General features: G+C 58.2%; 8 protein-coding genes and 1 long non-coding RNA gene across 21 annotated transcripts in view; 6 read left to right on the top strand and 3 right to left on the bottom strand.

The window, feature by feature from the left end:
• Positions 1–3,061: 3,061 nt before the first annotated feature.
• On the top strand, positions 3,062–19,818 carry SREBF1 (sterol regulatory element binding transcription factor 1). Of its 3 annotated transcripts, XM_055576313.1 has the most exons (21): positions 3,062–3,364; positions 3,792–3,795; positions 10,122–10,166; positions 11,424–11,852; positions 12,213–12,400; positions 12,485–12,622; positions 12,723–12,941; positions 13,570–13,684; positions 13,792–14,012; positions 14,238–14,439; positions 14,552–14,730; positions 14,973–15,234; positions 15,313–15,479; positions 15,621–15,789; positions 16,288–16,396; positions 16,669–16,778; positions 16,877–17,009; positions 17,159–17,324; positions 17,767–17,967; positions 18,067–18,175; positions 18,488–19,818. In XM_055576313.1, the coding sequence occupies exons 1-21, from the start codon at positions 3,215–3,217 to the stop codon at positions 18,715–18,717; spliced, it is 3,546 nt and encodes a 1,181-aa protein (XP_055432288.1). In that variant the 5' UTR covers positions 3,062–3,214; the 3' UTR covers positions 18,718–19,818. The 3 variants fall into 3 exon arrangements, with proteins under 3 accessions (XP_055432288.1, XP_055432286.1, XP_055432287.1); XM_055576312.1 differs by lacking the exon at positions 3,792–3,795 and having other exon boundaries at positions 3,173–3,305; positions 10,072–10,166; XM_055576311.1 differs by lacking the exons at positions 3,792–3,795; positions 10,122–10,166 and having other exon boundaries at positions 3,063–3,305.
• Positions 19,819–20,269: 451 nt separating this feature from the next.
• On the top strand, positions 20,270–23,795 carry LOC129649183 (translation initiation factor IF-2-like). Its single transcript, XM_055576314.1, has 4 exons — positions 20,270–21,499; positions 22,193–22,312; positions 22,810–22,940; positions 23,102–23,795. Exon 1 carries the CDS (start codon positions 20,270–20,272, stop codon positions 21,197–21,199), a length of 930 nt encoding a protein of 309 aa, XP_055432289.1. The 3' UTR covers positions 21,200–21,499; positions 22,193–22,312; positions 22,810–22,940; positions 23,102–23,795.
• Positions 20,911–127,868, bottom strand: RAI1 (retinoic acid induced 1). Of its 8 annotated transcripts, XM_055576309.1 has the most exons (8): positions 127,732–127,868; positions 126,565–126,893; positions 123,795–123,906; positions 87,771–87,904; positions 26,627–32,147; positions 22,823–22,916; positions 21,348–21,397; positions 20,911–21,048 (listed from the first exon to the last, which is right to left on the bottom strand). In XM_055576309.1, exons 5-8 carry the CDS (start codon positions 32,129–32,131, stop codon positions 21,034–21,036), a joined length of 5,664 nt encoding a protein of 1,887 aa, XP_055432284.1. In that variant the 5' UTR covers positions 32,132–32,147; positions 87,771–87,904; positions 123,795–123,906; positions 126,565–126,893; positions 127,732–127,868; the 3' UTR covers positions 20,911–21,033. The 8 variants fall into 8 exon arrangements, 3 of the variants coding, with proteins under 3 accessions (XP_055432284.1, XP_055432282.1, XP_055432283.1); XR_008713010.1 differs by lacking the exons at positions 20,911–21,048; positions 21,348–21,397; positions 22,823–22,916; positions 26,627–32,147 and adding exons at positions 34,308–34,589; positions 37,800–37,856; XR_008713008.1 differs by lacking the exons at positions 20,911–21,048; positions 21,348–21,397; positions 22,823–22,916; ... (3 more) ...; positions 126,565–126,893; positions 127,732–127,868 and adding exons at positions 34,308–34,589; positions 37,800–37,856; positions 38,712–38,764; ... (1 more) ...; positions 39,072–39,235; positions 42,837–42,954.
• On the top strand, positions 41,604–43,409 carry LOC129650831 (uncharacterized). Its single transcript, XM_055579632.1, has 2 exons — positions 41,604–41,729; positions 42,774–43,409. The coding sequence occupies exons 1-2, from the start codon at positions 41,604–41,606 to the stop codon at positions 43,407–43,409; spliced, it is 762 nt and encodes a 253-aa protein (XP_055435607.1).
• Positions 127,092–129,903, top strand: LOC129649184 (uncharacterized). 2 transcript variants are annotated; one of them, XR_008713011.1, is made up of 2 exons: positions 127,092–127,407; positions 127,781–129,903. It is a non-coding gene; the product is annotated as an uncharacterized LOC129649184 (long non-coding RNA). The 2 variants fall into 2 exon arrangements; XR_008713012.1 differs by having other exon boundaries at positions 127,595–129,903.
• Positions 129,904–151,115: 21,212 nt separating this feature from the next.
• PEMT (phosphatidylethanolamine N-methyltransferase) lies at positions 151,116–186,376 on the top strand. Of its 2 annotated transcripts, none has more exons than XM_055576306.1 (7): positions 151,116–151,244; positions 161,039–161,146; positions 178,949–179,064; positions 181,618–181,763; positions 183,130–183,241; positions 185,760–185,834; positions 186,125–186,376. In XM_055576306.1, exons 2-7 carry the CDS (start codon positions 161,054–161,056, stop codon positions 186,180–186,182), a joined length of 600 nt encoding a protein of 199 aa, XP_055432281.1. In that variant the 5' UTR covers positions 151,116–151,244; positions 161,039–161,053; the 3' UTR covers positions 186,183–186,376. The 2 variants fall into 2 exon arrangements, with proteins under 2 accessions (XP_055432281.1, XP_055432280.1); XM_055576305.1 differs by lacking the exon at positions 151,116–151,244 and adding an exon at positions 151,451–151,662.
• A 3,297-nt stretch (positions 186,377–189,673) lies between these two features.
• Positions 189,674–191,394, top strand: RASD1 (ras related dexamethasone induced 1). The gene is made up of 2 exons (XM_055576302.1): positions 189,674–190,087; positions 190,310–191,394. The coding sequence occupies exons 1-2, from the start codon at positions 189,805–189,807 to the stop codon at positions 190,852–190,854; spliced, it is 828 nt and encodes a 275-aa protein (XP_055432277.1). The 5' UTR covers positions 189,674–189,804; the 3' UTR covers positions 190,855–191,394.
• A 1,033-nt stretch (positions 191,395–192,427) lies between these two features.
• Positions 192,428–198,066, bottom strand: MED9 (mediator complex subunit 9). Of its 2 annotated transcripts, XM_055576303.1 has the most exons (3): positions 197,760–198,066; positions 194,141–194,251; positions 192,428–194,046 (listed from the first exon to the last, which is right to left on the bottom strand). In XM_055576303.1, exons 1-3 carry the CDS (start codon positions 197,978–197,980, stop codon positions 193,830–193,832), a joined length of 549 nt encoding a protein of 182 aa, XP_055432278.1. In that variant the 5' UTR covers positions 197,981–198,066; the 3' UTR covers positions 192,428–193,829. The 2 variants fall into 2 exon arrangements, with proteins under 2 accessions (XP_055432278.1, XP_055432279.1); XM_055576304.1 differs by lacking the exon at positions 194,141–194,251 and having other exon boundaries at positions 197,760–198,060.
• Positions 198,067–233,881: 35,815 nt separating this feature from the next.
• The window catches only part of LOC129651293 (coiled-coil domain-containing protein 77-like), a 3,023-nt gene continuing 2,029 nt past the window's right edge, over positions 233,882–234,875 (bottom strand). The window contains exon 1 of the mRNA XM_055580031.1: positions 233,882–234,875. This exon is cut by the window's right edge and continues 2,029 nt beyond it. The gene's annotated coding sequence lies outside the window, so the exon portion shown is untranslated.

Below are 234,875 nucleotides of genomic sequence, written 5' to 3'. Positions count from 1 at the left end.
CACCAGGGAGTCCATGGGACCAGCCATTCCCTCCCCACCCCTGCCCCGAGCTGCAGGCAGGGTGTCCTGTGATGTAAGAAGTGGGGTCAAACATGGTTAACCCAATGCCTCCAGGGCGCTGCCTCGGTGGATTTCAGGGACAGAGGGGACCAGAGAAGCTCACAGGCTACTGTAGCCTGCTGTTGCTCAACTCCCATTTTTCAAGAAAAGCCAGGGATGCAGCCTTCAGTGAAATGTACACTTAACAATGAACTCAGAATCAGAACCCGCATGTACTTGGATGTGGTGTCAGTTGACTCACTCTTCCTGTAAGCCCCAGCCCTCACTGAGTTCCTGAGGCTCTTCCCTGGCTGGTGTACCCCCAGAGCAGCTCAGAGAGGGCTTCCAATGACTTGTCCAGTACACAGCAGAAGCCAAACTGGCATGAGAACACAGGGTCATCCAAGACCAGAACCAGCCATGTCAATGGCCATCTGGTTCCATTATGACCAGATGGGGAGCTGGGAGGAACCCAGTGCTCCCTGCAGGCTCTCTGCTGCCTCGGCCACAAGCTGGACAGGTCCTAGCTCAGCTACTGCAAAATGAAGCACGAAAGGGCAGGCCAGGGGCAGGGGGGCTCCAGGAGTGGGGAGGGGTCTGCGTAGCCTGTGAGGCAATGCCCAGTGCCAGTAGCCCTGGCAGCTCCCGAGCTTGCCCCGCCACCCGCCCCTGAGTTCCGGCATCAAGGACATGGCTCGGCCCTGCCTGCGCTGGACACCTGCCCCAAACGGCTCTGAACCCACAGAAGATGCCCCTGTGCCTCTCAGACGCCCACAGCGGCAAGGAGCAGAGACTAGACCTGCCTCTCAGGTGGACCCGGCCGGACGCCGGCTCTGGGCGGGGCGGCGCGAGCGGGGTGCCGGGTCGGTCGGGAGGCGCACGTGACACAGCCGCCGGGAGCCGGGCGTTGACGCCACGTCACCCCACCCAGGGCCCCGCGCCCATTGGCTGCCCCTCGGGCCGGGGCGGGGCTCGTCCGGCCCGCGCCCCCGCGGCTCCCGGCGCGCGTCCCCTCCGCCTTGCTCTGCTCACCTGTGAAATGGGATGCTGTCCTCCGGGAAGAAAAGGGTTAACGCGGAGGCGCGCAGCTGCGGCGCCCTGTGCGGGTGCGGCGCGGCAGCAGAGTCCCCGGGAAGGCCAGGGGAGGGGCGCTCAGAGGACCATGTTCCCCGAAGAGCCGCAGCCCCACCCGGCTTTCCCCACCCTCCCCTGGACCCCTGCCCTGCCCAGCTGGTCTCAGGCTGCCCAGTGAAGCAGTGATCTCTTTGGTGGCAGATTCCTCCCCGCTCCCACGACTGGGCCCTACAGGGAGCTTCAGCCAGCCTTCACTTGAGCTGGCTGCGGGTCTCCATTGGGCGCTGCTTCATCACCCTCTCTCCTGAACTGCTGCAGTTACACGCGCATATTGACTGAGCTTGCTCTTTATATATGCGGTATAGGCGGCTACAAGACAAGGAGGCACGTCTGTCTTGACCTTGACTCCAACAGACTCTGCAGGGTTACAGCAGGAAGGAGTGTTCTCATTTTACAGACACCAGAAAGGTGAAGTAAGATGTTCCAAGTACACAGCAAGCAGGTGAAAACCCAGACCTGTTTCCTGACTCTAAGAAACTGGTCTTCAGGCTTCACACAGCACCCCCTCCCCTCCCTGGGAAGGGCTGTTGGAAATTTCAGGGAACTCCCCAGATTCCCAAGGCCTTCTGGGTGCTTGGCTCCTACTTGGTGGGGTGGGGCCTGGGCATCAGGATGCAGGGGGCTGTTCCCCCACAGAAGTTCATCTGGAGGGCCAGGCCCCAAGGGTCCCTGCGCAGGACCACTTGGGAAACAGATGTGGTTTGGAGGTCCCCCGGGGCCTGGCCATCCCTGTTCTGGGTAATTTTCCACCGCAGCCACTTCCGGGAGGGGAACCAAGAGCCCTGCGTGTCCAGTCTGAGCCCCAGGGACTTGGGCCTCCAAAACCTTTCTTGGCCTGGGCAACACCCCCCTTCCAAAGTGCGCCACAAATGTCACTCTGTCAGAGGGTGTGGTCAGACAGGCTATATCTGGAATCTGAGCAAAGCAGTACTCAGGATGGCTGGATTCACTGAGGAGTAGGGGGTGGAGGTGGGGGTCCAGACCTCTGATAAGGCTCCTTGGCTGCCCCCTATCAAGGGTGCCTCTGCTCACTGCTTCCACACTTGCAGCACCTGCATATTAGTATCTCAGTCCACCTCATTAGGACCCTCCCTTGGCACCTAGCTCTGCCCCCAACCCACAGGACCCAGGGTCCTGGTCCAGCTCTCTCCCCAGTCTAGCTGTCTCCTCTGACCTGCCGGGGCCTGTCCTGATCCAGGGCAAGGGGTCCCAGGCCCAAAGCACAGACTGCCCCTACCTCATCCCAGCTGCTCTGGGGACGGGGGGGCTGTGTGAGCTTGTGCTGGTGAGCTCCTAAACTCCGGGTGCAGAGGCCAGCCCACCTTCAGCAGCCGGACTGGGCCCACTAACCCCCAGCCCTTCTGTCAGTCCCACAGCTGGATCTGGGAGGAAACCAGAGTAAGTCAGAGTGGGAAATTCTAGCCTCTTCCAGACTCTTCAGAAGATCTAAAGAAGGAGGGGCAGGCTCATCTCACAGGCCCAGTCGGCCACCGTTACTAACGTCCCAGTCAGCCTATGCGGAGACACCATCAAGCCCCGTTACAGCTGAGGAAACTGAGGAACAGTGTGGTGAGGTAACTGGCCAGAGGGCACACAGCAGGTCTTGGACTGGTCTGTCTTCTAAAGGCCCAAATCTCAGAATGAAGTTTGTCGGGTCACTTCTTGCCCCAAGTTCAGCGACATCTGGGACGGACCCAACCCGGGGCTTCCACTCGGCCCCCTTGCTCAGGGCGGGAGAAGCCGGGGCCTGCGGGAGGGAGCCCCGCAGCAGTCCGCGAGGGGATGGAACGGCCAGGGGGCGGGTGCGCAGGCCAGATCGGAGCCGCCTGACGCTCCCCAGGTTGGGCGGGACGGTCCACCCGGGGGCGGGGTTCCTGCAAGGCTCCGCCCCGCCCCGCCTGCCCCGCAGAACCGCCGCCGGGAACCCAGTTTCCGAGGAACTTTTCGCGGGCGCTGGGCACCACCGAGTTCCGGGCGGGACGCGAACGCGCGGAGCGGCTGCGGCGGGCCCGGCGGACCTCCGAGAGGAGGTGACTGCGCCATGGACGAGCCACCCTTCAACGAAGCGGCCTTGGAGCTGGCGCTGGCCGAGCCGTGCGAGCTGGACGCGGCGCTGCTGACCGACATAGAAGGTGCGTCAGGGCCACTGGGCTCCGCGCACGGGCGGTGCCGGGCCGGGGGCACGGAGGGCGTCGGGGCGCGGCCCGCGCCTCTGTGAGGAGCGCTCCGCGTCTCTGCGCCGAGCGCTGCGGGCCTCGCGGTCCTGTCCCCGCGGAGCTGCCCGTGCCCGCTGGGTCCTGTAGGAGGCTCGGCGCTGAGCACGTGCGCCTCTGGGCGCCCCGGCCCGCACCCCGCGGCCACCGAGTCCTCAGTCGCGAGGCGGCGTTGGCGAGAGCCGGGGACCCGGCGTCGCCGAGGCCCCGCCCCGCCCCGGCCTTGACGTCAGCAGGAGGTTACTCTCGGTCGTTCCCTCCGTCCGGAGAGTTCAGCTCGGCGCCCGCGCTCCTGCGCATGCGCTCCGCGGTCCCGCGGACCCTGACAGACCAGGGCCCGGTTCTCCTAGCTGGCTCCGGGTATCGGTTCGGCACACGTTTATCGAGCGTCTACTGAATACCAAGCCCAGTTCTAGGCACCGGAGGTTCACAGACCTGGGCTCCCCCTTTCCTTGGAAGCACAAACCCACCCTAAGGAAACCCATAAACGGATACTTACATCTGTGGTGCAGCTGGGGCAGGGTGACTGCTTCGGGTAGGGCGGTGGGGTGGGACCTGAGCTCAGCCCTGAGAAGGATGTCTTCCCCGCAGAGGGCACGGCGAGGAGTTGAAGGGGCACAGGTGAGACTGGGCAGGTGGGTGGAAGAGGACTTGGCAGGGAAAGGCGGGAGCAGCAGCGCGGGCCCTCTTACACACCTGGAAACACTGCTCTGGTTGTTCTACAAAGAGGGTGTTGGGGGCGAAGCTGCAGCGGGGCCAGTCAGGAGGCTGTTGCCCACGCCGCACAGAGCACATTCCAGCCTCCGCAGGTTGCCTCCGAGATTCCTATGCAGCTTCAGCCACGTTGGCTACCTTGCACTTGGTTGATGGGGAAAACAGGCCCTGAGCACAGGACCCAAACCTCCCACAGCCTGGATGGACTCATCCATGGAGGCTATGGCCACCCTAGGGTTAGCAAAATGGACACATCTGAGCCAACCACTCTTTGGATGGCTCGCTGGGAACCTAGCTGGTAGGGCCCAAGAGTTGCCAGGTCCCCTGGAGGGGAGTTGAGAGGAGGGCCAGGCAGCGTTGACTCGGGGGTGAGAGCTGAACTGGATCCCAGAGGCAGTGGGATGTTAAGTGACTTGTCCCAGGTCACACAGCAGAGCATGGTAGAGCCAGAATTCAAACCCAGGGTGGGAGCTCCAGAGCCCACGCTCTTAAATGCTGGTCTCCTATTGTGAGTGTGTGTGTGTGTGACACTGTAGAGCAGGGGACTCAGGAGGCTGCTCTATATGGAGGTATGCTGGGGGCCTGGGAGTGGGTCGAAACGGTCATAGGTCACACGGCCACCTCCCCATCCTAGCCCAGAGCCTTTGACTCATGAGACGGAGGACTGGCATCAGGGAGTCTACCCATGGCCCTGAGCCCCACCCAGCCTGGGCATGTGCCTTGGCCAGACTCCGTCATGTGACCAGCGCCCTCACCAGGAGCCCCAAGTCCTGTGCTGCAGGTCGGGCCCTGGCTGCACTGCGCCACAACTCTGGGTGGATCCACCTGCTCCCAGCCTCCTCCTCCTGTTCTTGTTTTGGGGTCCCCTGTGGCCATGAGAGAGGGTGTGTGGGAGCCGCCTTGCATGAGTGCTGGGATTGTGTTGATGCCGTGGAGGGCCTTACCCCCCACTGGTTCATTCACTGCACTATGCTGCTCAGTGATGAAGAGGCGATTGGAGGACGCTGCTGGTCGGGTGGGCCTGATCAAGGGGTGGCCTGGGCCTCCGGTGCATAGCTGGAAGTCATCTCTGCCTGGGCTTCCCAGTTCACTCGTCTTCAAAGTCCAGGTGTCTGCCTTCGGCCCAGTCCCTAAATCAACCACAGGGACCTGGCTTCCTGGGCTCCAGGCCAGCGTGCTCAAAGAGGTACATGGGGGCCAACCTGCCCCCTCAGGCCTCTCCCCACAGTCTCTCATGCCCAGGTCTCTCCCTGGTGCTGCCAAGCATGGGCCCTCCTTAGAAAACAAGCTCAAGATGGCTTACAGCCCTGCTCTGGCCACAGCACATGCCTGCTCAGCTCCCTAACCACCATGGCTGCCCAGAACCCCAAGATACAGTCCCTTGTCTCAGTGCGGTGTTTGAGACCTGTCAGGTGGGCTGGGCCCACCCTCCCATGGTGAGTCCTGTCCCTCCAGGCCCTCCCCATGCCCTGGACACACTCTGCCCCCACATGGCGCTCCTGCCTCATCCTCATGTCCAGAGGTCCTGAGGGCAGAGCCTGGGAGAGGCCTCTCCCCCTGGACATGGCCCCTCTCCATCCCTCTCCTGCCTTGGGTGCCTGGCCCACCTGCCCCAGGCGGCAGGAAGCAGAGGCCCTCCCGGTGTGGCCATGTGCTCTCTCCAGGTTGCAGCGGCTGCTCTGGAAAGCTGGGGTGAGGCCATAAGTGGGCTGCCCATGAGCCCCTGTGAGTTCCAGCCCTCGCACCTGTGAGGGGGTGGGGAGATCCGGGCAATCCAGGGAGGCGGGTGGGCTGGCAGTTGGGAGCTGCCTTCTGCCCGGTGGTCACCTCACTGGATGCACACATTCTAGGTGACCTGCCCAGCCTCAGGTGGGGTCACCACCGGGCAGAGGCCTGGGGTCTGGACTTCGCCCAGCTGATAGGGCAGGCCAGGTGGCAATGACTCTTGGCCAGAGCAAGTGCCTCTGTCCTGTGTCTTGCCAGCCACAGGCCCCGTGGATGTGCCCTTTGACCCTGGGGCCTAAAGGGCGTGCATACCTGCACTTGTGATAGGGGAGGGGAGAGCCTCAGAAATGCCACGGTTATCTCCTCACTGGTATACAGACTGGGGGCAGACATGCCCACTACCCCCACCTGCCGAGCTGAGGTGTGGGGAGCAGCAGGAGGGCCAGGCCCAGTGGGGATTGCCTCCCAGGCCAAGAACATGTTGCAGTAAATCCATCTCTAGCTGGCAGAGGAGGGCCCAAGCCCAGCATGTGTTTCTGGTTTCTGGCCATAGTTGATTGTTTGCTGCACAACCACCTCGGGGCAGCCTCAGAGATGCAAATTAAAGCACCTTCAAGGTTCCAGTCACACAGTTGTGAGGACTAAGGAAAGCACCCCAAAGTAGGTAAAAATGATAAAACCCAGTGCTGGTGATGCTCTGATTAAACGTGACACATTGCAAGGGAGAGTGTAAGGAGGTTTATTGTTCCAGAGAGCAGCCTGGCAGCTCGGAAGCAGTGTGCTGCCTTTGAACCAACACACACACTTCAGAGGGGGCAGTGCCAGGGCTGAGCCTTGGAGCTTCACACTGCCTCCCCTCTGCGTAGCACTCTGCACGCACATCCTGACCTGGGATGAGTGGTGGCAACAAGTTGGGACAGAGCCAGGCTGGCCTCAGGGCTCACTCCTGCCCCTGGCAGGCGGGGCTAGGGGCTGTGGGCTTGGGGGGTTGGCAGGCCTGGGTGTAGGTCTGAGATTCTTCACTTGGCAGTCAGAAGACCTGGGGCACATAGCCTCCCTCTGAGCCTTAGTGGCCTCATCTGGCTAGAGGGCTCATATTCAGGTTCCCCTGGGGCTCTGGCCCCGGGGCCATCTCATTCCAGGAAGAGCGGGCACCCGCCACATCCCCAGGCAGCCCCACACACACAAAGGCACCCTGTGCCCCTGCCGCACACATGATTGGCTGAGGACATGCGAACCTGCCAACTGTGCTTCTCGGGAGGTTCCAGGAGATGCTGGTGGGAGCAGCAGGGCTAGCTGGCAGGGTGCAAGCCCGCTTCCCACTGCTGCCCTGTGCCCTCCCTCACGCAGCCAGAGGTGGAGCGGTGCTGTTGCTTTGTGCTGTCTGCTGCAGACTTTGTGACCTGCTTACAAATACCTTTTCTGCCCATTCCCTGAGAATTGGTGTTCTTAGCTCAGGCGACAGACAAACGTGGGTTGGAACTCCAGCTTTGGGCTGTCTCCTTGACCCTCTTCCTTCTTGACCCCCTCTTCTGCAGTCACACCAGCCTCTTCTTTGTCTTGATAGCACACCAAACTTGCTCCCACCTCAGGGCCTTTGCACTTGCTGTTCCTCCTGCCTGTGACATCCTTCCTCCTGGCCCACTCCCTTCTTTCATTCAGGCCTCTACTCAGATGCCCCCTCCACAAAGAGGCCTGCCCTGACTCCCTCTGTTTCTTCACGATGCTCATCACCTGCACCCCCTTCCTCCACGGATTAGTAGACAGTTGGCCTCCCTCCAACAGAAGCTCCACTGGGAGGTCTTCACGCTCTGTTCCTGCACTCGAACAGAAGCTCCACTGGGAGGTCTTCACGCTCTGTTCCTGCACCCCCAGCACCTGGCACTGGCCAGGCATTTAGGAGAGGGCAGTAGATATTGTCAGAGAAACATCTGAGCTTCATGGGCCAAGCCATATGAAGGAGGTGGTGAGCTCCCTGTCCTAGGAGGCATGCAAGAAGAGTTTGGGGTGCAAGGCCTTGTGTCAGCTCCTGTGGGTCATAGGCTCCTGTGATAGTCAGAGGTGGGCTCCTGTGGGTGGGTGTGATGGGGGTCCCCCAAGGATTTCTGTCATGGCCTCAGGATAAATAGGCCCTAGAATAAAAGGCCCACATCTGCCTTCAGAGGGAGGTTTGTAGGTAGAGCCAGGGAGGGGGCAGAGGGTTTCAGGTTTCCTGTTAGGCCCTGATAGAATCAGGGCAGGAGAGGAAAAGATGAAGCCAGGCTTGGGGAGGGGCAGGTGGGCCCCCTGAGGCTGAGCCCACACCTCCCCTCTCCCCATAGAGTGGGTGCAGGAGCCACGCAGGCCTTGAGTCTTAGGTCATGCGAGTGCTTACTTCACCGGCGAAGGGCCCCACTGTGGGAGCCCTGTCCAGCCTTTCAGGCCCACTGGACTGGAGGGAGCTTCCTTAAACTGTGCACCCTGGAGTGGGGGCTCTCTTGCCTCCTAGAATCCCCTGCTCCAAGGCCAGAGGTGAAGGCTCAGAGAAGGAGAGTGACTTGCCTGGGACTGCACAGCAAGTGAAGGGTGGAGGGAAGTTCTGGCACCCAGATCTGGCTTTAGGAGAGAGTGAGAGGGGGCCCAGTCAGACCGTGAGTTCAGAGGGTGGTGGCCCCTCAACATGCCACCAGATGAACTGCGTCTTCGTTATATCATGTCCCCGAGGCCAGCCCTCCTCTTGGCAGCTGTTCCTGACCCTATCGGCTGTGGGCCTCTCCCTTCTACGTCCTTGGTCTAGATGGGACAGAGCCAAGACATGTGAAATGGGAAACAAAGGGGGCGAGAGAGCATGAGACAGGGAGAGGGACGGTCAGGAGCAGGTAGGCTTGACTCTGGGTGGCCCTGGCCCTGCAGAGGCTCAGGTGTGAGTCAGCCCTGGAATTCAGGCCTCAGTGTCTCCCAGTCTCAAGGTACTCAGGTGAGGTAGGAGCCTTGCCAACACCAATGTCTTGATTTGGGGGGGTGAGGGAGGGTGTGAGCACCCACCAGCTGAGGAGGAAGGGAGGTGGAGAATTCAGTTGTCCTTGGCATCTGCTGCAAGGCCATGGAAGGACCCGGACAAAGAAGGGTGGATATGTGATGGAGAGGAGCCTCCTGGAAAGTGAGAGCCATCGGGGCCAGGGGGTCTCTGCCCCTAACACCCTCTGAGGCTGCAGGACACCAAGAAAGGGTTGCAGGTGGGCTTGGCCGCAGTTGGAGGCTGGCATGAGCCTGGAGTCCACTTGGCCACAAAAGCTGGAGCTGGCAACCTGGGCTGCTGGCCAGGCTCTGTTCATCTGTGTAGAACTCAAACCTTACACAGAAGGGGAGAGGATCTGGGCACCCCTCCAGAGACCCCCAGAGCCTGTCACCCCAGGACTTCCTCACCTTCTGTCCCAGGGACTGGGCTGCCTGTTGGCTTCCCCTGACCCTGCAGTGAATAAATGAGTCAGGTTCACCCCGAGACTGCTGGGGGTGGGGATGTCACTGACCCCGTCCCAGATCCAGGCCCCTCTTCAAAGGGATGTCTGTATGGGGCTTCAGCTCGGGCTCAGCTGTTACTGGCTATCAGTTTGGGGTATGGGTTCCCTTCCTCAGTGTCCCTGGAAAGTGACTGTTGCCAGGGGTTCGTGCGGTGGGGTGTGGCCCATGCTGGGGCGGCCCAGGAAGGGGAGGTCCCCACACCCACTGCCAGGTGGCCCTTAGTCTCACTTAAGCACTGCACCCAGTAACACCTTTACTTGTCCCAGATCTGGCTTTAGGAGTCGGAGCCCAGAGTCGTGCTCGTCCCATTTTCCAAGAGCGAACTGAGGCTGAGCGTGGTCGAGACCAGCTCAGGGTGTCAGAGAGCCAGAGACTTACCTGCGGAGCTGGGGCACCTCTAGCCCCTCGTTCCACCTCTCTTCTCTGACTTGACCGCCAGTAACCCCTGCAGACGTCGGCGCCTAGTGGGTTAAGGGCCAGCGTCCGCTAGTAACCCCGGCCCCCATGCGGCGCCGCGGGGCGCAACCCGAGCCGCGTGCCGTGGGGGTGGGGCGGGGCCGGGGCGGGGCGCCAGGAGGCGGTGGCGCGGCCGCTGATTGGCCGCGCGCGCTCACCCCATGCCCGGCCCGCCGCTACGCGGGGCGGGGCTGGCCAGCGGGGCGGGGCGGGGGCGGGGCCGGTATCGGGGGCGGGGCCGGCGGGTAGCTCTGTCGCTCAGCGGCTTTAAAGTGCGCCGGCTCCGCAGGTGAAGTCTGTGCTCGGAGACCGGCAGGCCAGCCGCCTGGACGCCCCGAGGGGCGACGGGCCCGGGCCGCGGAACCATGGACTGCACGTTCGAAGGTATTTTTTGGAGGCCTCCACCCCTTTATTATAGAGCTTTCATTTCCTCAGCGGGGTTCCATCCTCGGTGCCCTGAGGGGAGGTGTACACACTCCCTGCTCTAAGAAGAGTAGGCTCCCCACGCCCACGTCCGGAGTAAGGGGGTGGCTTTCCCACATCTGCTCCAAAGCGGGGAGGACCACTTTTCCTGGAGCTCCCTTTTGGGGGCACCTTGGGCTTGACAGACAGTGGGAGCCCTAGGTCAGCCAGTTTCGTCTCTCGGCCTCAGTTTCCTCAACTATCAAAGGGGCTCGTGAGGCCTGGGGTAGGGGGTCCTGCGGGAGAAAGCACTGTGCACTATGACCTGTGCAGACCTGGAGGGCCTGCCAAGTGTTTGTGTTTGAGGACAGGAGGGCTGAGCCTGGCACCCACCCCCACCCCATCCTCCCTTGTGCTCTCCTGGCAGCCTGGGTCGTCCCCTGCAGTCACTTTCCTGCCTGGCACCTGTCAGTAGGAGGGACTCAGGTGACCTTGAGGCCCCACTCCGTGCAACTGTCCTGTCACAAAGTGTTTTGTCAGTCCTGTACAGATGGGGAGACTAAGGGCTGGTGAGAGGACACTTTTGCCAGAAGCCCAGGCTGGGGGTCTGGGGGACACCTGGGGCTCCCAGGGTTTGCTCATGGGTCCTGCAGAGCACTTTGACCCAGTGGATGACTCCTTCAGTGGGTTAGAGGGCCCTGGACTGACCCAGCCAGGCTGCTGGTTGCCAGCTGGGGGAGAGGGCTTGTGGCCAGTTTGGGCTGCCACGGGCCATGTGTCCAGTCTGTATGAGGAGGAGAGTCAGGACAGACGGCATTGGCTTTCATTGAGGGGAGACTGAAGCTTGAATGGCCGGTCCAGAGCTGCTTGGCTGCAAACAGAGCCTGGGCTTGTGCCCAGAACATTCAGAGACACACTGGTTGGCACACATATGGCCAGCGGTTGACTCTGCCCCAAGTCTCGGTTTATTGCACAGAGAAATGGGTTGGCAAAGGCAGCTCTGAATTGAGCGGTTGTGGACCTCTGCTTCGGGGGCCGCTGGCATTGTCCAGTGTCGCAAGGCTGTTTGATGCACTGGGCAAAGCTCCAGATGTCCCGGGTATCTGTGAGCGTGGGCTCCTGCGGGTGGCTTTTTGTTTCTGTGGCGTTGCTCCCACGTGTACACTGTGTCGGGGGTGGGGCGTGAAGACACACAGCACCTGCTGCACTGCTGCTCACAGCTTTTCCTCCTCCCCGCAGACATGCTTCAGCTCATCAACAACCAAGACAGCGACTTCCCGAGCCTATTCGACCCGCCCTACGCCGGGGGCGGAGCAGGGACCACAGACCCTGCCAGTCCCGACGCCAGCTCCCTGGGCAGCCTGTCCCCACCTCCTTCCACGATGAGCTCCTCACTTGAAGGCTTCCTGGGGGTGAACAAGGCGACACCCCCACCCTTGTCCCCTCCCCAGCCTGCGCCCACCCCCCTGAAGATATACCCATCTGTGCCTGCCTTCTCCCCGGGGCCTGGGATCAAGGAGGAGCCAGCGCCCCTGACTGTCCTCCAGCCCACCACCCCCCAGCCCCTTCCTGGAGCTCTCCTGCCGCAGAGTGTTGCGGCCACCACCCCACCGCAGTTCAGCTCTGCTCCCATTGTGGGCTACCCCAGCCCTCCAGGAGGTTTCACAGGTAAGGAGGGCGTGTGGAGGTGGGAGTCAGGTGCTTTTGGTGGAGGAGTTTGCAGGCTTTAGCAGTCGGGCCCCTGCTCTGTGGCTGGAGGCGCCTGCTCACCAGTAGTTCTCGGGCTCCTGTGGACGAAGCACTTCTCTCGCTGCCCGGGGTCCACACCAGCTGCCCTTCTGCAGAGTGATTCTTGGCTAGGAGGCTGGCATACTTGCATCAGAGCCCTGGGCAGAGCCATCCAGATAGGAACCCACGGCCACAGGGGTAGTGACTCATCCCGGGTCACATGGTGATGAGGACCTGGGGGACGGGTTGGAAGTGGGTTGCGATAGCCTGTGTCCTCAGCCCCAGCCTTCATCTCTGCAGGGACCCCTCCGGGGAGCAGCTCGCAGTCACTGGCTGGCCTGCCACTGGCTTCCCTGCCAGGGGTCCCGCCCGTCTCCTTGCACAGCCAGGTTCAGAGTGCGGCCCCCCAGCAGCTGTTGACAGCCACAGCCACCCCCACGGTGGCCCCTGGAGCAACCTCTGTGACCTCCCAGATACAGCAGGTCCCGGTGAGGCGGTCTGGCTGGCATCAGGGAGGTGGTAGCCCTGGGCCCAGACCCATAGCCCACGGCTGAGGCCCCTCCTGTCCTTAGGTCCTGCTGCAGCCCCACTTCATCAAGGCCGATTCGTTGCTCCTGACGACCGTGAAAACAGATGTGGGAGCCCCCTTGAAAGCGGCAGGCATCCGCTCCCTGGGCCCTGGCACTGCTGTTCAGGCAGCGCCCTTGCAGGTAGGGGGCTTGGGCAGGGTGGGGGTGGGTGGCTTGGGTGGGGTGGGGGGCGGCGAGGTTTGCTCACATGTCCACCTGCTAACTCTGCCTGGCCCTGCAGACCCTGGTGAGTGGCGGGGCCATCCTGGCCACAGTGCCACTGGTAGTAGACACTGACAAGCTGCCCATCAACCGACTTGCCAGTGGCAAGGCTCCAGGCTCGGCGCAGAGCCGCGGCGAGAAGCGTACAGCCCACAATGCCATCGAGAAACGCTACCGCTCTTCCATCAATGACAAGATCGTTGAGCTCAAGGACCTGGTGGTGGGCACCGAGGCCAAGGTGTGGGCTGAGGCCCTAACAGGGTGGCTCTGGGCAAGCAGGCACCTGGGAGGAGGAGGAGGAGGAGGAGGATGGGGCTGGGCAGACAGTCCTGGGGCCCCAGCCTCCTCGGGCCTGGCAGCTCTGTTCAGGTGAGCTTCAGGGAAGCCCCGGGTGGCACAGGCTCTTCCAGGTGCTGGGGATTTAGCAGAGGACAGACAGAGATCCTGCTGTTGAGTAGCTGATGTTCTAGCAGGGTGCGGGGGTGCCAACAGACCTGGGTTGGGGTACGCCAGGTGGCATAAGTGCTGTGCTGGAGAGAAGAGGGATGGGGGAAGTTGCAAACCTAAGTTGGGTGGTCCGGGAAGGCCTCACAAAGGTGATGTGATGTGTGAACAGAGGCCTGGAGGAGGTGAGAGAGTGAGGCATAAGGTGGAGTGATGTTGACAGCAGCCAGCCAGGTGCTGTTGTCTGTATCTTACTTACCTGGGCGGCAGGTTCTAGGGGAGGAATGTTCCCAGGGAGTAGGAATAGCAGATGCAGATCTCCTGAGGCGATTGTGTTGCAAAGCAGCCCTGCCCTCTCGCTTCAGTGCCAAGCTCTCTGGCCTGACCACTTGTGCCATCTCCCTCCCACCCCACCCCTGCAGTTGAATAAATCTGCCGTCTTGCGCAAGGCCATCGACTACATCCGCTTCCTTCAGCACAGCAACCAGAAGCTCAAGCAGGAGAACCTGAGTCTGCGCACTGCTGTCCACAAAAGCAGTGAGTGCTGGCCCTCCCTGGCTCGCAGCTCCCCCAGGTCCTGAGCTCCAATTTGGGGTGAGGTGGGGTGTGGAGCTCACTCCAGCCTGCTCCTCTCTGGCCCACAGAATCACTGAAGGACCTGGTGTCGGCTTGTGGCAGTGGAGGTAGCACAGATGTGCCCATGCAGGGCATGAAGCCAGAGGTGGTGGACACCCTGAGTCCACCCCCCTCAGACGCCGGCTCGCCCTCCCAGAGCAGCCCCTTGTCCCTTGGCAGCAGGGGCAGTAGCAGCGGTGGAAGTGGCAGTGACTCGGAGCCTGACAGCCCGGTCTTTGAGGAAGGCCAGGTGGGGCCTGCAGTGTTGTTTCCTTCTTGTCATCCAGCAACTTCCTCCGAGCCCCAGGACTGGATCAGGTCCCTCACACATCCCACCTCCCCTTTTATAGACAGAAGAAAGACAGGGCTGAGGGGTTCCCACAGTAAGGCAGGGGGCAGAGTTGACCCCTCCTTCCTGGAGCTGTGCTCTCTGGGTCATGCTGCCCTGTTCTCACTGCCCTGCCCACCCCCACAGGTGAATCCAGAGCTGCTGCCCGCTCCCCACAGCCAGGGCATGCTGGACCGCTCTCGCTTGGCCCTGTGTGCGCTCGTCTTCCTCTGTCTCTCCTGCAACCCCTTGGCCTCCCTGCTGGGTAGCCGGGGTCCTGCTGGTCCCTCCGACACCACCAGCATCAACCACGGTCCCAGGCGCAGCATGCTGGGTGCTGAGGGCAGAGGTAGGGTGGTAGGAGGGGGGCTCTCGCAGAGGTGGATCCCGTCCTGTGGGCTTGGGGCTCTGGATTTCCTGGGTGCCCAGCCTCTGTGTCCCCAGCTTCTGTCTGCCCCCAGATGGTCCTGGCTGGGCCCCGTGGCTGCTGCCCCCACTGGTCTGGCTGATGAATGGGCTGCTGGTGCTCTTCTCCTTGGCACTTCTCTTTGTCTACGGAGAACCAGTCACTCGGCCCCACTCATGCCCCGCCGTGCACTTCTGGAGGCATCGCAAGCAGGCCGACCTGGACCTGGCCAGGGTAAGTGGCCAGACCCTGGGGGATGGGAACAGGCAAGGCTGGGACCCCGAGCAGTGTCTGGGAAGGTGCTGGGCATACCGTGGACCTCCCCTGTTCTCCCCACTCCTGACTACCCCTTCGACTCCTGTGGACCCCTGGGGGCCCAGCCTGTGCTGCTGGGGATGGTGTGGTCCTCACGGGAGGCCCAAGGTGGAGGAGTAGCACAGCCCCACGTTTCTTACCTGAAAACCCCTCACCCCCAGGGGGACTTTGCCCAGGCTGCCCAGCAGCTGTGGCTGGCCCTGCGGGCCTTGGGCCGGCCTCTGCCCACCTCCCACCTGGACCTGGCCTGCAGCCTGCTCTGGAGCCTCATCCGCCACCTGCTGCAGCGTCTCTGGGTGGGCCGCTGGCTGGCCGGCTGGGCAGGGGGCCTACGGAGGGACAGGGCCCTACAGGCAGATGCTCGCACCAGCGCCCGTGACGCAGCCCTCGTCTACCACAAGCTGCACCAGCTGCACACCATGGGTATGCAAGCGAGGGCTGGCCCCCCGGGGTCCTGCTGCCTCCACACCACCCTTGGCCTCACGCCCTCTTATCTTCCAGGAAAGTACTCAGGTGGGCACCTCGCTGCTGCCAACCTGGCGCTGAGTGCCCTGAACCTGGCTGAGTGTGCGGGAGATGCTGTGTCTGTGGCCACGCTGGCTGAGATCTACGTGGCCGCTGCGCTCAGGGTCAAGGCCAGTCTGCCCCGGGCCTTGCATTTTCTGACAGTGAGTAGGTGGTGACCAGTGAGGGCTCTGTGGATAGGTGAGGGCTGCACAGAAAGGCACGTGGTTCTGGGGGCGGCTGTGGGCCCGCTGTGGTCTCAGCCAGGTTTCAGTTTGATGGCCCGTTCCTTCCTTCCTCAACAGCGCTTCTTCCTGAGCAGTGCCCGCCAGGCCTGCCTGGCACAGAGCGGTTCAGTGCCCCTTGCCATGCAGTGGCTCTGCCACCCTGTGGGCCACCGTTTCTTCGTGGATGGCAACTGGGCCCTGTGCAGCGCCCCGAGGGACAGCTTGTACAGCGTGGCTGGGAACCCAGGTGCCTTCTCTCCCTGGGCCCTTCCCCGTGCCCACCCCTTTCCCCACAGCTGGCCGCCTCCTCCATCCCCCGTTCCCATTCCTCATGCCTATCCCTGGTCAGTCTCTTGTCCCTGCCTCTCTGCTGTCCTGGCCCACCCTGGCGGCTGCCCTGCCATCTGGTGTGGCTATGGGGATGTGCTGATGGGGAGGCCAACCTGGGTCTGTCTCAGCTGGGGCTCTTCAGAGGCAAACAGAAAGACAGGGGGCGGGGGGCCAGGGGTCTGATTCAAGAGGTGCTCCAGACAACATCACAATGCAGTGAGGAGGTCGGGCAAGGGCGTGCATCCCAGGTGGGTTATCCTGTCCACAGGCGGGCGGAGTGTTTATCTACCAGCTTTCAATTGTCTCAGAGCCAGGCCCTCCCGTGCCCAGAAAAGATCCCTAGTGCAGGGAGGTGCCTGTGCACAGGAGGGGTGGGGCCATTCTCGCCCCTCCACTTGCTCACTCTTCTCCACAGTGGATCCCCTGGCCCAGGTGACTCAACTGTTCCGTGAACATCTCTTGGAGCGAGCACTGAATTGTGTGGCCCAGCCCAGCCCCAGTCCTGGATCAGCTGAGGGGGACAAGTGAGTGTCTCTGTGCGCCTCAGCAGGCCAGAGCCCCCGTCCAGTGGAGCCTGTGGGTGGCCAGAGCTGGGCCACTATGGCCTTAGGTGCATTTCGGTTCCTCTCTGGGCCTCAGTTTCCCTGCATTTCGGTTCCTCTCTGGGCCTCAGTTTCCCACCGGCCCGGCACGAGGGGATGGAGGCTCTTGGAGGAGCCAGGAGGCCAGGCTGCGCTGTTCGCAGAGGTGAGGACCCCTGCCAGCCATCCTGACCGCCCGTCCTCTCCTGCCACAGGGAGTTCTCAGATGCCCTGGGGTACCTGCAGCTGCTGAACAGCTGTTCGGACGTGGCCGGAGCTCCTACCTGCAGCTTCTCCATCAGCTCCAGCATGGCTGCCACCCCCGGTGAGCCCCTGACCTGTGATGCCCTCAGCCCCAGCGCCAAGCAGCTCAGCCTTGGGTGCAATATGGCTGAGTTTCTGCCTCCTGTGCCCCCTTTGCAGGCACAGACCCGGTGGCCAAGTGGTGGGCCTCTCTGACAGCTGTGGTGACCCACTGGCTTCGGCGGGATGAGGAGGCAGCCGAGAGGCTGTACCCATTGGTGGAGCACCTGCCCCGTGCCCTGCAGGAGTCCGAGTGAGCACAGGCTGCATGCTCGTGCCCTACCCCCAACCCTGCCCCCAGCTTTGTTCTATGTCCTTGGGGTCTCACCATGCTCTTCCCATGAAGCCAGAACCAGTGCAGAGGGAGGTCCAACCATGACACTTCTGCCTTGGCCCCAACAGGAAACCCCTGCCCAGGGCGGCTCTGCACTCCTTCAAGGCTGCCCGGACCATCCTAGGCCGTGGGAAGGCTGAGTCTGGCCCAGCCAGCCTGGCAATGTGTGAGAAGGCCAGTGGGTACCTGCAGGACAGCCTGGCCACCACACCAGCTGACAGCTCCATTGACAAGGTAAGGGCTGGGGCCAGGGGCCTGGCCCGTCTCAGGGGCCTTGGCCTTTCCACTCCCTGGATGGTCCCCCTTGGGCTGCAGAAGACTGCAGGGTCAGCCCAACAGCACAGGACGGGGGACCCAGCCGGCCTTGCCTTCTGGCTAAGGCTTGGGTCCCGGGGAGAGTGGCTGCTCCCTCTGGCCTCAGTGTTGCCCTCCTAGGAGGAGGGTGGGGTGAACATGTGGCAGGGCCCTCCTTGGAGGCTGCCGCGCAGGCCGGCGGGGGCGTGGGGCCTGGAGAGCGGGCGGCCCCGCGGTGCATTGCTGTTGCATTGCATGTGTGAGGCGGGTGCAGTGCCTCGGCAGTGCAGCCCGGAGCCGGCCCCTGGCACCGCGGGCCCCCTAGCCTTCTCTCCCACAGCCAGAGGCCCTGACCCCTGCCCTGCCCTACCACCACCCCCAGGCCATGCAGCTGCTCCTGTGTGACCTGCTCCTTGTGGCGCGCACCAGCCTCTGGCAGCGGCAGAAGCTGCCGGCACCCACCCAGGCCTCTCAGGGCCCTGGAGGTGGGGCCCAGGCCTCTGCCCTCGAGCTTCGTGGTTTCCAGAGGGACCTGAGTGGCCTGAGGCGTCTGGCACAGAACGTCCGGCCTGCCATGCGGAGGGTGAGTGCCCACAGAGTCCTGACTTGTGATGGGGACAGACATGAGGTGTCTGAAGGGAGTGGGGCCTGACCTGAACCTCTCCTGGTTCCTCCTGCCCAGGTATTCCTACATGAAGCCACTGCCCGACTGATGGCAGGGGCCAGCCCGGCGCGGACACACCAGCTTCTGGATCGCAGCCTGAGGAGGAGGGTCGGCCCCTGCAAAGGAGGTGAGAAGGCCGGCTGGCCCAGGTGGGAAGGGTCTCAGGCCAGGTGAAGGCTGCAGAGGGAGACCGTAAGACACACAGGAGCCTTGGGACTTCGATGGGAGCCCTAACCTGAGACTCGGGGGAAACTGTCCTTTGTGGAGCACTCGCTCTGTGCTCCAGGGGAAGCAGCGGAAGGGACCAGCTAGCTGCATGGCAGCCCAAGACCAAAGGCGTGGGGGCGCAGGCAGGACCAGGCGGCAGGGGCGGGGCCGGGGCCTGAGCCCCGCCCCTGGCGCGGCCCCGCCCCTGACGTGCTCCCGTGCGCGTGCGCAGGCGGAGCGGCGGAGCTGGAGTCGCGGCCCACGAGGCGGGAGCAGGCCGAGGCTTTGCTGCTGGCCTCCTGCTACCTGCCGCCCGGCTTTCTGTCGGCGCCCGGGCAGCGCGTGGGCATGCTGGCCGAGGCGGCGCGCACGCTCGAGAAGCTCGGTGACCGCCGGCTGCTGCACGACTGTCAGCAGATGCTCATGCGCCTGGGCGGCGGGACCACTGTGACCTCCAGCTAGACTCCTGCCGGCGGGCCTGCCCTAGAGCCCGGTCTCCGTATCAGCGGCCGAGAGCGACGCCGGAGTTCCGGGGCTCACGCCCAGTCCACGGACTGTGCGGCCCCTGGGGGGCTGGAGACCCTCGGAGACGTCTGCTCTTGACCTGCGGGCCTACCCAGCCCGCTCCCGCACTCGGCGCGCGGTGGCCAGGATAGTGCTGGCCTCTGGTGGCCGGCTGGGGAATTACCGGGGCCTGCCGCCGCCGGATGTCACGTGCTCCCAGTGACACCGCTCCTGGGTGTCATGGACCCCCAGTCCGCAGCTTTCCCCCTCCCTCCAGAGAGAAGAGAGGGGTGCATTTCACCGAGCCGAGGGACCCTACCCCCTATGCCTCCCTCTCATCTAGGGAGACCTGTGCATAGTGTAGATCGGAGTGCACCAGCTTCCTGGCCTCCAAGGCTCAAGCATTACTTTGCCTTTTGCAGACTTTATTTTCATAGGTTGAGAAGTTTTGTACAGAGAATAAAAAATGAAATTATTTATAATCTGGGTTTTGCTCCTTTGGGGAGAGGCTAACCAGAGGGGATTCTTTGGGCCTTCTGTCCCTCTAGCACCCAGGCAAAGGCTTCTCGTTGCCACCTGCCCTTCTGTGTTTGGGAGGCCTGGCTTTATTCCCTCCAGCTGACCTGGGCCCTGGCGCGCGCTCTCATCTCCTAACCCTTAGGGCCCTTGTGGTCTCAGCTTTTCCTTTTTGGTTCCTCTCCCAGCTTCTGCCCCCTTCAGGTCCAGGAATGATATGTTCTTGGGAATCTGTGGTGACAGGAGGAACTACAACCTGGGTCTTCCTGTGTGTCTGGGTGTGTCACCTGCCTAACCCTTGTCCCCTCATCTGAGGCCACACAGCTGTGGCAGGGCAGCAGGGGCTTCTCTCCTTGACAGCTCATTCCTGTTCCAGAGCCCGCCCCTAAAGCCTGGACCCTCTCCCAGGAAAATCTGGTCAGAATCCACGGGCTGCAGAATTCCAAAACAATCGTTGTATCTTTATTGACTTTTTTTTTCTGAATGCAATGACTGTTTTTTTTTTTTTTTACTCTTAAGGAAAATAAACATCTTTTAGAAACAGCTCGATACACACAATCTTCAGTGTGAAGCAATATACTAATAAGAACACTAGTCGTCTTAACATTTACAGTCTTCATATATATTATATATATGTATATGTATACATATATATACACTATATAACGAGGCTGGATATAATACACACGTTCACCATTTTACAGTCATATGTACAGGAAGTTGCTAGGGCGGCCCCAGGCTGGGGCTGCGTCAGGCCTATCGAAGCGTGGACAGAGCTGAGGACACGGACAGACAGGCGGACGAACTGGTGGGCACTGGCCCGGGGCGGTGGTGGCTGCATGGGGAAGGGGGCAGCGCTGGAGCCACCTTCCCAGCAAGGGCCCCGTGCTAGGGGGCGCACGACGCACAGTGGCGACACACGGAGAAGCGAGCATGTTCCCAACATATATACATTCTATGTGACATATATATAGAGGGGCACACAGGTGTGTACATGGATCTAGCGCTGTCTCCGCTCCCGTGCGAGTGGCGCTGCGGCCCCTGGAGACGGTGGTCATGCGGAGGGTTGGTCACGCGTCTGCCGGGGATCGAGACTCCTTCTGCGCTCCCAGGCTGGGCTCCAGGGATGGGGTGGGCTGGAAGGGGGACGAGCAGAAGCCAGCGGGGGCAAGTCTGCCCACACCCAGGAAGGTCGCATCCCTCGAGAACAGGCCCCAGATGCTCGGCCCTCCAGACCTTCACGCAGGTTTTGGCCGAGGCTGGGCAGTTAAGACGCCCAGCCTCCAGCCCCTCCTGCATGGGTCAGGACTCGCCAATCCCCTATCCCTACCCACCCCCAGGGTGTCCGGCGGCGGGCCACGACCGACCCACGTGGAATGTGTACCACGTTATCCTGGAACTTTCAGGGGAGAAGTGTGTCCCCAGGCTACAGGCCTCCCGGCCCCTCCAGAGTCTGGGGGTCCCAAGGGGTCTGGCCGCTCCGCGGGCTAACCCCTCTCCAAGCCTGGCCGGGGGATGGAGGCGTGAAGGCCCTGTGCCGTCCGGTGCCAGGAGCAGACGGATCCGGAGCGTGTTTTCTACCCAACCGGGGACCACTAGCTTCCGCCCAAGGCGGCCAGATCCAAGATTCGGTTCCGGATCAGGAATCCGCTCAGGACCCGCGCCGGAAGCAGGGCAAAGGCCCGGGGGCTATGCCTGCGGCTCCTCTCCTCGGCGGCGGGCGGGCTGGCTCCGGCGGCTCCTCCGGCCGGGAGTGGATTACAACGGCAGCCTCTGCAGGAAAGAGACACGGGGCGCGCTGCCTACGGAGGTGCACGTGCCGAGGGGTCAACCCCTCCGGACCCGCCCCGGACTCGCAGTGAGAGCGAAGGCCCGCCGGCAGCTGGGCCTGGAGGCTGGCCTCCGCGCCCCGCCCCCGGGCTAGGCCCGCCCCCGGCGCACGCGGGAGTTGAAGTGGCCCGGGGCCCTCGCGTGCGCACGCGCCACCGCTAAGTCTGCCTGGAGCCGATGGGCCCGCGGCGGAGTGTGCTCTCCAGCCTTGGCCCCTCCAAGGGGGGCTCGCGGTCACTCACCTTATGTTTGGGGCATTTCAAAGAAAAGTTCTCTTCAATGAATATACAACCTATGAGCAAACAAGTTCGTGCGGTTAGAACCGGCATCGTGTGTGGCCGGGAGCGGGGCGCCCACCGCCCGGACGCCCCCGGTTGCGGGTTTTTTTCAAAGAGTAAGTCAAACTCTGCCTGCCCTCCAGCCCCGCTGGCTTGCCTGTCCTTTACTCTCCCCTCCCCCTGGAACCCCATCTAGTCATAGGGAGGCCTCCCCTAATTCTCCAGCTTGTCCCCCCTGCAAACAGCCTAGCCAGTCCAACAGCAATCCTTCTGCCCCGCCCTGGCCGGCACTAGGGCTGGCTCTGCTGGAGGCAGACGGGCGGGAGCAGAGCTGGGAAGGCTCCAAACCTCGTCTGGGTCCAGCAGCCTCAGCTGAGCTGCTAGCTGACCACAGCCACCTGGGTGGGCTCCGCCTGGCAACCCCTATGCGCCTTCCTGAGACTTAGTAATGCAGCTAATATAGCAGCGGCGCAGCCTGCCCTGCCTCAGGCCTGCTCCCTGCCTGGGGACACTGGCCACCTCCCTCTTCGCCATCCTCCCAGTGCTGCAGCCCCTGCTTCCAGTGCCAAAGCCTCTGGGGCTCCCAGGGCGCTGGAAGCAGGGAGAGTCCTGGCAGGGGAGGCCTCTGCTCTGTCGTGTGACAGGGCTGTCATATCCTCACCCCCTTCCAGGGCAGCAGGGGGCAGGGGACAGAGGTCCTGGGGCCTCCCGGAACTGAAGCAGTGCTGCCCGCTCTGGGTCGTGTGCATGACCTCACTGCCTGCCCCAGAGAGCTGCAAAAAGAAACGACTCTCCCCTCTGCTTCACAGGTGAGGCCCCGACTGCAGAGGCGTGGAGGGACGCACCCAGGCCACGCATGAAGGATGCCACCAGGATCAGGGGCTCCAGGCTCTCTGGCAGGCAGTCTGTGCTCTGCGTGCCTGGCAGTGGTAGGTACTCGATAAACGCCCACAGAACAGACAAGCGAGTGATCGGAAAGAGCAGGACAGGTGCGGGGGCCTGGCGTGGCCCTGCTTCCCCCTTCCACAGCTTCTGTTTTGAATCTCCTCTCCTTCCATCCCACTCAGTTTTTGTCACTGAACTGTATCTCTCCCTTTTTCCCAAACCCAGTGAACTCCTATTCAGACTTCAAAGGCCCAGCCTGGTGGCCCTGCTCTTTGAGGCTTGAGATCCTCCCCAGCTCTAGGCACCCCTTGGCGACAGCAGCTCACATATAGCTTTCAGCCTTGTAGTCTATGCTTCTCCAGCAGGTGGCTGAGGACTGACGTGTCTCGCCAGCATTGCCCAGCAGAGGGCCTGGCCGAGAAACACCAGAAGATAAAAAACTGCTGGGGAAGAAGAGGGAAGCTCGGGGGGCAAGGGGTGGGGGTCGAGTGGGGCTGGTTCAAGGAGCTGTGCCCACATCCCCTGACTTCCTGTCCGCTAGGGCTAACTCTTACCCGCATCGCTGGCACACGGGTAATGGTAGGTGTGGAGGCATCCTTTGTGGCAGCACCCTATGGTGGCCCCCGCTTCTTGGCAGCTGGAACAAGTCTGGCCAGGAGAAAAGGAAGACAGGTGAGTCTGCAGCTGAGGGCCCGGGAGGCCCCCACCCTTTTCCAAACAGGCCCTCGACAGGCAGCCGTGGGAGAGCTCAGGATGGTCATCAGCACCTTGGGTGGGGAGCTCTCTGGGTGGGATACCTAGTGTATAACCACAGGTGTCTCTGTGTCCGGCAGGTGTGGGCGAGTGACAGCTTGGCCACCGTGTACCGCATGACATCAGCTGAGCAACACAGCTCTTCCCACCTGGTGTGTACAGTGGGGACGGCTCCTGCCTTACGGGATGGTCTCAAAGCCTGAAGGAGTGACTCTGGGGGCCCAGCGGGTGACAGGAACTCATGAGGCCAGTCACCACCTGGCCATGCCCTTGCCCGCCAACTCCCCGCCACAGCCTCCAGGTGGGCTGCTTTCATGGGCCTACTCTACAGTGAAGCTGGGGCCCCCTCCCGCTCCAGGACAGGCGGTGAGCATTGTTTCTCGCCTTTCTGGGGGCAGAAGCAGTGCTGAACCAAGTCAGAGGCCCCACCCTGAGGGGCCACTCACCACCCCCGCCAGGACTTGGGAGGGGGTGACACAGCTGGTGCCCAGATGCGGGGTGCATGTGACCCCCAGGCCAGCCAGCAGGGCAGCCGGGCCACTCTGGGTCTCAGAAGTCGGTCTGCTGAGCTTGAGGGCTGCCTGCAGGGGGACCAACTGGGAGAGGATGGCAATACTAAGAAGGCCCTTGGAAGAACAAAGCAAAACCCAAGGCCTGGGGAGGGACAGACCCCGATCCCGCAGACCCCACGCGCCCAGTGCAGCAGAGGCCTGAGATGGGGGAGGACAGCAGAGAAAGGAGCAGGCCCACGCCAGGAGGCTGAGTCACAGAAACCAGTAACTGAGGTTTGACGCACCAGGTCCGCGTGGAGGCCGCCTCCTTGTAACAACCTGATGGCACTGGCATCATGGTTCATGTTACCCAGGTGAGTGATGAGAGCTCAGAGAAGCCCAGTGAGTTGCCTGAGGGCACACAGCTCAGGAGGAGCTGGATAGGACTTTGAGCCCAGCAATGGAGCTGGGGCACAGGCTGGCCATCATGGTGCTGTGCTGCTGGGGCGGGGGCAGGTGGGCTCCTTCCCAGGACTGGAGGGAACCCACTCCCAGGAGAAGGGAGAGGCCAGGGATGGTCTCCAGCCTTCCTGGGCCTAATTCATGCCTGAGCATGCTCCCTCTGGTGCCCAGCTGGGGTGGGGAGCGGCAGGGTGGGAAGCTGGGGGAACACCAGTGTTCGTATGCTCCCACATGGCGGTGTCTTTCTGATCAGGGCCAAGTCTCCAGGCCCTCCATTTCTTGGCTCACGAAGGGGTGATAAGGCAGGAACAGGCCCCCAGACCTGGCCCAAGTGTCCTACCCACTGCGGCCCGTGGATGTTCTGATGGCTGAAGAGTGACAGTGGACTCCTCTGGCTGATGGCTTCTCATACCCTGTCTGCACAGAGGCCCCTCAAACCCTGGAGACGGGCCTCTAGAGGTGGAAGCAGAGCAAGGCCTCAGGCCCTCCTAAACCCAGCACTCACATTCTGATCTGTCCCCCTGGGGGCGGCCAAGGGCCCCAGCAGTTCAAGGGAGAGGCAGACTCCCAGGTGGTGGGCACAGTGTGGCTCAGGGTTGACAGGTGGTATGGGGGCTGCAGCAGGGGACACAGAAGGGCGTGCCCCTGGAGGCCTGCACAGGAGTTCTTGTCCAGCAGAGTGCTGATGGGTGCAAAGGTGGGAGCAAGGGCCCCTACTGTGTGGGTGCGGGGGTTATCTGGCCATCCACGTGGTCACACCCTGCTGATGGGGTTGGTGCCCTGAGACTCACAGTGGATAGTGGCTTGCGGGGGTCATGGAACTGGCTTCCTGTTGAGCTGGGACTGGGACTGGGGTCCACATGACTCCAAGACCACCTTAGGCCACCAAGCTCTGAGGCAGAAAGGGTTTCAGGGGGGCAGGTGGCCCTCGGAGCCCTGGGCTGTGAGGGGAGGGGGATGAACCATGACCTGGGGAGCGCCGGACACTGCCTGTCTTCCCAGGGTGTCCTCCGGGTCGGGTGCTGCTCCCATGAGCCCCTCGGAGGCTTCCCTGGCTGCTAGTCCCAGCCAGCTCAGCCCAGGCCCACCTCTCTAGCAGGGAGGCTCTTCTGATCCTTGAGTAACCGGAGCAGACACTGTTGCTAGTGACCAGTGAACATCTCTCCCACCCAGTTCCAACCTTCCAGGGCCGCTCCCAGGGTGGGAGGCCTCGGGACCGGTTATGGAGGATGGCACAGCAGGCAGAGATGGGACCACCAGGCCAAGTGCTCCAGTACTTAATAGCCATGTGACACCAGGAACGTACAAGGCCACTCAGACCCCCTGCGTCTGCCTCAGTCCAGCGGGAGGCCAGTGACGTCAGTGAGGTCAGACCAAAGCGCCTGGAATAGGCAACGGAGGAAGGACAAGGGTTGGCCCCCACCCGGGCTCAGACAAGGTGTAGAAGCAGCACAGCTGGGTCGGGGCTTCGAGGATGTGCACCTCGGGGAGGCCACCCGGCGCTTCCTGGAGGGGATCTCAGTGTGGGCGTTATCGTTCAATGGAGGGGAACACCTGAACCTATTTCAAGGCAGCTGGGAATGCGACAGTGATGAGAGACACGAAAACAGGATGGGAGGAAAGGAGAACTGAGCAGGGAAGCGCAGGGGCCTGGGCTGTCAGGCCAGGGGGGCCTTCCTCCATACGGGTGGAGGCTGGCGGAGGGTTGCCCCAGCATGGAGAGGTCCTGGACCACATCCTGGTAGCAGAGGATCAGGAAACAGGGAGATGTGGACAGCAAAGTTGTCTCCCTGGTGACAGCCAGCACAGGGCTGCTTGTCGGGGCCGGGGGAGTGGGGACCAAGAGGAAGCAGGTGGGCAGGCAGGGAGGGTGCAGGGCAGTGAGCTGGAGGGTGGCATGGTGGGTGCCTGCCCAGGAGACACTGGACGGCAGTGTGGCGAGGGGACAGGAGCGTGGTCCACAGCAGGGAGCTCGTGGAGCAAGAGAGCTGTAGTAACCAGAGTGACAGTCACTGCTGGGACACATGCTAGTGTCCTCGGACAGCTGCCACGGTCACGGCCCCAGCAGTTAAGTCATGGGCTCGTGGGTAGGCCAAGCACAGCTGTGACAGCTTGATGGGGCTGTTATGCCCACTTTAGAGATGAAGAAACGGAGGCACAGAGAGGTTAGGCTATGTGCCTAGAGGCACAGCGACTGCAGTTCCTCTGGGATGTTTCAGGCAGGGCCTTGCAGGAAAGACCCCTGAACCACCCTACCGACAAGGGCTGACTGACCATCCAGCCACCTGTTGTTGGAGGGGCTCTTTCTCTGAGGCCCTGATCCACCTCAGATCATAAGAGGCAGGCAGTTCTGAGGTCCCTTGTCATCTGGAGACTCAGCGTCTCAGTTGATTACTGGAGACGGGTGTCAGGAGGGTGCAGGGGCTGCAGCTGGAAGGGGTGAGTTGAGTGTGTGGTGGGTACAGGCTGAGCGGGCAGCAGGGAGGTCTAAGACAGGGTGGGCAACTGTGTCCTGCCTTGGCCCGGGGGTGCCTCCGCTCTCTGGCTAAGCCCCAGACTCATTTGTGACTTGGTCTGTTTGGCCCACACCAGGGCACTGAAAAGGCCTGCCTGCGGAACCCAAGGACCCACCCGGCGGGACTGGCCTCTTACCATGTCCAGGGCCACCTTCATGGCCTCCTGCAGCCCAAAGAGCTTCCCGGCCACCAGGTAGACCCCGCCTGTCCACACAGCGCAGGCCTCATGCACCCAGTGCTCCTGGGTGTCCCCACCAGGCTCAGCCGGCGGCTCCTTGCTGCACTCATGCTTGCGGCTCTTGTCGGCTGGGGCTGCCTCCTCACTGCCATCCCCCCGGCCGTCACAGCAGTAGCAACTCTGCAGCCGCCGGGACAGGCCCCGGGCACTGGTGCGCAGAGAGCCCTGCTTGGCCGGATCGGCTGGGCCATCAGGCCTGGGGGGCTTCCCGGTGGTGGTAGTGGCAGCAGAAGATGCAGCAGCTGGGCACTCGATGCCTTTGAGTGTCCTCTCAAGAGGCAGCGAGGCCTCCTCACAGGCACCCTCCAGCCGCACCTTCTCCTTGAGTTTTGGCTTCTTTTTGGGGAGGCAGTGTTCAGGGTAGTAGGGCCCACAGAGGTCCCCGAGGTCCTTGAAGTTGGCCGGGTTTTGGCAGAGGCAGCAAACAAGGCAAGAGGTACTCAGGGCCTTGGAAACCACGGGCCCCAGGTGCATGGTGGAGGAGAGGGGCAGGGAGGGCCGAGGCGGTGGGACGGAGCCTCCAGGGAGCGTGGCTAGGGAGGCCCCGGCCGTGTCCAAGGAGCAGGACGAGGAGGAGGAGGAGGAAGGCTTCCTCTGGGGCTGGGGCTCCTCTCCCGGGGAGTTGACAACAGTGCACACGGTGGTGAACGCACCCCGCTTCTCTACCCGCACAAAGGGCGAGAAGGCGGGGGTGCGGCTGTCTGCCCGCAGCCGCTTGCAGGAGGAAATGTACTTGAGGCGGATTTCAGGCTCGGCGGGATCCAGGGGCAGCACCTGCTGCTGCCGCCGCCGCTTAGCACGCCCCTTACAGGGTGAGGAGGTGGTGCTCTTGGCCCGGCCCCGTGTGAGGCGCTTCCGCTTGGAATAGCTGCTGTAGTTGGCATGGCCCGGCTGCTTCTGTGCCCTTGTCTGGGGCTGGCAGGGCCGGCCCTCTGGGGGCTGGGCGGCCAGGCCCAGCTCCTCCGTCTTTGGCTTCTTGCCTCCTACGCCAGAGCTGTCCTCACTGCCCCCCTGCGTGCCATTGGCCCTGTCTCGGGGAGTCAGCAGCAGAGCTGGGCCGAGGTGGGGCCTTTTCTCCAGGGAGCCTTTGGGGAGTCCAAGGGCCCCAGTTCTACCTTTCCGGCTTCTCTTCTTAGGCGCCAGGGCAGTGCCCCCGGGCAGCAGGGCCTCTGGGGACGTGAAGGCCTCTGTTTTGAAACCATCGGTCAAGGACAGTTTCTTACTGTTCACGAGTTTGCCTTTTAAGGATCTATTGGTCGGATTTCTGCACAACGGCTCGGCCCCCAGAGCTGCCGGGAACTTCTGCCCGGGGCTCACATTTAAGAGACCTTCCTCTGCCCCCAGAAGGCTTCCCCCAGCGCTCTTGAGCCCACGTTCTTTCTCGGGGAGGGATGGGCTCACAGGATTCCCAGGAGGGGCCCCTGGTGCTCTGCATGCGAACTTCTTCAGGCTGGGCGAGGTGATCTTCTGCACAATGGCCTCTAGCTTCAAGCCCCGGCCTTTTCGGGGTGGCAGCACCTTGGTCTTCATGGCTCCCTGGAAGGACGCCCGTGAGGCCAGCTTCAGGCCAGTGTCCGGGGTTTCCAGGGGCGGTGGCTTCGCCGTGGGCTCACCATTGCCCTTGGTGGGTTTCGCCTTCTTGGGAGACGTCATCCTCTTGAAGAGGGTGGGGGAGCCCTCGGCCCCCTCCTCCTTCACGTCTCCCCCGAGGCCGCCACTGCGTAAGACCAGGTTGCGTTTCTTAGTGGGGACGGGAGCCATGAAGGCTGACTTCCTTTTGAGGGCGTGGAGGGGTCGATCTGAGAGCTTGCCGCTGGCACCAGGCTTGGGGACCCTCACCCGCTGGCCCGCCCTCCCCTCCTTCTGGGGGCTGCCAGCAACTTTGAACGTGGTAGGCAGGTGGTTATTGGCGAGGAGCTTCTTGGCGGCACGGCAGTTTGGCAGTCGGCTCTCCGAGGGCCGCCTGCGCTTGGAGTGGAAGGCTTCCTGGGCCCTGCTGCGGGACCGGAGGATCATGGACCGCTGGTCTTTGCCCGGTGCGTCCAGCGAGTCCGTCTCCTTGGTCTTGGAGCCCATGGGGCTGCTGTCGGAGGCCACGGGCAAGGCGGCCGGGTTGCTGGGGCTGGAAGCGGCCTTTGGGGAGGGCTTCCCCACCCGCTTGCCTGACTTGAAGGCGGCTCGCTGCTTGCCCCCCAGCTTGTCTGGGGGGGCAGGGGTGGTGGGTAGGCCTGGAGGTCCGGGTGTGCGGGGCTCGCTCAAGGCCGTGAAGGAGCGGGTACACATCCTGGGAAGTCCTTCTGAGATCCCCCGGCCTGGGGCCCCCGCCCCCTCCATCTGTCCCTGGGGGGGCCCTGTGCACGATTCGGGGAGCAGCAGGTCTTTGGGCAGCGCCGGTGCCCTGCACGGGGAGTCCTCGGCCTCAGGCAGCCCCCGGTGCACCCGCCGGCTCCTCAAGCTTTTGCCGCGAGGCACAGGCTCTTTCTTGGCAATGGGGGCCTCGGGCACAGCAGGCTTGTTTGGCTTCTGTGCCAGGGAGGCCTCCGGGGTCACGGCGGCGGAATCCCCTGGGGCCAGCACCCCCTCGGGCCCCTCTTCCTCTGGCTTCATATGGGACAGGGAGGACTCGAACCAGCTCTGGACCTTGGACTCAGCACCCACAGTGGGGCCCAGCAAGATGACTGAGTCCCCAGAGAGGGGGCACGGGGATCCCCAGCCGGCCTTGGGGTCCAGCACCTCCTCCACCTCCTCCTTGCCGCACAGCAGTGGGGCCTTGGGCGACAGCGCATCCTGCAGGCCCGGCCTCTGCTCGGGGCTGCCCAGGAGCTCGCACAGGGATGAGTATTCCTCGGCCTCCAGGTCCTCCTTCCGGCCCGGTGCCGGTAGCAGTGGGAGGTCCCCAAAGTCGGCAGCCGAGCAGCAATGCCGGCTGTCATCCAGCCAGCGGTCGGCCTTGCTCACCTCGGGGCACTGCAGCAGCCCGCCGGCCTCCTCCTTCACCCCACCCACCGTCTCCTGCTGGGAGTCCCGGGGCACCGCAGCCTTCTCCCCAGGGGGCGCCTCCTCCTGGAAGCCCAGGCAGGCCGAAGCCTCCCGGGTGCCATCCTGGCTGGCACTGTCAGTGGCCTTTCCGCCCTGCTCCAGACCCTTGGTGAGCTCGCCGGGGTGCAGCCCCCACCGAGGACAGGCATCCCCCAGGTTCTCCTCGGGCCAGGCAAAGGGGTGGGCACCATCCGCCGAGCCAGCAGAGGTCGTGTCTGGGAAGCAGTCAAAAGCCACGGTGGGGTCTGAGGCCGCGGCCCCCAGGGTGGGCTTGGTGCCGAAGGAGAGGGGACCAGCTGTCTTCTTGGGGTCAGGGGTGGTGAAGCCCACAGAGGGGTCTTCAAATAGCCCCGGACTGAAGTCCTTGGCGCTGCTGCCCTTGTCCAGCTGCAGGGCCTCGGGCAGGGCCTCCGGCTCCCCTGGCCGTGGCCATGCACCCTTGGCCACAGGGTCCAGGCAGGCGCTGTGGTTCTCCAGAGAGAAGGGCGGCTTGCCGGTGTCTTTGGCCAGGCCCGGTGCCTCAGCCCAGGCCTTGTCGGCCTTCTCACTGATGGCCTCCTGCAGCCCCAGGATCTCGGAGGCCAAGTCTTCCTGTGCCAAGGCGCTGAGCAGCAGCCGTGGGCAGTCTCGCTCGCCAGCCACAAGCTTGGAGAAGCTGTCGAGGGGCAGGCTGCTGTGCAGGCTCTGGAAGGAGTCGTCGGACTTGGTGGACATGTCGTCCGGCGAGGTCACGGAGCAGGTGGACACGGACTCGGGCTTGGCCTTGGAGCCGCCGTGGACCCTGGCGGGGCTGCCACGGGCCTGGCTGCAGTAGAGGAAGCTGCGCTCCAGCGGGTCCTCAGAGCCGCTCAGGTAGTCGGCCTCGGGCGGCTCAGCGTGTGTGGACTGCGGCGTGCTGCTCAGCGGCTCCGATAGCGGTGTGCCCGCTGGCTCGGCCGAGTAGCCGCTGCCCTCCGGGCTGCAGTGCTGGCTTTTGTGTTGCTCCGGCGTCCGGCCCACCAGGCTCTTGAGGCCCTTCTTCTGAGGCCCGGCCGCCTTGGACAGCAGCAGCTGCTGCACGGTGTTGGAGATGTTCTCCACCTGGGAGGTCAGGGCCGTGAGGCTATGCAGGCTGAGGTCCGACAGCAGGCTCTCGGGAAGCTTGTCCTTCTGCAGGGCCTTGCAGTTGGCAGCCTGGGTGTCCACAGAGCCGGCAGCATCCGTCGGGGAGGGATTGAGCAGGGGCATGAAGTGGCTGTGGTCGGTGAGGCCAGCGGGGAAGGCCCCAGGGCCAAGTGGCTGCTGGTTGTAGGGAAAGTTCTCCAGGTTGGGCATCAGTGGCGACGGGGTGGAGCTGTAGGAGGGTGAGCGGCCCACGGAGCGGGCCGGCGAGTGGCCGGAGCTGGGGCTGAAGGTCTGGTAGTACTGCTCTGGGGTCCTGACAGTCGCGTCCGGCTGACAGTAGCCTGGGCCTTGCTGCCCATAGTGTTGGTACTTTGCGAGGTTTTGGTAGTGCAGGCTTTCCTGGGCATGGTGACGGCTCTGGAGGGCCTGCTGCTGCTGCTGCTGCTGCTTCTGTGGGTCATAGCTGAGGCGGCTGGACTGGTAGGCATGAAGGTTTGGGACCCGCTGGCCTGGGGCCAGGCTGGCGTTGGCGGTCAGCGGCCTGTCGTGGGGCTGGGCGGAGGGGGCTGTGCAGCTTTTGTAGGAGTGGGCCCCCTGCCCACCGGCCTGGCCACTGGAGGAGTAGGTAGAGGAGGTGGGGAAGGACTGGGACTGCTGGGGGAAGTGGCTGCCCTGGGAGAAGGGCAGAGGGGAGGCAAGGTCACTCTGGGGTTTCTGCCTCTGGAGCTTGGGGTATGCCAGGGATGGTGGGGGCTGCGGCAGCTGCTGCTGGACGTGGAGGGCATGAGTCCGGAAGGGCAGCTGGGCACCCTGCTCTGGGTACTGCCGGCTGGGGGGCACCACCGTCTTTTTCATCAGGTTCTCGTCATATTTGCCCACCCCACCTGGCAGGGGCTGCGGCTGAGGGGGTGGTGGCTGGGGGCCCCCCCAGGCCTGCAAGCCCTCCTCGCCCGAGTAGCGGCCCGTGTAGGGGCTGCCGTCCTGGACGGTGTAGCCCGCGAAGGCCGGCCTCCCCGGCGGGGCCTGCGGCGAGGACAGGCCTTTGCCGGCGCGCGCTGTGGCGGGCGTGCCCGTGCCGCCCTCGTAACCGGGGAAGGGCTGCGGGCCGTAGTAGTCCTTGGTCAGCAGACGCTGTCGGTCGCAGCTCAGCCCGGCCTGGCTTGGCTGCCTGTAGTTCTCCAGGCGCGACGTCTCCTGTGAGGTCTGCTGGTAGGTCTGCTGTTTGCCATGGAAACCACACCTTTCTCGAAAAGACTGCATGACTTGGGCTGGTTATCTGTGAAAAGAGAAAGGGCAAGAGGGAGGGCGGGGAGAGGAGGGCAGAGCGGGCGGGGTTCAGACGGGCCATTTCCTTCCCTTGGAAAGCCAGCCCCCTCCTGCCCCGCCCCCTCCTGCAGCCGCCCCACCAGCTGTGCACATATTGACAACTTGTGTGTCAGGGCCGTGTGCTCTGTAATTCCTGCTCTGACGGGGACAGGGAGGTGCAGCCCGGCTGCCCAGCGCCAGCCACTGGGGAGCTGCCCCCTCCTGCCACCAGTTCCCCTCCCCCTCCCCGCCGGCTCAGAATCAGCCATTCCCGCTCCCCCGTCCCCTGGGGCTGCTGGATCCGGTAATCTAGCCCCAGCGCAGCAGTGTTCAGGCGTGACCCAGCTCGTGAGTGTGTGTATGTGTGTGCGTGGCACGGGGGATGGCCTGCCCTGCCCCAGAAACCATTCACTGAGGCCTGGAGTCTATGCACGTGAGCATGCGTGCACGCACACACACACCCCTTCTCCATCACTGCACACACACAAACAGCTTCTTCATCACTGCACACACACACACACTCCCCTTGTCTATTACACAAACCCCTTCATCACTGCATACACACACTCCCCTTGTCTATCATCACACACACACACCTTCTCCACCACTGCACACACACACACCATCACTGCATACACACACTCCCCTTGTCTATTACACACACACATACACCCCTTCATCACTGCACATACACACTCCCCTTGTCTATCATCACACACACACACTCACGCTCTCTCTCTCCCTCTCCCCCTCTCTGTCACTGCTATGCCCTCTGGAAGCTGTCTGTTCCTTCTGGCAGGCGCTGATGAGGGGCCACTGAGCCACTGTGGGCATAAGCTGTCCCTGCCTGAGCACGGGCAGTGGCCCTGCCTCCTGTGTTGGTGTCACAGGCACGTGAACAGGCCGCGCGGCCCTGACGAGGCAGCGATGGGGCAGAGCTGTAGTCCCTCTGCCTGAGGCGCGTGGGCCTCCAGGTCAGCCCCGCCCGCCTGCACCGGGTCAGGGCCAGGCCGAGAGCCCATCTGTTTATGATTTTCGGGGCTGGGCATGCAAGGAGTCCAGCCTGCACCAAAGCAAGATCCTGGGTCAGGAAATGACCCCAGGGTGGGGGTGGGGCTGGGGGGGAGGCCCTTCAGGACAGAACCATGGGGTCACATAACAGGCCGGCTGTAGCGTCCAGGCTAGTGGCCACCCCCTGCCCAAGACCCTTCGAGGAGGGAAGAAGGAGCAAGGACACCCCTGGTTCATGGGCAGACACAGCGAGGGCTAGTGGCAGCCTGATCCCAGCCGCTGGGTTTACCCACACCTTGCTCACCTGCAGGGCCCAGGCCCCCAGAAGGGCACAGGGGACTTTTCGGGGCCCATTCCAAACCCAAGAGGAAGGGGTGGCCTGGCGTGTGCTCCAAGCCTCCAGGGCTGTGTGAGGCACAGAAAATAAGGGGGCACAGAGAAGGGATGCCGACACGCAGATGTGAAAAGGAAGAAGCATTCCCCCGGGGGTCTCGGTCACCCCTTCTTCATCCAGCTCCCACCTCCTCATGCAGTTGTGGGGGTCGGGGCAGCAGTCGGGAGGGGCCCAAGTTGAGCAGGTCCAGCCTAGGGCGGCTGGACGGCCCCAAGGAGCCCCATTAGACCAGCCCAGGCCCCTCCCTGCCTTGGCAGTTGGCTGGTTCAGCCCCAGGGCCCCAAGCCCACCGCAGGGCCCCACAGCCCACTCCAGGGCCAGCCCCATGGCCGTCATGGCCTGGCTCATCACAGGCGCCCTGATGTGGAGGCCCCCCTCTGACCCACTTCAGTCCATCCCGCGGCTTGGATCAAACACGACAGGAGTGCCTGCTGTGACCCAGAGCTGGAGGCAGTGCTGGTTCTAACGGGTGGCTCCTGCAGGTGGGCAGCCCCGGGGCCCCCACACCGGGCTCCCAGGTGGGCGCCCCCTGCTGCCCTCAGGCAGCACTTGTGGGCGGCCCCCACTGCCCAGGCTCTCAGAGGCAGTTGGAGGTGCCTCTGCTCAGGGTGTCCCCCACGGGCACGCAGGGTCGGCTGGGCCCCTGGGCCCTGCCCCGCCCTCCCCAGCCACGTTACAAGCCCGGAACTTGCACACCCAGGCTGGCTTGGGAGGCTTCGCCTCGTCTCTCTGCACAAATTACATCCCGGCTTTTATTAGTCCCAGATCGTGCTCATTTCCCGCTGAGTGTCTTGTGGATATCATTAACATTTCTACAGCTTTTTTTAATACACTTTTTTCACATTCCCCCAAAATGCATTACCAGAAACATTATTTAAAAAGAGAGCGTGCTCTGACCAGCGCCCCCTCCCTGTTTAATCAGTCCAGCTGCCGCATCTTTTAATGTCGCCAAGCCGTGTTACAGCGGGTTTTCCGATACACAGGAGCAGCTGGACGTGGTGAGAGCATCTATCTCGAAGAAAAGACAGTTCAATTAAAATATGAGAAGCCCTGCGCCTGATGAAGAAGGCAGCAGAACGCTCACCCCAGCGCCGCCCCCCAGCCTGGCGGGGGCGGGCCCCCCCAACCTGTGCAGGAACAAAGGCCCCGTCCCACCAGCACCACCGGGACAAAGTGGGGCTCGGCCTCTTTAAAAGCCGCCTTGGGCCGCCACAGGCTCTGTTGTTATTAATTATTGTGATTATGATTACTTTTCAAGAGGACCATCAAAGGACAGAAGGGAAAGAGGCAGGCAGAGAGCTGGGGTGGGCAGCATCGGGAGGTAGATGGTAACCTCCGAATCTGGGAGGGAAGGAGGGGGCAGGAGGGCACCAGCTGGGGGTCAGGGGTGTGCCCGCCAACACTCCTTCACTCCTGGTCCAGCCCGGCCTCCCCATCCCTGCTTCCCCTCCCCCTTCTCCCAGATACTAGGTCAAGGCACATTTCTGAAATTCTAGCCAAATGGGAAGCAAAGGAAGAGGGAAAAGGAGGGAGGGAGAAAGTCAGTCTTGAGCTCTAGATCACCTCCCATGGTGACTCCTGCAAGCTGGCCTGCCCACCCCGTGCCCCAGGGCTTCTCTACCTCAGTGACGGGTATCCCTGCCCTGCAAGGGGATGCGATGAGCCCCCGAGCCCACCCCAGGCACAAGACCAGCAGCCCCCAAAGGTGTTCGGTAGCAGGTGAGCCAGGGCTCAGCCCTTCTTTCTGGCAAAGAGCAGAAGTCTCTGGTCCCCCTGCAGGCACCGTGGGGCCCATGGGGGCAGGGGCAGCCTTGGCCATGGGGCCTGCTCCTGCCTCCTGCCCTGTTACAGAGAATGGGAGGCTCAGAAAACCCAGGACCTGCCTGTGAGCCACCCACAGGAAGTTCTTCCAGATGGACGCTGCAGCAGCGTGGACTGAGAGTTCCCACTTCAGAGGAAGGCCCCCAGAGCACGACAAGGAAAGGGGGTTCCAATGTCCCCTCTGCAACCTCTGAGGCCCCAGAAGCTGGCTGGGGCCCGCCCCACCGTAGGGAGTCCACTCTTGGCTGCCTGTTGTGCGCTGAGCAGCCTCAGAGAGAACTCACTGGGTCCACGGCCTCTTCAGCCCCCAGGGTCAGGCTTCAGGTCAGGGAGATGGGCCTGACAGCACAGGCAGCAGCTTACTGCAGCGCTGCTGGGGCTGGGGAGGGAGGGGGGGGCGAGAAGGGAGCTTCTGTACCCTAGCTGGCTCTGGGGGTACAGGCGCATCCCACCTGCTAACCCAGGGTGGTTTTGTGCCTGGTTTTCTGACTTGTAGCTGCAGGGGAAAAGCTTTAAAACCCAACCTCCCTCAAGACCGGGGAACCAGGAGGCTGGGGTTGGGGGTGTCCCAAGAGGATCAGAGCTGGTGGGACCACCTGGGCCTCCCTCTGAGTTGTAGTGATGAAGACTGTGAACAGGACACCTTGATTAAAACCATCAGTCGCTAGTCAAATTTATGGCTATTCTGTGGGGTCTATTTTGAGTCCCAAGGGCTTGGCTTGAATGGAGGGGGAATGAGTTTCCAAGGAGGCCCCAAGACAAGACAGCCCAGTGCCCTCAGGCCTCTGGGACAGGGAGGGCCTAGGGATCAGTTGCTGGGGGAGGTCTGCCTGGGGCAGAGGGGCCCATCCAGGGGCAAAAGGAATTACAGAGAACAAGGCAGCCCCCCGCCCCGTGTGTGGGCAACACCCCCATAAACGCTGTGTGGCCCTCGCTCACCGGCACCCAAGGGAGAGCCCCTCAGGTCTGACATGCCACTCTATAGGCCCGGGAGAGAGGCAGGCAGACAGCCAGGCCCCTTTGCTGAGGCTGGGGTCCCAAGAGAAGGGGCTCTTTGAAGGATGTTGGAATGGGGGGGTGGGGCTTCTGGGCTCTGTAGATGTTTGGAATGCGCTTCCTAAAGCCCACCAAGCTGCCTCCTCCAAGGACTCCCTGGCGGAACAGCCAAGACCTACTAAGCTACCAGACCAGAGCCCCCCCTTGGGGTTCACCCACCAGGAGATGTGGTGCCCCACCTGAGCACTCCACTATCCTGGGTGCTTCGGGGCACTGCCTGTGGGCCTGCTGCTCTGTTAGTTCCCTAAGGCACCCCTCCCAGGAAGGGAGCCATGACCCCCCTTTCAGGAGTAACCTAACCTGCTGAATTCCCATAGCACAGCCCACAGGCAGCAAAGCTAAGCTCTCAGCTCCGTTCCCTGACTTCTAAAGCCATGCCTGCTGGCCCCGCCCCCGGTGCAGCTTCTGGGATGTGAGGGCCAGTAGGTCCAGAGACCTGGGTCAGCTGGGCTGGAGGGGCCCATGGTCCAGGGGTGAGAGGCAGATGGCCAGCCAGCCCCCTCCCTGCCGTGAGGTGTGGTGCAGCAGGAAGGAGTCAGCGCCGCTGTGCTGCTGGCCTCCTGGAGCCCTCCGGGGGGAGGAGGCAGTTGGCGAGGGGGGCTCCATGCCCATCGGTCTCCTGTAGATAGCAGCTGCTTTTGCATCATTTTATCCACCATTCAACAAAAAGCAACCCCCTTTCCCCAACTCTGTCAAAATGAGGAAAAGAAAACGGGGGGTACTGCTGGGATGCGGACAGCGAAGAGGGCCAGGGTCAGTCACCCACGCACTCAAGTACAAGGGGCTGGTCCAGAGGCTGGTGTCGGGGGCTCCCCAGCTGCCCCGTGCCCTGGTCTTGCAGGTGGCTGCATGCTACAGACGCCAGAGAGCCCATCTGTCTGCTGGCTTTCAGGGGAGCCAAAGAAGGCAAGGAGAGAGCCTCCCCTCTCACCCTGTGTGCCCCCACCCACTGTGACCTCCTGAGGAAGAGCAAATACCAAAGGACTGAACTGGCAGTCAGTCCAGCATCTCCCCAGGCCTCAGGGCCTTTGCACGGCCTTTCCTCTGCCGGGAAGACCATGCTCAGGGATCTCCATGGCTCCTCTGGCTCCTGGGCTGCAAGCCTTTGCTCATGTGACCTTCTCAGGTGGCTGACCCTCACCACTGTGTTTGAAACCCACGCTCCATCTCCCCTACACCACCCCTACTTCTCTAAGGTAACTAGCCACAGGGCTGGCTGGCTTCACTTTTTCCTGTCCTCTTTAGAAAGGAGTTCCACGAAAGCAGGGATTTTGCCTGTTTTGTTCGCACCCATATCCCAAGTAAGGGCTTCGTGGATGACATTAGTGTTGAAGAACCCACCTGCTAATGAAGGAGACACAAGAGATGTGGGTTCCATCCCTGGGTCGGGAAGATCCCCTGCAAAAGGAAATGATAACCCACTCCAGTATCCTTGCCTGGAGAATCCCATGGGCAGAGGAGCCTGGTGGACTACAGCCCACAGGGCTACAAAGAGTCGGACACGACTGAACAATAATTGTTGAATGTACATTGTTTAAAATGTCACATGGGACTTTCCTGCTGGTCCAGTAGTTAAGACTCCACCATTCTACTGCAGGGAGCACAGGGTTGATACCTGGTAGGGGAACTAAGATCTCAGATGCTGCCAGTTAATAAAATCCAATGTCTAATTGTTTAAAAATACATACATACATAAAGTGTCACAGTATGAAAATATCCAGAGCAAGACTGAGTACAGGTACAGAGCATTCTTGGGTGGGGATGAGGGGCTTGTGGCTGCACCTCCTCACTCATTTGACAAAGATCTCCCTGGGGGGTGGCAGAAAGCGCACCTGTGAAGGGCGCAGGTGAGAAGGGAGGGAAGCTGCTCCAGCTGCCTGTGGGATGCAGGACCCAAGGTGCCAGAGCCTCTGAGTGTTTCACAGAAAGACGAATCTCTCATTTTAAAAAATGTTATCTGGGCAGAAGAGTTAAACAGACATTTCTCTGAAGACCTACAGATGGCTGACAGGCGCATGGAAAGAGGCTCATCATTGCTAATTATTAGAAAAATGCAAATCAAAATGACAATGAGGTATAATACCACCTCACACGCGTCAGAATAGCCATCATTTAAGAAGTCTACAAATAACAAATGCTGTAGAGGGTGTGGAGAAAAGGGAACCCTCCTACACTGTTGGTGGGAATGTAAATTGGTGTAGCCACTGTGGAGAAGAGTATGGAGGCTGCTCAAGAAACTAAAAACAGAATTACCATAAGATCCAGCAATCCCACTCCTGGGCATATATCTGGAAAAGATGGAAACTCTAATTTAAAAAGATACATGCACCCCATCTATGATCATAGCAGCATATTCACAACAGTCAAAACATGGAAGCAACCTAGACGTCCATCGGCAGAGGAATGGATCAAGATGGTGTGGCGCATATACACGGTGGAATACTGCTCAGTCATAAAAAGAATGAAATCATGCCATCTGCAGCAACATGGATGGACCTTGAGATCATCATTCTAAGTGAAGAAAGTCAGAAAGATAAATACAACATATTACTTATATGTGGAATCTAAAATATGACAAAAACGAACATAGCTACAGAACAGAAACAGACTCACAGAGAACAGGCTTGTAGTTGCCAAAAGGTAAGGGTGGAATGGATGGGCAGTTTGGGATCAGCTGATGCAAACCATCACATATAGGATGGATAAACAAAGGTCCTCCTGTAGAACACAGGGAACTGCATTCAATGTCTTGTGATAAACCAGGACAAAAAAGAAATCTGAAAAATATATGCATAACTGAATCACTTTGCTGTAAAACAGAAATCAACACATTATAAATCAACTAGACTTCTATAAAATTTAATAAAATGTTATCAACCAAGTAAAAAAGTTTAACACCCCAGAGATCCAAGAGAACCGGGCTTCAGGCTGTATTTGCTCACAAGCTCCCTGGTGTCAGACAAAGGTAGCACTTGGCCTGAGCAATGCCAGGCACCTAGCGGGTGCCTGATGTGAAGAGGTTGGAACAGGAGCGCCCAGAACACTCCCTGGACTCTGGGAGAAGCCCTCAGACCAGCACTATTCACTTAAGCTGTGGAGTGGAGCACTGGGGGCCGGGTGGAGAGCAGCACTGAGCCGCGGGGGGCCCCATGGAACCAGAGCTCCGGGGGCTGCAAAGGCTGTTGGTAGGAGGCCCAAGGCCACAGAGGTGCTTATAACCCTCCTCGGAGCCCCACCCCAGCACTGATTAGGGAGGCCCTGCTGTCTCCCCCGGCCCCACAACATTGCTGGGTCCCTGCCGGGCTCCCTGGTGGCATCATCACAGTGGTAATTACATAATTAATGGTCTAATGAGCCACTTCACCTGTGTCTGCCTTGCTGGAAAGTAGCGTGAGGAGGGCAAGGGCTTCATCTGTTGCGTCCTAGGCTCTAAGCCTAGAAACTGCTCCAAGTACGGGCCTTTTTCAAAAAATATTTATTTGACTGTGCTGGGCCTTCATTGCAACAGGCGGCATCTTTAGTTTCGGCATGCAGGATCCAGCTCCCTGACCAGGGATTGAACCAGCACCCTCTGCATTGACAGTGCAGAGTCTTAGCCACTGGACCACCAGGAAGTCCCAGTAGATGCCTATTAAATGCTGCCTGGACAGAGGGGCAAGAGTACGTTACCTAACCCTCATCACAGCCCTAACAGAGGATGACAGGCCTTGGAGGCCAGGACGTGTGCAGCAGCCAACCAGGAAGGGACGACAGAGCTTCTGCTCTGCCCTCCACAGCCCCTGGGTCACAGCCCTCAGTGCCTGCACCCACTCGCTCACCAAGCCCGTCTCTTACGCTGCGCAGGGGCAGAGCTGGGTGCTGAGGATCCAGAGGAAAAAGCAGTGACTTCTGCCCTCCTGAGGCAATCAGACAGGCAGATGACTGTGGGGGTGTGACACCCACAAGGGGCTCTGGGGGTGGGGAAAGTAGGTGGTCAGGGCCGACTGGAAGGACGGGGCCCACTGATGGGAGGCAGGACTGACCAGGTGGGTAGTCCCAGTTACCACCCCTCCCAGATGGGGAGTCAGATGCCCACCGTCCACCTGATACCACCTCCCCTGCTCCCCAGCAGTCCTGCACAGTCATCCGCCATTTGTAGCTGCTGCCTGCTCACTGCTCCCAGGGAAGGGCCACTCTCCCCACTCTGTGGGGCCCACTGGTCTACAAAGCTGGAGAGGGGTCTCCCGGCTTGCTTCTGACCAGGGTGCCAGCGTCCCCCTCCACCACACCGCCAGCTGCTGTGAGCAGTAAGCCACCAGAAGCCTTCCAGGTCAAGCCACCTCCTCATTTTGCAGAGGGTTAGTGGAAGCCCAGACAGGGGCTGTGACTTGTCCAAGAGGTCCCGCAGGGCTGAGAGACCTCTACAGATCTGTGCTCCAGAATGCCCAGCCACCAGAAAACCAACTTGGAGCTGGAGGCCAGAAGTGGGGGTCCAGACCCTTCTTTTGGACATCCAGCATCCCAGGAGTCCGAGAACGCCCCCTCCTTTCCCCGCCCGGGGAAGGAACCTCCCCTCCCTTCCTTGCCTGACACCCCCTCTCCGCTGCATCCTGACAGCCCCTCCCGGCGCGGTTCCACCTGGGGAAGCCGGGAAGTGGCGCCCCTCCCTCCCCCAGCCCCAGGGGAGGAAGCCGCCTGTCAGGCCGCCGCGGCGTGTCAAATCCTCTTGCTGCCTAATTGTGAGACGGCGGCGTTTAAAGAAACGCTTTTCTGGCCGCCTGCCACACCGCAAACTGCTTGGTATAATTTTATTATTAAGGAGAGAGAAAAAGAGGGAGGGGGTGGAGAGAGAGAGAGAGAGAGAGAGAAAGGGAGCGAGAGAAGGAAATTGCTTAGTCCGAGTCAGCTGGTGGAGTATTCTCAACGTGAACGCGGCCCGGCTTTCCAGTTGGCAAGCTGACTTCGTTAATTGCGCATTCAGTCTCTACTTAGGGTAATTGAAACGAAGCGGGGCCCGGGTCTGACAATTAGGGTCTGCGACTAGGCCGTTAACCCTTCCGCCCCCGCCCCCGGCTCCCACGCACCCCTGGGGGCGGCGGGCGAGCGCCCCAGCGTCTGCAGGGTTAACGCGGCGCGGGCGCCGGCCGAGCGGGGGATGGGGCGAGGATGGGGGGCGTGCGGGGGCGCTTGCGGCCTCGCCGGCCCCCCCGCAACAGATGTTTCAGGCGTGTAAGACAAAGGCAGAGCTCCTGCCGCTGCCGGAGAAAATCCGCAGGACTCCCTCAGGGGCAGGTAAAATTTCACCTTCTATGTGTGTTCCCCCGCCCGCCCCCGCCCGATTTCCCGGCCTCTGCGCCAATCCGGAAAGCGCCACCAAAGACGCCGCGCCGCCGTCTCCGCCGCCCAACCCGCTGACCCCAGCAAGGTCGCGGCGACCTCGGGCTCCGCCAGCCGCGCGCCGGCCCCTCCTGGGGCGCCCCCGGCCGCAATCCCGCGATCGCAGGCGCCGGGAGCGAGGAAGGGGCGCTTTTCTCGCCACGAGGCGGAGGCGGCGGAGACACCGCGCGCCTCCCTCCGGCCTGCGCTGGGACCCCGGGGGCTGTGCCCCCCCGGCCCCCATCATTCATCTCCCTGATTCCCGCTGTAGCCGCCCTCGGAAGTCAGCCGAGTGAAGCAGCTGTTCCTTGCACACTCCACTTGACCAAAGATGATGATAAATGAGGCCCGGGCTGCGTCGGGAACGCGGCGGCGGCGGCGGCCGCGAGGGGCGCGCAGGGCGGGGCGTACAGCCGGTACCCCCTCCCAGCGCCCCGGGAAGGGCGAGGACGCTAAGGACAGAGGCCGACGGCCGCAATCAAAGGCCCGCACTCCCCTCTAGGCGCTCCGCGCCGCCTCGATGCGGGCGGAGAGGAGCCAGGCAGAGGAGCGCCCCCAACACCGGGGCCTACGCGAAGACCCCCTCCTCGCGGCGGCACGGCCTTCCCTCCGCATCCCGGGCCCGAGTGCCTTGGTCCCCACCGTGCCCTCGCCCGCGCCTCAAACCTATTAACGCTCGTAAATAATGAATAATGGAGCGAAGCTTCCCTCCGCCGCCAGCTGCGCCCGGTCCCGGGGAGGGGGCGCCCCGGCCGGGCGCGGGGGCCCGGGCGCACGGCCCCGCACACGTGCAGCCGCGGCGCGCAGGCGGGCACCCCGCCCGCCGAGGAGGGGGAATCCCGCTCTGCCCTCCCCAACGCCACCTCCCCTGGAGTCCTCTGGCACCGAACGAGGCGAGAGCGCGCGCGAGCTTCCCAGCCGGAGAGGGTTATTTTTAACCTGCCCCCCTTTCCTTCCCAGCCTCTCGGGTTTGCGCGCCCGTCCGCCTCCCCCGCCAAGCAGCCGAGGACGCAGGCTCCTCACCTCGCTCAGCGCCTCCGGACTCCGAGCGCCTCCCCCGGCCCGCGGCCCCCGCCCCTGCACGGGCATCGCGCGGCTAAATCTCAGCCTGGAAAGGACCGATTAGGAGCCGCGTGCCTTTCTGCGAAATATTGGAACCGGCTGGGCTGGGGGCGGGGAGCCCGGCGCGCTCGTCCCCTCGCCTCCCTCCGCGCTCGCTCAGCTCTCCCTCTGCAGACGCGGGGCGGCCAAGTCAGGGCGCCGAGACCCCCTCTGGATTTCGTCCTTCTCTCCTCAACGCCCACCCTTCTTCAATCATCCACGAAGCTGGAGCTTCTAATACGCGGACCCTCCGGCAGCGGCGGCGCCAAGTGGGGCGCTGCCTCCCCCATCTCCAGCCTCCTCCCTAAGCCGCTCCAAACACACACACCATTTACACAGCAGCGGCCTTGCACACCGGCGACTTCAAGGCGGACCGCCAGGCCGGGCCTGGGGTGCGGGGGGCGGGCGCTCCTCCCCCAGCCTGCCCCCTCCTCCCGGCCCCTTCCCCAGCAGGCCCAGCAGCCCAGACCCCCGCCCCCTTCCTCAGAGGCCTGAGGCACAGGAAGTCCACGTCCACTCCCATTACCCTGCTCGCCAAAAGGCCACCCACCCAAACCCCAGCCTGTCCTTCGCCCCAGAGAGGGGGGCAGCTAAGGATAGGGCTGGACCCAGAAAGCCCTGGGGGCTTCGGCTGGATCAGTCACTTGACATTTTCCAGACTGCTCAGGCATCGACCCCCTGACCACCTCCTTCCTGCAGGGGTGGGGGGTAGACTGGAGGTCTGGCCTGCTGGGAAGAGGGAAAAGGGCCTTCCCGCCCGGAGTGCTGGCCCAGTAGCAGCAAAGAACAGGGCATATTTGGGAACTGGGGCCAGATTTCTCTCCCAGGACTAGCTGAATGGGGTGGGGGGTGGGGGGGCGGGGGGAGCAAGCAGGCGCGGCTCCCACCCCAGGGTAGCAGCCTCTGTCCAAAATTACTGCAGAGGTAAGAAGCCTGGCCGGTTGGAGCTGGGGTGGAATACAGATGTGAGAACAGCTGGCCTGCTGACACCCTTGGGCCATCTGGGAGGCCCAGCCTGGCCTGGACAGGAGGAGGTTTGAGGACAGAGCAGGGATCCCCTGGGCACACACACAGCCTGGCAGGGCAAAGGGGGGTTGTCACCCGGCTTCTCTCCTCAACCAGCCTGGATACAGAGCCTGGGGCCTCCCCCAGGTCTTGAAAATTCTCAGTAACCCTCAGACCATGGAAGCAGGTATAACAGCAGGACAGCGTGTCTGTCCCCTCCTAGGGCCTTGGCAGATCATACCGCTAACCCTCAAGCTGCCATCTGGAAGGTGATGTAACCTCTCATTTCACAGATGGGGAAACTGAGCCCTGGAGTCGGGGAAGGGGGTGGGGAGAGGGCTCCTAGCTCCTCCCACCCCAGCTTGTAGGAGGAGTCCTCCCATTCTAGGGTCAAGGATGACAGGGAGGCCCTGGTTCGCTCCTTTGGAAATTTCAGAAAACTGTTTTTCTTGGGAGAAAAAAAGGGCAGGGGCCTGATGTGGTGAAGAGCTGGAGAGAAATCACACCGTCCACCAACTACCCGCCCAATCTCCTCCCCCCAAGCCCCTCCCAACCCCTTCAGACTCAGCCACCCTGGTGATGGGGGTCTTACTGAGGGTCCCAGGAGGAACCTCATGTGCGGCCCAGATGTGAATGTCACAAGCTCTTCACACGTGTGTGGCTGGTTAGGACAAACCACAACTTCACATAGGGCCTGGCAGCTTTGCGTTGCCCAAACAGGCAGCTCCTATTTTGATATGAGAGGGAGTCTCCATCTCAAGGCTGGATTCTGGATTGGGGGGACTCTGCCAGATGAACAGCTGGGGCCACCCTGTGCTCCGGGCTCCCCTGCTGCCCCTCTGCTGGGAAGGGAGCTTCCATTTCCGGGCAAGGCTTGGATGGATGCCCTGCTGCCCCCTCTGCCCCCCATTCCTGGCTCTCCCCAAAACCAGGTGGATCCTGGGTCGCCCCCCTAAACACATCGCCTGGTGACCAGAAGCACTGGCTTTTGGGGAAAGCAAACCACCAGCTCAAATCCGGAGGCAGCCTGGGACCGCTCTCCTCAGGACGGAAAATATTTGCCTTTGGTTTTCGGCTGCTGCTTTGTCCTGGCTGACTTTCCTCTCCTCCATGCAGCCGTGAGACGTGGAGGTGCTGGGGGGCGCAACCGAGGGGAGGGCAGCTGTCTGAGTCCAGCGTCCAGCTGTTCTGAACAGCACTCTGTTTCTCTCCCAGGACGGACAGGATACTTTCTGCCCATTCTCTGTGCTTGTAGCTGAAAGCATGTTTCTTTCTCCCCAGGCCCGGCCCTCTCGGGCCTCCCCTCCAACTAAACCAGATCTCCTGGCCCGCCCCAGATTCCGGTCACTAGGTGTCTGGGAAGTGCCTCTCTCAGTTGTTCACAGTGAACTCAGCCCAACCCCAGGGAGCCCGTTCTGGAAAGCTGTGGGAGAATCTTTGCTGGCCAGCTCTGCGCTGACCACAGGGAGAGGGCAGTCTTCTATCGAGACGGGGGCTCCAGAGATGTCAGAGTCACATCCACCAGTTGTGGGGGCTCGCTGGTGGCTCTGGAGTACTGAGAGTTGTCACCTGGCCCAACTTGGTCCCCATCCTGTAAAGACCTGGGCTCTGATGCTACACAGCTCTGCACACCATGCTGGGTGACCTTGGGCCGCTCACTTCACCTCTCTGAGCCTCACGCTCCCCAGCTGAAGCCTGCTCATACCCCAACACGCCGACGCGGGTCCATGAGACTGGCGGAGATGCCGTGCTTGGTGCCTGGTGGAGGAAGCACAAGTGGCAGCAGTTTCCAGCGCTGCCCACGGGGCAAGAGCCAGACCCTGCACTGCCTCTGCCTCCCAGGGAGCTAAGGGTGGGACAGAGCAGGTCGTCAGGAAGGGGCTGGGGCCGGGGGCTGGGACCCAGGGTTAAGGTCTGTGCTCAGACGTGTCCCGACCCCCATGGCAGATGAGCTGTCCTCCCAGCTGGACTGCCGCTGTTGTGCGGGAGCTGGGTGGAGGGCAGAGTCTGGGTTTCTGTGACTTTTAATGAGCTCCCAGGTGAGGCTGCCTGCTGGCCTGGGGGCTGCAGAGGGCAGCAAGCTCTCAGCCCCTGGAGGAGGCTGGGCTCAGCGAGGGGCCCTGAGTCCTGTCCTGTCCAAGGAGGGCTGCCCAGGACCTGGCGTTAGCCTGTGGCTCCGTGTTCCCGAGCCGTCTGTCTCAGAGCTGGGGTCCTGCAGCTCTGCCCCCCCGCCCCCCAGACTCTGCACCCAGCCCTGCTTCCTGGCAGCACTGAAGGGCAGCTCATGCTGCTGAACCCATGGTCACTTCAAGTCTAGGCCTCCTGGGCCTCAGTGTCCCTGTCAGGACAGTGAAAAACTGGGCTAAACTCATCCCCCTTTCCATTGATGGTTCCAAACCCTCTCCCATTCCCTGACCCCTTCTGAGGGGCAACAGATCCAGACCCCAGCACTGACCCCAAGAGCTGCAGACCTGGGGTGGGTACAGGGCTCACCCAGACCATCCTCACCACCTCACGAGCCTGGTGCTGCCCTAGTAAGCGCTTTCACAACAAACTTCATCTTCATGCCAGTCCCGCGGGTGGGTCCCATGACCACCCTTGTTTCACAGATGACAGTGCTGAGCCCAGAGACCTGACGCCCGAGGCCACACCCCAGACGAGGGGCCGGGGGCAGACCTGGGTTCTCTCAGGCTGGCTTGGCCCCTCGGCGTGCCAGACCACGGAGGATTCCTCTGGGGAAACCACTCATTTTGGCCCCTCCAGTGCTGGTGTGGATGTGATGCCTGTCTTCCTGGCCGGCAGTGGGCCCTGGTCGAGTTACGGAGGTGGGGGTAAGCCGGTGCAGTCGCTGAGAGAGCTCTTTGGTAAATAGGAACCAGCTGTGCCTCTGACCTGGCCCAGCCAGGCCCAGAGTGGTCTGCACCACATGAACTGCATGCAGTGTGCAGAAGCCAAAGCCCGGAGATCCTATATGTGTCCCCGTGAGGGGCTGAGGAACACACATGTGCGGAGGTCTGTACCATGGATATGGGCTTCGTGTGTGGATGGGGTGCAGCCTTTAGGTTGGTGAGCAAACCACAGTGTAGACTGTGCAGAGAGGCCCCACCTGTATAAAAGAGGAGGGGTACTTGATTTTTCATTTTTTACCATGAGCCTGTGATACCCACTTAGGATTTTAAGCTTACACTGTGGATAAATACCTACCCTCCAGGCTGGCTCTGAAGATGGCTGGAGAGTGCGCCCCGTGCCGGGCTCCCATCTGGCCCGGCGGTTTTCCAGTTGCCAGGCTACAGCAGGCTGTGGCCATCAGCAGGAGGGACAAGCCCAGCTGCCAAGAGGAGGCAGCCTCACTGAGTCCTGCAACAGGCAGCACGGCAATCATGCATCATCTTACAGATGAGAAAACTGAGGCCTGAACCCCCACAGAGGCCAGGACCTCGCTTCTGGGTACACCACTTTGGGGGCAGCTGCCACGGCCAGGGCCCTTGATGAACAGGGCCTGGGGCTCACAGGGAAGGCTCCCGGTCTGTGGGACACCGAACTTCTCACTCCATTTCTACCAGCACTCTGCTCCCCTCCAACTGCCAAAACAAAGGCAACACTCGTGATAAGGGCAGAGGCGTCTCTGGCTCCCAGGGGCTGTGAGGGTGCGGCTGACCGTCTGGGAATGCTGGGCTGAGTCCCAGTTGGGCCGCCCGCGCGCCCTGGGGCTGGGCCTCAGTACCTCAGTCGTGAGCAGGCGCGGGGGTCAGTCCCTGGAGGGCAGCGTGTCTAGGGACAGTGTCTGGCAGAGCAGGGCCCAATAAGCAAGTTGTTATTTCTAAGAAGAAAACATTTGTATAATTTTTTATAATAGAGGGCAAATTCAGGAAAATCCTTGACCAGTCCTAGTGCTGGCTGAGGAGGGGGCTCAGGAAGCTGGGAGCTGTCTAGGGTGACAGGAACCGGGCTCTGGCCTCAGGAGCAGCTGGTGCCTGCCTGGGTGGGCAGCCATGCTGTCTCGGCAGGCAGTGGCCAGAGTGAGGCCTGGCTGTCTGAGTTCTCAAGCTGGCACTTTGGGTAAAAGAGACTTGGCTGGCTGGCTGGAGGCCTCTGCAGGCCCGGGCCCGTGGAAAGAGGACTCAGAAAGGCCCTTCTGTCCTCCTGGCTCTGGGCTGCTCATTTCCAGACCAGAGCCTCCTGTGTCTTTGGAAAGGGCATCGAGTACCCAAGGGCTGCTACTGACTCGCCATGTGACCTCGGGTGAGCCCCCGCCCCCACCTCTCTGGGCCTCCATGTCCTCACCCAGGAGACTGGGCCCACCTCACGGGGTTGAGCAAGAACCAATGAGAACATGGACAGAAAAGTGCTTTGTCATCGTCACCCTCGTAGCTGCTTCTCACACGATGTTTACGTGTGCAGAGCCCTGCTCTAAGAAGCAGTCTACATATTTTAACTCCTCTTACCAATGATGCGACAGAGGCTCAGAGAGATTAGGGCACTTATCCAGAGCTGCACAGCTTGTGAGGACCAGAAGCACCATGATAGTAAAGTGCTGTGAGGCCTGATTTTATTATAGTTCAAGGATGTGGGTTGGGTCAAGGATGGCCAGGCTGCACACTTCCTGAGGCAGCTTTGGCCAGTCCAGGAGGGCGGGCGGGGCAGAAGGGCCCTAATCACACCTGAGCAGGAACTCAGGCTCAGAGGAGGCTTCCCGGAGGCCTCCCTGGGTCCGCATGGCAGGAGGCCTTGGGGGCCGTGGTGAGGGTCTGGAAGTGTCAGGCAGGAGCACCGACTCAGCAGCAGGTTCCAAACACTGATGGGGAGAAGCAGGGCAGCTTCGGGGTTCCTCAGAGCCCACGCTTCCAACCCACCAGGCGACACCGCCTTCAGCACATCCACCAGCTCGCCCCCAGTGGCTGCAGGGTCAACACCCTGGTGTGACAGATTGCACATCTGAGGCCCAGCAAGGGCAGGTGTTCACACAGCGTGGGGGCTCGGAACTGTTCCCCCACCCCCCATCTCTGGCCTCCTTCCTCATGCCTACAGGCCTGCACCAGCCTCGTCCCCCTCCCTGTCCCACTGCAGGGACTGTCTGACACTGAGCGGGTGGTGGTCTCCCTCCGGTCAAGACCTCCTTGGCACTGCTATCTCGGTATGGATGGACGAAGCTTCCAGCACAGTGAGGACAGGCCCCTGGAAACGCGGAAGGGCCTGAGATTCCCATGGGAAAGGGCTGGCTCCAGCAGAGGCCTCTGCAAGCCGGCTTTGATGGTGGATAAGCCCCAGCTGGCTCCACAGGCAAACTTGATCCTAGTGAACTGGACAGGCCCGCAGGTCCACGCGACACCCCCACAGCCCCAGAGCTCCCAGCAGTTCCCTCCACCTGCAGAGCCAGCGTGAGGAAGGTTTTGTCCTCCAAACACCCTGTATTTAAAGATCACCGTGTGTTCCCTCTCACAGGTGCAAAAGGAAAGCTAATTAGGCCTTTGATGGACATGAGCAAGCCAGGGGTCATGGGCCTTGTGTTTGCCGAATGACTGAGTGAGTGAATGAATGGATGGATGGGTAGGTGGGTGGACAGACAGGCAGTGGGTGGAATTCCAACCCCAAGCAATGCCATTGCTCATTAGCCTGAGTGAAATAAGACTTCCTCAAGGCTTTAAAGAACATGGCAGGCAGGGACTTCCTTGGTGGTCCAGTGGTTAGGAATTCACCTGCCAGTGCAGGGGACACGGGTTCTATCCCTCATCCAGGAAGATCCCACATGCCACAACTAAGACCGGTTGCAGTCAAAGAAGAAAAAGAAGAATATGGTGGGCAATTTCCAGGGTCCCAGGGACCCCCTGCAACCACCCCTGTCATGACACCTGGGCCCAGAAATGGAGGGGCACGGGGAGGGGTGCTGGACCCCAGCTGCACCTCGCTGTGTGGGTCATCCCGGGGCCTCCAGAGCTCATCGAGAAGACCCCTTACCTGGGTCCTATCCCTGTGCTTGGGGCTCCCAGCATCACCTTGACCCATAAGTGTGCCCAGGGTCCCTGGGGACCTCTTGCTGGGGACCTGGAGGGCAGGTGAGGAGGAGGGCTGCATGCCTGCTGAGCCCGCCCAGCAGCTCTGCAGAGCTGGGGAGAGCAGGATGCTTGTCATCCACGGGGACATGGGGACGGTTTAAGGTGAAATTTAAGCCCATTAGTGCCTGGCTAATGACATCAGCAGCGATAGTGAGAATGAAGATGGCAGGGTGTGCGAGCACCATAAATTGTGGGGCCGGCGCCCGCCTCTGTCCTTGGGCCAGAGTCCCGCCCCCCACCCCCAGCCCCCGCGCCCCTGCCTGCCCCCCCAACCCCCGCCCCGGCCCAGCCCCCAGGGTCAGAGTGTGGCCGGGGCCTTAGCCAGAGCGTGAGAAAAGCTGGGCTAGGGAGCTGAGCGTGCAGGCAGCATCTCCCTAATCTCCCTCCTTTGATAACTTCTGTCTTTCCGTGCATACGCAAGAACCCAGCTCAGCCTCCGGCATCTCTTCCCAGGCTGAGCCGTCGCCCTGCAGCTAATGCCTGACAGCTCTGTTTATGTCTCCCCATAATTCTCCAGTTTTATGTTTTTTTTTCGGGGCCATTAAGCTCCCAGCCACAAGCTCCTTCCCCTGCCCCCGCCTGCCTTTGTCCTTGAGGCCTGGCCGCCCCACCGCCCTGTGGGAGAAGGGCTGCCCTCCCCCAGCAGGTGGACGGGGGGCCGAGTGCTCACTCTGGACATCCCCGTCCCAGTCCCCTGGCTTCTCATCACAGGGCTCGTCCCGCTCGTCCCCAGGGACACAGGACACCAGGGTGCCAGGGAGCCTGGTGAGGCCCACTCTCCCTCAGACTCTGGCTTCTTTTCCTGGGTGGTCTCTGCTCTTCCTCCAGCCTCAGCCACTCCTGAGGGCAAAACCCCCTGCCTTGACCCCCTTCTGCAGCTCCAGATCCCCAGATTCAGCGCACCCATGTCACCCCGAGGCCCCCCTCCGTACACACCTCATCCTCTGCCCCCGTCTCCCCATGGTCCATTTCTGAGGAGTCCCCTCAGGGTCCTCAGGGCCCCTCTCCTGTCCCCACGACCACAGCCCAGGTCTGGCCACGGGTCAGACTGGGTTCCCAGTTCCCAGCCTCCCCACCACGTGGCCTCTCACAAGCTCGGCCCCAGGAACTCCCTTGCTCTACAGCCTTCACTGGCTCCCCATTACTTAGTCCCCGTCCTCAGTGTGCTGCTCCCACTGCCCTGCCTCCTGCACTGAGACCAGTGGAGGCTGCCCCTCGCCAGGCCCCCACTTCTACAGGCCAAACCCAGGGCGGAAGGACTTCCTCAGCAGGAAGCAGCCCTTCCCTTGCCCTCTGGGTGCCCACAATGCCCTCACGTGGCCCCTGTGGGTCATGGAGTCCCTGGTTGCCCCGCTTGGACGCCTGGCTCCCTGAGTGCCCGGGGCAGGCAGCTGCCACTCAAGAGCCGGCTTCCCCCACTGCTGTGGGGGCAGTACCCCAGGGCCCACGCAAGGCCAGGTCTCCTCAAAGAGGCCAACTCGGGATGCCAGAAAGCAGAGCCTTCCAGACCCCCTTCTCTTGCCCTCCAGGAGTGACGGAGAGGAAGGGGTGGCCCCCCAGCCCCCTGCCTGATGCCCTGTCTGCCTCCTGAGGTAGAGCCACTCCTCCTCAGCCCTCTAACTTCCACTTTCCTTTCAGCTGAATTGCCTTTGCAACCAGAGGCCTCCTGCCCAACCTGCCCCTTCCCTGCACCTGTGGGCCGCTGAGGCGCCGCCCCTCCCCGTGTAGGTGCTATGGGACGTTTGAGCCTGCATCCCGAGGCAGGGGAGTCGCATCCCTGGGACGTGGGTGCCGGTGTTGCAGCCTATCCTCCTCTTCACAGGTGCTCGGCTTGGTTTCAATCGATTCTGACCTTGTTGTTCTGTATCCCCCGGGGTGTCTGGCCACAGCTTGGCAGGTCCCCCCACCCCACCCACCTCCCACCTCCCACCAAGACTTCCTGCCCTTGGCAGGTTCCACGGCCATGCGGGCAGCCCCCTGCCCGCCTCTCCCTCACACACAGCCCTGGAGCACGGCGCGGGGTGCTGGCCCAGGCCATCCTATGCTCCGCTCCCTACAATCCTGTTGTTAAGAGCAGGGCAAGCTTCATAATTTGAGGGACCCAGCGCAAGATGAAAAATCCGGTTCCAGCTCAAAAAGCAACAGAGCCACGCAAGTGCAGGGTGTTCTGAACGCAAGCCCACAAAGCCAGAGCCACAAAGCCAGCCCAAGGAGGTGAGCTGGCCAGCCGCCTCTCCCACAGCAGGAAGACCAGGGTCTGACCCGCTGGTCATGCCTGTAAGGATGGCTCCTATCGACTGCACACTTGCTTTGTGTTGAGAGCAATGAACATGTTAAGTCAACAGGCCACCAGACTCCACGGCTCACGGGGGTTCAGGGAGGTGTGATCTGCCCAGGACCCCTCTCCAAAGGCACGATGAACTCTGCTCTGAGGAGGAGGCTCCCAACTGAACCCGTGCTGATGAACCACTAAGACCCCCCATGTCAGCTCTAAGTGGAGCCCAAGAAACCACCGTAACCTCTCCCTACATGCAGAGATGTGGAAGCAAAGGCTCCAAGAGGGTGTCCAACTCCTGCAAGGTCACACAGCACGCACGACCCCAGATCCAGCCTCAGCAGCCCTGTTTCCAAAGACCCAGGCAGACACTCGTGGACTAGTGCATAAGGAACCGGGAGGGACGCAAAAGCTAGGGCGGGACACACACAGATGCCGCACCAGAGGGCCAGGCAGTGACGTCTGTTCTTCTCTCTACACTCACTCTTGGTTATTTTCTGTATTTTCTCCAGCGAGCTGAGTTTTTTGAAATGATCAACAGCTCACAGTTTTTGGAATGAACGAGGAACAGAGATTTGTGGAACAGAGTCCTGTTAATGGAGATACTGTGAATACAGAGTGGGGTTTACTTGCTTCCTAAGGCCCAAAGCTTTCGGGCCCCTGGTGTCTGGGTCTCCTTCCCTTCGTCACTGAGGGTTTAGAGGGCTCATGAAAGCTTGGGGGGCCTTGGCTGCCCCTGGGACGACCCCGCCTGGTTCTCTGGGGACGCCTGAGTGCTCAGGAAGCTGTAGGCCCTGAGGAGGGTGCTCATGGCAGGTCTTGGCATCCCCTTGGCTGGTCAGGAAGCAGGGCTGGTATCCACTGGACTACTGTCCTGCTGGATACCTACTCCAGATCTTGCTGGTCCCAACCTTTCCCTGAGGGAACCCCACATTCCTGAGGCCCCCCCCGAACATGCACTACCCTGCCCTCCTGCTCACAGCCCAGTGGATCCTAGCCGCCCCAATACCCACAAGACCAGGCTCCCCTCCAGCTCCTAGCCACCCTTTCTGGCCTCATCATCTGGTGCTGGACGCTGCCTCCAGGCCTCTGAAGCCCCCTCCTCAGCCCGGAGCAGGGGCCGCGCCCAGTTCCCTGCCATGCGGTGGCTGCACAGCAGGATCAGGACCACACCAAAGCAGGTCACCCCCGCCACCCCACCTGGCCCAGAGTGGTGCCCAGAGATCCACCTGGGCCCTGCCTGCCCCTGGGAGCTGGGGCTGGACCAGGGTCCCTCCCACCCATGTGGATGCCAGGCCTCCTGCAGACAGCTCTGGGCTGCCTCCTGCCCTGGGAGCCCCTGGGTCTCAGGCTGAGAAGAGCTGACAGCTCCTTAATAAAAGCTGCCACAGACGCGCCTGAGTGACATCGCGGCGGCCGGCGAGAGGCAGCCCACATCAAAGCCCCATTTTTCTTCTTCCTGTGCAGCACTGAGACAGTTTCATAGAGAGCCCCACGTGCATCTGCGACAAAGACACTTCTTCTCACAACTGGCCATGGCCCCAGCCTCCCCAGATGCCCCGCCAGAGCCTGGCATGCTTCCCTGAGAGTGCGAGTTTCAGGGAGCACCCTGTGCTGAGGCCACCCGGACATGGGCCCAGGGGCGGCCAGTCAAAGGAACAGGCACACTGTGTCTGTTAAAACAAAAACTGACACCAACCGACCCTGAAGGGCTCAGGCCCAGAGGTCCGAGGATCTCAGCGAAGCCTTGCTCTGGCCTCAGACAGCTGGACGGGGGGCTGGTTGGGGACTGGCAGAACACAGTGGCCCCACCAAGCGAGTCACCTACCCACACTGCGGACCCAGCCTGGGAGCCAGACCCCGCTCCCTACCACCACCCCTGGCTCACTACTTGGCCCCCGCTGCAGTGTCTGTTCTTACAGCTGGGGTGGCTCCAGGTGAGGGTCCCAGACAGGCCGGGGTCTAACCATCTGTGCTCTCAGCTTCAAGCTGGGCAAAGAATCACCCTCTCTTGGCCCCTTTACGAAATACCATCTGGAGAGGTGACCCTGTGAACCATGACCCCAGACCTTTGTCCCATGCACCCAGGGTCGGGGAGTGCATGGGACCCCGACCTCCTGGCCAGCCGCAGCCTCCCCAAGTGTCAGGCGGGCTCGGGTGCTCCCCACATGTGCATTGGTGCAGGAGAGTTCTGGGCACTAAGACACATGACCTCCCTGCCACCCCTGGGCGCGCACTGTCCCTGGAAGGCCTGTGCATCACCGTGGGTGGTGGTGGGGCTGAACGTGCAGCCCATGTCCAGGCCTTGTTTCTTGGGACTCTGGGGGCACCGATCACATGTGACCTCACTGACCACGTGTGACCTTCACCTTCCAAACCCACGGGAGATGAGACTGCACTGGGGACACTGCTCCATTCTGAGGCCAAGTGGCCCGACGGTCCAACCCACCCTCCGGCCCTTCCTCTCCTGTTCTGGGTCACTCCCTTGGTCTCCTCTTCTCCTGAGTCCAGGGGGCACCTTTAAACCCCGAGATCACAGCAATCCTACCTCCAGAAACACAGCAACACGAGTGCCATACACCGCCCCCAGACCCTGCGTTCCCAATGCTCCCGGACGTTCCTGGCAGGCTTAGTCGTAGGCTGTAAGCTGCCCGGACTTTCCTGGGGTGCCACACAGCATGCCTGAACACTACGCAGGAGGAAATAACCACGCTGGCTGCATGCAGCCCAGGCGTGTCAGACAACTGGACCCGCGAGACCACACGGACAAAGTTCACAAGCTAACACTCGGATCCCAGGTAGGCCAGGCCTGGGGGGACACGAGGATAGCGATGCCCCCTCCTGATGTGCATGCTGGTCAGACACTGGTGTGTCCAGTCTGTAGCAATTCATTAGCCGGCCACTCAGGATACGTGCCCTTCTCTGCATGGGATCAATAAATAGTTAAAAAATAAAACCAATGAGACCTCAGCCTCTACTCAAGGCCTCCAGAGGTGCCTGAAGTATGGGACCCTCCTCAGCCTGGGGGTCAAGGTCAGCTCATCTCCAAATACTCCCTGCTCTCCTTGGTCAACGGTAGCCTGCATGTCCCACCCCCCCAACCAAGGAGGCAGGGTGGCCACAGGCCCGCCTTAGTCAGTGCATTGGACTGAAAATGACATGTCACTATAAGAAGCTTCGTGAGCCCAAGTGTCTCCTTCCCTCTGGGCTGTGCAGCCCTCACGAGGCTTCTGTGGTTGGTGGGCCCCTTAGTGACCACCAAGAGCCATCCCTCTGCCATCCAGTTGCAACACATAGCTCCAGGGAGTGGAGCCCTGTCTCCAGGGGCTGACCTTCGGGGATGCTCACTATGCGGGAGCCCTCTGGCCCTCACTTATACACCAGGCTTCCCAGGCCCTCTGTGGTCTGGTCCCTGACGAGCTCTGAGAAACGGAACTGCGCTGGCCGTGAACCCCATGGGGCCTCTCCTTCAGGCACACTGTGATCGCAGCAGTTCAGACGCAGCCAGGTCCTTCCTGTCCTAGGCCTTCGTGCCTCCACCCGGCACCCATGTCCCTGGCCTGCCCTGCCTGAGAGGACTGCCACCTGCGGCCCCAGCCCACATGACCCTCTCCTGCTCCTCTCAGGGGCTCTGTCGTGGGGAGGCATGTGGTCAGGCACCCATCATCTCCCCCAGGAGCAGCAGGGGGTAAAGGCACACAGGGTTGGTCTTGACCACAAAGCCAGGGGTGGCCCGGGAGGCTGTGGATGCCCCAGCTGAGCTCTGGGACCCCTCCCAGACCTGCAGAGCCAGAAGGCTTGCTCTTAAACCCACCCTCCCTCCTCTGGTGTCTAAGGGTGGCCATGACCTCAAGGGCCTCTTATTGGGAAAGTCAGTGTGCAGGAAGGATCTGGGGGCACTCAGGGGAGATGGCACCACCAAGTAGCCTATTCTGGGTAATGCAGGTTACAGTTCTAGGGAAAGAACATCTTTTCCAGAGAGGACTCTGTTTGAGGCCATGAGAGAAATGACTTCAGCTCAGCTGCAAACACCCAGTAGCGGCTGGGGACCCACCCGGAGCAGCAGGGTTTCAGAACGGCCACCACTGGGGTCCACCCTGGGCCTCAGCTGAGTCTCCAGTCGTGGTGACAGGAGCACCAAGGCAGGGCAGCGTGGGCAGGACTCTGAGCGTGTCAAGGAGCAAAACCACTGCCAAAAGAACAGGCCCCGTGGGCCTCCTGTCCAGGGGGCTCTCAGTTCCATTAAGTCGTCCCACTTGCCCCTCCAAGTCCGCCACCCAGAGCAGGGTCAGTGGGCACAAAGGTGATGGCAGCAGCCACAGCAGGGGGGCTCTCTTTGCCTCTGAGCACCGCACAGAACTCAGGAGCTCAGAGAGGGTGGGTGACGTGCTCAGGGTCACACAGGGAAGCAACAGCTGGGGGCTTGCTCTCCTGCCTGGTGGGCGGGTCCCCTCACTGCCAGCAGGCAGATCCCCCGCCCCGAGTTCAGACTGAGCTGGGCCTGCACTGCCCACCTGGGGGCACTGCTCTCCTGTGTGATCTCATCTCCCACCCTGCCCTCCCCACACAGGCTGGCAGTGGGTGGGGGTGGTGAGGGGGCGGCAGGCATCTCTGGGCCTTTGCACACACTATTCCCTCTATCTGGATCACCAGTCCCCTGAATCTTCTCATTGCCCAAAGCCACCTCCTCCTGGAGACCCTCTGTGATTGCCCAATAGCTATAGGAGCCCCTGTCCCCATGGCCCTCACCACTCTCTGCAATCACCTCCCTCCTGTACTTGTTGACTCCCTTCTGTCTGTCGGCCCTATGGATGGTGAGTCCCCAGTGGATGTTGAGTCCTGAGGATGGTGAGTCTCGTGGATGGTGAGTCCCCGTGGATGGTGAGTTCCCCATGGATGGTGAGTCCTGTGGATGTGAGCCCCCCATGGATGATGAGTCTCATGGATGATGAGTCCCCTATGGATGGTGAGTCCTGTGGATGTGAGCCCCCCATGGATGGTGAGTCCCCTGTGGATGGTGAGTCCCACGGATTTGAGCCCCGTGGATGGTGAGTCCTGTGGATGTGAGCCCCCCATGGATGATGAGTCTCGTGTATGGTGAGCCCCCGTGGATGCTGAGTCCCCTGTGGATGTGAGCCCCCCCAGTGGATGATGAGTCTCATGGATGGTGAGTCCCCTGTGGATGGCAAGTCCCCTGTGAATGGTGAGTCCCGTGGATGTGAGCCCCCATGGATGATGAGTCTCGTGGATGTGAGCCCCCCATGGATGGTGAGCCCCCATGGATGGCGAGTCCCGTGGATTTGAGCCCTCCATGGATGATGAGTCTCATGGATGGTGAGCCCCGTGGATGGTGAGTCCCCTGTGGATGGTGAGTCCTGTGGATGTGAGCCCCCATGGATGGTGAGTCCTGTGGGTGGCGAGTCCCCTATGGATGGTGAGTCCCGTGGATGTGAGCCCCCCATGGATGATGAATCTCATGGATGGTGAGTCCCCCGTGAATGTTAAGTCCCCATGGATGGTGAGCCATGAGCATAGGGTCCCACCTGTCATTGCTGAAAGGCCAGGTTGCAGCTGCTTCCAGCTTCCAGGCCACCCTCACAGCCCACAGGCTCCCAGCTGCCGACAGCACTCCCTCCCTCCCCTTGCACCTGCTTGCCCTCCTCCCAAGCCCACTCCCTCACTCCCAGCCCTGCCCCATGCTCAGACCCCTCCTGGCTCACCTCTCCAGCCTGATTTCAGAGGTGCCCCCTGCCCACCTTCCCAACTCTCAAGCCTCACAAGCAGCACTAAACCACAGGGCACTACCTGCACCCACCAGCTCTCTCATCCCCGACCCCCACTTTGCACTCACTGGACTCAATTATCTTAACAAATGCTCAGGGTCACCTCCTCTCCACTCTGTGTGACTTCCCTCCCTGGACCCGTTATCCACTGTGCCAGCAGTCTACCCACCAGGACTGACAACCGTTTGCCTCCCAGAGTGCCCCAGCACCCGGCACATAGTAGGTGCTCAGAGAAAGAGAGTGATGTGAACTGGTGAGTGGACCAGGGCCTTGTGATTCCGGAGGCCGGAGCTGGAGGATGAACACGAGCCTCTAAGGAGACCAGTGAGGACTGTTATGGGTTCCCTGGGCACCAGGGTGACAGCAGCCACTTTCGTCCGCTCACTGTACGCCAGTCATTCACACGCGGATCACCTCTTCCAGCCTCGAGTCAACACCAGTGCTGTTATTATCCTCAAAGTAGAGGTGAGGATGCTGAGCAGAGAGAACAAAGAACGAGCCCAAGGTCACACAGCCAGGCAGCAGAGGAGCTGGGACTTGAACTCAGGTCTGTTTGACTTCCATACACATGCTCTTCAGTCATGAGGAGCTGTGAGCCCTGAAGCTGGCCATTCCAGGAGGCTCTGGAAGGCCGCAGAGAGGGGCTGTCTGCCAGGCGTCCCTCCCAAACTGCCCCATGCTGCTCTCTATGGCCCCACCTTGTTGCCAGATGGCTTCTCCCTCCATCCATCCCCAAATCCTTTGACTGGGAGGTAGGGGCCCCTCAGGAGCCTTTCCCAGCCTGGCTCAGGCGGCCTGGGCCATGCAGGGTGGGCCCAGTGGGCTGTGTCACCAGGGACAGCTGAGGTGACCCAGGCTCAGCCAGGCTGGGGGACATTCCCAGGCAGTTTCCACCTCTGCTCCGAGAAGGTCCATGGGTGGCTGCCAGCTGAGGGCTGGGGGACCACTCTAGGGTAGGACTCTGGGTGTGGGCCCTGCGTTTGGGGGCTACTCTGCAAAGCAGCGAACCTGGGGCCAAGGCACCAACTGAGCTGCCATCAACTGTCAGCATCTGGGAGCCCCTGGACCAAGGGACATGGGACTGAGTCAAACTTCTGGCTATAGTTTGGGTGCCTTTGGCTCAGATGCTGAGCCTGCCCTGAATCACTGGGCTCTTGCGGTCTATCTCTCCACCATCATAGCACTGAACCCATACCACACATTCCAGGCACTTGTCTGTCTCTCCCAAGCCTGGCAGCCCCGTGCGGCCAGAACCCTGATTGGGTCCCCAGCCCTGTCCACACAGGAGAGGCCCTTATGCAAGTCTGCCCTTCTGTAATATCCCACGGCTCACCTCCTCCAAGAAGCCCTCTCTGAACACCCTGCTTCCTCTACCTTGGCCACTGCACACCCTTAGAGCACAGATCTCACCCCACAGCTCCAGTTACTGCCAGATCCAGTTTATGGCATCCCTGTGGGCTCCACCCAACCTCTGCTCACTCACTTTTGGGGACAGAGGGCTCACCCCCCACAGCTAGAACAGTGAGCACCTATTGGGCAGCAGCCTCTGTTCTGGCCACTTGATGCTGCAGCAGGACAGCCCTGGCCTCTGGCCCCCAGAGAAGCGCTGGACATCCTAGTCCAGTTGGGCCCCTCTGGGGAGCTGCACCCTTGACAAACCCCCAGACACATGGGGAGACAGGAGCTGTTCCTAGCATGCTCAGCAGGAACAGCTGGTCACCCAGGGGTGCAGGAGGGAAGGATGCTGCTTGCTTTTAAAAAACATGTGACCGTGTCTGGTTCCAGAGTAACCGGAAACCATGATGCAGCCAGGGCATCCATGGGTGGTGAGATCCTGGTGGGGGGGCCTCATCTTCTCAGGGCTGCTGCTTATTTGCTGAGTTTCCCACAATGAACATATATTATTAGTCACCGGCGGGGGACAGTCTGCCCACTGACGCCCCCACTCGGCCAGGCCCAGGTCTGTCCTGGTTTGTGTCCCGCTTTCCAGTGGCAGACAACCAGGGACACCACTCCTTGCACGTGGGCCCTGTGACCCACTCGCTTCTCCAGACCCCCTCCCGGGCCCTTGGCAGCCCCAGGAGCAGAAGCCTCTTAACCTGTCCATGCTATTCCCTGTGGGGTCTGTGCTGGTCAGGCCCCCACTGTATGGCAAAATCCCCAGGGCAGGGACCACGGGCGTGACGTGGGGCTGGGCACACAGCAAGTGCATAGTGACAGCTCGCAGAGAGTGGCTGCCTCCCCTGCCTCCCACCCCTGCAGGCGGTCTCTCTTCTCCAGCACTTACAGGCGATGCCATCCCCCAGCCTGGAGCCCTGAAACACTGCTACAAGAGACAACATCTGTGGCTCCTCGTAAACCAAATCCAACTCCGTTCCTCCCCAGTTTAAAACCTTCCACGGCCCCTCAGTGTCCCCGAATCAGCTCCCTCAGCTCTGTATCCACAGTCTTGCACCTTCTGACACCTGTTCCCTCCTGCAGGTCCCCTCCTCTACCAAAACGGCTCGACCTAGAGCACACCTGCCACCCGGGCTGCCTCATGCCTCTGGGCCTTTGCACATGCCAGTTCCTCTGCCCAGAGCAGACAGACTGGCTCCTGTTCATCCTTCTGATCAAAATCCTGGGAAGAGGCCTCCTGTCCCCGCCCCTCCTGAGTCCATCTTGTACACACATTGATCATTCCACTCAATGCAATTAGAGGCTGGCACGTCTGTCTCCTTCCAAACTGGACGCGACAGGACCCAGGCCTTTTGTCTTTGTTTTAAATCCCTGGTGCCCAGATACCGCCTGCAGACAAACAGGCACTCGGGAATGTCTAGCTGACAGGTGGGTGGGTTGGTAAACAACATCTGCACAGCCCTTAACAGTTTACGAAGCCTTTTCCCGTCCTGTGTCTCCTGCTCTTCCACTAGGGCAGCAGGGAGCAAAGGCCCCAGACCTCAGCCCTGAACATGGGCACCGCCTCCTAGGGGCCCCGGGTCCCTCCCCTCCACCTGGGCAGTAGCTTCGCTTGGCTGGGAGCCTCCAGCAGGCTCACCAGGAGCAGCTTGGACCCCTCCTCCTGTTTTCAGCAGGAAGGAAACTGTTTCCCCTGGCAGAATGGCACCCCCCCGACTCCTGGGGAGGGCAGGCGGGTGCCCATGCGGCGGCCTGGCCAGTCCAGGCTCGGCCGCTATCCCGCCCAGAGCCGTGGGATGCGGCGGGCTGGAGCCGCAGCCCCACCAGCGAGTCTTGGTAACAGTTGCTATGTAAAACGCTCGGAGGGGGGATTTACTGTCAGCGTTAATAATAGATGAAGGTTTCAGAATTTTTGATGCCTTACGTTCTAAGCCGTTTGATTTATAATGTCTCTGGAAAGGGAGGGATGAGGGTGGGGGCAAGGGAGGAGGCCCAGAGGCGCAAGCTGGGAGCATATCCCTGCCACCTGGCCAGACAGGGAGACCAAGGCCCAGCGGTGGGGACGCCAGGGGCCTGCAGATGCCTGCAGCCCCGACTTCAAGAGGGGAACCGAGGTCTGGGCCCCTCCCGCGCCCCGGGTTGTTTTGATGGATTTCTGCTTCTCCTTTTAGCGCGAGCAGGTGTGTCTCGAGTAGGCTCCGGAAGCTGTGCTGATGGTGCCCGTGGCGGGGGCTGTCGGTTACTGGCTCCACAGAGGCAAATCCAAGCCCCAACTTCCCTTCTCCTGCCAGTGGCGGAAAGTCTTCCGAGGGGAGTGGGCCTTGCGGGCAGGAAGCAGGGCTGCTGGCTGGGCCCACCACCCCACCCGAGGGGCTGGAGGAGGAGCAGGAGAGGCCTCCCCTCGGCCAGGCTGCCCCCAACTGAGGCGATTTGGTGCTGGTCTTCAGGAGGGTGCTTCCTCAACCTCCCCGCCTGGCCTCCTCCAACCCTCCACAGCCTCTCTGGCCAAGCCAGAAGGTCTTCAGACAGGCCCTGTCCTCCCTGGATTCCCAAGACCCCAGTCTTTGGGCCAAAGAAATGGGTCCCTGGGCCGGGCACCCCCACACCCAGACTGTGACCCCTCACTTCGATAGCTGTCCCCAAAAGTCACGTCATCTCCCACTTTCAAATGGGGGGTCCTCCCGCCTCCCTCCTCAGGCTCAAAGTCCTGGCAGACCCTTGCTCCAAGAACATGGGAGAGCCCCGCCCTCTCTGGCCCCCATTTCCTGGTTCGGGGATCAGGTGAAATGTGGAGGACCCCCAGCACGGCCCTGCCACCAACATCCCTTGGGGCTGCGAGCACCCTGCTAAAAGCGATGACACAAAAGTCACCACCAGAAGACCATCTTCACCAGGTGGGCACATCACTCCATGAGCAGGCAAGAAGACCGTGGCCTTGGGAGGACCCCCACCCGGCCCGCCGCCCACCTGGTTCACTACCAACCAGGTCTCCGCCAGGCTGGAGCTGGGCACCCCAGAGCCAGGACACACAGACCCAGCTGCAGGGCTTGAATACCCCCAGAACCCTAGATGGAGGGCTGCTCCCCTGGATCCTGCAGAGCCCCTGCCTGTCCTGCTGGGCACTTGCATCAAGAAGGGCACCTATAGCAACAAGGAGCTCTCTGGGGGGGTCTGCCCAGTGGGAGGAAGTCCTGCCACGGTGAGGTGGGGTGTTCTTCCAGGTCAGCTCCACAGGACCCAGGAGCAGCAGCCCCTTCTTCACTCAGCTCTCCAGTCACCAAATACCCACCAAGGGCCCCTGTGAGCAGGCCCTGCTGGGGACACACTGGGGACACATGGGAGTCTGGCCTCGTCCCCACCTGGGGCCCCAGGAGACACACTAAGTATCATCTACACGGTAGTGTGGGGAGCAGGTCTGCGGGGCTCCAGGGGCCACAATGGCTCAGTCACACCTGAGGGTACAGGGACCAGACACTGAGAAGAAGGTCCAGGGGCCTGGGAGATACCCCCTCTTCTGGCTCAGAGAAACACCCCTGCTGTGGGGGAACCCTGGATGATGGGGACTTAGAGTGCTTCCTGGGGAGGGGGTTTAAAGGGTCATGGATTCCCAGTGTTTCCAGGATGCTCGCTCCCCAGAGGCAGGTGTCCCTTGAGGGGACTCTGTCCAGCCTGTGGGCGGGAAGGGCATCGCTCCTCTAAGGACCTGAGGATCTTCAGTGGAGAAAGATCCCTGCATAGGGACCTCTGCTTCAGCATCTAGCAGCCTCTGTTCACCGGAGCTTCACTGCTGGGCTCTGCCAGCCGCCCTCCAACCAGGCTGAGCCAGAGGGCAGGGCAGCAAAGGTGGCCTGCAGGCTTAGCCTTGGCAAACAAGAAATTCCAGCTCACTCTTGAGTGGGCTCGAGTGCTGACTCCCCTGGTCCACTCCAAGCCTGCAACCCTCCTCTCCGCACCAGCTGCCAACACCCAGGCTTCCCAGCCTCCCCGACCTCATTTCAGGTTAGGGCCTGTGGTGGGCTAGGAGCAAAGCTATGAGGAGCCGAGAGCCCACTTAACTGGCCACTGATCGTTCATAATCATTCACACGGTGTGCCCTGCCCCGTGTCTAGGGCTGCCAGCCCAGAACTGGGTGCTGCCAGGCTGTGGGGACATGCTGCATAAACAGGTCACCAAACCAGAGTGACAGCGCTGTGATGGAAAAGCCCAGGCTGGGTGAGCCCAGAGGCCTCTAGCCAGCCCAGGCCTCCAGGAGGTGGCGTCACTTAGACTGGTCAGCTGCATGATGTGAGGTGCTGTGGGGTGTGGCTTTGTCTACTTCCTCTCCCCGTCCTTGACCTCCTCCCTGTCCTACTGCAAAGCTTCTGTTCATTAAGTCTCCCCAGAGAGGTGGGCCTTCTCCACTTCAAATGATTAGCTCCCTGAGCTTCAGTTTTCCTGACCCATAAAATGGACCCAATGAATCACTCACGTCAACTAAAGAAATATTGACTCATCTTCTCCCCCACTCCCTGAGAGGTCAACTTCATGAACCATCTTCCTACCCCAAGCGAGACCTGTGGGCAGCCCCAACCACTACACAACACAAGCCCAGGACTCTGGGAGCACCAGGAACCAAGCGTCAGCATGTGAGGGCTGCCAGGTCATTTGTCATGCCTTTAAAGATGGAATTTATGAAAGCCAGCTAATCAGTGATAATGGGCGTAATTTCTGTCACTTGGTTGTTGCTCCTAACCTTAGTTATCACAAGAAGCAGGAGGGCGAGGATAGGAGTTGGGGGCAGGCCATATGTTACGTATGCACAAGATAAGAGAAGACACTCTAGGTGCCAGGCTGCACAGCTTGTCCAGTGGAATGGAGGCTGGATTTCTGCTGGGCACTCTTGTGCAGTATACAACCTATACAACTGTACACTTTGGCCCTAGGTTCAGGGGAGTGCCAGCATGGAGACCTTTTCCCAAACAGGTCTCCCCAGCCTTTCAGACCACTCAGCCCAGGTGTGAGAACTGCCTGAAATCAAATGCAAATTGTGTGTATCTGTGCATGCACAAGCACGTTTTTCTAAGGAGAATAAGAGTATTTTCCAATTCCTATAGTGTGCAGAGGCCCTGTAGTTAAGACCTGGACTGGACCCAGGGTCTGGGATGAAGTGTGAGACAGGGGTCTCAGTAGAGTCTGGAGACACAAATATTTGACATTCTGTTTCTCAAACACTAAAACCACACAGGCTTGAAAAGGGGCAGATTCTGGGTTGCTTCCCTTAAGATCTGTGGTTTAGGGGTGGCCTGAGCCCAGGAATCCGTTGTGGTACAAACTCCAAGGTTTGGATCAAACCAATGCTCCAGAAGCTCTGGTTTAATACTCCGCTACTACTGGCTTTGCAGGGCATGGTACTTTTTCTTTTGGTATTGGTGGGGAACAATGTCTACACCTCATCCAAACCCCAGAAGGTGGATCTGTGTACAGCAATGTGAGCACAGCAATGTGTGAGCACAGAAGTGTGTGCAGAGCAGTGTTTACTGCAGTGTGTAGAGCAGTGGGAGTGCCCGGGGCAGAGGCTACAGAGTTCTGTCACCCCCACTCCGGGTAGAGTGAGTGGACCCTAGGCCTCCCAGGGTCTCTGTCCCCAAGGTGTCCCCTGAGTAACCCTCACCAGCCCATTTCTGTACCACGCTTGCCTCTTGAGGCAGGGAGGCCCTACGGCTCTCCATGTGGCCAGAACAGGGAACCATTGATGGCAGACACACACCAAACCAGGCTTCTCCAGCCCAGGGTCCAGCCACTCACCCCGCAGTCTGGCCTTGGACATAAACCCTTCTGTGTCTTGGAGTCAAGGGGCGTCTGTTTCTCCTCTTGAGTCCCAGTGTCCAGCACTTGGCCTGCCAAGGAGGCCTTGGGGGCAGCCAGATGAATGGATTCATTCAAAAGTATAAATTGAACACCTACTGTGTGCCAGGTCACATGTAGGCCCTGCCTGGATGGCAGCTGGGTATGGGAGGGAGACGCACAATTAAAGGTACAACCACACGGGAGACATCTAAAGCAGAGCAGACACGTGGTCTGCGTGGAAAGCTTGCCCAGGAGGGGTGAGGGGTGGCCAGGAAAAATGACTTAGAATCCTGAAACAGACAGTGCACGTGCAAAGGCCCTGTGGCAGGAAGGGGGCCGGGTCGGCAGAGCGGACCATCAACTGCACAGACCAGGATAAGGAGTCGGCCCTCTCAATGCCAGACCCCTAAGACGAGAAAAAACGACCAGAGTCGGAGCCGGGCCGAGGCTGCCTTTGTTCGGATCGCGGCCCACGCTCACTACCTCCATCAACACGCCCCCCGCCCCCCCAACCTCTGCAGCCTTTCCGGAAGCCACGCCCATCCCAGCCGCGCGCGCGCCAGAGGGGCAGAGCGCCCCGCCCACTTCCGGGCCCGGGATACTCCCGCCCCTCCGCATCATGCCGGCCAATCATGGGTGGCGACCACATGGGGGCGAGGCCTGTGCGAACACAAAAGGCCAGAAACCCACACAGGCCCGGGCGCTGTAACCATGACTACCGGCGCCCTCACGCCGCCCCGCGCGCAGCCGGGGACGCGCCCGCGAGCCCGAGGCCGGTAGGGGTCCCGCCCGCGGCCCGCTCAGCCCTCTGCTGTTGTGACTGAGTTACAGCTTCACGTTTTGCCCAGGGCTGAATTCGCTCATTAATTCAACATTTATTGAGCGCCTACTATGTTCAGAGGCTAAAGATCGCCACTGAACAGGCCAGACTCAAAATCGGGAGAGAGTGCAGAAGGGAGGCAGCCAATGAGCAAAGACATAAGTAAATTACAAGACCAAGTGACTAAGCGCCTCTGGGGAAAACAGATTGGAGTAAGCGGGGACTGTCAGGGACCGCAGTCCTACACGGGTGACACTTGAGAGAAGGCCCGGGGGAGGAATAGGCCCTTGGCGGTGGAGAGAGGGGCAGCCAGCCCGAAGGCCCTGAGCGTCACCAGCCGGCCAGAGAGCAAGAAGGCCCCGCGTGCATAGCTGAGAACCGGAGGACAGGGACCAGCCGAGAGGTGCCAGCACAGGCCCGGACAGGTGCTTCCTCAGCCGGTGCCCACTCCTTCCCCTCCTTCCTTTCCTGCTGTCCTTCTGTTTCTCCTCCCTCCAGGACCAGAAGACTCTCCCTCAGCTCAGGTTGGAAAGACCTGGGTCACTGGTCTGGGCAGCAGACCAAGCTCTGGGGTTCTGCCAGCCTTTGCATAAGCTGTTCCCTCTACCTGGAACGCCCTTCCAGCTCTCACCCGCCTTAGCCCTCAAGGCCTGACCAAATGTCACCTCCTCCAGGAAGCCCAGGAACTATCCCCCATACAGACCCTCTCGGACCCTGACCGACACCCTCCCGCAGCATTCCCGTGGGTCCTCTGTCCTTTCTCTGCATGGGTGGCAGGCAGGGGCTGGCTGCCAAGTGGCAGAAAGGCCAGCAAAAGCACTTGAAGTCATAACAGGCAGCGAAGACAGACCTTGAAGTTGACGGCCAGTAGTTAGTAGCACGTGTGCACCTTCCCCGATGTGGAAGGGTGGGTTCTGCTCTAGCCTCCATGCACAGGAGCCCCCAACGGGCCCAGAGCTGGTGACTCAGGAACAAGCAGAAGCCATCCAAACACACATGGCTAAGATGTCCCCCGCACCACCCCCTCACCCCAGGCGAGGACAAACCCTCACAAGACGAGGAAAAGAGGAAGCCAGTACCTACAGCCCAGGCTGCACACAGCTGCCTCCTTAAATGGCCACGTGTCTGGTGTGTCAAGACTCGGGGTGAGAGCGTCAGCCAGATCCTTTGGACAGGTGGCCTTTAGGATGAAGCAGGGCAGGGCAGCACTTGACAACGTGGGTCCTTGAGCCGGCTCTGGCCCTAACAGGTCACATGAGCCTCAGGCTCCTAGCGTGTAAACAGGGTCAATAGTAACACTGTGAAAACTGCACTGATGAAGTCAACAAACCCTGTGTCGTCTTCCTGGAGCCATAGCTGGACTGCATCTCCTGGCCTCTCCTGCAATGAGGGATGGGCACAGGACTGAGTTCCAGCCAGTGGCGCGTGAGCACTGGAGAGGTGCCCCATCCAGATGGGGGACCAAGCCCAGGCCACAGGGAAAGGCGGGGCCACGTCACCACCTGCTGACCAGAAACTCTTGGACTCCTGGAAATGTTTGGGCTTGTATGTTACTACAACCAGTCTCACGCTAACTAGCTTGGGGATCCACTCACCCATTTCCTCTTCAATAAATATCATGAGGGTATTGGGGACACCATTGTGGAGCTCCCTAGTCAACAAAGGCTGTCCTCAGCAAGTGTTTAGGGCAGGGAGCTGGGGGCAGAAAGACTTCCCTGAGATGGGGTCTCAAGGAGAGGGGAGCGAAAGGGAGAGGCTGCAGGGGTGGGAGCCCTTCTGCCTGAGGAACACGATCCACTTCCAGGAACCCAGGTGGGGAAGGAAATGGCCAAAGTGGTTTGACTCCCATCATCTCCCAGTTCTGAGCCTCAGTTTTCTCATCTCTAAAATGGACATGGTGCTAACATGGTCTTACAGGGAATCTCTGGATCTCAGGGGAGAGAAAGCCACTTGCAATGTCCCCAGATGCCCTTTCATCCCGACATCACCCAGAGCGGGAGGAAGGTCTCTGCCTGCGGCTGCACGGTGCAGGGACATGGGCTCAGGAGGTAGGCAGAGCTGGTCAAGGGGGCAGGGCTGCTGCTATTAAGCCACACGGGCTAAACTTCAAGGAGCGTCTCCAGCCACTAGAGCTATCAGGCAGCAGCGGAAGTGCTGGCTCTCTAGGGAGGCGGGTGAGACCGTCCCTGGAGGCAGCTCGGGGAGCTGGTGCTGAGAGCGGGAACTCTGCTGACGGGCAGATGCTGGCAGCTATTCAGCCTCCTTCTGGACAGGAGATGGGCAGCAGAGTCTAGGGAGAGGTCTGGGAGGTCCCGGGGGGCTGATGTCTCAGGCATGTCCTCGCTGCCCCATGCCAGCCTGGCTGCTGTCTCCTGAGATCAGGGGCAGGAAGGACGCAGCAGGTCTGGGAGGTGTGCTTGCTGCCAGGCAGGCGGGGAGGTCCGCCCAGAGCCTCCCACCCTCACATACCTGCCTGGGCTCCCCAGCTCTCTGCTGCCAGCACCCAGGCTCCCAGGACCCCAGCCTGCCTCTGTGCCACAGCTGCTCCTCAGCCATGCTTCTGCACTCACTGTTTCTTCTGCCAGGCATGCCAGGCTCACCTCCCATCCCTTTCCACCTCTCCTATCATCTTTCTAAGAGCCACTCAGAGTTCTAAACCTGGCTGAGTGAGCTGGCCGAGCAACTTCCCCTCTAAGCCGTGGCTTACTCACTGAGAATACGTGGACGCTATTTCTTACCTCACAGGGTTGTTGGTGTTGGTGCAAATGAAACACGACAACGTATGTGAAAAGCACCTGACAGCAAACAGCACCAAGTACTGGGTTGGCCAGAAAGTTCATTCTGTTTCCCTGGGCAACCCCGAATAAGCTTTTTGGCCATCGCAATTGTCATTTTAAAAGTTCCCCCCCCCCTGCAAAAAAACCAAAAAAAAACAACCAACTTCTTGCAGCAGCACCTCTTCCAGGAAGCCTCCCCCGATCACACCTCCTGTATTGGTTTAAGCCTTTTTGCTGGTCCCTCACTCCTAGGGCATCCCCTGGCCTGACACCCCACGGAATGACAATGATTCGTCTGGCTTCTGCCCCAGCCCCAGTAGGCTGTGTCTTCCCTGGCGGGTGCCAGGCCCCTCAGTCAGTGTCAGACAAAGAAGTTGAAAGAAGCATTGAATGGCACAGGCCCAACAGGAGCCTCCTCTGTCTTGCCCTGGAAGGTGAGAGGACAGGCCTCTCAAGTGCCCCAGGACCCCAGGATTCTCAGCCTCCACGCTCGGACCAGGCTGCCAGGCAGTCCCCTGCCCAGAGCAGTCCTGACCTCGGCCCAGGCCCTCACTCACCCCTCTAAGCTGCACTCACTGATGGCGGCTTCCGTGGAGGGGGGCCAGTCCACTCTACCCCCTCACCCTCCACCAAGCTGCTGGTCAGCGGTGGCCAAGTGCCAAGCGGCCAACCCAAGCTCAGGGCTGGCTGGAGAGGCGGCGATAAAATATCCCAGGCGGCCCCAGGAGCCGAGGGAGGCAACGGGTAGGGGTCTGTGAGCTGCCTCCATTTCTTCTAGAAATCTCAAGGGTGCTGTGCATTTACCCCAAACACAGCCAGGCTGACACAAATCCAGCAGGGCCCTGCTCTGGGCCAGAAGGCTGTCAGCTCGAGGCCCCACTGGCCATCTCGCCCCACCCAAAGCTCAGGAGGCAGTTATGGATGTCTTTGATTAATAAGAAATGGGGGCAATGAATTAATCATTATGTAATAAATGCAGCTTGTTTGGCAGCCATATCTTTCAAAAACACGGCTCCTGTGTGTGAGAAATAGCAGAGGGGGTCCCTCAGTAAACACACATGGCACTCCGGGGGCAGCTGCGTGTTTGCCCCAGGAGCCCCTGTACCTGGTAGAAGGCAGTGACAGCCTCAGGCATCTTGGTGGGGGCAGAGGGGAGGACTCGGTTGCACCTGGCCAAGAGTCCCTGGAGGTGGCGGTGGCGGGTGGGAGTCTGACAGAGAATGGGGCTCCGGGCTCGGCCCCAATCCCCACTCCCTGCCCAGTGCGGGCAGGCGGGGCTCTGGGCCCTGGGTCTGCTGCCCGCCCGCTCTGAACGGAGAGGCAGGAACAGATGTTTCCTTGAACCAGAAAATAACGCTGGCTCCCAGATGGGCCACGTTGTGGAGGCGCATCCCCCCCACCAACTTTGTGCCAAGGTCTGTCTGTCTGGGGAGCAGCAAAGGGTAGCAGGTGGGGGCTGTGGCACCAGCGAGGCACCTGGTGCTCCATCATCACCCACTGGTCTGCCAACCAGGTGATGGGTATTGACAGAGGGCATCCCACCCAGGACGAAGGCCAGGCCAACCCCCTGCCCTTCCCATGCCCTGCTGCTAAGTCCCCCCCAGCTGGGTGCAAAGGGGCTGACCCCTAGGTTCAGTGTCCCAAACCAGCTCCCGGTCAGGTGTTCCTCCTCCCCTCCTGAAGACCAGTAGGCCCTTCCTGATGCCCCCCTGCAGCCCGGCCTCCCAGCAGCCCATTCCTTGAGGCCCTCATCCCCCATCACTCGCAGCGGGACATGAGCACCCCATAAAGGCAGGGCCCAGGCCCATGTCAACCCTAGATCTCAGGGTTCCACACACAGTAGGTGCTCAGTGAAGGGGTTTGTGTGTGCGTGTGCAAATCCACCAAAAAAAAAAAAAAAAGAAGAAGAATCCAAAGGGCCACATTAAACTGAAAGGAATGACTTCTGGGGAAACCTGGGGCGGACCTTACCTTTTATCTGATGCACCTCTATTGCTTTTTCCTTCTTTAGTTAGAGCTACCATTCCTTTGAAAATTAAAAATTCGTGAATGAAAACCATACTGCACCCTGCCCTCAGGCCATCCTAGGTGAATGGGGCAGCTTGGTTCAGAGGCCAGGTGTAGGCAGGTGGGTCCCAACCCCCTGCGACCCTGACGGGCCCGGGTCTCCCCTGGGCAAGCTGGTGGCAGTGAGGGGCAGGGGTGGGTCCTGGCAGCACGTGGGACCACCCGTGCCATCACGACATGAGTGAGCCGCCTCTCAGGTACTGTGTACAGGACTATGCAGGGGGCACAGGTGACTGGTCCCACTGCCATTCCCACTTGCGTCTCCCCTCCACCCCCCAAGCCCACGGGGTGCCCCAGTGCCCCGCCAGGGTGCTGCCAAGCAGATGGGGCCCTGGCTGGCAGCAGCACCTAAGGGCTACCCTGGGGACTGTGGTGCAGGCAGGCCGAGGACAGGGACGCTGTGCTGGCATTCCTGTGCCTCTTGGCCCAGGGGCCCGACCAGATGAGCCCAAGGCTGCTCCCAAGTCGGCCGGCTGAAGAGCAGTGGCCTGGTGCCCAGAGTGGATGCGGGCAGGGGGACCACCTCCACACTAGGGGCAGGGACACTGGGCCCCTGGACGCTGCTCAGGGTCCTCCTCATCCCTCTGGAACCATGGGGTCCTGGGCCAGGAGCCTGGCATACAGAAGGGCACAGGAAATGCCTGGGGCATGGAACTGAGTACAGAGTCCTTCCGAATCACAAAGGCCACATTTATCATGTGTTCTACCTACCCAGGCTCCTTTAAAACTGGGACTTGAGGACCTCTCAGGTGGTCCAGTGGTTAGTACTCGGCTCTTTCACTGTAGTGGCCTGGGTTCAGTCCCTGGTTGGGGAACTAAGATCCCACAAGCTACGCAGCACAGCCAATAAATAAATCCAAAAAAGGTTTTTTAAATAATAAAACTGGGACAGGAATGAAGGTATTTTTAACAGCAGAAACGCCATCCACGTGGCAGGCGGACAGTGGAGGGGCCCTCAGGGTCGCGTGGAGTGAAACCCCAGTGCGGACTGAGAAAGAGAATTTCCAGTGACAGGAGGGTGGACCCCTATCCCCTGGGGAGCTCAGGTCTGGAGCTGTGGGAACGTAAACTTCCAAGTTCACACACTTCTGTTTTGTCTTTTTTAATCCAAACAATGAATGCATGCTGGTTTTTTTTTTTTTTTTTTAAAGGATATGATTTTTGGCAAAGCTTCCAATGAATCGGTGCCAGGGGCTTGGGGGGTGCGGGGCTGGCAAGTCCTTCCAGATAGGTGACCTCAGACTCTGAGGAGTGCGTGTGTACACGTGCAGTGACTCACGGGGCAAAGGTCTGACCCAGCAGCCCAGGCCTCAGTAGTGAGGCTCATTCACAAGTATTTATTCCTGTCTGCCGTGGGAAAGACTGAGGGCAGAAGGAGACGAGGGCGTCAGAGGACGAGATGCATGGATGGCATCACTGATGCAATGGACATGAGCTTGGGCAAACTTTGGGACTTGGTAAGGGACAGAGAGGACTGGAGTGCTGCAGTCCATGGGGTTGCAAAGAGTTGCACATGACTGGTCAACTGAACTGCCATGGGTCTCTGGGCCTCTGGGTAGGGTTAGCGCTGCAGCCTGGCATGCACAGGTCCTACCTGCCCCTACAATGTTCCCCAGCGACCCCTGTGGCCACAAAAGCCCACCATCTACCCTAATCCAACAGGGCCGGCAGGTACCCAAGACAGAACTACCGTCTCTGGGAGAGACACTGGCATGAGCTGGTTACTGTCTTTTCAGCAAACGTAATTCCTTTTTATTAGAAAATTAAAGGCTGGGGCCAGCTTGCCAAAAGCCAAAAGAGCTGAAATGTGCTTTCCTAAGATATGCAGCGTCTGATGAAACGGATTTGCTTGTCTGCCTCCTTTCCCACCATCACCCCCACCGGGGCCAGCCCTCCCTCCAGTCCAGCCCCTTCCATGGGCACCGAGCCTGGCCCTGGGCTTGGCAGAGGTGGCCGGCCCAGCACCCGGATGCGGGGAGCCTCTGGCACAAGTCAGGAGCCTCCCCAGGTCTCAGCTTTCTGACAATCACCTCGGTGTTTCTCTTGCCTTCCTGAGATGCAGAGGCTCCCGTGGCCTTGGCTAGGCTAGAGGGTGTCGGGAAGGAAAGGGAGGAACAATGAAGGACCGGGCTCCCGAGGAACCAGCTTAGCCACCTGGAGACCCAGGAGTGGCGGCTGCCGACAGGAGGAGGCAGCCAGGGCAGAGCGCGCTGAGCAGAGGACCGTCCCTCGCCGCCACACAAAAAGCAACTATTCAGAGCCACCCAGGGAGCTCTCTCTTATTGAAGAGTCCTTGATTCTTCCCTTTCTGCCGCAGAACTCAGGAACAAGGGCCCCGTCTTGTTAATGGGGTGATGGAGGGGCCGGGGGGAGGGTCCTCTTGAGCAGGAAGGTGGCCAAGCCCGCCCCACAAGTCACTGGAGCTGGAACTAAGGGAATTCCAGGACCGCTTTCTCCTCCAAAGCCCCCTTCCTCTTTTCTTTCTTTTCCTCTGCTGGTCAGAGGCTACCTTCCTGGTTTACAGGGAACCTCAGGGGGGTGGGTGGGGTGTAGGAAGCTGGGAGTGATGTGCGTGAAGGGGTGTGTGTGTGTGTGCACGCGCGCACATGGTGGGGGGGCATGTGTGAGCATGTGTGTGTGTGCGCACAGGGGCATGTGTGTGAGCGTGCGTGTGTGCTGAATGCTAAGATGGTGACCACACTCTCAATGTGCTAACGGGTGTGGGGGCAGAGGCGGCATCTGTCTCAGGTGTGTCTGCCCCGGCCCCCTCCCCACGGCCCTAGCCCTCCCCACTCCTCCGCTCCCTGTTCAAGGGCACATCCAATGGGCCCTCCTTCCTCGGGTAACAAAAGGCAGATGGAGCCCCTTCCACCTGCTCAGATGCAGCCTCCATTGTGGCTCATCCCGCTTTGTTCTGGGGAAGCCAAGACGGGGGCCCATTCCCAGCCTGCGGACAGGCCACAGCCTAGGGGTCAGAGACACACACAGAATGTGGCCCACAGGCCTGCGCTGCCTAGACCTCTCTCCTGGGACGTCTGGGCCCAGGAAGTACTGCCACAAGGGCACCGGTCTGCAGTCCAGTCGCATCCTTGCCTGGGGACCATGAGGGGTGGGCCATGGCCTGAGGCAAATTCTTTCGCTCTTCTGCCCAACTTGCTGCCCTCACCTGTAGGAAGCCCCGGCACTGTGTCAGGTCTCTCTGCCCCCAGCCCCCGGCCATCTCCCGGGCTGACAGTGGAGGGGCCACTTTTCCATGGGGGGCAATGACACCAGCTCCTCAGCGGCGACTGCGCAGGGTCCACAGCCTCTGGGAGGTTTCAGAAGAAGAGGGCAGGTCCCTGAGCTGGGAACCCAGAGCTTCTCTAGGTGGAGGAGGAGCTGGGACCCCTGGCTAGGGTCCTCCCAAAAGGAGGCCGTGGAACGGCGAGGGGTGGGCAGGGGCCCTGGCCCAGGTGCCAAAGGTCAGCGTCCCGTAAGTGCATGTGCCCCCCACCAGGTGGAGGCCCCAGAGGGTCTCCCAAGGCTCTGGTGGACATTAAGTCCAAGCCCCTGCGGTAAGCAGTCCCCATGCCCTCTGGAGCACTGACGCCTGGGCCCCTGGCCATCCACCTGGAAGGGGTTCACCTGGCATCTGAATCCCTGGGGAGCTGCAGCATCAGGAGGGCCCCCCGCTCCCTTGGTGGTGAGGTGACCGAGCTCTCTGTGCCTGGGGGAGGGGCTGCCCCATCTGGCCCGAGGTAAGGAGGTCAGCTCAGAAGCTGACTGGCCAGCGGTGCAGGCACCAGGAACCCACCCCAGGCAGCCTCTGGGGCTCCAGGCCCCCCACCCTAGGGAGGACAGGACTCCACTCAGGGTGGGTGGTGGCGTAGGCCCTCAAAATTCCCAAGCAAGAGAAGGCCAGTGGGGGCAGCTGGGGGTCGAAGGGTGGGGCGCTGGAGCAGGACGGTCTGGGGCTGAGACAGGGTAGCAGGTGGAGGGGCCACAGCCCTGGCCTCTGCCTGCACCCTCTTCCTCCTCAGAAAGCACCCCCTCTTCACTTCCCCAGCTCCCAGGGCTGGCACGTCCCTTCCCACGCATCTCTGGCCCCTACCCTTGGAGGGCAGCCCAGCCCAGGTGTCTCCCACCGAAGGCGGCTGTGTGCTTCTAGAGCCAGGGCTCAGGCAACCTTGCTGAGCGTGGTTCTCATCCTAATGTTTCCTCCATCCTCACTCCAAGTGGCCCCACTGTCCCTTGTCATAGCCTGCCTGGGGGGTTGGGGGTGGGGGAGCCCTTGCCCAAGCATTAATGGGTGCCAGGAAAACACCCCCAGCACTGACCCAGCACGTTAACACCAGCAGCGAGGAGGGCAACCGTACCCAAGAATGCCCACAAACCCCACTTCCCAGATGGGTAAGACTGAGACCCCCAGGGCCTGCAAGAACCAGGCCAGGCCTGCCTGCTTCCTGGAACCTCAGAAGGCCCTCTCCCCCTCTCCTCCTGGGAGCCCACCCTTCTCCCCATTTCCTGCTGGCCCTGGGGCCAGCTGTCCCCTCCGGCAGACAGACCCACAGGCCCCATGAGGAGGCAGGGACCACCCAGGTGGAGAGAGCAAGAGAGTGAGTGTGTGTGTGCGCGCACGTGCGTGTCCACCCAGCTGACCGCAGCTGGGAAAACAGGCTCCCTGGCGCCCCTCCCCCAGCCACAGCCCACCCCGTGGCCAGCACCTCACCAAGCCCTGAAGCAGGCACTAGCTGGTCCCCTGCCTTCCTTGTCTCAGCATGAGCCAGACCCCTGGCCCACCCCCGGACCCTGGCAGATGGTTCTCCCAGTAGCCTGGCCCCTCCTGCTACCCTGGATAAGGGCCCCAACACAGGCCACCCCAGACCCACACCTGCCTGGGTCAGACCCCCTGCAGCTCTCCCCCAGACTGTCAGGGGTGAAGGCTCAGCCTCTTAACTGCAGTTTCCCACAACCACCTGAGACTCCCGTCTCCCTAAACTGCAGCTTCTCCACCCATGTCCACGGCTGGCATCCGAGGTGTGGGGTGGCCCCCAAGACCTGGGGGCCAGCTCTGGCTCCCTCTTTCTGGGCAGGGGCTCCTTGCCTTTTCCCACCCTGGGATCCAGAGACGGGATCACTGAGGCTGAAATTTCAATTAAGGAAGAGAAATAATTACTTCAGAGCTCCGGGCCAGCTCAAGTGGTGACAGTCCTCAAGATCCAGGCCCCTGGAGTTGGGGGGGAGGTGGCCAGGACCCCGAGGTCACCCTGGGCCCAGCAGGGACTTGGCCTGCCCCCACTTCAGGCCTCGTACCCCGTGACCCCTCTGCTGAAACAAGGCCAATCTCAGGGCTGCTCAAAAGTAGGGGGTGGGGGGTCCCCAGCGGAGGCCTGGGAAGCGAGCCCAGGTGGCTCCCAGGAAGCTGAGTGAAGTGAGAAGAACCATTCAGCCACAGCCTGTGCCTGCAGTGAGGCTGGACACTGCCAGAGCCCACAGGGCGGGGCTGGGGCCCCACAAGCAGGGCTGGAGGCTTGAGGAAGGGTGGGCCTGGGCAGGAGCCCACCCCACAACACCAGGGCCACAGGCCGGGCCCTCTGGGCTCCGAGGCCACCCCACCCGCTTCTCACGAGGTATCCACGGCTGCCCTAACTGAGCCACTGTCACGTCCAGGAGCTCCGTCTCCAGAAGCACCCTGGCCCCCACTCAGGGTGGCCCACGTCCTCTCCAGAAACCCTCCGTCTGATCCAGAATGTTCCGTCTCCAGAAATGGCAGTGCTCTCCATCAAGGCTCCTCTCAGCTCCAGACACGCTCCGTTTCCAGAAATATCACATCCCTTCTCCAGAGACGTTCCACTTCAGCTCCCAAAATACCTCAGATCCAGAAGTGCCCTATTTTACGTCCAGAAATACTCCAGCATCATCCCCAAAACACCCCGCTTCCAGAAGTACTACAGTCTGTCTCTAGAAACAGTCCCTTTCCAGAAATGTTTCAGCCCTGACAATGTCTGAAATCCAGAAAGGCCTCCTCCTCACCCCAGAAAACGCCTTCTATTCCCCAAGTGCCCGCGTCTCACCTTCCAGCTGCATGCCCCTCCTCCAGAAAACCTTCACGTCGTCTCTAGAAACACCCTCAGCCTGGCCCAGACACGCCATGTCTCATTTCTAAAAACACCCCACCTCTGGACACGCTCCATCTGCGTCTGCAAACGCTCACAGTGCATCCACAGAGGCCTCCCCATCTGGCCCAGATGCTGTGAAAACCCAGGAACCACTTCCTTCAGGCTCTCCTGGTTGGGGTGGGGGGCGAGTTGAGCATTGACCAGGTGGCCTCCTCCTTCCCCTTCCTTGTTTCCATGGTCCCCTGGGACCTCCCGGCCACCCACAGGATCTGCTCTCATCCTGGGAACAAGGATAAAGTAAGAGCCGGGCTGGCAGGTGTAGAGGTCCCTGGGAGAGGGGAGAATGGTTGGTCAGTGTTTGCAGAGACTAGGAGCCTCCCAGGTCTGACCTGGAGGCAGGGGCAGTGAGGGGCCTGGGTGGGAAGGTCTGAACCAGGAAGGGGGGGCATACCCCTCCCCTCGGCACAAATGTGTCCACTGGCCCAGGTGCCCACACTCACAGCCGCCGCCTCCCAGCCCTGGGAGCCACACACGCACACAGCATCACATCATCTCAGCCCCACCCTGCTGGGCACACAGATATACCCTCCCACCCTCACCCACACTCCCTGCCTCTCTGGGCAGGTCTGGGGACCCCGAGAGGCAGGAGGCCACGGCCGGGTCCTCCAACCAGACAGGGTGGCCTCAGTTAACTGCTGTGTGTGGTCACCCAGGGAAGCCCACAGCCCAGGCCTCTGAGCTCAGGATGGACCGCACGGGAGAGGAAGGCACACTCTGGATCTGCTCGCAGACCCTCTGGAGCAGCCCTGGCTGCTTCTGGGCCACTTTAAATGACAGAAAGTTCCTCTTGGGGTGCCTGAAAGTCCTCGCAGTCACCTCTGTCCACATGGCTGGGTGCTGCTCTCTGGAACCCCAGTCTGTGTCCCGCTGAGGCTCCATGTGGAGACACCCATTCCCAGCCAATGGGAGGGTACTGGAGACAGCTGGGTGGAAGACAGGCACGCCAAACACCTCCAGGCCCTGAGCCTGCCCGGGGGAGGGAGGAGGTGGCCCATCCATACCAGGTCTGTCCCTGAGACCTTGGACGGCTGTTCTCAGAGCCTCTAGGTGAGCGGGAGGGGAAGGGGTCCAACCCCGGTCTCCACTGCCGGTGGCATCAGTGAGCTCTGGGCCACTCCCACGGGAGGATAATTACCATTTACTAAGCCTTCCAATTTAGACTCAGCCTCAATTAACTGGAACCTCTCAAGCCCCCTGTTCTGATCCTTTGGGGCCAAGGGCAGACACGACAGATCATCAGCGTGCCCTTCGATTTCCCGCAGCGAGGGCCCGGTTGTCTGCCACCCCCACTGGCCAGCTCCTGCTCAGAACGGGGCTTCCCCATCTGTCCCCCCCGAACTCCATCCCTCTCTCTCCACGGAGGACCCCTCCCCCGGAATTCATCCCACTCAGAGACCAGAGACATGAGAGGGAAAAGCCCAACAGCCAAGCCCAAATATGAATGAATCTGAAAGAACTGTGGTCCCTGGGGCCAGGATGGAGAGTCGGGGACAAGGCCCCGGGTGGGACGACAGGTGGGGGGGTCCCCGGGGCTCCTGGTTCCGGGCTTTCTGGAGAGGCCTCTGCATTGGTATTCTCCGCCCCTCACAGCCCAAATTACACTGACTCTCCCGGGACCCTTTCACTGCACGATGTCACTTCAGCAAAAGGTTATGTGCGAGAACATCAAAATCCTTCCCGCATATTAACTACAAGAGTGTTCTTTTTAAATGCACATGAACAAGCAGCCAACGTTACAGTATCTGAGATGAGTACGGGCGCTGGACTGGGAGTCAAGAATAGGGTGCTGTCGGAGCCCCCCCCACGTCTCTGCAGCCCTCCTCCCTTCATCAGAGAGGCCCTGGGGCGGGGGTTGGGGCAGATTTGAGGCTAGACCAAGGGTCACGGTCACGTGTGGAGCCAGCAGAGCCTGGCAGGGCGGTGTCCAGGTGCTGCCCAGCAGGTACGTGAGGGTAGGGAGCGCTCGCTGATGCTCCCCAGGCCCCCTTCTGCCTCCACTCTTCTCTGGCAGCCTCCACCTGGCACTCCCTTCCTTTTATTGTACTTACTTTCACCTGGAGAATTTCTGGAGACACTTTCACTGGACATTTAACAGAGGAGTTCCAAGATATAATCTACCCAAGATAAGCAAAAGCTGGGGTGCCGGGATGGGAGCCCAGGTGTTAAGTGGTGTGTGTGTGTTAGTCACTCAGTCGTGTCCGACTCTTTCGTGACCCCCTGTGGACTGTAGCCCACCAGGCTCGTAGGTCCATAGGATTCTCCAGACAAGAATACTGGAGTGGGCTGCCATTTCCTTCTCCAGGGATCTTCCCAACCCAGGGATGGAACCCAGGTCTCCTGCATGGCAGACTCTTTACCAACTGAGCCACCAGAGAAGCCCCAGATGTAAATGGGGTGAGGGGCAAACCTGGTGGGGTGGGGGTGGGTGGAGGTTAACTAGATTGGGCGGGGTCTGCAGAAGCCCAAGGGGTGGGCAGCCCTGTCTCAACTCTGTCTGCAAGCTCTATGATTTCCAATTGTAAGAGGAGCGGAAAGTGGGATTTTTATGTGAAGCCTGGTATTATTTTTTAAGCCCTGTGGCAGGCCACGTAGTGCCCACCTGAAGGTGTCACTGGGGACAAGCTCTGGCCTGGTCTGTGGTCTTCAGCCTGAGTCTCTGGCCCCTCCAGGGTGGGCAGTCTGCTCAGGCGAGTGTGTTGGGGTATGAAGTGGGGGACGGGGAGGGTAGGACAGCAGAAAGCTTTTCACTTCTAGGAGATGGCTCGGATGCTCTTCTGTCAGATGGGGTGACAGTCAAGCCCCCCGCCCCGCAGCGTGAGAGGCTGAGGGACCTGCAGGACGAGTGATGGGGGGGAAGGAAGTCCCAGAGGTCACAGCCCCCCTCCCCGCAGGGTCTGCCCTGTTGGCCACCCCTACTGTCCAGGCTACAGGAAACCCCAGGACAATCGGAGCCCCGGACAGGTGGGTAGATCCCCAAGGAGGGGCGATCCTGCCGAGTCGCGTGGCAGGTGATGCCAGGTGATGCCAGGTGGCCGACCCCCTCCAGCCACCACACTGTGAGCCGTGATGCCAGGACCCCTGCCCCTCCCCAGACAGAGGGAGGGGTGGGAAGATCTGCCCAGCCTGGACGTCATCCTGGTCTTCCCTGCTAAGACTCTTACTGGCCCCGAGGACCTTGTCCCACAGGGGCCTCCTCTGGGCCTTGGTTTCTTCCTCTGAAAGACGCAGACAACAGGAAATCTTCCTTCACAGGGAGTTTGAAGACAGGAAACAGCTAAGTGCTGGGGCCCAGCAGAGGGAGGTCACACAGAGAGGATGCTCTGAACAGCAGGACTCCAGGTACCGGTCCTCTGTCCACTCCCCCGGCCTACCACCCTGACTCTTCCTGCCCTCTCTGGGCCCCTCCTCCCTCTTCCTGCTGAGCTTTCTTTTAGGGAATTATCATCTGCTGGGCTTTAATTACTGGTCCCGGAGGCCCACCACCTCCCTCACCAGCCGAGACTCTGTAATCCCTCTGGCTAGGGCATACACAGGCTCAGCTGCAGGCCCCCGCCTCCCTGGGGAACGGCGCCCCAGGTCTGCACAGCAGCTCCCAGCTCCGGGGGCAGGAGGCCACAGGAGGAGGAAGTTCCCTCCGGTCCACATGCCACAAGCAAGGACTGGGGAGGCGGCGTTCTCAGGGAGCACACTCAGGCCCTGGCGGGTCACTCTGGTCCTCGCTCTGCTCCAGTGGGACCCCGCTGGACCCAGACTCCTTTCAGCCTCCACCCCGGACTCCAGCTCTCCTGCTCCCAGAGCCCTCTACTCCAGGCCCTGTCCCACCTCCAGGCCGGCTGAAAAGTGTGCTCCTTCCTCCTGGAGACCATCCTGACTCCTTGGGTGCAGGGCCCGAGGAAGGAAATGAGCCTGACCTGTGACCCCGGCGCCCATCAGATGCCCGCCCAGCCTGGCTGTGGGAGCAGCTGGGACCCCAGCTGTGTGTGCAGGAGAACAGGGTAGGTGGGCACTTGGTCCGGTCCCAGTGTGCCCTCCATTTGCAAACCCTCACTCTATGTGGGAGCAGGGCGCAAGTGCATGAGGCTGGCACCATTCTCAAGCCTGAACAGGGGGCGGTGACAGTGACCCCCGGGTAACAGCGATGAAACCTGGAGGCTGCAAATGGGGCCTGTGCTCTGAATCTGGCCACAGGCGAGTTGCCAGCCTAGGTGACAGCACACCCAAGCCAGACATCACGTGAATATCTGAGTTCCAGTTCCTAAGAAGGTGAGGGAACTGGAACCTTCCTAAGAAGGTGCAGCTGCTGGGCTGCATCCCCAAAGGCCACCTGTGAAAGCTGAGCTGCAGCGCCCGCCCTCAGAAGCTCTGCCCACTGGCCCCGTGGGGGCTGGAGGGTGGAGACCCTGGAGCTGTGCAGACCCGAGCTCATCCTTGGTCACTCTCCCGGGGTGACATGCCTGCGGATAAGCAGGGCCTCGGCGTGAGTGACGGAGGGGACGGGAAGCACCTCTGGCCCGGGGAGAGGCAAGAAGGCTGATACCACGTGGGTCGAGGTGCTTAGGGGACGGAACCCCGCAGGGGCACCTAAGCAGGCAGGGTCTCCTCCAGCTTCGGGACGAAAGGCTTTTCCTGGGAGGAGCCGACATCTGCCTCTCTCTGTCTCCCTGAGTGCTGCCCTTGAGAAAAAACAGAGAACCTTTCTGGTCCCATCCGTGCCTCTAACTCCTCATGACACCGTTTCTGGCCCCAGAACCCTCCCATGGCCAGGCTTCCCTCAGACTGTGGGACCTGATCCAGCAGGAACAGCCCCCCTTTGCAGACTCTCTGCCTTTGGTAATGGAGCTTCGGGTGAGTCCAGCGAATGTCTGAGTCCCCTGGAGGCACTACTGAGAGGACAACCACCTCAACCCAGTCGGCTTCCCAGAAATCCTGAGGGAGCAGCAGTGCGTCTCCCTCCCAGAGGCCACCAGACCCAGGGCCCCTGCCGAGGCAACACACCGGTGCCTTGAACGGACAGACGCGCCTCTCTGTGCATCTGGGTGCAGCCAAGTCCCCTCCAGTCCACTCCCCTCTGTGGGACGGGTCTTGAACAGACTTGACCTGGTTTTTCTTACCTTCCTGACAGTCTGGTCAGGAAAGAGCTATGCTCCCACTGTACAAAGGGGAAAGGGAGGCTCGAGGAAGCATGAGAGGCCTTGGCTCGTGTGCTCAAGGCTCCTGGGCACACAGGCTGGTGCCCACTGCGTGGAGTGGAAGGGGCAGGGTGGCAGGCCACCTTCTGGACACAAACACCAGGTGTCCTGGTTCACCCGAGTGCCTCCCTCTGGTGAACCACACCACCACCTGATTCTGGGGTGTGGGCTGAGAGTCTCCTGCCTTCTTCTTCCTATGACTACTTGTTCCATTACTGCAGGGCTTAATGGGAGCCAGACAACCAGGCCAGGCAGTGGGACCTGATCCAGACCTTTCCAGAAAGGGCTCGGCAGCATGGACCCAGAAGTGTGGGTAGACCCAGCAGTCTCACAGGGCACCTGTAGCTGGTCTGCCCTGGTCATCAGCCAGAGTGGATGGCCGTGGGAAGGAGGGGAGCACAGCCCACTCCAGCTGGCCAGTCATGTGCTTGCCACATGTCTGGACATCACAGCCCTGCACCCCGTGCAGCTCGGACCTCAGAATGAACAACATAAGGAGTGCTGTGAGAATGACAAGGCCTACCCTTGGGCACCTCAGCTTCCCAGGGGCCATGCAGAGGGAACACCCCTCATCATGGAAGTCTGGGGGCAGCTGGTAGCTAGAAGGGAGTCTGGGTCTTGGGAATAGAGGACTTGGTCCCCAACCTCTGGCTCCATGACCTCAAGCATGCCACTTCTCTAAAAAGCCGGAACCACAAATGCTGACTCGCAGGATCTGGGCAAACAGGCCCAGTGCCCGGCACAGAGGAATAGGGATCCACAGGGCTGGTAGTGCCATCCCTACACACACAGAGGCACAAATAGGTGTGCACACACACAGCACAAAGACACAGCATAAAATGCCCAAATGTCCACACTCACAGGAGGACGGCTCTAAACCTCAACCTCTTGGCAGGAGCTCCATGGACCTCAGAGGACACAACCAGGGGTGAGTGTCTTCAAAATTCAAACCAAAAGCTCAAATCAGCTGTGGGCACGTACCCCCAGTGCCTCGCCACCTGCCCCCCAGGGCCGCTCCCCTCCAGGGGCCAGGTCCCAAGCCGGCCCTGCCGCAGTGGGACCCAGGGACCCTGCCACGTCCTGCCTCTCTCGCCGCAGCCCCAGCCTCTTCCTGGCTGGGGGACGTGAGCAGGAATGGCTCAATCAGGATATAATCATTTTTAATTAACGTGCGGATCATTTCACAGGCTGATCTCCTTGGAGACCAGAGGGAAGATGGTCTTTTAAGAATTTCTTTGCCTCCCCCCACCCCCCTCCCAGTCGAAGGCCGCCCCCCAGTTCACCCACCCAGCTGCAACCTTGAAAGCGGCACAGAAGCCTGGTGCCTGCATCCCTCTCGGGGCCATTAGGAGGAGCAGTGTGTGCCCACACACAGATAGACACACACGTGCCCAAGCTCGAGGGTGCACTGTCCCCCGGAAACGCACACGGGATCAGAGACCCATAGACATGTACACACAGGGACACACACAGATTCACACACACACAGGTATGCATGCACGCATATGTGCCCGAGAATATAAAAACAGGGCCCGAGGCACACAGAATACAAGGGCGTACACACCCAGGCTGGCAGGCATACCGACCCCCAAGAATACATAAACAGGATCAGACACACAGACATATGCACACGCAGGCACACGGGAAGGCGTCCAAGTTGAGACACAACAGAAAGGCCCAAATACCCACATTCACGGAAGGGCTCCTTCCAGGGGTGACACAAGGCCCTTGTCCTCGTGATGAGAAGTCAGAGCCATAATCACCTCACCCCACACGCACCCCTGGCCCTGGCCTCTGACATGGGGTGCCCCACCACCTGCCCCACCGGAACCTGTGACCAAAGGAGCTGCCGCCTCCCTGCCACCCACCTGGTCTGGATCCTCCTGAGCCCCCTAAAGAGCTGTTCCACTCCACCTTGACCAGGGCACACAGCTCTGAGCAGCCCTAGCTCCCCCACTGGGAGCCCTGCCCTCAGTCGCTCCCATGGGTGCGCAATGGGCCTGGGGGGCGGGGGCTTCCTCTCTCCTTTTGCTTTAACCAGATTCCTTCCTTCCCCATTTTCTCCCCCACCATTCTAATTCTTTTCTTTCTCTCCAAGCATCTCTGCTCCCAACCTTCCTTTCCTCTCCTCTTTCTCCCCTCCCTTTCCCTTCCTCCCCAGGGACCTGCTGGGGTCAAGCCAAGCCAGAGGGAGCAGCTGAGATGTCGCTGGTCTTTCCCCTCTCCCCCGCTGCAGGGTCTGTGCCAACACCCGCCCCAGCCCCAGAAAAGACCCAGAATTACTAGGACTGAAGGCCAGGGCAGGGGCACGACCAAGGGGGTCCTCTGACATCTGCCGTCCCACTCTCTCTCTGCATCTGCTTTGGCTCCTCAGCTTTTCCTCCTGAAAAATGTGATGGCAGAGAGGAAGGGGGAGCCATGGGGCAGGGGCAGCAGGGAATCCACTGCTGGCCAATCACAGGCTGGCACCTTGGGTGGCCCCAGGCACCGTAGACATTGTGGCCATAGCCAATGTGTGAGACAAAAGGGCTAAGGAGCCTGTCTGGTGCTCCAGACATCAACATCAGAGGTGAGTGGGTGCTCCTCCTCTCCTGGGGTCTCAGTGCTCCCGTCTGTGAAATGGGCAAGGCCAGCCTACAGGACCCCCTCTTCCTGAATTTGGAAACCAAAGGGCGAATCAGCACCCTGTTCTTGGCTGCTATGTGACCTTGGAATTCACTTCCCTCTGGGCTCCCGTTCCTTCTTGTCAAAGGAGGGAGTTCAGACAGGTGATTCACTGCCGAGGCTCTTTCAGTTCTGAAAGAAGGTTCTGGATTGTGGAGAGGAAGTGTAACAGTGTCCCACTTATCAGGGGAAAAAAGAGGAGCCTGTTTCTTCCACTGCAGGCGTGAGCAGCGTCATTTTGAGGAAATCGTCTTAAACATCAAAAAAAAAAAAAAAAGCTCTCCACACGAAGAAATCCACTACCTCGTTCATCAGGGGCAACCAGAACATGGAACAAAAGGGGAATATTAAGTAAATGGTGGCGCATCCACCCGATTGGAAAAGCCTGAAGACAGTAACCGCGGTGTTTATGAAGAGTTGGTTACAAAACAGGAAAAGGCTCCCATGAGCGCCAACGAAGAGAGCAGGATATACGTCTGAACAGAGAGAGTGCCGACAAGTCGCTAAAAAACAACCCAGCCACCAAGCCGAAAAGACTGCGGAAAACGACATCAAAATACTAACACTGTCACAGCCCACCGAGACTATCCATAACCTTTTTTATTTTTCTCTATTTTTCAGATTTTCCCATTAATCATATTTTAAAACATAAATATTGAAAAATCATTTTAAAAAAATGAACACCTCCAATTGAGAAACTTTCCCTTTCCATTCATTTATTCATTCATTCATTACTGGTTCATTCATCCCTGTGTCTGTCCAGCCAAAGCCCAGTGTCCATTGTGGCCAGGTCCGGCTCTCACCTGCAGGAAAGGGAACCAGTGGAGGAGGAAGACGCGCCCCCCCCCCCAGGAATGCACCCGGGGGCATGGACCCTACAGGGGCTCTAGTGAGTAGAAACCAATCCTGCCTTCCTGTGACCTCCCAGGCTGGCCCTCAGCTGTGAGGATCTCAGGGTCTAGCCTTCCGGTCAGAAACCGACCTTCACGGTGCGGCTGCAGGAGTGGGGAGAGTCCCCCCACGAGGCCATAGGCTCCGGCTGCACCAGCTTTCCCAGGCTCTCCCACTGCAGCACCTTCTCTGGGCTCAGAGGGAGGTCCTGAGAAGGCACCCCTCCACCTGGTGGGAATACAGGGTGGGAACATGCTGTGAGCTCAAAGGGTCCCCACTGCAGCCTCCTGGGTTGGGGCTGACAGGGTCCGGGGAGGATTAACTCTCTCCACGCCTGGATGGAGCCACAGAACAGCCTTCCCGTGCCGCCCCCCACCCCCACCCCCACCCCCACCAGGATCCCCTCTTTGAATAGAAGGATTTCCTTCACCTGCCGGGGCTGGCAGTCCCATCCCTGGGCCTGCTCCCTACCCTAGGAAGAAAAGGGGGGGCTGCTCTCTGGAACGTAATGAAGACAGATTTCCACGGGCTCTCTGCCCCCACTCCCACTCCAACTAGCCTTGGCCCTTTCCACCCCGCCCCTCCCCGCAAGGCGCAGAGGGATGGAGCGCTCTCTGTGCAGAGACCCCGCTGACCCTGCGGTCCCCACTCTGCGTTGAGCCCCCCCAGGCCTGCGGTCCCCAGAAATTTTCTAGGGTAGCACTCACATCGCAGTGCCCAGGCGGGAAAGGAGAAGTTCCCACCCCCTTCTCCCCGCCCCCAGCCCCTAGGGGAGGGGCGAGGGTCGGATCTCCGGGTCAAGGAGCAGCGCCTGCTGTGGACCGCAGGAGACAAACACCCCGTCACACACACACACTCACACACACACACACATCACCCTCAGGATCACCTCTGAAGCCCGCATTGTACGGGAGGGGGGGGGAGTGGCTGATGGGGGGAGGGGGACTCGACGTGCCTCCACTCACCAGCCAATCACCAACCCCAAGAGAGGCTGGAACCCGCGACCCCGGCCCCCCGAACCCGAGCCTCGGGTGGCCACCGCGCACCCCACCCCGCCCGACCCACCCGATGTCAACGTCTCTAACCCAAACAAGCCCCACCCCCAAGAAGTCCCCGCTCCGGGTTCCTGGGGTTAGCAGCCCCCGCTCCCCACCCCCCCCAGACCAAGCTCCGACCTCTCCCCACAACCGCACAGGCGCGAGGTTTCATTGTCAGCCTGGCCACTGGGGCGCGCGCGAAGCGGGGGTGCCAGGGCAGGGGACTATCGCAGCCAGTGGGGAGGGGTCTCCGGGGGAAGTGTTCGGAGCCGCTCCTCCTGCCCGGTCCAGATCCGGAAGCCGCCGGGGGAGGAGGAAGGCGGGGGCGGGGAGAGCGCGACCTCGGTGCTCGCGGGCGGCGAGGCGGGGCCCAGGCGGCCGGAGTGAGCGCCCGAGGCGTCGGGGGCGCCGAGTCCCCCGGGAGGCTGCGCTCTAGGGAAGTTTCCCACCGGTGGCCCGGAGCAGGACAGGGCGCGCAGCCGACCCTCCCCGCCTGACCAGCTCCGCGGCGCAGACTGCGAACTTGAGCAAAACTCCTTCCTCCCCGCGTCCCTCCCCTCCGGTCCGCGGCCACCAGCCCCGCCATCTCAGCCCTCAGCCTTCGGCCTGTGCCACGGTCGCCAAGACCTCTCACCAGTGTGTGGTGGAGAGAAGGGGAGGGGGAAATGCCCAGCACAACCAAACTGCGGCCAAAAAAAAAAAGAAATTCCTTCTGAGACCGATTCCCTCAACGGGTGTGGAAAACCCGTGGAAAACCCCAAACAGGCAGGTCTGCAACTCCAGCCAAGACCGCGGCGCGGTAGGAGGGGTGCCGGGGGCGGGCGGAGACCCCGGCCGGCAGCCTCCTCGGGAGCCCTCGCGCCCGGATCGTCCCCCCACCCACCAAGACACAAAGCTTCGCCGCCAACAATACCTGCGGGCTCCTCCTGGGTCTCCCGGGCGCGGGCGCTGCGCGTCTCGCCGCCTCCCTTCCCCGCGCGGCCTCTCCTCCTCTGCTCGCGCGCGCTGTCCCCTCGTCTCTTCCAGAACGCGGCGGCCGGATGAGATCTTTGGGAGAAAAAAATGTGAGCGCTCGCACGATTCCTTTCTCTCCGCCCGCCGTTCGCTCGCTTTTTTCTCCCTCGCGCTCCCGCGCGCGCCGCGCCTCTCGCGCCCCGTGTTTCCTTTTCAGCAGCCCCTGCGAGCGCCCTCAGTAGCCATTATTCACGGGCCACCGGGGGACAGGAGGTAGAGACCGCCCCATGGCCGCATCCACTCGCCAAGCGCGATGCGGGCGCGGGGCGCGCGCGGGGAGGGGCGCGCGATGAGGGGCTTGGCTGCGCGCAGCCCGCGCCCCAGACGCGGGGGAGGGGAGGAGGCTGAGGGGGCAGGAGGGAGGGGGCGGGGGAGGACTAGGAGCTGAAGGGAGCGGGAGGAGGGGGCGCCGGGGAGACGCTCCGGCGGCTCTCACCGCGGGGCTCAGGGTCACTGGTTAGGAAGCTTAGGGACCCGGGGCGGTCGGGGGCTGGGGGGGTGGTAAGTGTCTTCGTGCGCGCGGGCGCGCGCGCGCGTCAGAGAAGGAAGGGGAGGGAGGGGACGCTTTAATATTTTCCCAGTGACTTACGAGCCCGTGGGTGAGCTCCTGGCTGCGCGCTCGGGTCCGTGTGTTTATCAGTGTGGCTGTGTATTTCTGGTCTGCCCCCGTGTGAATGTCACGGGGCGTGGGGGCCTGCTGCGAGCTTGTGAATGTGCTTCTGGGTCTCGGGGGGACTAAGCGATGCGGTGCCTGCGTGGGGTTGTTTGTGTGCGATTGTTTATCAAGGGCTGCGGGACTGCGCCTGTGTGGGCCGTGTCTGCGTGAGGTTGTGCGCGTATGGGATTGTGTCTGCGTGGGCCCGAGTGTGTCTGAGGGGTGTCGTGTCTACGTGAGGGCTTGTTTGCGTGAAGCTGCGGTTGTAGGGGCGGGGGACCAGCGAGGGGTTGGGGTGCGCCCGCACGCGGTCTTGTGTGGGACTAGCGGGGCAGTGTTCTGTGTGCGGGGCCGAGGCCTGGCTGGAGGAGGGGGTCCGCGTGGCGCCAAGGACCGCACCGCCGCAGAGGCACGAACAGGCCGCTCAGGGGTCCCAGCACAGCGCGGCGAGTGGTGGCGGAGGAGAGAAGGCGAAGACCCGGGGACCCGCATCCCGCCCCCCCTCCGACCCCCGCTCCAGAGACGCAGTTTAGAGATCCTGGCACTGGCCGGCCCCGCGGTCCTAGAGGCACCGGGTTTGGAGGACTCGACCGGGCCGGGGAGACACCTACGGGCTGGGGGCAGCGGGGACCGAGGCTTGGAGATCCGCGAGCAGCCCAGAAGCGCGCGGCGAGGACTGCCCGCCGAGGCGGGTGGGGGTCCGGAGACGGTGGAGGACCAGGCCGAGACAAAGAAGCGCGGGGCCGGGGCCTCGAGGCGGGACCGTACCTCCGGTTCCCCCGCGGCCGAGGGGCGGGCCCTCCTGGCCCCAGTCCCGGGCCGCCGCCGTAGCGGCCCCAGAGCCCCAGGGACGCGGAATTACGCGCCCCGGGCGGGGCCGAGGTGTGGGGCGAGCGGGGCGGGGGAGGGGGAGGGTTGCGCGTAGCCGGCGGGCGCGGCGCCCCGGGGCTGTGATTGAGCGCCTGGCTGCCCGCCCCTCGCCGGGCTGCTCACCGCCCACGCAGCCATTCATTCATTCATCCGTTCTCTCTCCATCCACCCACCTTCTACCCAAACACGTGTCCGGCCTGTCGTCCGTCCACCCGATTATCGCGCCAGGGATCACACTGACGCGTCAGCGCTGCCTCTCTCCACTTTCCCTGCCCGCCAGCCTGTCCGTGCCACTCTCCTTGGCCCCCACCTCGCGTCCCCCCAGGCCCCTGTCTGTCTGGCATGGGGGAGGAGCGCACCCCACGACCTCTGTCACTCGGTCTTTGCTCTTCAGTGATGGCCAGACCCCGTCCCTACCTACTAACCGCCCCTTCACTAAGGGCTTTGTACATCAGGGCTTCTCCCCGCCCTGCCGGGCCTTCGCAGAGACCTGGTGACTCCCTGGAGGGCAGGGGCCAATACCATATCACACCACTGCTGGAGCGCCTCCTCAGCCCGGCCCCTCTGGGCTGGGCAGGCAGTGGAGGGGAGCGGTGAAGTGGGGGTGGAGGTGACGGGGGTGCATCGAGAACGGGTTTTATGAAGGACTGCTGTGCCTCCAGGTCCTGGGCAGAGGGCTGTGCGGATCCTAGTGGTCCAGAGGTCATTAGGACCCCGGTGGCCAGAACAGTCACCCCAAACCTGCCATTTGTAGGTTGTCAACTGAGAACGAAGAAAACAAGTTCCTGGTCTCTAACCCAGACCTCATCCATCCAAGTGGCCAAAGCCCCTCCACACTGTTCCTTCTGCCTGGGAATCAGCATCTAGCAGTCAGGCGTGGGAAGCACTGGCCAGGAACAGCTTCCAGACTGCCCAGTCCCGAGGGTGGCTGCCTGGTGCCAAGAGCAGACCACTCCCAGAGACAGACCCTCTGCTGACTCCAGGCTTACCTGGTGAGGATGCAGCAAACCCTGAGCACCCCGAGCACCCCCTCCTCTCCAGGCTCTAGCCCCACCCACCTCTAATATGCAGATGCTTAGTCTCTGTCTTCAATTATCTGGCCTGGGAACCAGGGTTACTCAGTCCTGAGACCACTGCGTGCACCATTAAAACAAAAGTCCCAGTTCTTCCTGGGACCCCTGACTCAACCTCAGCGCTGCCTGACCCTCAGCCTGTCTCTATCACATCCTGACTCAGCCACCTCCTCCAGGCAGTCCCCCAACAGGCCAGCTGGCAGGTGGGGAAAAGGGTGGTGGTGGATGCCCCCTTTCCCTCGGGACAAGCACACTCACTCTCCTGCGCTCTTCACCACTGTCTCATTCTCACCGCAGGGCCTTTGCACTTGCTGATCCCTGTGCCTGGAATGCTCTTCCCCACCTTCTAATGTACCACATGTAATGTATGTATTTTGTAGGCGCTTTTGTTTGTCTGCTCACTGGCGCCTCCTCCGTCCCTGGGATGGTACCTGGCACAGATTCAGTAAGTATCTGGTGACTGAATGACTGAGCCTGATCAAGACGCTTCCTCTTCTCTGAACCCAGGGCCCCTCTGGAGAACAATGGGAGGGGATGAAGAACAGTGGGGCAAGGACAGGTGGTATGACTCATCCAAGGTCACTGGAGGGCCCTTGGTGGATTCTGGATTCCGAGTACGTGTCCAAGGGGTTGGGAGAAAGGAGATGGCGGAGCTGCCGCTTATCCCAAAGGAGAACGGAGCCCTTTCCCAGGCAGAGGATAGACGCCCCCACCTGGCCAAGGCCCTTCCAACAGCGCTGTCACGGTAGGGCTCTGCCCATCTCTGACTGAAGCCAGGCTCAGAGCCATCAGAGGGCTTGTCAAGAACACACAGCAGGACAACTGATCCCCACCTGACTGTAAATTTCAGACCCTGGCTCAGTGCCAGGCCCAGAGCAGGCATTCAGGATGCTCTTAGCAAAGCAATGAATGAAGCAACAGTACCAAGATTCAGACTGAGGTGTGCACGGCCCTGGATCCCTTGCTTGTTTCATCAGCCCCTACCAGCGGGATTTGCAGGATGGTGGGCCGGGCCTACCACATGGCAGGTCTTCTGTTCATTCATGCTGAGGGGAGGCTGCCGGGCTGGTTGGCTCCCTGCTCCAGCCAGGGGTCTGAGTCCATGCCCCACCATGTAAGTCCTGCTCCAGGTTTGGCAGCGAGAGGGAGAGTCCCATGGGCCAGGGTGAACATTTACAGTCTCGGTGGGGGGAAGCTGTTTCCTGGGGGGAGACGTGGTCACAGCCTGAGAGCCTGGGCCAGGATGGTGCCCATTCACTTGCCCAGCACTGTCTGAAAAGCCACCTTCCTGCAGACCCTGTGTCCAGGTGCTATTCAGGGTGAAATAATAAATAGGGGCTGAGGAGTGGGGTGCCCAGGCAGACCATGCAGTTGGGGGGCTGGCAGATGCTGGGCTCACTGACAGGCCACTAGGGAAGGGGTTAGCCAGGGCCCACCCTCCTGGTGGGCACGAGAGGCAGAGAAGAGGGACACAGACTCCAGCCATCAGGCCCGGCAGGTGCTACCAAGAGCCTGACGTCTCATTCAAGCTCAGCCCTGGTGTGGGTGACCCCCAGGCCTACTGGGCTTGGAGGGCTGTGGCTCGCGGAGGGAAGGACGCAGCACCAGACGCCTGGTCTGCAGGTGCGCAGGCCTCAGGTCAGAGGTGCACCAGCAATTTCAAGTTTCCATCTTGTCCTCAGCTCAGCCACCCTTCCCATTTCACAGTCGGGTCTCTGAGGGCCAGATGGCTGACTGGCCCCTTGGCACCCATCCACTTGGGCAGTATTTACAGAGCACCTCCTATGTTCCAGGGACCGTTCTACGTTTGAGGAGTCAGAGCAAGGAGCAAGATGGAGCTCCCCTTCTTCCTTGTCGGGACACAGTGTTGTCCATGACACTTAGGTGAGGTGTGCTGCGAGAAATAAAGGAGAGTTTCCCAGGTCACGCAGTGGTAAAGAACCTGCCTGCCAGTGCAGGAGACAAGAGATTCAGGTTTGATCCCTAGGTCGGGAAGATCCCCTGGAGGAGGGCGTGGCAACCCACTCCAGTATTCCTGCCTGGAGAATCCCATGGACAGAGGAGTCTGGTGGGCTACAGTCCATGGGGTCGCAGAGAGTCAGACACAACTGAGTGACCAAGCATGAGCATGGACTGGAAATATGGGGGTGGGGGAGCTGTTTTCCAGTCGATGCCCAGGAACTGGCACTTGAAACAGGTGAGAACAGACCTGAAAGATGAAGGCAGGAGGCAGGCAGCTACCTGGGGGCAGAGCTGCCCAGATGGAGGGGATAGCACAGGTGGAGGCCCAGAGGCTGAGGCAGGGCGAGAACCCTCATGGAGCCGCCAAGGTTGGAGTGCAGGAGCCAAGGGGCACGTGGGAGGAGACGGAGACACAGAAGTGACAGGAGCCACCCACAGGCACTTGTGCATATCTGTGAGGCCCCCAGGTCTCATGAGGCGACAGATGAAGTATCTCTGGAGCAGGCCTCACAGGGTGGGGGCTCAGAGAGCCAACAGGGCATCCAGTTCTGGGTTTATTTTGGAGGATGGGCTGACAGCATTAGCTGTTGTGGGCAGCCAGGTGGGCACGTGGAGTGGGCTCTCCCATGGGCGGACCATTCTCCTACCCCTGTGACTGTCAGTGACCCTCCTGCCCATCTGTCAGCTTAGCCAGCCTCACTTTTAGTGGGTGTGCTGGAACCCTGCCTGATCTGCCAAGTGGTGTCCATGCTGAGCCTCAGTTTCCCCCTTTCATGCATCTGTGGGCAGGCCCACAGCCCTAGGGGCTGGCTGGGGTGGGGTCTGCTCACCTTGTTTGCTGAATGTCAGGCCAAAAGCCAGTTTTTTCTCCCCTGCCTTTGATCTATAAGGGCTTCCCTCATACCTCAGCTGGTAAAGAATCCGCCTGCAATGCAGGATGACCCTGGTTCGATTCCTGGATCAGGAAGATCCACTGGAAAAGGGATAGGCTACCCACTTCAGTATTCTTGGGCTTCTCTTGTGGCTCAGCTGATAAAAAATCCACCCGCAATGTGGGAGACCTGGGTTCGATCCTGGGTTGGGAAGATCCCCTGGATAAGGGAAAGGCTACCCACTCCGGTATTCTGGCCTGGAGAATTCCAGGACTGTATAGCCCATGGGGTCGCAAAGACAGACATGACTGAGTGTTTTAACTTTCACTTCATTCTGTACAACCTTTGATCTCTGCTGGCTGGGCTTTCACTGCCATCTTTCTGTTTGTCCATCCTTCCTTCCTAGACTAGAGCCCACGAGATGAGGTCGTATAGCTTCCGACTCAGACAGGGCAGACCCACCTGCTTTGGACACTGTTCCCTGGGCATGGGACCCAACCGGGAGGCCTCTGACCTCTCTCTCATACACATACCCCTACTGGTAGACCCCTAGCCTCCCTCTGCTGGGGGGTCCCGGCCAGCACACCTGAAGCACCCCTCCCCCACCATCCTCTCTCAGCGTCCAGAGATGCTGGACCATCTCGCTGAGCTTGGAGACCGCATGGCCCTGCCTTCTGAGGGCAGAGGCTGGTGGTTGCGGACAGGGCTCAGTGGGAGAATGAAAAGGAAAGAGGGAAGACAGACAGACAATTGGGAAGCATGGATGAAGTCCAGAGGGTGGGGAAAGGAGTGAGGGTGAGAGACAGGAGCAGAGTGGAGGGCAGTGGGGATGGGGAGAAGGGAGGCTGGAGGAGAGGGCGGGCAGGAGTCTCCAGGCCCCTCTCCCACTCTGCATTCTCTGGAGACGACACTCTTGGCTCCTGACTATGACCATGGTCACCTGCCCCCAGTGCTTCTGGCCTGGCTGGTGTCCCGACTTGGTCCTGGGAGCAGCTCCTTGCAGCCTCATACCTGCCTGGTGCCCAGCGGGGCTCAGAAAGAGGCAGGGTCAGCTGTGTGGCCAGGGCCTCACCAGTCCTCTGCACCAGTGCAGACTGGCCCCTGACCCCCGTTACAGTGCCAGCACCCCCACCCAACCCCAGCCACAGACTGACCATGGACGGACTTCTGACTGCAGCCACAGTCTCAAGCCACAGACTGACCTCTGACCCCACCCCAGCCTGAACCCTGATGCTGGCAGAGGCAAACCATAGTGACCATCTCGTGGACACATTCCTCCAGGGACTATATGGGACAAAGGGCAAAGGCCCACTTCAAGGCCACTCACCCCCCAGATAAGAAGCACCATCAACTCGAGTGACCCCTCACTAAGGCCTCAGACCTGCCCGGGCCAGTGAGTGCAGGCTGGACACACACACATAAGCAGGCCCGGGGCACAGCCCCAACACAGTCCAGCGGACATGCAAAGACACACACGGGTACCAACACAGACGTGTGTACACAGACTGTCCCTACCCCCCGCTCCTCTCGCTGGGACACACAGCCCTCCTGCCTAGGCCCGGGGGTTCCCCAGACAGCCCCCACTTTCTCACGGGCCCTCCCTGGGCCCCAGTGGCTTCCTCTGCCTGCTGGGGTGGGAGCCCAGTAAGAGGCCAAGCGTCGCAACCTCCCTTAGACTCCCCACTTCTAGGAGAGAAAATGCTCACATCACACAGTAGATCCTGGCCATCAAGACCTCCATACACACACACTCCCCTAATCAGACACACACATGCACTGTATGCAGGCCAGGAGACGCACACAAAGCAGGCACACACGTGCAAGGGGCACAGAGCAAGGATACGCAGAGCCTCCTCTCTGTGCTGGCAACACGCGCACACACTCCCACACCCGCCTGACTCACCCGTCCCCTACCCCACGCGCACAGGTGTCTCTACCTCTGGTGGCTCACGTGACCCCTCCAGCCCCTTCCTAGCTCAGCTCAGGGCTTCTGGGGCCTCTGCTCTCCCTCTCGAGCCCTCCTGTCCGTGTCCACCTAGACCAGGCCGGCGGTGGCATGTCCTTACTAGGAGCTGAGGTCGCACCCCCCCACATACCCTGAACCAGGAACAGCACCGTCCCTGCCGGCCCCCGGGAGCAAGTCCGGCTCTGCCGCGTGCTGGCTGTGTGTCCCTGGGCAGCCCCACACCCTCTCTGAGCCTGGTTTCCACAGCTGAGAAAGGGGTGATGCTCCTGCTCACAGGTGGCAGTGGTGGGATGGGGGGCGGGGACACGGGCTGGCCAGCAGGCTGCTAATACCTCTCTCCCTAAACTGAGCACAAAGCTCATAGTCTGCAACCTAGACAACCGCCCCAACTCCGCAGCAGCTGCAGCAGACACGAGGACCAGCTCCTCCCACAGACTGACGGAGCCCAGAGAGTCGAAGCAGCCACACTGGAGGCTGAGTGCTCAGCCTCCAACATGGTCCCACGCACCCCCAGGACATGTGGCAAGAGACCACTGGCTGCTTCCCCTTGCGTTTCTCAGCCTGTTTTTTTACCTCTCAAAAGGGAGAGCAGCAGGGCCTGGCTGCGCCAGCTAACGGAAATGAGTGTGTGGAAGTCGCCGGGGGATCTGCCTGCTTGATCTCTGGGGATGGTTACCCCTTCTGGTCAATGGAGAGAGCTGAGTTTTCAGTCTCTGAGATGAGGATCAAAGTCCACTTTCACAGCAACAGTCAAATGCTGCATTTGCACACCCTCCTCAGCTACCTGCTGAAGCAGAGGCCCCTCAGCCCCGCTTCACCCCAGAACCTCATGACCCCTGGCATTCCAGTGGGGGCAGGGAGGGACTGGGGGCCCCTGTGCCACAGACCCAGAAACGGGGGCTCAGAGAGGGAGCTGAGGGGGAGGAAAAGCAACAGGAGGACAGCGTCCCCTCCATATAAGGAAGAGTCTGTTCACAGGCAGAGCTGCCCAGGAACGGAACGGGCCGCCTCTGGAGGTGGGGAGCCGCCTGCGGCTGACGGCGTGCAAGCAGAAGGGGGTCTCCGGGTGGGGACACCACGCAGGTCAGGGGAGGGCCTCGGGCATCTCCAGTCCTGTGACTCGACCAAGGCCACGTGAGCAGGCATGGAATTCCAGAAGCCAGAGCAGCCACGTGAAAGCCCGCAGAACTACAGACGGCGCCCAATGGGCTGGAGAAAGGCACCCGACGGCCCTCCATCGATTCCCTAACCCCATCACAGAGCACTTAGTTTTCAGAGGGAAATTCCTAGTTTTAATTTAGAAGTTGTAAGGTATATGCAAGTAGAAAGGAAAAAAATCCAGGGTTCCCCTCGCCCTGGGACGATTATCACTAAGTCAGTTTTGCTTAGAAGTCCTGACGGGTTCTAAAGTTTTAAAACTTGAGGTAGAATCCACATACTGTAAAATTCACCCTGTCAAAGCAGTTTTTGGTGTCTGCACACAGTCCTGCAACCATCACCACCATGTCCAGAACATTTTCATCAGAAGGAAAGCAGCCCCCCCACCGCAGCAGTCTCCTCCTTCTCCCCAGCACCACAGCTGCCGACAGCCACTTATTTGCTCTCTGTTTCTAGGGGCCAGGGCGTCCCCTCCTCCAGCCTCCCAGTGCCCACCCTGCCCCCTCCAGCCCTCCATCAGCCAAGGGATCCACTGCGACTCAAGTCGGATCCCGTCCCACCCCTGCTCAGAACCATCAGTGGCTCCCAGTCCTGTGCAATCCGGCTTCCTCTGCCTCAGCCACATTGGCCTCTGTCAACCAGGTCCCACCTAGAACCTGTGTCTCCTGGTCTCTGCTTTCCCCACCTCTCCCCGTAGCTCTGCTTGCCTCCTCTCCTTGACCAGGACATATCCTGGTCTCTGCTTTCCCCACCTCTCCCCGTAGCTCTGCTTGCCTCCTCTCCTTGACCAGGACATATCGCTTGACATTCCTTCTGTTCCACCTTCTCCACTAAAATGGCAGCTTGCACCTAGCACGGAGTCAGAGGTCAGTGAATATTTGGGCCGTCTCCAGTAAAACAGGCACATGCTAAGCCCACACGCCCACAGGGCACTTGGATGAACTGGCAGTGTCTCTGCTGGTGGGCATGCCCAGTACAGACCATGCAGTGCCCCTCCTAACCCTGACAGGGGTTCTCCTGACACCTCGGATCTGGTCGCCTGGGCCACAGGGCCTCCAGACATGCAGCCCGGTCCCTTCCCAGGCCCCCAGAGCCCCCGCCACGTTGATGGCTGCTGTGCCCTGTGCCTGCTCTTGCAGCCCTGCTAAAGGGTCCACCTGACCTGCCTGCTCAGGTCCACCACACACCCCCTCTGACAGAGCTGGGGGCACCCTGTCCACCTGGCCTCAGCCACACCCAGCACAGTAGGGCCCCTTAGGAGGCAGGCTTCCTGCCCCGAGGGTTCTGCTATGACCTGTGGGCGAGAAGGGTCCAGCTGAGGTCACGCTCAGCACCCACACTTGTCAACCACCTGTGTACCTGCGGGAGGCACAGCGATGGAAAACTCAGGGTTGGTGCCTGGTGGGTGGGGGGTCAGATCTAGAGAAGAGGTGGGAGGACTGGAGCCCAGAGGGGCTGCTGCAGTTGGGCCCACATGTGTGTGTGTGTGCGCGTGCGTGTGTGTGTGTGCCTGTGTGCCAGTGTGTGTGTGTGCGTGTGCTGGTGTGTATGTGTGCCAGTGTACGCGTGTGCCTGTGCATGCATGTGCCAGTGTGGTTGTGTGCACACATGCGCGTGTTCACATGCATGACAGCAGGCTCCATGGTGGCCAGTGCCTGGAGCTCTCCCAGGGCTTTGGTCTCCCCACCTGCACGCAGGGCCCCCTGACTGCCAGCCTCCCTGGCCCCCCAGCTCAGTCAGCCTCCCTATCCTGGAGAGGTTTCCGGTACTGCAGCCCTGCCTCCTCATCCATCAGGATTTTGCTGCATTCCTGTGAGTCATTCTCCAAACAAACCGTGCGAGGGAGAGAAGGGAGAGCAGCAAAGGGGAGGGGAGGGGAGGGGAGGGGAGGGGAGGGGAGGGGAGGCTCGTTGGGAACCCAGCCCCACCTCCTCCTTCCCGCCTGTTGCCCCTCCACACCCCTACCATGCACACATGGGGCCCCCAGAGCTCTAGTGTAAGTCTGGTCAGCTGTGCCATGGATTTGCTGTGTGACCTTCGGCAAGACACTTGCGTTCTCTGGGCGGTTGGAGAAAATGGCCCTGAAGGTCCTATCTAAGAATGCACAGGCTTCCCAGGGGGCAGTCTCAAAGGAGGCGGGGTGTGGGGGAGGTGTGCCCAGCTCCCTGAAGCAGCCTCTCCCCACTTCCTTGTCTGTCTCCCCACCTCCAAAGTGAGGGGGGAGCAAATCCTTGGTAGGCACAGGTGCTGCTGGGCAGGTGCCAAGGTGAGGGGGGAGCAGCCTGTGCCAGTCACAGGGCCTAGGCCTGTTGCGCCCGACTTGGGGCCAGCAGGGCCTCCAGCAAAAGGCCCATCTCCTGCACCGAGAGTGCTGGGCAGGTCTTCCCCATGGGCCAGGCATGAGGAAGTCTCCCGGCAGAGCCCAGCTATGGGGAGGGGGTTATGAGACATGGCCAAAGCCAAGAGGAAGAATCCCCACAGCAGTGGCAGGGAGCAAGCCTCTGGCAGTACATATGTGTGCACACGTGTTTGTGGGCAGAGCAGCACCCGCAGGAGCCAGGGGCTGCTCCTCAGTGACCAGCTTGCTTGAGCTATTTTCACCGTGGCAGCCAGGCCTGACTAGGCTCTAGGTGCCACAGAGCCCAGCAAGTGTGCACGTGATTGTGTGGCCAAGGCCAGCTGCATGTCTGTACACAATGCCCTGCAGGGTGTGGGAGGGGTGTGAGTGCCCGTGAGCTTGACCAGTGGCAGGGGGCAGCTGGCGTCCAGGGGAGTGTGGGCTGCAGGGCTTTCTCCTGAAACACCGAGTCTTGAAACTGCCTCTTCAGGCTCCCACCCTCTAGCTCCAGGATAAGCAGATCCCCTCCCCAGGAGCTGCAGGCACACATATGCCCCAGGCCCAGGGCTGGTACCCAAGGGCCCCTGAGACTTAGAGCAAAGCTGCAGGCTGTGTGCCCGGGCACCCCATGGACACGCCACTCTGGACCCGATATGAGGGTTCAAGGAGCCAGAGCAGGGACCTGCCTTCCCAAAGTCCAGCTGGTCCTCAGTCAGGCCTGGAGGCCACAGCCTGGTCCAGAGTGGGGAAGTCAGGGTCTGCAAGGGCAGGGAGAGCGGGTGCACACCCAGGGCTGCACAGGATGGAGACTGGGGGGAAGCCGGGGTGCTCGGCTGCTGCTCCAGGCTGGGATGGGGGGCAGCCATGTGGCGGAGGGTCAGCTTACAGGTGTGGTGGAACAGGGGTAACCGGAGCCAGAGGCCAAGAGGCCCGCAGGAGGAGGAAGCGGGGGCTGCGGCGGCTGGGGTGGAGAAGGGGCATTTCTGAGGGAGTGGGAGCAGCTGAGCCAGAGGAACTGCGAGGGGCGGGGGTGCTCCCAGCTCTGCTCCACCCAGGCTGGGACGGGACCGTCCTCAGGTGGAGGCCAGAGCACAGGGGAAACCCCAGGTTGCAGCCCCACCCCTGCTGCGAGCCCCTTCTCCCTGGACCTGTCTCCCCTCCCATAAAAAGGGGCAGCCCAGCCCAGCCCATCTCAGAGTGCTACCCCCGTGCCTGGAGCTGGGGGCAGGGGCCCAGGGCTCACCCCCACCCTCCACAGTTGCAAGGTCAGGACACTGTGGGCGCTTCTGCTAGGGCCGAAGGATTTGAGACAGCACAGGCTCGGGTGAGTGGGCTGGCACCCGGCCCGGGGTAGAGGCCCGGTTTCTAGGCTCTGGGCCATCGCCCTGTGTCCCTCACCATATCTGGAATCCCTGGTCCCTAAAAGGGAGTGTGGTAGAGACAGCCACCCATGAAAGACAGGGACGCGGGGACACAGAACCTCTGAGTCTCAAGCGTGACAAACAATGATTTGCTGGGGACGTCACAGCAGGTGTGCAGGACGTGGGAGACCATGACCGCCCCCTCCTCCACAGACCCACCCAGGAGCACTGAGATCTCGGTTCCACCTGATCTGCAGCCTCACTGGGGAGGGAGAGCAGCCGGAGGGGCAGGCAGGAAGACGAAGGAGCCCAGCCCTGCGATCTGGGCTGTGAGTACTCACATTCATCAAGGGGTCTCCTCCCGGAGAGGCCAGCCCCACCCCTGCTGCCTCCCCTGGGTCAGGCACGCTTGGAGAGGATGCAGACCCATAGGCTGAGTGGCCCTGGGGTCAAAGGGAGCAGAGAAGAGGGTATAGGGAAGCTGGAGGGGGGCAAGGTGGTGGGGTGAGGGCTGGGAGGGCAGGGTCCCTGCTGGGGGATGGGGTGGCTGCAGGGCCTGAGGGCTTCAGGAACCTTTTCTTGCTCTCTGGGCTCTGCTGACCCTTCCAGTCCCCAGGGAGCCTGTGAGCCCGGGGCAGCTCTTGGGGTGAAAGCCAAAGTACAGCCAGGGCCTGGAGGTCACTCCCAAGTCCAGACCCCCCGCCCCCACACTCTACCCCGTCACACTGGCCCCTTTGTTTGTGCAACACATGAAACACGTTCCTGCCTCAGGGCCTTTGCTTGGCCGTTCCCCCAGACGTCTCCCCAAGCCCACCGACCTCCCTCGAGTGACCTGCTCAGTGAGACCTTTCCTGACACCTGAATTTAAAGCTGCAAACATCTCCCCAATCCTGAGCCCCTTCCCTGCACTGCTTTTTCCTCACTGCATCTATCACCTTCTGATATCCTCCCCCTAGAACAGACATTCCAGCAGGGCAGGACCCTCGCTCTGTTTCCCAGCGTTCACCCAGAGTGGCACCTGGCCCAGGGCAGGGCTCAGGAAACACACGTGCTCTGCTATGCTGTCACTCAGTCATGTCCGACTCTTTGCCACCCCATGGACTGTGGCCTGCCAGACTCCTCTGTCCATGAGGATTCTCTAGGCAAGAATACTGGAGTAGGTTGCCTTTCCCTCCTCCAGGGGATCTTCCCAACCCAGGGATCGAACCCACATCTCCCACATTGCTGGCAGATTCTTTACCAGCTGAGCCACAAGGGAAGCCCCAGGAAATACATGGGAACAGGTAGAACACCTGCTCTCTGGGAGAGGAAAGCCTGCGCTCCAAACCTTTATAACGCTCCCCCTGCTGGAGGACCAATCGGTTTTCTCCCGAGATGGCCCAGGGAAGACACGTGCTGCCCCTCCCAGCCCAGGCCCATCCCCAAACCAGTGGTCAGATCTGGGCCTGGAAGGGTAGTCGCCCTTCCCTTCAGTCCACTGACGAACCTGCATCCTGGACGTCACCCCGGACGTTGCTCAGGCACTGACCACGCTGGTCCCCCAACCTTCCCTGTCCCTGTGCAGGGTGTCCCCGCCCACCCTCTGCATCCCCAGGACCCAGTGGCCACCCCCCGGCTCTGCCTGCCCTTCTTCTTCAGACCCCGTCTGGCCCCTGGCCCCCAGGTCCTCCATTCAGCCTCCTACCGGGTCTCCCTCTCCAAGAGCTGGTCTCCTGTTTCACCCATGATTCAGTCTCGTCCTTCAGCCAAAGGCCAAAGTTTCCTCCAGCCTGGCCGTGACCTGACTCCAGCCCTGCTGGCCACACCCAACCTGCCCAGTTCTTTTGCCACCTCTCAGCCTTTTCTGGGGCAGAACCGGCTGCCTGACACTGAGAGTCTGGTGCCCACCAGCCTTTCAGGGTCCCCACTCCATCCACCCCTCACTGTCGCCCCACACAACGATCTCCAGCTCCCCAGTGTCCTGTGGGCTCCCTTGAGCCGGTGGACTGGTGCTCAAGGGACACTGCTGAATGAATGAATGACTGAAATGACTAGTGAGAAAGTGAACAGATGAGGCTGTGAGTGGACAGACTCCAGGAACAGGTCAGCGACAATGTTCTTCTCTCTGCCAGATCTCCTCCACACCTCACGGTCTCCCGCACGGACCTGGTGGGGATGAGACCTGAACACGATGCTGACAACGCCCACCATGCAGCAGTCCGGGTGGGCTAGGCTATGCTGCGCTAACAAAGCCCCCAGACCTCAAGGGCCCAAAACAACAAAGGTTTATTTCTTGTTCACACTGCAAGTCCGGCGGGGTGGCAGGGAGGCTCTTGCTCCCCAAGGCGTCACCTCTGGACCAAGAAAGAGGCCTGGCAGGTGGCCCTGGCAGCGACACACCTGGCCACAGAAGGACACATAAGTCAAAACTGGTCACGTAACCCCCAGCCCAACCACAAGACGTCCAGCCGCAAGCTCATTGTACTGTGGACTCAGGAGGATGGGAAACCAGGATTTTGAGCCAAAAGTTGGAATGACACCTCTGATGACACCACTGTCAACACGAACAACAAAGACCACTTGCACAGGACCTCCTGTGCCCTGGATGCTGGGCTGAGGCCTGAAGTGCAAGTTCCCTTAATGCCCACGGTGCTATTCTGAAGTGGGCGCAGTGAACAGCCCCTTTTCCAGCTGAGACGAGATGACCAAAGCCCGGAGAGTGAAGTGAACCTCTGAGATCACATGGCTTGGACCCTGAGGTCCCTGCATGGATCACATGCAGACCCTGAGGTCAGAACTCACTTCGGTGATTCTAGGTGTTCACAAACCCCAGTGAGGCCCCTCCGCCGGGCACAGGCCTCAGCTTCCTCTGCTGAGGCCGGTCAGGGGCAAGGACTGCCCTGCTTCAATGACCGTCCCCAGCACAAAGAGCCTCCTCACCCTGCCGCGTCCCAGCCCCAGATACCCCTGACGCGGGCCCCAAATCTCAGGAGGAACGGAGACTGTGAGAGAGAGGCGGGCGGGCCAAGGTCACCCTGTGGGGCTCCACATGGCCGAGACGAGGCCACAAGGCCCTGTCCACCACAGCCTGACTGTCGCAATGCCTCAGCACCCACAGCCTCAGCCAGGGACCCCCAGAAGTGACGGTGGTGACATACACTCCACCTTCCTGCCAGCAGGTCCACTGAGGGAGTGTCCCCAGTTCCGGGCCGGCGAGCCTGTGGCTCTGACCGCCTGGGCCACACTCTGAGGAGCTGGGCTGAGCGGCTGGCACCTGCTCCCAAAGACAGTCCCATCGGGGAGGCCAGAAAAGGATGGAGAGTGGTGCCACCTTCCAGGACGTCTGAAAACAAGGTTGGGGGGCCTTCGGAGAAGCCACACTGCAGGGGGGTCTGTGCAGAGCAGTGAAGAAGAGAAGAAAAGGGGGCAGCGGGGTCGAGAGCAGATCCACTTGGAGCCAGACCCCACCTCACTCTGACCTGAGCCCCACCCCCACCCCGAGCCTTTGTCTCCTCATCTGTAAAAGGGGTGTGAGTGATACCTGACACCAACTCTGGGCTCTTACGGTTATGACTATACTGGTTTTGCCCCCTCCCCCCACCAACCTGAGCCCCAGATCACAATTCATCCTCTTCCTGGGCCTTAGGGCCCCACGCAGACTCCCACTCTGGCTGCCAGGAGAAGGTGCTCCTCTCACCTGCTCCCTCCCAAAGTCTCTGTGCCCAGGAGCAGAAAGAGCCCCCCCCTTCACAGCCCCGCAAGCAGTGCCCCTCAGCCCAGCCTCCGAGGGCAGCTGTCCTCAAGCCTGGAGTTTCCAAGTACCCTGACCCACTAAACGCCCCCAACCCTCAGTTGCTGGGGTGGGGCGGGAGAGAGGTGGGAGGCAGAACCTTTCACTGCCTGGGAAGCTCACACTCGCCCCCTGTCCCGGGCCTCAGCATCCATGCAGCATCTGCTATGTGCATCCACCTTGAGAGAGAACTGCAGAGGGCACGGCCCCCTCCCCAGGCCCGTGGGAACATGCACAGGCTTGAAGGGGCACAACCCACCCCCACGTGAGTGACTCCAGCCGCTGCATCATACCGCAAGCCTCGGCGCCTCCATCTGCACCGTGAGACGGGGCAGGGTCCCCGTTGTGGGTGGCGCCAAGGGCTTCCCACAGAGCCTGGCACATAGCAGGTGCTTAACCACGTGAGCCTCACTCCCCCAGACGGGCGAGAGCAGAGCCTGGAGACCGCCCCCCAGCTTCCCACCACCTCATTAACTGGAGGGGACTGTCCTTCCAGCTGGGCTACCACCTGACACCCCTGGCCGTCTGCCCGCTCACCTCCATCCTGTCTGCAAGGACGTCTGGGTCAGACAGGACGGGCTGCCGGGACCCCAGGCAACCAGCAGAGGCCTGCCCAGCAGGCCCAATTGCCATTGAGCCCCACCAGGTCCCTGCCGACCCCCCACCCCCACCTGCCCGCACACGGCCACCCACAGTACACACCGAGGGCTGTGCTGCTGGAGGGGAAGCAGGCTGAGGCCAGGCTGTGTCCTGAGATGAGACGGTCAGGATTCGGTTCACTTCAGTTCAGTCGCTCAGTTGTGTTCGACTCTTTGCAACCCCACGGACTGTAGCACACCAGGACTCCCTGTCCCTCACCAACTCCCAGAGTCTGCTCAAACTCATGTCCATCAAGTTGGTGATGCTATTCAACCATCTCATCCTCTGTTGTCCCTTTCTCCTCCCGCCTTCAATCTTTCTCAGCATCAGGGTCTTTTCCAAGATTCTGGACTTTTCCGGATTCGTCCATTTTTCACATCATGTAGCCAAAATGTTGGAACTGCAGCTTCAGCATTAGTCCTTCCAATGAATATTCAGGGCTGATTTTCTTTAGGATGGACTGGTTGGATCTCCTTGCAGTCCAAGGGACTCTCAAGAGTCATCTCCAACATGACAGTTCAAAAGCATCAATTCTTCAGTGCTTAGCTTTCTTTATGGTCCAACTCTCACATCCATACATGACTACTGAAAAACCATAGTTTTAACTAGACAGACCTTTGTCAGCAAAGTAATGTCTCTGCTTTTTAATAAACTGTCTAGGTTGGTCATAGCTTTTCTTCCAAGGAGCAAGCGTCCTTTTAATTTCATGGCTATAGTCACCATCTGCAGTGATTTTGAAGCCCAAGAAAATAAAGTCTGTCACTGTTTCCATTGTTTCCCCATCTATTTGCCATGAAGTGATGGGACCGGATGCCGTGATCTTAGTTTTTTGAATGCTGAGTTTTAAACCAGCTTTTTCACTCTCGGGTCAGAGTTCAGAGGGACGAATCCGGCCTCCAGGAGACAAGGAGCCACTGCAGAGTGTGGGCTGGCCAATGGACCTCTGCCCCCACTTCTATCCATCTGTGAGTTCATGCAGTTGTCCCTCCCCTCCGCCTCCCAGGCCTTTGCTCCAACTCCCTGCTGCCTGGAAGGCAGCACCAGCCACTCTGAGGAGCTCATGCCGTCTCCTCTGACCTTCCCAGGCTGGGCTCAGAGACGCTCCCTGCTTCCTCCGAATTGTTCCTTCTCTCACTCAAGCACAGGGATCCAGCAGGGGTCTTCGGCAGGCAGAGCCCCAAGGAATCTGACAGAGCCCAAGTAGGAGTCCGCTTCCAAGGCGGCACGGAGCAAGAGCCACTCGGGAGACAAGGGGGTGCAGACCAGAGGGAAGGGGGCTGGGGTGCCCGGGGAAGGGCAGAGGGCAGGGTGAAGAAGGGCATCTTGAGGAAATCATTGACTGGTCCTCCTGTGCCCCCTTCCCTTCTCCCCTTCCACAAGAGAAAGGACAGGGTGGGAGGGAGAGACCCAGCAAGAGAAGGGGCCATGGGCTGCCCTGGCCTGGGATCCCCCCAGCAGTTCACAGGGGACTGGGAAGGAGCAGAGCCGGTCCCACAGGGAGCATCTTGAGCCTCAATGCTCCCAAAGGTCCCCATTGCTCCCTATGGACTCAGGGCCCCCAGCCCGGGCAGAGGGCACAGGGCAGCCCCACAGCCCCCCACCCTTGTGCCGCTGTGGGGCATGTGGGGGCAGGGCAGTTAGAACCGGCAGCCCGGGCTGCCCCACCCCCAGCACAGGGACCAGAATGCACTGCCGCGGACACAGAGCCTCGCCTCAGAGGGGCAGGGCTGGACCTCAGGGATGACGGAGACAGCCTTTGTTCAGGCAGCAGACTGGCCTCTGAAAGACAAGGAAGGTGAGGCCAAGAGGGAGGTGGTGGGCCTTGGAGAGGGGACGTGGAGTCTGACCCCGAGGGCCTGGCACATTGTTACTGTGGGTGCGAGAGGGTGAGGCTGGATCACAGGCAGCAGGGCCTTGAACACCAAGCCGGAGACGGCCAGGCGGCAAACCAATTATTCTAACCTCCAGGCCAGCCCTACCTCAGTCCATCCAGCCTCCCCCCACCCGATGCCCTTTCCGGGTAATGAAGGCCGAAGGGTTGGCAGTTGGTAAGTGCAATTAAACCCGTGCTCAAGGCCATGAAGCATCCACGCAGCTCATTAGCAGACGAACGAGAGGATGCTCTGAGGGCCGTGGGCCCCCGGGGCTGTCGGGACCCAAGTCAAGTCAGCCTGGAGGGGGGGACCCCATCCAAAGGAGCCCAAAGGAGCTCCATTCACAGGGGCTCCAGTCCAGGTCCTGAGATTAGGTCTTTGGACTGCAAGGCACAAGGTCCAACAGGTGTCTCTCTCCCAAAGAAACAGCTGGGTAAATGGGCCTGGAGGTGCGTGCGACACACAGGGTCCCGGGCAGTGGAGACAAACCCAGGCTTCAGCCGGCAGGCACCTACTGATTCAACACCAGAGCAGCAGCTGACACTGAAGCCAGTTTTAAGCACTTAAAAATTCTCTCACTTAATTCCTCCTGTGACTCTAGGATACTTCCTAGATACTCTAGTGGGTACTTCCTATTGTGGTCCCCATTTAAAATATATATTTATTTATTTACGTGGCTGTGCCAGGTCTTAGGTGAGGTACACAGGATCTTCAGTTGCAACATGTGGGATCTAGTTCCCTGACCGGGGATTGAACCTGGGCGCCACTGGATACCAGGGAAGTCCCCTGTGACCCCCATTTAACAGAGGAGAAAACCGAGGCCTAGACAGGGACTTGATTCACCAGGTGCTCTGGCTCCTGAGGCTGGGCTCACAAGCAGGAAGCCACATCACCACGGGTGAGATGGCTGGGCCGCAGGGGAGATGTGCAGACTGTGGCCAGGAGGAGGCCTGGGCCTTGGGCTGGGGGCCACACCACCAGGTGTGGCCTTGAGGGAGGCAGATGGCAATGGTTCAGGTGAGCTGTAAACCAGAATTGGGGTGAAATCTCCCAGGATTGCTCCCTGGCAACTCATTTGCTTTTTTCCCCCCTAAACACTGGTGAGCCTTCATACTGGGCCTGGGAGCCAGATGTGGCAGGATGACACGCATCGTGGCACCTGGTCTAATGCACAGCAGGGAGCCTGGCAATTAGAGGTGTCCAGGACACAGTCGCAGGCAGGGGAACAAGTGAACTGATGCCGCCCTCCGCCAGGGAGGGACCTGATGCTCTGGCTTCACCTCTTCCCAGTCTCCTGCAGTACCCGCCTCCCACCCCTCCCAGTGGCCTCTGTGAGAGCAAAGAAAGGAATGGTGGGCCTCCTGGGCCCCCGGGGGCAGTGCCTCTGGCATTCCAAAGTCAAGGCTGCTGCTAAGATATCCTGAGGGCCCTGGTGGGGAGGGCAAAGAGCACTGGGAGAGAAGAGACCTGCCTTCTGAGTTCCAGAGGTGATGGAGCCCACAGGAGGTGGGCGGTGGCCTGGGGCCCACAGCACAAGTGTGGGTCTCCTGACTCCCTCAAGTCCTGGCTGAGCCTCTCAGGTGAGGCGAGCAGCCCCCCTCACACAGGACCCCTGCCCTCCGTTAGTTTGAGGAACTCTGCAAGACTGCTCCGGGTCTGCCTTGGCTCCTGATGAACGCGTGTTCCCATTCCTGTACAGGCCACATAATGACGCAAACAGCTGATATGATTACTGTCTTTTCTGCTTTTGGCAGCTCCAAGAGGGTGGGGCGCAGAAACACCCAGATCTCAGAGGATTCTGGTCGCACGCACAGTAGGCCTGCAAACATGTCTATAGGCCAAATGAAGCTCTGTGATTACAAACAGTCGCAGGGCCAAAGGAAAAAAATGTGTGCTGGGGTGGGCTCCTGCCTCCCCAATCCCCCCAGGACCTCCCACCTCCACACAGCAGTCTCAGGGCCTGGACGGACCTCGAGGCCCCCGTGGCTGGGGGCTGCAAGCAAGAGAGTGGCTCACCCCCTTCCCCAGCTTGACTCCGAGGCCAGCCCACCCCCGCAGCTGCCGGCTGGCCTGCAAAGGTATGGCTCCCAGGGGGGCCCCGGGCATCCTCATTAGGAAAGTAGTGACAGACGCATTAGCTGCCGAGGTGGGGGGAGCTGAGGGCTGTCATGGGCTGAGGAAAACCAAATGCCATGGGCCATGTCTGGGCCGCATCTGGGTGAGGGGCTGCTGCCGGGAAAGGACAGAGGTGAGGCCCCGGCGCCATGCCACCCCCAGAGCTGGGACTCCCTCCTGGGACTCGGGCCCCAAGCCGAGTGCCCCCAACGTCCCTGGATGTCCTTGCTGCCTGCCTCTGGGCAGGACTCAACTTGCCGACCAAGTTGGTATCCGCCAACCAAGTCCTGCCTGCCCTGTGCTACAGGAGGATGGCTGGGAATCCACCCCCAGGACACGAAAGAGGAAGATGAGGTGACGGGGCTGTCGGGGGGTGCCCTGAGCAGAGCACTGCAGCCAGAGCCCCGCCCAGCATCAGGGCTGCCGTGGCTATCACAGGCTGTGTGCTCTTGGACCTTGGCTGTCCCCGTCCACGAGATGTGGGCCTGGACCACCCTGACCCCAGGGTTCCTTCTGGTCTCTGAGTCACAGGACAAGGAAGGCTCAGTTCTGCTGGAAGAGTGCCAGGGGCTGCCAGTGTCTCTTCAGTCCCCAATGCCAGTCCTTCCCGGAGCCTGAGGCCCCGCCACACAAGGGTCACAGAACACAAGTGCATCAGGCATCAATTCCTCCCAGGCCACGGCTGGGGCAGCAGACAGCCCACAACCCAGTCAGTGCCACCGACTCTGCCTTTGACACAAAAGTCCTGCACCACGCCACGTGCGCACCAAAACGGGCTCGCACACAACAGACACACACTCAGCACACCTGGGGCCCCACCACAAATGCAGACACACACACAGAGGAACATCTGCCCCCCAACCCTAATCCCATGTTGCGGACACAACCACAGATATGAGCACACAAACCTGCTCGCAAAACCCCTCAACTCGTTCTCCAACCCCTCCCCCGCCACACACAGGCACCGCACTGTACACACAGGCACACTCTTAGCATCTTATACACACAGACTCATATACACACCTGGACACAGTAAGCATGTGAGAACCATCACCCTCCAGTACGGAACCCCCTCAAAGATGGACAGACACACAGCCCCCCACGCCCAGGAACACAAACAGACACACACTCATCCTGGCGCATGGTTACATTCCATATGGCAGGCAGCACCCAGCCCAGAAGAGCGGCTCCAGATAAATAAGTCATGTTCAGAGCATTAATCTCAGCCCCAACCTGGCTGCCTCCCTACTACAGGTAAAGCGAAATGGGGCTTCAATATTTCATAAACGAATAAACCTGCTAAGAGAACACAATTTACAAGGCCGCCAGCTGCAGGCTCCCAACAGCCCTCACACATCTTTTCACTTTGGGAGCATGTGGTGGTGACTGCGGGTGGTGGCCAGTGGGGCATGATGCCTGGTACCCCACCTGCCCCCCTCTTCCCAGGGTGCTCTTCCCAGGGAAGGGTGCGTTCTGTGATTTTCCATCCACTAAATCCAGCTGCTGCCCAGGGACAGGGCCCTGCGCTCTCTCCCCTCTTCCACCTTCCCCTCAAGTCTTGGATGCCTTTTAAATGCCGGTCCATCCTTGGCAGCTCTGATTTTCCAAGGTCTGTTTCACTCAAGGCTGGGATGTGTCAGAACTGAACTGCTTAGGAATGAAGAAAGAAGGCCTGGCAGCGGAGATGGGTAGGGCCAGGGCAGCTTGGAGTTTAAGAGGCAGCTGAGCTGAGGGAGGCTGCGCCTGGTGCCAGGCCTACAGGCCCGTAAGGGGAGGCCAAGCAGCCCAGGGCAGCAGAAACCTGCTCCTAGGACATAGAGAGGGAGCAGAAGGGGGCCACAGGGCCAATCACAGGCTAAGTCTGCACGTGGCTGGCCAAGGGGGACCCGGATGTGACTGAGGTCTGGGACCTCGGTGTGGCCTTGCTGCTGGAGCCTGGTCTCCTCAGGGGCAACAAGTCTTCAACAGCTCTGCACAGGCTGGGTGGCACTGGCTGGGCTCGGTGGCCCCTGACCAGACTGCGATTGAAGAGCCAGGGCAAGGGTTCCTGGGGTCCAGCCAAGATGGAGAGAGGTCCAACCAAGTCAGGAAGCAGCCACCCAGTCTGACTCCTCTCTGAAGCTCCCGAGATCCAGTTCCAGTGCTCTCTAGACTCACAGACTCAGAGAAAAGCAGGCTTCACACAGGAAGGGAGAGAAGCAGGACATCAGATGGCTCACAGAGGAAGAAGGCGGCACCCTTTAACAAAAGACCCCAGGACAGGGCAGAGAAGAGTGAAATGAGGCTGCATTTGGGGCCTGGGAGTTTGGGTGAACTGCTTTCCTTTACATTTGCCTTACTTTCCAGAAGTCTATAATCACTACTCTTTCTGTAGTGGAGGAGAAAGCTATTAAAACACAAGGGCCTTACAAAACCAAATATACAGCATGACTCCATATTCTATATTTATTACATATATTGTGTTGTTTACTGTATGTCTAGAGAAAAAATGCTGACAATGATTATGTTCTGGGGGTGGAATTATAAGAGGTTTTTGCTTGTCATCTGGCACTTTCAGGTTTTTCTAAAATCAACGTGGTTATAACCTGGTGAAAGTGTTAGTTGCTCATTCCTCTCCGACTCTTTGTGATCCCCATGGACTGTAGCGCCCCAGACTTCTCTGTCCATGGAATTCTCCGTGCAAAAATATTGGAATGGGTTGCCATTTCCTTCTCCAGGGGATCTTCCCAACCCAGGGATTGAATCCGGGTCTCCCACATTGCAGGCAAATTCTTTACAGTCTGAGCCATCAGGGAAGCCCTTTATAACCTGATTTTATTTTAAAAAAAAACAAAATGCTCAGGCCTGATAAGTTATTTTCCACATCAAGTCCCTCCCGCGGCCGCTGAAGTCCATTCTCCCCCTCCCAGTGCGAGTTCTCGAAAGGCCAAGGACAGCTGCCTCTGCCCAGGACACTTTTTCCAAGGCCCAAGACTGCACCCTTCAGCGGCCTGCCCAGGCCATGTGCGGGCGAGCAGAGGTCAGCCGAGTGCCAGGGGGGAGACGGGGGGAAGGCCCGGGAGTGACCGGCGGAACACCGAAGGCGCGAGGCCCGAAAGGGCATCAAGCAAGGGAGGCAGCTGGCGAAGGAAGGGCAGAGCCAGGGCCAGGCCCGTAGGGGAGTACGGGACGCAAGGCAACCGACCCGGTCCGGGACTAGAACCCGGCGTACGCCAGCCCGTCCGGAAGCCCCGCCCCGCGCCCCGGTTCCCGGAAGCCAGGGGCCGTGAGGGGCGGGGCCTGAGCCACGCCCACAGCCCCGGTTCCCGGAAGTCGCGGTCTACCGAGACGAGGGGCGGGGCCTCGAATCCCCACCCCGCGACTGCGCGGGGCACGCCGGGATGGGCGCTGCCATGGCGACGCAGCGGCCACCCCGCCCCTCCCCGCGCCCGGGCCTCCGGAGTCGCGGTCGCGGCCCTGGCTGGGCTCGTCCGGCCCGATGCGCCGAGGCCCCAGCGTGGCCGCTTTGAGGGCGCCGCTGGGAGCGAAGGGAAGCCAGGAAGCGCGGGCGTTTGCCCTCCCGAGGTCGGGGAGGAGAGGAAATGGCCCCCGAGGCGGTAATGCAGCTGCCTCTGTGTCTGGCCTGCCGGCTCCTACCAAGCCCTCCCTGAGGCGGGGCTGCGCGCGCCTGGACAGGCGGGCCAGCCCGGGCTGCCCTGTTAGGGTCCAGGATTTGCCCCCGAGATGGCCCCTCCACCAGCGCAGGGGATGCTGGGCTCCAGGGCCTAGGACCCGAGATGCCAGCCTCTGTCCACCCACATGCCAGGCATCTGTTACTGAGCAGTGCGAACCCCTTTGCTCCGCTGCCCTCCAGGCCCCCTCAGTGTCCTCTCAGGAGACCCAGCCAAGCTGGCAGCCCGCCAGGCAGACCCTGATCCTTTCTTGGCCTGTATCCCTGTAGGGTGGGGGTTCACACGACGGGCCAGGCCAGTCGGGCCGGATGACTATCTCCCCAGTCCTGTGTGAGTGACTCTGCCCCAGTAGGTGGGCAAACAAGCCCAGATCTGTTAAGGAGTGAAGTGGCAGGGCTGGGACACAGCCAGGCTGACTCCAGAAGCCTGTCCACATACAGTGGCACTCCCTGCTCCCTGGCCGCCCAGCCTGGGCTGGTCCAGCCGCCTATCTCTGCCCAGAGCACTGGCCTGGCCTGCAGTCCCCTCCTCCCCCCTCCTCCTTCCCCTCCCACCAGCCGGCTTCCCTTCTGAGCCGCCAATCTGCAACCACACAAAGCCCTGTTTGTTTGCTTTCTCGGCTGCTCCCCCTGGATCCGATGTCTTTCTCTGCTACCTGCCGGCCTGGCTTCCTCTTCAGAAAGCCTTCCCAGACTCCTGAAAGGAAGGAGGGGCCAGTCATCCTCCCTAGAATCCACCTTCTTGGTGCTGGGGGTACCCAGCCAGAGCAGTCTGATGGCTTTGTAGCCCCCTCACTACCTCTCAGAATTTTGGGGTGCCTCCTGGGCAAAGCAGGAGAGATGCCTGCAGCCAGAGGCTGGGACGGGGGAGGGGAGCCAGAGCAGTCCTGCCAATCTCCCTTTTGTGAGCAAGGCTTGTTTTGTCAATCAGGAAGGCTGCCCCTGACTTCCCTCCCAGCAACTCAAGGGGGCTGCCAGAAGATAAGGAGATGAATGGGGCCAGGATGGCAAATTCTAGGAGGCGGAGGGACACCCCAGGTTCAAGGCCATCACCCACCCTTGCTCTTTCTGAGGGTACCCAGGCTCACCAGGCTCTAGGATGAAGGGTTACAGGCTGCACTGGGAGCCTGGCTTGGGAGGTACCCTCTCAGTGCCCACGCTAGGCAAGCACCTGGGCAGATCTGTCTCCATGGCAGGCACTCTCTGCAGTGTCTTGGGACACCCTATCAGCCTGAGCTGAAACAGGGCTTTCACAGACACAGAAAAATAAACACCCGCATTCCACACCACCTTCTCTACCTGCAGAGCGGGGGCTGCCCTCTCTCCCCATTCAAATAATGAAACCCAACACTGATACTGCACAGAGATACCACAATCCCGCCTGGTTCCTTCTACCCAGGGTTCTTTCACTGCACCCTGTCACACTGGGTGGCCTAGGGCAGGTCCTAACCTCTCTGGGCCTCTCTCTTCCCCTTCCTGTCCCCTTTCATGCAGTTTAACCCTTAAAAGCAACTCCAGGACACAGGTGTGGTTGTGCCCACTTGACAGATGAAAGCAGGCTGATTGAGAAAGCTACAGAGACTGAAACTGCTCTAGTCAGAATTCAAGCCCACTTCTGACTTCAAGGCCTAAAAAAAAAAAACCCCACCAGGTCACAGTATTATTTCACAGAAATTATCTGCTGAATGGATGAGTGACCACCAGGAGATGAATGAGGAACAAGCAGGGCCCGGCTTTGGAGCCCAACAGATTGTGGTTTCCAATCTCAGGTCTGCACTTGGTTGCTGTGTGACCTCACGCAGGTCACTTAACCTCTCTGAGCTTCAGTTTCCTTGATCCATAGGAGTTGGTTAATAAGGCTTAGAGAAGACCACCCAGTGCTGAGCACAATAGCAGGCACTCATTAAATGATGGCTTTTCTCCATGATCCCTCTCGGCAGCCAAAGAGCCAGGCATCCACTTATTAGAGGAACCAGGTCTCTCCTACCTCCGCTTTCACCCACCTGGCCCTGCTGCCGGGCATCCCCCCAGTCACCATCTCTGGTCCTCTGCAATGCTCAGGTTGAGCTCCCCGGGCTCCTGTCCTGCCTGGGAGAGCAGGGCCTCTGTTTAAGTAGCCAGCACGGGGGGCCCCGGGGGGTCACTGTCATCCCAAGGGAACAAAGCCAGCACCGTCCACATCCTGCTGGACTCGAGAAAAGAGAGCCACTCAATTAAGTGTGATCTGGCCAAACGTCTGTTTTTCGTGCTATTTCGGGCCACAGTGGGGATTTTCTGTGCTCCTCTCAAAGGTGTCCTAAACCAGATTCCTTCCCATTTCCCTCATCCCTGTGTTTGAAATGAAAATATTGTTCTTCCTCTTCTTTTTTTTCCTAGTTCTCTTTCCCATCTATCAGATGCAAATGAGGGAAGGGGCAGAGCTGGGACCTCTCTGGAGGGCAGCAGTTCCCTCCCACCAACCCACCACGCCTCCGCAGGGCACCCCCCCACCCCAGTGCCCTGGAGCACAGCATGCTGGGAGATGCAGTTGCCTCAAACCAAGCAAAGCAGAGAGGTCCCTGGTCTTGAGGCTGGGTCATTGTCTGCTGTTGCCCCAGACACACACCAGGCATCTGCCCCTTCTACCACACACCTCTCTGCCTTTCTGCTTCTGAGCCTTTTCTGGGACTGCACCCCTCCACCCCCACCTCTGCCTGGATGCCCTCCTCCAAGGCCTCCCCTGCAAGGGGCGCCTTCTTAGCTGCAGCAGGCTTACAGGTGAATGAACCTACATCCACACAGTCACGTCTTTGAGGTCTGCTCACCTACCAGACTAAGGGCTTCACAAAGGCAGGGGCATAGCCATGTCGTCATGTGGTTCCAGAACAAGGCTACCCAAACCACTCAGCATGCTGATGTTTGGGGCCAGGTAACTTGTGGGGGTGTGTCCTGTGCATCCCAGGATGTTGAGCAATGTCCCGGGCCTCAACCTACTAGATGTCAGCACCCCCTCCCCCAGTGGAAACAACAAAAAACATCTACAGACAGGGCCCCAGGCCGCCCGAGGGACGAAATCACTCCCAGTTGAGAACCACTGCTCCGAGGCCTGCATCCCAACCTCTGCCCGCCCCCAAATGAGCAAATACACAACTCTCCCTACCCCACCACCCACCAACAGAACAGGTGATTTTTATTTTACCTCTTATCATGGATGCATGCGTGTCAAGTCACTTCAGTCATGACCGACTCTCTGAGATTCCACGGACTGTAGCCCACCAGCTCCTCTGTCTATGGGATTCTCCAGGCAGGAATACTGGAGTGGGTTGCCATGTCCTTCTCCAACCTCTTAGCGTCATCACATGCAAATTTCATTTCCCATCATATCAGAAGCTTCCAGAAGACAGGCCCACTTGACCTCAGCTGTGTATCAGTGCTGATCCACGGTTACCATTTGCTGCAGGAATAACTCTCAAAGCATCAAAGAGCACCTGAGTAAAAGCCAACTCTGTTCCCACTTCAGCACCCTGCCCTGGGCTCCTGTGTGACTGTGCTTCAGCAACTAAATGTATCAGGGCCTGGGAGTCTCTGCCTCATTGTAACAATTCTTTGTCCCATGCTAGTGAGAGGCTTACAACTTCACATCTCTAAGGAGCTGTGGCCCCCAAGAAGAAATCTTTCAAGTGTTTTGTTTTGTTAATATTTATTTATTTGGCTGAGCTGGGTCTTGGCTGTGGCACATGGGATCTCCTCTCTTCAAGACAGCATACAGGATCTTCATTTGTGGCATGTGGGATCTAGTTCCCTGACCAGGGATCGAACCCAGGCCCCCTACATTGGAAGCTCAGAGCCCCAGCCACTGGACCACCAGGCAAGGCCCTCAGGTGGTTTTTAACTGACATATTCTGAGGACTATTATCACTAATAGGCAACATTTATTAAGCATTTTGCTATGTGCCAACCGTAGCCAAGTGTTTTGCAGGCATCCTCTCATTCAGTCCTCTTAGAAAATAAACTATGAAATTTGTGCTGTCATTTCTGATACCTGATATATGAGGAAAGAGAGGCTCAGAGAGCTGGAGGAACCTGCCTAAGAACATCCAGAGGTGGTCTGGTGGCCTCCGTCAATTGAAGGTGTCAATTGGAAAATTCTCTCAGCTTCAGTTCTCTTTTTAATTTACTTGCCTGTGTTGGTCTGCAGCTTGTGGGGTCTCCCTTGTCACGTGGGATCTTTCATTGTGGCAGGCGGCTTAGTTACTCCAAAGCATGTGGGAGTTCAGGTCCCCAACCAGGGATCCAACCCGAGTTCCCTGCATGGCAAGGCGGCTCTTCACCACTGGGCCACCAGGGAAGTCCCTCAGCTTCAATTCTTGATACTGAAGTTACTTTTTGAAGTCTGAAGCCCACCTGGTGCCAGGCAGGGTTACACCTTCCCAGGCGGACAGGCCTCACCCACTGGGCTCCTGAAGTAGACACCTGTCCCCAGGGCTCCTTGGAAGGTTCGACCCCGGAGGCTATGGCTTGCCTGGGTGGGGGCTTGCGGCCAGGAGTTCGGAGGGCCACCACCTGCTTCCTGGGTGTCAGGCCTCACAGAAAAGCCCTGGCTGCACTGCCCTCCCTCAGCAGGGAGTGGGTGCCGAGATTCTTCAGGGCAAGAATAAAAATGAACCATCTTCTAGCACCTTCTATGTATTTCTATGCATTAAAACAGGCTCTGTCTGAAGAATTTTACCTGCATCAACTCACTAATTCTCCCAACAAACCCATGAGGGGAGTGCTGACATACCCCCAATCCCCCGTCCCATGTCACTGATGAGCAAAGAAACAGTAAGCAGCAGGGCCATGATGTGAACCCGAGACGCTGAACTCCGAAAAGCAGGTGCTTATCCGCACTGCCGTATTACAAGTGTCTTGTGTTGACAGTCGTGTTCCCCACACTCTGGTCTGAGTGAGGTACTCACTATGTGATTTAGGAACAAATGCACGAAGAAATGAATGAGTCTGTGGTTATGCTGCCACCTGAGTCCACCCCACAGCACCAGGGCCAAGCCCCTTTGCAAGCAGAAATTCTGGCCGGAAAACTAATTCTCACCTGCCCCACCAGGTGACCAAGATCCATGCGATCCATCCACCTCTACCTGGCTGGGGAAGAAACAGGCACCAAACTCTCAGTTTCGGCCCACGTCAAGGCAGGACTGGAGCAGTCACAGCGACCTCTTCCCACAAAGTCCTTCAGCGGGAGGAATAATGACTTGAGTCTCCGCACAGTAGGCTCCCGGGGCCGGGGACTGCGCCCATGTGAACGTGGGGCGGAGCCCCCGGCAGGACGGCCGCGCCTGGACTTGACCCTGGGCTTTCCAGACGACAGAACACGCTGCATGCAGAGTTCAGACAGGAGGGGAAATGTGCTGGGGGGTGGGGGTGACTTTCCTGCAGCAGCAGCTGGAACTCAAACCCTGTCCTGACTCCAAACCCAGGGCTGTGCCACTGCTCAGCCGTGATGCCCCGACTGGACCAGACCAGACCGAGGCATGGTCTCCAGGGAGGGGACCAAGTATGACAGAGTCTGTACACCTCATGTGGGACCCCTGTCTGGGGCCCATTCTGGCCCAGAGCGGCCCCAGCCCCCCCACTGACCCCCTCCGCCTCCCCCCAACCCTGCCTTGCCCTGCCCCACTGCATCTGCTCCCCTCCCAGCTCCCTGGACCCCCTTCCTGAGCCCAGTCACCACACAGTAACTGTATGACCGCTGTCCACCAGCCTGGAGCCTCTCAGCTCTGAGCCCTGCAAGCCCAGGGCCAAGAGGGGGGGACTTGGCAGGGAGGGGGTGTCTGCTGGGTGAGTGATGGTCGGCTGGTCCCATGGGAGCCCTGGTGCTCCTGGCCCATCCTCCTGTCCCTCTTGACCAAGTGCCCTTTCCCACGTTGCTCTTTCCTCCCCCTCCACCACCCCCCTACACACACTCTTCACACGGATTCGAGAACCAGCAGAGCAAAAGCTTTCCGCTGGCAGCCTAGCCGTCTGCGCCTCCGGCCACTGGCACCCACCCTGGTGTCACATTCCAGTCTCGGATCCCGGTGACCCACCCAGGCACAGGGCACGCTCTGCCTCAGTCCCCAGGGAAACAGGATGAGCCAGTTCTTCCCACCCGCCTTATCCCCCCTCCCAGGGAGCAGTGGGGCCCCTCATTTGTTTCCTCTATGGTCTGACAAACAGAATCCTTTGACCAGCACCCTGAGAGCCCCCAAGATCCCAATAGGACCCCCAAAACAACACTGTGCCCCCCCAGCTCACCTTCTCGCCCACCCCTTCCTGCTGGGAAGGCTTCTGAGTGCTTTGTGCTCCCCCGCCTTGCCCGTGGAGCTGATGGGGCTGCAGAGAGGAGGCGGCCAAGCCCTGGGCCTCGATGCCCCAGCCTCCTGGGGAGGACAGACACCGACAGAATTACCGCTAATTCCGTGATGAACGCTATGCTTCAGCTGTAGACAAAGGGGGATGACTCAGTTCTGCCGTGGAGGTCAGAGCAGGAGACAGGACGTCTGTTTTGGTCCCGGGAGGCAGGGAGAAAGGTGCAGGGAAGCCCAGGTGGAAGGAACAGCTGGGGCCAATGCAGCACAGAGGCAGCAATGTCAGGGCTGTCTCCGGGGGGGCGGGGGTCTGCTGCAGCAGAAGGGGAGGGGCAGAGCTTGCAAAGGACGGGAGAGGCCCCCACCTGGGAAGGGCTCCTGAGCAGACCTTTATTCAGAGGCAACAGGAATCCCAGGGCGACACTGCCGTGATGGAGAAAGGTCACCCTGTAGTGGGGCCCACACGGAAGGGGGCAGGATGGAGGCAGGGAGGCCCATGAAGAGGCCGGGCAAAAGCTAGCCTCTCCCGTCACAGCCTTTATGAACCAAGTCCTCCCTCTTGGCCACAGGACACAGGCTCCATCTGCTGCAGCCACCAAAGAACCACTGGTATGCTCCCACCGCCAGGATCGCGCCCCTCCCCACCTACCTGAGCTCCAAGTCCCCTTGGCCATGAAGCTTCACCTCCACAAAGCCCTCCACCTCTGGTCAAGTGAAGACACTCTCACCTCTGGACTTCATGCTCAGGCTACCCATCCCCCATCCTGAAACTGACTCATGTGGTCCCCATCTGCCTCTCCTCGAAGGAACAAGTCCCGCCAAAGATGCTGCTTCTCTCATTGTCCCCAGCACACCTGCCAGCTCTTCCATAGGAGGCCCTGCTTCCCCCCAAGACCTGGCAGGAGCTCCCACTTGTCCCTTTGGGTACCATGTGGGTCCCACCCCTGGGCTGTGACCTTGCAGGCAGGTGTATTAAGCACTGCTGCTGCTGCTAAGTCGACTCTGTGCGACCCCATAGACGGCAGCCCACCAGGCTCCCCCGTCCCTGGGATTCTCCAGGCAAGAACACTGGAGTGGGTTGCCATTTCCTTCTCCAATGCATGAAAGTGAAAAGCGAAAGTGAAGTCGCTCAGTCGTGTCCGACTCTTAGCGACCCCATGGACTGCAGCCCACCAGGCTCCTCTGTCCATGGGATTTTCCAGGCAAGAGTAATGGAGTGGGGTGCCATTGCCTTGTCCAGTATTAAGCACAGGACTTCGAAATAGTGGGCCCTGGGAAATACCTGGTGGGCCCGAGAGCCCAGGTGCCTCTCCCATGGGAACACTGCCAACCTGCAGGGCTCCACCTGGTCCTGCCTGCTGAACCACATGTTGGGGGGGGGGGGGAGACACATCCACACACAGCCACATGTGACTATTAAAGCATGAGGTACAAACACAGATGGCCACAGAAAGGCAGCAGTGACAATAACGGTGTCAAGGCCAGCTGGCATTTATTGGGAGAGACACTGTTCTCAGATTCATGGGTTGCGTGGACTCATTAAAGCTTCACCATAATCCAGTGAGGCTGGAACTGTTATTAGCTTTTTTGTACAGATGGGGACACTGAGGTACAGAGATAAATAACCCATTTAATACGTGGTAAAGCCAGGAATCACCCAACACCTTCCCCTGGAGCTCCCCCCGCCATGACCCCCGCATGACCCCAGGAAGGGAAAGGGGAGCTGAGAAGAGCACAAGGCGAGGCGTGGTCCAGAGCGGGGTAAGAGGAAGCTCTGTGTTTGTGTGTGTGAGACGTGTATGCACAAGTGAACAGCAAACCACATTCAAAGTGCTAACTGGGGTTACTGGGGGCACTTCTACCCTGTATACCTCTGGATTATTTGCATTTTTCACAATGAGAACAAATCCATGTGTCACCTGAGTAATTCAAAAAGAGAGACACTGTCAGGGCCTCAATTCATGTTTGTTGAATGACTAGAAAGCAGACTCATTTTCTAGGCCTGTTTTTTCAAACTCTGGGTATGACCCATTAGTGGATCGTGACATCAATTCAGGAGTCACAGAATGCAATTAAAAAAAAAAAAAATCAAATAGACTAGAACAGAATATATCAGACCAGGGCACAAAACAGAGGAAAGAGCTATTTCACTCAACTTTCGTTTCAGTTACACATAGTGGGCATGAATGAAGCTGGGACCTGAAATGTGTTTCTTACTTCAGGTCACAGGTGAGGTCTTGGAACCCGAAGTCCAGACCCAAGAGCCTGAGGAATCAGCCCGGGCCCTGCTGCACAGGCCTCCTGGTCCAAAGTGGGAGAATGGGTGACCTCCCTGTGTTTAGGAAGCTGCCGGGGCGCCTGGCTATTGGAAAGGTCACACTCAGCCCTCTCTGGATCACCCGCAGACACACAATCCTGGAACCAAGGGTTCTGACTGTGAGGGGCTCCCCCAAACCACAATGTCTGTGTCCACTCCCTCCGGGTCACCCAAAAGGCCACTGCTCCTAAAGACTCGCTCCTGGATGCTCCTGTGGGGGGGCGGGGTGGGAAACTAAAAGATCCCTTTCCAGTTTCCAGATGCGAGGCCACGTCCCAGGGAAGCCTCTGGAAACGCAGCCGTGTGGTCAGTCGGGAGGGGCCTCCACTGAATCTGCAGCGAGGGCCGCTCCCACCCAGGGTGGGCCTGACCCCAGGCAGAGTCGGTCTGCATGGAGGATCTGGTGCGGGCAGAGAAGCAGAGCCCCCAGCCCGAGGCTCCCAGGGCGCTGGCGCCTCCACATCAGAGCTCGCCTAACTCACCCCGCCTCCCTTCCCAGGGCAGCAGACAACTAAAAAAAGATAAAATAAAAAGAAGTAATTCCCCTGCTTTGACGTCAGCTCGAGGTCTTAACAGCCCAGCAGCGGCATGAAACTGGATTGCAACCAGATGTAATGCCCTTGAATCCTCCACACGCCACTGCGTTGGAAGACAAATGGCAGGGGGTTGAGCGGGTGGAGGGAACCGTGCGGGTCCCGCGTGGGTCCCAGATCAGAGCCTGCGGAAACCCTGGGAAGCCCAGGCCCGGGTCGCCATTCAGGCGTGCTGCTTCCCCTCCCCCAGCCCCCCAGAAGCGCATTGTTACTCCGGATAGCGTCTTCATTCAGGGCCAGAGCCCCAGCGCCGCCCCTCTCGGGGGCTCCCCGGATCAGGGCACGACTCGGGCCGCGCTCCGGCTCCGGGCGTGGATTTGAGGACGACCCAGAGCCCAGGAGGGGAAATCGCTCGCTGGGAAAAAGGGCGCCCCAGGAAGCTGGGGCCGCCACGGCCTCGGGCCTGCGTGGTGTTTCGCTTCCCCTCCGCCCCTCCTGGGCGGCCCCCAGCAACCAAAGCTCCAAAGTCACCCCCGCGTCCTGCCACCCCCTCGCCCCCGCCACACTTGGCGACGCCTCCTTGCGCCTGGCCCTCGCGTCCTCCTCCGGGTCTCCTGTCTCCCAGGCGCCGGCCCAACGACCTGGCCGGTGGTGCGCCGCCGTCCGTCCGGGGACTCGCGTGGCCGGAGCCCCCACCGTGACGTCACCCCGAAAGGCCCCTGCGCCCCAGGCCTGGCCGAGACGGAGCTCCCCGGCCTCCCGGGCCGCTTCCTGCCCGGTCGCGCGGCCTGCGCACAGGCCCGGGTGCCCCTGCCCGCGTCGGAGCACGGGTCGGGGCTCCGCCGAGGGCCTCACACACCGCCCCTCCCCATCACGGCCCTCGCTGCCCCGGCTCCCACGCCAGGGCCCCGATAGGCCCAGAGGCCCCCAGAGAAGTCGGCTCCCCGCCCCCCACCCGGACGCCCTCACAAAGCTCGCCTCCGGTCCCGGCGCGGCGCGAATGCCCCAGTCCCTACCCCCCGCTCGGGGTACCCCAGGGGACAAGCACGCGCACAGCCCTCGCACGCGCGACCCTCGGTCCTCGCGCCCCCGCCTCGCACCAGCCCCGGCCCTCGTCCCACGGCGCGGGGCGCCCCCACCCCGCCGCAGCTCCTCAGACTGCCATCCGGTGACCTCGCGCCCACCGCACACAAAGCTACTTCCCCGCGGCCCCCGCGCCCCCGCCCCGGCCCTCGGTGCTCACCTCGGCGCGCGCTCACTCGGGGGCCCGGGGTCTGGCGCTGCGACTTCGCGGCCCGGAGGTCCGGGAGGCCATAGGGGTCGGGGCGCGGCGGCCCGGCCGACCCGCGGCCAGGCAGGAAGGAGGGTGGGCCGCGGCGCCCCCTCCTCGCGCCGGCGCTCGGGCGGCGGACTGGGCGGCCTGCTCGGCGCGCTCTCGCCCGGCCGCACCTCGCTCCGCGCCTTGCCTTCCGAGCGCAGCCGCGGGCGGGGGCGGCGCCCGGGGCGCAGGGACCAGGCCCTGGCCGCGCACCTCCGGGCCTGCTGGCGTCGCAGAGCCGCGGGGAAATGCGGTTCCCTCCGCGCAGGAAGAGCGGGCGGCGGGCGGTGCGCGGGGGGAGAGGGCGGCGAGAGCGCGAGGAGAAAAGTTCCCGGCCGCCTGGCCGCGCTCGCTCGCCGCCCGGGCGCCAGGTGGGCCGTGCGCCCCGACAGCGCCCCCTGGCGGCCCGCGCCCGCTGCGGGCCTGGGGCGGGGGTTTGGACGGGGGGACCCCAGGGGCCCTCAAGGACGCGGGGGCCGGGGCCAGAACCTCGGACGGAGGACGTGGACTGGCACCGGCGCTCGAGTGCTCCGAGCTCTAGCCGGGTCCGGGGGCCAGGCCCCCGCCTTCACCCACCACGTCTCTCCCTGTGACCTCCTCTTCCCCGTCTGGGAAACGTTCCGACCTCTAAGCTAGGACGCCGCCGCCCAGAGCTCTCTTCACTCACTGGCACCTCGGTGGGCTCAGAGTGAGCAGAGACAAGTGGTCCCTGCCGTCCTGGGGCTGGCGGCCTGGTGGGCAGAGACAGAGCACATGTGAGAAAGACCATTCCTGGGAGCAGTGAGGGCTACTCGGTGAAGTGAGAGGCAGGGGTTGCTTAGCTGGCTGTGAGCGGAAGGAGCCCGCCATGTGGAGCTTCAGGGGCAAGTGCAAAGGCCCTGAGGCAGGTGGGACAGGGTTGGGGGGAGGTGGCACAGGCGGTGGGCAGCAGAAGTCAGAGCCTTGGGGAGGACCAGGGTCTTCAGGGCTACCTGAGCCTAGTGGGGAATTCAGATGCAATCCTGGTGCCATTGGCAGAGCCAGGGCAGAGGGATGTTGAATGAATGGGTGAGTGAACCTATTGTGACCCTACAGACCTCCTGGCAGTCCCTGCCCCAGGCCTCCACTCACCCAGGTCAGGCAGAAGGTCTCCAGCCCCCATCCAGCCTCTGGGGTCTGTTGGTCCTGTGGGTGAAGGAGGGTCATCAAGGCCTCAGGCTCCCAGGGGACTCAGCCTCCTCACCTGTAGGTGAGAGCACATGGTGGGGGGGGTGCCCTTTTGCTGTGGACTGTCCCCCCGTCTGCATGTCCTGTCATCTGATCCTGGCAGCCCCCTGGGGGGCAGACCCATCCCTTTTGTTTACAGGAAGCTGAGGCACACAGCATTGAGGTCTTCTGTCCAGGGTCTCAAGCTAAGTTACAGGCAAGAACTGCACCCAGAGCCCTTCCCACCAGCTCAGCCACCCACTGCCCAGGGCGAGGGTAGGAGCCAGACAGAATCAGGATCAGACGATGGACACTGCAGTTTTCAGCACAGGTTCTGGGGGAGACAGACCCAATTTCTAAGTCTGGTTGCTCTGCGCCCAGCTGGGAAGGTTTGGAAAAAAACAAACTTGCTGAGTGACAGTTTCCTCATCTGTAAAATGGAGGCAATAGTAGCGCCTACTTCCTGGGGTTCCTAAGGGCTAAAGGAGGTAGTTGTGTGGAGCATCAAGCCTGGAGCCTGGAGGCTGTGAATTCTGTTAGAAGTGCTTTCTGTCACAAGCTGGGGGTGGGGGGGGAGGTGTGGGGACGGGGCTTCCGTACATCCAGGGGCTCCTAGCCCCTGCCCTCCCTGCCCTCACCTGCCCAGGGAGAACCCAGGGAAGGCCTGGCAGTAGGGACCTTGGAGGAAGGTAAGAAGAGGGGTGTCCCGGGGGAGGAGGGGATGGCGCAGTCCGCGCACTAACCGCTGCCATTCTGAGAGCAACCGTCGTGCTCCAGGTGCCTTCTGTGGCTGTTTCCTTGGGCTGCTGTGACAAATGACCGCACATGTAGTGGCTTAAGACAACCCTGGTTTATTCTTTACAGCTCTGGAGGGCAGATGTCCAGAATCAGCATCAGCGGGCTGAAAGCAAGGTGTCAGAAGGGATGCACCTTGGAGGTTCCAGGTGGGACATCCCTTGCCTCTTCTTTTTTGTTTAAATTAATTAATGTATTTTAATTGGAGGCTAATTACTTTACAATATTGTAGTGGTTTTTGCCATACATTGACATGAATCAGCCATGGGTGTACATGTGTTCCCCACCCTGAACCCCCCCCCCACCTCCCTCCCCATCTCGTTGCTCAGGGTCATCCCAGTGCACCAGCCCTGAGTACCCTGTCTCATACATCGAACCTGGACTGGCGATATATTTCACATATGATAATATGCATGTTTCATTGCTATTCTCCCTTGCCTCTTCTGGCTTCTGGAAGCCACCTGCTTGTCCTGCTCCCTCGGTGCCTGCCCTCCAGGAGCCAGAACACACAGGAAGTCATTGCTCCTGTTGCCACGTCTCTGCTTCCTCTCCTGACCTTCTTGTCTCTTCTTACTCGAACTTGTGATTCCAGTGGGCCATCTGGAAAATCCAGGAGACTCTCCCATCCTGGATTTAATGCATCCTTAATTTAATCACATCTACAAGGACCCTCCAGGGCTTCCCTGGTGGCTCAGTGGGTAAAGAATCTGCCTGCAATGCAGGAGACACAGAAAATGCAGGTTCAATCCCTGGGTCAGGAAGATCCCCTGGAGGAGGGCATGGCCAGCCACTCCAGTATTCTTGCCTGGAGAATCCCACGGACAGAGGAGCCTGGCAGCCTATAGTCCCTGGGGTCCCAAAGAGTCAGACACGAGTGAAGTGGCTTAGCATACACGCATAAGGACCCTCCACCCCCACACCCTTTTTGCCACATAGGTTCCAGGTATTGGGACCCAGATATCTTTGTGAGCCAGTGGTCAGCCTCACACTCCATGCATCCTCTCAATGCTTCCTCATGACAACTCATTTTACAGGTCAAAGAATTGCTCAGAGAGATAAGTCCCTCATCCAAGGTCAATAGCAGGTGAGTTTGTTCACCTCTCCCATGGATGTTAATTGAGTGCCCACTGTGGGTCAGACACTAGGTTAGGTTCTGGGTTGCCATGTAAAAGCCACCTGTGAAACATGCGCTCTGGAGCCCAGTTACGAAGTGTCATGAACTGAGGAATTCAGGGAAGGCTTAACTGAGGAATTCAGGGAAGGCTTCCTGGAGGACATGACCGGCCAGCTGAGATCTGGAGAGTGTTCCTTAGGTCTCTTCAGAAGGCTGGGTAGCCTAATTTAGAGGGGGGAGGCTTCTGAGCAGGGGAGGGCTCAGACTGCTGTGGGCACCATTAGGGGTCAGTCAGCAGAGCCAGTCCCTAGGGAGATTTCTGCTGAGAAGCTGCTCATCATCCTTCATGGGATGCAGGTGGGAGGTAAGACAGGTGTGGACCCAACACAGACACACAGTAAAGACAGTGTTAGTACTAAGGTGTTGAACTTGCAGCTCCCAGGTGGGATCCAGGCTGCCAGCTTGTTTTAATTGGAAGGTAGAGCAGTGTCTAAAGATTTGGAATTGAAATAACTTTAATGAGTCTAACCACCACCCACACCCACATTTAAATCACGAACTGCCCCCCAAGGCACTGGATTTGGGAAACCGTCCCCTCTCCCCAGGGGTCTTAAGACTCAGTTCTGCAATTCTGCTTTGGCCTCCAATTTCCCCTAGGTTTTCTCTTTGGTCAGAAGCAGTGACTCGTCTCGGTGGGGAGAGAGGTCCCCACGGGCTGGGAGACAGGGAAGGGGGATCCACCTCCAGAGGCCCAGACCCCGAGGGGCTGGCCTGTCAGTGGCCTACCTCCACTTCCATCTCGGCCAGTCGGGTCATCCGTGGTTCAGGAGACCGAGCATAGGGAGGGGCAGCACCTGGCACGGGGCATGCAGAGCCGAGCGCCTGCAGGTGTGTCCAAGGGCCCCGCCTGAGCTCAGTGCACAGCTAGCCACCTCCCCGGGGAGGACACGCTCCAGGGCTGCGGCGTGCCTACACTGGCATCGTCTCCACCAGTGCGGGGCGTGCCGCGGGCCGCCCTCGGTGAGGACGGAGCCGGCGTCTACGTGCCAGGCCCTGCGCACTGGGGTCTGCGAGGTCGAGGCTCACCTCCATTTTGTAGAGGAGAAAACAGAGGCCTGGAGAGAGCAGGAAACCCTCAGTCACAGAGGAGCAAGGTGGAAGGCAGACAGGACTGGCCCAGCGCTGCCCTGCACCCACAGCACAGCCTCCCTGCGCCCCTCATTTCTCCAAGGGGCGTGGCCTTGGGCGACTTCGCTCTGGAGCTCCTCCCCACCCGGTGAGTCAGGCCCATAAGGCTCCACCACCCCCACGAGGAAGGCGGGAGGGAGTGAGGCACCCCTCTGCCTGGGGGCTTTGATGGCGAGCAGGGCAAGAGAGACCCTCGGGCCTCCCACCTCCAGCAGAGAGGTGAGGAGGGGGTGACAGCCCTGCTCGTCTCTGCAGGCCCAGGAGGCTCTGCCAGTGCCCAGGACTCCCTGGGCCCCATCACCCGCCCAGTCACTCCCCTACTTAATGCACAGGCACGGAGCCACGCCCATTCCAGACTCCTCTCTGGGAATGACCCAATGTGGGCCCCACCCTCACGGTACCCAGAGTCTGGACTCGTGCTGGGGGCCTCATGAGCCCAAGGTAAAAACGACTTTGACTCCCCTGCCACTGGGAATGAGCATTTCTTAGTAACAGAAGGAAACTGTTTAGTTGGGATTTTATTTTGAAAAAAATGAAGTTGAAGCTATGAAAATACCTACATTTTATCTTCCAGCAAACAAAATTTAGGTTAATTTGCTAATTCTTAGATTAATGTTCTAATTCTCAGAATGCGGAAAAGTTCACTGGAGGAGGAATGGTTTTCCCACAGAAATGCCCAGTGGTCTTTCCTTGGTCCTTCGAGCACTAACTACCCAAAGCACCCAGTGCACCCCGTGGCTCTGAGTTCTGTGACATTCAACTCACTCTCTGGAGTACCGTGTTGTCCTTCATGCTGGGTGTTCTCATTCTTCAGATGTTGCTGGTGGAGCCAGAAAGAGCCTCAGCTTGTCAGTGACTGTCTGCAGGATTCCTGAGTTCTCCAGCATCATCTCCCAGCAAGTTCAGAACATTCTACAGCTTCAGCAAGATGTGAAGACTTCCTTTGTCATCAACTTGTATATGTGACTCGGACAGAAAAGATCCTGAGGGCAGAGGCGAGGAGACCTGCTGAGCAGGGCGGATGTTTGAGTGGAACTGAGTTTATAAGTGGCCAGGACAGCAGCAGCAAATGTGGTCGTGTTTTCACAGCTTTTACATCCAATATGGATAATACTCAGCTGCTGGAGCCCGCTGTCAGAATGAGTTGCATCACCCCAGAACTGATCGCATCTAAGGAACGTCAGGGAAGATAAAGTTCCACCTTGGCTCAGCCACTGTGGATCTCTGTGACAGAACCTTGGTCTTCACTCACACACCTTGTCTCTTGGTGGTAATAACACCTTGATTTCCTGGGAGGAGCATTCCTTCCCACTTTATGCCCACGTGGTTCAGCTGGGGCTGATACTGCCTCTGGGATGCACTGATGCTCCTGTGATGCAGGTTTAACCAATCAGAGTGCTCTTTTTCCCTGGCCACAGTGGCTGGCTCAATGATGGCCACATGACCCAAGCCTGCTGGCAGTTTTGCAGGGAACATCAAGCTTTGCTAGAACCTCCAGGGGATGTGAAGCTGGATGGCTGTGGGCCTGAGGATAAAGCCAGCATGTAGGAGAGCAGTGTGGAAACACATACAGAGACACCAGCTGGGCACCTGAAGCTTGTGATACACCTGAAGCCAATATAGTTTACCTGTCTGCATAAACAGCCTAAGTTTCTCTTCTGTCACTTGTCTCTGAGAGCACTGAGGCTGCTTTGCCTGGAGAAAGAAAAATTGGGGTGAGGAAGGCATGGGCCTGATGTCCTCAAAGACCTGAAGGGCTTCCCTGGCTGGCTATACTCATATGCACACTGATTTCCAGTGGGAGGAAGGACTCTTCATGAGGCAGGACCTTCCCACAGTGAGAACTGTTCAAAGAGGGCTGTGCACTGGCTCAGGAGGGAGGGAGCCCCCCTCCTCAGGGCTGTGCAGACAAGGAGCATGTGGTGAAAGGGACTTAGGTTGGCTGCAAGGACCATGGTCCTGTCATCGGATGAGTATGGCCTAGGACCTCAGACCCGCTTTAGTGGACAGCTGGGAAGCATCAGTGACTCCCGTGCTAAACTGTAAAAATGTTTAGGATCATCAAGAAAGTCCAAGAAGTGTTCAGTGATCACCACAGCATCCACCATTGTCAGCTCGAGAAATAAAACCTCACCAATGCAGCTGAGCTCCTGGTCACGGAGCTGCCTCCGGCTGGAAACTCTCACTGAATGTGCACCGTCCTAAGGGTGATGGAGCCCACAGGTCTTTCCTAAATAGAGAGTGAGAATTGTCCTACTTTCAGGCTCTGAAGATTTTTTGTTTATTAACAATGGTGAAAATAAAAGTGCTGGTTGTTATTGTTCAGTCGCTAAATCTTATCCAATTCTTTGCGATCCCATGACTGCCGCACACCAGGCTTCCCTGTCCTTCACCATCTCCCAGTTTGCTCAGATTCACATCCACTGAATCAGTGATGCAATCCAACCATCTCATCCTCTGCTGCCCTGTTCTCCATTTCCCTTCAGTCTTTCCCAGAATCAGGGTTTTCGTGCTTAGCTGCTAATAGAACATGTATTTTTCCTTTCTTCCTTCCTTCTTCCCCCTTCTCTCCCTCCCTCCCTCCCTCCCTCCCTTCTTTTTCTAAAGATGGTTTTATTTATTTATTTAATATTGGCTGCACTGGGTCTTCATTGAGGCATGCAGGCTTCTCTAGTTGTGGTGTGTGGGCGTCTCTCATTGCAGAGCCTGGGCTCTAGAGTGCACAGGCTCAGTAGCTGCAGTGCTCAGGCCTAGTTGCCCTGTGGCATGTGGGATCTTTGTTCCCCAACCAGGGATCAAACCCATTTCTCTGCGCTGGAAGGCAGACTCTTAACCACTGGACCACCAGGGAGTCCTTCTTTATTTCTTTCTTTCTTTCTTCCTTCCTCCCTCTCTCCCTTCCTCCTTTCTTTCTGGTAATAAAAAACTATTACAAAAGCAGTCCTCAAACCCTTTTTTTTATCTAGTTTGCATAAAAGCTATTCCACCCCCCAGGCCCTGGCCCCCTTGCACCCCTGCTCCGTGTCTGGGCTCCGTCTCCCCTCCCCACCCCTCTGCACAGTGTGGACAATCAGTGTCAGGGCTGTGAGGACTGAGACTGAGATGAGTTCCCCCCCACCCATTGGCACGTCCCCGGGTGTGTGCGTGGTGTGGGCTCGGCTACAGCATTAGAGGTAATGACGGTCATCCGGGCAAGTTGCCCCAAGCTCCCCCGAGCCCTCCCTGCTCACCCGCCTCATCCAGGTGGTCGTGAAATCCTGTCAGTTCCACCCTCTGCTCACCCCGGGCTCACAGCCTCTGTAACTTCTGTCCTGTTTCAACACCCTGTCCACCCTCCTTGCAGTGGCCTTGTTCCTTCCGCTGTGTCCATCTCTGGCTTGCAAGGCCCCCCACACCCCAGGGCTGACCCGTTCACATCCTTCCCTGCTCGTCCCTCCTGGATGCCTTACAGGTCCCTCCATGGCCTTGTCTCCCTATTTTCCGAGCATTCCCCCTGCTGTTACCTCTGCCAGAGACGCCCTTCCCTCTTTGTCCTGTCTGGCTGCTCCCTCCGCACCCTTCCAGGCTCAGATCAAGAGTGGACTCCTCCAGGAAGCCTCCAGATCCCCGCCAGCCCCCTCGGTTGTCCTGTGACCTTCCTGGTGATCAGTACCCTTTGCGAGTCTCTCTGGCTCCAGGTGGTGAGTTACTGGAGAGCAGGACTGCTGTCCTCCTTAGGGCTGGGCAGACCATTTTTTGCACAATCCTTTTAAAAACAATACTTCTTGCTTTTTTAAGCTCTTTGCACCTACCAGCTCATGCAAGCCTCCCAGGAGCATAGGGAGGGTGGAGGAATGTGTCGGTTCACGTAAATTCAGGGGCACCAGGAGGGTTTGTGCCTCCCCCGTGGCTGGTGTGACCCGTGGCCACTGACCTGCCACCCTAGGACTGCATAGATTGGCTCCTGCGGTCCTGGAGGTCAGCAGTCCAGCTCAGCACCACCGGGCTGATGTCAGGGTGCCAGCTCCTGCAGCTCCAGGGGACGGCCATGTCTCCCATCAGGTTCTGGGACCGCCTGCCTCCCTCACTCATGCCCCGACTCCCACCTCCCTACCTCCGTCATCGTCCCTCCTCCTGCCTAAGTCAGTCCTCCCCAGCTTCTTTCTGAAAGGACCCTTGTGATGACATTCAAGGCCCACCCAGCTAAGGCAGGGCCCTCCTGCATCTGAGGACCTTTCCTTGGTCACACCTGCAGGGCCCCTTCTGCCCTCTGCCATCACACGCACAGTTTCAGGCCTGGAGTGTGGGTATCTTTGGGGCCATTATCCAGCGGCCACAGGAACGCCCCTGCGCAGCAGAGCTGAGACACCCCCTCACCCCCTAGTCTGGTTCCAGTCTCTGGTCTGTATGTATCACCTTTCATCCTGAAGGTTTGCGGCCTGGCTGACCACACGGGGCTGGGCAGTCCAGGAGGAAGGAGGAAGTAAGCCCCCGGCCTGCAGGTAGGGAGAAAACCCACGTGGCCCTGTGGATGGAGCAGGGGCACCAGTTACATGGACCCGGTGGGGCATCACTCTCCAGGGCAGGCCACACAGAGGCGGCGACCGGGTAGCCTTCACAGAGGGAGGGACACACCTGTCCCTCCCACCTCCTCCCGCTCACACCTGGTGGTCAGCAGGTGCTGGACGATGGTCCTTCCAGAGGATGCACTGTTTAGAACATGTCAGGCAGAGGGCCGGACGGTTCCCCCCGTCTCCCACTTAGATCTCACAACTATGATCTCTCGTGTACCCATTCTATGGGCGTGCAGATTGAGGCCTGTCTGCTGTGGCTGGTGTTTCTTGACCAAGCCTGTGCTCCCTGCCTTACATGTCCAGGCTCCGGGGTGCCCACATTACCCTGTAGGGCACACTGTCCCCCGTCTCATCGTGCAGAGGGGAAACTGAGCTTAGTGATCAGAGAAGTGTCACAGACATGGAGGCCAGTGCCTGGCACGGGGATGGGGCCAAGCTGCCTCAAGAGCTGCACTTTGGCATGGAAGCAGAGGGCCCCAAGGTCCAGGGTGGCTGGACCCAAGGGCCCAAAGGCCACTCCCTCTCAGGCCCACAGAAGGGCAATGCTGCAGCCACCAGGCTGTGTGTGTGCAGCCGCCAGGCAGCAGGGCCAGCTCCGTGGGAAGGGAACAGGGGACTGGGGGCGCCAGGGGAGGAAGTGGAAGAGGGGGCGGGGAGGGGGGAAGGGAGTGGGAAGTGAGGGGATGGGGGTGCTGGGAGGGTCGCCATAGTAACAGAGCTAGCTCTGCTCTCAGGCCGGCCTGCCCCTGGGGAAGGAGATAAAACGTTTTCTATCGATTTCTGTCTGGAAAGTCATCGGTGATAAGCTCTTCGGGTGGAGACCGGAGGCCCAGCTGCTGGGAGCATGCAGGGAGGAGGCACAACCTAGTCGCTTGGGTGGGGAGGTGACCAAGCCAGCAGGGCGAGCTGGGCGGAGGGCCACCTGCTGGGCCCCAGTGTCCCCTCCTGCCCGACGGAGCCCCCACACCTGGGTGGCCTGCCTCCCCTCTCCAGCTGTGGTGGGAGAGGAGGGGCCAGGGCCTCCTTCTGTGATGGACCATGGAGCTGTCCACCTGTGCCGTCTCCGGGACTGTCAGCCTGTGTCTGCAGCTTCTTGCGCTCCACCGAGGTCATCCTGGAGGAGGCGGCTGGCTGCCCCCTGGCATCGGACCAGAGGCCACAGGACCTCGACACCCCGACGCTTGCTGGGGGCTCTGGAGGAGGGGGAAGCCCCCAGTGCAGGGCTGAGCCCATTCACGTGTGTGTGTGTGCACACAAGCTGGGGTGTGGGGCACAGGTGTGTAGCACTCCCGTGCAGAGCAGGTATATACACCTGGCATAGACCTGGAGGGAAACCCAGGTGTGCCAGAAACAGCCTGCTTCCTTCCTGTCCTTAAACCGACTTCAGTCTTGTGCTGAGACTGCCTCTGGCTGCCTGGCAGGAAACTGGATCTCAGCAGGTGTCCCCTCCAGGGAGGAGAAGGTGTCGAGGCCACTCTGAGTGTGGCCACCTTGCCTGGCAGAGCTGCAGGCCAGCACAGATGACCACCTCTTCCTGGCTGGCAGAGACACCAGCAAAATGGCCCGGGGATGGAAATGCCCAGCGGCCTGCCTGGGGAAGTGGGGGAGGGGTGGGTAACGTGCAGACAGAACTAGGAGGAGAACCTGAGTCTGATGTCTGGAGCCCTGGAAGCTGCTGCTCAGAGCGGTGTCAGCAGCCACTAATTAAAGGAAATAAAAAATGTTTTCTGTGGTTCCCAGTCACAACAGCCACAGCTCAGGTTTACGCTACTGCTGTCCAGCACAACACGAGAGCCACACTCATGAATGGAGTGACCTGCCCATCCTACAGATGGGAAAGTTGAGACCAGACAGAGCTCCCAGCCACTGGGACCTTCAGCTCTCCAAGGCTCCATCCGAAGTGTCCCCAGGGCGGCCTGGCAGAGTGGCCCTGGGCACCCCTGGAGGGACGTGGGCTTTGGGACAGTGATCCTGCCCCTGTGGGAGGTGGACACCTGACTCTGGCTGGCTGAGTGGCCCTGAGGCTCCAGCCTTGCCTCAGGCTTGGCACCTCACTTCTCGTTGGCTCAGTTTCCCTTCCAGGTAATGGAGACTGTGACAGCCTCCCAAGGCTGCTGTGAAATTTCCATAGGTTTATATGTGAAGTGCTTGGGACAGAGCCTGGGGCACAGTCCACACCAGTCCACCACATGACATTGCAGAGTTGCTGTCCTTCCTGCACAGAGAAACGCCTTGTGCTGTGTCCACGTGGCCATGGGTACCTGGGCTTCTCTCCCAGAGGCCGGGCTGGGACTCTCTGGGACTCAAACCCCTATCCTGTCCTTGCTTTAGCGTTCACTTGACAAATGTTTGCTGAGTGTGCTCTTGGGAGTGCTAAGTTTGTATGATATAAATCTGGAGCTCTACGGACCACCCAGACCAGGGAAAGCTGATCTGAGAATAAAGTAAGCAGCAGAGAGGGAAACCCAGAAGGCTCCTTGAAGTTGGAGAGCTGGATCCAACTATTCCTGAAGCTGGTTTCTTTCCAGTTATGCTCACCAAATAATTTTTTTCTGTCATCTCACAACTCAAAGACTAATGAGAGGCCATCTCATCCAACCCCTTGCCCCCAGTGCCTGATCCTTTTCCAAAGCAACTCTGACAACTTCTGTTTGAACGCCACTCATAATGGGGATCTCACTAGCTTGCAAAGGGTGGCCAGGCTGCTTGCTGCTGGAGAATCTGTGCTGGCTGAGATGAGGCCCAAGGCAGTGGTCCAGTTTTCAGCCCGGCTGACTAGCTGCTGTGTGACCCTGAGCAAGAGACTTTCCATCTCTGAGCCTCAGCTCATCACCTGTGGCATGGGCTCCCTGGCAGTGCTCATCTGGAGGACAGTGAGGAGTCAGGGAGAGCACACATGTGAAGTTCTGGGTCCATGCTGCGCCTGGCACAGATCCTGGGGAGTGGGCATCTTGCCCCGGAAGTGGATGAACAAGTACAGGTTCCACACGTCTGAGAGGCCATCTTGTCCCCAGGAAGGGCTGGCACCAGAGCTCTGTGGAGAGCCTGGGACCATTGCCACAGCCCTGACATGCACTGCTCAAGTCCTTCCTGGCCGCTGTTCACACCCAAGCTGGCGCCTATCTGTTGTCATGGTGATGGAAGCCCATGCAGTCCTGGGCTGTCAGTCACCCGGGCCTGTGCTTGGGAGGCAGGCATGCGTGGTTTGTGTGCGCATGTGTACGAGTGTGTGAACAGAATGTCTGCGTGAGGCTGTGAGTGTGTACCCATCATGACATGTGGGCAGCAGGCATGCGATGTGTGTTTCTGGGTCCCTGGCCGGAGGCGGTGTGGACAAGTGGCAACCCAGGTGTCTGATCGCGGCCGTTGTGGTCACCCCTCCCCTTCTGAGCCACAGTTTCCTCTGTGAACATAGCACATTGTGAAAGGCAATCTCACCCGCTGTTTCACATATTCATTCAGCATGTGTGTATTGAGGGCTGACTCTGCATCAGGCCCTGGGGACTCAGCGATCCCAGGTCCTCTCCTGGGCATCTTCAGTGCAAGGAGAGGTGGACAGACCAAGTCAGCTAACGAGTGCTCAGTGCGATGGGGGTGATGGGGGCAGGGTTGCCAGCAGTGGCCCGAGGAAGGAGGGACAGGCACGCAGAGGGAACGGCAAGTGCAAAGGCCCTGAGGCAGGGCTGCTGTACTGGAGCATCATGGGCTGTCAGGTCACAGGTGGTGATGGGAGCGGGGAGAGCGACCAGGGCTGTCCACAGGACTGGGCAGGCCAGGGCTTGGATGCCAGGCCGGGAGAAGGGGTTTAGTCAAGGCTAAAGAAGCCTGGACAGGTCTTCACGTTGGAAAGGCCCAGTGAGCCTGGGGGCTGGTGTGGAAGATGAATGGCAAGGGGGGGTGGGCAAGCGGTCAGTGACGAAAGGTGTTGGTGGCAGACTGCTCAGGGTGACTCTGCTCTGACCCCTCTGCACTCTCTGCTCTCCTAGACGAAGTCAGAACCCTCCCAACTCGGTGAGAAGACAAATAACCTGGCTGAGATGAGCAAAGGTCCGAGTAGATGGCTTCCCAAAGAAGAGGTTCAGTGGGAACCATGCCTACCACAGCTGCCAACACGGCCACGAGGGAAAACGGGTAACACCAAGTTCCGGTGAGGATCCAGGGCTTGGATGGTGGGGGCGCTCACACGTGGCTGCAGGAACGTGAAATGTGCAGTCACTCTGGAGAACAGTCTGGCAGCTCCTTATACAGTTAAATATACACTCCCCATACGATCCAGCCTTTCCACTCCTAGGTGTTTACCCGAGAGAAATGAAAACATATGTCCGCACATATGCTCGTGGCAGTTTTACTCATAATTGCCCCAAACTGAAAACAACCCAAATGTTCGTCAACTGGTGAATGGACGCGCCAAACGTGACATATCCATACAATGAAATATTATTCAGCAATAAAAAGGAATGAACTGCGGTGCAGACAGAGCTGTCCGTGAGCCTGGAACGCACTATGCCAGGTGGAAGGAGCCAGATCTCGAGGCTGGAGACGGTGTGATTCTATTCACATGATGTTCTGGGAGCATGGAGATGGCAGGGACAGAGAACGAGACAGGGCCTGGGCGTGGGGGAAGGCCAACTTATAATGCAGGAGACCCAGGTTTCATCCCTGGATTAGGAAGATCCCCCATAGGAGGGCATGGCAACCCACTCCAGTATTCTTGGCTGGAGAATCCCCATGGTCAGAGGAGCCTGGCGGGCTACAGTCCATGGGGCTGCAGAGTCAGACCCAACTGAACAACTAAGCACAGCACACAACATAGACACATGCACTAAAAACCGGTGAATTTAACCGTATGTCATTACACTGTACGGATCTGGTCACAAAGGCTGATGCTGACCACTTCCTACCATTTGCTAGAGCCAGGAGGAGGTCCAGAGACACAAGCTTGGCCGCCGGAGCCTCAATCTGGCTCCGCAAGCAGAGCCATTTCTCAGTAAATGTTTGATCAACTGCTTAGGAAATGATTCCCTCCTCAAACTGAGGGTCCTTGCTCTCAACACCTGAGGATCAGCTGATCAACCGATCAAACAAGTTGGGTGTGCAGAGGAGTTGTGTGTGTGTTGTCTGTGTGTGTGTGAGTGCACGAGTGTGCATGAGGCAGTGTTCCATGTGGACTTGCAGACTGTGGTGTGTGGCCATCACAAGGGATCTGGCTCACTCCCAGCACCAGGCAAGGTGGCATGGACACCCCACTTGCTTTGATGTCAGGGTGGCAGGAGACTGGCTCTGGTCAACGAAACGTGAACAGAAGTGAGGACACCACCTTCAGGAAGCAGCTTCGAGAACAGGATTGCAGTTCCCTTTTCCCTCTGCCCAGAGCCGCCCATCCTCACCAGGACAGAGTCCCATCAGTCTCGGCCCCGCTCGGCCCCGGGGTGACTCTGATGAGGGGTGTCTCCCAGCCCCTCGGGTCAGATGTGCAGCCTGAGCGAGAAGTCATCTCCTTTTCCTCCTTTCTGCCTGTCTCATCCTCTTGACAGTGCCTTTCACAGAGCAGAGGTTTTAAATTTCAGTGAGGCCCAACTCATCGATTCTTTCTCTGATTGACCATGACTTGGTGATGTATTTAAAAAGTCATTGCTCAGGACTTCCCAAGCAGTCCAGTGGTTAAGATTCCATGCTTTCATTGCAAGAGGTGAGGGTTCGATCCCTGGTGGGGAAACGAAGATCCTACATGCCTCCCAGTGCAGCAAAAAAAAAAAAAAAAAAAGTCATTGCTCAGTCTTTGATCTTTTAAGGCTTAAAAGTCACTGAGATCTCGGGGCTGCCTGCTATCACAGCACAGCCTCACCTGTCCTAACTAACACAGCAATTAGAACTGAATTGTCAAATTGTCACCTGGCTTACAGAGTCAGGCTCCAGAATGGACTGTCCAGCTCTGCTATGACCCGGACAGTGGAGAACCTGGGACCCTCTTGCCGCTACAGCAGCCCCCCAACACTCACAAGCCTGGACCCTGGAGATTGGGTGGCAGCAGCGGCAGCAGCAAATGCCCCTACCCTAAGGCAGGAAGGAGCCTCTTCCTCACTCTCCTTCCTGGTCTCGGGGCTCAGCGCATTGTATGGTCAGGGCAATTTCTAATCTGGAACCTAGCTGCATGGGATCAGGAGCAGGGTCTCAGCTTCCACCTCTGTCCAGGGAGGTGGAGAAGGAGGCGGGAAGGGTGCCAAGGGCCCCTTGACTCTGGCCCACTGTGGGGGTGGGGAGGAGGGTACCGCTGCCAACAGAAGAGGCAGAGAATGAGGCTGGGGGTGACTGGTGGGAGAGAAGAAAAGCCTGAGTGGGCAGGGGGCAAAAGCAAGAAGGAGCCAAGAGGAAGGGCCGGCTGAGGGTTGGCTCTGGAGAGGGAGGCTCTGGGGAGAGGTGGGGGGTTGGGAGATGATCCTGGCTGTGGAGGTTCAGCAGTGCCCACTCCCCCAAATTCATGTTCCCCTGGTCCCCCAGATGTGACCTCCTGTGGAAACAGGGTCTTTGCAGCTGTAATCAGGTAAGGATCTCAAGGTGAAATTGCCGTGGATTTAGGCGTGAATCCAATGACTGGGGGCCTCAGAAGGGGAATAGGGGACACAGAGACACTTGGAAGGCCATGGTCACCGTCACTCCGGGTCACAGTCAGTCAGCGACCCCAGGGAACAGGGGCTGCCTGCCTGCATGACAGGGCTGAGGGACACTGAAGACTTCTCCCAGCATTCTGGCTCCCCGGGCCTGGGGATTCCTGAAAGGGAACAGAACCAAGTCCAGACTGAGGGTTAAGGACTACGACATGAGCCCAGCAGTCCCAGAGATGCTGTGTCCACTTGCTGGCTATTTATAGGTTTGCTGACCTGCCTGTGACTGATTCTCCATGCCGGGCCTCTGGGAGTGAAAGCGGGCAGGACCCCGGGCATCACTGGGCTGGCCAGGGAAAGAAGGCACGTGGCTGCCTCTGTATCTCCTCAGTGACAGGCTTGCTGGTCGTCAGCACTGAGGTGGGGAGAGGGCTGCATGGGGCCCACTGGTCAGAGGCACCCCGAGCTTGAAGGGCCTACCCAGGCTGGGACCTTGGGTGGTGTCCGCGAGGGGCAGAACCCCAGGAAGCCTCGTCAGGAAGAAGGTAAAGAGGAACCAACCAGACAGTGTTGGTGACCAGGGCAAGGCGAAGGCACGGGGACTGTTCCCCACGCCCGCCACCGCCACCCGGCGGCCAGTGCCGGTCATACTCCAGCTGTCCACCAGGTGGCGCTGCACCCCCGGCAATGACTCCCTCCCTCAGTTTCCAAAGCGCTGCTGACGCCCGGGTTCTACATGCAGCCCTCATGTCTGCTCTCCCAAGCCGAGCTCACCTTCTAGCGGAGAAGGCTTGGCAACCAGCCAAGGGTGAGCAGCCAGGCGGCTGCAGAGTCGGGAAACGGGCCCGCCCGCCTGGACGCTGAGCTTTGGCGCTGCCTGGGGCTCAGGATCTGATGCTGAACGCCTCGCCTGCATACACCGCTGGCCTCAGCTTGCTCCCAGCGCTTCTGGGGGGCGGCGGCCACCTCCCACAGAAGTCACTGCTCTGGAGCCCTCATCTTGGAGTCTGCCTCCAAGGACACCCAGCCTGAGCCCCATGTGGGCCAGGGCAATTGCAACGTGGCCCGGTGGGGGTCTGCAGCAGCTGCAGGACAAGCACTTGGTATTGATCCGGGGACAGAGGTGGACACGGCCCGAGGGCTCACCTGCCCGGGGCAGTCTCTAGTCACGGCCAAGGAGGCCGATGGTGGTAGTGCAAGGAACCTAGGGTGTGATCCTCTCGGCACCTCATGGCATTGCCCAGTTCTCCTGCCTGTGAGATAACCAGGGCTGCCCCTCTGCCTCCTGCAAACCTGGCCCCCAGATCCTCACCTGGGCCACCCCAGGCGTGAGTGAGCAGATGTGCTTACCTTCTAGTCGATACACATCCCACAGAAAGGACCTGGGAGTGGACGGCACACCTCCCGGTGAGCACTGCCGTGTCCTCCTCCTCCCAGCCATAAAGGTGTGTTTAAACACTTCTTTTGTTTCTGTGAGGTCAGCCCAGAGCTGGAGCTTGTCGTCACGGTGGTTTGGAGGGGTAAGCTGTGGCGTGGGTCATAACAGCACAGCGATGGGTGGGAACGAACTGGTCAGGCTCATAAACCAGCCGCTGGGTTTTGTGCTCACATGTCACCTGGACCACCATCTCAACAATCACACGAGGAGGGAACGCCTATCACCACTGGATCGATGCGGAAACCAAGGCTTAGGGGGATTTGCTCCGGTCACATAGCTCAAGGGCTCAATTCCTGCCAGCTTTGTTCTGAGAAGTTTACCTGTGTTGATATTAATACACAGTTTTCCCAGCGAGCCTAGGAGGTAGTGGTGCTATCATCCCATTTTATAGATGAGGATACCGAGGCACAGGGCTCACGTACAGCCAGGGAACGACAAGCTGGGGGACCACAGAGCTCACATCTTCACCCCGACAGCCTTGGTGTCCAGTCTGTGGATCAGGGAGACAACAGAGCTTCCTGAGCTGGCTGAAGGGCCCAGTGAGGCCCTGGTACCTGGATAAGCCTAGGTCAGCACCTGGCACACAGTAGGTGCCCTGCCCCCTTATGCTGTCGTTACCCTGGCCTCGTCCCCAACCCCCCTCTCTGCTTCCTATATTTGTCTAAATGTTGTCTGCCTGGGAGCATGTCCTCCCGCCTCTGGCTATTTTTAGGTTCGTTTCTTTAGAATTCTGGATTCTACATGTAAGCCCCACAGTTATTTGTCGGGAGATGTGACAGCTGCCCAGATGGAGTAACTGGGAATGCTGTGATTATTCTGCAGAATCCACTGCCCCAGCCTTTGCTGGGCAGTGACTCACAGACCATCCTTCCGTCTCCCGGGGACGCAGTGCAGCTTTGCCGAGTGACTGGGTGATTGCTGGGAGAGGCCTCCTGGGCAGATGTCGAGGATACACTGAAGTCTTCCTGGAAAGATGCACAGGACGGAGCTGCAGGTGGACGGGGGAGGGTAGGCAAAGGAGCCATGGACTCTCCCCTGGCTTACCCCCACAGAGCCTCAGGCCTGGGAGGGGCAAGCGTGAGGGAGAAGCAGACTTCTTAGTAGCAGCCCCAACTATAGGGCTGGAGACTGAGGCAGACACCATTGGTCTCATTCCTAACACCTATTCCTTTTGTGCTCACAAAAAACCTTGATTAGTTTTTGATACAGTGCTCTAAGCCAGTCATGATCATTTTGTCACCAAATTTCCCAGTTTTTCATGCTGGTCGTGTGACCCAGTTCTGGCCCATCAGTCCTAAAGTGACAGTATGCTGGAGACATTTCTGGGAAAGCATTTGCTTACCCGATGAAAAGAGGTACAGCTACTGCAGCCCTTGACCTTTCCTTTACCTTTGGCTTACCTGGAACCCAAGTGTGATGACTAGAATTATGGCAGCCATCTTGTGACTGTGAGGTCAAAGCATAAGGCCGAGAGGTCAGTTGTATTAGGGATAGTGGAGTCAAGATTCCTATGCTAGCAACTGCCTGTTTCTAGTTGTGTTATGGGAATAAAAGAACTTCCTATCCATTTGTTTGCTTCTGTTGGTTGTAATTTTGTGTTTTGCAGTTAAATGTGTTCCTCCTGATACAGACATGAAGGCCAGGTGGGCAGCTCTGAGGCCCATCCGTGCTCAGAGGTCCACAAACAGCTCCTGGGATGACCTGGGCTAAGGCCTCTGCTGGACTTTGGTGAGGTGGAGTGATTCAGACCCACCCAGACTCACCCCTCAGGGTGTCATGGGCCACCAAAAGAGGCAATAAGTTGTGTAACTGATCTGAACTGTTCCCAGTTCTCGGGGGCAGGAAATCTCTTTTCTTTTGGAAATCAGATTTAACTCTACCTTCGTGCTCATGTGCCAGGGTTGGAAGACCTGCCCAAGAGTGTGATGGGGGTGGGGTTCTCAGGGTCAAAGCGGGGCCCTAAAGCTTCAGCTGAAAAAGGCCAGGGACCTGGCCCTGCACACAAGGCCTGTGCAGATCCAGTGAATGTCTGATCTGGGTCTGGGCCTGGTTTACACCAGCATCTCAGGGGCTCCCTGCGTGGATGGGAGTGGAGGGCAGGAAGCCGCACAGGGTTGCCCTGGGCGGGCCTGCACGGGCCAGACAGAAGGCAAGTGGGGTACCATCTCCTCTTTCTCCTCTGCTGGGAGACGATCACGTGCCCCCGCCCCTATGCCCCTGTGCCCTGGATGCACCTGCATCTCCCAGTGAGCGCCCACAGGACCCAGGACTGCCCTCGCCCTACCCACACCTGGACAGACATCTGCCCGCGTTGGAAACTTCCTCGACCCCCTGGCTCTGGGCCCAGACCTCGCGTTGTAGGAGGCTGAGCAGCGTCCAGCCTCGGTGTCCATGCCACACCTCCCAGCTGTGGCAACCATGGATGTCTCCAGACTGTGCCCAGTGTCCCCTGACTGAGAAACCTGGACTTGCAGAGGGTGGAACTTTGGAGAGAGAAGGCAGCTGCCTCCTCCTCCCTGGTGGGGGTGCAATGCGGGGGGTCAGGGCTGGGGTACTCTCCCTGCACCTACAACAGAAGAAGGAACACCAGGATGGCAGTTCATTTCCCAGAAAGTCATAGATAACACAGTAACTGAATGAGATCAGCATTGCGATGGGGTCTCCAAAGGGCTGGAGGTGTCGCAAAGGCAGGGCCAAGGGCTCAGCTCCCGAGGACTTCACTTAGGTCTGAAGGCTGGGGAGTTTGGGGGGAGGGGGGACTTGGTGGGTTTGCAGGGACAGCAGGTGCATTCTGGGAGCTGGAGGTGATTTGGTGTGGGTGGAGCCAGCATGGGTACTGGGGAACCACCCCTCCAGGAAGCCCCCTGCTCCCTGGGTCTGGTCTCCTCCTCTCTGTCCCCGCTGTCTCCTCCAGGTCCACCCTGTGAAGCCTGCTTACCCTCAAAGCCTGGTCCTTTGTCCACTGTGTCCTAGGCCCTTGCATACAGTAGGTGCTCAGAAAACTGAATGAACAAGTGAATAAACCAATGAATGAAGGAGGCCACTCATGGCAAGTCGCCTGTGCCGCCCTGTGAGGCCTGAGTTTCTGTCTGAGCGGTAGGGAGCCACTGCAGGGCTCTGAACAAGGGCCTCCTGCTGTCTGCAGAGGATGCTTTGGAAATGCGGGAGGGAGGCTGGGAGGCCAGCGGCTTCCATTGTGCAGGTGGGAGGTGATGAGACCTGAGCCCCAGAGGAACAGTTTCAGGAGGTGAGGACTGATTCCTTGTGGTGGTGTTCGCGGCGGGTGGGGGGCGGTGGGCGAGGAGCAGAGGTCGCTGGGTGGGGGACCAGGGAGTAGAGAGGGCTGGGGGTGAGGTGCTAGAAGATACCACTCTACCCAAGGTGAGGAGCTCGGCAGGTGGAAGGAGTCTGGAAGAGAAATCTAATGAGAAATGGAAAATCAGGAGTCAGTCATGTGTAGTGACTGGCAGAAAAAAGCATGTATACAATTCTATTTTAAGAGATACTGTAGCTATTTCTGTGTTCACAGGAAGCGGCAGCGGCACTGATGCTTAGAGGAAGGGCAGCTCTTGGCTGGGAAACACTTTCAAGAGCCCCGGATTGGGTGGAAGACCTTGGGTTTTCCTGGAAGCAACCTCCCAGGGGAAGGACTGATGCTGGAGCTGAAACTCCAATACTTTGGCCACCTGATGCAAAGAACTGACTCATTGGAAAAGACTCTGATTCTGGAAAAGTTTGCAGGCAGGAGGACAAGGGGATGACAGAGGATGAGATGGTTGGATAGCATCACCGACTCGATGGACATGAGTTTGAGCAAGCTCCAAGAGTTGGTGATGGACAGGAAAGCCTGGTGTGTTGCAGTCCATGGGGTCACAAAGAGTTGGACACAACTGAGTGACTGAACTGAACTGAACATCCCAGGGGAAGTCGTGCTCTATCCTCCCTGGATATGCGGTAGAGGGGCAGCCTGCACAGCGGGGGCTCGTGTCCGGTGATGGAAGCTGAGATGTCCCGCCTTCCGTTTTAAGACTCCAATGTGTGATTACCCCTTACCTTGGAACTCAATAATAGGAAGGCAAATAACTCAGTTAAAAATGGGCAATGGAGCTGAACAGACGTGTCTGCAGAGGAGATGTACAGACGGCCAGTAGGGCAGAGAGATCAGGGAAACGCAAACCAAAACCACACTGAGGCACTGCCTCACCCCTGTGAGAACGGCAGTCATCACAAAACCAGGGAGCCGGCCCGGAAGATGTGGAGAAACTGGAACCCTTGAGTGCTGCGGCTGGGAACGTGAAGTGGTTCAGCTGCTGCAGGAAATGGTCTGGAAGCCCCTCAAAGAGCTAAATACAGAGTTTCCGCGTGACTCAGCAATTTCCTTGCTGGAGCACATCCAGGAGAAATAAGTGTCCATTAGAAAACACCTCTGCATGAATGGCCACAGCAGCCCTGCTCACAGCCCCCAGAAGGCAGAAGCAGCCCCAGCATCCATCAGCAGGTGATCAGAAACGTGTGTCCAGCCGCACGGTGGGATGTCTGTCGTTCAGCTATGAAAAGGACTGAAGTACAGACACCTGCCACCATGTGCGTGAAGCTCACAAACGTGGCACTCAGTGGAAGAAGCCAGACGTAAAAGGTCTCCTGTCGCCTGGTGCTGTTTGTATGAAATGTCCAGGACAGGCAAACCCCCGGAGACAGCATACAGACCAGAGGTTGCAGGGGTAGAAGCAGGCCGGGGAGTGACTGCCAACGGCTTCCCTGAGGATGCCAGGGATGTTCTGGAAAGAGAGGTGATGACGATCACACAACACATGAAGGTGCTGCTGCTGCTAAGTCACTTCAGTTGTGTCCGACTCTGTGCGACCCCATAGACGGCAGCCCACCAGGCTCCGCCTTCCCTGGGATTCTCCAGGCTAGAACACTGGAGTGGGTTGCCATTTCCTTCTCCAATGCATGAAAGTGAAAAGTGAAAGGGAAGTCGCTCAGTCGTGTCCGACTCTTAGCGACCCCATGGACTGCAGCCTACCAGGCTCCTCCATCCATGGGATTTTCCAGGCAAGAGCACTGCAGTGGGGTGCCATTGCCTTCTCCAATGAAGGTGCGAGAGCCACCTAACTGTACACTTTGTTTTTTTAATATATATTTCTATTCCATTATGGTTTGTCACAGGATATCAAATATATATCCTATGCTATATAGTAGGACCTTGTTGATTATCCATCCTATACATACTGTTAATAGTTTGCATCTGGAAGTAGTGTTATTTTATTCATTAAAAAATTTTTTTTGGCCATGCCACGTGGCTTGTGAGATCCTATTTCCCAACCAGGGATCAAAAGCACATTTGGAAGTTCAGAGTCGCATGCACACTTTAACATGGTTGAAATGATTGCTTTTATATCAGTACAAAACCATTTTTTAAGTATATGGGAACTCTCTGTACCTTCTGCTCAAATCTTCTCCAAACCTAAAAGGACTCTGAAAAATAAAGTCTGTTTAAAAAAGCACAACGGAACATGTAGTGGCCATGAGCAGGGTGCACTCCTGTGGCTCTGTGCCCCACGGTGCCACCTGCAGGCCTCTGGGTGCCGGGACACTGCCCATCCACTCAGGGTCATCAACGCTGGAGGAGCCTCCCCAGTGCCCCAGCTCACCCTGTTTTCTTCCTGAGCTTCCCATGGTCAGCAGAAGTCATCTGCCTGGAGCCAGATAAAGGGCTCCTGCCTTTGACCCTCATGACAAGCTCATGAGGACCTGGGGCCTGGGGAGGCCAGGACACACTCCTGGGATCAGTCAGCAGTTGAGTGCAGAGCTCATGTGCCTGGTCCCTGCAGGGAAGGAGGGTGCTGCTGTCAGGTCAGCTCCCAGCCTCTGGACAGCAGTGCTCTGAACCCTCACATCTCTCCAGAGGGGATGCCTGTGCCCAGAGGTCAAGCTCGAGCAATGGGCAGGGCAGCTGGACACAGGCTCGGAGGACACAGCACTGAGAAGGCACTCTGGCCCCGACACCACCAGACAAAACCCACTTGAGGGCTGGTCTACATAGCAGGACAGTGGGTGGAATGCTGACAGGGCCTCGGTGTTAGCCGTGCTCCGGATCAACCATAAACCTGATTCTGACACGACTGTATCGAGGTTTCCTAGCAGAATGTTTTTGTTCTTAGGAGATATTCAGGGAAGGGTTTAGGGGGAAGAGTCTGCTACATACGCTCAAATGGTTCATATAAAAATAACTTTATGAAGGGACTTCCCTGGTGGTCCAGAGGTTAAGATGCCATGCTTCCACGGCAGGGGGCACAGGTGTGATCCCAGGTCACAGATTCACATGCCAAGCAGCATGGCCAAAAAAAAAAAAAAATGCTGGGGATTGATAAGGGTCAATCCAGGTGAAGGATATGGAGGTGTTTATTTCATAATTTTTGCAAATTTTTTGTGGGTTGGAAAATTTGCAAGGTAAAAACAAACTTTAATCACTTAAAAAATTACAAAGACCCAATTCATTTAATTAAAAAGTTCAAGTATTTGCTGAGATTGAAGCTCATAGGTCTTTTGGAAAGAAGGCCCAGGAGATGCGCTGGTAAATACTGCAAATTAAACACTATTCTGATCAAAAAGAAAAGCCCATGGGAAAATGGCCAGCATCACAAATAATGGGGGGGAAAAACAAGTTAAATAAGGTATAATTATTCAACTATTAAATTAACGTAAGTGTGTTTGGAATACTAAGAGTCCATGCTGACGAGTGAGCCAGGCCCAGGCCTGTGGACGCAGCTGGACTGACTACGTCCTCGTAACTCCTGGGGTCCCTTGCTAAGGAAACGGCCCTAAGCCAGACCCCACACTTCGAGCCAACCCTGCGCACAGGTCCTGCCGAGCCTTGGCTCTGACCAGGGGCTTCTAGCCCCTGCTCTGCCTCCTTCCTATGCATGTGCCCTCGGGGCAGGCGGCAGGGTCTTCAGCCTGAAGACCTGCTGGTGTGCCAGTCATCCTGAGCTCTGGGCCAGGACTGTGGGTTCCCGCACCTAATCAGCCTCTGGAGTCCTGCAGCCCTCAGAAGACCCAGTGCTCTTCCCCAGCCCCTCTCCTCGCTCCTGGAACCTGGAGTTAAACAGGAAAAGCCCCTTTTCCTAGAGTCTCCTTGCTGCCCCCTCCCCCGCCCGAATCACTCCAGGTAAAGTTCTTGTTGGTCTTTGGACACCTGGCCCAGGTAGAAGCACCTGGAACTCATCACTGGGGTTTAAGTAAAATGTTTTGGTTAGTTTCCAGATGTTGGGATGTGAAAGTCACTGAGTTGTATCCGACTCTTTGCGACCCCATGGACTGTATACTTCATGGAATTCTCCAGGCCAGAATACTGGAGTGGGCAGCTGTCCCATTCTCCAGGGGATCTTCCCAACCCAGGGATCAAACCCAGGTCTCCAGCACTGAAGAATGATTCTTTACCCACTGAGCTATCAGGGAAACTGATAGTTGTCTTCCTGTTTTCTGGCTTAATCCCACTGTTTGGGAGAATAAACCATGTGATCACAGTTCTTCCAATTCTGCTGAGATTTGCTTTATGTTCCAGTGCTTGGTCGATTTGGGGAAATACTCTGAGTGACCTTGATAAGATCACATGTTCTTCTGCTGATGGGAGGAGGCTCTGTGGGGACCAAACCCTATGGGGCTTTCCCTGACCTTTATGCTCCGTTACCAAGGTAAATATTTTAACCCCCACAAGATATTATTGTTCAGTTCAGTTCAGTTCAGTCGCTCAATCGTGTCCAACTCTTTGCGACCCCATGAATCGCAGCACGCCAGGCCTCCTTGTCCATCACCAGCTCCCAGAGTTCACCCAGACTCACGTCCATTGAGTCAGTGATGCCATCCAGCCATTTCATCCTCTGTCGTCCCCTTCTCCTCCTGCCCCCAATCCCTCCCAGCATCAGAGTCTTTTCCAATGAGTCAACTCTTCGCATGAGGTGGCCAAAATCCTGGAGTTTCAGCTTTAGCATCATTCCTTCCAAAGAAATCCCAGGGCTGATCTCCTTCAGAATGGACCGGTTGGATCTCCTTGCAGTCCAAGGGACTCTCAAGAGTCTTCTCCAACACCACAGTTCAAAAGCATCAATTCTTCGGTGCTCAGCCTTCTTCACAGTCCAACTCTCACATCCATACATGACCACAGGAAAAACCATAGCCTTGACTAGACGAACCTTTGTTGGCAAGGTAATATCTCTGCTTTTGAATATGCTATCTAGGTTGGTCATAATTTTCCTTCCAAGGAGTAAGCGACTTTTAATTTCATGGCTGCAGTCACCATCTGCAGTAATTTTGGAGCCCAAAAAAATAAAGTCTGACACTGTTTCCCCATCTATTTCCCATGAAGTGATTGTTACAAACATCTAATATCAGATTTACTTTCTCGTGCTCTTCACTCCTTCCTGCATCCCTGGGCTCCCAGCTGGGATCCTGTTCCCTCTTTTGTCTGAAAACACCTTTTCTTTGCCTCCATTTTTGAGGGATAACTTGCCTGGACTGAAATGCACCTTTGGCCATCATCATTCACTTGTGTCTTTGACGAGAGCTGACTGGTGCTGAGCATGTGCAGGTGCAGGACATGCCCTTGCTCTCCAAGAAGAGGGGGACGCATGTGCATGGAGCACAGGGAGCAAGAAGGGCTGCAGAGTGGCTGTGCCTGAGCCACATGGGACCTCGGAGTGAGGATCATGCTCTGCCCTCATTCTTACAGGAACAGTGAGGCTTTTTGGAGAAGACACAGCTTTAACTGGCCCATGATGGGGGCAGCGGCATGTGTGAAAAGGAAGCAAGAAGAGGGCAGAAACAAGATGGGTTTGAGCACTGAGTGTCTGAACCAGTGCTGGCTCCAGCAGGGGGTCCCAGACTGGGCTTCCTGTGTCACCTGCTCTAGGCTGGCAGGTTCCAAGCCCGCCATTCACTCAGCTGTGTGATCATGGCACTTCCCACGTGAGTCCACTTCCCCTCCCTCTCTCTTCCCCTCCCTCCCACTTCCCCTCCCTCCTATTCTGCAGCTCAGAGAAAACTGGGCTCTGGGCACTGGGCTCTGGGCCTGCAGCTCTGCAAGAACTCAGACTTCTTAGCTCTGGTCTTTACAGTTAGATTTCTTCTTCTGAGAGTCAGAGAAGGTTGATCAGTCACTTGCTGGAGGCCACCCAGACAGGATCCTTCACCCTCCCCATTCCACAGATGGGGTCTGTGAGGCCCAGGGAGATTGTTTCCAAGGATGCTCCAGACTTGGGAGTGGCTGAATGATTCATTCACTCATTGTTTACTGAGTGCCTGCTTCATGCGTGGAACTAGGAAAGAGCCAGGTGCCAGGGAGAGTTGTGTAGGAACAGACAAAACCCTGCCCTCTGGAAGGTCATCTTCTCCTGGGGAGGGGGGAGGGGGGACTGACACTATACAGAATAAATAAGTAAACTAAGTCCAACTCTTTGCGACCCCATGGACTGCAGTGCCCTAGGCTTCCTGTCCTCCACTATCTCTTGGAGTTTGCTCAAACTAATGTCCATTGGGCTTCCCTGGTGGCTCAGACAGTAAAGAATCCACATGCAATGTGGGAGATCTGAGTTCGATCCCTGGGTTGGGAAGATCCCCTGGAGGAGGACGTGGCAACCCACTCCAGTATTCCTGCCTGGAGAATCCCCATGGACAGAGGAGCCTGGTGGGCTGCAGTCCATGGTGTCACAAAGAGTTGGACACGACTGAACCGTTAAGCACAACATGCATTAAATTGGTGATGCCATTCAACCATCTCATCCTCTGTCGTCCCCTTCTCCTCTTGCTCTCAATCAGACTGATTCCATGAACAGAATGGAGACTCAAGAGTAGGGAACGGTTTAGGCTTTACCCAAGGCCACACGTTAAGCAAATGTTAGCTTTAGTAATAAAAGGAGCCAGGTGCTCAGATGCAGGGCTGCTGGGGGAAGGGACAGTTGGAAGAAATGGCCATTAGCTTTGATCCTCTACCAGCAAAGGTCAAACTCCTGGCCAGAGAGGTCATCTGGAGACGTTTGCCCTGGAGCCTGTGACGGTAGCTGCTCATGATAAACGGCTCTGGATATGTGGAGAGGTATCTAGGGGTAAAGAGAGATAACCCCGGGGTCGGGTGGGGGGTGGGCTGGGGGAAAAAGGAGCTATTTGTTAAAGCTCCAGAAACAGGGACTTTGGGTCGGAATCTGGAACAAATATTTTGTCCACAGAGAAGCACGCTGTCTCAGAAGTGACTTCTCTGTTTGCCAGGGATGCGGGAGGAGGCATAGCCCCTGAGAGAAGTCAGCCTGGGTGGCTTCCCTGCAAGCTCAGACTGGGGCGTTTCAAAGGGCCAGGCCGGACTTCTGGCCCCAGATACCTTCAGCAGGATGTTCCTGACCTGAACAGTTCCGATCCACTGACCACGCTGGAAGCTGAGTCTGGTTTCTGAGTTTTGGAGTGCTCCTTTCTACGAGGGGTGGAGGAGTGGATTCAGCTGGTTGCATCAGCTGTGCTGTGATCTCTGATATTTTCTTTGTTCCCACATAAACCAAGCACACAAAAACTAATTTTCCTGGCTTAATGAAAGAACAAGGTGGGGGCGGGGGAGGAATGGCCAGTTGGGGAGAAAACTGGGGCTCGGGTGAAATGGACTGTGGTGGGTAGGGAGTGCCCCCCTGGGGGCCCTCCCCCTTGGTGAGCTCCCCAGAATCGGCTCTGGTTCTGGCAGGCCCTGCCTGGACACCCTGCACGAGGTGGTCAGTGGACAAACCAGCCCTTCAGCACCTGCTGTGCACCCAGCCCAGCGGTGGCCAGTGGTTCTCAAGCACTTTCCAGGAGTCAGGTGCTGTGCTGTGGGTTTTGCCAACAGGTACCTCACTTGTGCTTCTGAGGAACTGACAGCTGCCCACAACCACGGAGCTGGTGTGTGCACCAATGCCAGCGTCCTTCCTGTATCATGGTGGGCCTGCCTCTGCCCCATCCCAGGGGTGTTGTGGAGGTTGTACATGATTGGGCACACGGTGGCAGCTCACAAATGCCCCGGGCTGGCAGGTGCGGGGTGGAGGGGAAGCAAGGGAGAGAGGCGTGGGCTGGAATCAGATGGCTTGCCAGGCTCCCAGGTATGTGGCAACTAGCTACAAAGAGGGCTCTCTTGGGACCCAACCAGCCAGTAACCCACCTACTTTCCAAAGCCTGTTCCCTCCCACTGTCTCCCCCACCACTACTCCAGCCTTTCCAGGATTTCTGAAGGACCCCTCCTGTCTCCTAGCACCTGCACAGGTGAGTCCCTTTCTACCCCCCAAATCTGCATGTCTGGCACCTTCTCCAGCGCTATGGCCTCCCTCGGGTCCTTCCCTGAGCATTCCAGGGCAGTGCCCCCTCACCTCCCCGTTTTGCATCCCAGCTTGCAACCATTCATTGCTGCTCGGCTCTCATACCCCAGGGGACAGTGAGGGCAGCCCCGGTGAGTGCTCGAGGGCCACTGGAGGAGGGTCGCCGACTGGAAACGGGAGGTGAGGGGCGTTCCCACCCTTCAACACTCCCCCTCGCGCCACAGTCGGCCCCCGGGAGGGACTAGGGGCTGAGTTGGCCAAAGTCCAGCTCCTCAGGGGCTAAGCAGCACGCTACTTAAACTTACGACCCGCCGCTGGCGGCCTCCAGCCAGACGACGGCCAAGAACAGGAACGCCAGGTCAGTTGGCTGACCGAGTGGGTAGCCAGGGGCTGGGGGTCGGGGATCGGCAAGCAAGGTCCCCGCGGCTGCGTGGCAGCCTCGGGACCGGCCAATGCCGCCGCGCACGGCCCTGGGACTTGTAGTTCTCGGCTCCGCGAGAGGCTAGCGCGAGCCTGGGAGCTCGGCGCTGCGCGGGGACAGGGACTACATTTCCCAGAAGGCCGGGGAAGCAGGGTCACGGCGAAAGGACCCCGGCCGGCGGCGCTTCTCGGGCCCGATGGGGCCGGTTCTGGGTGTCGGGGGCTTCCTCGAGGCCCGAGCGCGATCCCTGCAAGGCAACCCGCGGCCAACGAGTCCGGGCCGGGCGGGGCCCGTGCGCAGCTCGGTGGCTGCTCCGGACTGCTGCGGAGGCCTCGGCAACCTAGACTTCAGGAAGGTACCCGGCGCCGGGCGGGAGGGGTGTCGCGGGCGGGGCCTCTTCCTACGCCGGGGGGCGGGACCGCCGTTACCAGGCAACGGGGGCGGGGCGCCGGGGCCATCTCTAGGGCCCCGCGCCTGGGCGCGTACACCTGTGTACCCCCGGGGATCTCGAGGCTCCGGGAGGGCGGCGCCCTGAGCGGAGGCCGGAGGACTGGCCTCCTCCCCGGTGGACTAGCGGGGAGTTCGGGGCCTGCCGAGCCCCGCGCGGGCCGGGCCGGGATGGACTGGACGGACCCGGTGCTGGAGACCCTCCGGCCCCCGGCCCATTCCCTCGGAGCCGCCTCTGAGACAAGACATACACGTTTCCGGAATCTGCCACTCCTGGTGGAGCCCCAAATAGGTCTCTGCTCGAGGCCACCATTTGTGGTCCATTCGTTGGTACCGCTGGTCTTGATCGAGAGCAGGTGTCCATCGAAGAAAAACGCACAACCTGAGGATTGCGAGTTACGTTCTGTCGAGGGTCTTCCTGCGGACTGGAGCCCGGGAAAGAGCCTCTTAGTAGCTCTGAGAGACTGTTCCAGAGAGGTTAGGGAGGAACCAGGATATATAGAAGTTTTTGCTGGAAAAACAAAACCCCAAAACATGTCGTGGAACATCAAAAGATTACTGGTAATCATGCGCGGACACACACAAAAGAAACAGACATCTCTTTCATGATTTTAGCGCATTTCTGAATCTGGGACGATGCAAGAGTCTGGGGTCCTTGAAATTATTCCTTAGATCTCATCCTGTCTGGGGCCAATCTCCTGTTTTTCTCCATCCTAAACCCCCTCAGGGCGCACCTGGGTTGGCAGCAGTGGCCAATGGCCTGATGGGGGCAACTCTTGTTGCTTACTGGAATGGCAGGTGACATTCTTTGTCGGCTCTCACTGACTTTTCACTCTAGTGAGCCTGGAAACCTAAAATTCTCTCATGGAGATAAAATTGGACCATGTTTTAGAGACTGGCTGGTGGGGAGGAGGACTGCGATCCCGAGATAGCTCATCCCCTACCTAAGAAGGTGACCTCTGATCTGAGCTCTGACAGATAAGCCAGGGGGTCAGGTGCTCTGGTGGAGGGCTGGCAGAGCCAAGGCCATGAGGAGGTGGATTTGTTCCGGAACAAAGAGAAGCCTCACGTCTGTCCCCAGGAAGTGCCGGACAGCCCAAGGGGATGGGAGGAAAGCAGAGGAGGGGAGGAAGACTTATTATTTCAGAGAACTTTCCGTGAAGTGCTGGGTCACTCTGTGTGCCTTGGGCGGTTCAGAGCGAGCTCTCCGGTGTAATGGGCACCCAGATCCAGGTGAATGTCACCAGCTGCCTTGGGAGGACGAATGTTCCTGATGGCGTTAGAGGTCTTGAAACCCATGAGGTCCATGGCGTGCCGTGCTTTCTATCCTAGCAGATCTCAGATGAGAAGGGCAGAGATCTTGGAATGCCAGAGGGGACCCTCGGGATTGCCCAGCCTGGGGTGGCTGCTTCACGGATGAGAACTCCAGGTGGAAGGATGGGCACTGTTGACTAGAGGTGGGGAGACCTTCAGGGCTTTGGGCAGTGGAGCCCCTGCAAGGTTAAGGTCTGAGCAAGGCCTGGCAGCGGGAGAGGGGGAGACTTCCTGGGTGTGTGCAGGCAGGTCTCTTCTGCTATTTCTCCCTTCCCTCTGGGGCTGTGCAGTGGGACTGATCTGGGAGCTTTCGGGAGATGGGTCAGGGTGACCCTCACTGGCTAACATTCCGTTTTCCACCGCTGCCCATGGTACAGTTAAGCTTCCTGTTGCCAACAACATTCCACGTTGTCTATTTGTGCCGCTTGGCAGCCCTCCTCCCTCCTCTGTCAGAATCTCTGGTTTGGAGAGATATTGTCCCCAGGATGGTTTCTTTGCATCCGACACAGCTGAGCTGCAGGCTGGCAGCGAGCTGACCCAGCCCCATCCGATGGCCGGGGCGGGGGTGGTGGTGGGGGTAACACGGTCATGGTGAAAATCCAAACTCCTCTAGTAGCCACAGTTTAACAACTAAGAAAAAATCAGTGAAGTTACTCTTAATAGTATATTTGACCCAATACATAAAAAAATGTCATTCTGTCATGCACCACCACACGATCCCAGCAGCCACACACCTGCTGATGTAGGCGCAGTGCCCTTGACCAGTAGCTCCTGGGCCTGCTCCAGTGGGTTCGGAATCAGGACTTTGTTTTTAGCTTAGAAAGTAGCCCCCCACCACCGCTGCCCCCTGGGCTGAGGACTGTCCCTGCTGCAGCCTCATTGACCAAGGCCCTCTCTACCCTGAACTTGGCTCGGCTCCTCCTTGGCTCAGCAGCCGCGTGAAGCCTGCTGACTGGTGGGAGATGGAGCCAGACAGAAGGGCTCCGATGGTGCCTAATGGTGCCAGCTTCTTGGAGAGCTTGGGCTGCCAGGGCACAGTCGGGGACTCCGCTCATGCCCATTTCCAGATGGTTCCCCAGCCCTTGTCCCTTGTGAGCATGGGTGGTATAGGTGTCCAAAGGGCCCCTTCAGTTACCTGCTTTGTAAGATGAGAGCTCTGTCAGCTGTGAAGTTCAGGTGACCACACTGAGGGTGGGTGGTCTTCAGAAGGCAAGGTTCAGGCTGCGTCCAGGCCATGCTTGGGGGCCGGGCCCCTTGGGCTGCACAGTCCCTGTATGTGACTGCTCTGTGACCATTTGGGAGGCAAATCCCAGGGGTGCAGGGCATGTCGGAGCTGCCTTCCAGGGTGAGATGTTTGCCTACTACACAGAGTTGTTTTTCAAATTCTCTTGGTGTTATCACATTGGTCAGAATAAACATCAGGCCATTTCTTTGGACAATTTATTCTGTTTATTCTGTGAAGTTCTCAGGGACGTAATTTTTGTCTTCAGTGTCTTGGGGTGAGAGTCCAGACCTTTGGCAAGTCATGTCAATGTACAGAGCATTGGTTTCTCCTGCCTCTGTTGAGATGGCCGTATGGCTTTTCCTCTTCTGTCTGTCTGTGTGGACGTTGGTTGCCGCACCAGCCCCCCATTCCTGGCGTGACCCCCAACTTGGTCCTGATCTGTTCTCTTTGTATACATTACAGGCTTTGAGTTTCCATCATTTTGTTCAGGGTTTTGGAGGGCTGTGTTCATGAGGAGTATGGTTTGTAGTTTTCTTGTAGTGTCTTTGTCCGGTTATACCGTTAAAGGAATGCAAGCCTCTTAGTGGGAGCTGGGAAGTGTTCTGGGAGAGACTGTGCGGAATTGTGGTTCTTTGTTCCTTAAATGTTTGGTAGAATTCATCACTTTGCCGATAAACGTCTGTCTAGTCAAAGCTATGTTTTTTCCAGTAGTCATGTACGGATGTGAGAGTTGGACCATAAAGAAAGCTGAGTGCTAAAGTATTGATGCTTTTGAACTGTGGTGTTGGAGAAGACTCTTGAGAGTCCCTTGGACTGCAAGGAGATCAAACCAGTCAATCGTAAAGGAAATCAGTCCTGAATATTTGTTGGAAGGACTGATGCTGAAGCTGAAACTCCAATACTTTGGCCACCTGATGCGAAGAACTGACTCATTAGAAAAGACAGGTTGCACCTGTTTCCCCCGCTTATCCCCCCCCAGGGGAGGTGGTCACAGAGGCCCCCTCTGGTCCTTCTGGAGGGTGGGAGGGAGCCCCCAGCCGGGATTGTCTGCTGCCTGGAGACCTTCTGTGCCTGGTGCCCCGATCGAGGTCATGGCTGCTTTTGTACAGAACTTTGTGGCCCTCCTTTGTGCGTCTGTGCTAGTGCGGGGCTCACAGCACTGGTTTCCTGGTAAATGTCTCCTGAGTTGCTGGGAGGCCCTGAGATGGAGGGTCCTGCTGGAGGCCGACACACTGTCTCCAGCCTGTCCCCTGCCCTCTGTGCTGAGCGGTATGTCGGTCCTACCTGCGGTCGATGTGACTTTGACTCCTGGGCCCCTGCTGTTTGTTTGGATGTCACAATGTGACCCGGGTGCTGTTGACCCGCCACGTCTGCGTACCCCTTGCATGGCAAGCGGTATGGTCCAGCCTCTGAGCCCCTCACAGAGTGCTGCCTGGGTGCGGTAGGCGGAGCATCTCCTCTGCATTCCAGCGCTGGGACCCTGCAGCCCGTGACCTTGGAACCGCAGGAGCTGCATCATTAGAATTACCAAGAGCAGAGGGCCAGGACTTCCACGGCTTTAGTAAGGTGGGGGGACCCTTCCCATAGCTGAGGTGGCCCAGGGTGGGGTGCAGGGTTCTGGGGGCGGCACTGGGGACCCACCTGCTCTGCTCCTGTCTGACGGGGTTTTGGAGGGAGGGCCTCCTTGGGTCACGGAGATGACAGCAGCCCGAAGGGGACCTGCCGGCCTCAGAGCCTGAAGCCAGGAGGGGCCCCTCTGCTGCCACCTGGCTGGTTCGTCATTCTCTGCTCCGCACGCCCCTCTCTGGGCAACGCAAATCCCCCTTCAAGGTGACCAGATGCTTCCCGGGTGACGAGGGCCCTGGGACCTGGGTAGGGGCCACGGTCCTAACGGGGGGTTGGGGGGGACCTGGCTGGATGTCGGCTTCTGGTGGCCTCAGCCAGTGTCTTTCTTCTGCTCACTTGTCTGGCCCCCTAGGGAATGTTCAGGACTTATCTTTGCCCCAGTGCCTGAACCTGGAATCTGGAATCTGGAATCTGGAAGGGTTGGTTGACCTGGCCTCTGCGAGCCCCTGGCTTGCTTGTCTCCGAGCAGGCATGACAACAGGGCTGGTGCTGCTGAGTGACTGCCCGAGGTGAGGCGTGAGCACTTACGCATCAGTAGATGCATGTTGGTCTTGCTGCAGGGGCTTAGCTGGCAGAGTCCCCCCAGAGTGGTGCCTCCTGGGGGTGCTCCATGTCTGCTGAATGTAAATACCTGAAGCCTGGCAGGAGGACCACGTCTCTCCCTGGGCCCTTTGGGGAAAGGGGGCCAGTTCCCAGTTCCCCTACTGACTTTCTTTCCTGAGGTGTAATTCATGTAGTGATGTCTGCCCAGATGGAGACTTCTCATGTACCCCTGACCACCCAGGCTCCATCCCCCCAAAAGTCCCCTCTGCACCCTCCAGGCAGCCACTGGACCGTATGCCGGCTTCCTCCAGCTCACTAGCCAGAGCCTGGGTGACCTCGAGCCCCTGGCTACCACCTGCACCTGCTCCCCACGTGGGCAGGCCTCACGCCTGACCCTTTGCCCTCTCTCCTTCTGGCCCTGCCAGCCCAGGGTCACTTGTGGGTCAGGAGGCACAGCTTGAGGACACAGGGCTTCTGTGGGACTGTGGGGTTTCCTGTCCTTGCACAGGTGTCTGCTGGCTGGTAGTGAAAAGTGACGGGGGCTGAGGCTGTGTGAGCGGCAGGGCCTGGAGGATCTGACCCGCCGGCAACCTCTGTGAGTTTCCCCATAAAATGTGATGGGTGTCAGGGCGGACACATTGAGTCCCAGGGTTGCTGGCACGGCTGCAGGGAAGGGTTTTTGACTCCCCTCTGCTGAGTGGGGCCACCTGCGGGCCCTGGCAGTTGGGGACATTGGTCTCCCTATGGACACGGTCGCCAGGCTGGAGGCTCCGGATTCTTCCGGTTGAGAGGAACTCCTTAAAACGGCATCTGCTGACAGTGACACCCTTGTCTGCAGAAATGCCACAGAAGCTCCCATGGGAGTTGTCGCTGTCATAAACATGTTGAGAAGCACGTTTTCTCTTCTGGCCCTAAGCTGGACATGGTGATTCAGAGGGCAGGCCAGCTGGGGGCCATTAGCGGGAAGTATGGTTCACGGAGTTGATGAAGGTGATCGAATATGGCTCAGGTCAGAGCTCAGACTCCCAGTACGTCCCTGGGCTCTTCATGCACATGGCTGGTCCCCCCCCACCCCGAGCTCCGCCCCCCTGGGGACGGGAGACTGACCCGCCTTGAGTGGGTTCCACCCCTGGGTTTCTAAGGAACTGAGGACTGCACCTGCACCCCCGGTCAAGGCTTGAGAACATCGCTTGATTTCTCAGCTTAAGAGTCGCCAGAAAAACACATACTTAGGAAGCACAGCTTCTGGGCAGCTGGTGAATCTCTGGCCTCAGAGGCAGAGAGGTCTGCAGGCTCAGGGCGGCTCCCTGCAGGGCCCACTCACACTACCTGGGCTGCTTCCTGTCTCGCTCTGAAGTCAGAGGGAGGGGGTTGAAGTCCCTGGAGCACAGGTGGCCGAGATGTCCCCTTACCACCGTGTGTTTTACTGATGAAGAAACAAGGGCCACCATTCACCCAACAAACACTCTGTGCCAGGCAGATGATACAGAGATGGGGAAGAAATGGCCCCTCATCCGGAGGAACCATCACCAAACAGGGACAGATGGCTACACACAGAAGACACGGGAGGGGGCCATGGGCGAGGCTACCGGACATGCTCTCACCGGGTCTTGAGGGATGAATAGGCGTTTGAGGGACAGAGGGTATTTCAGAAGGCATTTGAAAGGGTTCAGAACACACTGTTTGTGGGTGGGGGTGGCAGGAGGAATGGCAGGTAAGACTGGTGGAGGGGAATCCATCAGAGATGTTGGGCTGGGTGGGGAGGCATGGGTGCTGGTGTGGCAGGAAGTGAGGCTTGGGAGCCAGCCCCTTCCTGGGGGCACTGGGACACTTGGCAGAGTTTTGAGCAGGGGGATGATGGGGGCACCACCAGAGTAGACTTGCTGTGAGAGGAGGGAGCTGGCAGTGAGGCAGGGTGAGCAGGAGGAGCACTGGGGCCAGTGAGGCCTCCCAGCTGTGAGTGTCTGCTTTCATGGAGGGGGCTGGTGCTGGACCTCAGCCTGCTCCGTCGGCGGCGGCTGAGCAGGACCCAAGCAGGACTCTGGTCCATTCCGCCCACCTGCCCACAGACAGCATTTCAGTGGGCGGAGCCTCACAGTCAGCCGTGCTTAAGAAACGTCCTCTGATTCAGCCACTCCTCAAAGCTTTGGGGCTGGTGGGGTCTCCCTCAGGCTGCAGCCTGTCCTTCCTAGGGGCTTCCACACCTTGGCAGGTGCCACCTGGCTGCGGGGGGGAGCTAGTCGAAAGGGTGGCAGCATACAGGGTGCCCCGCTGTGGCCCATCGAGGCAGGGCCCTGTGTCCAGCCTTGCTCCCCATGGTTGCTGAGGGGGCTTGGCCATCCTCTGTATCCTGCACCTGTGCTTCCGTGGCCCTGGCCTGGGCCAGTGTGCCCAGCATTCCCACAACCATGCACCTCTGATTCTTGGCTCAGCTTTTCTTCTGTCTTGGGCAGTCAACTGAGTCTGGCTTTTTCCCTGGGCCCTGCCAACTGACAGGCAGAGGAGGCCAAGTGGGAGGGACATGCCAGCATCTGAGCTCCGAGATGTTCCTGAATCTTTCACAGCCATGCTCATCGGCATGGCAGGCTGAACCAAGCTAGGAGTAGTCACCTGTGGAGTGTCTGCAGGGCTGGGTGGCCTGAGACAAACACTTTCCGAAAGAATGAACTGTGTCTCCAAGAGAAATGAAGTGCAAACACCATTGCAGGTGATATTATGGGAAAGACCAGAACCCCCATGGTCCTGACTTTCTTCCCAGCTGAGGCTTATTTTTATTGTGACTTGCATGTGGACTAAAGAGCCTCTTGATAAGAGTGAAAGAGGAGAGGGGAAAAGTTGGCTTAAAACTCAACATTCAAAAAACTAAGATCATGGCATCCGGTCCCATCACTTCATGGCAAATAGATGGTGGAACAATGGAAACAGTGAGAGACTTTATTTTCTTGGGTTCCAAAATCGCTGCAGATGGTGACTGCAGCCATGATATTAAAAGACACTTGTTCCCTGGAAGAAAAGCTATGACCAACCTAGACAGCATATTAAAAAGCACAGACATTACTTTGCCAACAAAGGTCTGTCTAGTCAAGGCTATGGTTTTTCCAGTAGTCATGTACAGACTGAGAGTTCGACTATAAAGAAAGCTGAGCACCAAAGAATTGATGCTTTTGAACTGTGGTGTTGGAGAAGACTCTTGAGAATCCCTTGGACTGCAAGGAGATCCAACCAGTCCATCCTAAAGGAAATTAGTCCTGAATATTCATTGCAAGGACTGATGCTGAAGCTGAAACTCCAATACTTTGGCCACCTGATGTGAAGAACCGACTCATTGAAAAAGACCTTGATGCTGGGAAAGATTGAAGACGGGAAGAGAAGGGGACAACAGAGGATGAGATGGTTGGATGGCATCACTGACGTGATGGACATGAGTTTGAGTAAGCTCCAGGAGTTGGTGATGGACAGGGAAGTCTGGTGTGCTGCAGTCCATGGTGTCACAAAGAGTCAGACATGACTGAGTGACTGAACTGAACTGAACTGCATGTGGAGAGGTACCATGGATCTCTAAAAACAAAAAACAGAGAGTGATGCAGTGACTTAGCAGTCAGAATGTCAGTGGTGTCTCATCGTTTTTAAAGAAAAAGCTCAGTGCTGGAAGCATCTGGCTGTCTCCCCCTTGTCCCCAGAGGCCAGTGGGGGACCAGATCTCAGTTCTGTCCCCAGGGATGTCTGGGCCGTGCCTGGAGCCGTTTTTGGTTGTCATAGCCACAGAGAGCTACCAGCATGGAGTGGGTGGGGGCCACAAAGAGTGAGTGGCCAGAGGGTGGACAGCGAGAAGGTGGGGGAGACCCGGCCCAGGCACAGGAGGGGTGCTCAGCTATATGGTGGTAGTTCCTGAAAATGCACAAGGGCTCTGGGGCGCTGCAGCTTCCTTGTCCATTTGACGTGTATTTGAAAACAAGGCAAGTTGGCACAGACCTGGTCTGTTTAAATTCTCTAATTGCTTTGGGGTGGTGCATCTGGTTTTCCCAAGCTCCTGTGATGCACACATGTTCCATGCGTGCCAATAGGAGCAGCCATGCGTGCATGTGTATGTTCCCAGGGCCAGTGCCTGGGGTTGGGGACCCCCCACCAACACTCAGGAGCGCAGTCCAGCAGGTGGGAAAAGCCACTGCTGCTCTTTTCATCTGGTTCTCAGATGCTGAGCATCCTCACACCGGTGTCAGCCCCTCAGGTTGGCTCTAAACACCTCCGCAGGGTCCTGGTTACCCTAGTGGGGTCACTGCTCCACCAGGTGCTGGATACTCACCTTCAGAGTCACCCATTTCCTCCCTGGCTTCCACTGTGGCCCAACCGCCCTCCAACAGGCATAACACGGCTGGCTGGGTTTTGCTTTTTATCTTCAGATTTATGAGATTACACTGTAGTAACGTTTGCCGGACTTGGACGCACCAGAGCCTACCGACCTGTTCCCGGAGGGTAACTTTGTTTCTGAGCTCTGGGCTTGTCTTCTCTCCGGTGTTGGCCAGGTGGGCCAGGTGGGACAGGCCCGTCTCCCACTGATGCCACTCTGTCCCTTCAGGCAGACCTCTGCATTATGACCCGGCTGCTTGGCTACGTGGACCTCTCGGAACCCCACTTTGTGGCTGCCGTCCTTGCCATTGTCTTCAATCCGCTCTTCTGGAATGTGGTAAGTGCACCCAGGGCGGACAGACAGGTGGACAGACGGACAGACTGGTGGCTCTTCCCTCCCCGTCTGTCTCTGGTCAGCGTGGGAGCATCCTCCTGCTTCCCTGCTAAGGTCGGCACCTGGGGAGGACGCCCCTCCCCTTGGGGTCCTGTCACATCTTGGCTTTAGCAGACAGCCCAGGGCTGCCCTGTGTGCCTGGCGGGGCCGCTGTTCCAGTGGGTGAGTTGGAAGGTCTTGGCTGGGGTTGGCTCCCCTCCTGCTACGTGTGCAACAAAGCCATCTTCTTGTGAATCTCCCACCCCAGCACCAGATGTGCTCTGTAGCCATGGTCACTTTTCCCAAATGTGGCTTCCCTCAGAGTGGTCTGCAGCCCCTGGGCTGACGGGCACTGGGGAGCAGGAAGGAACCCACAGCAAGTGAACCGGGTGGCAGACCCCCGCCAGGTCATCTGTGGGCATGGGGCCTTGCGGGGGCTGGGTGGGAGGTGGACGGAGGGCAGTGGGCTCTGGGCCATCCCTTTGCCAGCCCTTCTGGGAGACGCCTCTCCCTGGCAGGATGAGGGGAAGCTTTTGGGGCCTCTGGTCTGCTGTCTGCAGTAGCATCTTGGGGGTGGGGGAGAGGCCACCCCCAAGGCGCTGGCTGGCAGAGCTGTGGACGCCTTATGCTCACCTCCAGGGCGTCAGCACACGCTGTTCCAAGCTTTCTTCATCTCAGGTGGCCACTCGGTCCCCAGGGCAGAACAGGACATATTTGCATTTGGTTGACGAGTTAGGTCTTCTCTTCATCTGGTGGGAGCAGGGTGGGGGCGGGGCTGCTCATCACAAAGAGGCCATGGACAGACAGAGTGGTCTCCTTGAGGGGAGGGCCACGCCCTGGTCAACATGCCGTCCCTCCCGACAGACACACTGGTCTCCTTGAGGGGAGGGACACGCGCCCTGATCAATGTGCTGTCCCTCTGTCCTGACAGACTGGTCTCCTTGAGGGGAAGGACTTGTGTCCTTTTCCACACGCCCTGCGGTTTCCCTGACATGTGACCACAGGCTAGGTAGTCCAGAACAGCAGGGACACTCTCCCTCAGATCTAGGGGCCGAAAGCCTGAAACCAGTGAGCAGTTACACAGAAGCTGGCGTCCGGAGTTGTCCCAGAGGCAGGCAGCCAGCGGGGTCGGGGCTCCTTGGCTGGACTGAGCTTCAGGAGGAGCCAGGCAGGGGTGGGTGGGGAGGTGGACAGGCCGGCGGTCCCGAGGAAGGACCCTTAGTGCTGGCCTGCATCCTGGTTGTGTCTCAGGCAGCAGCGAGATGTGTGTGAGAGGTGCACACGTGGCTGTACACGCATGTGCACATGTGAGCACGGGGAGCTGGGCTGGGCGTAGACAGACTGTCTGACACCCTTGCTCCCGTCTGGCTCAGAGTCTCACTCCGAGGGCACAGCTGTGCACGAACTTGGCTCCACAGCGAGCTGGATTTTTGCAGAGCTACGGGGTGTCTGGCCTCGGCTCCCAGTGAGGACGGTCAGCCCAGTGTCACCAGGACCCACGCTCGCTCCTCTGGCCTGGATGTGCCATGGCATGTGTGTGTGTGCTTCTTAGGATGTGCAGCCCTGCCTGCCCCATGGCCCAAGCCCTGAAGGGAGAGCTGTGTGGGGCAGTGGGCAGCAGCTGGGCTAACTTTAGAGTCTAGGGGTCTGAGCAGGGCAGCATTAAAGCATACCCTAACCCTAACCCCAACCCTAACTAGTACGTATGGTACCAGGTAGCTCGCCAGGTGCCCAGACCGTGTGGCGGGCGAGGGAGCGAGGAGGGAGTCCCAGCGAGACCCCACCTGATTGGGCTGCTTCTCCCCCAGCTCCTGACGTTCCAGGGGTGCAGCCTGAGTTTCCTCTCAGTCCTGCTGGGGCGTGGGGGTAGACAAAGAGCCTCTGCTGGGGTGCTTCACCGCTGGAGGTGGTGGTGGGCAGTGGGGCAGCATTTGCATCCGAGCTTGTGTTGATTTGGTAGGACAGGTGTGGGGGGCTGGTGGGTTACCTCTGGGGTCCCTGCTGCACGGAGGGGCGGTTTGATGACACATACCCCCTGGGTCTCCTCTCATGCCCCCCACCCCCCCACCTTTGCAGGGTCTGCTCCCTCCGAGAAGGGCCCCCCTCTCCCACCAGCCTTCCCTGAGCCCTGGCCCCAGCAGACGTCTGTGGGCCCTGATCCTTGTGAGTTTGTGTTTCGCCCCTCCCTTACACCGAGGGCTCCTGGGAGCTGAGGGTAGGGCCTGGCCCAGTAAGTTATTGTGGGTGAGCCCTGAGTGGCCTGGGGGCCAGAGGCCAGTTCGTTTCTCCATTGGGGGCGAGTAGTAGGTCCTCCCGCTGACCTACAGTGCCAGCCTGGCTGTGTCGTCAGCTTTGCACCATTCCTTGGTCCTCCTCTGAGGCCATCTGAGATTCAGGAAAAATGTCCAAGGCGTGGGGTTTGTCTCTATTTACTGCCCACTTGCTCTGGCCTGGGCCTCAGCTGTATCATCTGAGGTCTGGAGGGTGTTGGGGCAAGGGGTGGCCTTTGTCCAGCTCTCCTCCAGGGTGGCTGCCAGGCGGCGGGGGAGGGGAATGGGTGTGAAGGGTCTGGAAGCCTGGGCCACACTTGGCCAGGAGGAGCAGCCATAGGAGCCCATTCATGCCACATTTCCTCTGATCCCACCTCCTGGCCCTGCCCTGGCTCCCTGAGCCTCAGAGGGGCTAGGGTGGGAAGCGGTCAAGACCCAGCCCGAAGACCCTGGGACTCGATGCCCAGGGCACCTCAGGGAAGGCCCCTGGGCACACGGTGTTTCTGGACCTGAGATCCCTGTAGTTTCTCCAAAGAGGCATTGGCCTTGGAGTGTGGGCTCCAGGGGACAGAGGTCACGAGAGGGCTCCGGGGGACAGAGGTCACGAGGTCAGGAGGGACCCAGAGTCCTGGGCAGAGAGGGATGGAGAACCAGGCCACCTGATGCATCCGGGGAATCAGGGGAGGGTAGGATTGGGGCTGCAAAGCTTCCTAGACTAAATTCGTCCAAATCCCGTACTTGTTGTCTGAGGCTCCGACCAGTCTTGGAGGACAGTCCCTGTGCCCACGACCAGCTTTGCAGGGAGGGGGGCTGCCTTGGGAGATGATGAGCTGGGGGGTCACTCCGGGGCTGGGCCTGTCCTCACTGCCTCTGGGACCCACCCCCCTCGGGGCAGACCCACCCTTGTGCCTGGAGGGGACAGAGGTGAATCTGCCCGCGCTCAGCTTTCCCTGTCCTCTCTCGGGGTGTCAGGCACAAGCACTGCTCAGCATTGGGGAGCATGGGAGGAGGGGGCGCAGGCAGAGCTCTCCTGCCCAGTCCCTCTGCTCTGGGCTCTGTAGAGTCCAGCCTTTTTCTGCGGGTCCTGGGCGAGGTGGCGGGCGGGGGTCAGCCAACTGCTCTCAGTGTCCCCAGCAGCCTTGGGTGGGGGATCAGGGGGCTGCTCTGCATCGAGGGGGTGAGACGGAGACTGGGGGCGCTGGGGGCAGGGGTACTCACTCATGGCCGTCCTGAGGCTGAGCACTGCTGTCGCCAGCTCCCCAAATGGATTTGATGTGCAGACTCCTGGGGGGTTGGGCGGGTCCACCCCAGATTTTTTCAGAAGTGGCAGCTAAGGACCAGAGAGGTCGCTTGACCTGCCCAGGTCACACAGCTATGAGAGCAGAGCCGAACCTGATAGCTGGGGCTCCTGCTCCTGTGCGTTACCCCCTCCTCCCTGGCCCCCTCCTCCCCTGGCCCCCCTCCTCCCCAGCCCTCCTCCAGGAGGGCCTTCCCGGTGCAGACACAGCCCTGAATGGCAAGCTGGCTGGCCCAGCTGGGGCAGGACCAGGGGCCCTGCTGGCAGGAGAGGCCCTGTCGGGGATCCAGCCTTGCAGCCCCACCCCCTGCAGCCTAGGGTGCGCCTGCTGGGCTGGGGTGCACCCCGCTCTGACAGTGTGTGGGCTTTCTGTGGGGTGGCCTTGAGAGGCAGCCACCTGGGAGGGGTGCCAGGGGCAAGATGGCTCCGGTGACTTTGGGCCCATCCTTGGCTGCTTGGCCCCAGAAGCCAAGTGCAGCTGTGCCTCTGCCCCCCTAAGTCCTCCCTACCTGTCTCGCCAGCCCAGGGAGGGGTATGGGCCTCTGAGCACAGTGGCCTATCCTGCTGCTGCGGTCTCCTCACCTGGACCTGGGTGGGAATTTTGGCTTCTCTGAGCCAAATTTTGGTTTTTCTCATCTGTAAAACAGGCACAGTTGTCAGGGTCTCGAGGTTGGACTAGAAGTTCGCTTGCAGCTGGCTGGCAGCTGCCACCCCTCCTCCTCTCTGGCCACCTGGCACTCCCTGTTGGCCTCTCCTGGTCACTGTTTGTGGCTGGGCTGCCCGGGCAATGGTGCTATCCTGCAGTGACTTGCGGCTCAGCTCAGGGCAGGTTCTGGGACAGTCACTCCATTGTCAGCCACACTTGGATGCCACATTAGTGCCTCTGGAGCCCGTAGCAGGCAGCTTGGAGGTGGGGCGGGAAGCGTGAAAGGGTCAGCCCTGACTGTGAGGCTGCTGCCAAGGGAGCGGCCAGGTCTCACAGGTCGGCGGGTGGCGGAGGTGAAGGATCCTGACCGCCTGAAGCTGTCTCCTTGTACCGACGGCGAAACACCTGCACCAGCTGCTTTCTGAGAAGCAGGCGTGGGGAGAGGGCAGGTGTGGTCGAAAGCACCGGGTTTCTCGGCTGGCAGGACCGTGACCTCCCTGAGGCAGCCCCATGGATGCGACAGGCAGGGGCAGGGCCCTACTGGGAGCACCTCAGGGTCCCTCCGAAACAAACCCCAATGGCAGTGGGAGGGTGTTCCAGCACAGGCTCAGCCCTCCGGCAGCTGAGCCCCAATGGCAGCCTGGCTGCCAGGTTTCGGGCAGAGCACACTGGCCGGGTCTTCCCATCTGGGGGTTAGTTGGAGCCCTGACCCTGGTTCTCTGGCCCAGGTCTGAGCGTGGCCTACAGGGCATCTCAGCACTCGGTCCGAGGACACGGCGGGGACCTCACAGCCTTTTTATCCCCCTGCCTGCCAGGTGCCCTCACATTTGAAATTGTGCAAATGGTGACTAGGGGGCTGGGACCCCAAGGGCCGTGGCATACAGGCAGGCAGCCCACCACCCGGCAGACGGAGCAGCGTGTCCAGAAGACATTGTTCCTGATGCAGATTTGACACCTTTCTGGATCAGCGCTGACCCCCCCTTCCCCAGGAACTCAGAAAGTCAGGTGTGAAATCCAATGGCCTAATTTTAGACCTTGGGTGTGCATGTCAGAACAGCAGGAGAATTAGAGAGGGAACAAGGACAGCCCGGCCTCACCCCTTGTTAGCTGTGAAGCCAGCACGTTCCCCGGGGTGGGGGAGGCCCCACCGGTGGCCTCAGTGGCGGGGGAGTGGACAGGAGCAGAGCTTCTCTCTCGGGGCCCCTCCCGGGCGGAGCTCAATGGAGACACAGAGACGGACTGGCCAGAAGGTGGGCCATGGCCTCCATTGCTGGAGGGCAAGTCACTGGGTAGAAGAGGCAGGTTTGGCCAGCACCTTCTGGGAGGAACCTGCTTCGGGCAATATTTCCCCGAACCGGTCAGGGAAGCACTTAGGTCCTCCGGTCCTGCTCTCCTTGGGAGCCCGAGGGCTCAAGAGGACAGGGCACAGGGGAGGGGGTGGGCAGGCTGGGAGGCGGGTCCTGGGCTCATCCAGTGGTTCTGACCCCTCGCCTGCTGACTTGTCTGTTGCCAGCATCTCCCTCCTGGCCTGCCTCTCACCTGCTGTCTGGGGCGCCTTAGAATTATGTGTGAAGTGCAGCCATGTCCACTGGAAGCAGTAGTCATCGTTCCCCGGAAGGAGGGGGTCACCCTGGAAAAGCGCATGACCCCCGTCTCCTTGGCCTTGAAGATGTAGGATCTTTCGGCTCCGGCTCCCCCTGGGGTGGGGGAGGAGAGTCTCTTTTTTTTGGTCTCTCTGAATTTAGTCTGTTGAAAGTTGCATGCATGGCCCATGGCCCACCATCTGCAGATGGTGGATGGTGAGAATGGCCGTCTGTCCCCTGCCCCCAGCCCCGGGTGTGCTCTGCGTTGAGGCTCGGGTGCACTGAGACGCCTCCTGCTCCTGTGGCAGGCCCAGTAAGCCCCTCATCCTCTCCTTCAGAAAATCGGGGGACGCTGACCTCAGAGCAGTCATGGGAACCGGCCTGTGTTGGGGTTCCCTAAGCGTTGGGCCCTGTTCCCATGACCCTCCGTGGAGACTTACGCCTCCAGAGGCCTCTTCGCTCTCTCAGCCCCTCGTGGGGACATGCTGTTTCAGCTCACTGGGCTCCACCAGCAGATGAGCACCCGGTCTCAGACTCGGCCCATAAACAGCCCCAGAGCAAACGTGCTCGTCCTGCTTATCTGCTTATGTCCAGGATCCACTTTGGGACCTGGCAGCTCCAGGTCCCGGGGTGGCAAGGCTCTGATGGGAAAGATGGCCGGGAGGCCCAGGCCCTGTGTCCCGAGGCTGAATGGAGGCCAGCTGGCCAGGTGGTTCGCGCATGATCCTTGACCCCCAGGTGCCGCAGGAGTCCCTGAGCCCCTCGGGAGGCCACGCAGACTCTTCCTGGAGAGAGCGTTCTGTGGGTGGAACCGCACTGTTCCGTATTCTGTCTCGTGCGTCCTCAGGGACACAGAGCCGTGATCACTGCCCCCCGCCCAGGTCCCAGGTGTGTTCCTGCCCTGATGGAAGGGGAAGATTAGCTAGCCCAGAACACGGTATTTTGACCCAGGCTGTACCCAGCGAGGAGAGACTGTCCCCAGTCGCACGGCTCTGTGAAGGGGATTGGGTTTCCGTCAGGATGAAGCCTCTCTGTGCTGCTCTGCTAGGGGTGGCGTGGGTGGGGAAAGCCGCTGCTGCGTCTCCACAGCCTCTGGAAGGACTCAGGCCCAGGCGATCCATGGCCGTGACCAGGACGTGCCACCTTGCAGCGCTCAGGCCCAGTGGGAAAGCATGAGTTCTGCCCAAGAAAGGGGTGGATTTTCTTAGCTGCAATTGTAAGAAGTGGGTAGAGGGTCTGGGGGGCCGACAGCCTCTTGGGGAGGGGGCAGTAGCTGGACATGGGGACCCCCATTCTGTCTCTGCCATTTTAACAGGGACTTACTTGGGTCCAAAGTAAAAGGCCAGGCTGCGGTCACTGCAGAGCTGGACCCGGCGCCGGATCAGGGAGACCTCTGGACACGTCATAGATTGGGCACGTGTGCGGCCAGTGCCACCTCTACATCCACTGCCTGATGGGCCTCCTGCCCATCTTCAAGGCCTGTGTCCACACCTTTGGCCACTGACCGTGGGGCCTCTGGGCCTCTGGGGGCCACGGGCATGATGACTCCTCGTCCTTCTCAATGCCTCTTGAATCTTCCACCATGGGTTCCCCTCCCGTCAAAGTTCCGGGCCTCGTACTTGCTCCCCACTGGGAACAGGCAGCTCCCAAGTCTGGTCTGTGGATGGCAGGGCCTGATCAGCTGCAGTCCCTGTCAGGTGGGGTGGTGCTGGTGGGTGGTGCCGATGGACCTGGCCGTCAGGGGTTCCCCATCTTGGCCCCTGTGTTTGCCCTTCTGACCTGCTGGGTCTGGGGTAGGAATTTCCCTCTGTCTCTGGCTCCTCTGCTCTGCTGTCTCCTCTGGTTGTGTGATGTCCCTTGTTTCTGAGACTGCCTGGCCTTCCTAGCACCTCTGGCTCTTCCTGATAAAGACACCTTACCTGCCAAATACCATGTCCGAGGTGTAGAGCGGAACCCTGCCCCACTCTGTCTACCCTGAGCTGAGGCCGACACACGGCATGGCCAGCTGAATGGGGCTTCCTGGTCTAGGCAGGACAGCGCCGCGGAGCATGGCAAGCTACCTGCTCCTGCTGCAGAACCCTTTTCTCTGCACTGTGTCAACCTCCTTTTCAGCCCTCAGGCCTCCAGTAAGGGTCATCTGTCAGGGAGGCCTCCCCTTGCCCCCCATGCCAAATTATTCTTCCTCCCAGCACCTGTTCTCATCCAAGGTGATCACATCCTTGGCATGCCTGCCGACACTGGAGGCCCTGAGGGCAGAGACCACGCTGCCCTGGTCGCCTCAGTGCCCAGCAGCTGCTGGGAGCCTGGCCTGGCCTGGGCTGCTCTGTAAACACTTCCCTCTGGTGCCCCTGGGTGCTGGATTAACTGTCCCGAGTCTCTGCCCCGAGGAGGTTGGGCCCCGTTGTCAGCAGCTGCAGGAAGGGTGCTCAGCTCCGGCCCTTGAGGAACTGTGGGCTCCCCCAGCCTCAGGGGGTCGCCAGGCTCAGCCCTGAGATCACGTAGACTTGTGCAGAGGCCTAGCCGCCGGCCGCCTTGTTCCTGTCCTTTAAAAGGAGAAGAAAGAACACAGTGCCCAGTGGCCAGGGCCGGGCTAGGCATGTGGCAGAGGGCACGACCCCAGCTCGGTGCTGCAGCAGCTGTGAGCGCCCGCGTGCGCCTGGCAGTACTGGAGCCTGGCAGCTTTCAGGAGCTCTGGGACTTGGTGGAGGCCCCGGGTCATAAGCTGTGGGCTATAACCCTCCCCTGGGATGGCAGCCCCTCTTCCCCTGTTACAGCTGAACCCCAGGGGTGACCAAGGTAGTGTTGATTACCACCCCACCGGGGGTGAACAGTGGGTTCCCCTCCCTGGGCTCGCTTGGTTCCCAGCATCTTTGTTCTGGTTCCCAGCCAGAGGCTGGTGGCCAGCAGGACTGTGTGTGACACAGTCTGTCACACCCACCATCCCCAGCCTGGCCATGTGCACACAGCCTCATCTGCTTCTGCTCAGAAAGTCCCACTGCACTGCCAGGGCCCCAGCTCATTTGAATGAGTGCTCAGTGAGTTGGTGGGTTCTAGGCTGCTGGGCGGCACCAGCCCTGTGGGCTCCTGCCACGACCGGGCTGAGTGACACACTCTCGCCGACACCGTCACTGCCCTCTGTCACCCTCGTGGCTCCGACTGGGCTCCCGCACACGCAGAGGCGGCCACGGATGTGGGCTTTTAGCGGGTTGGGGATTCAGCCTGTGTCCACACACAGGATGCCCAGGAGGCTCAGGGAGGCCGAAGTGGCTCCACGTGGCTCCCAGGCTGCTTGGGGAGGGGGTTGCCTCTGGAAAGACTCTGGGGTTCAGAAGATGCCCCGGGGGGAGCAAGGTACAGCATGTGGGCCCGGGGATGGAGGGGACAGGGTAGAGACCCCTGAGGATGGGAGGCAGAAGGAACATTGCTTTTAACGGGCAAATTTACATCCTTGGAACAGAGAGCAGCCCACGTCACCCAGGTCCCAGGACACCTTGCACAGTTGCTGTCCCCACGTCTCCAAAGCTGAGGACGTCTCCTGCCTCAGCACGGCCTCATTATCAGGAGAGGGAACATCGTGAGCAAAGTTTGGAAGCAAAAGCAGGGCTTGTTCTGTGTTCTGGAACGAGTAGCTGAGTCACAGCTCACCCCGGAGACGGGGGACAGGAGAGGCCATCCAGACCCTGTGGTGGGGAGTCTGCACACGGCGAGGCCGGGACCCTGGTTGCAGGACGAGGTGGAGAGGCTGCCTGAGGAGAGCCTCCCTCATGGCCGACAGCATGCAAAGGGCGGGGGCAGCCCCTCCAGGTGGCAGAAATGGTCAGGAAGCTGTGGTGTCTGGGCAGATGGACGTCAGGGACACAGGGCCTGTGGCCTCTTGCATGGGCTGAGGTGCCTGGGGTTGACCTACGTGGCTGGGCTCTGTCTTGGTGGTTCTGGCCAGCCTGCCTGAAGTACCCGGGACCAGTCCAACTCTGCAGGGTGGGGCTGTTCGGGGGCCGGTGACCAGCCCGCTTCGGGAAGCTGGGGTGCCATGGCCCTCATGACTGGGAAATGCCTGGTGGGGCTGAGGGCTGCGGCCAGGAAGGAGCTCAGGGTTGTCACCTCCACCACCAGCACACCTGTCCTCACTCCCACCAGCATTTCGAGCTCCCATGATGGAAACACTGAAGGCTTCTGCAGAGCAATGGGGTGCGTCCCCGCCCCTCCCCCTTCCCTGGCTTCACATGGGCAAATTCCTGGTCTGATGGGAGAGGGCCCATGGGCCGCTAGCCTGCCCCTCTGGAAGTGGGACTCAGAACCAGCAAATCAGGGGTGGGGGATGCCTGGGGAAGGGGTAGCCAGGAGGCCCAGGGGCTTAGTGGTTAGAAACAGGCTCTGGGTTCAAGGTGGGCTTTCCCGCTTCCCAGCTGTGTGGCTTTGGGTGGGCCACTTAACCTCTCTGTGCCACTGCTCCCTTGTGTGTAGACTGAAGCGCTTTTCTGGTGGGCGGTGGCAGGGACTGATGGTCCCCGGCGGGTGCTGCTCACAGCTGGTGCTGTGTTCTGTGAGAGGTGCCAACTTCTCCCGGGAAGGCATTCCTGGGACCCCTCAAAGGGCGAACTCCGTCTGCGAGCTTGTTGATACAAGTGCCTGACTGCTGGTAGGGTCCCCTGGAGAGTGCTGTGCGTGGTCAAGCTCAGGCGTCAAGGAAAGCAGGAGCTTGGTTTTGCTGTGTGCCTCCACCCGTTCTCCGACCCCAGCCGGCCCCAGGGGTGTGCATTGCCATGACTGCTTCTAGAACAGTAACCTTCAGGGGTCTTCCCATGGGTTGAGAGAGCTCACACACCAGCTAGGACCCGAGGAGTCGAGTGTCAGCAGGGCGGTGAGTGTGCCCCAAGGGGCCCAGGGCTGGCTACGGAGGAGCTGAGTCAGGGGCCAACGACTTCCGGACCCCAACCTGTCCTGGAACAGCACAACACTCCTCCACAACCCCAGGTGTCTGGTGGAAGTTCAGACTCTGACTCAGCGGCCACCCTGCTGTTCTGGGGACCATGCTGGGTTTGAGGAACCCACTTAGAGGCAGCGGGAGGCCAGCCTCAGAGGGGAGGCAGCCAGGAGGAGCAGTACCCTGTCCCCAAGCCCTCCTGGCATCAGGAACCCCAGACGGGGCTGCATCCCCGACGGATGGCACCACCAGGCCAGCCCAGAGGCCTCAACCTGTGCCCCCAATGACCTCAGGGAAGTGAGGGCTCCAGGCCTGGCTCGTGCCACTCACACCCGGTTTCAGAAGGGGTGCCGTCCTGGCTGAAAGGTTCCGCCGTGCTCCTGCCTTTCTTCCTTGAAAGACAGTCCCACCAAGTGCGAGGCCCTGCCTTGGCCAGCTCACTCGGGGAGGCCGGTGGTGGCCAAGAGACAGGCCCCTCCCAGCCCGATGCCTGGCTAGGTGCGTCCTGGAAGTGAGCCGGGATGAGGGCCCCAGCAGGGTGAGCGCCCTTGGTGGCCTGAGCTGGCCAGCTTCCTGTGAGCCGGGCCTCCTCAGGCTGTGTCACCTCGGTCCATGGAGACCTGCCTCTCTCCTGGATTAACTGTGAGAAGCACAATTAGGCAAAGCACTTTGCTCAGTGCAGCGCTGGCCCCGGGGGATAAGAGGATTAGCTGCACCCTCGGGCTCAGCACTGATGTTCTGATATTCCCCGGGGGGCTTCGCTGGCCCCATAGCACCTTCTCCTAGGCGGCGCTCGGCACAGGCCCATCCTCTCTGGGCAGGGGGCTCACAAGCAGGCCTCTCTGTAGCCCTGGGCACAGCCCCGCTCTGTCACTCCTATCTCTGAACACTGAGGTTTCCCCTGGAATATGGACACGTAGCTGTTGATCTCTGGGGCCTTCTCTCCCCTTCCCCGCACCCTCCCCGGATCCCTCCTGCACCTTGCCTGTGGCCCCACTGGCCACCTCTGCCCTGGACCCCTCACCCCTTTCCTTTCTGTGTTGCTCTCCAGTCTCGGGAGGGGGTCCCCGTGTCCCACACCTCGGCTCCTCGCTGTCGGCAGGAGTCCTGCCCCGACCTGCTCTGAGCCTCCGGCTGTGGACTGTGGGAAGCGCCCCCCGAGGGTCTCCTGCCCACCCTCCTGGGGGTTGCACAGCAGGGGGTGGGTGGTGGGCACAGGCGCCCAGGCCACTGAAGCCTGGCTTCCCTCCAGCCCCGCAGCCACGTGTGCTGTAGGGCCCCGGCCGGGGCTGTGGAGCCAGCTGAGGTCCATCCACGCACAGCACCCTGGATGGTCTGGTGGCTGAGGGAGGGTGGCTGCGAAAGGCGGGCTTCCGTGTGGACAGGCGCTGGAGAAGGCTGGACAGGGCAGAAACCAGAGCAGAGGCTGGTGGGCAGGGGCGGGGGTAGGTTGAGGGGAATTTTCCAGTCCAATGGAAGTGTCCTCTGCGTCAATGAATTTTACTTTACCTCTAAATCTGCCCTGAAAGAGTCTCTTCTTCTAAAATAAACTACTCTTATCTCAGAAAAAAAAAGAAAGAAGCCTCCTGGCCGGAGGTGCTCATGCTGGGCCGACACTGATGTTGGTGTTAGAGATGGTGTCGGTGGTGTGACCCACCCGGCCCGCTGATGCTGAGGGATGCCCAGCCAGCCACTTACTGAACCCACAAAGCCACACAGCCACCCGGCTGTCACCAACACGGCCAAATTTCCTTGCCAGGGCTGAAGTCCATGTAAATATTGATCAGAGAAGGAAGGCTGGGTTTTGCTGTGTTTGGTTAATAGTTGAAGAGCCACTAGCTCCTTGGCTGTTTTCCCAGTGCCTTCACACCAGTGGGCCTTGTTGCATTTAAAATTTTAAAGAGATCCTAAAATGCTGTGTCATTCAAACGTTGAAAGTGCAGGAGGAAAACCTGCTCATTTAGGTGAATACCCGAGGACCTCTGTCAGTAAGAAGTCTCCCTGTCTGTTTAGTGTATTGATTATGTAAAACTTAAAAACGGGCAAAGAGAATTTTAGAACCAGTCTGTCAATTTGCAGCAAAAAGCCTGTTAAGATTTTGGGTTGCTTAAGCAAAGACCACATCGTTGGGATGCCCAGCGCTGCCGGGCATGGGGCTCTTGGGCCATGCAGCCACCTCATGGCCTACTGAGGGTGTGACTAGCTTTCTTGTGGGGGTGCTTTGGGGTCTTTCCTGCTGCCTCTAGGTGGGCATAGGTGGGGTGTCTCCAGCCCTGGCCCCGCTGTGGGTCCAGGGAGGGTGGGCTGCCAGTGGGGCCTCACAGCCGAGCCGTCCTCTGAGGAATTTGCCATTTGAGAGCCTCCAGACCACCCCACCCCAGACCCTGCAGTGGGAGGTGAAGGCAGCTCACTGCCCCCCTGGGGTGGGGGAGCATGACGGCAGCCCCGGCCCTGCCCTCAGGTTCGTCCATCACGTCTCCTCCTCTGCAAGTCATGTGCGTCTAAGACATCGCTGCGTGACTCAGGGCCTACGGCTTTTCTCGTGTGTTTTCCTCTAGACGTTTCATGGTTTCAGGTTTCGTACTCAGACTGTTAACCTGCTTGTGTTCATCTGTGTGTGTGGTCTGAGTTACGGGTTCTGCGTGTGACCCCCAGGCCCGTTCCCCTCTGTCCTCTGAACTGATCGCCCTCGCGCTTGGCCACACATCAGTTAACCCGACCCAGGCGGTCCTACTTCAGGACTCCCTGTTCTGTTCCGACGGTCCGCGTGTCTGCCTTTGCACCAGCACCACTGTCCTGATCCCGGTCGCTTTATAACATGGCTCAAAATCTGCCGAGTTGGCCCCGCTCTGTTCTTCTTTTTCATTTGTTTTGGCTATTCTGAGTGCTTTGCATTTCTGTGAGAATTTTAGAACCAGTCTGTCAATGTGCAGCAAAAAGCCTGTTAGGATTTTGATTGGGGTCAAGTTGAGTCTATAGACCAATCAAGGAGAATAGACTTCTTACTAATGTTAAGCTTCCAGACCCACGGACACTCTGTTTATTTTTTTTTTTTAAGATTGTTTTTTTGATGTGGACCATTTATAAAGTCTTTATTGAATTTGTTACAGAATCGCTTCTGTTTTATGTTTTGTTTTTTTGGTCTCGAGGCTTGTGTGATCTTAGCTCCCTGACTGGGAATCAAACCCACATCCCTTGTGTTGAAAGGAGAAATCTTAACCACTGGGCCACCAGGGAAGTCCCTCTTCGTTTATTGAAGTCTTTTCTCAAGTTCTTAGTGAAGCTTCAGTTTTCGGGGTGCGCATCCTGCACTGTCTGTCGATTTCATCAGTTTGTGTAGGCGATTGTGGGTCGTGCGTGTTTCAGTGGACATGAGGTCTTCTTCCTGGTCTATGGGAGCATCTGGGGTGATGTCAGCAGCTGGGTTTTCACAGGTGCCTTGCGTTTGGACAAGGGTGATCCCTATCACACCTCCAGTGCTGACTTTCTGTCAGGAAGGTATATTGGATTTTTGTCAAATGTTCTTTTGTGTCTCTTAAGGCGATCATAGTGTTTTCTTCTTATGTAGTTTGTTTATATGGTAAATTACATTGATTGGTTTTCAAATGTTAAACCAACTTTTCACTCCTGGTATAAACCTCACTCGGTTGTGCGGATGTATTATCCTTTTAGTATATTGTTGATTCCATTGGCTGATTCGTTAATGTTCTGTCTAGAATTTTTGAGTTTTGTTCAGGAAGGGTCTTTTTCTCTCTCTCTCTCTCTTTTTTTTTTTTGGTGAGGTTTTGGTATCTGGTAATGCTGGCTTCATGGAGTGAGTTGGGGAGTGTTCCTTCCTTTTCAATTTTTGGGAACAGTTTGTACATAACTGGGATTATTTCTTCCTTAAATGTTTGGTAGGATTCACCAGTGAAGCCCTCTGGACCTGGAACTTTCTTTTGTGGAGACTTTTGACTCCATGTCAAAATACATGGATGGACATAGTGTATGCTGGCTGAACCCTCTGCTTCTTTTCCTGCACAAGCTTTGGTCAAATTCACTGGTGTAAAGTTTTTCATGTATCCTTTTTTGCCCTTTTAATGTCTGTAGACTCTAGTCTAGATGTTGAGACTCTGTGTCTTTTTTTTTCTTGCTCAGTCTGAGTAGAGGTTTTAGAGGACCAGCTCTTGGTTTCATTGATTTTTCTCTAGTGTTTTTCTATTTTCTATCATCGATTTCCACTCCACACTTTCTCCTACTTACACGGGTTTCATTTTCTCTCCTTTCTCTAGTTTCTTGTGGGAGCTGAGACCAGTGACCGAGACCTTCCTTCTCTCTCCTGTGGGTGTTCAGTGCCATAAACCCTCCCAAGCCGCAGCATCCCACAGATGCTGGTATGTTGTGCTTTCATTTTCACTCAATTCAAAATCCTTCTTGTTTCCTTTTCCATTTTTCCTTTCCCCCAGGAGTTGGTTTTTTGGGAAATGTGTTACTTAGTTTCTAGATGTTTGGGGATTTTTTCAGAGAGCTTTTTCTGTTATTAATTTCCAATTAACTCCATTGTGGTCAGAAAACACACGTTGTGTGATGTGGAACTCTTACCGTGACTTGTTTTACTTCCCAGAATGTGGTCTATCTTGGTAAATCTCCTGTGTGCACTTGAAACTAATTTCTTTCCTGTTGTTGTTGAGTGAGGTCTTTTATAAACATCAGTGTACCAACTTCCCTTTCACTTTTCACTTTCATACATTGGAGAAGGAAATGGCAACCCACTCCAGTGTTCTTGCCTGGAGATTCCCAGGGATGGCGGAGCTGCCGTCTATGGCGTCACACAGAGTCGCACATGACTAAAGTGACTTAGCAATACTGAGTTGGTTGACAGTATTCAAATCTTTATCCTTACCTGTTCTATCAGTACTGAGAGGGGTGTTGAAGTAACTAGTTCTGTTTTGCAGATTTATCAGTTTTACTTCATGGACGGTAAGCTCTGGCATCAAGTGCATGAATGTTTAGGATGTTATGTCTTTTTGGTTAATTGTGAAACGATCGTCTCTATCTTGGTAATAATGTTTGCTCTGAAATCTACTTTGTCTAAAATTTATACAACCACTCAGCCTCCTTTCCACCAGTGTTAGTAGAGTGACTGTCGTGCCAGCCTGTTGTGGTTAGCTGGTTTGAATCTTTATAAGTGTATTTTGTGTAGCCAGCATGCAATTGGATCATTTTTTATCCAGTCTGACAATCTCTGCCTTTTAATTGAGATGCTTGGCCATAAGCATTTAAGTTATTATCGATGGGGTGAGGCTCAAATCAGCATCCTTCACTCCTTCATGTCCAGTGTTTGGAAAGCCCTTGTATATTTGTCTGTTTTTTGTGTGTGTGTGTGTTTCAGGCGAGTGGGTAAATGCCATCCTTCTTGGCTAGAAGTAGAAAGGACAGCAGTAATAAATGTCATACAATACTCAGTCCGTGTTCAGTTCTTCTCGATTGTGTCAAAACTATCTTGTTCCAGTTGGTGTGTATGTATCAGGATCCAAATGAGGTCTGCATGTTGCACTCAGTGGGCATTGCACTTGGTGGACGTGACTCCTGAGCCCCTCACTTTCTTCCATGTCATCTACTTGGGGAGGAGAGTGAGTCACTTGTCTAGTAGGGTGTCTGGGTTTGGGTGATTACATCTTTGTGATGATGCACCCCACTCTGTCCAGGGATCCCATTCAGTGGCAGGGGGTGGGGGCGGCTCTGAGAAGCAGAGGGAGGAACACACCTGCTCCCACCGCACCTGGTGGTTCCCGAGTGTGGGGGACAAGTGGCGGCCTGGGTCTTTGGTCCTCCCACTGGCCTGCAGGAGGGGTGAGGACGTGACTCGGTGGCTGATTTTGAAAGCATTACCTCATCAACAAAGAGGAAAAAAAATTAATGGCCTTTAAATCTGCGTCTTGACATACCACACCAGAAACAAGGTTTTGTGCCTAAGACAGCGTTTTTGAAGAACGGCTGAGCCCCTCAGACAGAAAGGGTGCTGGGCTAGGAGCTGAGGAGCCACTCAGATTCTCCTCTTACGGCTGGGTGGCCCTTCTGGTCACTCCTGAGGAGCCCTGTCTTCCCCACATATAAATGGATCTCACCCCACCCACCCCAGGCTGGTTTTGAGTGTTAAATGAGCTCAGGTGAAAACACTTAAAATTGTCAGGTGCTGAGTTGATGTTGGTGTGATTTTTACTGTTGGAATCTTGACATCCCTGGGTTCTTGGAACAGTGTGGACGTCCTATCCATCCCTGTGGCTTGAGCCTGGGGTCCATGTGTGAACTCAAGCTGCTTCCTCTGGCCGAGGACACTTTACCCTACAAGGACCTCTCATCACCCCTCGGTGGACCCCACCTTGGTCCAGCTACTCTGGAGGGGGATGGTCCCCCAGGCCCCCAGAAAGAACCATGTGCAGGTTCCTGTCCTGAAAACTGACCATCCAGATGCCCTCCCGACTGAGAGTGAGTCAGCCAGCTGGTTTTCATGCCAGAGTGACAGGCAAGGGGATTGGGGACAGTAGAGGCAGGAGGGGCCCTGGGGAGCCCCCTCCCACTTTGCTCCACCATTAGCTGCTGAAGGGTAAGAGTCTGGGCCTGATGAGTTTGGAAAAATAAAAGGTTTCTGTGGCTAAAAAGTGAAAGCTCTGGGAGTGTAGAGTCAAGGGTCTGGGACAGTGGGTGTGTCCAGGGGGACGGGGTGGCGCTGGGCTCCTCCCAGATTCCCTCCCCTCCACGGTCCCAGACCCCACGTCCATGGAGTGTGTGATTCCGAATGTGTTCTGGACCCTGGGTGAGGGAGCCAAGCTGCTCAGGGCCAAGGGGCTCAGCTGCCCCCGGGTCTCCTGGCCTCCTCCTGCTTCAGTGTTCAGCCACTTCCAGAAGGACTTTGTGTTCTGTTTGCACAGGCCGTCCCCCGTGGAGGTGGCCCGAGACCCCTCCCCGTACCCCGCCCCTGCATGACCCCCCCACCATGTGACCACCCCCCCACTCCATGCCCCCACAAGGGCCCCTTGGGTCTCAACTGCTCTCTCTGCACATAGGTTGCGAGATGGGAACACAAGACCCGAAAGCTGAGCAAGGCCTTTGGGTCCCCCCGCCTGGCCTGTTACACCCTGGGTGGGGCCATCCTGCTCTTGAACGTCCTGCGCTCCCACTGGTAAGGACCCCTCCCCTCCCCCGCTACCCCCAACCCCACCCCAGGCCCCTGGGGGAGCCCCCTCCTCCGTCCCACCCCCACCAGGGAAGAGGTGGGAGGTGCCTGGAGCCAACGTGAGGGGCGGGGCGGGGGGACTAGTTGGGGGCTGCTCTGAGCCCATCTCCCCCACTGGCTCTGCTGGCTCAGGGAAACCCCTTCTTGGGCTCCACCTGGAGAGGTGGCCCCACACAGCGAGCAGTGACCTGGGTGTGGTGGGGAGGGCAGCTAGGCCAGCTTGGTGGAATCCCTCCACAATGGGGTTGGCTGCTGCACACCCCCTTCCTCCCCCAGTTACTCTGAAAACTCAGCTTATGGCGGGGTGTGGGGGGGGGTAGACCCAAACAGCCCCATCTGGTGGGCAGCCCAGTGCAGGAGCCTTTGCAGGCACCCTGGCCCCTCTGAACAAGTGAGCGAGTGAATGAATGAATGAGTGAGCACACAGCATCCCCCATGGCCCCTTCTCCCTGGCTGTCACCGAGGGGGCATTTAAAGCTCCTGAAACATCGCATCTCAGGAGACGGGACCTGCTGCCTGTTTCCCTTCAACAAAGTGCTGTTTCTAGTTCTTGGGTATTCTTGGCCTCCTGAGTCCACCATGTAGGGAAAAAAAAACCCCGTACCCCAGGCCCAGCCCCACCACTGTTCCTATGGGGTGGAGCCGGGTGGTCCATCCTACCCTGCAGGTGGGCTGCACCAAGGTGGGCGGCCAGGTGGGCATGGGGGGAGTGGAGGGGCAGAGGGCAAGGTGATGGAGAGTCTGTCTGTCTGGAGGGCTGACGGCATCCTCCATGTGGCCCCAACTTGAACCCCACTGGCCTTCAGAGGCCAGCAGAGGCGGGTCTATAGATAAGCTGCTGTCCCTACTGCCAGGCTGGCGCTGGCAAGACGTGTCGCGTCCTGGGCCCCTGAGAGGCCTGGCAGGGGAGAGACCCAGGCCCAGCCCCTCTCCCTGCGTCCCGGCCTTTGTGTCCCTCTCCCCGTGTCACTGTGTTACTGTCAACCTTTAGGCTACGGCTTTCCTCCTGGGTGAATTAACCACCCAGGGAATTTGGGGGCCGAGAAAGGACCCCTCCACTGCAAGCAGGCCTGTTTTCCCTTCTCCCCTCTACGGTCCTCCTCCTGTTTGCCCCCCGCTGACAGGTCTGGGTGGGGTTCAGGGGCAGGGCTTGTGGGAGTCCTGCCCACCCGCCGCTCCCCAGCATCCTTCCGCTGTCGCTTTATGTGGTTCCTGCAGGTGGGTTTTCTGTGCCTGTGTGTGGGTGTGGGTGTATGTGGTAAAAGACACATTAATAAAATTGACCCTTTCAGCCACCTTGAGGTATAGTTTTGTGACATTTAGGACCTCTCCCTGGGAGTGGTGTCCGTCCGTCAGCTCACAGGGCTGTGTCCAGGCCACTTGCTCTACAGACAGGAGAGGTGGAAGGGTGGGAGGGGACTGAGCTGTGTGGCCCGAGCTGCCAGCTCTCAGAACTGCGGGTTTATCAGAGCCAGGGAGGGTGCAGGGGTGGGGCATGGGCGCGGCCACCTGGCACCACGCGGGGTGTGCGGCTCTGAGCCAATCCCAGCAGCTCAGGCTGGAGCTGCAGGGTGACCCTGAGCCCAGCAGCAGGAGAGGTGGGTGGAGAGCAGGGGGCGTGGGCAGTGTGACCAGGGACCAGGTGTGCCCTGACACATGTGCCGCTGTTTGACAGGTCACTGTGCAGGCCTCTGCCCATGGTGTCCTGTTTGCTGTTCAAACAGAGGCTTCTCCCGCCTCCCTGTTCCCCTTTCTTCACTTTGGGGAAGGGGGCTGCTTTTCCTGGTTGATGAACACAGACTATGACCCCTTCTGCCTGGCATGGGCTGGCGCCAAGGAGGTGCTCAGGGGAGAAGCCTCTGTTCTCCAAGAGCTGACCGTAGTCTGAGGAGAGAGTTATAGGGAGTCGGGCTTTAGCTTAACCTAAGGAGTTTGACGACATCCGGCTAATGGAGTGGACAAAGGGAGATGGAACTTGCTCTGCTAGAAAGAGCCTGGTAGGGTTGTCCAGTGGTTAGGGCTCCTGCTTCCACTGCCGAGGGCGTGAGTTCAGTCCTGGTCAGGGAACTAAGATCCCACAAGCTGTGGGGTATGGCCAAAAGAAGGAAAGAGAGGGGTCGGAATGGAGGATGGAGGGCGGGTAGGCGTGCTCACGACGGAGGGAGAGTTGGGTGGAGGCATGATTCCGGAGTCTCCTACCCTCTGCAGTGCCAGTCATCCTCAGACTGAACACCCTGCTGTCCTGCAGAGTCTAAAATGTTGTCATTCATAATCTGTTTCTTAAAACCACTATTGTTACAGACAAGTCAGGATTTCTGGCTTCTCTGGAAGCAGGCACCAGCCCCCTATTCCGGTCACTTCTTCTGTGGCGGCCCCTCAGCAGGCCACTTGACTCACCCTCAGGACTCGCCTGAGACCCCTGGACAGGCTACTCTGGGGGCCTGGGGGCAGGGTGGGCGGCCCCTCTACATGGCGGTGACCTCCCCGCCCTGCCCACAGCTTCACGCAGGCCATGCTGAGCCAGCCCCGGATGCAGAGCCTGGACAACCCTGCGGCCTACCACGTGGGCCTGGCACTCCTGGGAGTGGGCGGCGTGTTCGTCCTTTCCAGTTTCCTGGCGCTGGGCTTCACCGGGACCTTCCTAGGTAAGACCCTGAGTGCGGGGGGCCAGGGCCCTGCTCCCCCCAACTCCAGGCCTCAGCCTGCCCTGCTCAGCATTGGGGGCCAGACTCTCAAGCCCCAGCCAGCTGCTTGGCCTCCAGGATGGGCCAGGCTTCTGTTGCTATGTTCAGGTCTGATCGGGGCTGGTACAGGTCTTGGGCTGGCAACAGGTGGGGGCGCTGGCCCCTCTGCCTGCCCGTGGCTCCGGAGCTTTGGGGCTGAAAACCCAGTGCTAGCAGGGCTGGACGTCCTACAGACACCAACTCCCAGTCTGGGACTCTGGCGGGAGGGAGCAGGGCGGCTGATGTGCGGGGGTCAGTGGGGCCAGAGCAGAAGGCCAGCCAGGGATCACGTCACTCGAGTCCCTGAGGGCCATGCAGGAGACTGGGGCGTCCTCCTAGGAGGAGGGTCCCACAGGGGAGGTCCTCTGGGGGCCAAGGAGCAGGTGGGGATCATTGTGTGGGCCTCACAGGGGTGGGGTGGGGAAGGGAGCCAGGGGAGGGAGGTGGGTGGTGTAGCCAACCTCAGGAGACCAGGGGTTAGCAGCCCCACAGCAAGGGCAGGGGAAAGGGCAGCCAGGGTCTGGAGGAGGGTGGGGGAGGGGCCTGGAAGCCGCCTGGGTGGGGGGGGCCCCAGGAGAAACGGCCTGGAACGTGGGGCCCTCAGGCTCAGGAATGTAGGTCAGAGTGGCCGAGTCCCCGCCCCCCACCATGAGCCACCCTGAAGCAGACTTCTGTGCCACCGGGAAGAAAGGCTCCCCGGCCAAGAAAGGCTCCCCGGCTGCGAGCCCTGTCTCCAGACAGTGGTGATGGTGATGCAGCTGCTACTCCTCCAGGCCCACCTGTGCCTGGAGCACAAGGGACTCACCATGGGCCCCTAGTGAGCAGCGCTGCTCCCTGTGGGCCATGCCCGGGCCGGGCCGGACTGCTCTGGACGTCGGGTCTGTGTCTCCTGCCTCTCGGACCGCCACACCCTCCCCTGGGAGAAGCTCTGGGCTGGCTGCAGGGGGAGAGCTGATCTCCAGGCTGGTGGCCCAGGTGGGGGTGGCCCAGCTAAGGGAGGAGGGGGAGGTGGAGCAGAGATAGTGAGTAGGGGTAGGTGTGCTTTAGACAGTGGGGGGCAGGTGAAGGGAAGGTCGACAGGAAGTGCCACAAGCCGAGGAGGTGGCAAAGGAGGAGATGTGTCCAGAGAGCAGGGAAAGTCCCCAAGCAGAGGGGACAGAACATGTGAAGGCACAGAGGCAAGAGCAGGTGGGGGCGCAGCCCCTGGGCACACCCCCAGTGCCTGCACACCTCCCTCTAGATGGGGCAGCCAGGCTGTGACCCTCCTTCCTGCCCACCCTGTTTGCAGGCGACTACTTTGGGATCCTCAAGGAGGCCAGAGTGACCATGTTCCCGTTCAGCGTCCTGGACAACCCCATGTACTGGGGCAGCACGGCCATCTACCTGGGCTGGGCCATTGTGTGAGTCAGCCCTCATGCCCCATGGAGCCCAGGGCACTGGTTAGGGCTCCTTTCCTGGGGAGTTCCTCACTGGTGGGAGCAGAGAACATCCTAGAACGAGGTCGGCAGACTTCCTCTTAAAAGAGCGGGAGGCTCCTGGGCAGCAGGTGACGGAGTGGCCGTGGTTGTGAAATTTGAATTTCACGTCATTTTCACAAGTCACAAAATATTCTTTTGATTTTCTTAAACAATTACAAATATAAAAACTGTTCTTGGCCTAGGGACCACAAGCTGCCAACCCAGTGCTGGAACTAGGCAGGGAGGCCCCCTGCCCGCAGCCAGCCTGCAGGATCCACGCCCCACAGACTAGGGCTCCTCCGGCCAGCAACCCGCAGTCCAGGAGCCTGGCACACGTGCCCCCCAAGGCATCTCCCATCTGTCCATTTTCTGGATTAGAATTTCTTCCATAGAAAGGTTTTCTTTGTAGAAAGAATTCTGATTTTACTGAACGCTAGAAAACAACTTTCCAGGAAGGTCACAGGTGCCCCCAGAGTCCAGAAGGACAACAGGACCTAAAGGAACAAAACTTGATGGTGGACTGTCTGGAGCGGACGTTCCCCCACCAGCCCCACCTTCGGGGGTAGGGGGGGCACATGGGATCCAGGCTCTGGGCTTTGAGTGACAAGGAGCTGGAGGGGCACTTGTGGGTCTGCTGGGACCCCCCAGCCTGTGCCCACTTCAGACCAGGAAGCCCCCCAGCCACCTGCCTTCAGCCTGGCCCCTCTCTCCTGGACTGGAGCAGTGGGATCCAGGGAGGCAGGCTCTCCCCACAGGCTTACCCACTCCCCATAGTGTCTCCTACCTGAGACTGGCAGGGCGAACCCCACAGAGGTCCTTCTGCAAACTTCCCTGCCAGCACACCCATCTTTCCTCTCACTTTCACTCCCAGTCAATCTTTCCAAACCCAACTTGAGGTGTCCCCTCCTCCAGGAAGTCCTCCCTGACCTCCTGATATGCACACACACACACAGGTTCTTCCTCTGTGCTTAGACGGGGCCTCCCAGGGCAAAATCACAGAGTGGGTCTTCTCTGTCTCCAGGAGTGAGAGGTTGCCCCCTCTACAGGGCTGTTAGGCCAAGGCTCTCAAGAACATATGAGGAACCCTAGGGGCCCAGGCTCCCACAGGCCCCTCAGGAGGGCACCAGCCATGTGGTGATGAGGAGGGGCCTCAGTTGTGCAGGGGAGGGAGCCCTTCATCCGAGAGCTCATTAGGCATACTCCATTACCCGGGGCCGCCAGACGCTGACCCAGCAGGGCTGCTCCCAGCCCTTCCCAGCCCATCTGTCCCCGACCTGGGGCCCCACAGACAGAGCTTCCCGTTGGCCCAAGCAACCAGGTGTGTGGAAGCCCCAGAAGGTCCAAGGTGCTGGGATTCCTAGGGCATCAGCTCGTCAGCCTGTGAGACGCCCCTCCCCAAGGTGCACAGCTGGGTCCCTGGGACCTCCCCAGCCCCACTCCAGGCTCTGGGCTCTGGCACATGGGCCACAGTTTCCCTATGGGCCTCAGTTTCCTCATCTGCAGTGTGGGATGATCACTTGCACACGGCTGTTCGGTGACAGTGCTTTCAAGGTGGGGAAGTTCACACAGACAGAACAGAGAAGGGCATTTGGCTCCCGTTCAGGGTCTGTGCCCGGCTGACAAGGGGCCGGCTTCCCAGGCTGGGGCTGGCCACCTTAGGGATACTGTGGCCACAGAGCCCTGGCCCTGAGGTCCCCCGGCGGGTTGGGGGTGGGGTGGGGTGAGGCTCTGCCCACTCCAGGAAGTAGCACCAGGGCCGTGAGCAGGGCCTCAGGAGGGCAGATCTCATTTCAGCCCCAAAGCATCTGTGCCCTTGGCATGTCCACATGGCAGTGCCGAGGACCAGGTGGCCCAGCTCACCCTCAAGGTCAATTTGAATGGAGCCCACAGAATGGAAGGTGGGGGTGTCATAGGGGGCACTTGGCCTTCACTGTCCTTGAAGCCCCCAGAGAGACAGTGTGAGGTTCTGGGGAGTGGGAGTGGGCAGGCAGAGGGTCCCTGGGGGGTGGGTAGCCATCTGCCTTGAGCCACCCAGCCTGGGCCTCATGCTCCCCTCCAGCTCCTGGGCTCCAGGAGCTCTTCTCATCTCCTCCTCGACTCTCTGGATGTGGGGGCCCAGCCTCGGCAGTGGTCACCAGCAGAGAGCCCGTGAAGGGGCTCCCTGGACACTCTGCCTGGCTTTGGGTGCCCTGGCCCCATTTCTAGAAAACAGCCTAAGAACACGGCTTCTTGTGGGCAGAGGCCCCACGACCTCCTGTGCGGAAAAAAACATGCTGACCACTCGGGTGATTCGGGGAGGCCAGTCGTTCGTTTCTCCCTGCGTTCTCCCTCCACTCTGTCCTGAGTTTCCAGCTGCAGCTGGAGGCCTGAGGCCCAGGCCTGGACAGGCAGTGGTGAGGTGGACCCTCGTCCGAGAGAAGGCTGGCCCCAGGCCTGCCCCTGACCCAGCGTTTCCCCGCAGGCACGCCAGCCCCACCGGCCTGCTGCTGACCGCGGTGGTGGCACTCATCTACATGGTCGCCATCGTGTATGAGGAGTGAGTAGGCGCTGTCGCGGGCTGGGGACGCCGTGTGCCCGTGGGACCCGCACTGGGCCTTCCTCTCCCTACAGGGCCTCCCTGTGACCCTGGCAGGTGGCCATGGCCAGGTCACTGTCAGAGCAGCAGATGGGCAGCTGACCGGGTAAAGGACAGGCCTGGGAGCCAGGCTGGCAGTGCTGGCTCTTTCTGGTCACACACGGACCCCCACCCTGTCCACCCTGGGTGGGGAGCATGGGTGGCAGCGTCAGGCTCAGCACCAGCTGACCGAGCCTCTCTCACCCCTGCAGGCCCTTCACTGCAGAAATCTATCAGCAGAAAGCCTCCCAGGCCTACAAGAGGAGCTGACGGCCACGGCCACTCTGGGAGAGTTCCCACCTCAGGCCTGCCCCGAGCACAGGGCCCTCGAGGGGGAGAGCGGTGCTTGGCGAGGACTGTCCAGTGCCTTGGAAACACGGCTTGAGGGCTCTGGACAGGTGCCTTGTGGCCCCAGAGCCCCCTGCCCTGCTGCCCACCTTGTCCTGACTAATAAAAGGCACCTGACCCATACCCCTTTGGTCTCCATCTGTCCAGGTCAAGGAGGGGCAGGCTGGGGTCTGGGAGAGGGTCCCTGAGCTCGGAGGGGTGCCGTCATCCACGCTGGACAGTGGGGGGACTGCCCAGGCCTTTGGGCCTCCTGTGCCCCCCACCTCGCCCCACTTTTGCCCTTCCGGGGGACAGCCCACCCTCAGCTTGCTGGGAGGGAAGCACTGAGCCCCTCCCTGGCATCTCTGGTTACTCTGACATTTCTCTCCTAATGACCTGTGGACCTCACGTGGCCACAAGGAGCAGCCATGGGGCCACCGGGCCTGTGGTCAGGCCTGACTGCAGAGCTGTGGGCACAGGGTGGGGCCCTTGTCCAGGCCCAGCCTCATCTGCACAGCCCCTGGCCCCCAAGGCCACAGAACCTACTTTACTCCCTTTGGGATGGGAGGCAGGGGGCTCCACCTGTGCACCTGGCCCCCTAGCCTCAGCATCCTCACCTGCGAAGTGGCCCCTGTAGCCATGCTCACCCTGGGCCCCTGGGCGCTGTGGGCAGTGCCAGCTGGCCTTGCCATGGAGCTCTTCAAGGCTGCCCTCTGGTGTCTGGGATTCAGAGGTCCCAGGGTTCGAGGAGCTGAAGGAGGCATGGAGGCAGGTCTTACCAATGCCTCTGCTTGCATACGTGCAAGGACAGGAAGCTCACCACCTGTGGGCACCTCTGACGTCCTGGCCCCCATGGCCTGAGCTGTCTCTCTGTTAGGGCAGGACTGCGTGACTCCTGGGTCACGCAGCTGTGGGAGTCAGGCCTGGGGCAAGGAGGGTCTGCTGTGATGGGAACAGCCCACAGCTGAGGAGGAAACTGCTGGACAGCTGTGACCTCGGCTGTGGAGGCAAGGTCAGAGGGGAAAGCAGCTCTGGTTAGCTGTGTTCTCTTCGTCAGGCCGTGGCTGTGGGCTGGGGTGACACAGGACCCTCTGTAGAAAGAGCTGCTGGGGGCAGTCTCGGGCAGCAGGCCAGCACTCAGCATACCTCAACACAACTTTCAGGAACTTTCTAAACCGCTCTTTACCAGCAGACCAGGCCATGGTGGACACTTCCTGCCTTGGGAGCCAGCTGTCTGCTTCCAGCCCACCCCCAATATTTTACCAAATGGTTTAAATTTTCCCATTCCACTCTGAGCCAGAAATTTACTGCATTGCAGAGAAATCATACAGACATGTGCCCAGGCCCAGAAAGCAAGACCATGGGTATCATCATAAACCTGGGCAACCTAGAATTAATGCAATGGCTGGAGGGTGGGGGCACACTCTGGGGAAAGAACGGCAGGTGGGTTCAGGGCCTAATGAACTTAGCTGACTTGAGGGACAAGTCCTAGAACCTGGCATCTGTGTGCGGAATCATGCCCAGGTGCCGGGAATTGAGGTTGAGAACCCAGGCTGGGCTCAGTACCTGCCACTGTCACCAGCTGGAAGGGGCCAGAGGAGTGAGGTCATCCCTGTCCTGACATGTGACCTGGGGTCGGGGAGAGGAAGGCTCTGATTCTGGGCTGGGTCCTGGCCCACTGGCCTCCCTAGGGAGAGCTGGACCCTGCAGCTGTGGGCCCTGGGCAAATCATTCCCCTGCCTCAGTTTCTCCGTCTATAAAATCAAGTTAGTAATAGTTTCCACTCCTCTAGGCTGCCACGAAGAAGGACTTAAGGACTGTGCCTGAAAGTGAAAGTCACTCAGTCATGTCCGACTCTTTGCAAACCCATGGACTATACAGTCCATGGAATTCTCCCGGAGAGAATACTGGAGTGGGTAGCCTAATCCTTCTCTAGCAGATCTTCCCAACCCAGGAATCAAACCGGGGTCTCCTGCATTGCAGGCGAATTCTTTACCAACTGAGCTATTTAGGGAAGCCCAAAGACTGTGCCTGGGATGGGATAAATGGGAACCAACATTTTCCTGGCTCCCCTGCAAAGGGCAGGAAATTCTGCTGGAATCCTGGTCACACAGGGCTGCGTGAGAGTCCAGAGGCCCTGTGCAAACCTGTGTGTGGACTAACCCTGTCACTGCCCAGAGCTCGGCCTGTGTGGATGGGTGGGTGGTACCAGGTGATAGCCCTGGCACTCTCCCAAATCAGAAGCTGAGCACAGCCCAGCCTCACCTGTCACCATGGGGAGCAATGGCCTTTCCACCAGTTCCAGGCTAGAGTTGGCCAGCTCCAGCAGCCTCTTCCCAGGCCTTTCGGCAGCAGCCCACTCCTGGTTACTGATCAGCCTGCTGCCCCCTGGTTTGTTCTGCGGCCTCGTGGGTTATTTACTATTGTTGTTATTACCACAGCCCTACACTGTTTGCAAGTTCCCAACCAATCAGAGCCAAAGCTCCATCTTCCAGGAGAGGAATACCAAGTCCAGAGAAGGCCAGCGACTGCTGTGATGCCCATGCAGCATTCAGGATCATCCTGGCTTCCAGACTATCTCCCCCAACTAGAAAATGGGAATGCTGGCCCATGGGACTCCAAAGCACAAGATGCTATGGGGGAGGGAGGGAGGGGACATCGGCCTGACTACTGAAAGGCAAGCCTCTGGTCCTTCCAGGCTCCAACAGGAAGACGGCAGGGGCAACCTCTGGCTGAAACTCCTACCAGGAACCAGCGCCTCTCTGGCTGGGAGAAAGGAGCTGAAGCCTGTTGTGGGGCGCGGGGTCCGGAAGCTCCGGCTTCGCGGATTCCAGCCTCGAGCGCCGAGCTCCGGGGTCCCTGCTCCGCCGGCGGGGCCTCGGCTGCCCTCTGGCGGCGGGAGCGCGCCGCGCCCACCTCCCGCTGACACCGCCGCCCGGGACGCCAGGGGCCTGAGCCGGCCCCTTTCTCAGAGCTGGTCCGAAGGTGAGCAGCGACCCGGGCGCGGTGCCTGGCACCTGGCACACACCTGCCGTCGTGCTGCCCAATGTTGTTATTCTCCGAGGAAAGTGAGTTCCAAAGAAAGCGTGCGCGTGTGAGTCCAGCGGTGGGGAAGCGGGTTGGGGCCGGGGGGGGGGGGGGGGGGGCGTGGTCCTTGCAAGGGGTCGGAAGCACAGCCAGAAGTGGGTCCCCGACGCCCTTGCGGCCGCTGAAGCAGCGGAGAAGCGCAGGGTCCGCGCGCCCGCAAGCCCGAGGCAGACCCTGGGCTGGTCTTCCCAAGTCCCGCCAGCGCGAGAGGGCAGCGGCCAGCGGAGGTGGACGGAGGGTGCAGTGGAGCCCGCGGGAGTGCGCACCGTGACGCGCAAGGCGGGGCGGGGCGGGGCGGCCACGCGGGCTGCATATAAGGGCGGTGCTGGACGCGCAGAGCCAGAGCTTTTGTCCGGAATCCAGAGCCCTGCTGAGCCCAAGCCCGAGCAGCCGGCCGAGCCGAACTCTGCCCTGCGCCCCCAACCACCGTCTGCTTGTCTCACGGCCCCGCGCCCGGCCCCCTCGGTCCCTCTGCTCAATGAAACTGTCCGCGATGATCAAGATGTGCCCGAGCGACCCGGAGCTGAGGATCCCGGCCAAGAACTGCTACCGCATGGTGGTCCTCGGCTCGTCCAAGGTGGGCAAGACGGCCATCGTGTCGCGATTCCTGACAGGCCGCTTCGAGGACGCCTACACGCCCACCATCGAGGACTTCCACCGCAAGTTCTACTGCATCCGCGGCGAGATCTACCAGCTGGACATCCTCGACACGTCCGGCAACCACCCATTCCCCGCCATGCGGCGCCTCTCCATCCTTACCGGTGAGCCCGGGCGGCCAGAAGCGGGCATGGGGAGGGAGCGCGCCGCCGCGGTGACGGGGACCCCTTGTCCCGGGGCGCGCGGGCTGGAGGCGCGGTCCGTGCGCCACGATGGGCGCTGGAGAGGTTAGCGTGCCCCTCGCGGCAGCCGGAGCCCCTGAAGTCAGCCCGCCTCAGCTGTCCCCTGGTAGCCGCCCTCACCCTCTTCCGCTCTGTCCCCCTCAGGAGACGTGTTCATCCTGGTGTTCAGCCTGGACAACCGCGACTCCTTCGAGGAGGTTCGGAGGCTCAAGCGGCAGATTCTCGACACCAAGTCGTGCCTGAAGAACAAGACCAAGGAGGACGTGGACGTGCCCCTGGTCATCTGTGGCAACAAGAGGGACCGCGACTTCCACCGCCAGGTCGAGCCACGCGACATCCATCAGCTGGTGGGCACCGACCCCCGGCGCTGCGCCTACTTCGAGATCTCGGCCAAGAGGAACAGCAGCCTGGATCAGATGTTCCACGCGCTCTTCGCCATGGCCAACCTGCCGCGCGAGATGAGCCCGGACCTGCACCGCCGCGTGTCGGCGCAGCACTGCGAGGCGCTGCACCAGAAGGCGCTGCAGGGCAAGAGGCTGCGGCGAGCGGGCGGCGACCGCGACGACGCCTTGGGCATCCTGGCGCCCTGGGCGCGCAGGCCGAGTGTGCACAGCGACCTCATGTACATCCGCGAGAAGGCCAGCGGCGGCAGCCAGGCCAAGGACAAGGAGCGCTGCGTCATCAGCTAGGAGCCCCCGCCCCAACGTGGCAGCAGAGCCTCAGGAGGCCCTGTAGTTCGAGTGTCCCGGCCACGTGCCCCAAACCGCGGGCGTCTTCCTACCCAGCGCCCCAGCCCCTGCACCAGGGAGAGTCAGCGAACAGAGAAGGGACCGTCATCTGCTCGGAAAGGAATGAGAACTGGCTGAGGCCCGACTCCCCCCACTTCCGATGCCCATTGGCGCCCACCACTTTTCTCACAAAGCCCTAAAAATGGGAGCGGGGGTGGAAATTAAGCTTGTCCTGCCCGCAGGAGCAGCGGGGGCATTATCTGTGTGATTGGGGGTTGCCATGACAGCTGGCCTGAAACCGAGGGTGGGGTCAGATCATAGGGAGTGACTTGTTTACATGTGTGTGCAATTGCACAAAGCAAAACATAAAACTTGCACTTTATAAGAGTTCTGGTGTCACCCTGGACATGAACAAGATCTTACCTAGGTGTTTGTACTGCATGTTGAGTCTTTATTGTTACTGGTTTTTTACTATAAAATAAAGTAACTTAAAATGGAAAACCATGCTTCCCCCGGCTTTAGAAATGGGGGAGGAGGGAAGGCAGGTCTCTACTTCTGTGGAACTGGACTTGCTTTTCCCAGAGCTGGAGATTAACCCTGGCCTGAAAACAGCTCCCTGGAGAGAGGCCCCAGAAAAGCTCCCAACAGCTGGAAGCCCTTCTGTTTGGGAGCCACTCTTGAGAAAGCCAGGACACAAATAAAGGGCTTCAGGGTTCAGCCATGCACCACCTACTTGCCCCCCCACCTCCTCCCCCTCCAAGGGCCTCAGGGACTGACCAGCATGTCCTATGCTCAGCGCAGGCCCAGGGCAACAAAACATCACCAAACCTGGAACCATCAACGGTTCGAGGGGTCACTCAAGCCCTCCTTTGTGCAGGACCCTTGTCCTGAGTCGGCTGCGGGCTCCGCCACCGAGCCACCTGGGCCTAGTCACCATTTGTGGCCCTGGCCCCTCTGGCCTCCCTCCCTCCTCAGGGGCGTCCAGCAACCCCTCTGCAGCTGAGGGCACCAGCTCCCACCTGGTGACCCGGCTCCCTCTGCCACATGAGACTGCACAAGCCCAGGGCAAGGGACAGCTGGCAATCCTGACTTTCCACCTGTGAAACCAAGAGAGCAGACGCTTCTGCTGGGGGCTGCTCTGAGGGCCGTGGGCAATGTCTCCGCATGGTGCCCGCTGCCCAGGAATCCAAGTGAAGAGTCCAGGTGTCCCAGGGGAGGACTATAACTCTGCTTTGGTGGACTGCTTCCTGCCAGGACCCGACCTACATCCACAAGGAGGGATGATGGCCCAGGGGCTGACCACATGCAGGACAACCCTCTGGGCCACCTGTACCCTGGGGTCGGATGCCACTCCCAGAAGGGTCACCCCATGCTCATGCTGGTGTAGCTGGTGTGGCCATGTTCTCGGGCTGGGGGCGGGGCATGGAGTGGAGGTGTTCCCAGTTGCTCAGTCTCCTCTGTGTAAAGGGGAGGTTTTCCTCTCAACTATCACGGGGATGTCCTAATGTGAATGTCTCAGTACAGACCCACGATGTCCTGACAGCAGAGCACAAGTTCTTTTAATCACTCTTGAAAAGCATCACGGGTCACAACACCGGAGCACAGAGGAGACCCACGAGGAGCCCATGTCCACTACAGTCTCGCAGCAAGCCCCGGCCGCCTGGTATTTCTGAGCTTCACATTCCATGGTTATTTGGTTGGAGCCTTAAAATCGACCAACCCAGTACTGTACTCTTGAAACTTCAAAAAAATAACTGATTCAGTTTATAACAGCCCCACGGCAGAGCTGGCCTCAGGTGACACCCACTTAAATTCAGAGCCTGCTCCTCTGGATGAGGCTGTGAAACCTCACCCTTCCCCTGGACACCTGACAGGTGGCTGCCAGCAGACTCAGACAGAACCCCAGCTCGGAACACCCTTAGCCTATATTCCTGCCAACTGGCGGGCGCCCATCATCCCTGACATGGCTGGCACAGGGATGAGCCCACTCTAGATCTGAGTGATACTCGCCACTTGTCCCCACAGGTTTCAAAGGCTTTCACCTCAGGCTGGTCACACAAATGCAATTTCTGTCTGGAGAAACAAGGGTGTTTATAAACATCTATGAACCAGGCCTGGGCCACACGATTGCCAGGGCCAGCTTCCCCCACCCCAAGGGGCTGTCAGAATCATGGCCCAGCTGTCCTTTTCCATGTGACCCCCAAGTGCACGCAGTGAGGCCAGGGGGGAGGTCATCGGTGAACCAGGGACAGGCCTTGGGAAAGCTGAAGAGGGTGTCTGTTCATCTCATCAGACCACAGCTGATGAGACCACATGGTCTGAGGTGGTCTGGCCATTCTTGGGCAGTAAATGGCTAAACGAGCTGACTGAAGGTAACAGGGGACAAAGGAGCAAGAGCTACAAGTATCAAGGACATGGGTGGCAGAGAACCTGGGTGGGGGGTGCCTGGTGGGCTCCTGGTTGATACCCCATGAACAGTAACACCCATGCCTCAAACAGAAAGAAACAACTATTCCAGGGCAAAAGGCTACCCCACAGTCTCTGAAACCATGCATTTCTCTCAAGGCCTTTCTCCATGTGTGTGCAGGCCTAACTGTCCACACACACTGCTGCTCACTGGACACCAGGTTCCTGGTACACCCACCATCTGGAGTGGGTGGGGAGGGGCAGAGGGAAGCCGCCTCCCTTCCTGCTGTGTCCCTCCCCAGAGGCAAGAGGCGGCCCCACCTCCCAGCCTCAGGAAGCCTTCCTCCTTCAGCAGGCAGTTACTGCGCATCTGGATGGGGGCACAGTACACGAGGATGCCCAGGGAACCAGCTCGGGCACTGGCTCTGCAGTCAGGGGTAAAGTTCAGCTAAGCAGGCAGTACCAGAGCCGTTCCACAGGGCTGGGAGACAGGATGCCGGTGCCCCAGCACTCCTCCTGGGGTCGGCTTGTCACTCCTTGGGGATCTCAAACATGCACAGGCTCTTGTACTTCTGCAGCAGTTCATTCTTGGTCCGGACCTGCTCTCGGAGGCGCTGCAGCTGCTGCTGCTGCTGCTCGGGGCTCAGGTGGATGCCAGGCATGGTGCTAACCACCTTGCGCATCTCCTGGAACTTGGCCTTGAGGGTGTTCAGGTCCTGGTGGATGTCGGGACTGTCCTTGTCCATGCTGCGGGGGCAGAGGGCAGGCGTTAGCACCAACAACCTGAGAGCTCCCTCCTCGCTCCCCCAAACCCCGCATTAGAATGCCTGTCACATGTCACCTGCATATTGATCTGTGCACTGGGAGATGGGCAGGCACCCCTGCCCGCCTCCCCGAAGCAGGTGCACATGGGAAGCAGAGCCTTCCTCCAGGGCTGCCTCCCCAGCCCAGCCTGCGGGAACCAAAGTAACATTTGCTGAAAGAGTGAACACAGATAAGTTTCTACATATCTGCTGAATGAATAAAAACCATCACCAACATCAGGCAACAAGTGGCAAGTAAAACCTAATGAAGTACCACATTCCTTCTAACGTGAGACACTACAGGCCATTCAGGAGACGATCAATGAGCAAGAGCTAATTTTAGCTGATGTTCTGATGCCTGAACCTGTTAACATGCAGTCAGATTTCCACAGAACTATTCATAAATTTTACATTAGTCACAGCTACTGGAAAACTTTCAGCAGATACTCGCTCTCTCCCACCAACTCGGGTAAACTGAGCCTTCTGGTCCCGCTCACTTTAAAGGTGGGATCATATCTTCACTCGTAGCTGTTGTCGGCTTCCCGGAGACCCATGTTCCCTGTCAAGTTAAAAGGAAGCAAGAACAAAACCCTTCACCTGAGAACACAGAAACAGCCCATCAGTTGCTCCTGTATATTTTTTAAAAGTTAGGAAATGGATGGATGAGCCTTTGAAAACAGGTGGTTGAGACTAAAATCTAAAAGCCGATGCACAGGCTGTTTTAAGTCACCCACTGAGGCACAAGAGGGGAAAGCTATCAAGGATCATTTCTTTCTTTCAATAAACGTTCATCCCTATTGGGCAATTTCAACCCAGATGGTGCTAATTCATGTTTATTAGTAATCATTTCTCTGCTTACGCAGACAGAATAGCCATCTTTCCTGGTGATCCACTAGTTAGAGCTCATTCCTGACAGATGAGATGCACTGCGGCCTGCTCACTGTTTATCAATAACTCGAACTCGGAAGCAAGACCTGGAGAATCAATAGTTTATTCTGGGGAACAAATAAAGACATTTCCTGTTGTCTTCCGAGGCCCTCGATTCACACACACCAACTCTGGTGCACCTCACCCCAGCTTCAAGGAAGCGTTTTATATTCTGTTTCCTTCATGTCTCAGCTCTGATCTACAACTCTTGACAGACACCATCTGGACTTCTGAAATCATTCCACTTGGATGGCATATGTGCTAACACGTTGTTACAAATTTAAGTCCCAAGGCAATTTTGAAATTAAATTATAGTTTTAAGAAAACTGATTCACAACACATAAGTCTGAAAGGACAAGGTATAAACAAACAAAAAAAATAAAAATTTTCTAAACAATAAGGCCCTACCATATAGCACAGAGAACTATACTTAATAGCCTATGACAAACCATAATGGAAAAGAATATTTTAAAAAAAAGAATGTCCACATATGTGTAACTGAATCACTTTTCAATTTGTTTTGACAAAAACATAACCACACTACACACATGGTTCTGATTCTTGCTTTTCTCACCTGAAATGCACCTCGGACAGCCAGATGAGCTGGCTGTTATGGGTATGTGGATGTTTGTAACTGATCACCTGCAGGCCGAATGGGGATGGCCATCCCACACCTGCACCTGTGTGTGTGGGCACCCACCGCCCCTCAGTCAGTGCTGCGGCTCTGCCTGCCACCACCCTCAGCAGTTCATCCCTGCTCCCCCTCCTACTCCCCAGCTTCCTGTGGACCCCAGTCCTCTCCTCCTCCTAAAGCCCTCTGTCCCATCTACCTTCACAAAACCCAAGCACTAGCTCAAAAACTTCAGATGACTCCTCGACTCCCCAGTTCAGTGTCTCTGGGGTCAGATACCCAAGAGAGTCTATTTTCTTTGGGGGCCAGTTGAGAAGTTGGGGACAGGAAAGGGGAGGTATGGGTGAAGAGTGGGGCCGGGTCTCAATGTCCAGTCTGTGGATTTGCTCTCAAGCTCCTATTCTCAGTACGGCTCCCCTCCCCCAGCTCCCACAATGTGCCTAGTGTTCCCCAGTCCAGACACTCTGGCTGACTCTTTCCTAAAACAAATCTTGGCAAAGTACAAGCCTTTAAGCTGTCTGACCAAAGTCATTCAGCTGGTACATTATAGAGCTATCATTTGTGGTTCATTTTTGGATGGCAACACCTATTCAATGGACATGAGATTGAGTAGACTCTGGGAGATAGTGAAGGATGGGAAGTCTGCTGTGCTGCAGTCCATGGGGTTCCAAAGAGTCAGACAACTGAGCGACTGAACAACAAACAACGACAATTATTACTCATATATTAGAGATAAGAAAATCAAGGCCTAGAAAGGCTATGCACTTAACTAAGATTCCAACACAAACAAGTATCAACATGCAGATCTGAACTCAAGAAGATCTGACTTCAAAGTCCATGTTCTTTCTTGTGGACGATGCAGCTCCATCTTTAAGGCCAGCCCAACCCAACTGCTCTATCAGGGTCAAAAATAGACTCTGAGAATGTGTACACTGTGTGTTTTCATTTTTCCGTATTTTTTCTAAAACCCGAATAAGCATATTTGGCTTGATCCTGGATAATGCCTGGGACTCCAGGGCTGCTTCTGTGTTTGTGTGCTTGGTCACTCTGCCTATAAGTGCTACCTGATTACAGGCTCCTGGGAATAGAACAGTCTGCCTTGCCCGATAAACACTATGTTCACACCAAGTGAAGCCAGATGAAGTCAAGGTCTACCGTGACTACTGTGAGAACAAAGTCTTCACACTCGTCTGAAAAGCAGTGGAAGCGACACGTCATCCCAGGGCAAGTGAATCTAAACCGCCTCAACTCTAAACCGGCTAGGCCATCAGCAATGTTTCGTATTGTGAGTATCGATTCCATTTCAGCAAAACATCCAAGAGCATGTTGATGTTCACTTGAATGTTACTGTAAAAGTAACTTTGTTGTAATCCACTTTGCTTTTATTTTTTAATGGCTGAATAAAAAGTTCAAGCCCAGGGGTTTAAACTTTGCTATCATGTGGACATAAATAACAGTTAAAAATAATTTGGGCAAATGTGGGGATTGGGGAGATTTTTGGCTGTGTGTGTGTCTGTGTGTTTTCCTTCTAAGGATAAGTTTGAAAACTCAGGTGATCTGAAGACTGGCCAAAAGAAGACAATCACCCCCTGTGTCGCCATGACAGGGCACCCGAGTGCTGGCAGGAGGTCAGCGCCCTACTCCTGTAAAGTTCCCAACATCACCCCTATAATCTCTTTGCATTATGGGTTATTCCGCTCATGAGTTTCCCCTTCTAACTGGTGAGCAAGGTGGGAATGAAAAGTCGGCCCCTCCACGTGTACACGCCACAGCACTTAGCAGTGTGCCACACATGGAAGATGACCCGTATCTATCGGATCTGTGGGAAAACAGGCTCACCAGGCTGCACCCGAGTGGTCTGCCCGCAGCGTCTGTGGACTTGCTGTCTACACTGGCTTCGTTTTAAGAACGCTGCTTGCCAGCACGGGGCCTGGCAACTCCGAGGATCGACTGCTGAACACTTGGGACTGCTTGCGGTGGCCTCTGCGTGGCCGCTCCCCTTCGGGTGTGTCTCCCCCTTGGTACCGCGGGGCGCCCATGGATTTCGGACACGTGACGGGCAGCGGGGGGCGTGCGGTCTGATTCCCCGGGGCCCTTACCATTTGATGATGCTGTGAACCAAGGGAAGGAAGGAGCAGTTCTCCTCCGCCTTCACGCCGGCAGGGGATGGAGGCTTCGGCGCGGGCTGTGGCTGCTGCGCAGAGACAGACGGCGGCGGCTGCGGCTGCGGCAGCGGCTTCATCTCCGGCAGCGGAGGCTCGGCGGGCGGCGGCAGCGTGTCCTCAGCCTGCCGGCCGGCAGCAACCCCCACAGAAGCCATCGTGTCCCGGACCCCAGCAGCCGATGACCGGGGCAGGCTGCTTCGCGCGCCGGAAGTGTTGCTGATTATGACGTCACCACCGTGCGCCGCGGAGGCGGGGCCGGGCCTGGCGATCGTTACTAGGCAACAGGCGGCTGGTCCTGGGTGGCCTGGATTTGATGGTGCGCAAATGTTCAAGCTGGTTTTAGAAAAGGCAAAGGAACCAGAGATCAAATTGCCAACATACGCTGGATCATCGAAAAAGCAAGAGAGTTCCAGAAAAACATCTTTCTGCTTTATTGACTATGCCAAAGCCTTTGACTGTGTGGATCACAATAAACTGTGGAAAATTCTGAAAGAGATGGGAATACCAGACCACCTGACCTGCCTCTTGAGAAACCTATATGCAGGTCAGGAAGCAACAGTTAGAACTGGACATGGAACAACAGACTGGTTCCAAATAGGAAAAGGAGTACGTCAAGGCTGTATATTGTCACTCTGCTTATTTAACTTATATGCAGAGTACGTCAGAGAAAGCAATGGCACCCCACTCTAGTACTCTGCCTGGAAAATCCCATGGATGGAGGAGCCTGGTGGGCTGCAGTCCATGGGGTCGTTAAGAGTCGGACAGGACTGAGCGCCTTCACTTTCACATTTCACTTTCATGCATTGGAGAAGGAAATGGCAACCCACTCCAGTGTTCTTGCCTGGAGAATCCCAGGGACGGGGGAGCCTGGCGGGCTGCCGTCTATGGGGTCGCACAGAGTCGGACACGACTGAAGTGACTTAGCAGCAGCAGTAGCAGCAGAGTACATCATGAGAAATGCTGGGCTGGAAGAAGCACAAGCTGGAATCCAGATTGCCGGGAGAAATATCAAAAACCTCAGATATGCAGATGACACCACCCTTATGGCAGAAAGTGAAGAGGAACTAAAAAGCCTCTTGATGAAAGTGAAAGAGGAGAGTGAAAAAGTTGGCTTAAAGTTCAACATTCAGAAAACGAAGATCATGGCATCTGGTCCCATCACTTCATGGGAAATAGATGGGGAAACAGTGTCAGACTTTATTTTTTGGGGTTCCAAAATCACTGCAGATGGTGACTGCAGCCATGAAATTAAAAGACGCTTATTCCTTGGAAGAAAAGTTATGACCAACCTAGATAGCATATTGAAAAGCAGAGACATTACTTTGCCAACAAAGGTCCATCTAGTCAAGGCTATGGTTTTTCCTGTGGTCATGTATGGATGTGAGAGTTGGACTGTGAAGAAAGCTACACCAAAGAATTGATGCTTTTGAATTGTAGTGTTGGAGAAGACTCTTGAGAGTCCCTTGGGCTGCAAGGAGATCTAACCAGTCCATTCTAAAGATCATCAGCCTTGGGTGTTCTTTGGAAGGAATGATGCTAAAGCTGAAACTCCAGAATTTTGGCCACCTCATGTGAAGAGTTGACTCATTGGAAAAGACTCTGATGCTGGGAGGGATTGGGGGCAGGAGGAAAAGGGGACAACAGAGGATGAGATGGCTAGATGGCATCACCAACTCGATGGACATGAGTTTGAGTGAACTCTGGGAGATGGTGATGGACAGGGAGGCCTGGCGTGCTGGGATTCACGGGGTTGCAAAGAGTCGGACACGACTGAGAGACTGAACTGAACTGAACTGAGAGACAGCTAAATTTTTCAATAGTCAGAAATAGCAGGTATACTTCAGGAATAACATGTTATTCCTATTTACGTTACAAAGAGAGTCCAAAAGCAACCTGTACAGGAAGATAAATGAGGCCTCAGGAAGAGTGGACAGCACCTCCCGCACCTGCGGATGTCAGGCCCTGGGCCCGCGGACATGGAGGATCCGAGGGGAAGGACCCACAGCTCCCACCCGCTCAGAAGCCTCCAGGGACGAGGCCTTGCGCCTACCCTATGGACCCAGAAATAAACTGAACAGTTAATATGCATCTTCTGGGTGACACACACTCTGCTAACTGTGGGGGAAGGGTGGGGGGCTGTCTCAACTTCCTCCGAGCTGAGATGGCAGAAGGGGATTAGTGCCAGGAATAAATACTGTATCCGAGGGAGAAGTCAATGTCAGGTACTCTCCGTACCTGTGGGCTAGCTCCTGAAGCCCCAATCTCAGTGTGCTCACCTCTAAAATCTTTAGTTCAGGTTCATGGCAGAGCCCAAACCACTTTCCAACTTCAGACACATGGCTGACCTTTGAAGGTGTCCTTTGCATGAGCCCTGGGCTCTTAAGTCAAAGTAGGGGACTCCTGGTGGGTTTGTGGGTATGTTCCTCAAAACGTGCCCTCCCGAGCCACAATGTGGGGGCTGTGTGATGGGCACTGGCATCCTAGCTGGGAAGTCCCCCCCTCATAGGCTTTAGAGAGGTGAGGAGTCCACAGTCAGTGGCAAGATGAGCAGCAACACTGAAGAGCAAGGGGACTGGTGCCAAGGAAGCATCAGTGCTGGTATTTCAGAGGCATCTCGGAGGAGTCTGTGGAGGCAAGTCCCAGGGGAGGAGACTGTGGAAGGAAATGGGGAAGCTGGACGGTGTGTCAGAGGGCACTTTGGTAATAGCCTTAGCACAGCTTTCTTATAAAAACTGCACCCCCCAGGTGAGCACAGGGAGGTGGGAGGCTGCTGACTGTGGGCCTCTCCCCCTGGGGGAAAGCTCAGGGTTCTGGTGGAGAAGGAGGAAGAAGGTCCTCCTGGGACAGGACCCAGACGGGCTTGAAGAGGCTGTACACCCTTGGAATTGCCTGGGGACATAACGGCTGTGTAGTGATAATAATAGTAATTACCACAACTTCTGTGGATTGAAAGCAGGCACAACGGACAGAGCACAAAGGGACAGAGCACAATCGTCTTATGTAATCCACAGAAAACTCTGGAAGGTAGATGTTAGCATCTCTGTTTTATAGATGGTTAAGAATCTGACCCAGGTCACGCAGCTGTCAGACAGCAAGACTCTGGTCTTAACCAACACAGAGGAGACCTCAGGTCCCTACCAGCCCTGTGACTTTGTGGTTCAAAATGTTAATGTGAGGGTTTTATTCAGAATTGGAAAAGAATTCCGTGTTCATCAATAATCTCCCTGTAGAAATCGCACGTCATCTTTTTTTATAACTTCATTACCAGCCCCATCTTTATCATTGGTAGAATGATGAGGGTATCTCTTTAAAAAAAAACAAAAACGCTTCAGGTATAAATAGATATGGGTAAAGAAAATGAATTGAAAATGTAGGAAGCAGGAATGGAGTAGGTGCCTGGACAGTTTGCCCTAAAAATAGTTAATTAGTGGTGAAGAGTGGAGCTGACCTCATAACATTTCAGGCAAATATCAGAGAAACACTGCCTGTGCTGGCTTCATTAAAGCTGAAATTAACACAAGTGTGTGTCTGCTCAGAGCTTCCCTGTTGAAAGTAAGAAAAAAAAGGGGGGGGCAGAAACCCCACAGAAACAACCGTGTGGCATTGATGCCCAGAGTAAAGCTCACTGAGTCCTTGGGCAGCTCTCCCTGCTTCTCAGGCCCCTGTAGGCTGCTGGTGGCCAGGCCAGGCCTTGCTCAGCCCATCTGACGCTCATAGCTTCAGACTCTGCATAACCTCCCAGGAAGACTACTGTTATATCACCTAGAAAAGTCCCCGGGAGCAGTAACAATCACTTCTGACTATTGAGACTTTCTCCCAGACTTAGGGCATTTAAGAGGAGTAAGCGGCATGAGCTCCCTCGACAGAGACAGAAGGCAAACCACTTGTGTTGTTTTCAGTGTTCTGGTACCCACACACAGAGAATCAAAAGAAACAGGTGAAACTGACTTTGGTAATGTATTTTACTTAACTCGTGTATCCAAAATATTATCATTTCCACATGTGATCAGTACTAAAAATTATCAAAGAGGTATTGGAAATCTGGGCTTCCTCGATGGCTCAGTGGGTAAAGAATCCACCTGCCGATGCAGGAGACACAGATTTTATCCCTGGGTTGGAAAGATCCCCTGGAGAAGGAAATAGCAACCCACTCCAGTATTCTTGCCTGAAAAATCCCATGGACAGAGGAGCCTGGTGGGCTGCAGTCCACAGAGTCACAAAGAGTTGGACATAACTGAGAGACTAAGCACTCTTTGAAATCTACTCTGTACTTTACATGCATAGCCCATCTCAGCTGGAATAGCCACATTTCAAATGCCCAGGAGCCAGATGTGGCCAGTGTCCATGGACCTGGGTGACACATATCTATCTGGACATATCTCAATCCTAACCGTGAGAGGAAAAAAATGAGCAAGTCATACAAAGCAAATAGAGTATATTGCTACTTATACATATGTTTGCAACATGAAAAATAACAATGTGTATGATCCATAGATACAAAACATACATGTCAAAATGTTTTTAAAGAACTGAAGGGTGCACCTCCTGGTCACAGGGCTGGTGAAGTTGTATAACAGGCCCTGCACCTTTCTGTGTGGTGTCAAATTTCTTTTCTAGATTATAAGGAAAACTGAACAAGTGCCAAATGTGGGAGTGGGTACCGAGGAACCCAGGCTCTGCTCTTTCTGGCTGTGTAACCTTGGACAAGTCTTTCCGTGCCTCAGATTCCTCATCTGAAAAATGGGATCATAAACGGTTCCTAATGGGAGGTTACCCAGGAGGTTACTCCTGAATGGATTACAGGAGTTACCCTGTGGAGAGGACCCCAAATGGCCCCTGACACGTAGGAACCACCACTGAAGCTTTAGCTACTACTGTTTTCGGAGAAGGCAATGGCACCCCACTCCAGTACTCTTGCCTGGAAAATCCCATGGATGGAGGAGCCTGGTAGGCTGCGGTCCATGGGGTCACTAAGAGAGCGACTTCACTTTCACTTTTCACTTTCATGCATTGGAGAAAGAAATGGCAACCCACTCCAGTGTTCTTTCCTTGAGAATCCCAGGGACGGGAGAGCCTAGTGGGCTGCCATCTATGGGGTCGCACAGAGTTGGACATGACTGAAGTGACTTAGCAGCAGCAGCAGCAGTTACTGTTGTAATAAATGTCTCAAAAACCCCTCATGATTATTCCTGAAACAAACTGTTACTACAAGAACACACTTGAGAACCAGGCTACATCAAAACCCTGAGCTCTCTGATTCTCTCAGTGGACCTACACCACAAATAGCTGTAAATAGGCTCGTGATATATCTCTGCTACGTCAAATCCAAAAATAGTCTTTCCTCTGTCAGACAAACATCGTGGGGATTGTTAAACTGATCTTGTCATTGAGTGATCGGGCTTTTTCTTCAAACCTCTATCTTACATCTGATTCATCCTTTTCTTTCATTAACTGGAGCCTCAGGCGAGTTGGAAAACTACATGATACTTTGATTTTTGCAAGTAAAAAAAAGGCAGTGATCACAGTTCAGGCCAGCACAGTGCTACGGATACCTGGAATCAGCTAATCACAGCCATGACTCACCGCTCAGGCCTTACCTCAACCTACCCTGAGGATGGCCTTTCTCCTCTCCAAATATTATTTCATCTTCTTTTTATTCCTTTCAAGCACCTTCTTCTTATTCTAAGCTCCTCCGTGATGACCAGTTTCTCCACTCACTTATCTTAGTGTTTCATTTCTCAGAAGCACTCATTTCAGCACATAAATTTGACTAAGTTTCTTTCAGACTCAGAATTTTCTCCATAAAACCTTAAGTCTTTATTCCTTCTTCTTCCTTCTTTTTTTTTTTTTTTTGCCATATCTCCATCCACTTTGGATGTAATAAAAATGAGAGGCAATCCCTTCCGGGAAGCGGTTTGGTCTAAAATGGTTTGTTTACGTCCTGATGCCTTACGCTGGCTGACCTCCTCACTCAGTCATTTTCTCTCAGAGGATATGTGAGCCAAGCTTTTCTGTCTCAACGGGCTCAGCCTGAGCTGGTCCTGTTAACCCTTTTCCTCCCTTTTCTGGTAGTTACTTTGTTTCTCTTATCGGATTTACTGTAAGACTTTTGACTTTTGATTACTAACTGCAGTTGCAAAACTACAGTTAAAAATTATTATGTAGCTGGCAGTGCTGCTGGAGATGACCAGGCACGCTGCCTGTGAGCTGGTCAGGTGGCCCTGGTCCCGTGGCTGGGTTTCTGACCTCTTGGGATAGGAGGAGGTGCCGGTAATAGCAGACATTTAGAATGTCCCCAGGCTATAAGGACAACAGGCTCCAAGCTGAACCCTGGAAGTGGTGTTGAGATGGACCAGCAGCCTCTGTCCATCTCTACTCACCGCATTTCTGGAAAGGTGTCCCTGTGAGCGCTGAACATGTCCTGCCAGTCTTTGGCTCAGCCACACGGTGTGATCTGAAGAGTTATCAGAAGACCCGCCTGCCAGTCCACACACCATGTCCTGGCCCCTGGTCTGTACCAAGACCTGCCGGACAGGGAGGAAGGAGACCCCAGGCCCAGCCGCAGAGAACAGGCCTGGGGGTCCCGGCTTGTCCCTGTGGCACCCTCATCTCGTAGACTAGGAAGCAGGGCCCAGGGAGGTGGAAGGAGTCGCCTGTTGGTGGGGGAACTGGGAGGAGCCTGCGACGCTGATTCAAGGACAAAATCAAAATTGGGAGGGGATATTCAGGGACGATGGCGTTTCCGGTCTCCATGTGCTTCCTCCACAGCATCTTCACTGGGTAGAAACCCGCAGGAAGTGCTCATTATTGTTGGAAGAACTCAGGGCTGGTGGTGAGGAGAGTGCTTAGGGGCCCAGAGCAAATGGGGAGTGGGTGTCACACCTCTGGGAGCATCGCTGGCTTACCTGAGTCGTGATTTTTCCGGTGGCTTCAGTGACAGTTGACCAGAGGGCCGGCTTTTGTCACAGTCTGACCAGTGGCCACTGTGGATCCAAGGAGAGGAGACAGCGTGTAAGACTTTTCCCCTAACTCGGGGTCCCAGGAGCTTCCTGCCCACTTTTGAAAAGTCCTGGGCGGCCAAATTACAGAAAAACCAGGCTTGGATGGAGGGCCCCGGGGGCCAGTGCTGCCCTCTAGGTGGACCCTGGTGGATGCCAGTGTGTTTCCTGGGTGACAGCTGGGTTTTCATGCAGTGAGAATTGGGGGGGAAGTAGCCAAGGTTCAGAGTTAACCTGAAGCAATGACAGGAGCCCCTCCACCATGTGACCTCAGGCTGTAGGGGACAATGTGCCCTGGGGACAGGCCTGGAGAAAAGGCTTCAACCCCACATGTGCCAGGTGCCACCAGCTCCGTGCCCTCAGGCGAGTGATTCCACCACCAGTACACAGATATCTCAGTGGTACCCATCCCTGCCCACCCAGGCATGGGGGTGGTGAGAGACCACCCCGTCCAGGGTGAGGCACAGTGCCTGGGGCTCGGGCCCAGGGAACGGGGTTAAAAGACAATTTCCTGTTTGTTCTTCCTGCTCTGTGGCTACTCATCTGGGAAGCTGTCCACACATGCTGTCCAATTAGCCAGCGGTGCAGGAAGAGCAAGGCGGCATCAGAGCAAACAGAATCATCACTGCGTCTTCTTTCCTGCTCTTTCTGCATTTCAGCTCTGGATTCAGCGTCATATGCAGCCAGGCTCACAATCTCATCATCATGTGATGCAGTGCTGGGGGCAGGCGGTAAGGGGTTAGTCAGCACTGATGGAGCCTGGCCGAGAGCAAGGAGCGGAGGCTGAGAGCACTGGGTGTGTCTCAGGAAGTTATTTGTCTTGTGTATTGGGGGTGGGGGGAGGGACAGAGCATGACCCAAGGCACGGGGATGTCTGGCATTGGCCCTTAATTGATTTCCCCAGAGGCAATACTTGCTGACCTTCCATCCCCACGTATCAGGGGCAGATGCCACTGCGTCTGGTCTGAACAGAGTGTGCCCCACCAGCTCGGGGGGCAGGGAGACGGGAATGACAAGCTCTCTTCAGGTGGCCTTGGTGGGAAGATGGGAGAGGGGTGGCATGGCTGGCCAGCCTTCACACACCCAGCTCCTGTGCAGCAGCCACTCCCAGAAACTGCCAGGTGTGCTCTTGGTAAATGAGATGTGGTCGCTGCTCCTGGGTGGTGGTGGGGGAACGGGGGAGTAGTTGGGGTCTCTCCTTGGGTCTCTGATGGCCTCATTTCACAGCAGCGCATGCAAACTTCCAGGCTTATTAGGTGGGAAAAAGAGGACTTTTAAGGATTTTTTTTTTTAATTCTAAAAATAATATTCCCTATTTTAAAGTCTGGTAACAAAAAATATTCGATGAAAGAATTTTGGGGACGTGCAAAAAAGCACACAGAAGAAGAAAAATGCCATCTTCCAACACCTAGATATCCGTGCTTAGCATTCTGTTGTCTGTCTTTGCCTACATTTTAAATATATACATTTTTTTAAAGCAAATTTGACATCATGTTGTTTTGTAATCTGTTTTTTTCCTCAACAATTTGCCATGAATGGCTTCCCATAGAAGCTAATATTTACCTAGAACTTGGTTTTCAATAAAAGGATACATGCAAAAAAAAAAAAAAAAAAACATGTAAACTAAACCATGGAGAAAAAAACACAAATTCCTTAAAAGGGGCAATAATAGCCAAGATTCTATGAGGAACTGGGCTCCCTGAGAAGCCTTGCAGAGTTTGGGGAATCACAGTGATGGCAGGGAAGCTCTGGGGACCCTTTTTATTGAAATGAAGCAATTTTCACTTCCTCTGAGATTCCTATTTTTTTTAAAGTTATCTTGGATTCTAATTTCAGTCTCTTAAACATTTTTAAAAGGAAAATTGGTTTTTATCAGTTTCCTGTCATCTCTTTCTGCCAAAGGGCCTAGGCACTGGATCTTAAACGTGACATGTATCTGTACACTCACCTATGGCTCTCCATCAGAGCCATGCTGCTCACAGCTGGGAGCAGGTGCCCAGCAAGTGCACTCTGTGCTGGTCTGGTCTGTGGCCTCTGCCTGACGATGGCTGTTTCAACTGAGTCCTGAGTAGACATGTCCTTGCTTTAATGCTCTTCCCTCCACACATGGTTCATCAAGGTCTCAACAACCAGGAGACAAAACAGTGTTGCCTTAAAAAATCACTGGAGAGGGACACAGGCCCCCCATCCCCTGCCTGGCTAGAGCTACACCTGCTCTGTTCACCCCAAAGGGCACCGCTGTGAAGCCCCCGGCTTTTAAGCAGCAACACACAGGCTCCCTCCGCGGGCTCAGTGAGACCTGGAAGGGCTTTGAAGGACATCATGTCACACCTTCGTTTGTTTTACAAAACAGAAACGTAACTCAGCTCTACCAGGTGAGTTTATCATCTAAACACACACCCACATCAGAAAGAAAAGATTAGAAATTATGGTCAAGGACAGAGATGATTTGTTTTGTTTTCATTTGGGTATTAGAGAACAGGACATTGGGATTCCCAAATACGCCATCAAGAGGTCAGTTACCAGGGTTACCAGATAAAACTAAGTTTTGAAATGTGAGAATGTGGTCCAGCAGGCAGACAGAGTTCGTGTGAGCAGCGAGCTGACTTGCACATGGTTCATTGTGAAGTGACAAGCTGTTCCCGTGTGTCCAGGTGCTGAGACATAGCAATAAACTCAACAACAACAACAAAATAAATTAAATAACCTGATTAAAAAATGGGCAAAGGGCTTGAATAGACATTTGTACAGCGATGATATAAAAATGACCAACAAGCACGTGAAAAGATGCTCAACATCAATAATTATTAGAGAAATCAAATCAAAACACCCACTAGGATAGCTACTATTAAAAAAAAAATCTAGGGAAAAAAAAAACTAGAAACTCAGCATTAAAAGAACTAAGGTCATGGCATCTGGTCCCATCACTTCATGGCAAATAGAAGAGGAAGAAGTGGAAACCATAACAGACTATTTTCTTGGACTCCAAAATCACTGCAGACGGTGACTGCAGCAATGAAATTAAGAGAGGCTAACTCCTTGGAAGGAAAGTTATGACAAACCTAGACAGCACATTAAAAAGCTGCTGCTGCTGCTGCTAAGTCTCGTCAGTCATGTCTGACTCTGTGTGACCCCATAGATGGCAGCCCACCAGGCTCCCCCGTCCCTGGGATTCTCCAGGCAAGAACACTGGAGTGGGTTGCCATTTCCTTCCCCAATGCATGAAAGTGAAAAGTGCAAGTGAAGTTGCTTAGTGTCCACCTCTTCACGACCCCATGGACTGCAGCCTACCAGGCTCCTCCGTCCATGGGATTTTCCAGGCAAGAGTACTGGAGTGGGTCGCCAGTGCCTTCTCTGATATTAAAAAGCAGAGACATTGTATTACATTATATACATTGCTGTATTAAAAAGCAGTTGATATTACTCAGCCAACAAAAGTCTGTATAGGCAAAGCTATGGTTTTTCCAGTAGTCATGTATGGAGAAGGAAATGGCAACACACTCCAGTATTCATGCCTGGAAAATCCCATGGACTGAGGAGCCTGATAGGCTATAGACCATGGGGTCACAGAGTCAGACACAACTCAGCGACTTCACTTTCACTTTCATGTATGGATGTGAGAGTTGGACCATAAAGATAGCTGAGCACTGAAGAATTGATGCTTTGAAACTGTGGTGCTGGAGAAGACTCTTGAGAGTCCCTTGTACTGCGAGGAGATCAAACCAGTCAATTGTAAAGGAAATCAGTCCTAAATATTCACTGAAGGGCTTATTGCTGAAGCTGAAGCCCCAATAGTTTGGCCACCTGATGTGAGAGCCGACTTATTGGAAAAGACCCTGATGCTGCATTCCCTCCCTACCTGAAGGCCCTGGGGGCTCCAGTCTCGCCACTCCTCTGGCAAGTGGTTCTTATAATGAGTACAAGACACACCTCAGCAATAACCATCAGGGAACTTTGTAAAAACAAGTTTTATTACTAACAAGTCCTGGAAGGTACATGGCACACCCAGGGCCACCCAGAAAGATAGGAGTGGGGGGGCACAGATCTGGGGTTCTGCCTTTACTGGGGTGGAGAGTGGGGTACCTAGAATTTTGTAGGCTTACTCTTTGTTGATGAATTTAAAGCATAAGAACAAGAGTTGGTGTGTCGGAAAGGAAAAACGGGGCCCCTCAAACAGGCAGTTATCTGGGTCACCCAGGGCTTTCTGACTGGAGAACTTGATGGTGAGGTGGCCTGGCTCTTCATCTGCAGTGTAGCTGGTAACTGTGTCACACAGCTGGCAGTATGTTTATTCGAGATGGATGTCTCTGAATTGGCAATCGAAAGCTTATTGTCCAGGCACTCTCTTTATAGCAAGGATGGCAACTGCTATTAACACCTGGGGGCCTATTTCTAATCGGTCTCTAAGGCCTGTTCCTGGAGGTCTTCTGTGAAACCTTTTATTATCCATAGAATCACCCCAAGGTATCAGCAGCAGGACCACATGTCAGCAGGGCCCTGGGCTCCCCTCTTCCAGCCTGAGGTTAGCTTTTGTGGCTCACTCAGGCTACACAGTGACAGCCAGACATGCTTTCTGGGATGGCTTGTGGCCTTACAGATGTTAAACTTACCTGCGATGTCCTGGTTGGGCCTGGCCACCTATACTCTGGCCACCTATACACAGACGTACAGAACAGTGACCCACGGGCCCCCACGTCCCTCCAGAGAGCAGACCTTGTCTGTATCTTTGTGGACAAAGTGCCAACTCCCCAGACTGAACTAGCAGGCTGACTCCCAGAAGATCCCACCCCGTCTGCTTCAGAGCCAAGCACTTCACAGATTCCCGGCACACGGCAGACCTTCCGCATCTTCCTTCCTCACCAGCAAGGTGTCTCCTGGAACCTTGGGTGATGGCCCTGATCTGCGTTCTACTCTTGGTTCTCACGAGGTCTCTGCAAAGCTAGGGTGGTTTTGTTACCTTGCCTGAGGACGGGGCCAAGGGCCAGAGGCCAGGCCACAGCCCCGTGATGGCCCTTACCGCCCCTCAGTCTTCTTTCTCCATTTCCGGCCATGCTGGAATGTGCTCTGGCTTCTGACGTCCAGCCTTGCAAGGACACTCATGGGGAGGTTGTTGCTGCTATCATTTAAAAAGTTCTTTTCTTCTCCATCTGTTCCTCAGGGATCATCCTGCCAACGGGGTCAGGCCCAGGGTGGTTCCCTGAGAGAGAGAGAGTTGGTTTCTGCTTTTGGAGAGGTTTTTGTGTGTGTGTGTCTTTTTAATAATTTTAAGCCATTTGCTCATTTTATTAGTTTTATTAATTTTTTTTTTGCCATGCCTTAATGTGAAATCTTAGTTCCCTGACCAGGGATGGAACCCACACCCCCTGCACTGGAAGCACAGTCTCACTGGACCACCAGGGACGTCTCTGGAGGGAGTTTCCCCAAAGCATCCCAGTTCCTCTTTGGTCCCTCCTCAGACCGAGCTGGAGCCTGCCTGCCAGGAATGAGCAGAACATTGTAGACAAAGCGCAGTTGGCACTCCTCCTGCAAGACATTTTCTTCCTTCTCTAAATCCAAATATTTTTGTCTAATAAAGGAGGTTTGGGGGAAAAAATGTTTCAATGTAAATAGATTTAATAGGCACCTGTTGGCTTCAGCTGGGCAGGTTTTTCCATTTGCTCTTCAGAGCTTCCCTGAGACAAATACCCAAGGCTTCCTGAGCTAGGTGACAACTGGGAGCCAGTTTCATGTGGGGCTGTGATGAGAATGACATTATTGAGAGTGAGATAGAGAAAATCTCCGGGAAAATGTCAGGAGTGTTTTAAGGCTCCTGAAATGAAGGCACAGTCCTGGCGGTCAAGCCACCGCACGAGCTGCACCCAGGAGAGCTCGGAGCTGGCCAGGGAGGCAGGCCCAGTCCATCCTGAGGCCCAGGCGGAGGCCCTGCTAGGATAGGGGCCCCCGCTAAAGGCCCAGGAGGGGACCTGACAGAGGTGGAAAGCTGAACGGAGCTGTGCCTCCAAGCAGCCCACCTACGCTCACCCCTTGGACACGCCCCTGTGTTTCTAACACCGGTGACTCCAGCTGGACCCCGCGGGTCAGGGCCACTGTGAGGGTGCTGCAAACTGGCCACTCCTCCTGCTGGCCTGCGAGCTTCCTGAGCTCTGGCACCTCCTGCCGTAGGTCCCTGGCCCTCTAGGGGCTCCAGGGGTTCCTCCACAACACCTGCTCCAGGTACTTCAGTGATGCTGAACTCATGGTTCAACATGATAGGCAGTCACTTTCTCCAAAACTCCCCAACATATCACTATCTGCACTAAGTGGCCCACATTGCGGTAGATGTGGGGAGGACACTGTGAACAAAGACGGGGTTCTGGCTCCTGGAGCCTGCCCTCCCCACTTCCACCGGGCTTGGGTGTGCAGCAGGGGCTCTCGGGGGAGTGAGTGCAGGCCACACAGGGACCCTTTGGTGCTGGGTCACTTTCTGCTCACAGAGGACTTTCCAGACACCCCACAAACACCTCGCCTTTGTCTCTCCCACAGCACCCGTGGGAGGAGGCAGCTGGACAAAGGAGATTTGGGAATTGACCTGAATCTACATGACTAATAAATAAAATGAGCCCTTGTAGGCTTCCTGTCTGTGGAGAAAAAATGAGGACAATTGCTTCTAAAGATTTGCTTTGCTCTGAAAAACCCCATGAAATTAGTGTTTTTCTGTAATTGGGGCAGTCACAATGGAACAGCACAGCACTGCCTGCCCTCTGCTCCCAGCTTGCGTTTGAATGAGGCCCGTCTGTCTGGCCCCCGGGTCGGGATTCAGGAGAAACTGGGTTTCTGAGGCTGCATGAGTGGGATGGGGAAGGCGGCCATGCAGATGGCCCTCAGCCCCCCATTCTGACCCAGTTAGCAGCACAGGACCAGGAACAACCCCACAGGGAACTTGGGGCACCCCATGGGCCGAAGGAGGGTCGCTGGGGTCCCTGGAACCTGCACCTGCAAAGGAAACCCAAATGGGAAAGGGGACAGGTGACACTCCTCCCCTACCACAGGGACGCACCCCCGCCACAGCCTTCATTCCCAGAGTTTCAGGCGTGAATGGGTCTCCACCTATCTAGTTCTCACCCCCCGCCCCGGGCTGTGGCTGGAGGGTTCTCCAGGCCTGATCTACAGTACTGACGTCTGGGTCAGGAACCCTGATGCTGCAAGTCCTTGCATGGAGGGAAGGGTCACAGCCAGAACTCGAGTCTGAGATAACACTTGGCAAGGCCTCTGGGCTTAACTAGGACGCTCGGTGCTAAACAAGTAGCCACATTCTAGACCTCTAAGCTAAGCTAAGCTAAGCTAAGTCACTTCAGTCGTGTCCGACTCTGTGCGACCCCATAGATGGCAGCCCACCAGGCTCCCCCGTCCCTGGGATTCTCCAGGCAAGAATACTGGAGTGGGTTGCCATTTCCTTCTCCAATGTGTGAAAGTAAAAAGTGAAAGTGAAGTCGCTCAGTCATGTCCGACTCTTCGCGACCCCATGGACGGCAGCCTACCAGGTTCCTCTGCCCATGGGATTTCCCAGGCAAGAGTACTGGACCTCTAGGCAGACAGATCTTCTAGATACATGATCTTTAATTTAATCTTCATAAAAATTTACATTCAGGGAACTTCCCTGGTGGTCTAGTGGCTAAGACTCTACGCTCCCATTGAAAGGGGCCCAGGTTTGATCTCTAGTCAGGGAAATAGATCTCACATGCCACATGGCGACCCCCTGAAAAAATCTACACTTGGTGACAAATCTGCTTCTAGCCATGCATTGTTCTAGGTGCAAGGGGTACAGCAAGCAGCAGGAAGATGCTCAAGAAGTCTTGGTCTTTGCATAATTTCCAAAAGGGGAGGAGAGAGGCATCATGTAGCAAAGTAGCATCAGATGGTGAAACTATCAGCTTTGATTTCAAAAAGCTGTACCCTTGGGTTGTCCCCAACATCTATGTTCTCCCACAGCAATAGAACCCCAGGCTTCCCCTGTGTGCGTAGTAACTTGAAACACAGACTTCATTTCCCAGGGCCTCTCTTTCTGCTGGTGAAGCAACTGACTAATTTGCGGCCAATGGGATGTAAGCTGAAGTCATACACAAAGGCAAAGGGCATGACCTTCCTCCCTGTCCTCCTTTTGGCTTCCTGGATTGTGGCTGGAGCTCCAGCATGTGGTTTGGACCATGAAGAAAAAAATAAACTAGTTTGATAAACTATGAGTCTTTGGGGTTTTATTTCTGCTCTTCACAGCTGAACTTAATCTGAACTACTTTAGTCACCTTTACTAATTCATTCCCTCTTAATAACTGTGTAATTTTGAGCAACTGGCTCAAGCCTTCTGAGGTTTCTTTACCTCGGCAATAAGGCAGAATACACTGTAGTACCCACTTCACAGGGCTCCACAAGCCAGTGGCCTGAGGTGCAGAGTTACCCGAGGTCATTAAAGCACGGAGCACTGAGCCCCACGGGCAAGGCTTCTGATTCAGTGGGAACGCAGAGATGTTCATTTGAACAAACCCTCAGACACCGCTGCTGGTCAGAGACCGTACTATAACTACAGCCCACGTAAGCACCAAGGCCATGCAGCCTCCCAGGAGGGACACAAGAGAGGTCCAGATTGCACCCCCAGAGGCAGCATCCTGTGACCTCACACCTCTGTGCCTCTCCTGGGCCTCTGGGGCCCCAACCCCTGATTTCTGGAGGAGTGAGCCTACTTTAGACGCCGAGTGCCGAGGGCTGCAATGGGAGGCTTGGGGACCATCCCTAGGGCAACCTCTGCCCACTCCTTACCTGCAGGGAAGTGGCCTCCACTCTGATGAGTCATGGGGCGGCTCAGGTTGCTTGGCAATGAGCATCACCTTCCAGGCCCCGCTTCTGCCTGATACAAATACAGATGTGGATGTAACATGCCCCCAAAGCCCCCCAAAAGCCAAAACCAAAAACCAAAACTCAACCTGGGGGTGGGGACCACCCACGTGAATAGTGCTGACATGTGCCATACTACTGCCTGCAGTGGCCAAAGCGGGGCCGGCCGGGACCCAGGGCTCCTCGATAGTGAGCAGGGTAGGGGCGCACTCTGGACACACACCCCTGTACTTGGGAAGTCTCCCGTGCCCAGGAGTCCTTTTGAGGTCAGGTTGTCCCCTCTCCACTGGTCGGCAGAGCCCGCCTCTTGTGTGAGGGGTTCTGGGCACCAGCTGACACCACGAACCCCTTCCCTCCCCAGCCGCTCCAGCATCATCAGGGGAGCGATTATTCACTGCCAAAGGCTTTACCAAGAGGTATGACCTTGGGCAAGGGGCCACACCTCTCTGAGCCTCAGGTTCCAACTCTATGAAATGGGGGTTACCACGGTCTATACCCTACATCAATCCAGGTGCTTACTGTGGGCAACAGAGAGTTGATTAGCTGCTAATTTAAGCAGAAAGGCATTTCCAAAGAGGATACTGTGGGATGTCTCTCATGGTCCAAGTGGCTAAGACTCTATGCTCCCAATGCAGGGACCCAGATTCAACACCTGGTCGGGGCACTTGATCCTGAATCCCGCAACTAAGACCAGGTGCAGCCAAACAAGTACGTAAAACAAATACACATGGAAAGGATGTCGACACAGGAGACTTCTGTGGAGCCCCTCGAGGTGGCTCTTCTCCACAAGGCAGGTGGTTGCTCAGGTTCCTCTAGAGAGTCTGATCTGGTGGGAGGCCCAAACACTGCTGCTGTTATTTTTTAAGCTTCCCAAGTGTCTCCAAGGTGAGTTGAGGTTGAAAACTACTGCCCTGAATCTTTGAATCCTGGAAACTTTTTAGAGGGAAGTGTTGAAATGCTCTAACAGCCTCAGAGCCTGCAGAGTTTCTGCAGGGCTGCCTGTTTCTTTCAGTTTCTTCAGGGCTACCACCCCAGCTTTAGAGCAACTGAAATACAGTCCTCAAGGCTGAGCAGACTCGGCCAAAGGCCTTGTTTAAAAAGTCCGCTTTTGAGGGGCATGCAAGCAGTTAGAATCTGGCTCAGTCCACTGCATCACGATTGCCGTGAACAATCTCCAAACAAGACGGAGAGGAGCAAGCCACACGGCGCGTTTGAACGCCCGGCTGGCTCCGACGGTCTGGTGACCAGCCAACCACGCAGGACCAGTGCCTGCGGTCTGGGCTGTATTTTGGCTTCAGGGAGCATTAAAAAGAAACAAGGAGGGGACTGCCCTGGTGGACCAGTGGCTGGGACTCTGTGCTCTCAATTCAAGGAGCCTGGATTCTATCCCTGGTCAGGGAACTAGATCCCGCATGCCACAACTAAGACCAGGTACAGCTGGATAAATAAATAAAAAATAAATATTAAAAAAAAATTTTTTAAAGGAAACAAGGAAATGAGGAGGAACAGAGCTGAGGTCACTGGAACTGGGAACCAGCCAGGTTACTGCTTCTTCTTGGGTCACTCTTGGCTGTTTTTCCTTCCCTGTCTGGGAAGGTGTGCGTGGCCACAGCTTCCTGTGGCTGCCACAACAATTGACTACAAACTGCGGGCTTCCAAGGACCCAGATTCATTCCCCGTCTGAAATCAAGGTGGTCCCGGGGCAGTGTGCCCTCTGAGAGCCCCTGGCAGCTGTGGCCGCTGCCCTTGGCCTGGTGTGTGCGTCTGTGCCTCTGCTGTCTCTGACCTGTGCACATCAGCGCATTTAAGAGCCACCCGGGGAACCTATGGGCTCACACCTTGAGATCCCTTGTCATCTGCAAAAACCTTGTGTCCAAGTAAAGTCACCATCCCAGGCTCGGTGATGAGACGCACCTTGGGGACCGCTGCCACGTTTGTTCAAAGTGTGTTTCTATGTGGAACCCGCACTGGTTCAGGGTTCTGAAACCAAAAGCATGCCTTGACCCAGCCCTGGATTCCAGATTTGGGTAAAAACATCAGCTCCAAAGGGCCTTGGCTGAGCAGGGGCCCTGATTCTCAATCCCTGCTTCTCCTTTTCCATGGACAGTCAGGGGTGGGGGAGTGGTCATTTAAAGTTAAGTAAAATGCAGATTCCAACTAGTAGGCCTGGTGTAGGGCCTGACCCGTCTACACTTCTAAGGAGCTCCCAGGTCTCTGACGGTCCAAGATCCACAATAAGAAGTAAGCCTCTGGTGAGTATGAGAAACACCAGGTACCCCCACCCCTACCACCCACCTAGCCCTCATCCAGGACAGTGCATGCCAGCAGCCTCTGTCACCTTCCAAGAACCTGGTCCAGAAGCCCCCACTCCAGGCCCAGGAGCAAGGCTATGGTGCCACCGTCAGGAATTCCAGCGGAGCCCACAACTCCCCTGGAAAATCTGTGCTCTTCCCACTCGTCCCCCCTTTCCTGCCCTCTGACAAGTCCACAGTCCTCTACTCAGGCCAGACCCAACCTGCCCACTGCCCCCTCGCCCACATGTGGGGCCCACAGGGTGCCCCTCCTTCCCGCTAGCCTGGGTGCAGCAAGGTGACAGATACAGGGACAGCAAGAACAGGAAGAGGCTGGAGATCAGACATGGCTCCAGAAAACCACGTGCTTCCTCCGATGTGTGAGGTGAGCACCTCGCCTGCGGCCAGCACACGTGTCCTTCCTGGAGGGCGGCATGGGGGCCAGCGGTGCAGGGGTCCCGGGAAGGAGGCTTCTGCTTCCGTCCACCCCCTGGGCCCAGGAGGAGCCGGGACAAGGGTGGGCTGAACAGGGCTCAGTGATGACACCACCCTCCCCTCATTCAGCAAATGGCAGCCCCATAGCCAGTGCAGACATGTCCCCCCTGGACTGACCAGACACTGAGACACCTCAGAACTGTGCCCGTGTGTTTTTGAACTTGAAGTCGCTCACGCAAGCATGAGAAGGAAACAATTAAAAAAACCTTGGACACATTTTAACTTGACCCCCACTGTGTGCGGCCGTCTGTCCCCTCAATCTGACGTGAGATGGGAGGGCCAGGCATTGATATTATCTGTAAACAAGGTGAATTTCTCCGGGAGAAGGTCACGCTTCGTGGACGGGATGCTTATTCGTGGTTCGCCGCCCCAGCCGCGACCTTCCCCGTCTCTCTGTTTACACTGGGCCCTGGAAGGGCCTGCCTACTGTTTGGCTGATGTCAACAGCGACCTTCCAGGAAGGCCTGGAAACCAGGCATCTATGGATAGCTTACCCCGGCCCTTTCCTGCTCCCCAGTACCCTGCCTCCTCCAGCGAGGAAGTAGCTATTTGGGGCAGGGAAATGAGATGGCAGGACTCTCCCTCTGAGATCAACTCAGCGCTCTGTGGCTCCCTGGATAATGGTCCTGTGTGTCCAGCCCATCCTCTGGTGTGTTTGAGGCAGAAGGAGGGAAGTGGGGAGAGGATGGGTCGTGGTGGTTAGTTTATCCTGGTATGAGGCCAGACTGGCCCAGTGGGGGACAGACACCGACAGGAGACCAAGTCCATAGAGGGAGTCACTCCTGGAAGTGGTGAGCTCCCCATCAGAGAAGGTATGCAAGCAGAGATGGATGTGAGTGTGGGGATGGAAGTGGACTGTTACTGTTTTCAAATGAGTCTCCTCACAGCTCTGTTTCCTCTCCCTGCCCATCACCCACCAGGCCCGGGAGCTGCCCTGCTCACAGCCAAGCTCCAGGAAGGAACCAGAGATGAAGGGAGTCCTATGGACACTGTGGAGCCTGGAGCCAGTGGCCACGAGACCAGTGTGAGCTGAGGTTTCTGTTTTGCAGGGTCCTGGCTAGTAACCTGAGCAGGTACTAAATTGTGTGGCATTTCTTTTGAAGATTGTGGCTCAGTGATGAGAGAGAAGGGAGATGGAGTACTTTAGAGTTTCCCGGCAGTGCTCATAGTGTGTGAGAACATTTGGACCATCCAGGAAGAGGACACATAGGTGCTGCCACAGGATGGGGGATGTGCCCTCTTGGGGCTCTTTGCGAGGCTGGTGTGGGCTCCCCGGTGATGGCAGGGGTGTAGGAGGGTGAAGGAGACTCATTAGGAAATGCAAGTTGAGCTGTAACCAGAAGGCTTGGAGAGCCAGAGCACATGGAGACTTGAGCACCTGGATCCAGCTGTGCCTGAAGCCGCTGAGGTCCATCCTTGTTCTCTCCAATGAGGTGGGGCTGTAAATCCCTTTTTGAGAGGATTGCTTGTTTGTGCTAAGTTACTTGAGTTGTGTCTGACTCTGTGACCCTATGGACTGTAGCCCACCAGGTCCCTCTGTCCACGGCATTTCCCAGGCAAGAAACACTGGAACGGGTTACCGGTTCCTGCCCCAGGGGATCTTCCCAACCCAGGGCCCAAACCTGCATCTCTTCCATCTCCTGCACTGGCAGATGGGTTCTTTACCACCATCACCACCTGGAGATCTCCAGCGTTTACTTTTGCTTAAGTTCACGTGAGGTCATATTCCATCATCACAACTAGAAAATAATGGGGTTGGCAGTAAAAACGAGCAAATGCAGCAGATTTCATGTCTTTATTACAGCCTGGCAAAGACCAAGGATTCCCACGTTCCTCTCTGCAGCCTCAAAAACAGCCCTTCCTCCACCACCCAAGGGAAGAAGCTAACAGAAATGAGAAGGGGCGGACAGACTACAGTTTGTGCCAAATGCTCTGCAGCTAGCCGGCCCCGCCCGGAATAGGTCTCCAGTCCCAGCTGCCCTCAGAGTCTGTGCTTCCTGTTTTCACGGCCAGCTTCTGCACGGACGTTACCAACCAACATTTAAAAACGGCTCCTCAGATGGTCTAAAACACGCAACACTTGTTCTTCTAATGACAACGAGAGTTGAATGAGTCCTGAACTCCACGCCGGGCATCAGGCCAAATGCTTTAACCTCCAGTATCTCATTCAGTCGCCAAGCCAGGGGAGGCGGTTTCTATTATTAGCCCAGTGTTACAGGTGACCAGACCCAAGCCCCAGGGTTCGTCACTTTCCCAAAGTCACCAGCTTCTGGAGTGATTCAGCAGCACCACTGTCGTGTTTCACTCAGTTCCTTGGTCCTGAAACATCCTTGCACATTCTTCTCTCTCGCTGCCTCGTGGTCTGGCCCTGGCAAAGGGCTCGACATCAAAACACAGTGTCCTCTCCCTGCTCTTGGCCACCATCACCCTCACCGCCCAAACCTCGTTGTCCTGAGAAAGCCCGGTTGGGATTCTTGGGAAGCCAAGTGTCCAGCACCTGGCTGGGCACTTCCCGGGCACCTGTGCACATCTAATCGTGTTTTCTGTGTCAGAAGAGCAGGCTGTGCTCGTCAGAAGCCTGATAGGACTCTGGCCACGGGGTTGTTTGTGATTTCAGGGCTGGGCAAGGAAAGTGCTGGTTTTGGTTCCAAGTGGCCTCCTGCCGAGCAGTGAATCAAGCATCGGGTCAGCCCTCACCCCACCCCACGCTTTCCTGTTTGTTTTCCCCAAACTTGTTTACTTTGCCTCTACAGATGAAAGCCAGAGAGTATACATGGCTACCAGTGGGCACTGGGGGCAGATTGTTCTCGTCCTTCCAGAGACAGAGCAAGCCGGGCTAGTCCCTTTCTGCAGTGCATCGAGCCGAAAGCTAAGAATTCGTTATTTCTCAGGCCTGGGAGGTGATGTCAGTCAAAGCACCAGCAGCCCTGAGCCAGGCATCTGCCATGAGGTCTTGTCCACTCCCAGCAAAGTCCCATCAGGGCCGCCTCAGTGTTAGGAAGTCCTGGCGCCTTGCTCGTGCCAGCAGGAGGACCTAGGCTTCTCCTTGAGCCCAATTATATGTCATCAATCTTCTTTTCTAATTATGTTTTTGTGTCATATCCCCTGGAGGAGGGCATGGCAACCCACTCCAGTACTCTTGCTTGGAGAATCCCCATGGACAGAGGAGCTGGTGGGCTACAGTCCATGGGGTCCCAAACAGTTGGGCATGACTGAGTGACTGAGCACAGGCACAATCGCTGTGTGCCAAGCACTGCTTAAGGTGATTAGACTGTACATCAGTTTCATTGGACTGTACATCAGACACATTAGACTGTATATGGTCTGTATGGTACAGTCTAATGTTAGACTGCACATCAGTTATCGGGACTCCCATGGTGATTAGACTGTACATCAATTACATTAGACTGTACATCAGGCACATTGGACTGTACATCAGTTACATTGGACTGTACATCAGACCCATTAGACTGTACATCAGTCACATTGGACTGTACATCAGTCACATTGGACTGTACATCAGACACATTAGACTGTACATCAATTACATTAGACTGTACATCAGGCACATTGGACTGTACATCAGTTACATTGGACTGTACATCAGTTACATTAGACTGTACATCAATTACATTAGACTGTACATCAGACACATTGGACTGTACATCAGACACATTAGACTGTACATCAATTACATTAGACTGTACATCAGACACATTGGACTGTACATCAGACACATTAGACTGTACATCAATTACATTAGACTGTACATCAGACACATTGGACTGTACATCAGTTACATTAGACTGTACATCAGTCACATTAGACTGTACATCAGACACATTAGACCATATATCAGTCACATTGGACTGTACATCAGTCACATTAGACTGTACATCAGTCACATTGGACTGTACATCAGTTACTGGGATTCCCATGGTGATTAGACTGTACATCACTTAACGGAGCTCCCACAGATGGAGACGGAGCAACAGCCCACCAGGTGGCATGACCTGAGTTTTGCCAGGCCCGTGCATGTGTTGGGGTCCCTTGTGCTCTCCATAAACTGGGGTCCTGGGCTGTGGCTGCATCCAGGTTCACTCTTCTTTCTTTAGCCAACTTCGGCGATGGTATGGGGCACCAGTCCTGTGTCTCACCTACACATGGCCATCTGTCTGTTTTCACAGGCTGAGGTGAGCCAGGCCTTTAGCACAGAATCTCAGGCAGAGAAGAACCATGCGCACACAGACTTGGGTTTTGGAAGGTGCCCTCTGGCTGTGGGTGGAGGATTCAGGTATGACCTCATCCTCAGGACTGGGGGTGGGGGTGGCCATGGGGCGTCTTTGCCATGTTAGGGAGGCAATTGACATCAGCCCCTCCTCAAGGTCACTGAGATGGAGAACGGAAGAGGACGTGGCCTGAGAGGCAGGCAGCGAGTTTTGCTTTGGACACGTGGAATCTGAGAAGTAGAGATGTGGGTGAGGGGGCAACTGGCCAAAGCTGACCTCCAGAGAGATGAGGGAGGGAGCAGGAGCCCTGCACCTCCTGAGCAGAGCTGTAGGAGTCAGACCTCTGGGCTCGGGTCTGCAGCCCAGCCTGAAGCCCCAGAGCCTCTGGGAGGTGAGCTCATGGGGCCTTGTGGACGGGGAGGCCTGTGCTTCCTGACCGTGCACCTGAGAGAACCCTTCCTGGGCCCAGTGCCACCACTCACAGAAACGAAGCGGGACTTGGTCTCCACAAGACATGCCCAACCAGGCAGCAGGGGCCCAGCAGCTGTGTTCATAGCAGCCCCACATGGGGACACTGCCCACAGCAGCCACTGGGGTGGGAAGAAGACTGTGCCTCTCTACCGCTTGGGCCTGGGGAAGAGAATGGAGAGAGAACCAGAACGTCCAGACCTGCAGAGTCAGAGGTCAGAGCGTGGTGCCCCTGGGAGACAGGTGATGTCTGTATAGGGGTGCTGGTGGCATGAGGACACCCCCTGTCCATGTCCAACTCTGCCAGAACAGATCTGAGATGAGCCCCAACCCTAACCTCAGGCCTCCACCCCTTCTGCCCAGGTCAGCCCTGTGCAGCCCAACTAGTCTGACAGGCTTCTACACAGCCCATATGGGGCACTCCTGGCCCCACCCAGAGGGGAGGGGGTGTAGGTCTCTGCATAAGGGACTGTGAGACCCCCATGCTCCCCGTAGCCCCAGAAGTACAGGAGCCTGCTTTGTGCTTGCCCTCAGAAATGTTTGTCAGGCTTCACCCACGTCAGGCTAAGCGATGAGAAGAGCAGGAGCCCTGAGTTTCTAAGAGACCGAGGCTCTGGGGCAGGAACTGCGACCTGGACCACACCTCTGTCCTCAGGCTCCAGCATGTCCCCTTCATGTAGCCCTGACTCTCACTGGACAGGGCAGGAGGAGAAGGAACTAGCTGCCCGTCACATTCGAGCTGCCACACAAGCCTCAGGGCATTCTGGGTTCCTCTCGGGGCCAGTTTCCTGGTCCAATGACGCACCTTTCTAAGGGCTATGTGGCAATTCACACTGGCCCCTTGGCTGTTTTCTAGAACAAGTCAGGCTCGCTGCCTCGCTGCCTCAGGGCTTTCGCACTTGCTATCCCCCTTCCTGGAATGTCATTCCCCCAGATAGGTGGCACCCCTACTCTGTGCTCAAATGCACCTTTGCTCAAATGCCACCTTCTCTGGGAAATCTGCAGAGTTCCTAGCGAGGAAACTCGTCCCTTGTGGGTGGCAAATTGCAAGGCAGGAAGTACAGTGAAATTCCACACTTGTACAAAGCATATCTAAACCTGATTGTGTAAGTTTGCAAGGGCATAGAACACAGTCTGGAAGAACATACACTAAGCCACGTTAACCGTAGTTCCTCTTGGAAGTGAGGCTGGGAATTTTCTAGATACGTTTGGGTCCTTTTGTAGTATTTGAGTGTTTTTAAGAAGATTGGTCCCTTGTCACTTTTTTAACTTAGAAATTAAAATCAGGAGTGTGCTCCTGCCGGTCACGGAATTTGCAATCCGATCCTCACGAAAGCCCCACTGAAGTGGAAGTTGCATCTGTCACCCATTTTCCAGATGATGGAACTGAGATACAGAGGACCCTGATGTCACAAGGTGCAGGGCTGGCATCCACCAGGTCTGGATTCTTAGCCACGCCACTTCCTTTCCTCAGAAAGGAAGACAAGGGGCATCTGATTCTGCTTTTTAGCACCAGAAACCGTTCTTCCAATGAAACTCTGGCTGGAAGCCCAGTTCGTAAAATGGGTACCAGAGGGGCCGCTCTGGTGCAGAAGTGAGGCTGAGAGCCTCTGGCTCTTGGACCTCTGCCCCTACGGCACCCCAGCACCCAGGGGATCCGAGGACCCTAGCCTGAAAGTTGCCCAGCGAGGTGACTCTGAAGGCCGGGGTTCTAGCAATACCGCTTCTGCTGAAAGGGACGAAGACAGAAATGTGTTATGGGTCATGTAAACAGGTGAGGAGTCATCTTGCTTTAAATAAGACTGCCCTCAATTATCCTGAACCGTGGCCCCCATGGAAAGTTTTTGTGTGGAAGACTCACTTAGCCTACTTTGGTTTCAAAAACAAAACAACCCTAGACCCTGGAATAAATGCAAGCCCTCACTCTCCCAGCCCTCATTAGAACAGGCCCCAGTCTCCCCTGTGTCCTTTGCTACTGGGCCTCCAGAAGTGCCGGCACAGGGCAGGGGACCAGTGATTTTTGTCGAATGAACGAATGACTGAATGAGTGAGCCAATGAACGAACCAATGAATGAACGGACAGACCAGGCCTCGATTGGTCGACCTTCTTGCAAACTGACATCAACACAGAGCCTTCAGCCACACTGGCTTTGAGATTTGAGGAACAAATCAAGATGAAGAGTAGTACTGGACTTGGAGTTTCCCTGGTGGCTCAGTGGTAAAGAATCCACCTGCCAACGCAGGAGCCGTGGGTTCAATCCCTGGTCCAGGAAGATCCCACATGCTATGGAGCAACTAAGCCCGTGCGCCACAACTACTGAGCTCACATTCTGCAACTACCGAGCCCATGTCCTGCAACTACCAAAGCCTGTGAGCCCTAGAGCCTCTGCTCTGCAACAAGAGCAGCCACAGAAATGAGAAGCCCAAGCAACACAGATAGAGAGTAGCCCCCACTTGCCATTAGAGAACAGAGAACACTAGAGAACAGTCCATGCAGCAACAAAGACCCAGCACAGCCCAAAATAAATAAAACAAATAAATCAAATTAAAAAAATAAAAAGAAACATGGAGGCATGAGGGAGACAGGAGAAGAGCAGACTTTGCTGCTGCAGGTGAGGGCCACTGTGTATGCTAAAATCAGTGGGAGAATGTTTAAGGAGGAGCAAGATCCGCATGGTCGCAAGTTATTTCTCCCCAAATATTTATTAGTTACAGAGGAAAAAACAATAATTCTATAATAGAGAGACCTGGAGGACACCAGGGTCACTAGTGGACAAGGTTGGGATCCCCAGCAATGGCATGAAGTGTCATGTCCCTCCTGATGTTTTTTGCCACTTTTCCAATAATACACAGCCCCCATCCAACCTTTAGAAAGCATCAGACAAACCCAAGTTGAGCAATGTTTCACAAAACACCTGGCGAGTACTCTTTGAAAAGTAAAGTTCATGGGAGAGAAGGAAAGACTGAGGAGGCTTTCCAGGTTGGAAGAGACGGAGGAGACGTGCAGCCAAGGCCACCGAGATGGGGCAGAACAAATACACAGGGAGCTCAGTGGACCTGGTGCTTAACTGGCTTAAGACAACAAAAGCGTCTCCACTCAGTTCTGGAGATCAGAGCCCAACATGAGAGCAGATCTGTGCTCTTGCCAGAGCCCACGGCAGCCCTGGGTTGGGGGGAGGATCTGTTTCCTGCCTTTTGCCAGCATTCCTTGACTCTTGGCCCCTCCTTCATCCTCAGAGCCCTCTGACCTCTGCTTCTGTCCTCACCTCTCCAGCCACCCTGTCTCTCTTGCAGGGCCTTTGTGACGGCACTGGCCGCCCTGGACTGCCAGGCTACTCACCCCATCCCAAGGTCCTCACCTCGGTCACACCTGCAAAGTCCCCTCTGCCAGGTTTAATCACATATTCTTGGTCCCAGAAACTCTGACGGGCTCACGCTGGGGTCAGGAAGCCTGCCTCCCAGGGCACAGATGGGGAACCCAAGGCCTGCTCAGCCCTGGTCATGGAATGACCCCCAGGAGAGCTGTATACACTCTTCACGTGACAGACATGCCCCTGGAGATGCACAGACAGCTCTTCAGCCTCGCTGGACCCTGTGAGTCAGGTGAATGAGCCCATTCTACAGACAAGGAGACTGAGTCTTGGCAAGTGGGTTTGCACAAAGTCTGGCAGGGGGTCGGGGTGGAGCTGAGTCAGTGTCCCTGCACTTTCCTGACAGTGTGTCTGAATTACTCAACTCCGTGCCCTCTGCACACAGGCCCCCTGGTCCCCAGAGGATCCTAGTTTCCCTGGCATGGTTACTTCCCTTCACGCCTGCAGAGATGGGTGGGGGAGGGCAGGTGGGTGTGTTCTGCACTTGGGCATTTTCCACCAGAACCCAAGCCCGGCAGGTCTCAGTAATGGCCCTCTACCGTGGGGAGTGGACTCAGGTCTGTGTGTCTTGCTTCTTCTCTCCTTCCCCAAGATGCGTTTGGCAACAGCGCCTGAGCCCCATCATCCTACCTCAGCACAGCAAGTCCCTGCGGATGGACGCCAAAGATCAGCAGACAAGCGTGGGATGAGGTGAGCTCTGAGCCAGCTGGACGCGAAACCTCCCCTGACATGGCCAGAGTTACATCACTGGGGCGGGCAGGTGCTCCCCACCAGCCCAGTCCGGGAGGGGCTGGGGACACTGCCTCAGTCGTGGCTCCTTCCACCTGTCTGCTCCTCCAGCAGCCCCTCCACTTCCCTCCTGCCTGTGAGGTTCCCTGGAAAATTCTGTGTGAAGAGGTAGTCCCGAGGGGGGAGGGTGTACACCATCCAGTCTCCACCCAGTCATGCCCCTGGAAGGGGTAGGAAGCAGCCCAGAGAGGGGACAGCATTGTCCAAGGTCACTGAGAAGCGGGCTGTCCCTTGAAGACCCAAGAGGGGTCTGACTCCGGGGAGCCGCAGGAGTGTCTTCCTGGGAGAACCCCAGTTGGGGTAGGGCCAGACGGGCGTCTAGTGTCTTCAGGGGCCCCTGCCCTTCTCCTGCATTGCCCTGTTTTGTCTTTCCAGAACCCAGGACTCCTGGTTCCTAGTCTACACCCCCCACCATGCTGGAGAAATGTCCAGAACATAACAAACACCCCAGTCCTGCTGCCTCAGCTGTCATACAGGTAGAGGGGTGACCCAGCCACACCCGCCTGGCCTCCAGTGTTGAATCTTCCGGCATCTCTGAGTGACTTGGACACAGTGGTTACCAGGCTCCTTTCCACAGCCTCGGGGGTCCTTAACACAAGCAGGAGCAGGAGGCAGGTGGGAGGACGGGAAGAGTCTCTGAAGGCTGTCACGTCCGTGTCTGTCATGTCCATTTCAGCTTCGCCACAACCCCAGGAGGGGCTCTGCCCCTTTTCTGGACAGGAGACTGAGGCCTCCAAACCCCACACCATTCATGGATGTGTGCTAGGGGCTCCCTCTCACCCTGGGCCTCTCAGGGATGACATCTGGGGTGACACCAGGGTGTTCAGGGCTAGGAGGGGGAAATGGGCTCCGAGCTCATTGGGTGCTCAGGTCTGAGCCAATTCACCCCTCCTGGACCCTCAGCCCCTTTGTCTATAAAACGAGGAGGATGGTGCCCGCTGCCCAGGTCATCAAGAGGGTCAGTCCCAGGCACAGGTCACGCCAGACGCTCTGCAGCCCCAGCCTGAGTTGTGGTCTCATCTGGGGTCATGCCCTCTGGAAGACCATGGGCCTGACACGGGCTGGCCTGACAGAGCCAGGCCCAGCCACTGGAGGTGGCCTGACAGAGCCAGGCCCAGCCACCTGGAGGTGGCCACTCTCCTCGGGTAGCTGGCCTTAAAGCCCCACACTCATCTGGGACCATGGCCGGGGTCTGGCAGGAGACGAAGCTCATGCGCACTAGGTAATTGGTGGGGCGGGGTACGATGTAGTCTGAGAACTGTCAGGAAACCAGCGCCCAGGGCTGGCAGAGTGGAGGCTGTCACCACCCCAAGGTTTCAGGGCAAGGAGGGGGGCAGACCCTGGTCTGACAAGGGGCCCCCATGCTGATCTGACCCACAGGCAGCCGGAGCATGGTGGTGGAGGGTGGTCGTCTGAGCAGGCAGGGGGCAGGGCAGGGGCAGAGCCTGGACTGCGGGGGTGAGTGGGGGTGGCACCTGCCCTCACCCTTCCTGGCTCTGGGGGTCCTTTAACATCCCTGCCCGTGGAGCAGGTGGCTTCTCCCTGCAGTCAGCGTGCTGGCTGACCTTCTCTTCTGCCCACCCACCTCCCCTCTACACTGGAGTGTGCGATGGTAACTGAGAGGCAGCAGCAGGCACGTTGCCCTCTGGATGCAGAGAGTGGGAGGAGGCGGTGGTGGGTGTGCTGACGAAGGCTCTTACCAGCCACTCAGCGGCAGGCAGAGCAGGTAGGGGGCTGCAGACAACCCCCAGGCTGCCCTGTACACCTGATGCTGTGTGTGGACCCAGGAAGTCCATTTTTCCAGGCATATTTTTAGAATCTCGGTTTAATGGTCTGTTCCTATTCTGGCCACTCAGGCCACTCCCCCAGCTGCTTCAGATACATCGTCAAAGGTGGGCAGACCAGCTAGACCCAGTCGTCAGTTGCTGTCAAGCCGGTGTGTCAGGGAGCTCAACTTGGTGCTCTGTGACAACCTAGAGGGGTGGGATGGGGTGGGAGGTGGGAGGGAGGTTCAAGAGGGAGGGGACACATGTATACTCATGGCTGATTCATGCTGTAGTACAGCAGAAAACAACACAACATTGTAAAGCAATTATCCTCCAATTAAAAAAAGAAGCCCACGTGTTCCATGTTGGTGCATCCAGGACGGGGCTTGCTCCTGACTTTGGTCTCCTCCACCGTGTCCAGGCCCAGCCCAGGGCACAGACCAGAGGCTCCCCAGTCTCAGTGGCCCCACCCTCAGAGGCAGGGATGTTGACTGCGGGTTTGCCAGGCACCTGTGACCACGGCAAGGAGCCACTGCCAGTCTCTGGGCCTTTCCACGATGCCCCCAGCCCCACAGTCACATCAGAGCTGATCTTAGTCTGTGTCCCCAAGAGCTGCCCACCGCCGGGGCCACCGTGGAGCTGCCCACCGCCGGGGCCACCGTAGACAGCTGTATGGGTTGTGCACTGCCCGAAGCATCCTGCCCTCCCCACTCCCCACACCACACCCCCCCGACAACAAGGGCCCCAGCCAGTGCCCTTGGCCCCTCTGACCCCTGATCTGGGCACTCTGTCTGGCAGACACTTGCTGAGACCTCATCCACCGTCCACACCGAGAACACTTTCCCTGCTTCCTTCCCAGATACACAGCTCTTAACAGACTCATCTGTCTCCCAAGGCTCAGACTTAAGTGAGAGCCCAAGGTTCCCCAGGGAGGACCTGAGTCAAGATTAAGACCCAGGACCTCAAGGCCCTGCTCCTCCTCCAGAAACAAGCTCTGCTGGCCTCTGGGACTGGTGGCCAGGAAACGAAGGGCACCCTGGACGGGGCAGTGACCTCACCCAGGTTGCCTGACCCTCAGCCTCAGTGTCTGCATCTGTAAAATGGAAGCTCTTGTTCACAGATGTTCAGCGCAGTGCTAGTCACAATATCCAAAAAATGGAAGCAACACACGTGTCCATCAGCAGGTGATGGACAAGCAAAACATGGTCCATGCGACAATGGGATGTTACTCAGCCACAGAAGGAATGAAGCACAGACCATGCTGCAAAGTGGATGAGACTGGATTATGCTCACGAAGAAGCCAGTCACTGCAGGCCACACGTGTACAATCCCATCTACGTGAAGTGTCCAGAACAGGTAAGTGTGCTTCCAGACAGGGGCCAGAAGACGGGTGGTGAAGAGGAGCTGGTTCCCTTTGAGGGTGGTGAACATGTTCTAAAATTGATCATGCTGATGATTGTGCAACTCTATGAATGGACCAAAAGCTGTTGATGTGCACACTTTTAATGGGTGAATTCTATGGTTTGTGAACTATTTCTTTATAAAGCTGTCACAAAGCGGAAATGCTAATAATAATATCTGTCTCTCAGCGTTTCCAGGAAGATGAAGTGAGGCGATCTGGTCACGGTCTTGGCACAGAGCCTGGCGAACAGCAAGCACCTGATTAGCGTGCCTTGCACCCTCACTGCTCAGCGCAGGTCAGTGGGCAGCGGCATCAGGGCCTCGCGGGAAATGCAGAGTCTTGGGCCTCCCTGGGCTGCATCAGCAGCTACTTTTCAGTGGCTCCACAGGTGAGTCCCGGTCAGGTTCAAGTTTGAAAAGCATGGACAGCAGCAATAATTCTACAGCCGCTAAGGCAGGAATCTCAAATGTGAGAGCCCACCAGAAACCCCTGGAGGGCTAGGTCCACCACCAGAGTTTCTGGTTCCAGGGTCTGCGGCTAAGCCTGAAAAGAAAAGTGAAAGTCGCTCCGGCGTGTCTGACTCTTTACAACCCCATAGACTGTACAGCCCATGGAATTCTCCAGGCCAGAATACTGGAGCGGGTAGCCTTTCCCTTCTCCAGGGGCTCTTCCCAACCCAGGGATCGAACCCAGGTCTCTCCCACATTGCAGGTGGATTCTTTACCAGCTGAGCAATCAGGGAAGCGTGAGCATTCCTCACACCTTTCCAGGTAACGCTGCTGCTGCTGCTCCAGGGGCCCCACCTGACAACTGCTGCTCTGGGGTCTGAGACGGGCCCCACCTGCCCCAGGAAGGGGAGGCTGAGCACCCGAGGCCTTGGGCACCAGTGGTCTCAGCCCAGCTACACATGGAGGTGGCACCTTCACCGTTTCCCACGCGGGGCCCCACTGCCCACCAGCTGCCTGGAGTCCCAGCTGGGCTTTCTGCATTCAGCCAGAAGGGAGACACTTGGGTGCTGCCCAGAGGGAGCCCTGTCTGCAGGACTTTCTCCTTCTCGGGGAGGGAGAGAGCCAAGTGTAATGCCCCTAGTGCCGGGACGCAACCAGGGCCTCACACTGCAGCATCCAGTCCTGCCCAGGTCTGGGCCCTGGGCAGAGGTGGAGAAGCAGTTCCCCCCACGTGCAGCCCCTCTGGGTTCCAGACATTAAAGGGAGTTGGGGTGGCAGGGACCCTGGGACAGAGTGAGCCAGAGTGGGCTGAGCTGGGCCTGACACCTCTGGGCTCCACCTGCCCAGCAGCTCAATGACCCTCAGACCGCCTCTCCAGCCCACCCGTTAACAGCTCCCACCTGGAGCTGCTCTCTTGCCTGGATTGTTGGGAGTTTTTCCTCTTTATAGAACAATTTATATTAAGCAGACTCTAAATAGAGCTCTTTAGGATGGGGTTCAGTTTAGGCCGCCCTAAGTTTAATGGGCTGTGGGGGAGGGGTCTGTGCTAATTGCCTCTCAGGCCACTCTATGGCCAGGGTCATTATTCTTGCAGTCGTCCATGACTGGTTTCTCCAGGCCTGACCACTTGCTCCCAGTGGCCCGTCCCCGCCTTTTTCTGGAAGGTCAACGTCTCTGAGCTCAGATCCCCGCTGGTCCCTGCAGGCCTCTCTCAGGTCACAACACTCTGTGGGGGAGCTGCTGGCTTCCTGGAAGGCAAAGCGGACATAATGAAAAGGGAGGTGCCCGGGGCTGGGAGGTGGAACACAGGCAGGAGGATGGAGTCCTCTGTGTAAATAAATAAAAACCAGGCTTTGGGATAGAGACACACTCATTCATGCAGCCCCTGTGGGTGCTTCAGAAAAGACACCTCTTTCTCCCTAGTGCAGCTTGGTAGGAACACTCAGGCTGATCTCAGCTCCCCCTGTTCCACCGGCCGGGCAAGTCTTGCAGTGTGCAACCTGAATGACTGCTCAAGGAGGCCTGTGGGCACTCTGCCTCTCCTCCTGGCAGTGCTGGGGCCCATTAGGGACCATGAACTCATCAAGTGCTCTCGCTGACTGTGTGCTGGGGAGACAGTGAGAACAGCCTGTGCATTTCAGACCCACTCTGTTGGCGGAAGCGGACAAGAAAATCATCACTTGAGAAACAAGATGACGGTGTGATGCCAGAGGAAAACAGCAGGAGTGGAAGCAAGGCAGGCCAAGGGCGCGCCAAGGGCACGGTCAGCAGTGCTGTGGTTTCATCCTCTGCAGCCAGGAAGATAGTGCTCTCCTGGGCTCCAAGGACAGTCGCTATTACACTGCCTCTCAGAGCCCCCAGGGCTGCCCCTCGGTGAGACTCATGGCTTGAGGAGAGGAGGGGGCCAGGAAGAGACCCCCAGCTGCTCCCTCCCTCGCTTGCTCTCTGACGGATCCTCCCACGGAAGCCAGAGGCCCAGGAAGGGTCCATGTCCAGGACCACAGCAGTGGACGGGGTGCATGCTAAATCTAGGGGGACAAACACCGTTAACCTCATTTTGGAAATGAAGAAACAAAACAAAAAAGACACGAAGGCTCACAGTGGACATAAGCACTGGTCCCTCTGGACCCTGGTGGCCATGCCCACTGCTCCCGCACCACGTCCTGTGGGTTGTGTGTCTGGCCGAACTCAGACCAGGCGCAGGAGCCTGGCAGCCAGGGGCTCAGGGAAGCACACTTCCGTCTTCCCCGTGCGAAAGTCTCCTGACCTGGGAAGGATGCTCAGAAGTGCCAGTCAGCCCGAGTGGCTGGTGTTGGCCCCGTGGAGGGAGGCCTGGGCTGTCTGGGCCACGACGAGGGAGCAGGATCAGTGCTTGCAGAACTGGAACCCGGGTCTCGAACCTGCCTCCCTCCACCCCTGCAGGGAATAGTTCTTGAATCAATCAAGTGGAGTGGGAAGCCACTCACCCGAACATCTCTTTTTCACAAGGCAGAAACCAAGGCACAGATGGGAAGGGGCTTGGCGGGGACACAAGCGGGTGAGGGGTGAAGCGGGCTGGGCCCTTGGGTGGGGCTGGGGGGCAAAGCATAGGGTGCCGTTCGGTGAGACAGAATGCAGGTGTTATCCTGCTTTCTGAACAAAACAGCTGGCACCCGGCTTTTACATTTTTAATTTTTGTGTGTGTCTTTTAAAATGTTTTCGTCAGCCATCCCCACGGCTGTAAAAATAGAGCTGCACAGACGCAGACGAGGCTAAGCCGGGAGCCAGCCTGAATATTCAGCTGGAGGGCACAGTGCTGAGGAAAGCAGTGAAACCTGATGAATTAAGCAATGTCCCCAAGCTGGGCTGGCTGCCCATTTCCACTTCCTGTGGCCTGGGAGCCAGGGCAGGGGAGCCCCTGATGGAAAGGAAATACACTTGGTTTCTGGGTTCCAAGCTGAGTAAGCTTGCCTCCTCCAGGAAGCCCTCCAAGTTTTCAAGAAGTTGCTTCACCTCTCAGGAGAGCCTGGAAGACCTATTTCCTTATTGTCAGTGTTTAGCTCCTGAAAGTACACCCCTTGCCATCTGGAAGGCATCCCCTGGGGAGGCTGCTCTCCCCCTCCCAGGAGTTCGGGGTTAAAGCAGGAACACAGATCCTTCAGCCTTACCTAATCCTTGACAGCTTGGTTGCTTGATCTGAACACCTATTTATCCTCCTGGCAGATTTCCCCAGGCACTGACCCGGACTAGCACCAGGCACTGATGAGGCTGAGGAAGGCGGCCAGTTACCCAGGAGACGTGTACAGTCACCCAGGGGAGCCGGGTGCGGGGTTCACTGGTATAGCAGGACCTTGGGCTAGCGGTTCGAGGACAGCAACAAGCTGAGGTTAGGGCAGGTGGAGGCCATCTGTGCTCACCTGTCTCCTGCCCCACCCGCTCCCGACCCTGTCTACACTCGCAGCCACCCAGGTCTTCTTGTTTCAGCCTTCCTGCCCTGGGGCTTCAGGCTTCCCTGGTGGCACTAGTGGTAAAGAACCCACTCCAATGTAGGAGCCATAATGAGACCCAGGTTCCATCCCTAGCTGGGGTAGATCCCCTGGAGGAGGGCCTGGCAACCCACTCCAGTATTCTTCCATGGAGAGAGGAGCCTGGCGGGCTACAGTCCATAGGGTCGCAGAGTCAGACACGACAGAGCAATGAACGCATACACAACTTAAAAAAACAAAATACAACCCAAGCCACATCATCTGGCCCCCGGCTGATGGCTTCTGGTCGCTCTGTTGCCTTGGAGGCTCCTTGCGGGGACCGAGCTCCATCTTCCACCCAGAGTCACATAGGAGAGGCTGGACCCCCGAGGTGAGAGCAGTTGCCCACCGGCGGAAGGACCACGGGTGACTCAGGACTTATTTGTGAAACGACAGTGTTAGACTAGAGACAGGATCTCTGGAGAGTCCGTCTTTTCTCTCTGAATGTCCTGTCCTGACCTGCGGGTGTGCCAGAAGGGCCTGGGCAATCAATCCAGGGCCTCTTGGCCCCAGGGGAGTCTTTCCCCACCCCCATCCACCCCCATGCCTGGCTCTTGGAGTCCCTTGTTTCCAGTTCTAGGAAGAATCCCAATGTGTGAGTCAGGGGTTCTTAAAGTTTTCTAGGTCACAAACTTCTTAGAGGGTCAGCTGAGACAGCCAGCTCTCTCCCCAGAGGGACCGGAGCAGCGTCAGAGCAGCTCTCACGGTGGTTCATGCTCCCCCTGGGGCTTCGCAATTCCTGGCTGTGTGGGCCGCTGATGGGTCCAGGTCCTGACCCTGGCCCTGCTGTGATTCCCTAGACCTGTGTGCAACTCAGGCTTCCCATCCGCAAAGCGGGTGTCGGGAGTGGCTCACGGAAAGCTCAGGGGCTGCTTGGCGGAGGTTGGCACATCTGGACTCACAGGCAAGCCTTGCTCCCTCCACCCCTGATGCCGCCTTCCCCCTCCCTCTGTCCCCTCTTACTGGCCCCACTGCCCTGGCTATGGTTTCTGCACAAGAGGATGCGATCTGACCGGTCTGCTGAGCTCAGCCACAGGTTTCTCTCCCTTTACTAAGGAGATGGTTTATTGTCTCCAGAATAACTAGCTCCTGCTGTGGTCCGCACCTGGGCTAGAAAAGAATTTCCAGAATGAGAGTGTAGGGGTGTGTGTATATGCTCAGTTGTGTCCGACTCACTGCGACCCCATGCACTGTAGCCCATCAGGCATTCTCCAGGCAAGAACACTGGAATGGATTGCCATTCCCTTCTTCAGGGGATCTTCCTGACCCAGGGATCGAACCTGTGTCTACTATCAGCAAGCAGATTCTTTACCACTGAGCCACCTGGAAGACCAGGTGGGAGGCGCTGTTAGAATAGCCGGCCAGCTTAAGGGAGAGCCGAACCCTTCCACAGGCTAGCAACCAATTTTTATAGCTTCAAGACAGAGTAAATTCCTGCTGGAAGGGTGGCATTAGGTGATTATTAGGAGGCTATAGGGTGGGTCCCTTGGACTGCAAGGAGATCCAACCAGTCAATCCTAAAGTAAATCAGTCCTGAATACTCATTGGAAGGACTGAAGTTGAAGCTGAAGGTCCAATACTTTGTCCAACTGATGCGAAGAACTGACTCATTGGAAAAGTCCCTGAAGCTGGGAAAGACTGAAGGCAGGAAGAGAAGGGGAAGGCAGAGGATGAGATGGTTGGATGACATCACCGACATGAGTTTGAGCAAGCTCCGAGAGTTGGTGACGGACAGGGAAGCCTGGCATGCTGCAGTCCATGGGGTCGCAAAGAGTTGGACACAACTGAGTGAACTGAACTAATAGAGTGGGTAATAGTGGGTATTTTACCTAATATGGGGTCAGGGAACTGGCCGGTTTAGGTCCAGAGGCTCATGGCAACAGTTGCTATGAGGCTTGGAACTGAGGTTTTTGCCAGAGGTTTTTGTCATGTGACCTTATAACAACAGGGCTCCACAGCTTCAGCCTTCCTTTGCCAACGTTTTGTTTTTATGACCAGTCCATCCACGTACATTTTTTTTTTTTACATTTTCCACTATGTTTTATTGAAAAATAGCTAATTTAAAATATATACATTGAAAAAAAAAAACACATGGCACTGGTAAAATACTGAATTTTTCACTCACTCTTACCAAAGTGGCATCTTTATGTTCCCAGATGATTATTTTGCTTAAGAGGAGGGTCTCTGGTGCCCTCTGGTGACACTTCTTGAGGCTGCTGTCCAGAAAGGAATAAGAGCCCCTCAGCTTAGGGCTGAGAGAATAAAGGACAGTTCATGTCTGACTGGCCTGTGTTCTGTGGCCTTTGCCCCCTGCCCAGGAGAAAGGCAATCTTAGTGGGAGTCTTGACCTCCTGGGGGAAGTGTTCCTCCCTTAACACTCAGCCAAGCCAACAGCAAAAATAAACACTTTGCTTTTTGTCACTG

This window comes from Bubalus kerabau, chromosome 4 (genome assembly GCF_029407905.1).
Source record: "Bubalus kerabau isolate K-KA32 ecotype Philippines breed swamp buffalo chromosome 4, PCC_UOA_SB_1v2, whole genome shotgun sequence".
NCBI lineage: Eukaryota > Metazoa > Chordata > Mammalia > Artiodactyla > Bovidae > Bubalus > Bubalus kerabau.
This window is presented reverse-complemented; position numbering and strand designations above follow the sequence as displayed.

What these genes read in the sequence shown, in the direction of transcription:
- MED9 (XM_055576303.1), bottom strand. Translation starts at nt 197,980, where the DNA reads ATGGCTTCTGTGGGGGTTGCTGCCGGCCGGCAGGCTGAGGACACGCTG. An exon ending in GTTCACAGCATCATCAAATG is followed by an intron (nt 194,252 to 197,759) that starts GTAAGGGCCCCG and finishes TGGTTCCCGCAG; the next exon opens with GCTGGGCTGGGGAGGCAGCC. An exon ending in GTGCACAGATCAATATGCAG is followed by an intron (nt 194,047 to 194,140) that starts GTGACATGTGAC and finishes CTGCCCCCGCAG; the next exon opens with CATGGACAAGGACAGTCCCG.
- PEMT (XM_055576305.1), top strand. Translation starts at nt 151,504, where the DNA reads ATGGGGCCGGTTCTGGGTGTCGGGGGCTTCCTCGAGGCCCGAGCGCGA. An exon ending in CTTCACCGGGACCTTCCTAG is followed by an intron (nt 181,764 to 183,129) that starts GTAAGACCCTGA and finishes CCCTGTTTGCAG; the next exon opens with GCGACTACTTTGGGATCCTC. An exon ending in TACCTGGGCTGGGCCATTGT is followed by an intron (nt 183,242 to 185,759) that starts GTGAGTCAGCCC and finishes GTTTCCCCGCAG; the next exon opens with GCACGCCAGCCCCACCGGCC.
- LOC129650831 (XM_055579632.1), top strand. Translation starts at nt 41,604, where the DNA reads ATGGGGGGCGTGCGGGGGCGCTTGCGGCCTCGCCGGCCCCCCCGCAAC. An exon ending in CAGGACTCCCTCAGGGGCAG is followed by an intron (nt 41,730 to 42,773) that starts GTAAAATTTCAC and finishes TTTCCTTCCCAG; the next exon opens with CCTCTCGGGTTTGCGCGCCC.
- SREBF1 (XM_055576313.1), top strand. Translation starts at nt 3,215, where the DNA reads ATGGACGAGCCACCCTTCAACGAAGCGGCCTTGGAGCTGGCGCTGGCC. An exon ending in CCCAGATACAGCAGGTCCCG is followed by an intron (nt 12,401 to 12,484) that starts GTGAGGCGGTCT and finishes TCCTGTCCTTAG; the next exon opens with GTCCTGCTGCAGCCCCACTT. An exon ending in TGGTGGGCACCGAGGCCAAG is followed by an intron (nt 12,942 to 13,569) that starts GTGTGGGCTGAG and finishes CCACCCCTGCAG; the next exon opens with TTGAATAAATCTGCCGTCTT.
- LOC129649183 (XM_055576314.1), top strand. Translation starts at nt 20,270, where the DNA reads ATGGATCTAGCGCTGTCTCCGCTCCCGTGCGAGTGGCGCTGCGGCCCC.
- RAI1 (XM_055576307.1), bottom strand. Translation starts at nt 32,131, where the DNA reads ATGCAGTCTTTTCGAGAAAGGTGTGGTTTCCATGGCAAACAGCAGACC. An exon ending in TGAAGGTGGCCCTGGACATG is followed by an intron (nt 22,917 to 26,626) that starts GTAAGAGGCCAG and finishes TCTCCTGGCCAG; the next exon opens with ACTTGTTCCAGCTGCCAAGA. An exon ending in CCCGTGTGCCAGCGATGCGG is followed by an intron (nt 21,398 to 22,822) that starts GTAAGAGTTAGC and finishes GTTTGCTCATAG; the next exon opens with GTTGTATATTCATTGAAGAG.
- RASD1 (XM_055576302.1), top strand. Translation starts at nt 189,805, where the DNA reads ATGAAACTGTCCGCGATGATCAAGATGTGCCCGAGCGACCCGGAGCTG. An exon ending in GCGCCTCTCCATCCTTACCG is followed by an intron (nt 190,088 to 190,309) that starts GTGAGCCCGGGC and finishes TGTCCCCCTCAG; the next exon opens with GAGACGTGTTCATCCTGGTG.